At 39.4% G+C, this 288,358-nt stretch overlaps 1 protein-coding gene across 1 annotated transcript; it reads right to left on the minus strand.

Moving 5' to 3' along the window:
• Nucleotides 1-7,978: 7,978 nt before the first annotated feature.
• Nucleotides 7,979-144,811, minus strand: LOC121520611 (netrin-G1-like). The gene is made up of 7 exons (XM_041804153.1): nucleotides 144,688-144,811; nucleotides 136,804-137,440; nucleotides 92,579-93,222; nucleotides 43,513-43,685; nucleotides 28,830-28,856; nucleotides 25,971-26,015; nucleotides 7,979-9,039 (listed from the first exon to the last, which is right to left on the minus strand). Exons 2-7 carry the CDS (start codon nucleotides 137,047-137,049, stop codon nucleotides 8,819-8,821), a joined length of 1,356 nt encoding a protein of 451 aa, XP_041660087.1. The 5' UTR covers nucleotides 137,050-137,440; nucleotides 144,688-144,811; the 3' UTR covers nucleotides 7,979-8,818.
• Nucleotides 144,812-288,358: the final 143,547 nt, after the last annotated feature.

Raw genomic sequence — 288,358 nt, forward strand, 5'->3', positions numbered from 1 at the left:
AAGGCCATGAAGAGGAATTATGGCGCTCATTCTCCCTCTTTGGCGAAGAATGTCAACGGTGTGCCAGAGCTCTTGAGGCAGAACAATAGTCTCCTTCCAGCTGTTCATCAGCCTCTTGTGTCATAATCTGCATTTAGTGCAAGAGACTTGGATTTAACCTTAAAACTTTTTGGTGCTAATAGCCAAATGCAGCCCAGAGCCAGGAGCCGGTGTCATAAAACAGCGATTTTATTGCACTAACATGTCATAAAGGTAATTGTCTTTCACATACACACACACTCCTAGGCCTTAAACACTGCTCGGAAGCTTTTTTTCTCCGTACTGTCACCACAAACGGTCTCAGGTGAGCCATTTCACATTCAGCCGAGCCAGTTCAGAGAGAGGAACCTTGAACAAAAGTGTTAAATCACAGACAGCCGTACAGTTGTAATTTTGGGATGATGTGATAGTGCTGCAGTAGTTTTAGTATGAGCTTATTTAATTTTCTGGCTTCGTCATGTTCTCAATATTAAAAAAGCGAATGAGCTTTTACTTCAAACTTCAGGTAGCAAGCTTTCAAAACTTTTGTTCAGGCATGGCACATGCACTGTATGGACAAAAGTATTTGGCCTGTTTATTATTGAATTTAAGTGTTTCAATCAGACCTGTCACCACAGGTGTATAAAATCAAGCACCTATCCATGCAGAATCCATTTGCAAACATTTGTGATACATAGTGGGCTGTTCATAAAAGCTTAGTGAGTCCAAGCGTGGTACTGTGATGGATGCAATAAGACAGTTTGTGAAATTTCATCACCAATGAATATTCCACAGCCAACTGAAGGTGACATTATTATAAAGTGGAAGCGTTTAGGAACAACAGCAACTCAGTCATGAAGCGGAAGACCACTTAAAATCATAGAGCAGGGTCAACGACTGCAAAGGCGCATGGTGTGTTAAAGTTCACCAATGCTTTGCTGATTCCATAGCTGAAGAGTTCAAGCAATAAAACTGTTCGGCGGGAGCTTTATCGAAGAGGTTGGCAATGGCTGAGCAGCTGCATGCAAGCCTCACATTACCAAATCCGATGCCAAGCATCAGATGAAGCACGCTTCTCTGATTGGCAGTCAGATTGACAAGTCTGGGTTCAGCGGGGGCTGGGAGAGCTTTACCTGCAGAAGGAATAACGGTATGGGGCAATCTTCATGCTTAAGCACACCAAGACATTTTGGTACTGTACTTCCAACTGTGTGGCAACAGTTTAGAGAAGCCCCTTTTCTATTCCAACATGACTGTGCCCCGCTACACAAAGAAAGGACTGTAAATATATGGTTTGATGAGCGTGACTTGACTGACCCACACAGAACCCTGACCACAACCCCGTTGAGCACGGATCAGTGCCTGATCTCATAAATGCTACAGAATGAATGGGCAAAGATTCCCCAAATTCTTGTGGAAAGCCTTCCAAGAATAGTGGAGGCTGTTACAGCTTCAAAAGAGAGGGCAAATCCATATTAAAGTACATGTATTTCAATGCAATGTCATTACAGTCCCTGTTGGTGAAATGTTCAGGTGGCCGCACACTTTTGTTCCTTAAGTGTGAATTAAACAAGTTTAAGCTTTGGTAAGTTTCAGAGAATTTAATCAAACATCCTTGATTTCAGACATTGAGTCATAGTTTGCTACAGTAGCTTTTGGATAGTGTAACCACACCTGTTGTGAGTGATATTACCTCTTGTGGCTGGCTAGCTAGTCAAGCTAGGGTTGACACCTGTTCCTTAAAATGTGGAATATGATGCAGCCTGTTTGAACCAATATAGGAGAGATTTTGTTACATATTTTCATCCTACATGGCTGAATTGCTCTACACAGTCTGGCTACAGACTGAGACTAGGATAAGGGTAACAATACCAGGAGTTAAGTTTGAACCTGACCTCCAAATCTTATAACAAAATAAAGTCTGTAGTCTGTTTACAGGAAAAAAGCTTCTCCTCCATGTAAACACTCCAACGTAGCTAACATAGCTGAGGCTAGAGCTAACAATCTTATGTGAGCTACCTGGCTTATAAAAACCTAGCAAAATCCAAAGCTTACAAAGCAATGTAAGCTGGGTAGATAACTTAGCTAACAACTTAGTAGCTGTGGTCAAAGTTGCTACAAAGCTACAAAGCTACCTAAGCTGTGTTAGTTTATGCAGTGTTTGCTTTAGCTTTAGCTATGTAGCTCTGTTACCTACTTTGCTACACTGGCTTTGGCTACATTTGCTTAAGCTAATGTTGCTCAAGCTAACGCTAAGGTAGCTACATTGGCTTACGTAGTTATGTAACTACTTAGCTAGCATAGCTACCTTAGCTTAAGCCAAATCTAATGAAGCGCATGTGTAGCTACTTCTAAAATGGGGCTAAGCATAATTTAATGTTGGATTAGACCTCTGCCTTTTTTCTGTTTCCTTCATGAAATGTTGCTTAGTCTGTAATGTTTACAATGTCAGTTTTTTATAAATGTAACTTCCAGACTTTGTTTATGAATAAAGTTTAATTAAAACTTAAACTGTAAATATATATCTTCTGGTTTGACAGAGGCAGCATCTCACATGGGGGGCGCCTGAGAGATGCAGTCTGCAGTGAGCCTCTTCTTAAATTGGTTAGGTCAAGATAAATAGCCAAGCAGAGTCAGAGTAGAGCAAGTCCTCTATTTGTAAAATGCAGGGGAGAAAATATTGGCTCCAAACACTCCTCCTTTGGCAATAAGAAAGTGTTTACAGAGACTCAGACACAAGCGGTAATAATTAATCACTTGGCTTGACAGCATCTGCAAAAATGAGTACAAAATCAACTGCTAGGTGTGACGTAGAGTGTTTTCTGAGGCACATGGTGGCCTGGCAGACGTTAAACAACATGTCTCCAGAGAACAACACCCACGGAACTGCAGGACCCAGAAGAGCCAAACCATTGCATCTCCGGGGACTGCTATGGTAATAACAGCTTTTTAAGCCATTTTTGATTAGAGTCCCACTCATAGGACATCATAAATCCTCACAATCTTCATGAGTCATGAGTCTGTTTTGGTCTTTCCGCCTGCAAGCTCTTCTCAGCTTGAGAGCTTGTTACAATATGACATATGCCCAACCAATGAGGAAAAAGCTATTTTTCATTATTTATGGATTAACAAGAATTTTAGTGTTCAGAAATAACACTTTTTAAAAAAATGTTTTTTACAATATTTCTCTCAAATTAAAAATATCAGGGATTTCGATGTCTTTTCACTTTTTTGCAGTGTCTGTCCATCTGTCTGTCTGTCTAAATATAACCCTGAATCCAAAAAAGTTAGGTTGCTGTGCAAAATGTAAATAAAAGCAGAATGCAATCATTTGTAAATCTTGTAAACCCATATTTTATTCACAATAAAACAATAAAAAATCATATCAGATATTGAAACTGAGACCTTGCGATGGTAAATTGATGGTAAATTGATGGTTGCAACACGCATCAAAAAAAGTGGGACAGGGCAGCAAAAGTAAGTTGCACTAATAAAAACAAACAGCTGGAGGAGCATTTTGAATCTTATTAGGTTAACTGGTCAGGTCAGTAACACTCAGAATAAAAGGAGCATTTCTGCAGAGGCAGAGTCTCTCAGAAGAAATGGGAAGAAGTTTATCAGTCTGAAAGTTGTGGAACTATTTTAGAAAAATGTTCCTCACCGTAAAATTTTGACAACTTCTCTGTGGCTAAGGGACAAGACTGAAGGTCAGTATTGGATGTTTGTTATATTTGGACCCTCAGGGGGCACTGTATTAAAAACAGGCATGATTATATACTGGAAAACACTGGATGGGCTCAGCAACACTTCCTGAAATCACTGTCCGTCAACACAATAGACTGTGCCACCCACAAATACAAAAGCTGTATCATGCAAAGAAGAAGCCATATTTGAACACAATCCAGAAACGTCACTATCTTCTCTGGGCTGAAACTCATTTAAAATGGGTTGAGACAAATTGGAAAACTGTTCTGTGGTCATATAAATCAAAATTTGAAAATCTTTTTTATAAACCACAGACACTGGACCCTGCAGAGCAAAGAGGAGAGGGACCATTCAGTCTGCATCTCTGATGGTAGGGGGTTGCATTAGTGTTTTATGCCCAGGGCAGCTTACCCATCTGGAAAGACACCATCAATGCTGAACAGTATATAGAGGTGTTAGAGAAACATATGCTTCCATCCAGGCAACGTCTCTTATAGGGAAGGCCTTACATTTTTTTAGCAAGACAATGCTAAACCACATTCTGCATCCATCACAACATCATGGCTTCACAGTAGAAGAGCCGGGTGCTGAATTAGACTACGTGCAGTCCAGACTTTTCACCTAAAGAAAATATTTGATGGATCATAAAATGAGAAAATCTCACTGAGAAGACTCAGTTGAGCAGCTAGAATCCTACATCAGACAAGAATGGGGCAGCATTCTTCTCCCAAAACTCCAACAAGTGGTCTCCTCACTTCCCAGACCTTTACATACTGTTGTTGAAAGAAGAGAGGATGCTACACAATGTTAAATATGACCCTGTACTAACTTTTTTGAGATATGTTTTTAAAGTCTAAATTTGTCAAATGTCAGAATTTGTAATGAAATGGTAAAACATCTCAGATCTGGTATGCTGTTTATGTTCTATTGTGAATAACTATGGGTTTGTGAGTAATGAAAATCGTTGCAATGTTCTCAGATCAGAAATTCAATGAAATGGCATATTGGAGCTAGAATCATTATTTAACTGTGCATTTAAACATACTGACTGTAAGACTGTAAGACTCTCCGAAATCACTGCTTTTACTCCAAATTTAAATTAATGGGTGATTACAGGAATGTTTCTTGTACCTGTAAAGCAAATATTGACCATGTTGATAAGTTTTCTCATCCAAAAATAATGTGCTTTGCTAAACCCAATCATCATTCCCTTTCCAGTAACAACATACAGCACAGTGTAATGAGCCATTTTAGATAGCTCATTTTAGTTTTCAAAAGTTGGTTTTCCAGGTGCGAGTCTGTCAAAGAAGCATTCGCTACTCTTTTCATCAACAGTGTCATTTAATGAGAGGCACTTACAGTAGACTCTAACACAATTAGGTGTTTCATGACAACCTTGGGAGGAAAATTAATCTCTCAAATGAAATTGGTCTCAGTGCTCAATATGTCACCCAGTGGGATGCGACTTCATTTCTATTCATTGACCCTCCATGAATTAAAGCTCATTTCCAGAACGTGTCGCTTCTCGGAGGCTCCCGCAGCAGGATGCAGGCTTTCAGCCGTACCAGCTCAGAAAACCTTCCCCTCTTCCCATTTGATTCGAGGATTAGATCTGATTAAAGATTTGAGCTGGACAACCTCTGCAACAGCCATGCAATCTCCTTTTTTTAACCGAGTCTCCTTGTTAAATTTACATAAAGCTGATGGGTTTTTAGCTTGAGATTTTTCTGATTCTCCCATATTTCACAAGCACAGGGATGAGTTACTGCACAGTAGAAAACACACCCTCTGTAGTCATAGAACCGAGTAAATGGGTCATCGATTGGAAATGATTGCTTGGAAAAAAATGAGGGCTGTCAAGATTAATTGCTGTTAAGTGGGGTCCACAATTAGTGCACTTTTCTTTTAAAATCACAATTAACCGCACAATTTGTTTGTCCCTTTCAAAACACTTAGGTTAAACCACAGGAACGCCTTCAAGCAGCAAGTGTCAATTTCAGCACCAATATGAATTTAACAAAAATCAATTTTTAGCTTGTCTGTCTCATACATTTAGGCATAGTTTTAGTCCACAGTGATGTAAAAGAAATTCCCCACTGCTCCCTAATGTCTGATTTTAGTTTAAAAACCCAGAAGACAGCTCGGTGGACAAGTCAAGTCTTCTTTATCAAACATTTACCTTTCTACTGTTCACATATTTCCCTTTCAGTCCATAACAAGCTCCTTTTCGATGGTTAACTTCATATTAAGGCCCAAAAATTCAAAATTTAAAAATAAAAGAAGTTTTAAATGCAAAATTGTGGATCCATCGACCCATCTGTTTAACTGGCCTGATAACAATACATTGCCGATAATAAGTATTCACCCCTTTGGATGTTTTACCCCTTTATTGATTTTATAAATCAATCAGGGTTGATATAATTAGCCTTTTTGACACACACACACACACGCACACACCCACACACAAAAACCAAAAACAAAATGTCAAATGTCATTGTCAATGTAAAATTGAAAACATCTCTACAAAAAACTGACTGCATAAATATTCACCTCCTTCATGTCAGTATTTAGTAGATGCACCTTTGACTTCAATCACAGCACTAAGTCTGTGTGGATAGGTCTCAATCACGCTTGCACATTTGGACACCACAGTTTTACTCCAGTCTTCTGTGTAAAACTGCTCAAGCTCTGTTAGGTTGCACAGGGATTGGGCATGAATGGCCTTTTGCCAGTCCAGCCACAAATTCTCTATCGGATCAAGGTCTGGGCTCTACTCCAGAACATTCACCATGTTATCTTTAAACCATTTCTGTATAGTTTTCTCTGCATGCTCTGGTCATTGTCTTACTGGAAAATAAATCTTCTCACAAGCTGCAGGACTCTTGCAGACTGAATGAGATTGTCCTCCAGGATTTTCAGATTTTCTGCAACATTCATTTTACCCTTTACCTTTAAGAGCCTTTCAGAGCTGCCTGCTGAAAAGCACTCCCACAGCATGATGCTGCCACCACTGTTCTTCACGGTAGGGATGGTGTGTCTGTGGTGATGTGGAGTGGTTGGTATACACCAGACATAGCGTGTTATCTGATGACCAAAAAGCCCCATGTTGGTCTCATCAGACCAAAGAACTTTCTTCCACTTGATCAGGGAGTCTCCCACAGGCCTTTATGTGAGCTCTCGTCAAAATTCAATGAGTTTCTTTCAACAGTGGCTTTCTCTTTGCCACTCTCTCATAAAGCTTTGACTGGTGAAGAACTCTGGCAACAGTTGTTGTCTGCAGAGTACCTCCCATCTCATCTGCTGAAGCTTATAACTCCTTCAGAGTAGTAGTAGTAGGTGTCTCTTCTTGCACAGTCAGTTTGTGAGGACGGCCTGATCTAGGCAGATTTACACATGTGCCATATTCCTTCCATTTCTTGATGCTGGATCTGACTGAACTCCGGGGATGTTCAGTGCCTAGAAATTTTTTCATATTTATCCACTGACATACTTTTCAATAACCTTTTCTCTGAGTTGCTTGAAGTGTTCTTTTGTCTTCATGGTGTAATGGTAGCCAGGAATACTGATTAACCAGTGACTGGACCTTCCAGACACAGGTGTCTTTATACTACAATCACCTGACCCAATGATTCCCATTTCACTTGCTGTGAGACTACAAGCACCGATTGGTTGAACCTTGTAAGAATTAGTCACTTTAAAGGGGAGAATATTAATGCAATCATATATTTTATATCACATATTTTTTTACTTAGTTGTCATTACTTTGTAGAAATCTGTTCTTTTGCTTTGATATCAAATAGGGTTTTTTTGGGGGTGAAAATAGCCAAATTATATTGACCATGATTGATCTATAAAATCAATAAAAGAGTAAAACATCCAAGAAAGTGAATACTTCTTATAGGCACTGCATAAGGTTAACCATGGAAAAAAGAGTTTGCAACAGATGAACATTTAAAAGTGAAAGGTATGATATCATAAGGTTCAGAGTACTTCTGACTTTTCCAGTAAGAATGTAATTAATTGTGATTTACATCAGAAATTCTGAGAGTAACTGCGTTTTAATTTGTAAATCTTTTGACAGCCCTAAAAACCCCCAACATTCAGCCACTGTCTTCAGTTGTACCTAGCTTAACAACATCTCTACACATCTGGTCTGGTATTTCTTGTTAATAATATTTCTACTGGTCAACAATAAGACAAAGACATGTTTCTTTTTCCCTTTGGTGAAAGTGTATTGTGTACGTGTGTATGTAAACATAGTTTCGACAGCAGCTCTCCAATGAAGAGAACCATGTGCGACACAAGCAAAGGAAATAATACAACCAACTCCTTACGCACTCATATAGTCCACATCTAGGACAGATCTGCAGCAATAGAAAACAAGTAATACATCCTTTTGTTTTGCGTAGTCATGAAAATATCTGTTTTATACAAAAATTAAATACAGTTACAGTATGTTACAACTTTTTTTTATCCCATACAGGTGAGCTCAAGCATGACTACAAAGCCTCTGGAGAAGGAGAACAAAAAAAGGGACTCATCAAGGGGGCTCGATAATATTACATGTGCAGCATTTGGCGGAAAACAACAGACACCCTTCAGCAAAGGAAAATCACCAGAGTCACCAAAGCACAGGGAGGAGCAGTGAAGACAGTGAGGGAGAGGAGAGAGGAAGAAGAAGAGGGAGGAGGGAGGAGGCAGTGAGGCGAGATGTTCTAAGATGTCCCCGTCCACATTATTATTTTTTAATTACTTCAGATGATACTTAGAAATCATGTGTCTAGTTTTGTACAGTTTGCTCTCAGAAGGAGGGTAGCTCTACCCGAGTTTCCAGTATGTCTTTTTAACGAATGACATAACCACAAAGCCCCAACCGTGTCCTCTGTGACATTATAAGACTGCAGCGACTTCATAAATCCATCTAACAGATCCTGTCGCACTAGTAACACTTCCACCCATGCTTGTAGCCTTGGATATACAAAAGAGTTGCTTATATTGTATGCCAAGCACATTGTCCACTTTGTCCCTCAGGTTGAGAGTCCAGTCCCAACGTATGTGGTCTCAGGGTTTGGTTGAAGATGAGGAGGCTGGTCTTTCAGCAAAGGGGTACAATCAATAGTAGGAGCAAGGTAAAAGCGATGGAGGGGTTATGGAAGGCGGCCCGTCCAGACAATTGGTCATCGCACTCCCCTGGGCCCTGGCAGCGAGCTCTCTCACACAGGACGCCCGTGAAGCCGGGGGGACAGTGGCAGCGCTGATGGTGGTGGCACGTGCCGCCGTTCTGACAGCGCAGCATGGCGTTGTCACACACGCGAGCTGAGGAGACAAAAGCACAAAAAAAAAGGGCAGGGTGGGGGGGGGGGAAGACAGGAAGGGGTGATTAATAGATCACTCAGCGATAGAGCATCAACAGGCAGGTTCACAGGGCACAAGCTGCCTCTTCGTGTCCTGTCTGCTACACTCTGTGTCCTTAGAGCACAGCTGACACATTAGGAAGGGTGAAACCAAGGACTTTTTGAGTAAAGTGGCCGGACAAAGAAAACCAGGACAGTGTTATGAAAGCTTTTACATGTACACACAGACATTTGATGGGTATTTTGAGGGGCACAAATGGGAATTTAGGGGGAATAATCCTGGCAAAAGAAAAGAGCAAACAAACCATGGCAATGATGAGGTGAAATCAATGATTAGTGAATCAAAGGATGCCAGAGTATTGTGAAACAGCCCCTCTGTGCAGGACAGGAGAATTAAATTTGGCTTCCCTCTGGTATGGTGACACTCAAAGAACAGAAAGAGGAGAAGACACAGGATGGATGTCTGGCTGTAGCTACTCCCTCTACCTTTGATATGCAAATCCAGATTGCAGGTAAATCATCAATTGCTGCTGTTTTCTACTGCAGTTAACCTGACAACAAACCTTACAGGAAAAGGACATAATATCCAGGAGAGGATTGCTGTCGTGGCCTCCAAACATGCTTGATATAGATTGATAAATACGACATAAGCCGATATCCACATTTCCAGACAAAAACTCACGACTCAATTATCCCAGCAAGCCATGCTGCTGGCAGAGGTGAAATCCTGGAAGAGGTAATATTTGCCAAGAGATTTCAGTGTAATTGGATATCTCTCCCTGCATAAATAGTAATCACATTTTTTGGTGTTCTGTAATATGGCTTATGCATGAGAATAAACTTGACAAACAATCATTTTTTCCCTAGCAAAACTAATTAAAAAGGCACTGGGATTGCATTTTACTCTAAAACACTCCCATCTACTTCTCCCGCAATTCATGTGACGTGCTTAAATGGAGAATCTTTACTTTTGAGAAGAAGTGCTGTTAAGACTCTTCAAATAAACCCACTTTCCTTGCCTCTACTTGGGAAATTTTGAAAAGCTCTGGCATAGCTTCCTTGCTATATTTCTTATGTATTTATAGAAAGATTAATAATAATTGTAGCACAAGAGCAAATATAGCATTTCTCCCAATCACTCAGCCTCCTCACTTTAAATGCAGCAGGTCTTGGGGCGTCTGAGTGATAGATTTCAGCGTCTATGATTGTTGAACACTAGATGCAAAATAATGAGTCTGGCAACGAGCTGCTACTCCTTGATTCAGGGTCTGATATCAGAATCTGACATTTGCATGGATTGTTTGAGATAGATTTAGAATAAAACAGGTTACACAGCACATTAGAATCAATACAGGAAATATGACTTGACAATTCTTATATTTAGTAGGGAAGAAAACCACACAAGAGAGCCTGATATGAGAATCATATCATGAATAAGCTGTTTGTTTACATTCATTTTGTTCTAAAGGGCAAATCAGTGCTGAGCAAGGAAAAGAATTATGCTGCAGATGCATTTGAGCATGCTGAACACATTTTTGATAATATTTGTAATTAGAGGCAGCGAGCAGTGCAGCTGTTAAAGGGAGGCTGGCATAGACGATTGCTGATGTTATCCCTTTGCAAACTCTATTTTCCCTCCCTACCCCTTTCTGTACAGCAGGTATGGCAAAAGTATATTTTAAGATCACATATTAAAATACACTTTTTCAGGCTTTTTTAACAAAAATATGTGCCCATGTAATATGTGTCCACAATCCCCCCCAAGAATGAGACAACCCCCCCCCCCCACACACACATGCACACTTTCTCCACCTTTCAGAACATGTTTGCTGAAACAAGCTATTCTCAGATTTTTCCCCTCAAGATGTCATGTGGGGAGTTAGCCCCACCCCCAGGTTCAGTTAGCACTCTTCGCTTGGAAGAAAGTTCCGCCCTCCTGTCCTCATTCTCTTCTCAGCTGCCAACTGAGAGGAGGATCAGGAGAGCCTCATCCATTAAGCCACATCCGTTCCCTAAGAGGGGCGGAGTCAGGGGTGGAGTCAGACAGCTCATTAACATTTAAAGCCACGAAAACAGAAGCAGCTCATTCTGAGCCGGGCTGAAACAGAGGGGGTTTTTAGACATGCAAAAATCCAATACTGGAGTGTTCTTTCAGCAACAAACTCAAAGGCATGCTTTGGTGACCTCTGAGACCAATACAAACTTGTCTTAAAGGGGTAAAATATGTGACCTTTAATGTACAATATCTCATATACTGCATTTTCAAAGAAATGGGGAGCAAGAAATGATGTCAGTGTTTTTAAGCGTAGGCAAAGGTAATCGAAAACTTCAGTAGACATTGATCTATTGACAAAAACATTAACTTCAACAGCCTATTTGTTCCCTTAGTGACTAACCAAATTTACCATTTACTAGTATTGCAAAAACACAAAAATCTCAGCTATTTCACAAGTTGACTGCATTTCTCTACAGGCTATGATGACTTCAGTCAAAACAACACACTCTTCTGTACTGTGAATCTAAAAATACTAGAACATGTTTGATATATCATCACTGCAGCAGTGCTCCAGTAGTATGTAACTTGAAAAACATTGCAGAAAAAGGTCTTTGTTCTGATTCTCAGGCAGAAAAAATTAACTTTATAAGAGTTTGAAGTAGGAAGTTGACACAAAAAACTGTGAATGTAATCAGGACTGGAATGATAAATATGTGTTTGTCATGCATTTACTAATGATTCCCGAGAGGCTGATTTCTGCAAAAACAGATCCAATATCAAGTTGTTCTTGATAAAACTATTCGAATATTCAGCATTTTTGGGGTTGATTTAATAACTGCAGAGATTTAAAACAAAGAACCGCAACATAATTTTTCCTCTGGGGGGCCAGATGGAAAGCTTTGGGGGGCCTGTTCACTGCCCCTGTTACCCGCCCCATTATCCAGTCCATAAAGGAACTGAAGAGTTAGTCGCACCCCTGCCTCACCCAGAATCAACTGGGAAGAAGTCATAGGTGGAGGTGGATCTTCACATGTATAATGTATATCTTGTATATGTACATATTGTGTTTGTATATATTTTTTTGGGAAATGTGCGCTGGCAGTGATTTGAATAATTTAGATAGATGTAACTTCTTTGTCTGACTTGTATATTTTGTCTAGCTGTATTGACTACAGTTTTTGGGTCCGCCATACTCCTTGTAGGATCCTTTGTTTCATATCTTTTTACATTGCTTAGGTATTTCAGATTTGAAATTATGATGTCAAGATACCTGATTAGATACTGATGGACTTCAGCTGTGTTAGGTCACATGTTTATGTTCATGAATTCAAGATGGTGACTCAAAGATGCATGTGCAATTCTGTAAATGAGCATGCCAGCTCGAAGCCTATCTTTATTGCATGTAACTGCTCAGAATGGGGGCCCCTTGGTGTGCTGACCTGTTTTCCTTCTCCCACTGTGTAAATGTGGCAGCGGCTGCTTTTGCAGAAATCTGTTTAACCGTGTGACACCTATCTCCCTGCAGCAGAAGTTTTAAACATCCAGAATGACTACATATGAAGGATCAATTACAGCAGCTTTAGTTTTGTTTGTTTTTAAATATTATATAAAGCCCTCAGTTTAATTTTCAGGCTGTTTCAGGACCAGCCAAAAATTCACCATAGGAGCTTTAAGACTCTTTAAGCTCATTGTGTGGTTTTCTAGCCTTCGCTTTTGCTGTATTGGTTTTATTTTGAGCCCTAATTTTTTAGTTTTTGGCAGGTTCATGCTGCTGTTTAGCTGAAAAGCTTTACAAACATCACATACCACTATTGCTAATCATATGGATAGATAAGTAGCTACTAGCTAAAGAACAATAGTTGAGAATTTATCAGCTTAAGAGCCAGATATATCCCCCAGGAATCACTTTAGAGCAATCAGAGGAGTAAATATTGGACTTAGATTTCTCAAACTCAAAATGAGTGATACTGTTAACATTTGGCTGCTGGATCTTTGTCATGATAAACAGCTATTTCTGGTGTCATTATTTTAAGTCATAAACAAATGAAACCCTTCCTCAAACCTATCCAACAACAATACATGCTCTACAGGCTAAACAAACCCAAATCCATCCTGACAGTCCAGGCTGAGCTCTGACAAGAAAAAGACCTCAAGTCACTCCCCACATGCCAAACAATATGAACTTCTCTTCCTTTTCAGAAATGTCTGTACTTGATCTTTGCGTGCATGAAAATGGACTCCTGATTCACCGACTGTTTCTGATGTGTCCTTGGTGGATTCAGACATTAATGGCCTTCTGGCTACACCCCAAACAGTTATGTCAAAGCAGCTTTCTCATTTTACTGCTAATGGAAAACACCTGCTATGTGTGTGTTGCTAAAAATTTCCATGGGATCAGCTGGGTCTCCATTGTATAGTCTAGACATTAACTTTGTTGCCGGTGGTCGAAGGATAATCTGCGTGTCCTCCAGGAGACCCTGAGGACCGCTGTCTTTCTAAAAGCATCTGTAGCCCAATTAGTTTGCTTATCCAGAGGCTTAAGCCTGCGGTGTCTTTGTGAAGCCACAGGGCACGGCTGTCTGACAAAATACAGTGTAAAATAAGTCAATTATCCCGTGTCACTCAGAGAAATCTCACATCGTCACTGGGTATGTGTAAAATAATACGTTTCTAAGTTGGCTTCAGTTCCTATCAATTATAGATGATAGGAAAGTGTCTGTGTCAAGTAAGATGTGCAAAAAGATGTATGTTCGTATCCGCTGAAATAATCCATAGTCTCATTTAAAGGTGGTTTTAGGATACAATGACACATAAATGATCCATTTAAATTGTTTAAAGTACTTTAAATATAAGAACTGCTGGGTGCAATGACCCATCTAGATAGCCATGATTTCTGTAGAATACATGACAGGCCAGTAATTGGCAGTGGGACTTTGTTACATGCCATATGCACATACACTCACTGGCCACTTTATTAGGTACACCTTGCTAGTTCCACGTTGGACCCCCTTTTGCCTTCAGAACTGCCTCAGCTCTTCGTAGCATAGTTTGAACAAGGTGTTGGAAACATTCCTCAGAGATTTTGGTCCATTTGTCGGCTCGGAATCTACGGTTCCACTACATCCCAAAGATGCTCTACAGGATTGGGATCTGGGGACTGTGGAGGCTATTTGAGTACACTAGGGAACTCATTGTCATGTTCAAGAAACCAATTTGACATGATTTGAGTTTTGTGACATGATGTATTATCCTGCTTGAAATAGCCATCGGAAAATGGGTACACTGTGGTCATACAGGGATGGACATGGTCAGCACCGATACCCAGGTAGGCTAAACGATTCTCAATTGATACTAACGGGCCAAAATTGTGCAAAGAAAGTATCCCCCGCACAATTCATTAGACCACCACAACTAGCCCAAACTTCTATTGCCCCATTATAGTGAGCTCATGTGATTGAAGCCTCAGTTTCCTGTTCTTAGCTGACAGGCGTGGCACCAGGTATGGTCTTCTGCTGCTGTAGCCCTGTAGCATTCAGAGATGATATTCTAGATACCTTGGTTGTAGTGGTTATTTGACTTACTGCCTTTCTATCATCTTGAACCAGTCCGCCCATTCTCCTTGGACATCAACAAGGCATTTTGGTCCACACAACTGCTGCTCACTGGATATTTTCCCTTTTTCTGACCGTTCTCTGGAAACCCTAGAGATGGTTGAGCATGAAACTCCCAGTAGCTCAGCAGTTACTGAAATACTCAGACCAGCCCGCCTGGCATCAGTGACCATGCCACATTAAAAATAAGGTAAATCCTTTTTCTTCCCCATTCTGATGCTTAGTTTAACTTCAGAAAGGCGTCTTGACCATGTCTACATGCCTAAATGCACTGAGTTGCTGCCATGTGATTGACTGATTATTGTTAACCAGCACTTGAACAGGTGTACCTAATCAAGTGGCCAGTGAGTGTAATTATACCTAAATTGGCAACACATAAACATTTGTATAGCTGTATGATGAGGTGGGGTTGCTGAGGTAAGTGACCCAAAACTGCAAAAGTGAGTATTTTCCAAGAAAAAGCTGACTGGGAGTGAGAAGCACAAACAGAACTTGTGAGTTTGCTGTTGCTGTTCTACTCTGTAAAATGCAATTCAGGAGCCACTATATAGCTTCCTTTCATGTGTCTCTTGACTCCAGCACAGCCTGCATCAGGGTTTTTTTGGCTTTACTTTTGTTCAACAGAAAGATACAGAGATGCATTGTCCATACAAATATAGAGTCAATGCACCCCATTCTCCATAACTCAGTAATGCAGATTTCCAACAGACTAAATACTCTTAAAGTCCACATTTACCAAGCTCACATGTTAATAACCCTGCTGACATCAACACAGTTTGCATACTTTAGGTTTTATTTCATAAATATTACTCAGCTGTCTCCCAGGTTGTTGCAATCTCTGTGATGACTACCTTATCTTTTTTAAAAATCTTTTGATAATAAGTACTAGAATACAATATAATGGTTTCTGAGTGAACTCCTTACGTCTTGTTTATATTATATATGTAAGTCATCATCTTTGCCTGGCATGACATCACTCTCTGTCAGACTTGTGCCAGCAGCTGGTGAGGAGACAACAATTTGAACCCTGGCTGTTGAGCTCCAGCGTACTCTCTCTGGGACATATGTGCACCTCACACCTCCGTCAGAAATGTGGCATTTTAGCAGTATAACTGTTATGACACATCTATCACTCCGGCTTGGTGTTGCACGAAGCTCTACGGAAAAATCCAGCGCAGGAAACTACACAACAGAGACAGAGAGGGAAGAAAAGCAGATGAATTTAATTTCCTACTAGTGCCTGAGTGTGACTGCAGGTATGATGCTCTGACAGGGGATTACTTCCTATTTGAATTTTTCTCTTGTTGAGCTACGATGTTTAACCACATTTCACACTGTTTTAGTGGTTTACGAGGATAAATGGTCAGAGCTGGGATAAGGGCCGTTAATATAACATTGTCATTTCTTGGGTAGATGTTACACAAAGTTATCCCTCTTCTGTCATCTTTGGAGGAAGTAACAGGTTATATACCACCTTTCATAAATGTACACTGATAGGAAAAAGTATTTGCCTCCCCACATGACGACTCAGGTATTTACAAAATGCAGTTTTTAAATGATGACTTCATTTATCCAGGGTTAAAGCCACCCAGACCTACCTGGCCCTGTGTGGAAAAGTAATCCCCGCCCCTTATTGAATCATAAATTACCTGTAAGTAACCGCATTTACTGAAAAGTTGAGTTCAATTTCAGCCATGCCTGATTACTGTCACCCCTGTTGAATCAAGAAATTCATTAAATAGAATCTGTCTGACAAAGTGAAGCAGGTGAAAAGATCTAAAAAAAAAAAAAGCAACACATCATACTGCCATCTAAATAATTCAAGAACAGTTGAAAAACAAAGTCATTGACATCTATCTGTCTGGAAAAGGTAACAATGTCATTTTAAAGGCTTTGGGACTCCAGCAAACCATAGTAAGAGCCATTATCCACAAATGGAGAGCACTTGGGACAGGAGTGAACCTTCCTGGGAGTGGCTGGCCTACCAGAAATTACTCCAAGAGTGCACTGATGACTCATCCGGGAGGTCACAAAAGAACCCAGAATAACATCCAAAGAACTGGAGGCCTCACTTGACTCAGTTAAGGTCAGTGTTCAAGATTCAATAATAAGAAAGAGACTGGGCAAAATTGGCATCCATGGGAGAGTTCCAATGCCAAAACCACTGCTGACCAAAAGGCCTGACTCACATAAAAATCATCTTGATGATCTTGTGGGGGAAAATTCTCTGTGGACTGAAGAGACAAAAGTTTAACTTTTTGGAAGGTGTGCATCGTGTTACATCTGACATGAAGCTAACAAAGCATTTCATAAACCCTGCTCTCTACCGGAAAATCACGAAGGAGAACGTCCGGCAATCAGTTTGTGACTTCAAGCTCAAGCACACTTGGGTTATGCAGTAAAACAATGATCTGAAACCCACCAGCAAGACCACCTCTGAATGAAAGCAATATAAAGAAAGTGGAGTCTCGACTTAAATCTGACTGAGATGCTGTGGCATGACCTCCCAGGCTGTTCATGCTTGAAAACCCTCCTCTGTGACTACATTCTGCAATGAAGAGTGGGCCAAAATTCCTCTACAGTGATATGAAAGACTCACTGCCAGTCACTGCAAACCCTTGATTGCAGTTGCTGCCACCAAGGGTGGAACAACCACTTATTAAGTTAGGGGGGAAATATACTTTTTCACATAGGGACAAAGAGGTTCGGATGGCTTTTTCCCTAATAAATGAAATAATCTCCTAAAATCTGCATTTTGTATTTACTCGGGCTAGCTTTGTATAATATCAAAATTTGTTTGGTGATCTGAAACATTTAAGTGTGACAAATATGCACAAAAAGAAGAGGGCAAATACCTTTTCACAGAACTGTAGAGTTTAAGAGAATTGTAATATTACAGTTATAGAGAATAATTTAGTCAAAGATAACTGCCTTGCCAGAATTTTAAGTTTAGCAATGTTTAGAAATGATTTGATTCAACAGACTGAAGGTTGCCATTATTTAGCTCTGTTTTCAAAGTGTGACATGCTTTTTCTCAAGAATACAGAAGTGTTGACTCTCTAGTCCCAGTATGGATTTTTTTAAAGATTTGTCTGTACATTTAGGTCCCGAGTACACTCAGGCAGTTCCTTCATCTCAGTGAATACTTCTCGTCTTCAGATACTCTGAGAAAGAAGTCTGAGAGATAAAAACACTGGCATGATTTCAGTTAAACCTTCACAAATGGATGGAAATCCTGTCACTACTTTTTGATGTGAATCTAATGTGGCAGAAAATATGTTCACTCATATTTACAGTTCAATGAATCCCATAATGTAACGGTCTTAAAGGCATTTTTATATTAAGGATTGCCTTTTTAACAAGACCGACCCAAGAGAGAAAGAGGCATCTTGGTTTAATTCCATACAGAGTAGAAAATCATATTTAAAAATCATATTTCTAGTCCTTCATTGAATAGTTTTTAAAGAGGCTTTACAGCCATAGATCCTTCAGTGCAATTAAGTATAACTGGAGACAGTTTCCAGATACAGGATCTGCTAATTATAAGCTCTGAGACAGAATAGTGTTTCTTCAATTACACTGGATCAATATCTTTTCCATGATGTCAGGGTAAACTGAAACCTGTTATCATATTAACACGAAGGCTTCATCATTAGTCATGACTCCAGGCTCAAGAGTTCAATAGAAACTGTCATCTGAATACTAAGCACTTGACAGTGGCAGAGATACACTTCTGCACGTCAACAGAGAAGGTCTGATTTTACTGTTAGTTCAAATTCAGAAATGAAAAGTTTCAATAAATGGTTTGCCAAATAATAAGTGAAACACTGAGGAGGTATACTTATAGTTTTGGTCAGCTTAATTGAAAAATAGCCTAAGAGGAGACAGATGCTGCATGTATGTAGGCCAAATTTTACACTATAGCCAAGCAGAAGGTGAGTTTAGCATAGCACAGAGAGTGAAATCACAAAGACACCATTTGAATTAATCAAAAGTTCCTGCCTGTACTAACATCAATAAAGCAGACCGACCAACATATTAAACCCTGATTTTATACTCTGCAAACAAACATTTATTTACAGTACAGTGCAGAACTTTAAGGAATGTTTGGGCCGTAAATGAGGCTGAGGTAAGGTGCAGATGTGGCAAGTACGCCGCTTGAGGGAACCAGGAGGATTGACACAACCCCAGTTGTGCTCTGGATGTCCTTGCATCTTACCAGGGACATGGGAAATTAATCTGGTGAAAAAATAATAAAGACTATACCTTTCAGGCACAGTAAGGGGGTATGTTAAGTAAGCACAGCTGAGGGTGGGCAGGTACAGTAGTAAGGTTATCACAAGCCCCTGGATTTCCTAAGGGCCATGAAAACTGTCAGCAGTCTCCAGGCGCATTACCAGGCTTGAAAAGTCGCTTACAAAAGAAATGTCATCGAGCTTGACTTTGACTGGCTAGTGACATACCTGTGTGTCTACATATGTCAAGTTTGACTCTGACCACTCTCTCCCTCGCTAAACTCAGGATGTGCCAAATAGGGCCCAGTGATGAATCCTTGGATCCTACATGCCTAAAACTTACAACACAGTCTGGCTGTAGACCATTCATCTCTGACAGCTACTCTCACAGACTGTTCAACTGAGATCAGATAGATGCTAAAATGTTACTAACCTGATAACAAATGTTTAAAAAGGCCCAGTAAACAGTCTGCAGCAAGCTTAGCTAATATAGCTAAAGCTAAGCTCACAAAACAGCTACATAAGCTTTGTATCTATGTTATCTATGTAGTTAAGTAAGCTATAGCTACGTCTGCTTGAGCTTACGTTGGTAAAGCTAACTCAGCTATAGCTAACGGAGCTACACAGCTATGTAGCTAGCATAGCAAAAGCTAAACTCCCAACACAGCTATGTATGCTACGTAGAAAAGTTATCTAAGTAGCTATGTTGCCTTTTGCTATGTATGCTAAATGTCACACTGATAAAGCTAACTTAGTTACATTGGCATATGTAGTATTGTAATTATGCAGCTAAATTAGGTATTTTAGCTATAGCTAAAGCTCAGTAAGCTAAAGCAAAACACTGTTCGTTTAACTACTGCTAAAACAGGTCTATACATAATTTAATCCAGGATTAGATCCCTGGCTTTTTCCTCTATGTAGCTTATGAAATGTTGCTTGGTCTGTAATGTTTGAATGGGACTTTTTCATAAATGTAACTGCCATACTTTCTTCATGGATAGAGTTGAATAAAAAAAATCTAAACATGGAAATATGTTGTTTGAGAAAATTTTGGAACTTCCTCTCTGAGATATACGATATCTCAGACATTGGTCTGGGAGGGTGGCCGCCAGAGTTGAACAGTCTGCAGCCAGACCCCTCCAAAATGTACTCTATGCACATGACTGCATAAAAAAAGATGTAGTCTGATGGTATGTTAGGGTGCATACTATGCCCGAGCATGTTTGAGCCCAATAGTCCAGTCTGTTTGACTCATGCAGGTGCTTAGTACCCTCCTGAAAGTGTTCCTTGGGCCTGGCATGGATGGAAGCACAAACATGACATGCAACACTGACGTGATGTATAGTCTCAAGAACTGGTGCACTGCCCTGCACTTCCGTGAGATCCAGCTGTGTTAGAGGGCCATAACTGAGCAAAATAGCTACAAATAAGCCACTAAGTGGTTAAACTGCAGTCACTTTCTATGTGTTGTTCTACATTCTGCTGAGACCATGTTCCTTGTAAACGAAGCTGTTTTGTATGACTTGATGATATACAGCATAAGAAGCAATCATGCTCAGGTGGGATTGGACCTGCAGTAATGATTGCATACAAGCACAGACCAAGGAAGGGGGGACAAAGATGCTTTGTAAATGGTAAGATACAAGGCAACCATTCCAAGTGTGACTGCACCAGCAGGCTATTTAATATGTTACTAGTTTTGGTGGTGACGCAGTGACCTTATAAAGTCTGTTCAACAGTCCTTAAAATTACTTAGTTTTTTAGTTTATAGTCTGTGTGACAGTTAGTTTTTGCCTCAAAGGTGTCAGAGGGTGCCCTAATGTTAAAGCTGCCACCACATAAAAAAATACAAATGCAATAAAATCAATTTTGTTGCTAATCTTTGACCCATCCAAGATTCTTGTCAGCACCAAAGCCCCTTCTTTCCACTATTAATTTTATGGAAAATAATAAACTTTTGTTTTTTTGTAGTAAAAAAATATATGTATTTCAAATAATCAAACTGGCATTTAGAGGGTTAAAATCTTGAAAATGATTGAATGTTTGGTAGTTTTGAGCAGGTCTAAAGTTGTTAAAGACATTTATGAAAAAAGAGGTAGAAACAAATATTGATGTATGGTGATTTAATGGCAGTGTTTTGTACATGTACATTTTTGCCTCAAAGGTGTCCAGAGGGTACAAAATGCATCACTAGAGTATAAATGACATGTAAGGGTAAAACATGTTGGATTTCAAAAATTTAACTAGAAAGAAAATTTCCTGCAAAAATTCATCCCACAAGCTGTAAAACTGCCAAACTGATCACAAATTAAAAAAAAAAAACTTCAGAAAAATGGCCAAAAATGCCCAAGGGGGGCGTAAGAGTTAAACCACCACAGAAATTAAGCTGAAGCAAATTGCTGATTATTTTCTGTTAAAGTCAGAAGTAAAATTGGAAGATTTTTTATTCATCAACTTATTTCATTCAAGCTTCTAGAAAGAAAGAAATAAGCTTTTTTTTTTTGCCTGACTATTTACTGCGGTCACTGACTATTGATGAGAAAAACTAACACAGCTAGGAACAAATATGACAAAAAACCCTTTTTGTGTGTTTTGTCTTGAAGTATAAATGAGAGCATTCACTTAGACCTGAGTATCAGTTATGAGCCTTATCTAATCTAGATTTTGATCATAAATGAGATATGGTGTTTACATGCACACAGAGAAAACTGGTTATTTATATCCCTGTACAGATGATCTATACCAGTATCCTGGTTTTTCATTACTGATTCTTAATTGTGTAGGCTAGTTTTTCTCAATGCCCTGCAGTGCCTTCTGGCATTATCAGGGTGACTTTAAAATGCTTTACATTTAACCAATAATTACCATGAATATGCAGCTCATTAGCCGTCCTGACTAACCAGAATTGTCTGATTGGCCCTTTTCCTGAGGGTCTGGGTCAGCAAATGAAAAGGCATATGTCATTTAGCACTGCACAAGCATTAGGTTTTTCTTTAATTTTCTTTTCTTCAGCTTAGCAAAACATGCCAGAGAGTGTTTTTAAGGTCTATGCGCCCATTCCATAAAAATATAGGCATTTTAATTTTTGCATGAAGGTGATTTAGAGCAGTGGTTCCAAACTGATCTAGCCATAGTCTTTTAAATGCCAAATCAAATTAGAAAAAAGCACATTTATTTATTGAAAAATGTTGTAGTTCTGATCTTGGACGGCTCAAATGAATGACTTTAAAAGAGATGGGAAACAAACAAATACATTTTACACCCATTTCCCCCCTGACAGTGTGTAAATTTCTGCCAATTTCCAAAAGGTATTGTGGAATTACATCATTACAATGGGGTAATTCCACAATTTTATAGAGGAAATGTTTATATTTGCCAATTATATCTGTAAAACAGAGTTAAAATCAATGTATGAATGTATGTCCACTAATGGACTCAGTACTTCAGCAAATTTTGCCACCATTTTTGTAAAGGCACAAGGTTGCATCTCCCTGAAAACAGCTCCACGACCTACTTTTGGGTTCCAACCCACCAGCTGAGAAGCACTGCTTCAGAGGTTTATCTTGTTAATTCTATCACTAAATGATTCCCCCCTGCAGCCATAGGGATTTATGACTATGATGTGACAAACCACAATGATTTTGAAATGAAAGAAAAATGAAACCATTGTGGCTTATAGCTCAGTACTATTAAAAACCAACACTGCAATGCAGGTATGGTGTATCCTCCTCTCCAGCAATGTGAGAAGAGCGCAGCAGCAAATATCCAACATGTCCTCACCTCTGACTAGTGTCAGCCTGTCAGCTGACCTACTTGACCTGACTTGCTCCATTGTACATGTTAAGAAACTGCTGTCCTGTAGCCTCTCGATCACAGACTTGTATAGGGCAGCATTTTGATGCTTTCTCATATCTAAACTACTGACTACATATAGTTCTTTCTTTACCAAAAAGACATAACTCAGTGTTGCTGCAGGAGTAAGACTCTCTTGTCACTGCTGCCAAGTTTGTTTTGCTGATACTTGGCTGAAGCTTGTGGATGCATTCGCCAGCTGTCAGAAAATGAGTTAAGGGGCATACATGCCATGGTATCCTTTTCTTTTGGATATCTCCACATAGCAAAATCGGGAAAAGACATTATTCAGTTTTTTTAGATCAGATATGATGTTTACCTATCAAAACACAAACTGGGATAGTAAAAAATCAGATCATAACCGTGATAGTCAAGTCTAAGTAAGAATACTTAATGTTAAATGTTTAATCTGATCCTGATAGCTGATAAATCCTGAAAACTAAATTATATGTTCTTATATGATCTTGTAGAATATTGGATATAAGACATTGTTAGATATTACCTTGTGGTGGACAACATGACAATTAATAAGGTAATTTTAAACAAACAAACAAAATAGCAAATGCTGAATCATTTAGTTGAATTGATTCTTGCAGTTTATATTTTTCCTTTGCGCTTTTATATGAAAACATCTTGTGACACTATTTACCAAACTCATATCAAAGTTGCAGTGTGTCCTACCACCAGGGGGCTCTCAGTGAAAACAATAACCGAAAATGACCAACAGAGATGCACTATAGAAATAGAATTCCTGATTTGCACTGCAATTTCCTTGCAAAACATTCTACAATTGCTCTCAGCTCCAACCAGGAACACCACTTTGTAGAGTGCAATTTTTGTTGTAAAGACATTAAACAAAAAAAAAAAGAAAGATGCAGAGAGCTGAACAGTGGTAAAGCAGCTGCGACTGTTGCCTCACACAAAGAAGGTTCCCTGGTTCCAATCCCACACTGTAAGACTGAAAAGTACAAGGTTGTTAAAGAATGAGTTTTGTTTGTTATTTAAGCTCTATTTTCTTATTGAACACAATTTTACTTTTAAGTAAATTTAGTATTTCTTGTCATTGTATTCAACTTAGTGACAATTATCTCTTAATCTGCATAATTTTGGCCATTAGACACTTTTGCACCATGAGTGGAGTTGCCCACTTAGTTACAAAAGTCCCACCTGTGGAGACCAACTTCAACACAGAAGGATGTACTGAACTGTGGAAGAGCACTTCAGGGTCAAAGTGCGCCTTTCAGTCTTTTTTCTTGTAAATTAAGACAGATTATTTTGGGTGGCATGGTTGCTTAAAATTAAAATATTTGAAAGACATAGGGGGAAATTGCAGTGGATGAGAAACATGGAAATATATTCTAATGTGAGCTGTATTTAAAAAAAAAAAAAAAAAATAAAATAAAAAAAAAAAATATATATATATATATATATATATTCACTACTCAAAAGCTTTCATTTATCAGTTACGATATGTATTTTGAGTATTTTTTAACCATTCAACTTTACAGTGCATGCATGGGTTCTCTCAGATTAGGAGGTTTAGGAACAGTGACAGATTAGGATGAGGACTACCAATAGGTAAAAGCCAAAATCCTGAACTCCATAACCTCATTACAAAACACTTAATAAAGTTAAGTTAACGGTCTGTTTGAAGGAACAAAGCCCATCCTCCATGAAAACACTGTAACGAAGCAAATGTAGCTTAAGTGGCTCCTTCAGCTGTATAAGCTTATGGGTAACAACCAACAAAGCTATGTATTTAATGTAGCTAAGGCTACATAAGCAACGTAGCTACGTTTGATAAAGCTCACGTTGCTTAAGGTAACTCAGCTACAATGTCTTATGTAGTAACATTATAACTTAGATAACATAGCTATGTTCGCTTTAGCCAAAGCTAATGAAGCTAAAGAGAGCCACCATTTGTGTGAATACTTCTTAAAAGGATCTATACTTAATTTAATCCGGTTTAGACCCCTTGGCAAAAAAGGAGGTACCACTAAACTGCTGTTTATGAATGAAGTCTCACATGAACGGTCTGCAGGAGGGGCCGTCAGAGATGTACGGTCTGCAGCCAGACTGTTTTGGAAATTTGAAGGACAGACTGAACAGTCGATGGCAGAGATTAATTGTGGTCTATGACAAGTAAGCAGCAGAAAACATGCATGAGAAAGAACTGAACTGCACCTTCCAGTAACAGTTCATGCTTCTTTCTATAGCAGTCTTTGATGTAACATCTAGCATTTCCATCTCCACAGCGGCAGCCATGACAAGACAAGACAAAGACCATTCCAACTATTAAAATCATGAATTTCTCTGGCTTTGAAAATGGTTTGAAATATTTGAGGTGATTTAAAATACTCAACTTTAAATATACATAAAGAGAAGCCATGCATTAATTAGGCAAATATTTCAGTGTAAAAATTCTACATATTGACCTTTAATATAGTACATTTTTCAAAGGTTATAGTAATACTAGATGTAGCCATTTTTATGGATGCGATAGATACAGTTTCAAAACAGGCAGCATTGTTGTAATCTACTAACTGGTAGCCTTTCACCTCTGAAAGAAGCAAACCGGATTATTTCCATAGGTGCACTTGTTTCTCATCTTTGCAAGTCAAGAAAATGGAAGCCAAACAATCCCCTCCCTTAATCGTAGAAAACCCTAAAGTCCTTTTTAATTTTTTTTCCTCTCCTGGCTGTGAGAGCAGTGGTGCAGATGCAACTTAACACTCACTACACAGGATATCTGGGCCTGAGGATTAGCTGGAGATAGCTGGAGATCAATCTACATAAACCCCCCTGGAGCCTCTTCTCTCCTTCCTTCTCCTTCTCCTCTTTCCTTTTTTTCCCTTTCTGATCTCGAAAGAAAGGGTGCCCCCCCAGAGAGCATTCTGGGTATTTAGAAAGCGGACTATGATCAAAGGGGTTATGAGGCTGCGGACTCTGTGATCCTAAGGCATGTGGTCCGTTCCCTACAGTTTTCCCACAACAAAAGGTCCTGCTTGTAAGGACGGGGGTTTGTTTGTGTGCATGCAGGATGAAAGCATGTGGGCTTTGGGAAAACAACCTTTTGCAAACTTCTATTAGCATATTCTCAATTACACCTGTTTCTCTTTTAAATGTCCAATCAATAAGCCATCAATTCTTTCTATGTGTTGTTAATGTCATGCTGAAGTTACAAAGCCTATAAGCCTACCTTGGTTACGGTTTGCAACACCGAGAGATGAAGCATTTGCTCGATCTGTGTGGAAATGGGAAAGGTTATAAATTACATCCAGTTGTCATATAAACTCATGCTGTTATGTTGTTAAAGAAGAGGGACAGCATGCACAAATCCTTATTGTGTATGAATATCTAAATGTTAACTGGGCTGATTTGCCTCCTAGTTATTGAAACATCTGCTGCAGGAGAAGATGGGCTAATGTAGAATAGTGTGCATGCAACTGAAATGAGTGATACTTCCACAAGATGAAGGGAGAGACGTACACATGGTAGCTGCTTTTGTGATCCAGCATGAGGAGTCACATGGTAGCTGCTTTTGTGATCCAGCATGTGGAGTCACCTTCAGGCATCAACATGCGTGGGGATACATGGTGGGAAGCAGGTATTCATAAGAAATGGCTTTCTTTTCTTTGGCTCTGGGCAAATATCTGTCTGTGAGCTTATGGCAAATATTCAAGTGTGGAAAGAAGGGTGTGAAATCTCAGTATTACCTACTGTTTCACTGATTCAAATATCTCACGATATTTCATCAACTATACTCCATCTTAAACTTTTAAATGCTGCATGTTAGCTGAGCATTATATACTTCATTTTCTGTGCAGTCTTTTGCAAACCATTATGCAGAATTTCAAGGTGATTTATATCTTAAATAGATTATCACTGAGTTCAGACACCTTTGAAACAGCCATTGCTTTCAGTTCATTTCCAATTATCCATGTGCAAAATTATCATCTAAAAGCTGGCTCACACTAGGGCTGAGTGATACATTGTATTTCATCTGTGATTGCAATGTGTGCATGTGAGCGGTCACATTGCAGGATGAGCCATAGCTGTCATGGGACTTAAAGCACATCATGCTAACACTTCTGTGTTGTGAGATGTTATCTAAAGGTGTGTACCGAACACATGTATGTGCATGCAGACTGTGTGTGTTTCCTGCATGTAAAAATGTTCAGGCTAAAGGCGACACTGCTGCTGTTACATATACAACAGCATGAGTGTGAGTGTATTCAAACTATCAGCAACACCTTGTTTTCCTGCTCATTAATGTTGTGGCCAAATAATTGACTTGTGTACAGCACAATGGTGGGGGCTGCAGACGTCTACTATGGGGTGACCTCGACCGTGGGGCATGAAGTGATCTACATTACCCAAGCCAAAATCAGAATGATGTACTTAATGATGCATATTTTGTTCCAGGGGCTACAGTTAGGGGATATTTTTCACAAAAACAGAATTTTATTAAGAAAAAAAATATGCAAATGAAGGAAACTCAAAGAGGGTTAGGTTTAGGCACCCAAACCCTAAAGGTTAGGGCAGGGGTGTCCAAACTTTTTCCACTGAGGGCCACATACAGAAATATTAAAGGATGTTGCGGCCACTTTAATATCCACAAGGCAGGGTATATGATATTAATTAAGTCAGAAGCAGAATAAAGGGGGAGCTGGGGTGGAGGAAGGTTGCAAGAGCAGCTTGCAGAAAGAGCTGCAAAGTCTGGCCAAGCAAGAGCAGTTTGAATAAAGCAGCATGAAAGCAACTGGCCACAGCTGATAAGGGTTTCTGTGAGATCAGCTGATTGGGGCAGAGCTTGACTCCGTAGCCTTCTAACCTTAAAAGTCTGGTTTAATGGCTAACAAGGCAAATAGGCAATGATTCCCAGGTTTTTGGGGATGTAAATCAGCTTTCAGGGGGCCCCTGTCTGATCCTAGCTGCCACTGACTCAACCTCTGGAAATGGTACTGCTATTTGCTGCCAAAACTCATCAGGGAGTTAGTGGGGCGAATCAAAACTAGACTTCGGGCATTTGGCCCCTTGGCCATAGTTTGGACACCCCTGGGTTAGAGTAAGGGGGAGGGGGATATAATCAAAAATAACACACCACAAACTAAGGAAAAACCCAACAAGGGTTACATCACTTCTAGCTGCACGGTCCACTGTAGAGGTCTGCAGCCAGATGCCTCGCCTCTTTTTTTCACTGTTTCCAACTCTTTCCACTGTCTTACCCCCCCACACACACACACACTCCCCACCCCCCCCTTCCCTCGATATGAAAACTGTTTTCCATGCCAATACATTTTGTTGAAATCAATTTAACTAAATACTTGCACACATGTGCATTATGGTTCCAGTGCACAGGGGCTTTTCACACATGCCCAGTGTGGTTTCATTCAATAGCCATGCACACGCAGGTGGACTAAAATAAAAACAACACTTTTTGTGCATAAATCATGGACTTACAGCTTCTCTCACCTAACCTGTTTCGTTTTTTTTTTTTTTTGCTGAATGTTTTATTTGTAGTGTATTTCTGTTGTTGCATTTGTTTTAGACTTAGCTTTGTTTCTATTGCATCATATCTGAATTTGCTGCACGAATATACATTGTTTTGGCATCTGCTTATCATATGACCTCAGTGGCCACCATAGGCAAGATTGATTTCAAAAAGCAAGCATGGTTTGCACAGCAGCTAGCAGAAATATGGAGTGTAAAAGCTTTAAATTGGCATAAGAGTAAACAAAAATGTACTTATTGTGTCAATAGGATGATGAAATTCTACTTATTTCAAAAGCAGTTTTTTGATTTCAAAGATCTTTCTGGAACTATTGCCACTGTAAAAGCTGCACTGGTTTACTACCAGTTATAAACATCGAGTACTGAGATGTTATTGGTGAATGAATGCTTTGTTGATTTTTTTTTCAGAACAAAAATTCTGCTGAATTGAAATGGTAATGCACGGCACAATGTGTGACACCAACATCAGGGAGACAAGAGTTAGTCATCACCGAGGGAGGAAACCGTTAGTCAGCATGCTAATTTATAAAGGTTGATCACTTACGCACTGGTCCATGATTACTGGGGATACCTGCAAAAGAGCAGAGGAAAAACATTTTATGATGCATTAGTCATGTCTGAAATGTAATTGTTTTATTTGTGCTGTTTCCCCAAGACATTTAAAATGACCGGCGCTTGGTCTCTACTCGTTCTCCTCTGTGTCCGCTGATTAACAGCAGCCGTGGCTCTGCAGTGAACCTGACTGCGGCATGGACCAACACCCGCCCTCCTCTGATGATAATCACAGGTCTGCTAGTGATTAAATGTCAACAGTACACAAAGTTCTCATTCATAAAAACTCTTTTCATCCACACACAATAAGTCCAGTTTGAAACAAAATGTTTGGAGTAAACTTCCGTCAACAATTCACAGACTTGTTTCATGGGACTGGTTAGAGCTGTCACCCTACGGCAAAAAGTTTCTGGTTTGAATCCTTGTTAACCATTGACTTTCTGTGTGGAGTCATTTCACTTTATGAAGTCATCTGCACCTTATTTTATCAACCCTTTAGCCTTTTCACTGTTTATTTTTCAATCTGTAACAAATTCCTTTTTCTGGTTAAGTTTATGTCACAATCTTCAATCTAAGGTGCTTATTTTCTTTCAAAATAAAAGCAGGTCAATTTTCAAACAAAAAATCAGTTACCATTAGACAGTACAAAAACTGAAGATGAAGCAGAAGCAATGCTAAATGCCAAATAGTGGACCTTCAAAATAGGAAGAGTAAACATGATTAGCGACATAAATTCTGTGATTTATTGCAAATAGAAAAAATAATAATTGAAAGCTTTAATATTTACTCATAAATTGACTTAAAAATCCTAAAAGTTGTGATCAATCTTATATGAACTCATTCTGTGCTACATGTTGTATCATTAAGGCTCATTTATGCTCTATTTTGTAATTAACTATTGATAAACAGAGCCGTCCGTTTGTACCCTGCCTTCAATTAATCTGTTTTTCTACACTCTACATTTCTACAAGTCATATTTTCCATTGGTACGTCTCTAGAAGTTCACAAATACAAACCAGATGTTGTAATAATACCGGTAATCTTGGAGCAGTGTTGACTAATGTAGGCAAAAGTTTAATCCCAAGCAGCAAAGCACAATAAAGAAGAATTTCACTTGTACTTGGAGAGGAAATGCTCAAGACAGTCTGGCAACCAGTGCATCTCTGAAGGCCACTCTCACAGACCGTTCTGAGATGCCACCTCTGTCAGAATGATAGTGCCATAATATGCCAGTCATCATTTCTCCAGTTTTAGATTTTTACCTCCGCCAAGGAGGTTCTTAGATCGGGTGGGTTTGTTCGTTTGTTTATTTGTTTGATTGTTAGCAACATGACTCAAAAAGTTCTGGATGAATTTTGATGAATTTTTTCAGGAAATGTCAGAAATGGCATAAGGAAGAACTGATTAGATTTTGGAAGTGATCCGGATCACCGTCTGGATCCAGGAATTTTTAAAAGGATTCTGTACTATTGGGAGACAGGGCTAATGGTGGAGGTCTGTGCTCTCGGAGTGCTTTCTAGTTTTATTTATTTACTTTCTTATTCTGCTTAATTCGTAAACAAAGTCTGGCAGTTACATTCATGGAATTACACCATTACACACAGACTAAGCAACATTTCATAAATAAAAAAGAGAAAAAGGTCAGAGGTCTAATCCAATGTAGTGACCGGATGTGTCTGGGCTGACAGATCTGTCAGCAGATCGGGATCCTTCACCTTCTGAGGACGTCAAAAACAGTTGAGTACAGCAACTCACGTGGCCAAGTAGATAGATATTTTAATCATTCAGTCTTAGATCTAATGTGTTGTATTGAACTGGGCCACTTCATTACTGCTAACTATAGAGGAAAATCCAAAGCAGACTGGCAGCATACTGTTCAGAATTAACAACCATCCTCACAACCGTTCATCAGAGACGCTGTACATCTCAGAACTGAAATGCACGCTAAAATTTTAAGGGAATGAAATCTGATTAAATTTACCTTTAGGATTAGAGTAAGGGGTAAAGTAAGGGTTAGGATGGCAAAAGTTAAAAACCTGACCTGCAAAACCTGATTACAAAATGTTGAATAAAGCAGAGTCAACAGTCTGCTACCAGGAAAAAGCTTGTCCTCCATGAAAACATGATAATGTGCTACGTCATCACAGCCAATGATAATGTGCTATGTATTCACAGCCAATGACAATGTGCTACGTCATCACAGCCAATGATAATGTGCTATGTATTCACAGCCAATGATAATGTGCTACGTCATCACAGCAAATGATAATGTGCTATGTATTCACAGCCAATGACAATGTGCTACGCCATCGGACGACGCAGGTCCCAGACAGATCAGCCTGTACATCTCTGGTACCCACACTGGGATTAAACCATGTATGGACCCATTTTATAAGTAGTGACATAAATGTCTACATGATTAATGTAACTACATAAGGTGATGTAGCTTAGTTAGCTTTACCAACATGAGCTTTAGCAAACATGGCCAAAGCTAATGGGGTTACTGTAGCTACAGAGCTTACTTTGCTGCTTTTAAGCTTAGCTTGAGCTATGTAAACCAAGTAGCTATGATGTCTGTGTAGCTAACAGAACTACGTAAACTACGCATGCTGTGTTAGAACGTTTATATGGAGGACAAGAAATGCCTGTTAGCAGACTGTTTACTAGGCTTCTACAAATGTTCTGTAATTAGTATCACAGGTCAGGTTTTAAACTCAGGTTTTTGCCTTTCTAGCTGCGACCTTAACTCTTACCTCGACCCTAAATGGAAGTTTAATTCAATTTTATTTTGAAAGTTTTAGCATGTATTTCTGTTCTGAGATACGTATACGATGTCTCAGATGTACGATCTGCAGCTAGATGATGTTAGCCTACCTACTGTAGGTACAGAGACTGAACACTGCAGCAGTAAAGGTCGGCCTAAGACCAATGGAGCTGCAAAGGAGTTGTGGAGGCCTGTCTGAGACAGCGACCCATAATGGATTGATTTTTTTAACATCCAATCCAAGATAACAGACTGTCGTGACCATATAGATAGTCATATGTTTTAAAACACACAGATCTATTTTTATTAATGGGAGTATAAATGAGCCTGATCAGTGTATGGCTAAATCCTTCATAAAATACTTTAAATATTTTACTTAAATAGATAAAAAAGAACTTTTTACCCCTGTTTGTGAGTTACACATAGGCAGCAGCTGAAAGACTGATAAAAAAAAAAGTCCCTCGAGCGCTGACAGAGAAGCTCTGTTTGCAATTTGGAGCTGACTCTGACAACCCCTGATGGCGCCTTTGTCTTCCCCAAACGTGTTATCAGTGTCTGTCTGTGTATTCACCATCTTTGTGTTTATTAGTTTAATCAGCAGGCATATTCCAGCCTATAATTAGTGCAATTTCTGATACGTTCTCCAAGCTTTGCTGCTTTGTCCTTCTCTAATTATGTTTCAGCTGGGCCTCATATTGTTTGCAACCCATTCATCACTTCATTAGCAGTTTGGGTCCGTCACAGCAACTGCTGGCATTCGCAGCAACACTGCAGCAGCCAGAAAAAGCATGGATTTTAAGCTCCAATTTGCAAGAAAGCAAGCAAGCTGCAATCCCGAACCAATAGTTGTTCTGTGCGAGAAATGGAGGGCAAACAATGTTGGCCTTTGAAGTCCAAACACTTTCTACAGTCTGATCAAAGTCTGAGCTGCAGCCCTTCTTAACCTGTGAACCTGCTCTGGAACGCGAGATGAGTTGACGCTCCCTGCAAAGTGGACTGTCAACATAATTCTCCAAGTGATTCCTCTTCTGCACTGTGAGCAACTCGCAGCTTCTTTTAGGGAAACCTCGGATTTGAATCACTATCAGTCACTCTGTGCTGCTGACAGCTATGGCCCATAGCAACAGAGGGCTCCATTTTTGGCTCTAATTTATTAGATGAAGGGTCACATATGTCCATATATCTGAATGTGCCGGGATTTAAATTTGTAATAGACCTCGCCCTGTTCCTACCTATGAGATAAATGACTTCTATGATTAAAGAGGAAGACATGATGACAGATGAAAGCTATTAAACCATAATTACATCTTGCACGTTCAGCATATTTGTCTTCATATGAGGCCTGTATGTTTAATATCTCTACAAAATATGAGCTCCACATAATGAACAAAGGCAGAGGCTTTACTTATAAGAGAAATAAGAATAATTTAAGCCAAAACCGTGTTCACTGAACACCTGAGGGACCAATATTGTTACGTCACGTCCATGTGCAACATTATTGCATTTTATGCTGCTGCCAAACAAGTGTGCTAATATTGCTTTTGATATGGCTAGACCCCTGGTTTCATCAGTTCGGTGCAGATGCGGCCAAGTGTTGGATTTTTTAATAACGGCCTGTCAATCTGACAGTGAGCAGCACATTGCAGGGAGGCTCATAACACAGAAGAGGTGCAGAGGTAAATCCAGCAATATCTCCTTAGAGTTCACAAACTCCTCGCAAAAACAAACTCCCACATGCAATCAAATGTGCAGCATGTGAGCATAGGCTGTTAGGAGCGCACACCACACCGCCTCACAAGACACGTGTTAATACAAATGTGTGTAATCCTTTAATTCATCATGAAAAAACAGCCCAAAAAAGAGCAAAAGAAAGTGTAGCGAATGTTGATATGTGCTTCCTGGATCAATAGCAATATCATATCTGTGTACAAATCTAATCCCAGCATCCATGTCTGAGAATCTGAGGCACACAATCAAAACTGAGCATCTGAAAAACCTGCTGTCAATCCCCGCAGACTGCTGCCACGTTGAGTCTCTGACTGTAAGGCTGAATCAGTGTGAGCGCAAGACCAGAGGGCTAGATCTTCCACCATCTGGCCCTCGCCTGGCCGTCCACCACCCCATCCCTGAGTGGCTGTATTAGATTTATTGAGGCAATGAGCCCCCCGCCTCAGGCACGGGATTTGATAAATGTGACTCAACTCCCGTCCAAGATTATAATGGGGATAATTCAAAAGAGCACCTTCTGCCTCAGAGATACCATGTGAACAGGCAGGAAAATATCCAGCGTTAGTTCAGCCTTAATGGAAGAGTACTAAATTCAATGTTAGAGTACGAGAAGGACGGATCTTCATGTTAGGCTGATACTAAATGAATTAAACATATCTGACTAATCAGTTCCCAGCAGAACTGAAACAACTGCTCATAACTATACACAAAATTTGACAGGACTCCTTTGAGAAGGGCTCATATTATTGATAAAAATGGATGTTTTAAATGTTTAAGATACAGTTACAAGGAATATCAAGCTTTAGCAGCTGAGATGGGAGAGACTCTGCATACAACAGCTGTTACTTGGGTTCTTCACCAGTCAAAGCTTTATGGGAGAGCAGAAAAGAGAAAGCCACTGTTGAAGAAAACTGATTAAATCTAGACTAGAGTTCACCAGAAGTCATGTGGGAGACTCCACAGCCAGGTGGGAGAAAGTACTTTGGTCTGATGAGACCAAAATGGTGCTTTTTGACCATCAGACAACACATCAAACACTGCACATCAGTAAAATTGGTAAAATGAATGTGGCTAAATATAGGAAAATCCTGGATAAAAATCTTATTCAGAGTAGGTGGACTCAGGGTGGACCCCTGTGCAATCTGACGGAGCTTGAGCAGTTTTGCAAAGAAGAATAGAGTAAAATGTGCAAGCCTGATTGACACCTATCCATGCAGACTCAGTAATGTGATTGCAGCCAAAGATGCATCTACTTAACTCTGACTTGAAGGGGAGAATATTTAGGGAGTCACTTATTTTATGTTACATAATTCTATTTACACAGGAAAATATGGGGAGTAATTTTTCCAGAGTTATAAATATTTTACTCAAATACAGTCAAATGTATCTTTTTAGTGTATTTATTACCATCCTCTTCCAGGGTTCAAGTATTTCCTATTTTATTTGCTGATGACACTACACTTGTTCTGTAAATGTAAATGTACTTTATTTATATAGCCCTTTACAACACCCTACCTTGTTAACATTATACTACAGTTTAGTTTATCCTTACCTCACCTATTGCCATATAGTATGGGCTAGTACCTCTCCTTTCAATCTCAACAAACTACATCTAATATAAAAAACATTGTGTAAGACTAGCAACAAATTCCCCACCCAAACAGCCAAAAGCACCTCTTTTTTCTTGATTCAGGATCCTAACGATTTATGACATAACTATTTTACAAATCTGTACATTCATTTACAAATCAAAATATATGACTCATAAACTCCCCACTCATTTCCAACTATATATTTCTGATAATTCCAACTACCACACATACCCATAAAATATTTTAAACTGTTGGAAGTTTAAAATATTCACATCAAATATCATTACAGAGAATAACGCCTTGAAAATAACACTACTTCGCTTCCTACACTATCTTACTTGCCTTTTTTTCCCTCTTTTTTTCCATGTTTGTTTTGATATCTACTCTTATCACTACTGGCTCGTGAAGATAACCACTTAACATGGTGAGGTTTAGCTTAATTAAAAGCCCTCTCGGGTTTCCTTACCTCACCTGCACAAATCCTCATATGTACTTCCCTTGTGAAAGCTGTACACTCAAATGTAATTCTTTTTTTATTATTGTGCAAACATAAAATAATGATAATAAAAATAAATAAATAAGTAAAACCACAGAAGCAATTCTGCTGGAGTAAAACTTTAACCACTTACGTTTTAATTTAGTTATCATTGCTCATGGACAGTCACCGCTGCAGCTCGTTAGGTGTCCCAGGTGTCCCAGCTAATCCTTGGCAATCAAGACCTCCTCACCTCGTTATGAACTTTCAAACACCTGTGTACTTCAGCTTCTAATCAGGTAAGGTCAGCCACACTACAGGATTTTAAGCCCGATTTTAAGCAATATTTGACTCCCCCGACAATTGTGGGGGCGTATCCCGACTGAAGCTTCGTTGCAAATGATTATTTGTCAGAATAATCTGCATGTGTGTCGTGCCAACACCATTAATTCACTGCTCCAAATTGCCGTGTAGCCTCCCAGACCCTGAATCATGTGATATTTACGATTCAGGGTCTAGGTCGTAGTGCGGCTGATGGAGTAGCCACAACAACCAATAAAAGCAAGCAGACCAGGTAGCGTAATCAGACAGATAATACGTACTTTCACTGCTCTCAAGCATAAACACAACTGTACCTTAATTCCAGCCAGGATCTAATCCTGAGTCTTTCCCTTGTTTTATGGTCGGCAGGTATGTGGTCTCCAGTGATCTGACAGTCTGGCTGAGTCGTCTACTGTGTGTTCAGAGGATTAAAGATAAAAAAATTGTTTGAAACTCATACTATACTCATGTATGTGGTCTCCCATGGTTTTAGATCATCTAGTGTGTGGCTGGCTTAACCTGGCTCTTCTATAACCTTTGAATCCAGTGATCCATCTTCTGCCAACCACCAGCCTGTACACTTACGTCATTTGCACAATTGCTGTTGTCAAATAAACTCATTTAACTTTACTACCTCATAATGTGCTGAGCTGTTGGGTCCTTGTCATATGTTCATTTATTTAGTATTAGAGCATTAAGTCTAATACATATATATATATATGCAAAAAACGTTTTCTATTGTCCCTCTATTTATATGTAGCAAGACAGAAAAATTCTCTATCATAATAAGATGAAGATCCTTAACTAATTAGAGTAAGATATGGCTCTACATAAAGTGTTTCTTGTTTCTACATGGAGAAGAAATAGTTCTGTAATAAGTAGGATAAATTTCTATAAGGACTAAAATAACATCTCTATACAGTATGGTAAACAGCTCTAAAAGAACTAAGTGCAACACTTAGTCAAAAAACTGCCCTGTAATGAGTAAACTTTGTTCTGCATTACTGTTATTTAGAGTTAAATGAAACACTTTTGGAGTAAAAACAACTATGAAAACATTATTCTGTAAGCAGAGTGAATTTTACTCCAAAGAGATGGAAACAAAGGTTAGATTTATACGACTAAAATTGTGTTTAATTTGGGGAAAAAAAATGTGCTCAGGTAAATTTACTTTGTAATTGACATCATTTGTACAGATCTGTTTTCACTTGACATTTAAAAGGATTTGCTGTAATTTTTGTCAAAAAAGTCAAATTATATAACCTTTTAAACAGATGGATTCGCCCGTTGTCGTGTTTCTTACAGGCAAATCCATCTTGTAAAGCTCCTGTCTGAATCGTTTGGGCCCGGTGAGAAAGTGACCGGACCAATCTGGTGGGGGGAAGTACTTTCATGTGCAGCAGAGTCCACGTTAAGAGGCCAGTGCAAATATGGAGGAATGCTGCTAAAGTGCCAGTTTTATCAGAACTTAATGGCATTTCTTCATTACAAGAAGAACGAAGAACAGCAGTGAGTTGTTTTCTTTTCAAAAACGACAAAAGTCGTGTACTGACATGTCTACAGTCGCCATGGTTTGCATGAACTCTCTATGGAGTTTACTTCTTGGTTGTGGCAATTCCGATAACGGCTACGCCACATGTTTTGTTGCTCTGATTGGCCTGTGAAGATGTGACAGAACATTCATCAGATCAGTTTTTTTTCAAAGGCTCTGCCCTCTCCCAAACGCTGTCTATGGAAGGTTTACAAGATGGATGTGTAAAACACATCCATCTGATGTGCCAGGTTACAAACTATATTGATAATGATTAATTTACAAAATCAATAACAGGGTGAAACATCCAAGGGGTTATACACTTTTTATAGGCACTGTATGTAAATCACTGAAATTAAGTACTGGCTCAACTTTTCTAATTTTAGTGATTTAAATAGTGTCCCTCTACTGTATAGGGGTCCAATGTGACAAAGACCTAAAATTTGAAGTAATTTTTCAGGTTTTCTGTGGTTGTAATGTGATACAAATATTCATTTGTTTAAAAGAGAGGGAGAATGAAATGACAAGTCATTCCCGTGGTCAGCAAACCAGTTTCTGGTACTTTTGACTTCACTGTGGGAACAAAAGGAAATCAGCATCTTCACAAAGCTTCTCAGTAGATAGAAGCATGAAGTGCTCTAAAATCTCCTGGTAGACGGCTGACAGCACTGACTCTGGACTTGATAAAGCACATTAAACCAACAGATTGGACTTTACCCAAAGTAATGTAATATTTTGAAATTTTGGGTTTTGAATTTTTATGAGCTGTAAGCTATTTATCAAGATTAAAACAAAAAACAAGGCTTAAAATGTTTCACTTTGTTTGAGCTTAATCTAGAATATATGGAAATTTAACTCTATGAAATAAACCAGATTAATAAAATGAGCTTTTGCATGATATTCAATTTTTTAAAATGCACCTGTATATTCAGAGCCTGAAATGTTCAACTGCTTGCATAGTGTTTATCTACAATGTTCCAAAACCTTCCTTGGTGGGTGCATCTATTTGACCAAGGAAGGGGTACAAATAGGTGCTGGGTAATGAGGCAGACTAAAGCATGCCTTTTCTAGATTCACACAACCTCAGACATCCTTTCAGGGGAGTGACTGTGGTAATTTCCTCTTAAGAATCCAGCCACCCATAAACGTAAAGACAGTGTTTAAATCTTGAGTCGGCTGCTTTTTCCTCTTAGCTTATTTGATGGCTGCTGCTTTCTATTTGCTGGACCAGCCAGGAAAAGAGACTTACTTTAGATGGTATTTATTAGCCTGGAACTAAACTCCATAATATTTAACTTTGACTCAAACAGGAATTGCTCCTCAAACAAATTAAAACAATTGTTCTCTCATCCCAATATGAATTATGCCATCCACCAACTGACAATTTGTATGTAATTTGACCTGCTACTGTATGTGCTTCAAGCAGATTAGTAAAGAATCAGGTAATGTTGTAAAAAAGCCAAGGGCAGCGTCATAAAGGCACCCCAGGGCTGTGCAATTAGCAGGCAAGTTGAGCTGGAAATAAAACCTTTCCCTGAGAGAGAAATCAGTTTGACTGGCCTTGAATGTTTGCTCTGAAGTGTCCTTTACTGTCTCGTGAACAGATGGAGTTTGCTCAGTTGTCATGGAGATGGTTCCGTGGTCACTGCATTAACCTACATGTGGACCTTGGGTCAAGTTGTAACAGGTGTTCCTGTATATAAGCGTGAAGCTGTTGACCCTGTGTCTGTTCAAGAAAAGGCTCGGCCCTGGATGTGAAGAGATCAAACTGATTGGTGAGGAGTCAGTGGACGCGGAGACAAACATCAAGGAGGCCTCTCACAACCAACATCAAAGACAGGTGTTACAAAATGTTTCATCCTCCTTGCTCGCTGTGTGTTCAGACAGAATGTGGAGAGAATTTCAGACGGAGAGTGATTGCATAAAAAGACGATGGAAAAACACATTCAGCCTGGATGGTGCAAATAAGTGCAAAGGCACATCGCTGAGAGAAATAAACAAACTTAACCACGGGACGTATGGATCCATAGCCCCTTTCACACATGCACTGCACTCTAGGAAATTTACTGATACTTTTGGGGATGAACTGCATGTGTGAACACAAAGAGGTCAGTCTTTATCCTGACTTTATCTGCATTCACTTTTTCCTGGATAAAATTTCTAAAAAATTAGTTGACCTGATGTTAAATTGCTGCAGGAAATGAGCAAATTCACTGTATTGTACATGTATTGTGCATCATTTCTGATCAAGCTGGCACAATGGCTGCATCCACACAGATCTATTCTTTGGTTGCCATGTTTACAGACTTGCAACCACTTCACTAAACCAACCTGTAGCAACTGCCTCTTTCTCCTCAGATGACTCTGGAACAAGCTTTCTGATGACAGACATGGAGTCTGGCCAATCCATCTGCTTTGCAGGGTTAAACCTGCAGTAGAGCTGCCAGGATGCCTGCAATAACTGCCCTTCACCGTCAGGATCGTTTCGTGTAGGCAACACGTACACTGGAACCTGAACATGTGGAGTAATGTTACATTGAGCAACAAGTCCAGATTCTGCCCACGGCAGTTGGATCATAGGCTCAAAGCGTGGAGAAGATGCGGATAACACAGTGCTGATTGCTGCACCGATAGAGTAACATGTTTTGGTGGAGGCAGTGTGATGGTGTGGGGCAACATCTCCCTCACTGGAAAAACGAGGCTTGTCATCACGGGAGGCATCATCTCAATGCAGAGAGATATCGAGATGAGATTCTGCAACCAGTGACAATCCCAGATCTCCACTTTCTGGGGCTGAACTCTATCCTCTAAGATGACAACACTGACCCCCACAGAGCGGGGTTTATCAGAGACTACCTCCAGAATTTGGGAGAGGAGAGGATGGGATGACTTGCCAGCAGTCCTGACCTTAACCCCACTGAACACTTGTGGGATCAGCATGCTGTTTGTGCCAGAATGGCCAACACATCTACACTGGCTGACTTGTGACAAATGCCGATTGAAGAATAGGATGCCATCCCACAGCAGTGTGTGACCAGGCTGGTGACCATCATGAGGAGGAGATGCCAGGTTGTTGTGGCTCTGTATGGTTCTTCCACATGCTACTGAGGCTCCTGCTTGTTCGATGGTTAAATTGTTAAACTGCCAGTGTGTCTGGTTTCTTCAGACTTCAATCATCCAATCCAATCAACAACATCAAACAAGAGTCAATGGATATAAGCTGTTTGCAAATACATGTTCCTTACAAATGTGGCACCATCCATAAGGAAAAGAAACAGGCTTTCCAATTGTATAAGATATAACCTACCAAACACAAATTTCCTTACTTTTTGCGCTAGATTTAGATATATTTAAGTGAAACAAGCACTGACAGTCTTATGTTTTTATCAGGTTTGCAGAATTGTTTGTATTTTTCAGTATCATTCTCACTAAATATTAATATCTACTGTGGAAACTGAGAATGGGCCCATAATTGAAAGATACTCATACTACTGACTTGCAGTGATAAATGAGGAGAAAGGCTGAAAATAACAAAAGGGTTCAGATACTCAAAGACACTCTGACAGACATAATTAATGCAACAGCTATGCATGGCTTAAAGGCAAGGCAGGACACAAACCTTTTGTAAAAATAGAATTAAGAACAGGCCAAGATATTTAGAGAAAGACTATGTGAGTTTAACTGTTAAAAAGATGAAAAAATAAGTTTGCATAACACTCTAAGACCGAAAGGTTGAAGGCTGTTGAAAAAAAAAAAAGAGTTGTGCTAACTTAAAAATCCAAAACAGCTATTAAAGCCAAGTTAACTGAACACATTTTTGGTTATAAATTACAAGTATTTAATTACTGCAAAGTTTAAAGTTAATCTGCAAAGTTTTCCCAGAATGCCCTTGGGGATAGGACAGTTTTGCACCATGAGTGAAGTTGCTGACTGAGTTAGACAAGTCAGAAGTTGTGTGGAGCAACCACAGTACACAAAGAATGGCACACTGAACATGGTGGAAAACAGATTTATGGGTCAGTGTGCACCTTTCAGTTATACCCTCAGAAATGGGTGATATGATTTTTTAAAAAGTCGAAACAATACCAATACTCTTTGATTTGATATTATCGATACTGATATAGATGAAAATACTTTTGAAGAAAGAATAAAATTTTGGACTTTCAAACATTCTAAATGTACACATTTCAGGCAAATAAAAAGACGTATGCAGGTCATTCAGAAATTAACTTAGGGAGAAACTTCAATCCAATTAAAATGTTTGTGCAATCAGGTGAAAAATAAAATGAATGAAATATCCTTATCATAGCACAAACTTTTATCTAAAATAAAAATATCTACAAAACAAAATTTCTTTTCTTTCAAAAAATTCAGATAGAAGGGCTACATGCTGCATGACAGCACAGGGGTTAGCGCTGTTGCTTCACAGCAAGAAGGTCCCTGGGTCAGGGTCTTGCTGTGCGGAGTTTGCATGTCCTCCCTGTGCATGTGTGGGATCAGAAATCTGGTTGTAAAGGGGGGAACACTGAGGACAGCCAAACACTCGCTCTGTGGACTTTCATGTGACATGGAGCAAAAGCCACCCAGCAAGCAAGCTGACCGAAGGGGGAGCTCAACAAACACATCCATGGCAACGATAAACAGAAAGCAGTCAGTTAGATGAACCAAAGAAATGGAGGACCAACTTGTTGGCAACAGCACAAGTTTTTACAAGACTGAAAAAACTAATCAAGTTAATCACATCACTATGCTGTGATTAAACATGTTAAATCACAGATTTTTTTATAGTTAAGAATATTTTGATGATGTCTCTAATAGGTATAGGTATGGGGATGGATTTTTATTAATACTGATACACTTAACGATACTCCTTATTGATACGAATCCTTATCGATACCACTATCAATACTTTCTATAGTTTGGTGGAAAGACAAAATAAGGGCATATATTTAAACTACAAGTGGTCTTAGCTGAGTAGTGCTTGAATTAAAAAGCTATGATTCAGTCTGTCACATCTATTGTATATCCCTCAAATATAAACACATATTCACACTGTATTTACTGAAGTGTCTCGTCAAAAACTAAATTTTCCCATTTTTATGTGACATTAGAACACATAACATGTAGAATACAGGTGTCTGATTTACTGAGGTTACCTGAATGCATCATATTTTCCATCTTTCAGCCTGTCAAGTTCGCTATTAAGCTTTGATTTGCCGATTCCTCTTAAGTTGTCTGCACTGGATTAATATTGTTAACAAACAGGACTTGCTCAAAGTTTTTGATCACTTTTCAGCATTTATCTGAGCAGCTGAAGAAGAAAACTTTCCTGAAGCAGCTGAAGAGAGTGGTATGACCATGGCTTGATCCCGTGTTGTTGTTAGCATCCTTGCTAACATTAGCAAAGATGTGCTTTGCCCAAGGATACTTAAGACTCGTTGTGCTTTGGTGTAAAGACAGTTCATCACTGCAGCATGTACCTACAATTTTGGTTTTATCTTAACTAACAATCTCCAGCTTTTTAAAAAGAAAATTGCCATTAAGCAGACCTGGGTCTGTCTCCTCACTCATCACTGCCGGCTGTGTCTGACCTGCCTGTACCCCCAGGCACGTAAACATCTGCGCTGGAGGACTACGGGAGGAAGTTGTGGTCAAACTTAGTCACGTGATTAAATTGTGTTTTTTTTTTTAACGCATTAAGGTTTCAATAATACAATGACTGTGGCAGCTAACAGCTAGCAGATTTAGATTTTTACTTTAAATTTGTATTTGACTGAATGAGAGTCGCAGTTTTGAGAGTTGGCTGTTGGTGAATGAATCTGTTAGCGTGGTGTGCTGTGTTTGTCATCTCTTTCCTCTCCATACACTGTAAGAATGAAGCACTTCAAACTGTCATTATTTGTTGTCCTGCATGGTAACTATCACATTTTTAGAATCTGTGGAGATTTTAAAAATCCTCTAGTGTGTGCCAGGCCTTAGGTCTCTCTTTGGAAGTCTTAGCAAATCAAAAATACTTGCTGAAGACATTTTGGAGAGCTGCAGCCCAGAGGCCAGGAGCTAATGTGATAAAGAGATATGACAAATCTCTCTCTCTCCAGGGCAAAGATTTGAAGTAAAAAAGGTATAATATTTATATTTTCAACCATGCAGATACGAGCCAGAGAAAAAGTGTTGTTGCTCTGACTAGGGCCAGCAGTATCTCTTTAGAATTAGCTGCCAGGCCTGTCTCTATCATGCTAATGTTAGAAGTAGTGCTATACTCACATATATTTGCTGTTCCTTTGGGTATTGGGAGGTAGGAGCCCACACTCCAGGCTCTTCCGTGGTAGTGCCTCTTGCAGCGGCTGCAGTCTGGCCCTGTGGTGTTGTGTTCACACTCACAGCCCAGCTTCCCCTTGTCAAACACACAGCTGTTGGCATGCAGGTTGCACTTGCACCTGAGACAGAAAGATAGCAAAAAAAAAGACAGACACATGAATAGGAATCATCCTGCACCCATGGAATCGATGCCCTCTGGAGGAGGGAACACAAAGTCTGCCCTTGCTGTGTTTATTTGTGCTTTTTCATGTTTTTTGACAGGGGGAAATTGAAATCCTGGTGGGTTATTTGACTTGGATCGTGCTTCCACAAAGCTTCATTATGCTCTCCTTTTAAAAAACAAGGCCTCATTTGTTGCTACCCCTGCGGAGAGAACAGCGATGCAAATAAGGCCACTTTTGCCTCTCTGAGAGCTAAATGAAAGGCACTCTGTGAGATTAACTAATTGAGCACAAAACAGGGATCTGATAGGAAGATGATAGCATGAAAAGAAGCAGCATAGCTGGAGAATTTCCTTTTTTCTCTTGCTTCAAAGTTACCGTGCTATTTGGCAAGGGAGCCTTCAGGCAGGAAAGGCTGCCGGTCTGCAGAGCTGGTTTATTAGACAGAAGTGTGGCAGAGCTGACAGATGCTTCTGACAGGAGAGGAGAGGAGGCCCAACGGCTTTCAACACTCAACCAAATCCACCCCCCGATCTGACCACACGGAGCAGGCGAGTGTGTATTCCCAAGTGTTTGTGGGAAAAACGACAAGCTGGGTGCAGTTGGAGCTGTACTTGTGTTTTTTACAGGCTAAATGAGAAAAGTTAAATTGTACCTAAACCCTTCTCACAAATGCAGTGCACTCCTGGAAATGTCTAAAATATCCTGGTTAGGATGCATACTTAAACACAGACTGTCTGATGTTTTTTTTATAATTCCACCAGCCCTCTGGTTATGTTTCTGCACAAAGTTGGGGTGGACCAATGTATGAAATGAGCCGGTAATGCTCAGTAAAATTCAACCAGATGAGGTTGGATGTCATGGCATTTATATCATGCAACTGTAGCACTGAAGCTGCTTTGTCCCCTTATTTGAATTATTTCTGTCTTTTTCTACCAATGTTAAATTTAGCAGCTATTTTAGGTTATGTTTATGTCTTAGGCTGTGCTTGAAACAGCATTTTTACATTCTGTTGAAGGGATGGGGTATATTCTGATTTCATAGTGTGAAGTTTTGTGTATGCAAGCCAAATGGAGCCAAGATTGGCCACAATTTTCAAGTATGATATGGCAGCTGACTTGCCATAATCAGCTGCCCAACAATGCATTGCAGCTCTTCACTCTATACCAGTAGATCTCAGTGTAGGGGTCAGGACCCCCCTTGGGGGTCGCAGGAAACTTAGAGGTGTAAGATTGCCACAAATTTATTAGACTACCACCCAAAGTAAGGTTTATGCCACAGCTGCCCTAAATTAACAGCACTGGTAAAAACTGGTAAAATGAAAATCATTTTTTATGTTTCTGCAGTGGTTAATACACCAATATGTAGAAGCTCTTTAACCAAAATGATATTTTTTGCTAAAATATCATTATTATTGTTATCCATGAATTTTCAAATTTACTGATTTACAAAAAACTGAAAAAATAGTAAAGCACATTAATATTTCTTGATTAATATGTCAAGTTATAGTTATTTACTTGCATTCCTGAACAGAAAAATTAGTTTTAGTGGTTGAATGTTATGCTTGATTAATTTCTGACTTCTCAGAAAAGCACAGTGAGCTGGCTCAAATTTGGGTAAAAAAAGGTAAATTCAGTTTGAAATTCCTCATTCCTGTTCAAAATGGTAAAACGTGGAGAGCTCACTGAAAATAAAGAGTCCGCATTAAAGCACTTCATGATGCTGGATGGTCTCTGAGACAGGTGGTCTAATAAATTTGTTAAGCACTGTATATATATATATATATATATATATAGTTACTCACATTTTCCGTCAGTTTCTGCACAATTTGGACTTATTTTTGCCTCTTTTTACACCCATTCTTTCCAATTTTGCCACACTTACATCCATTTTCATTACTTTTCCCCTCCATTTTTTTTGCAAATTTTAACAATTTTTTGCCACGCTAAACACATTTTTGTTAGTTTTGAACCCTTTTCACAACTGTTTTTTCTCCTGTTTTTGTTACTTCTGTTGTTGTCTCTGTTGGTCAATTCTTTCCACCATTAGCCCTTTTTTTTTTTACCACTTTTTAGGCTCATTTTTGCCAGTTCAACCAATTTCTGCCTATTTTTCTGTCTTTGTTAGCTATTTTTTTCCAGTTTAAACCACTTTTTCTGGCTTTTAAATCCCATTTCACCAAATTTCCACCCATTTCTGCCACTTTTTATCCTCTTTTACTACTTTATATGCCAGGTTTGCCACTTTAACCAATTTTTTTTTTGCATTTATTTTGCCACTTTTATCTAATTCTTTCCATGTCTAACCCATTTCTGCTACTTTTAAAATCACATTTCACCACCTTTTCCACCACCCTTTTGCCACGTTTAAGCCATTACTATTGCACAAGTAAATAATATGGGTGGCCTTGTCTGCACATGGCAATTCTTGAATGTGCATGGCTGTTCGACCACCTTAAAGTACATCGGGGAATTTCAGACTAAAAAAAAGAAAAAAAAAAGAACATCTCAAAGAAAAGGAAATACCTGCACACTTGCTCCAGTCTTTAGGCAGACTTGAAGAAGATCAAATTTTGATCAAAACTTTGGCTATCAGAACATTTGTGGTTTGGTATAAGTGTGCAGGTATCATCTTTTCTTGATTTACCACCTAATGGTAGCATTCCCCGATTCCAAAAAAAAGGGTACAATAAATCAAAAAGCAATGATTTGCAAATCTCATAAACCCATATTTTATTCACAGTAGAACATATCAGATGTTAAAAATTAGACATTTTAACATTTCATGGAAAATATCAGCTAGTTTTGAATCTGATGGCAGCAACACTACAAAAGTAGGGACAGCTCCATGCTTACCATTGTGCTGCATCCCCTCTACTTTAGTCTGTAAATCCTGGAAAGTGCAGTTGTTGGAGTTTTAGGAAAGGAACAATTGTCCTATTCTTGTCTGATGTATGATTATAGCTGCTTTAAAGTCCTGGGTTTTCTTTGCCAGAGTTTTCATTTTATGGTGTGCCAAATGTTTCCTGTTGATGAAAGGTCTGGCAATGGCCTACAGTGAAGCCATGATGCTGTGATAGATGCATTATGCAGGGGTGGAAAGTAACTAATTACTGTATTTGAGTAGTTTTTTTGATACTCTTACTTTTTTGAGCACATTTTGGAATCAGTGCTTTAACTTCTACTTAAACAAGTTTTGGCATTGTCTTGCTGCAATATGCAAGGCCCTAACTGAAAGAGACATTGTCTAGATGGGTGCATATGTTCCTCTAAAACCTCTATATACTCTACAGCATTGATAGTGCCTTTCCAGATGTGTAGGCGGCCCATGCCATAGGCACTAATGCAAACCCATACTATCAGAGATGCAGGCTTTTGAGCTGTGCGCTGATTACAGCTGGATAGACTCTCTCCTTTTAGTCTGGAGTTTCCAAAAAAGAATTTCAAGTCGTGCTTCATCTGACCACAGAACAGTTTTCCATTTTGCCTCAGCCCATTTTTAAATGAGCTTTGGCCAAAACAGAGAACAGCGTTTCTGGATTGTGTTCACTTATGGCTTCTTCTTTGCACGATACAGCTTTAACAGGCACAGTGAACTGTGTTGATGGAGAAAGATTTTAGTTGTTCCTGAGCCCATGCAGGAATTTAAAATACAGAATCATGTCTGTTTGTGATGCAGTGCCACCTGAGTGCCAAAGATCACAAGCATCCGGTATTCATCTTCAGCCTTATCCTTTAGCCAAAGAGATCTCCAGATTCTCTGAATCTTTTGATGATGTTATGTACTGTAGATGGTGGGTGCGTCAAAGTCAAACCATTTTCTGCTTTTAAACTTACCATTTGACCAAACTTTAACATGAGGGTTATTGGTAAATACTTCATTTTAAAGTCTTTCCAAAATAAGTTGGATTCAAGACAAGAGGTCACCTGTGAGGGTGGGTGGCTTGAAAACCCTTGTGACTGGAGAAAAAGAACATTTCAGTGACAGACTATCTCTACATTTTCTTGAATTCTTTAGAAGTTCATGTAGAAAGGGTGTTGCTTTAGATAGAAATAATACACAAACTCCAACTGTCAATCTCTATCAGAGACACCCCTGCAAAAGAGATTCTTGTAATAGCAGAGTTACCCCTTTAGGGTCAGACATGACTCCTTTGCTTTGTGCCAGTGGTCCCTCTCAGTCTGTCAGGATCTCATTCCCTTATAGCAACTCCCTCACTGTGTATTAGCCTTACATAACTCCTGCATATTCCAAATATATTTCTCCATATTTGATTTTATTCCACAGGGGGTAAAAGGTTACCACTGGTGACCTTAGCTTCTTGGGGGTTGATATAGAAACAGACGTTTGGGGGAGATGAGGGGCCTGACGTAGATCTGACATCCGACCCGCCCGCTGGGGTTCTGGCAGCTCATGGTTTCATATCACGGCTATGTTTGTTTTTACCGGGTCCTTCCGATGGAGATTTCTCTCATTCGAGACGGAGTGGTGGGTATCTGTTGCCCACGCTCAGCAGTGAACATGAGAAAGAGAAATGACAGCAGCAGTCAGGAATACATCCATTCTAATTGACTTCCTGGCCTTTCTGTGACATCCCACATTAATGATAGATAACTGCGGGAAGCAAGGGAAACTAAAGCTGCTCTGTGTCGTTGTTAAGCGGCAGGATAAAGCCAGATATGGTCTAAAGAAATGGAGACTTCTGGTAACATGCACCCATGGGTAATACACAGATATTTATGTGTGAGCACATTTGTTTTTACATGCTACAAATGCTACTCTTACTATAAATACTACCATTACACTAACATAAAACATTTACATAAATCCCATCTCATATCACTACAGAATTAAATACATGTATCATCATCCTCTAAAGTAGCCAACAGGACAGTTTCCTTAAATAACATACTGGTTTGCATCGAACATTTGCATATGGAACATATGGCTAATGCTGTGAAATGGTTCCTGGGTGTCAAACATAATGGTCATGTTAAGAAACTGGTTTAAAACCTCAATCAATAGAGGCAGTTCCTTGTTTCCATTGGAGATAAAGTGGGTGTTAAGTGTGGGGTACCTCAAGGCTCCATTCTTGGACCACTGTTATCTAATCCTTACATGGTCCCACTTTCAAATGCCATATAAATTACCATAATCATACCAATGATTCACAACTTTTCGTTTGAATGTGATTAATTTGTGTCAAATGTTTGGACAGCTTATTTTCGTGTAATTAATTTAACAAAATGAAGGTGTTATTTTGACTGACCCAATACAGTAACCCAATCCTGGGTAAGGAAAACAACAACAACAACAACAACAACAACAACAACAACAACAACAACAACAAAACTAATTCTACTGCACTGAAGGTTCCCAAGAGCACAGTGGCCTCCATAATTCTCAAATGGGACAAATTAAGCACAACCAGGGCTCTTCCAAGACCTGGCCTTCCAACCAAACTATGGTGTACAGTTTAGGACATCCTCAGGTCTCGGATTGAGGTGTCAGGTGTCATATGAAAAGGCATCAGGTCTCAGGAAAAAGGCATTAGGGAAAAAGGCATCAGGTTTCAGGAAAAAAGGCTTTGGGAAAAAGGCACCGATCTCAGGAAAGAGGAGTCATTAAAATGGTCTCAGGAATATAAGGTGTTTTTTTCCTGGCGCCTTTTTACTGAGACCTGACATGTTTTTCTGACAGCTTTTTTCCTGATATCCTCAATGAAAACCTGTTCCATTGTGCTCATGACCTCAAACTGGGCTGAAGGTTCGACTTCTAACACAGCAATGACTCTAAGCACACAGCCAAGTCCAAGTCCACAGGAGTGGATTAAAGATGGCTCTGTGAATGTGTTTGAGAGGCGTTCAATGTTCCCTGAACATTTTCAGGGTTTGCATTTGCAGCTCTTGTGCACAACATCGAGAAATGTTAAAGAAACTTCCCAAAACAGCAAAATTAAAAAACAAAACAAAAAAAAAAAAAAAACTTGAAATATAAGAATACAGTTATTTTAGAAATGGTGTAGTGAGTAATATTTATAAAATATCTGTAACACACTATTTACAAAAAAAGTGAAAAAAATTTAGTTTGTATGAGGAACTCCAGAACTTAACATTTTTTGACATTTTGAATTTTCTTGTGATTTTAATACTAGAAATGCTGGAGTATTTAAAACGTAGCACGTAAATAAACTTCACATAATCATGCAGACCTTATAAATAAAACCAGAAACATTTATCTCCAAAGGTAGCAGCATCAACTTGAAACACAATTATTAAACCTATCTAAAAGGGAAATTGTCATATCTTCTCAGCTTAAGTGCCATCTCATATTGTAAGTAGCAATAATAGATGTAACTGAATAACAGCCCACATATATAGCATCAGATCTTACTGCCTTGTTCCATGCATTCCCCACAGTCCTTAACTTTTTAATCAATTATAGTCCCTGCTCTATAAAATTAATGACTGGGTGTAGCTCTTCTGCCATGCAGACAGCAGCAGCTCCCTGAAGAAAAAAGCGATGAGATTTGACCTTCCACTTAATTAAAAACCAGCAAAATTTGGATCATCGGGCCCAGCTGGTGCAGGAAGCACGCTGATAGAGTACAGGATGTGGACTCGTGGGAGCCCAGGGATGTGATGCTTTTGCCACTGGCATTGTCATATTAAAATCAGAGAGTTTTAAATCCCCAGCTTTGGTCACAAGAGGGAATAGATCCCCTGTATGTAGAGCCCTCTGAACCAGCATCATTACAGAGACTCGTTTCATAAAGTTGTGATGACCTTTTCTCCAGTCCAATAGCATTCAGTGTTTATCCACTGGACAAAGCAGTGACCCCCCTCTGGAGAGTGGACATCATCAAATCTCTTTGTCCAGCCAGTTAACTGGGGGTAAAGCCAAGGTATACCTGTGTGTTTACTCACATGAAGTGGGGCCAGAGTCATTATTAAGGGGCCAGTTTACTAAAATCTAAAATATGTCTATAGCCTTGTTTTTGATTTCTTCCATTGGCTCCAATCACCTAATGCCTAAAGTCTGGGTCAGGACCCATGGGTGGGTTGTGGTAGCCAAACACATTTTTAGAGTTTCTTTGCTACAGTATTTAATAGGAGATTTATGCAGAACAAAGTAGAGCCACATGGAGGAGCTCCATCCTATAACACTCACCAACTCCACCACAATAAAACACACAAAAAGCTCTACCAGTCACTGGATGCCAATGGAGCCAAAGTCCCAGTCATGGACGCTTGGCTAATCAAAAGACACTCATTGGTCCAGACCAGACAGCCACTGAAGGCCCAAGCATTCAAAGAAAGCCTATGTGGTGGAGGTGAAGCAGCCCTTTCCAGGCCCTTAAAACAGAGAGTGCCAGTTCAGGACCAGAATGAATCCAGAATTGATGTCACAACATGGATGTAATCTCATTGATGTTAACCGCTGGTTTCTGAATTGGCATTATGAAGCCAAACAAAGGTGGTCACTATGTCAAAACGTTGACTAACTGTAATCAATCCGACAACAGGCAGAACGATGGAGCTGAGGTGGGCCTTGAGCATCTAAGATTAGAGTTACTGATGCAAAAGGTGTTCTTCAACCAGACTGTAAACATGTTTATTTTTGCTGTTAAGATCAACAACATCATCAACTAGCAGATACAGCACATAAGGCCCCTACTGTGTCCAACCCAGTCCCCAGGAAATAGTTTAGCTCAGAAAATGTGCGGAGGACGAGATGTTTTGGTATTTTGGAAAACTCTTTTAAGGACTACTTAAAACGGCTATTGCAACTGTGATGGAAATGATGTTACCAGGAATGACTTAAAGTTTGATCCATTTGAAAGAAATCCAGCTGTAAGCCATTATTAGTGAATATGATGCATAATAAACACATGGTCATCAGTCCATTCTTGATTAAAGCTGAAGTTTTCTGCATCAACTTTCCACTTCAGGCTCTTTGAGTGTGTAATTTCCCCTGCCTGAGATTTAAGAGAGAAGACTGTCTCTTGCATGCGTTTTCCACCAATCACGACACAGCATATTAGTATCAAACCCAGTGATGGGCAACACCACAGCCCCAGAAATATTCAGCTAAAATGTCTCTTATTCTTCCCTTGTGACTGGTGGTCAAAACACAGAAATATAAAGGAGGTGCTGCCGTGTTCTTTAGGTATCCTGGAGTTAGTTTCACAGCAAAATCTGTGTAGTCAAATTAACACTGTCAGAGTTAGTACAGACATTTTTACAATGTCTATATGGATCCAGACCACTAAGTGTTGATTTGACTCTTTTTGAAGAGTTTGTAACTTAACACAAAGTGTCAGAAATTTTGAAATTTACTCTCTTAGTGGATCATTTAAACTATCAAAATGTCATCCTTAGCTTAACTCCATAAGGTGTACATATTTTTGTAATTAATTACTAAAAATATTGCTAAAAATAAAGATTTTAACACAACAGTGTATTATTTCCAGACACTTTTTAGTGTAAATTTGGTGTTTTTACAATTTTGATTATTGACACATTGCAATACATTTTAGAATAATTAATAAAGATTGACATTTTATATTGGACACCTATAGCAAAGCCAGGTGTTTTCTGGTAGGGATGGAGCAAAGAGACAAATGCAGAGTTGGTAAAGGCTCTTTGAGGAGAATCAGCTTACCAACCTTTTTTTTTTAAACCAAACCTTTCAACAGGCAGTAAAGTTGGACAGCTTCAGTCATAGTGCAGAAGCATCTAACCTCAAAAAACAACAATAATCCACAACAAACATGAATACAGGATTCCCAGCAGTGATAGAAAATGCAACATCTAAATAGAGCTGTTCAGACTCCAATATTGGACATATGCTGATTCTGCTTAAAATACAAGTATTGGTATCAGTGAGCATGGGCGTAGCACAGGGGGGTGGGGAAGGGTACTGATTGTCCGGGCCCACATTAGGGACGAGCCATGGAGAGGCCTGCAATGAAAATGTTTTTTTTTTTTTGGTTTCATTATTGAATCGAAAGTGAGTAAATCAATCGGTCAACACATTGCAATCGGACAGAGTAAAATACAACAGTTGTTGCTCCTCCTTTCAAAATGTCCAAATGATGTTGTCCACTTCTGCAAAATAATGCAGGTCAATTTCATTTAATCATAGTAAAAATATTGCTCATAAGTGTTGGAATTATGGTGCAAAAGAACATTAAAATGCATGGATATTTGTTAAAGTGGTGCAAAATTGCTTGGCTAGCCGGTTAGGGAGGGTTCTGTGTAATATTATGGGGGCCCAGAATTCCTAGCTACACCCCTGTTGGTGAGTACATGTGCTTATGCTGATACCGTTTAGATTTAGATTTGTTTGGCCATAATTAATGTTAGCATGGCTAGACAAAATGTTAGTGTTTTCAGAGCAGCAAAGAAGAACCAAACAAAGGACCGCTTGCGGCAAAGTTTAGAGGCAACATGACATTCATTCTCTGTATATATTTGTTGAAAACCTTTCTAGATTGGCGTTGTTGTATATGATGATAAATAACACAGGTTTTTAAAAGTTAAATAACTTTTGAACCATAAATCAGAGCAATCGATCATTTATTGCCAAAAGCTTGAATGCTAACCATCATATTGTTTTCCCTTTGTGAGCGGTTGTCAACCAATGGAAGGCTGTTCTATAATGTCATGCTGCCTGAATACAGCACAATGGAGAGAAACAGAAAAGGTGTGATGTGGCCCCCTGTATCATTGTTATATCAATAATTAGCAGTAAAACTCACAGTAATTAGCAGGAAAAAACCTCACAGAGAGGCTGTACATTACAATTCTATTTGATGAGCCATGTTCTGAGTTCGCGATGGGTCGAAAACAATTTAATTTGCTAGTCTTGCATAGTACAAAAAGTTTATTGGATCATTACTTTGTATCAGCCAATATCCAACACTTTGATAAGATAATTCAATATGGGATGCAATGGAGAGTCAGCCTCAAGTGGACATCCAAGGAACTGCATATTTTTATATTTAGGCATTGGTTTCATTTTCTTGCCACCACAGGTTTGGTTGAACCCACAGAAAAGTAATCATCAACTAGCGGGCCAAGGGAAACATCAGGCCCCTACTATGTCCCATCCAGTCCCCAGAAAATAAATTGGTATCTGAATCGGTATTGGGAAGGAAAAAAATGGTATCTGAACATCTCTACATCTAAACACTTTGCCCAAGAGTGTGAGGTGGGAGCTTAGATCAATAGACTCTCCACAGACTTGGACTAAGACTGTCAAGTAACTCCAACACTGAAGACGATTTCACTCAGAATGTAGTTAGAATTGCACTCTGGGAGTACAAATCTACTCTTAAATGTTCAACACAGAATTCAACTCTCTGGTTTTTGCTGTGCAGGTACCCTAAACTCCTCTTTGGTGCTGCCTATGCTGAAGCTGTCCTTTTCAGCCAATTTGGAGGGGTTGCCACATTAAAGCATCATCTGAAACAAACTTTTAGTTATCAGAAATGAACAAGAAGGTGCAACTATGGCAGGTCTTAAGCCTCCTGACAAACCGCTATCATGTGCTGGTTTGCAGTCATATCAGACCTAATTATACATTAAGGATAAGTGATAAGAATATTTCCCCCCATAAATTGTGGTCCCAGAAATAAATGAACTACTCTGACCAATACTTTTTCTGAATCAGGCTGTAAACATGTTAATTCTACTACAAAAATGGGAATTTAATATTAGGTTTATTGGTGCTTCAAAAGTCTGCCTCAAGTGGACACCTGAGAGACTACAGGTTTTTTTTGCACTCTGCTCCCTTCTCCCTTTCCAGCTCCAGAGGTTGCAGCTTGGTTGGACTGCAAACTTTGCAATTTACAGCTAGAGGTATACAGCATGACACAAGGTTTTTGTTTCCAACAAAGCTATTTGCACCTAGGCTGTGATAGCAGTGTAATCAAAAACTACTCACGACTCAAAAAACAGACCTCCAGCCAGCCTCAGAAATGCTTGTGGTGGAAGATCTTACACACAGATTGCTGCTTTCCTCCAGTATTCAACCAAAAGTCAACCTCTCCTGATTCTTGATCTCCCTTTAACCTAACTGTGCAGGTTTTTTGCTGAAGCCTATCCACAATGTTCGACTCGGGCCAACAATGAAGCATTTTTACACAAGAACTAGACACCCTTCTGCCAAAACTTAACACCTCAGGCTCTAAATTACAATCCAGGGCTGGTGCTTAACTCCTGCTGCCAAAAATAAATCTCCATCGGCTTGAGCTCAAATACAGAGCTGTGGACGGTGCCGAACACTAGCCACTGTCAATAACCACCCCCTGTCCACAATCAACACCTGTAGCCAAAACTAAACGCCCACGGCGGTCAATAATCACCTGCCGATGATTCTAACAGCAGGTGTAAATAGCATGCTGTCTGCAGAGGTGCTATTCTCACCTTGATGCAAAGAAACACAGTGTAAAAACAAATAAAGCAATATGTAAGTGTACAAAATTGCAATATTAATGTTTTTTTTTTGAATGCCACAAAAGTCAACAGGAATTTTCCTTACTTTCTTCAACTTGTAGAGATCTAAGTGTAATAAAGCAATAGCTCCAAACCCTAGCAAATAAAATAAAAAAATCATCAGTGTAAAATAAAATGTGACATAAGAAAGAAAAATTGTAAGTGCTTTCATAGCCTTCTTGTTTTTAAATTATCTCTATAATTCTCATATTGAAAATAAGAGACATTATCCCAGAATTTAATCTGATTTATGCAGCACCGGCTGAATAATGAGACACAGATCCAGGTCTTTATTTGGAGGGCCTGTGAGCGTGCGTGTTAAATGTAACAAGTAAGCGATCTGTGCAGTGGAGTAAGGTGAGTCTGGGTCTAGGTTGTGTTGACAGGCCGGAGCAGACAGCAGCATTGCCCTGTGTCTTCTCCTCTGGCTGCTGCCTCACCTTGGCTTCTCCTGGCTGCTTGGCACTGTTGACAGGCTCACGATGTCTAACACAGCTTTTCTTCCCTGTGACAGCTTCTAGCATCTCTGATTCAAGACAAGAGAGGAGCACAGAACTCGTTAAAAAAGAACCTCAAAGTGGAGGAGCCTGCGCTGACAGGTTTGGGAAAGTTTCATTTTTGCTCATTTTCAAAAACTGAACGTTGCTGAGGTTTCACAGAAAATCCCATACAAGAAACATATGTCATGGAATATAATATAATATAATAATAAGTTTTTCTTGAAATAAATCACTTTAAAACTCATGCTTTCCTGGTTTTGGGTGCATTTACTATCATCACACCTTAAACTGTTATTGATCAAACTAGATCCTAACCAGTATAACAGTTAATGCCACATTAAGATTATTTTCTGAGTTTATTTCCACAGAGACTGATCCATGTCCTAAGGACCAGTCTCTTCCTCTGAGGGTCAGAACACCGAGGTCCCTACTCCCTGACACTTGAATGAGATCCCTAAGGAGGGTGGCTGGGCTCAGCCTTAGAGATAGGGTGAAAACTTTGAGCTCCTTTGTCTCAAAAGAAGCCAGTTGAGGTGGTTCAAACATCTGATTAGAATGCCTCCAGGTCACCTCCCTGTGGAAGTCTTCTGACTTCCACTGGAAGGCCCATCTGGCCTGGGACCACCTCAGAATCCCCCAGGAAGAGCTGGGAAATTTTCTTGAGGAAAGGAGTCTGGGCTAACTAGCTTAGCCTGCTGCCAGTGCAACCCAGCCTCAAATAAGCAGAAGAAAATGGATGGATGGCTGTGCAAGCCAGAAGGATCTAGAAAGTCTTAAAAGCAAGCAATGATTAAAAAAATAAAAGTACTTCTGACTTCCCTGAGAACATCCAGCACAACCAGACAAACATGGAGAAGAAAACTTTATCAACAGAGGAGGTCGACCACATTAAAATGGTGCTGATTTCTGCTATGAGGCTGTAGCAGACAGGTATGTATCCTGGAGCTGGTTGAGGAGCTCAAAGCTGGAGAGCAAGGTTGCAGACATGGAAAAGTACCCTAAACTGAATGATGTCATTAGTTCTGGGCTACATATCAAATCCTGGTCGTACAAGTGGATGGTGGCTGCTGGAAATAGCCACCGTAAACACGCACCTGACAAACACAGACGTCACCACAAAACTACTTCAACAGAAGAAATTTGCACAAAAAATAAAAATGAAAAACCACTAAGAACCTAAGTGAGAGAAGACACACTTTGGTTTACTCCCAATACATCATATATCCCTTCCACTTAGTCCTAAATCTACATTCTGCAAGTCCACATCTGGGGTTAGGGTGTTCTGATTCTGGGATCTCAGTTTAAAGGCCTATGTGGCTCTTTAAATTTTTTCATTTCACCACTACCTCTAGAAGTCTGTTTCAAGGGGAAAGAGTGGTTGAGTGTTGTTTGATGTCTTCTTTAGGGGTAAAAGTTATGAAGGGGGCTGAGCCTTTTAGTCTTCCAGGCATTTGTTAACATCCAAAATAAACTTGAAAATTTGTAAAACAAACAAACAAAAAAAAAACCTCATAATAAAATAAAATAAAATAAATAACAGCAATGATAAGGATCAAATAAAAATAACTATTATTATGAAAAGAGGGCGGTAAAAAAAGGTTGCAACCTGTCAATTAACCACAAAATATTTTAATGGGGGTACGGGTGGGGTTAAGGGTTAAGGATGCTTTACTAACGCATTGCTAAAGCTTTCATAGCTGTGTTTCTAAATAACAATATGATCACAATGCCTTGGAGTCTGTGATGTCTTCATTCAAAAATACTTCTCCATTGATGCTTAAAGATTGTATATTTTATAAGGCTTCTGAAGGCCCTTTTCCTCTGAATCTTTGTGAATGAAAATTGAATAAAGTTTGGCTTGAGGCTAGCTTACAAGTGTTCTTATTATCAGACGTCGTGCACATAACTCAAAGGTATCTGGATAAATATTCATTGTTTGACTGCTCACACAGTCACACCACCTTGTTTTGGGAAACCCAGTCCTGAATAGGTATTTTCTTTTACAGATTGCAGATTTACTCACAATTTGTTCTACAAACTCACGGCCATAGAAAGTAGTGACAGTTGTTTTGCTTCTAGCAACACTTTGATTACAAGTCAACATGGCTGCTATGAAAAGACGACTAGCAAATGAGTAAAATGACCGACTCATTCCTCCAACCTTAACTGAGGCCTGATCAGTGAGAATATCTGAGAACACCTTTGAGGGGGTCCAGGGTGTTTTAAACACGTGCAAAGATTACAAGCTTTAAAGAACAAAACACATAAAAGTTTCTTTAGGCTCAGACTGGGTTAACTTAAATGAAAAGCTGTATACACAACCTCCCAACAACATCTAACTTTTGTTTTTGAGATATGACATGATGTGGTTGCCCTAATTTACTGTTTTCACTGTTAGTGTAAAACCCTGAGGCTCTGAAGATAAAGAAAATAACATTGTCCACTTTTGAAAAAAGGAGCAGCAACTTCTACAGAATGCTTTCTTTTCCTTCCAAGGCCAATGCTTTAAAGATGAAACCTTTAAAATGGCTCTGCAGTATCCTGTCTCTTTCCATTGGAGATTTAACCCATGACTGGCACTCTGACTGATAGCACTCAGCGAACACGCTGACATCCCTCGGCTCTATATCTCACCTGTTTCCTCACACTAGTAGCTCATGGTCAGAGCCTGTAATGTGGATCCTTCCTGTATAAATACATATCAGGTCTCCTAAAACTTTCCTTGACAAGACATTTAGAGAGCTGCACACATCCTGACCGGTGATCGCTCTGACAGCTATGCAGAGATCAAGGCTGAGGAGGGAAACTTTGGCCTTGCTGGAAGTTTTAAATGAATGCCAATGTGTTACCTGGAGCAGCCAGAATTACCCATCCAACACTTCACAGGGAAGGAGAGGTGTTTGAATGTATCAAACATGAGAGGAAGGAACATCAACACCAAAATGCATGTGGGGTACAGGAGACTAAAATGACAAGTTCATTTGAAAATACAAAAAAACAACCACATTTGCTTTAAAATTAACTTACATCTTACTGTCTAGTCATTGGAACAGAATATCACATAATCTGATGGATGGATGTAGTCTCAGTGATGTCAGCCATTGGTTTCTGAAGAGGTTAACGATGGTGTCATACTGGAAATGTCAGCTCTAATTTACTTCGAGCTAATTCACAACAGTCTGGCTAAGGAATGCCTCTCTCAGAAGCCTGTTCTGCAGACCACGGTTGTCAGATACCAGCATTGTCAAGACAAAAACACATGCTAAAACTTTCAAAATAAAATTGGATTAAACTTCAGATCAGAGTCATGGTAAGGGTTAACTCAAAAATTAAACCTAAACTGCAAATCTAATATCAAAACGTTATAGCTGACTAACTTTGCTTACACTACTGCAGCTCTGTTATCTATGTAACTTGTGTAGCAACTTCAGCTTTAGCTACACATGCATAAAAGTTGCTAAAGATGAAGCTTACATTGCCACGTTGGCTTAAATAGTAAGGTTACCTATGTAGCTAGTGTACCTATGTTAGCATTGCTACATAACTGAAGCCAAAAGAGCTACCATTTGCAGAACTACTTCTATAATAGGAAACATGCTGCACCAGAAAATAATGTCACTTCCATTATGCTGGTGGTGGTGCGTCTCACACTAGTGGTCTGCAGGAGGGGCGTCAGCAAGCTGCTGTCTGCAGTCATCCACCTTTCAGCTCAATCAGAAGCAGAAAAGACGTAAAGCTTAGCAGACAGAATGAAAATCTTAATTGTTGCTGATTTGCTCCTTCTGACCAAGCTAGTAAAGACCTGATCATTGGATGGTTCAAAAGATTATCTTGCCAGATTTTCCTTTGATGTGAGGTGTGTTATCAGTGATTTTACCATTCCAATTATGTGGAAGATGATAAGAGCTCCAACAATATTTACTACCAGAAATCCTGTGGTGTCAGGGCAACACCAAGTAAAGCCAAGCAGGCAAAAGTAGGAATTATAGGTGAACGGAATGACAGCCAATCAGAAGCCAAACTGACTAAAGGACGAAGCACAACAAACACAGCCATTGCATCCTGTCAAAATCTTTAATCTAAATGAAGATCCTTATTTTGTTGCAGAATAAAAGCAGTTCTATATGCAAACAGGAAGTCAGTTTCTCTTAGTTTAAGAAAGTACAAAAATCCAAAAGGAATAAAAGGAGTTTTGAATGCAAAAGAGTGCAATTTCAAAATGTGAAAAAAGGGCGAGATTGATTGTGATTAACAACAGAGATTCTGAGATTATCAGGATTTTAATTTTGGTTGTTTGACCTCCACAAAGGGGGGTATTAATGCCTTGACTGTGTTTAAATTATCCTTTTCAAACTTTGCCATTTTTCATTGGTTTGGTTATTTTAAGACTTAGCTCAATGTCTTTGTCACAGTAGATTCCAACATGACTGTTTAGAACCACATGTTATGTTTTCAGTGATTTCCTACTGGATTTTTTTAGGCCCTACAGCAGAAATTAGATCTTTACCTTGTAATATAAAGTTAACAGATTTAAAAATTCCAAGTTTCATGTAAACTAAATGAATGAGTTATGAATGACTGGGGAGCTTGGACTCTTGATTCCAGCTTTTCTGTTTGGTTGGATGAAATCTATCTTTCTTTCAGAATAACAATCTTTTTTGAACATTCAAAGAGTTGATATAGATTTCAAAGTAAAATGGATACACAATAAAAACAGCTATGGTGCAAGCAAGGTTGAAAGTTGCTTGTCTTCTTTAGGATACATAGGGATGATTGCCAAATCCAATTGGTCTTGAAGAATCATTACAACGGTAGTAAAAACAGTCTGTGCTCACACTTAAAAAAGAGATTCTGCAAAGTTTCCTCCATCAGTGTAAGTATTTTGAAGAAATATGAGCAGAAACATGGTAAACAAGGTTAACACAGTGAGCTTCCTGTGCTGCTTTAAGATTTCCTCTTTTACATTTGTTACAGCATTGAAGTTTTTCTGGAGGAGAGGAGAGAGAGTCACAGAGTCACCTCATTACACCGGGCTGTGTCACCGTGAAATTGAAGAGTCCGATTAGGCTTGTTTTCGTCGCTCTGTGCTGTGGCCAATTTTGTCATTCTTTGGGGTGGTAATGTAATACATCTCAAGCAAATTGTTTGTGTCCCCCCGTTGAAATATAAAGCAGCCCCGCCAGGGCTCCCCAAATTGTTGGAGAAATATTAGGAACGGATCACAAGTTAATTCCCCCTGCTTCAATTTTCTGCCGAGGCGAAATGAAATTTGAATTTGCGAGGCTTGAGCCACTGCCACTGAAAGCCTGTGATTTGTTTCAATGACAGGGCCTATTATTGAAGTTGTGCATTGATGTAGGCATACAGTATGGTAATGTCCCCCCCTTCCCGTCCCACCTCGGCCCTCATGGTGGAGGGCCGTCTCATTCATGTGATGTAAGCTACCGAGACAAGGAGGAAGCCATGAAGAAATCGGCAATGGAGAGACTTATTAATATGGAAATCAGAGTCTGGCTGCATGCTCTGTGTACAATTTGTGAGTGTGCTTGTGTATACGTGAGCACAGAGGCATGCAAGTGCTGCTTACTGCATGCACTCACCTACTACAATGTGAAGGGTGAAAGTATTAAAAATATCTTTTCTCAGAATAGCAGTAATGCAATAAGAATAGGAAAACAAGCTCCCACAAGGACATGCACTTCAACACATACTCACATATTCTGAGGCCTACAGCATGGCACATTATTTTGGTATCTTACTTCAATGGAACTTATAAAGGAGGCTGCTTTAGGTGGTCAAACAATTGAATTTCTGACCTAGGTAGGACAAGTTGACCGTTAGTTGTCGTCAATGCTTTCCATAGTTTACACAATATTGCCAATCCCTTATAAGTGCCGCTAATTGGCTTGCATAGGAACATCCAATTAGCAATAAGAGTGGAGGAGGGGTACTGACCAAAGCAATCTATCTGGGTAGTTTACCCAGTGATGCCATCCCTGTCACTTTCTGGGTGAAAACAGTCTATAAAACTGAACTCTAGTAAATGGGAAAGATAGTATCATTGAGGATTTAAAATCTTAAAATCCAAAAACCATACTGTTTAACAATTATTAGGGGCCTAAATCAAATGGTGAATGAGCTAACCATAAAAATGATGAAACTTCTGAGCAGGTATTTTCACTGTAACATTACAAAATAAACAAAAATATAGATGAATTTATGTATCTTTCCAGACAAACGACTTCATTTTATGACTGGAGATATGTGTGTATTTAAGTGGGGGTATTATGCCTTTTTTTTTCAAGGCTTAACACATCTCTCTGATACCCATGTAGTAGCTTCACATGGTTTACAGCTCAAAAAACTCCTCATGTTTCTCACACTGGCATCCTGAAAAACCTTTATTTTAACCTCCATCTAAAACGCTTTGTTTTTGCTGCTGTCTCTTTAATGACCCCCCCCCCCCCCCCCAAACCGGACCTGCTTTCCTCCAGTTGGCTGATTTTCTGGAGGCTGGCCAGCGTCACGACTCCATGTTTTGTGGCTGCCCCCTCCAATGTGGCTAATTTGCTATGCTAGTATTTGTAAACTTTGAATGAACCGGTCCAACTGAGTAAAATATGGTGAATTTTGCTAAAGGTCTGCACGTGTTAGACCGGGAGTCTGACCCTGACAGTTGGGAGAGAGAGAGGGGGAAGAAAACCAGCAGCAGCAGCGAAGGATAGAACGGGACGTATCTGTTTGTTAAGTGTTACTGTGTTACTAAATGGCTAAAAGGCCTTGTGGGGGGCGGTCTGTTCCGCTTTGCCGGCAGCATGGACGAACCAGTCAGGAGATCTTATTGCCATGACCTCATCAGTTCGCTCCATCGAAATCTTGTCTCAGGAAGATCTTGGAGAGATTCCCAACGAACTGTTTTCATCAGTTTACACTCTAATTCCATGATTTCTGCCACATACGTTTATCTTGTTTAGTTGTGTTTTGTTGTAAAGTCATTGTGACTTTATATTTATGTTTTAAAAATCGGAAAAGTATAATACCCCCTCTTGAAACCATGTTGCATGAGTAGGATGAGTAGTAACATATACATACACTACTATGCAAAACTTAAAGGCATGTTTGGGCCAAAAAATTTAGGCTGGGGTGAGGTATTTAGGTCGATTCCACCACGCGGTCAGTTCGGTCAAACACAGAAGTCTGTGCTGTGAGAAGTGGGCGAAAAAAGGAGAAAAATGGACCAATATCTGCCTAAATGGAAAATATTTGGACTCAAAGGAGATCCAAACTGTTTCCTAGTCTATGGATATTGGTATCTGGCCACAAATCAAGTCTCCTGACGTTTATCTGGATGATTTTAAGTACACAAAGCAGAGCCTGAAGGCTCACATCAGCCTGATCCATCCGCGATGGATGAGAAACTAAATTAATGCAGAAGCTTTGTGAATACGAAGCCTTTGAACAGTTCTTTCTCATATGTTACTAGTTATTAATCTACGTCTTACGTTAGGTAACCTGTGAAAACCTCACTTTGTGGTTGTTGAACCGGCTCGTAAAACTTCAGGCTGCAGACTATTTTAAAACAAGATCAGCGCATCCCGGATTTCTGATTTCTGACTTAATCTAGCTTGATTTTAACACCAGCTGAACTTTTACTTTATTTTTAATGCGGCGAATTCTCACAGTACAGCTCTAAACTTTAATATTTTGTCGTATAAATTGTTCTAGACTAGATATATTCGCATATTAATGTAGCGTTACGACTCAAACCATCTCTGTACATGTATTACATCAGCTGAGGATCTTTAATGACAGCGGTTAACATCATTTCGATGTAGTTATTTTTTTAAAAGCACTTTCAGCTGAAATAAAGCTGTTTACTGCTCATTCCCGACTGGTTTCTGTCACTCATCCTTTCTATAAATCTGCAGCTGAAATAGCTGACTTGTGCTGTCTGTGACTTCACATGCATGCTTTTACAGCCCTGCCCACCCAAGTGAGAGCACAGGTGTCTGTGGAAATGCAAACTATTTTGGGGTTTAGCGTACCACACCATACCAAACTGAACTGAATCAAACCGGACCCCCTGATGGAAACACGGCTATTGATGTGGGGAGTAAGCCGCTTGAGGGCACCATAAGGTGGGAAGGAGGATTGACACAACACTGGTCATTAACTGGATGTCCTTGCATATTACCAGGGGCATGGAAAAGTAATCTGTTAAAAAATGAACAAAGTCCACACCTTTAGGGTGGAGTATGGGGGAGGATGTGGCAAGTATGCACAGCCTAGGGTACTGTCCAGGTAGGGAGTACGGCTGCCACAAACCCCTGGTCATGCTGTGGATGTTCAAAGAGCCCATAAACCACATACTGGGCATAAAGGCCCAGAAAATAAACAATGCTGTCAACCTTGACCTAGAAACCGAGTGATACACATGTGCATTGACATGTGTCGAGCTTGACTCTGGCCCCATCGAGCCCCGGGTCGTGACACATCGAGCCCCATGGTGAATGCTTAGAACTAGGACGGGGCGGTTCTGTCATACCCTCTCCAAATTTTACTAGGTGTTTAAAAAACATCTTCACTCAGTGGTGATGCTGGTGGAAAAAGATACATATTGTTGAGGAATTTATTATAAATATATCACAGTCTTAATGACAGTAATTGAAGCAATAATGTGGATGGTTTGTAATACTCTGGTATACGGTATTACTGAATTACCGTGCATTCCTAATTAGAATACTACTTGCCTAAAAGTCATGTACATGACTATATGTAGATATAAAGCCAGCGTTGGGGATATGTGTTAACAGGCTGGCAGATTACAGATCCAAGTGTAAACAACTGCTGGCTTAAACCAGCCACTTTTGACCACTTTACTCCTTTAAGATTCAGCAAAAAGCGATGGAGCTCTTCTTCTACACTCCTTTATCCGTTGAAGATAAAAAAACAACAACAACATAAATTCTGTTTTTTAATTGTTAGAAAAACAAAATGAAACCCAGTAGTATTAATGTAGAAATAGAAGAGAGAGGGAATTCATGATGTCGAGAGTGGGGATATGTTTTAGCCCTGGTAATCATGATTTAGACAAAGAGGTCATAGCATGTTTGGGGGCTCGTCCGGGATTTCTATTACCTACATTATACAAGATTAGTACAAAAACAGACAAAAAGCAACACAGGTGTAAAAGCAGAAGGGATACTGTTAGTGATAATACACTTACACAAAACTCTAGCTGCATCTGTGAATGTAACTGCATGAAATATTCACCCTAGCCATCAGCACCCCTAGTAAAGTTTCTGCATGAATTCAGGTTGACCTAACTTTTAAATCCAGTAGGACATATTCAAGCAATTTAAAAAATGCTATAAGAAGGGTATTGACATGTTTACCAAAAGATTGTACACACAATGGGGTGTTTTAATGATAGTCCTTATGTTTAATGATGGCCAGTAGGTTCTTTTCCCCAAAATATTGATTTGTACAACATATCCAACAGAACCTTTGCGATGACATGAAGACAGAAGATCATATCAAAAGTCAACAGATACTGTTACTTTCCTACTATGTCTATGCTTTTTTATTTCATGTCCCATCTCAGAAGACCCTCACTCCTGTCTAACAGGAAACCTTCCTGTATCCTGTTCTGAATTTACAACTAGGTCTGTTAGTATTTGGATGGTGACACATTATTCATTGTTAAGCTTATCATCAAGATAGAGCTGAAATAAAACAATTGATATGCAACTGAAGTGTAGACTTTAAGAATTGATTTAAGAGATTTCACAAAAATTTAGTATTTACTGTTTTAGGAATTATTTTCATTTTATTCAGCTTGTTAACACAGGCTCAAAAGTAGTAGTTGCTGTTTTTCCCTAACCTTGCAAAGCAGATGGATACGCCTGTTTCCGTGTTTCTCACTGGCGAATCCATCTTGCAAAGCTCCTGTCTGAGAAATTGGGTCTGGTTAGAAAGTGACAGGACCAATCAGCGACGAGGGGCAGTACTTTTGGGCGTGGCGGAGTAGTGACGTAAGCAAGCAGCAACAAGAGGCTGGTGCAGTTATGGCGGAAGACATTAGCGTGGATGCTGCTAAAGCGCCAGTTTCATCAGGACTTGATGACATTTCTTTGTTAAAAGAAGAAATAAGAACAGCAGTGAGTTGTTTTCTTTTCAGAAACAACTAAAGTCCTGTACTGACATGTCTGCAGTTGCCATGGTTTGTGTTATGCAGTTCTCTATGGATGTACTTCTTGGTAGCAGCTACGTCACGTGTTTTGTTGCTCTGATTGGCTTGTAAAGATATGACAGACAGAACGTTCATCCAATCCCCCTCCAAGGATTTTTTTCAAAGCCTCTGCCCTTTCCCAAACACTGTGGATGAGAGGTTTCCCAGATGGATGCGTGATACAAATCCATCTGGCGTGTCAGATTATGCCATTTTTACTGCTGTTTTTCCAATGTTATACCTCTGTTAACCTTTTTAGCTGTTTTCATTCTTTTTTGCCGCTTTCAACCCATTTTTGCTGCTTTTCCCCCTATTATGCCAATTTATACTAAATTTTGCCACTTTTAACCCATTTTTGCAACTTTGTGGCCAATTTATAAACTTATTTGCCAGTTTTACCCAGTTTTTAAAGAGAGAATAGACACCTTTATTGTCATTGCATAAATACAACGAAATTGCACATGCCCCAGCAAAAAAACTTCAAGAACATTCAAAGTACACCCTCAGAAATATGTTCGATAATCTACACTCAATCATCATAAAAAGTTGAGGTACGGTAAAGAGCAAGAGTGTAAAAGTGCATGAGTATAAAGTGCATGAGTGTAGAATATAAAAATTAAAAAAAAAATTTAGAAACAGTATTGCATTGCACAGATCTTGAATGGTAATGGGGGTGTCTATGGTATGTGTTGATGGTTTAGAGAGTGGATGGCTTTTGGAAAGAAACTGTTTATGAGTCTGGTGGTACGAGATTTGATTGACCTGTATCACCTCCCTGAGGGCAGAAGGGCAAATAGGTGATGACCGGGGTGAGAGGTGTCTGTGATAATGTTTTTTGCTCTTGAATAGTAACGGATGTTTGCAATGTCCTGAAGTGGAGGAAGAGGACAGCCAGTGATTTTTTCGGCAGTTTTGACAATCCTTTGTAGTGCTGTTTTTGTCTGCTGCTGGACAGCCTGCATACCACGCTGTAACACAGTATGTTAAAATGCTCTCAATAGCAGAGTGGTAAAAGGCCACCAGCTGCCTCTCACAGAGGTTGTTTCTCTTCAGGATTTGGAGGAAGTGGAGCTGTTGCTGGGCCTTTTTGACTGCTGTTGTGTTTGTGGACCAGGAGAAGGTGCTCATGATGTGTGTGCCTAGAAATTTGAAGCTCTTACCATTTCCAAAATTATGTAAGTATTCTGAAAGTTGTCTTAGTTTTCACTGCTTTATTTTCTGACATCCTGACATTTCTACAAATCAAGGCTCAGCTTTGAAGTCTGACATTGCTTTCCTAATAGTTTAGATCAATATGCCCAACCATATTGTTAACATCACTAATAAAAATGTAATTCTGGGATTACATTTTGAAAAGAAGCTATATTTGTACTACAACATAAATAAATACAATTTATTTTTTGTTTCTTTGAAAAGAGTGGTTATTATTCAGATTAAAAATAATATATAATTACAACAGAAAGAAAGCTCTCCCCTTTAACCTCCCTTATGGGCGGCCTTGCAAGGCTGCAGACACCACAAGAGAGATCTGCTGATCTTCTAATGAAATTTGTTGCCAATGATTATTGGCTGATCAATCAATGAATCTATAAAAAAGATGGATGCTGATGGTGTGACATAGTTTAAGACTTATTCTCAAATATGCTGCACCTGGAAGCAAGCAAAAACATCCCCCAAATCTAATTATTCAAATCTTATTGTTACAGTACAACAAACAAAAGACTGAGCCTCCATTAGTCACGGTCTTTGTTTGAACTATCGTGTCCTGAGATTCCCTCCCTAACCACAAATCCTGCCTCTGAACTCATAAAGCCTTACCAGCCTTGTCTGTTTTACTACCACTAAAGCTTGATCATACAATAAGTGCAGCTAAAGGACATGTTGACGATTTTACTATTCATGGCTGTCGGCCCACCAGAGGCGGCTTGTGTTGATGTACTTTCCCTCCATATATTATTTACAAAGAAAGAGCGGGCCTTAATGAGCTCTAATTAAACGCCTGAGACCGGGAGATGACTGGCAGGAAACATCGCAACATGTGACAGGCATCTGGTGGAAGATAAGTGAGCAGGCGTTTGGCAGTGTGGTGAGAAGCCTGGTGGTAGCCAAGTAACGCTGAGGGTCGTGTGAACCTGCTGCTGAACCTGACTTTCAAACTCTGTCAATCAAGCCGACTACAGCTGTCACGGTTCACAGGGCACGGGCACACAGGATCCAAAGCATGTGGGTGTCAGGGTATGTGAGAGACTGGATTTGAGCTAGAGTGGATGTGTGTATCATTATGTGTTCTATGTGTTATGGTTATGTGAATGGCACCATTGAAATACTGTTGTTTAAATACGCAACATGGAATATTCTCGTGCAGTGCTATGAAGGTTAATGTGTCGACTGTTTGATAAGATTGCCTTTTTTTTCAGCTGTCTAATTAGTCACATTTTACCTGATAAATAATATACGGTTCAAGACTCAGTCTTTGGTAAATAATTCTATCTGATCTGAACTCTGATCTGAATTTGAAGATGTTTAATGAACAGTTTCTCCAATTCAACCACAACTGATTAAAAAAATGCTCAACCACCAAAACACTGATAACACTCAAAGCGCTGTCAAAAAACATGTTAACTGAATCGACAGGAAAAAAATATATTAGTTTCCTCTAAATTCAAGAACCACTACGTGGGGGGTTTTAGGCCTCCATGAGGATATGATGGTGGAAGAGGATGGGTTGGGATGTTTTTTAAGCAAGAACATAAGTTCTGATGACCTGGTTTGCGGACCACTAAAACTGGAACAGTTCATCATTGAGTCAGAGTAGACATTTGTGGAAAGTTTGGAGAAAATCCTTCAAAGTGTTTCTAGGTAATGTGTTCCCAAGCAAGGCCCAAAACACTGACATTTGACCTTTGTTAAGATCTAACTGGCAAAACCTTGAGTCAGATGACATAAACACAAAATCCTCCTAGCTGCCACCTGGTTGCTCCTGGTGTCTAGTCCAGCCCAAGGGGTCCTGGACATCCAGTATGCAGTGAGCTGGAATAGGTCTGGGAAGGTACGTCAGGTGCTGTTCCGGTATCTAGTAGCTGATCCTCCTCATCCCTGCTGTCATGAGCACATCAGTATTAGACACTGTGTCTTGCCAACAATACTCAAAAATTCACCAAAGAAAAGCTGTCGCAAAGGAGTCCTATCAGTGCCTCTGGCCATTAGTCAACACCCAGGCCTAACAAGAGTACAGTAAAACTGGGTGGACCAAGGACCAGAAGACTCTGACTTTGACTTCCTCTTTGACGTCTTGACCTTTGACCCACAGAAACTCATCAGTACATTACTGAGTCAGAGTGGACATTTGTTCCAAGTTTGAAGAAACTTTTCAAAGCATTCTTAAGATACTGCATTCATTGGTAATGGATGAACATGAGGCCCAAAGACTTTGATCCTCTACCTTCAAAATCTAATCAGCTAATCCGTGAGCAAGAGTGGATATTTGTGCAAAGTTTGAAGAAACTTTTCAAAGCATTCTTGAGATACTGCATTCACTGGAGGGGATGAACATGAGGCCCAATGACTTTGAGCTTTGACATTTGATCTACAGAGTACTTGCTGAGTCTTACTGACTAAGCCTGGAGTCAGAGTGGACATCTGTGCAGGTTTAAATAAAATCTCTCAAAGTTTTCTTAAGATAACTGATTGTTCTCACAAGCAAGGAATGATGAGGCCCAATACTGCAAACACTTGAATATACTGGTCTGTCGGGTGCAGATAGCCTGGCAGTTGCCCATACAAGAGGTTTTCTCCCCATGTGTGGGCGGCCTGTTTTAAAGAAAGAAATTCTGACACCAGACCAGAGAGATGGACAGAAATATGCTCTTAAAGTAGCATCCTATGTGATTAAACCCAAACACTTATTTTGGACCTGTTGCTAGTGACAGCTTTTGCATGATTTAAAGTGGAGGGGCAAACAAATGAACTCTGGCAATAAACAGCCGGCTTTGACTCCGTCTTCATCAGACATGAAGAAAAAAATCCCATCCATACGACGCAACAGATGTCCAAAAAGTAGAGAAACTGAACATTACTCATGAGAGTGAATCAGGGTTCAAAAACCTTTTGCATGAGACAAACTGAAGTGAACTTCAAACCCTGATCTGAATTACAAACTGAGCTAGAAAGCTGTTTATGCTCTGAGCTACTTGGTTGCTCTGCTGACTTTGTAGTGGTTTTAAGAAATATCAGCAGATTAGGTGTCAGCCTTTTAAAAGTGTAACAGCTAACAGATTTTCTATAGTATTTACACAAAACACTCAAGGGGTTACGCATTAACATCACACGAGTGAGCTGACAGGTCTTACAAAGGAGTCCTGTGAAGAGTAACAGAATATTAAAGGTGTAGGAGCACGGTAGCAGAGTACATAAAACACTGTAGTGGCATACTGTTAGAATAGATAATGTATTCACCGAGATAAGAGACAACCTTGATTATAGTGAAACCCCTCAGTTTCAAGAACAATTTTGTTGAATAAAGGATAAGCATATTTTCTTATTATAAAGACAACTCATTTTTTGTCTTTTTAATAATAATAATACAAACACATCAAATAAAAGAGAATGTAAGTCCTACTGCTCTCTTTCCTCTCTGTACCAACGCTGATTTAAAATGTTTTATTCATGATTCTATTGTGCTGTCCTTCTCTGTCTACCAACACTTGCAGAGCATTAATCCACACGGTAGAGAGTACGTTCAGATCATGTGCTGTGGACCTCAGATGGTGAACTTATAAATGAAACTGGATTCTCACAGTCCTCGACTACAGCACTTTAAAATTTGCACAGTTGAATGAAAGCAGACTAAGGAAGTGAACATATTCATCTTTTTTTAGAGTACTTTCTGTGTAACTTTATTTTCAACAGTGATGCTACGAACATCAGGAAGGACCTATAGAGCTTTTGGCTGCTCTTACAGTCTAAGCTCACAAAGCAGCTACATAAGCTACATAGCCCATGAACAGTGCATAGAGGACTACAGCTTCTGGGCATGGGTGCCCACTCCACCCACCAAGCCAAACCGGCGCCCAACATGCTATACCTTTAATGAACATTCATGAAAATTATCCATCAGTGCAACCTCTTTGTGATTATTAAATACAAATATTTAACTGACTATTAAGTGTTTTTTACTCTATTTCTCCAAATTAGGTTGTTAGTGTGAGCAATGTCTTTACTTTTTCGAATCAGTACTAGTTTCTTGTGAACTTGACCTTTATCCGGACAACTTTGTCCTGGACCAATATCGTGTCTCTCCCATTGTCCCTCACCTGGCATTGCAGCCATGAGAGACGGCTGGCCTCAGACATGAACTTCTTGTTATACAGATAAACTGCTCTGTCACTTCTTGTGATTGTGTACTGGCATTCAGAGGCTGATGTCTCAAAAATGAGATGATTGCACCAGAAAAAGAGCACTCATCTTATTTTTGAGGCAAAGATTTTCAAATGAGGTTAACTGATGTTTAATAAAGAAGCAAACAAACAAAAACCGACTCTGTCTTATTAGAAAGCCCTTCTTCCTTACATTCAGACCAATCGCATTTCTCATTTTTTCCAGTTCGTGAGTAGTTGCAGTGTACCATTTGAAGTTAACTTACTAACAGTCAAAAATTATTAAGTTTCCTTTAACCATTGAAGCAAACATCACCACTCATCATCACTCATCACCACTCAATATTCTCTAACAAACTGGCCTTGAATATTGTCCTGATTTTAATGCACTGGATCTAACTCTTGAATTTAGTAAGGGAAAAGAAAAAGTTGGTGCTATTTGCTCAAGATCGGATCATATTCAAAAACCTTGGAGTATAAATAAGGGCGAGAAACTTCTTGGCACATTATGCAGGGTTATATTGTGAAATATCCTTCTTCTGCTTCTGCCTGGCTCTATATATGCAACCATTGGAAAGCACATACTGTAGATATCCTCAGGGTTTAGATCTTCTCTGTGTGGTTCAGCAGGGTGTGATGTCTGTCATGTGAATGCACTGTGGAGGAGTTACAAATTTAGACTCTTTTTAAGTGCAAGATACAGTTGAAGAGCGTGATACGCTACTTTTATGAGCTCCGGAGTCCCATAGGGAGAGGGAGATACAGAGTTTGTCTATAGCTGGAGGGGAACATTGGGGAGCATATAATAACACTATAATGTTTCATCTCTTATCTCAAATTATTATTCCCTTGAACCCAAATTGTCTTTGAATAACTCTCATGTATACCTCAGAGGGAGGTTCAGGATAAAATATGCTCTTTTCTGTCTTGAAATTTTCTTTTGTGCAACATCTGTCAGCAGAGATAGTCAGCAGGGAATAAAAAAATCTCTGTCTTTTTAATTTCTACAAGCCTGCAGTCATGTTAACATTAGATTTTCTAACATTTTAATGTTACAAAGCAGACTTTTCACGGGGAATTAATTTTCACAAGACTTGTGAGAGTAAAAAAGGGCATGCTGTGTTGAATGAAAACTGTTTCAATGTTTTCTTTTTGCAATCAACAAATTCCAGTGAAAAGTAAAAATGTGTCATTGCAAGTGGTAATTCTTGCAAGCCAGTTGCATCAACTGTGAATTCAAACTGAGATGTGTGCAGCGTTAAGCTGAGGCAGCTAACTCCACACAAAGTAGCTCTTAAAAACAGACTAGTTGTTTATTAATATTAAGTGGAAATACTGCCAGGTCCTTGAGTAAAGATAATGCCAGACTTGTGTGATTATGGTAAAGTAGTTGCTGTTTTGATCAGTGATTTTTATGGTTTAACAATGGGGAAGTCAAGCAATACCCTTTTTCATTGCAACTAATCTCTAATTGGTCACTCACACTTATTCACAATATCAATCATGTTTAAAACGTATGTATAAACTGAAGAGCACTCAGAGAGAGCAGACCTCCGCCATTAGCCCTATCTCCCAATAGTGAAGAATCCTTGAAAAAATTCCTGGATCCATCCCCATGTGCCCCCCACCACGGCATTTGCCGCTAGCTAATGCATCCCCAAGTGGACTAGGCCTTGTAGGGGCAGGGCAAATGGTTGAAGATGTTGAGGTGCCCATTAAATAAAAAAAGATGTATGACGTGTGTTTGAGCCTTTAAGTGAAACTTGAAAAAGCTGTAGAAAGCCTGAGGAAGTTTGATTCAAATCTTTTTTTAAGTCATTACTCAACATTTCTTATTTTGTTACTATGTTCAGTAAGTTTTTGTTTAAAATGTTAAAATGTTTGCCTTTAATTCCAGTTTTCACGTTGCAAATACACTCACAGACCACTTCATTAGGCACACCTGTTCAGCTGCCTATTATATAAATACAGTAAATATCTGCAAAAAAAAAAAAAAAAAAAAAGCATTTGGACACTTAGGCATGATCAAAATGATCTACTGATGTTCAAACCAAGCACCACAATGGGGGAGAAAGGTGTATCAAGAGACTCTGAACTAACATGGTTGTTGGTGCCAGATAGGCTGGTCTGGGTATTTCAGAAACTGCTGATCGACTGGGATTTACCCATCTCTATAGTTCACAGAGAATGGTCTGAAAAAGAGAAAACATCCAGTGAGCGGGAGTTCTCATGTGCAGAAATGCCTTGTTGATGGCAGAGGTCAGAGAAGAATAGCCAGACTGGTTCAAACGGATAAAACATGAAAGCCTGCCAGACCACCAGCAACCACGGCAGAGCCACTTTCCTGAAACAAGCACAGATTTTTTGTGCTTTAACCTTGGATCACTTTCTTTATAAATTGCAATGCTGTAAAATAGCCTTTCTGTTTTAAGGTATGAAATCTAGATTACGGTATATCTGAAGTCTAGTGGAGTACAATTACTGAAGAGGATCTTGATGCTTGAGAAAGGAGGAAAAAGGAAAACGAGAAAAGGTGAGAGAAAAATAGAGAATGACATGGGGGGATGAGAGAAATAGCACATTAGCACTTATGGATTAGCTGCCTGTGATTCCCAGGCCCCGCTGCAGCCCTGTAGATGTGCAGCTCTGACCGCGCAGACGGCCGGCAGCGGTCATGTCTTAATTAACGAGCAGACATCTGATCAATAAGTGAGGAACGATGGAGAGCGAGACGTGAAAGGTGGGACAGCCTGCACGGTTCAAGGTTTTTGTTTTCCGTTGATGTGGAATAACATTAGAAATCAATAGCATGGAGAGGCCCGGCCACACACTCTGACGCTCCTCTGAGGAGGGATGAAAACAGAACACCCTACTACCCTTCCCTTATAGCCTCAACATCCCCAATCTATCAGTCAAGATCAATGTACAGGGTGGTTTGTACTTTCTGTACTTTATGTGCAATAGGATCCTGAACCTTGAAGAACCAGTTTGAAACTAATGCTCTGTATGAACTTCTACATTTGACTGAAAATCTGATCTGGTTCTCTTACAGTTATATCATTGAAAAAGTCATGAACCTTTAGTGGTGGGCTGGATTTTTAACCTGCACTTGGCAATTACATTTTGCCTTCCTTTTATTTCTAACTGAGACTTTAAATAAGCTCAGATGATGAGTCTCATCTATGAAAGATTGTATAGACAACTTGAGCAAACTCCATATTCAAACAATTAAAGATGTTTGTTTACTTTCCCTTGTTTCAGTCTTGTTTAATCAAATTACCTGAAGTGGTTATGACATCAAGTGAGCTTGAAACTCATTTTTGCAAGCCTAATTTTCCTCACAATATATAAACTGCTACACTCCCTGACCACTTTATTAGGTATACTTGTTCAACTGCTGTTCCACCAATGCATTAAGGCAGTGGTTCTCAATTGGTGTGGCAAGGCACACCTGTGTGTCTTGGGGCAAGTCTAGGTGTGCCTTGGGAATTTGTACAATATGTTATTACTACAACTTTATGACAAGAACTGCAACCAAGCCAGTCCAAAGAACGCAGACACAGTGGCTTTCATGCTGTGCAACAGTGACACACAAACGCACCCACAGATTTGGCTGGGCCCCTGACAAAACCCACTGAATGGATCCTCCCCAGCTGTGATTTGTTGATGATATCATTGCATGTATGTTGGATAAGTAGCATTGATGCTAGCATCCTGGCTAACAGTTAACTCATTTTGGAGCAAGATGTGTCAAGCTATTATTGGGTTTGGATGTTGGTATTACTTATTTGTGTGACTTTTAACCGATTAAACTATTGTTTTTCACCCATTCTTGCCTCTTCTTTTGACCAGTCTTTTGCTGCTTTTGTCCCCTTTTACCACTTCTTTTGATACCTTTTACCCATTTTTGCTGCTTTTTGCCCATTTTTGCCACTATTTTGGGATATGTTGCCACAATTAACCCATTTGTGTCCCTTTTTGACACTTTTTTGGGCAATTGTAGACAGTTTTGCTTCTTCTCTTTGTCACTTTTAACCCAATTATTTCCATGTTAAATCTTTTTTGCCATTATTCACCACTTTTTGCCCACATTTTCCGCTAGTTTTTTACAAAATACTTTCAACCCCTTTTCTGACGCTTTTCTTTATTTTGTCATTTTTACAACATTTGTAAATCATGTTTTTCTTTTTTTTTTTTTTTTTTTTTTTTTTTTTTTACACTTTTTAGCCCCTTTAACCCAATTGTTGCTTTTTGCCCAGTTCTCAACTTTTTAAGTTCACATTTAACCCAATTTTGCCACTTTTTGCCCATATTTACCATTATTTGGCTAGTTTTTACCCAATTTTACCACGTCAACCCATTTTTGCCAATGTTCACCTATTTGTTGTCTCTTTTCACAATAATTCAATTCTTTCAGTTAAACTTGTCTCTATTTTTCCTTATTTCCTGACACCCTGAGGTTTCTGCACATTATGACATATCTATAAAGTTGACATTACTTACCTAACCATTTAGTTCAGCTTATCCATCCACATTTTTAACATTAACATCAAAAGGTAATTCTGTTTTAAGGCTTTATCATACCAAAGCATAAATAAATAATACCATTGTCTCTGTTGCTTTGATAAAAGTGTTATTATATAGGCATGTAGAAATGGTTAAGATGATCAACTGAAGTCCAAACCAAGCATGAGAATGGGAGAGAAAAATGATCTAAATGCCTTTGAATGTGCAGCATTGTTGGTTGTCTGGCAGTCTCTCATGGTGCCTTCACCAAACTCTGACCCCACTGTTCAAATGTCTCAGCAGAAACTAAGACAACATACCAGATGTCTTTTTCCAGTCCTCTATTGCCCAATTTTCCTACGTCTGTGTGAACCCTTGTCTCATTCCCCTGTTCTTAGCTGAAATGAGTGGAATGTGGTGATGTCTGGTGGAGATACTCCTCTGCACACTTTGGTTGTAACAAGTGCTTATCTGAGTTAATGTTGCAGTTCTATGAGCTCAAACCAGTCGGGTCATTCTCCTGTGACCTCTTCCATCAACAAGGCATTTAGGCCCAGATAACTGCTGCACGCCGGATATTTTTTCATATTCTTCCAAATCTCTGTGAACAACTCTCTCAGTAGATCAGCAGTCTGTGAAATACTCAGACCAGCCTGTTTGACACCAACAACCATGGCACATTCAGGAGCCACCTCATGTCATCATGTCTAATACTTTAATTGGCTTATTAGATATTGCCAATGATCAAATTGAACAGGTATACCTAATAAAGTGGTCTGTATATGACTTTCATTTTACTTTACAAGGCAAGACTACCACTTATTATTACTACTACTTAGGATAAAAAGTACAGATAAAACAGCAATGCCTCATTAGGGATTCATTTGATCATGAAAAATTTTGAAGTATAGAGCCCTGTTTACACTAGGGATGTAAAATATTATGAATGTTACGATGGTACTGGCAGATATTAGCTTCAGAAGTATTAGCGGGTATGAAAAGTTCTGTCAGTGTTTAAAGCTGATAAAATATGGGCCACATGTATGAATGAGTTTGAGAGGGTTTAAACCAACAGACCTATGTCAGCTGAGGGCTTTTGTTTTGTTGATCCCCATTCCTTAAATCTTAAAGTGCATTTTAAGGAATGAAATTTAAGGTCCATTTGTACTTCTGAAACAATATTCATATTGACCAAAATTAGTTAATAAAATATTATCATATCAGATAGCAGCAAAAATCCAGTATCATAAATCCCTTTTTGCAACTTGAAAAAAACTGAACATTTCCTGAATTTACTTTGGTGAGCTGCATGTGTGAATGCAGACAGAAAAGTTTTTCACCTTGACTTCACCCTGAAATTTCCCTGCCAGCATTCCCACACACCTCCACTGAGCAACATGGAGATGAGACAAGCATGAACATGCAAGTCAAGATATTTTCTCTGTATGTTGCGCTTAAGATTTCCTGAATTAATCAGGGTTGCATGTGTGAAAATTGCTTAAGAGTGTTACTAACAAAAATCTACTTTACATTATTTACCAAGAATGAGCCTGTTTTAAAATGCATTGAGTTTCCATCATATCTTAATAAGCCTGACAAGTATGTTAATATGGGATTATTTTTGTAAAACTACTTCAAGGCATCACAGTGTGATTAAAGCCTGCATTTTGTTTTATCACATTAATTGCATGCTTTATTGTCCCTTTAACATACTTTGGTTCGGCCACCACAGTGTCTCTCTGCAGTCACAGTCAATGTCTCATTTCACCTCACAGACAGCTCAGTGGACAAGTGAAAGGACATCTGTACCTTGTGTTCTATCAAAAGTCGACATATTTTCATGTTCCTCTACTTTAATTTTCAATCCAAAGAAATTTAATCTTTCTGCAGTTAAGTTTAGTTTCACATGCATGTAGTGGATTTACCAAATGCAACAAAAAAGGAGTTCAATTGAGATAAATAGTGAAATTCTGTGATTTATCATATGAAAATTTTGTCAACATTTGATTGCCCAAGTTAAAATGCCTTCTTATATATTTGTGCATATAATGGCAAAGGCAGTGAGAGATTAGGATTTTAAAAATAATATTCTTAAATCTAATTCTGGTGCAGGGACTGTGATGTTTATTGGAGTGCTACTGTAAAAGCCTAAAGCATATGGGTAGGTTATAAATAGTTCTGTAAAATCATTTGCATTTTTACTATTATCAGAAATATAAATAAATTCTTTATTTGTGGAAATTTTAGTATCTTAAAGCACTTCTGAAGCTTCCGTGGCATGTTCATATTAGTAACATCAGAGTCATATTGGAGACACACCGTTCAAGTTCACTGGTGAAGTGTAATTTTCTGTTTCTAAAGCTCGCCAGTCTCCATTCATTCAGAGCTCTGACATTCATGACCACATCCGCAGGTTACCATTGCAGATATTTGGCTGTGTACGAGTGAAAGTTTATCAGCGTTTGTGAAGCATTCTGGGAATTCTCAGACAGGATGGCCATTCTGTGATAAGGCTTTCACATTTGGTTGTGGCCAGGAGGCTGCCGAGGCTGCTGGGAACTCTAATCAGTCTCTCCCCACCTGTCTCCATCACCCTCTTTCAAGTGAGTTACTGATCCACCTCTGGACAGAAATCGTATGTTTATTTCCTTTTCTTTCTCACTGCAAACTTTTGGTGGAAAATTGAATTTGATGCCCAGGGGCAGGATGGAAAATTGGGCAAAATAGCTTATTTCCCCCCATCCAACCTTTTGCTTCTCTTTCTAATGAATGGCAAAATAAGATATCGGTGGGAGATGTTATTCTGTGCTGGGTACCCGGCCATGCAATTTGGAGCTCATCAATTCATGTTTACAGTAGGAGCATGAATACTGGAGGAGTGTGTCTGACTGCAGAACATGCATACGTCTCTGAAAAGGCTGTGTTGGGAATTTCATGGCACCATTATGAAATTTGTTGTGGCATGTGATCAAAGCCATCAAACATAATGAAGTGCTGTCAGACTTTTTTTGCTGGTTGTGACAGCTCATGCTGTTTGACTGAGTTGTTCATATTTCACCAACGGCAGTATGCAATGATTAAAGATTACTAAAGATATCATGAAACGTGTTATTTAAAGGAACATTTGTGTAATTCTCCAAAAGGATACCTCCCAGATTAGATTATAAACCCACTCATCATTAAACAGGGCAAGGCTAAATTTGGAAGCACAGCCCGGCAATGCTACATGTATCCATGTTTCACTGATGTGTCCCTGATGATTACCATTTAATCAGCTGCAAATGCTCTTAATTACCAGATTAGTCTCCTACCAATTAGCTAACGTGCTAATGGTTCTAATCTGCTATTGAAGAAGACTGAATCCTAATTAGGGACTAACTGTTTCAAATCTCACAGGGCCCATCTGATGGGTCATTACCAACCTAGTTATCCTCATATAAACCAACTGCAGCAAGCAACACAGGTCCCATTTGGAGAGCAGCTGTAGAGGCTTTACGACCATCATGTGGGCCGTTTCCATGCGTCATGAAACCACAGTGTTTCCATTCCCTGAAAATCGCAGAGGCATTGTGATGACTCACTGATGGAAATATTATACCGTGCAGCATTGCAAGCTGTGTTGAAAGCATATGCACAGAGTCTTCCTCATTTTACTGGAAATCTGGGTTTTAATATTGGAAAATTGGAACTTTAACCTCCTGGATAAGAAGCTGTATCCATATTTAAGCATCTTAAATTAAAAAAAGCTGTCATCTTTGAAGCTGCACCAATAAGTGACTGTTATGATCACAGTGGATCAAATAAATGGATGTAATGTGAAGAGGGTTTCTTGTAATGATGAAACCACAGAGAGCAATCATCCAACTCTGATGTCCTATTTAAGTTGATGACTTTTTTCAATATGCTCTTGGAATTTTAATTTGATTTTCAGGCCTCCAAACAAGTTTCCATTATCAGTGTCTCCTGGAGAGTAATCTGAAAGTCTGTATACACTGTTTTTAAGGACCAAAGGCTAGATGTACAGTTAAGTGCATACGTTTTAGGCATGAAGGGTGCTGAGGAGTCAGTGCGGGACCTGATGTGCCACAACTTGAGACTGGAGAGGTAGGACAAAGTCAAGCTGGACACATGTCGATCCAGAGCTTGACTTTTACATCTGCCAACTAGCCAAATGTGGATGGATTTCAGCCGTGGTGGATAAAAGCATGGCTCCATCTTGGTGGGTGGAACCTACCAGTGTTATAACCAATGTTTCTGACTGTGTTTGTCTATTAGTGCCAGTATTTATGAATGACATGCTTGTTGCAATAAGAGAGATCTGCATATACAAGGGTCAAATTTCCCCCAAAATATCTGCAAGGCAACAAAGTCTCTTTGTGTGTGTTTATGCAGGAGCAATGGCTGTCATGCTGTGTAACAGTGACACACAAACATGTTTATCACCTGCCTGCAGGCCTGCCCACAGGTTTGGCTTGGCCCCTGAAAAACTCAGAGCATGATTTATTGATGATGTCAAGGTATGCATATTGGGTCAGTAGTATTGGTGCTAATGCCCGAGCTGACAGTAAACTCATTTTGTATGTGAAAGTGTGTAAAGCTATGTTTGGGTTCTGATGTTGGACTTATTTGTTCATGCCATTTCTTAAACCCATTTCAACAGTTTTTCCATCAATCATAGCCACTTCTTTTTGCCACTTTTAACCCATTGTTACTGCTTTTTGCCCATTTTAACACCTCCTTTTTCCCACTTCTCAGACATTTTTAAGGAACTTTTGTGCCACTTTTGTCCTGTTTTTGCTCTTTTTTTTGTTTTATCAATGTTCCCACTTTTTGCACCATTTCTGCTGTTGTTTTTAGCAACTTTTTTGCCTATTATAACTGTCTTTTGCCATTTTTGCTGATTTTTACCACCTTTACCAATTTCTTGCCACTTTATGTCTATTTTTTGCCAGATTCTGCCACTTTAAACCCATCTTTGCAACTTTTTTTGTCTATTTTTGCTTCATTTTTCCCCCCTCTTTTTTGTTGCTTTTGACTCTTCTTGTTGGCCCTTTAACCATTTTTTTGCCACTCATTTTGCCACATTTCACTCTCTTTTTGTTGCGCTTTTTGCACCATTCTGTAACATTTTAGCTCCCTTTTGCCCTTTTTGCTGCTTTTTACCACTTTTGCCCATTTCTTGCCACTTTATACCCATTTTTTTGCCACTTGAAAACCAATTTTTGCAACTTTTTGCCTATTTTTACGTAGGTTTCGGGTCATTTTTTCGTCACTTTTTGCACCATTTCTGCAACATCTTTTTGAAACCTTTTGCCTTTTTTTGCTGCTTTTTACCACTTTTCCCAATTTCTTGCCACTGTATGTCCATTTTTGCCAGTTTTTGCCACTTTAAACAAGTTTTTGCCCATTTCTAAAAGGTTTTTGCCTCTTTTTGCAATACTCTTTTTTGCCACCCTATCACATTTTTGCATGTTATTTTGCAACATTTCACCATTTCCACTTTTCACCCATTTTTGCACGTTATGACTTGTTGCCCATTTTTGCTACCTTTTGTCCTTTTTGCCACTTGTAATGTATATATTAAATTTATTTATGACACTTTTTGCCAATTTAATCCAATTTTGTCCCCTTTTGTCCACGTTTAACCCATTTATATCATTTTTTTAAAACTATTTTAACACATTTTTGCCACTTTTTTGTCTTGTCACAATAATTCCATTCTTTTCTGAAAGTCTCTGTCTCCTCTACCTTACACATCCTGGCATTTGTGCACATTATGGCCTAGCTATTAAGTCTGACATTAGTTCCCTATTTATTTAGTTTTATATGGCCATCAACATTGTTAACTTTGAAATCACAAAGGTAACTCAGTTTTAAGAAAAGGAATTTACATTTGGAAAAGGGCTATATTGTATTAAAACATAAATGAATGAAAATGTTTTTTATTTGATAAGAGTGGTTATCATTCAGGTTAGAAAAATGAATGTTTACACAGCTTAACTTTACAGTGGACCATGATTTTACATTTGTGGCTGGGACCCAAAAAGCTTCATCCATTACACCCCTTATAGGGGGCCTTACATGCCTATATCTGACAAATACCAAGACCATATTATCCCCAATGTCTCAGTGATTGTCTCTAACAGTAAAGTATGACACATGCCTCGGTAATGTAGTTTGACATGAACAAGGAGAAGTGCTTTATTAAAGATGCAGAGTCTAATATTAAGCCTAGTAGCATTTAGTAGAACAAGCTTGGCTAAAATTAAACATAATATTTATAAGTACAATTGTCTAAATTGGTGTTTACTCACCCCAGTATATATATATATATATATATATATATATATATATATATATATACATATATATATATATATATATATATACATATATATATATTTCTATAAACACACAATTAGCCTTTTATTCAGCATAAGGAGGATCTCCTCCCATACTCTGCCATCTTAGATTTTTACATCTTGCATGTTTCCACAATAGCACAAAAGGGACAAAATAACAAATGTATTTTTCTAATTCCACTGGTTGCCGCTGTTACTACCAGAAGAGAGCATCACAATCTAGAATCTGATTGTTAGATATCACTTATATTACCCAGTGTCACACACTTTACCTTTAATGTGAGAGCTTGTATTGATCATGCTGATGAGGGAAAACAGAACATGTGTGTAATCTCATACCAGACATACCCAATTTGGCATGTAACACAAAATAGTTTCCCAGCAACAAAAATGAGGCTAGTGGAAGAGCTGATTGGCTAGTGAAATTGCAAAAACACTAGCCACAGTGGCTGGTGGTCAAGAAAGTTCATGTCAAGCCCTGATGTTGACATGTGTGCCGCTTGGCAGCCAAAGTAAAGCATGACAGTAACTATTTTTTCCTGGCCCATTACCCTTGGTAAAATGCCAGGAGACGGCTGGTGGTTTTTAGGCTGTTGGGACATCCACAGCACAACCAGGGGGTTGTGGTTGTGCCACTGCTACCACCTGCTCAGAAGGTAACCCTAGGTTGTGCTTACTCACCACATCAACCGCTTACTCAGCCCTAAAGGTGTGGACTTTATCTTGTCAACAGATATTGCCCCAAGGACATCGAGACAAAAGCTGGGATTGTGTCAATCCTCCTTCCTGCCTGATAGTGCCATCAGGCAGCTACCTTACCACCACACACAGAAATTGGTTTAGACCAAATCAGAGCACAAACACTACTGAAAGTGGCACCATTTATCACATGGGCACACACTTAAAGTCCTTGAAGTCCATGTGAAGCAATGAAGCATTATTAATGTTTATTATATAACAGACAGTAGCATTATAAACATCCGTAAGTATATAAAGTTATGTTTCAAAATAATGAAAATCAGCAATATTAACTCTGGATCCTGTTTGCTGTTGAATGTGTTAAATATCCAACCCACTCATAGGAAAGACTACAACTTTACAAAAGTGCTAAAACCTGCTAATGGGGGGATCACCTGTCTGCTCTACTGGACCAGCATTTCTAAATGTTGAAACCACCAGAGCTACAATCAGATTTGTGTGGTTTGTGGCAGATGGTTTATTTTGAACAATGTAGGTTTGATTTTAAAGGGAACACATCATAAAATCCCAACTACTTGGTATTTTAGTACATAAATTAAGGCATTTGGAGTATCTACCAAACCTAAAAAGGCAAAATACATCAACAGAGTCCTTTATAGTGGCCCTTCTATGGATGACAACATGAAATCTTACAGCCAGTTCAGAATCTGATTCCACTGCGACATCACCTTAAGTTATCGTAATCATGCCTGCTCCTGCACTCCAACTATAGATTTCCACCCAGAGCTACAAAAGCACACAGCTGGTCTTGTGTTGGCACACCCTAAAGTAAGAGCATAGAACATATTATGTTTAGAGTATAACATGGCACAGATGTTTTCTTTAGACCTGAAGGGACTGTATAATATGTGAGAAAAGGGTAGGATATGTTTCTCTTAACACTGCACATGTAAACACATGTTCAGGACCCCTAATGTTGTAGAGTAACTGCGCTATTTTCACTTGTAGTTCAGATGCCTGAGTCAAGAGTCTGCTGAAAACATTTTCCTGATTGTACTCCTTCATAATAAATGTCCATTAAAATAAAAAGTGGGGACATTAAGTGTGAGGAGTTTAATGAAAATAGAACATGTGAACAAACAAACAATCAACAGCACACCATTGCAAAGTATAGCAAGTCTCACTGTCTACAGTTCCTGCTTTGAGAGAAAAACACAGCTTTCACTTTTCATCTTCCATTCTCTCAAGAATCTCAGACTTGGATCAAGCATCAACCATCATTTCAACCATGCTTTTGGCAGGTAGAGTTATTGCTGCTGCCCGGTCTCACTGACACTGACCCATGAGATTTCAGCAAATAGCCTGTACCCTGACATCAGAAAGGGACAATGCATCGTGGCCACGGTAAGTGTAACCAACCAGCCTCCGCACAATAGCAGGAGAGGGAGAATATTGTGATTTAAATTACGTTGTTTTCTCTGCTTTGTGTGTTTTTTATACACCTGTCTGACACTGGTTTGCAGGATAAGCAAAATCAGACAATACTGCACAAAACAGTGGCAATGAATGGCTAATTCCCTGCCTTGAAATGAAAGCATTGTTAGCAAGAAAAACAGCAAATTCTGAACTTAGGAGTTTAGAGCTTTGTAGAGGTGGGGTATCGTCACTGAGACCTCCCCTTTAGTCCTGGCCAAAAGATACCGAGACTCATCAGTGATGAAAACTTTCTACCAGTCTGAATCATATTTTTCAGTAAAACATAGTTGCCAGTGTTTTCACATATTTACAGTGACTTTACTCCCGGATAGCACTATTAGAGACAGAAATTGATTTTGCTTCACAGTGACTCTGAACACTTCGTCTCTTATAGCTGTGTCCGATTGTCACCCATTCATTACCAACTCTCCAGGGAATTCTTTGTATTGAACTATATAGGGAACTCATCTGGAAAAATATATATAAAAAAGGAGAAAAATGCAACATTTCTAACTACCTTACCTTTTTCCATCAATGACATCTTTCATTGCGGATAGTTCATGTATGGTTTTGTGTGTTGCAAATAGAACAACATAACAAAAATGACAAACAGCTGTAAATATCAGGCTCATACATATAGATGATTGAAAAATATACTCAGTGTATGATGGTATTTGGAGCTTGGCTAATGAGCATCCTTTATACACAACTTTTCACAATACTTTGTGGGATACAACCAGTATAAATAGTGTGCCCTAAATCAGCTGATCCATGGGTCGTTCGGTACCTGGCTGCACAGAAGGAATAAATAACTTCTTCTATTTCCATTTTATTAAAGACCCTGTAAAGTGAACATTAATCTGTATAAAGGTCTGTGTTATGAACCACCAGGTGAAATTTTAGTCAAATAAAACATCTCTATGTTTATAAAAATAAGCTTCAAAATCATGAAAATAAGGCAGTAAAATCTGCTCCAGGATGGTGTGGGTGTGTCTGTTGACTGAGCTGAAGCCACGCCCACTCAGGAGAAATATGATCCTCTCAAATTAAAAAAATGCTACAACCTGAATGGAGGGCAGCACTCAGACTATTATCCTGCCTCTTGGCCTTTTGTTGACCTCAGAAGAAGAGACAAAGTCTGGCTCATACCTCTGTTTTGATGCTTTAAATGATCCATAGACCACTGTGGCTGATAGACTGGGAAATTTACCCAACAGTGAACAAGAAAACAGCATTTAACTGACTGTTAACTTTCAGTAAAGGTAGTGACATCAGCTTACAACAGACTGTACTGAGATGAACTGCTCTGTGAATTTTTATTGTACTGTTAGAGGGGCGGGGTCATTCCCCACTGTGGGCATGTGACATCATGAGCCCAAATATTGGCCCCGCCCATGTTAAACTAAGCCAGGAAAGAGGTGAAAAACTTTCTAACAGTCTCAATCCAGAATTCAGTCACATGTAGATCTCAGTGTTTTCACATGTTTACAGCAACCATATTCCAACATATCTAGAGTGTTAAGATAAAAACTTTTCCTTTACAGGGTTTTTTCTCTCAGAGTCTGAAAGATATTTTATTTTGAAAAATAACTGGATTCACTGCCATTAAGTCACCCATCTGTGCCTTCTGACCTCTTGGCACATGTCAAGGTGCTTGTCTCCCACACATGATACCCAGAAATAAACCATAAGCCAGCTTGAATGAGTAAAAAAACAGACATCATTGGAAAGCTTTTTTGCAAAGGAGAAAAGGCTCCACTTTGACTGAAGTAAAGCCTACGACTGCAAGCTGAATTGAAAAGACACCAGGAGTCCTATTTATAATACGGGTTTACTGTAGAAGGCTATTGTCATGCACTCACTGATTCAGCATTATGGTGAGCTGTATTTTTCTCTGCCATGCATTTGCTTTTATGCAGTTTGTATTAGTTTATTTCTGCATATTTACCCCCCACACACAGCATGCGTGCATTTAAATGAGACGTTCATGATACCCTCAGAGGGCAGGGACTCTCAGCTTTAGCATTTTAAAAATACAAACCGTTCAAAAGTTATCAAACATTTTCGCACAGTAACCATCGTTAGACGCCCCTCACTACATCGGTCTCTGAGAGTTGAAAAACTGGTCTGTGTGCAAAAAGGTTGAGGATGGCTGCCCTAAATAATACTGTGCAGAACTTTTTGGCATGTTTGAGCCAAAAGTTAAGGCTGAAGTAAGGGGAAGCTGTGGGCGAGTACGCTGCCTAAGGGCCAAATCGGGTGTGAAGGAGAACTGACACAACTCCAGTTTGGTCTGGTTGTCCTTGCATAGTTAACAGGGCATGGAAAATAATCTGTTGAAAAAATAACAAACTCCTACACCTCTGGGGTGCTGTATGGGTAGATGTGGTGAGTAAGGATGGATAGCCTAGGATACCGTCTGAGTGGGAGTAGGCTTGCCACGAGCCCCTGGTGGTGCTACAGATGTTATAGGCACCCCCAAAAAAAAGCTGGTGGTCTCCCAGGCATATCATGTGTCTAGCTTGACTCTAGCCACCCTCCTCTTCATTCCAGCCTTGGGTTGTGAAACATTAGGCCCTGTGATGAACCCTTAGTACCCTACATGCCTAGTGCCTATGCACATGACTACATATGGTGAATAATGTGTGCCTCTGGAGGCTGCCTTCCATAAAGTCTGTATTATAAGATGCAGTCTGTTCTTTGGAATCTGCCAAAAGGAAGCAAAGTCCACAATGTGCAGCTTCTGTGCAGCTGTGTTGTTCTTTTAGTACCATCTGTCTTTGTTGTGTGGAGTTTGTGCATCTAATGGAGCTCAACAAAAGTTCAAGAAAGGAGGACTGTTTCTACTCATTCATTAGTCAACACTCATTCATATCTCTTCCTTTTCCATTCATTCCCTTCCCACTCTGGTGATCATCTGATTATGGGCGTTCACTCTCTTCAGTACTCAACGAATCAGATTATGCCACAACCTCATTTGACAAATCATCATGCACCTATCAGATTTTAAACCTGTCATTCTCTCTTTCTCATTCAGCCTTTCACTCGCTGCAACCCTCCTCCACCCTAGCCACCTCCATTGAATTCAACAACATCTAGTCCAGATCCTCTCAGGTCTCCTGCTCATCTCATCCTGCAAACCTCAGTCTCCTCCTCCAATCCACCTCATTTGTTTCTGGGCCAGCTTCTCATAAGTCTAGTCCTCATCTGATCCTGCATCTCTCATCAACAACACCAGTGTCTAGACTCCATAGGGGGTTATCCTATTCCTGCTGTTTACCTCACTATCCCTTCAAGTACATGATGTCATCACAATGGAGTCTAATTGCCAACGACTCTGCACATTTCTCTTTCATTTAATTTGTAAAACTCGTATTAAGTCTCTCCTGATAGAAATAGCTATAGCACAGTTGAGCTCTCATACTGAGGTGATTGTTGTGAGACAGACTCACAACCTGCAAATAGCTCTTCCTTCTTTTACCTGTCACCCGTTGACTTACTTAGGGATGTTTTTGGCCATATCAGCACTCCATGGAAGTTTATTTACTCAACTCTATATGCCCTGTTTTCTTTTAATGCAGGATTATGACCTAACAGGGGAGAAAAGCGGTTAAAAAGTGGCTCCAAACTCTTGTCTGGTCTGTGTTGTTATGTATTCCAGCACATCCTGAAGAACATAGCAGCCACTTGTAATAAACACTAAATCGGGTGAATTTTCAGTCTCGCTAGGGCGGGTGCAGCTGTGATTGGAAGTGCAGTTCGCACACCAGATTTTACAACATGTCTCTAAATAATTGTGTTGCTTCTGTATCCATGTCTTTAACTGGAGTACCCAAGAGGAAAAACAACTTTTAAATTCAGCTTTAATGAAACTAAAATAATGTGCTTTCTGCTTTCTGCTCATTCAATAGTGTTTAATTAATTTAATGACTATCACTTATTACAACAACACAAAAAAACTTTATCCTTTGCCTCAAGCCAGACAAAAGATTGCTCCCAAATGTCCTCTTTTTAAAATACAAGTCTCTATAATAATAACACAGAAGAACCCATCAGAAATGAAGGACATTTTGCTAAAAAGATACCACTTGACCATAAATCACACTATTAAGAGCCATAAAACATAAGATTAACTTTGACTTTATCCTCATCTATCTCGCCTCCTTCTCTAAATGGTAGAAGAACGAACCAGCCTGAACCTGAGCCGATAATAAAGTAACTGAATGTAACTCTGCAAACAGAGATGTTTGACTCGGGGCAAACTTCTGCTTTACACTGAGTTGTATATTTCATCATACTGTTGAAACTTTCCTCTGCTGTCTATCCAGACTAGGAGCTGACTTTTCCTCTTGCACCACCATGAGGTTAAAACTTAAAGATGACAGTATCTGGGTTTGGAATGATGGACAGAGTAAGAAATAAAGACAAACCATTAAGCAGTGGCTTTACCGACATACCTAAAACTACTGCAATACAAAATCTGCTTTTAAAAACAAAATATCAATGGTTGTGTTTGTAGATCTGCACAGTAAGAAAGCTAATAATGTATGTCAAAGAGAAGCACGCTCTCACTACCACTCTCACAGTCATCAACCAATGATGTTACGTAGTTTTACTTACAAACTTCTCTAAATCCAAACATTTATCTAAATGATCTACTACCTGACCCATTAATGGGGATCTTATGGGATAACGAGATGTCTGTGGAATCTTGATCTGTGTCGGCCATAAAATATGCAAAGAGACATGCATTAAAACTCTTCTCCTCGTCACGGCTCACAGGAGGCGAGCTCAGCCCTCTGTCCTTGTCAAGTTAGGGTTATAATAAGTAATTTAGGAGAGGAGAGTTCAGTATCTGCGCCGGCTTTTATTTCCTGATTCAGACTTTTTTTTTAGAAAGAGAATTTTGGGCTGGGTTGAACTCATTTCAGACCACGAAACACTTTGCCCTTGTAAACCCTCAGACGTGGATTTATGAAGGACTTAGGCTAACGAAGGAACAGCTTTGAAGCTTCTCTCTTTGCAGTTTATAAAATTCTGCCAGTTGTTATCATAGATGTAATGTCCTTATCCAAATGCATTCATAGACTTTTGTTCATGTTTGGACTGTGGCTTTTCAAGTGAGTTGAAAGTGATTCTGAAATCATAAACGGCAAAATTTGGATCCAGTTTCTATGAAAACTTTAATTAACAGATCATCAGGATGTTTCTACAAAGAGGAAAATTTAACTCAAAGACAAGGAAAGGAAAAGATGATAAGTCAGAGTGTTGTTTAAAAGTAGGTAGCATATACCACAATGTTTCACAAAACCACTGTTTGTAGGATTTAATGATCACCTTCAAATGGTCACCTCAGCAGGCAAATTTATTAACAAGTCCTTATCATCTACTTAACATTGAACTAATTAGGACAAACATCTGAAAGCTGCAGGATCAAAAATGACTGGCAAAACAAAGTAAGCAGTACTGAAGGTCTTTGAGAATTATAATGCCAAAATTCTATCAAATTGTGCAAAATAACAGGAATGAGTAGTCAGAAGTTATCAAATCCTGCATCTACAAGAACTGAAAGATCACTGATGCAGTGCAGCATCACACAAATTTGGCTGTAAAGCTCTCAACTTTTGGAGGATGATTGTGGAGGACAAGAAAGAAGGGACAGAGGGCAAGATGAAGATGATGGAGGAGAAGAAAGCAGGGACAGAGACCAAGATAAGGATGATGGAGGAGAAGAAAGCAGGGACAGAGACCAAGATAAGGATGATGGAGGAGAAGAAAGCAGGGACAGAGACCATGATAAGGATGATGGAGGAGAAGAAAGCAGGGACAGAGACCATGATAAGGATGATGGAGGAGAAGAAAGCAGAGACAGAGACCAAGATAAGGATGATGGAGGAGAAGAAAGCAGGGACAGAGACCAAGATAAGGATGATGGAGGAGAAGAAAGCAGGGACAGAGACCAAGATAAGGATGATGGAGGAGAAGAAAGCAGGGACAGAGACCGAGATAAGGATGATGGAGGAGAAGAAAGCAGGGACAGAGACCATGATAAGGATGATGGAGGAGAAGAAAGCAGGGACAGAGACCAAGATAAGGAGGATGGCGGCGGAAAAAGCAGGGTTAGAGAGCAAGATGATTATGATGACGAGAAACACAAGGATTAGGAGCAAGAGGAGGATGGTGAAGGAGAAGAAAACAGGGACAGAGAGCAAGATGAAGATGATAGAATAGAAGAAAGAAGAGGTAGAGAGCAGGATGAGGATGATGGAGATAAAGAAAGCGACAAGAAGCAGGAGGAGGATGATGGAGAAGAAAGCAGGGGCAGAGAGCAGGAAGAGGTAACTGGAGGAGAAGAAAGCAGGAACAGAGCGCAAGATGACGGAATAGAAGGAGAAAAAAGCAGGGACTGATAGCAAAGTAACAATAGTGGAAGAGAGGAATGCAGGGAAAATAGAAGTTTCTCTTGGGGTTGTGAAGAGGAGGAGAAGACAGAAGACAAAGCGGAAAAAATGAGGACAGTGTAGATGATGCAATTAAATGTTCTTTAATAAAAACAGGTATTTCATATATATAGGGAAATATATAGGGAAATAGGGAAATTATGGTTTAAATGTACATTAGAGTGCATAAATATCAATGCAATATTTGTGCTTGGCTTGCTGGTTAAGAGGGGCCCTGCATTATTTTCTGTTTGGGGGCCAAAAATCCTTAGCTACACCCCTGGGAAGTAGGGCTTGATAGTGACACTTGCCATACAGTAAATACAGGTGGTTATCGGCCATGGTAGGAAATGCAGCCACTTTGGCATGTTGAATTTATCGGTGACAATTCCCAGGCTCTGTTCAACCTGAAGTTGGCTGTTAGAGCCAGTTTGTGGAAATTGTTACAGTGGTAGATTCTTATGGTAACGAGGCTTTATTTTTGCACATAAAATGGTCCATTTTCCTCCTAAACAAGTAGAAAGTGTTCCCACTTTGTACAAGACCACAAATAGGTTAAAGTTGGAGGTGCAGTGTTCATTTAAATTTCAAAGGATTGCACATCTGTTTCAAGTAAATTTTAGCTTGCCACAGTCAACCTTATATATATCCAGCATGACAATTGTGTGTAGTGAAATTCAGATTGGCCAGTAAGTTTGGAAAACTACTAGCCACAGCAGATGATGCGCAAAAAGGTTAAATTAAGCGCTGGGTAGTAGAATAAAAAAAGGTGGTACTTTTGGCAAGACCAGGACTTCTGTCTGGTTTGGGGTTATAACAATTAGAAATCACATCATACCCAAACTGCACAACTGTGCGTCTGCATGTGCACAAGCAGTAATACTATATTGAAGCCCACCTATGCTTAAGTATATCCACATTTTTTTTGGTTGTTCACTGTGTTCGACTATGCGATGAGACTCTTGTTCCCCCTTCCCTAGGTTTGCATTCTTGAGCAAAATGCAGATTCTCTTGAACCTGAATTCTTTTTTTTTTTCAAGGCCAGTTTAATTCAGAGTGAAATCTCAACTTTGGATTTACAATTTCCATGTGTGATTGGTGAGTGACAGCACAAACAGGCAAAATCAGTAGCTAGGATCACCAACAAGAAAACCGATGTAAATCATTCACATTTTAAAGATCACCAGTTTTGGTTTTGGCTTAGGAGAAGGAATTTCACGAAATAATAAAGGAAAAAGGGGATGTTTTTTGAGAGTAGCACTGAGAGAAAACATAGCTTTTGTTTGTAAGAAGTTGTTATAACCAAAGTTTAAGAGAAGGACGATGTCTCTCTTACCAATTCAATCACCTGTCCTTTACTTTATTTTCTTTTTCCTGTGCCATGACCTTTGTGTACATGTAAGCCTGTCTAACCCTTTCTCAAATTTTCACTTTCCAAGACCCTATCCCCCAAACCCCATTTTTTCCTCCTTTCCTTCCATAAAGATAACACGAGAGATGCCAAACCAGGTAACTCCAGCAACCTCGACCCCACTCATCTCATCCTACCTTGACCCCAGTCAACCTCACTCATTCAACTCTCCAGCATTTTTCAAATTGATTTTTTAGTACCGGACAATGGTGCAAAAAAATGTTTCGGAAAAACTCCACCGGTCATGCCAAATAAGGTTGAGTGGAAAAGGTTTTAAGAATTCACTTGTAGGTTCTTTTGAAGATGGCAAACATTCCCACAGCATTCAAACTAATCTAAACGTGTCTTACCTGCCCTGCACCTTGATGTCAGAGATGGCGTAAAAGTATCTGGACAGGTTATTCTCATCCACCATGGTGGCTCCAGTGGCTGGCTTCAGCAGCCTAATCCTCAGATCGGTGATGGTGAAGAAGTCCCTCAGGTTCTTGGTGGTATCCAGCTGGCCGTACAGCGAGGCCATGTTGTGTAGCCGGGGCCCGGCAAACAGGGCAAAGCGGTCCTTGATCTCAAAACGAACCGTCTTGTCGTTTTTCCACACATAGCCACGAGAGTAGTCCTCAGTGCAGATGATATCCAGCAGGGTGCGCTGGGTGAGGTCATTCACCGTTTTGGGTTCCATGGTGAATGCATCCAGGCAGTCGGTGGCATAGAACTGGTACGGGGTCCAGGTCCGTCCGTAGTCGAGTGACTTTTCCAGGACCATCTGCTCGGGACGGCCAGACTCAAACGTCAGTACGATGTCATCTGTCAGCTCGATGGTTTTGTTCCACGACAGAGTGATGTTGACCTGGAGGGGTTTGGGGTATTTCCTCCAGGACGTCGACTGCCAGAAAGTCGTAGGGTTTCGACCCTCGAAGTCAAACATCAACTCTGGAGGATGAGCCAGCTCCTCAGTGCTGGCGTCACATTCATTGTTGCACATGTACGGATTCTCCTGTAACAAGACACAGATTAACCCCGGTTAGTTCACACTGCAGCTAGTCTTTAAATATGATAATGGTGCAACACTGAGATGTTTTATGGTCGCAGTTTGAAAGATTTTGCAAAATCAGAGTGTAATGGCCTTGATGAAAAATGAAGCTGATCATTTTTGGGTCATGATGTGGGAAAACAAGCCCTTATATTTAGAGCAGGAATGTAAACCTTTTCAGGTTTGGGACACAGATCTCCTCTTCTTGCTAGCTGGGGAGAAGGAAACTCTACAGCAGGACTCGTGAAAGTTTGATCTGAATCGATCAGCATGGTGGTGAAATGAATTAAAAATCAAGGCTCAGGCTGAAAATATCTGAAAATTTTCAGCTTAACTTTTTGCAAGAAGACTTTTTACAAAACTGACGAATGCTTTAAAAAAGCAGTGAAGAAATATGAATTTTAAGGATAGAACTCTTACTACTTTGTGCCCTTAAAAAAGGGCATACATGGCATTTGGAAATCAAATGTTAACAGTGAAAATGCAATCGCTTTTTCTGCATTTTAAACCACTTTTTTAAAGATTGTCCATCCACAAATGGTTGAAAGTGGTTGCAATGAGGCTTTGATATTGCTGCTGTTGTGTTGAGCCTCTGAGTAAACATTAGCATGTTAAAATGAGTGAAATTCAGTCAGTGTGAACAGAGAGCTGAAAACAACAAACCCCAAAGAGTTTACCTACACTATTTTCTAACTCACCACTTAGCAATACATCAGATACCTTTAACAGTTATCAAGAAAAGCAGATTCATAGTTTTCCATTGGACATGAATGTATTTTAAAGAAAAAAAAGAGCTGAATCATCATTTATTGGTTGGATGTCCTATACTATTAAGAGTTTTAAAAGTTGTGTAAAATTTCACCACCAGGGGCTCTCAACCAAAACAAAATCACAGGATGACAATTTAGACTGGCTCTGCCCAGTGTTGCCCATCCCCACCCATCTCCACTGTTTGCTTTCTGTTTTGAATTGAGGAATCTGTTCTACAAAAAAATTGTCATTATAAGACATATTTACTATAGGACATATAACATTTTTGTCATTTATTAATTTCTCATAATGAGGGAGAAATGCACTTGAATAGGCACTTCCTCCTCTTTTTTAGCTTAATGTAGTTTGTGTACACAGTCCCTGATACAACTTAACTAAACTAAACTAAACTAAACTAAGCTAAGCTAAACTAAACTAAACTAAACTAAACTAAACTAAACTAAACTAAACTAAACTAAATTAAGGCTTTGGGACTCCAGTAGACCATAGGGAGAGACATTACCCACAAATGGAGAAAACTTGGAACATTGGTGAACCTTCCTAGGAGTGGCTGGCCTACCAAAATAACTCCAAGAGTGCATCAACACACATCCAAGAGTTCATAAAATAACCCAGAACAACACCTAAAGACCTGCGGGCTTCACTTGACTCATTTAAGGTTAGTGTTCATAATTCAACAATGAGACAGACGCTGAGCAACAGTGTCATCCCTGGGAAAGTTCCAAGGCCAAAACCACTGCTGATCAAAACAAACAGAAAGGTTCTCACATTTGCCAAGAGCATCTTGATGATCTTCAAGACATTTGGGAAAATATTCTGTTGACTGCCGAGGCAAAATTTTAACCATTAGGAAGGTGTGTGTCCCATTATTTCTGGTGTAAAACACAGCATTCTTAAAGAGACCATCACTCCAACAGTCAAACGTGGTGGTAAAGTGATGGTCCGGGGCTGCTTGGATACTTCAGGATTTGAAGTTAATTGTCTATGCCCTCATACTGACATGCATCTCTTATGTTGGGGTGGGCAGTGAAAGACTTAACCACTAGAGGTCATGGTCTGTCACTGAGCCTCACAACTACTTCGATGCTGCTCCGCCTGTCCCATAGTCTGAAGAAAGAACAGTCCCTTCTCTGCTTAACTGTGCCCTTGTAGTTGTCTGTCTTCATGCCCAGGTGAGCTAACACCATGTTTGTATTATCTAACAGCTGACTCATTATTCTAGCTATATTTCCTCAAGTAATTCCTCTTTGTTTTATGTTGCTATTCTGGGTTAAACAGTTGCCTCAACTCTGCCCCCACAACTGGCGGTGATATCGCAATGTTTGGTTGGTATCAGTGAACTTAGGGAGAACAGACAAAAATACAGATGAAATCAACAGAGTATGGACAGAATAATCTGTCCGTATCCGTATGCGTTTCAAACGTAGCGTATAAATGGGCCATACGACAACTTGCCGTAATTGAAACAATCATGAATTCTGCTCTCTACCAAAAAATCTTGAAGGAAAATGTCCATCCATTGCTTCATGATCTCAAGCCCAAGCATACTTGGGTTATGCAACAGGACTATGATCTGAAACATACCAGTAAGGCCACCTCTGAATGACTTAGAAAAATAAAATGAAAGTTTTGGAGTGGCCTAGCCAAAGCCTGGACTTAAATCAGATTGAGACCTCATTCAGGCCCTTCATGCTTGAAAACCCTCCTGTGTGGATGAATGGAAACAATTATGCAAAGAGGAGTGGGACAAAATTCTTCCACAGTGATGTGAAAGACTCATTGCAAGTTATCACAAATGCTTGCTTGCAGATGTTGCTGTCAAGGGTGGCGCAACCAGTTTTTAGGTTTAGGGGGCAATTGCTTTTTCATATTGGGCCGGGTGGGTTTGAATGGCTTTTTTCCTGTAATGAATGAAATCATCTTTTAAAATGTGTATTTTGTATTTACTCAGGTTATCTTTGTCTGATATTAACATTTTTTCATTGAGCTGAAACATTCAAAAAGACATCAGGAAGAGGGCAAATTCTTCTTCCCAGCACTGTGCATCCTGGTCCATCTGTGAAAAATTGTGCTGCCCCTGGAGAATTGCACACTATCCACCACTGCTTGTTGGTTTTAAAGCACATGGCTGTTACAGTTCCACCCTCACTATAACAAAACCCAGAAGCATCTCCCGGGTCAGCTGTTGGTCCGGGTTATTTATTTTCCAGTGCCTCGTTACCTCGCCATCCCATCATGATTCCAGCTCCGTTCTCCTTTCTATCACACTCAGGCCAGCGTGTATTTTATAATCTGCACTAGGAATGCTGCCCCCAGAGCTCCTGGCGACTCTGACCCTCTCATTAAGATGACACTGTGGATCCTAGATTCCCGTTCAGCAACCATTCCTGCCTACACTGACACCCAAATTACCAGTGTAATTGATATTCCTGTGTGGTATCTCTGCTGGGATGGGAATAGAATCCCGATGAGTGTTTCTTATGAAACACGCAAAGGGACATGCATTTTTCATGGGCCCGCGTCTGCTCTGTACCACAGACATCCAACTGGAGGAGTCTGGCTGTTTGTGCGAGCGTGTTTGCAGGGAGAAAGAGGAGCTCTTGATGCGTTTGTGTTTGTTTGTGAGAGGGGGGATAGAGAGCTCTGAATGTGTTTGTGTGCAGTGTGGAAGTGTGAAGGAACGGGGAGAGAGATAGAGAGAGAGCTGAAACAGAGCCAGAGAGCACAAGACTTGCTCCAATTGACATTCCTCTCACCTCTGCTCCAGGAACAATGAGGTTAAGTGCAGATGAGATTCAGATCAACTGTAAAGCGGTTCGATAATCAGCAATCATCCGACACTCTACACGCAAAATTATCTAAAGGTGAGAACAGTGCTATCTGCAACATTACTCGCTTATCTTTCCGTGCATTCAGCTCAGTCTGCCACTTTGTCGGGCGCAGATCGCTGGCAGGAATACTGATAAGCAGACGCCATTATATTTCATTTGAAAAGACCAATGGCTGCTATTCTGTCTTTGAGTAAAAACCCTAAATTCCTCTTGCTCCAAGAAAAAAAGCTCCTTGATGTTTATCATCTCCTTAGAAAGATGAATCCATGAGTTCCTTGTTTTTAGATCCAGAACTTCTTATTCATTTTATTCACTCTGGGACTCTGATGTGCTATCAGTAACACGCTACAAGCGATAACTTTGTGCCGAGGTAGAGGCAGACTAAGGGATTGTGGGTCACTAGGCTTGCTCTGCTGACTCAAAGGAGCATTGCGTGATCCAATTAGGAGGGTAATAAGGGTTATACTGCCATAAGACAGAGAGAGAAAGAGAATAGCAGAGAGTGGGAGTATAATCGTAGAGGCCTTTTAGCAATGTGTTTCTTTAAAAGAGAGATCTCGGTTGCTAAAAGTGTTCTCTAACACCCACACAGATCCAGCAAGAAGCTTGAAAGGCCAGAGTGTAGCCTGAAAACAGAAAGAGAAACAGAGAGAAATCTTAAAGGGAGAGGGTAATCGAGAGGATGTTTGGCCACAGGGACGATAAACCGCACTTGTGTCAACTGTTTGCTGATGATGTGGCTTGTTATATTTTCCCCAAACTGCCTCTGAGGTCCGCTTAGACCTTGACCGTGCAGAGAGGGAGGGAAAAAGACACAGAGTAAGAGAGACAGATTCTCCCTGTTGTCATTCAAGAGCATGCATTTTCACTTAAAATGTCTTTCATTTGTTGTCACAGCAATGTTCAGGGCAAGCAGCAGGGTGGCTGCCTTTCCATCTACCAGAATGGAAGCCTCATTCGCTGATGATATAAAGAAGTCAGACCGCAGCGTCCGTGGCTAATGAGAAAAACAATTTCCCGGCTGAACAGTGAGAAGCAGGGTAAATAGAAGCTTTAAAAGGAGAGAAATTTGCTTCATCACGCCGGCAGAAGATGTGTTCAGAGACCAGTGCAAAGCGGTCATAAATTCAATCTATAATCATTTTCTCTCGCCGTCTGACTCGACTTCAGGCCTTCAGGGAAGTGATCGCTCTAACCAAGCAGCCGGGTCACATACAGGGGCTGGCTGTGGACAAACTTTTTTAAAAAGCCCTTTTACATTAACATTAAGTGACACCTGCAGGATTTGTTTTTCCAAATCTACTGCATGTTGGAATGCTTTCATAAAGTCCAGTGGAGGCGGAGTGATAGTGACACAGAAAGGTCAGGACCTTTCATCGGATTTCCTGTGGTGGTTATTTAACAACAAAAACAATGCATTATGAGGATCAATAGCCTCTGTGGTCATTTAAGACTCGGGGCTGCAGTACAATGCCGGGGGCAGCTATTGGAAAACAATAAGCCCTCTCAGCTTGATCCTTCTCCTGTGATCACAGCTGAGGGAGAGAGGAATAGTCAGCAGAGAGTTGGAGAGAAACAAGAGTTTTGTGCAAAAATGAGTTATCGACCAATGGAAAAATACCCTTAGAAAAGAACTGCTGCCATGAAAGCATGATGCTGAGTGGGTTATAATTGAAGTTGAAGGTTACCATTGAATCATTTTCAACCAAAATATGACATGGTGATGACAGAATGTAGAGAGCTGCATAGATTTTTATACTTGAAATGTTGCTAATTATTGTATTTTCTGATGAATGCTGATAATCCTGCACTTACATCTAATTAATATTCTTCCTATAATAGTAATAGTAACAGTAACAGTTTTTAACACAGGTACAGCAGGTTAAGCAGTCAAAGAAGCTACATTTGTCAGTAAGACATAGTTATAGTTTGTAACATGGCAACATGGTGATAGTATGCAATTCTGTAATCAAGTAACATTTGTAAGTATGTTACACAGTTTTGGTTTATAACATGGCTACATAAATTTAGTTCAGTAATGAAGTGGGTTACTTTTGTCAGTATGCTAGACAGAGTTTGTAACACTGGGACAGTATGTAATTCAGTAACATAGTGGGTTACTTTTGTCAGTATGTTACACAGTAACATGTGTAACATGCTAACGTAAACATAGTTCACTAATGCAGTGGGTTACTTTTGTCAGTCTGTTATGCAGTAACAGAATGTAACATGATTATGTAAACATAGTTCAGTAATGTAGTGGGTTACTTTTGTTAGTATGTTACACAGTAACAGTATGTAACCTGGTAATGTGAACATAGTTCAGTAATGAACTATGTTCACATTACAGCATGTATTTCAGCAACATAGTAAGGTACTTTTGTCAATATGTAATACAGTGACAGTACGTTGCATGGTAACATAGACGTATATAAAGTATATAACATAATAACACTATGTAAAGTGGCAGGATGTATTTCAGAAATGTTGTGTGTTACTTTTGTCGATATGTCTAACACGAAAACAGTGTAACTCAATAACAAAATGTGCTTCAGTGACAAAGCGAGTCACTCTCGTTGGTATGTAACATAGTTATAGTTTGCAACATGGTGACATATTCAAGGCAGCCCTAGATAATTTGTTACATTGCAACTTACTTATAGTTTGTTACATGATAAAAGTATGTTATATTGTAATGTAGTGAGTTACTTTTGTCATTATTTAACCCAGTTATAGTTTATAACTTGATAACATGGTAACTGTATATATCTCAGTAATGCTGAGTTACTTTTGTCACTATGTGATATTGTTACAGTAGGTGACATTATAACAGCATGTATTTCACAAATGTAGTGAATTACTTTTGCCACTGTAACACAGTAACAGTATTGTATTGGTATATTGTATTGTTACACTGTACCAATATGTAATTCAGTAGAGAGTAACTTTTGTAACGTCACAGTAAATAATTTGGTTATGTCGCGATGTACTTTTGTCAAATTTTCATAGTTACTTTATGCAGCATTGCAAGAGCTTGTATTTCAGTTATTTAGAGAGAGACTTTTGTCACATTGTAACAGTAAATAATTTGTTTATGTAGAGAGTTTCTTTTGTCGATAAAAAAAACAAACAGTAAAACCAGTAGCAGCCATATTGTAACAGTATGTAATTCAGTAATGTTTAGAGTTAAGTTTGTCAGTATGTAACACAGTAACAGTATGTTATGTAACACAGTAACAATATGTTATTCAGTAATGTAGAGAGTTACTTTTGTTAGTATGTAACACGGTAACATGGCAGGTTACTTTTTCAGTATGAAATGTAGCTATGTTGAGACAATGTAGAGACAATTTAATGGTAAGCCATAGCAACCCTGGCTTTTGGTACATGTGTATCAGTCTTTCTCTTCTTTGTTTCCCTTGCAAAGAATCTGTTTGTTGACTGTTGAAGGAACCCTTGAAATGGGGCAGCCTTTAACTGCTGTTGTGAATTAGTCCTGTCATGTAACCTATCAAGGATGCAGCTCCTGAATTGGGACAGAGGTGTAAAAACTACACGTATCTAGAAGTTTGTAAATTCATAACCATCTTATGTTGAGAACAGTGTCAGATTTCTTCTAGACCACACTGAAGGATGTTTAAAATGCAATAATCCTTTAAAGACAATAAATTTACCCTGTTATTTAAAGGACTCCTATCAGCCCATGTCACAGCTGTGTGACAGCCCTCCAAACTCCACACCTATTGACATTGCAAACAGCCCTGCCAGGGCTTCTAATGACCTGTCTCTTGTTGGTATTGCTGACATCTCTACTGCCACCACTGCTGCTGTGTAACTGAGCCCAGCTGCTTTCTATCAATGCTATATGATCCGACCGGGGGCCGCGGCTTAATGCAGGAGGCCCAGCCGAAGCAGCGAGTCTGCGGATGGTCGCAGCTAATGACGTCCTGATCTCTGCAGCCTATAAGGTCAATCCAATATCAGGGTGTCACAGAGTAAGAGAGCAGGAGAACAAGGGAAGACGAGGAGACTTGAGCTGGGCATGTACATCCAAATGTCATTCACTGCCATACCAAACAATCAGGACATCTTTGCTGACTGTCAGGACGGCTCTGCAGATATTTAGATGTAATTTCATGGTTTTGTTCAGTGGTTTATTGAAGTTTCTATTACAGGAATCCACAAACCGTGACAGAGCAAAGAGCACAGGCAGAATAAATTTGTGGCACATCTATAAAATCTTTGAGATACCGACACAAACATGAACTTTAAGAGCTGCTTTCTTTCATATTGGATATACTGACAGTGCTAACATACAAAAGAGGGGAAATACAAATACAAACATGCATATGAGTGGTTAGTCGATGTTGTGATGTGAGGCCGATGCTTAAATGACTGACATACAGCCTGTGTGACTGATAAAGCGTAACCTGTTGATGTGGCTTTTGACACGAGATGTGGCTCTGCAGATAAATCCTGTGGCCCGTGACAGCTGCTGGTGAAGGATGTGTGCAGGCAATCCAACCAATCAGTTTAGTTGATGGATTCCTGGACTTGAAGCTCAGATTACAGATTGAACTCACCACAGCTTGCTACTCAAGTCATCTCCCTTAAGGCGAGCTTGTTCCTTCACTGATGTGACATTTTAGCTGGAAGTTTGAGACATTCTTGTTGCTTTATTTGTCTGTAATTCTCTCCAGGACGAGAAGCTACGCTTGGTAAATGCTTACTAAATTAATTTGGCTTGACTTCGTTTGACTCCGGCAATTTTTCCAGGGAAAAAAAAGAAGAAAATTTGTGCTATCAGTTACCAAACTGTCCTAGGGGAAATTTATTTTGGGTTTGAACAGAGACTCAGAGCGTATAAAGAGATCATTCAGCACATAAATTACACAGCAGTTCAGCCACAACAATACTGGAAGGGAATAATAATGGTGCTCATGTTAGGCGGAGAAATTACAGCTAATCAAATTATGTGTCAATCAAATAATGATTCATAAATTTTGATTGGTTCTTAATGACAGAGCTTCTGCAACCCCTACGACCTGCAGACAAAGCCATATACTATACATACAGAGCATCTGTATAGGTACTTTATACATGCACAAACAATAACTACTGTACAGACGGATGGCACACAAATGTCAGATAGGGGACGAACCCTGATAATAATGGAGGAAATTGAGTAGGTTAAAGCTCTAAATGGTCCTGCACACTACAGTAATCATCAGAAAATGCCTATATGCATAAAGCATATAACAATAACATTAGCAGATTTTCTCCCTTGTTTTGTTTTTAGTTGAAATACTGACACACTATTAACCTAGTCAGATAAACAACCAAGTAATAAAAGATGTGTCTTTCACAAATGAGCCTGATTTCGACTATCTGACAGTTAAACAGAAAAGCATGATTTGTCACTCCACAGAACACAAATCCACTGCTCCACAGTCCAGATTTGGTGTGCTTTACTTCAATCCATCTGACACCTGGCTTTGGACTTGGTGATGTGAGGATTGCAGAGTGCAGCTGCCTGGCTCTGTGCCAGAAAAGAGAAAGAAGTTGGAGATTAAATTTACTGTTTTCTGGCACAAATTTCTCCATTATGATACTCTTAATGATGTTAGTCCACTGTGGCTGATTGATTTGGGAAATTCATCTCACAATAAACAAGAACACAGCATGTAACTGGCTGTATCATTGTAGCGTTAGGCCTATTCCCTATCAATACTGTTGTGATGTCACAGGCTTATTTGCACTTCTCAAACAAAACCAAGCCAGGAAAGAGGTAAACAACTTTCTCACTGTCTGAAACAAAAATTCAGTCACATGTAGACCTCAGTGTTTGACATGTTTTACAGCAGGGCTATTCCAACATATGTAGTGTGTTAAGACACAAAGTTTAGATTTCACTTTACAGGGACTTTAATGTGTGTTGGTGACATTAGCGGTCATTGCCACTGCTCTGTGATTTTACATGGTCTTTTTCTTCATGGCTGAGTTGCTGTCATTCCTAACCTAAACACTTCCACTTTCTAATAAACCTAGTGTCACTTACAGCAGTGGGTCCCAACCATTTTTCTTTGGAGACCCCCCTACTCGTTTCTAAGATAGGCCGAGCTCCCCCAATACCAGAACAAAAAGTTATATTGTCATGTTGCTGTCAAAATTCAACATCCATTTTTTAACTGTTTCAAGGAAGCGGCTCTTCGCAGGTTTTTCTTTCCAAAAGAAAAAGAAAGTATCACCATTTTTAAGTGCTTTATCATGATCTTACTTAATATTTGTAAATCTAATTTTGACAACCTCTGCCCTGACAAAGCCTTGCAACCCCTCAAGGGGTCTTGGACCCCAGGTTGGGAACCACTGACTTACAGCTGACTGTAGATTATCTGGTAGAGATGAAATTTCATGACCCTTCTTATTGCAAAGGTGGCATCTGTCACAGTACCACGCTTGAAGTCACTGAGCTCTCAAGAACGACCCATCACTAATGTTTGCAAATGGAGACTGCATTGCTGGGTGCTTGATTTTATACACCTCTGGCAACTGGTCTGTTTGAAACACCTGAGTTCAGTAATCAACAGGTGTGGCCGATGCTTTTGTCCATATAGTGCACCGTCTTTTAGATGTGAACTCTTTGTCCAACAGTGAAACCTGCCACCAGGTGGGGATGACAGGTCTCAACTCAGAGATGCTTTCAGTAGATGCACAATGGCAAAGTGACAGTTCAACTAGAACCAACAGACTGAACATTTGAAAAGGTATCAGTCCTACAAACACCTGAACTCAGTTTGAACTCTGAAAGAGATGGGAGTAGTGGAAATTATGTGCTTCAGCAAAAGAAAATCTTTGATTGAGTCAAAGAGACTGCTGCTAAAGTGGAACTTCTACAAGACATCTACTCTGAAAGTTGTGTACTATACCTTTAACTTAAGTTATTTCACCAGGAACTTTCATTCATCTGCAAACTTGGCCTATGGTAAATGTAATCGTTTTTTACAACAGAATGATGGGTTTAACATTGTCCACTCATGTTTGCTGTTATTGAAAACAGATATTACAGTATTTAACATTGGCTGCTTTGTGTGGTTGTATCCTTAGAAATGCAGTTCCCAGTTATAGCAATTTAGGCAAGTGGGAAATTATTACTGCAACCACTATAATGCAATGTTAAGCCAAAAATAATAAAGGAAATTAGAAGAAAATTGTAATAAACCAGAATTTCCTTTAAACTTGATGCTCTCTGTGACATTTAAAACACCTATAAGCCTGAAACGTGTAGTTATATTAAATAAAAGTGTCAGTGACCTGTGTGTACTTTAGACTTTGAGCTGTACTCAGGCTCTCTGCTGCTGTAAGAGGACTCTCTCTCCCTCTGGAGCGGAGGTGTTGCTGGATTAATCATCCCATCATCCTGCTTGGCCTTACACCTCCTAACCTGCCGCATGACACCTGCAGACCTATCGCTGGCCCAAACCCCCTCTATCACACCTCTGAGTGCCCATCCTCATTCACGGGGTGCACCAGAGGAGGAGGCTTTGACAAATGACAGCTTGCTGATATCGCTCGCCTGTGATTCAGTGCTCAGGGAGTTGATCCAGGTTACAAAAAGGGATGATGACTAGAGCTGAAGCACCACTTGACAAAAGCAAAAGATACCCATCAGAGACCACAATAAATTCTCAACTTTCAGTCAAAGAAGAAAAGGCGAGCTCTCTTTCCCCTGCACTCACACTGTACCTCAGTATGACTGAGGATGATACGTTTGTTGTGATACACAGAGGACGGGCCGGAAAAAGGATGATATCAAGGTAGATCTAGGTCGGCTTTTTAGGAGTGGGAACGCTGGAGTGTATAGTGAACACAGAGGCTGGGTGTTGATCCTTTCAGGGCTCCGTATAAACTCTGACGGAAGAGACAGCTGAGATGAGCCATGGTGAGATATTGGGAGAGTCAGAGCTTTGGCAGAAACTCAATAGAGCTTTAATGACCTGCAGTCAGGGCCAGCAGTGGCTCACAACAGAGCCAGGCTTTTCATTCTTCTGACCTTCAGAGGAATGAAGGACGGGAGGATTGCTCATCTGACCTGTGAGTGCTCCATCATATCACATCTAAGGTTGGAGGGTTACGGACTGCGGAGACTTGACAGGGGATAATGAAAATGGAGCATCATGCATGTTTGAGAGAGACGATCTAACATGATGGTTTAATAACTGAAGTGATAAGGACATGTGATGGATTACTGAATGTAGGAACCCTGACACTCAAGCATGTTACTGGTATTCTGTATTTTGTAATCATTTTACTTCATTTCATGCCATCTAATGCTCATTTAATGTTCTACAGAGCTGATGCCATTTTCAACACAGGTTAAAGTACCTTTACTACCAGTACAGCTAACCACTGACTTACATTCTTTAAGTGGTATGAAAATCAGTGCACCAAAACTCAGGTCTGGTTGCAGGCTAATATTCAAGGATCATGATGGCGATATCCTCTGCAAAATCATCATCACTGTCATCTTCATCAACAACAACATCTTTTTAAGGCTTTCGTACAAAAGACATAAAGTGCATTCAGATTTAGTATTCAGACCCCCTTCACTTTTTTCATTTCTCTTAGATGTATTTTAATTAATCTACACTCAGTTCCCCATCATGAAAAAGTGCCTGAAAAAACTGCAGCTAAAGTGCCCTCTTAAGGACACCTATGGAGGATAAATATGGTTATATGTCCTCTTAGAACCCCTCCAAAGAGGGCCCAATTTGACTAAGTGTCTACAGCGCTGAAACCTGATTGGAAAGTATTTCATAAAATGCCTACTTTGGTGCCTTCTAAGTTGGCCAAATTTGACCAAGTGACTAGTTTGGTCCCTTCCAATTGGGGAAAATGTAACTGTCTTCTGTAGTGCCTTCCAAGTGTGCCAAATTGGACTACATGTCTACTTTGTGGATTTCTAGTGGCATAAATTTGACCAAGTGCCTACTTTGGTGACCTCCAAGTGAGCAAAATTTGACAAGGACCCTCTTTTGTGGCCTCTAAATGGGAAAAATTTAACTGTCTACTTTAGTGGCTTCTAAGAGGGCCAGACTTGTCTATGTGCCAACTTTGGCACCTTCTAAGTAGGCCAGATTTGACCAAGTGTCTACATGGGTGCACTCCAAGAAGGCAAAATTTGACAAGGACTCTCTTTGGTGCCTTCAAATTTGACCAAGTGACTAGTTTGGTCCCTTCCAATTGGGGAAAATTTGACTGTCTACTTTAGTGCCTTCCAGGTTGGCCAAATGTGCCTACTACGTGTCTACTTTGGTGATTTCTAGTGGCATAAATTTGACCAAGTGCATACTTTGGTGACCTCCAAGTGGGCCAATTTGGCAAGGACCCTCTTTGGTTTCTTTTAAGAGGACCAAATTTGGCAGTGTCTTCTTTAGTGCCTTCCAAGTGGGCCAAATTGGCCTATCTGCCTCCTTGGGTGATTTCTATTGGCATAACAAAGAGCCTACTTTATGCCCTCCAAGTAGGCAAAATTTGACTAAGTATCTACTTAATGCCCTCTAGGCAGGCCAAATTGGACTGAGTTCCTACTTTGGTGCTGTTTAAGTGGGCCAAATTGGATTATGTGCCGACTTTGATCCCCTTCAGGTGGGCAAAATATAAGAGTTCCCCACAGAATATTGTCAAGATGACAAAATCTGACAAAAATCACTCTTTGATTCCCCTTAAGTGGAAAAATTGGACAAACTTTCCTCTTTGGTACCCTGTAAGTGGAGATATTTGACAAAGGACCCTCTTTGCTTCCCAACTGGGAAAATTTTGAATTTGGGTTCCCTTTAGGATTCCCTTTAAATTGACAAAATTCGACAAGTGCCATCTCTGGATGCCAATAAGTTGGCAGAATTTAATAGCTGCCTCCTTGGTGGGCTGTAAGTGGGCAGAATTTGAAAAAATGCACTATAAGATTCCCTCTAAGGGGAAAAATTCCAGATCTGCCCTTTTTGATACCCTTTAAGTAGCCAAAACGTGATAAAGTACCCTCTCAATGGGCAAAACCTGATAAAGTGAACTCTAGAAGGCACATGTCCAATAGTGGAGCAAATGCAAAACAGTGCTATGAAGTTCATTCTCACTCACATCCTCACTTGTGTATCTTTGTGAAATAAATAGTGAAATAGTTACTAATTACTCTATTACAGAGGTGCAGTCGATACAAATATCTGAGCTTGTTCCTCACAGCAGACAGCAGGTGCCCTTTTTTATTATTTTTGCCGTGGTCCCTTAAACATCCAGAGTCTGAGTTTAATGAGAAAATAGCTGCTTGGGTTACTGGAAATAAAAAACCCCGGAAATTCTACAGATGTAGTCTGATGGGTAAAATATAGGATGGAAATGATTTGAAGTTTCAAAGGTAAAGCTTGCGAAGACACATCAGTGTGCTCCTTTAAGTGTCACGTTCAAGGCTGCACACTGTAAACAAAATGAAAACACATTCATCAGGTGGTCGGATAAACAGCACATCAGAGGGTGCAGAGGCGACGGCTGTAACTTGCTATCCTTACAGACGTCTGATCAAAAAAAAAACACAAACTTTTCCCACCGCTCGTGTTTGTGTTTTGCCGCATGCCAAGCCCTCCGCCCTTTGGAACACAGCCCTCGCCAGAGCAGTCCCTTTGAGGCCCTGCGGCTCAGCCAGTCTGGCTTTTTGAAGTGCGCTGCTTGGCAAATCAGCCGCGCCTCGATCCAGGGCCGTGGCATTGATTGGGATTCACGGGGCGTAGGCAGACGAGGGGAAACGCACTCCACATTAATTAACACCTGGTCTCATTATCTGTCCCATGTGGCCGAGTCCCACTGGGGTAAATTTAACACCGCCTTATTATTGGAAGATGATAGTGGTGGGCTTTCATGTGGGTATGAAAACCTTTGTGTTTACACATGCAGCACTGAATCCAAGCCTTCTGTGCATGTGCATTTGCTGTGTTTGTGTGTAAATGTGTCTGTCAATAAGCATACCTGTATATTCCCCGTGCATTAGTATGTTTGTGTGAGCGTGGCTGCACATATCAGCATGTGTGAGCCTGCTTGTGTGTGGGATTAGACTCTCTCTGATGTCAGGATTCAATAAAAAGCTTTAACATTGCTATAATGAGAGGATGTTTAATTCTCCCCCTCGCTTTGCGGCGCTCTGTATTCCAAAGCAGAGCTGGATAAAACCTCGCCTGCCTGTGTGGTAAAAATGGAAATCTCTCTTGTCAAGAGAACTTTAGACAGAATACTTAAAAGCGGGCAGAAATTTTAGTGCAAAATAAACACATCAGATGAATTTACAGGCACCTCTTTTGATCTGGCAGGGCTGCAGGGAAACGCCAACAATGTAAGGGTTGGAGGTTTGTTTCTCCTCAGCTTAAACTGAGCTAAATCCTTTAAAACACACTTAAGATAAGGGAGGATTCACCAACACGACAAGACTGCTCAACTGTTAAACACAGAGACTGTCAAAGCTTTTGATTTTCATGTTCAGTTCTGCACACATGCTGCACTACTGAAGTAAAACGACTCTTACGTTTCTATAGCACCCTCAGCATGAAAGTTTAACACTTGTAGTGATGCACTAATATGCTTTGGTTCTCAGTGTCAGATGGAAAGATCAATCTTAATCTCATGTCTGCTTTGTTTTGAGCCAGAGTCAGGAGGTAATTAGCTTAGCTTGGTTTAAAGACTAGAAGCAGAGGTCTGCCCTTGACAAAGTTACCATAAAGCTCACTAACAGTCCACAGTCTGGTAAACAAAGAACAGTTTTAAAAGGTGTCTGGAGCATAAGAGGCAGTTAGAAGCTGTGATGGTGCCTTGGCCAGAAATAACCATGAGTAGTGACTTCCTAGGGTAGTGATCATCAATTACATCAGACTCCTCCACAGCTTCCCATCCAGCCCCAAGAAGATGATCAAATCCAGAAAATGTGACTTTGATAGGATGTTAAACACATTCTGTCCATTCTTGATAAAAGCTGAGGTTTTCCATGCCTATGTTCTGCTTCAGGCTCTTTGCAGTTTTCCCTGGCTTACATCAATAACATGGCGAAATATCTCATTCATCCCCTTCTCGCTGGATTTCACATAGGTGACAGGGATGGCTCTCTTTGTTGAAGTCTAAAAATATGCATTTTGGATAGGGCTGGGCAATTAATTCAAAATTAGATTAAATCTCAATATGGCCTGCTGCAATTTTCAAAATGCAAAAGGTGCAATATTTCTTTGACATGAAATTTGTGTCAAAATAGCAGTTTTAAACATGTTTTTTGCAGCAGGGATATTATGCATGGCCTATCATGCAATCATTCAGGTGCCATTTATTTAAGAACACTCTACAAACAAAATCCTACCTTCTTCATTTTTGTATTTTTTTCTTATTAAATATAAGAATGACAAAAACCCTTCAATGCAATAATTCATAGTGAATCTGCAATATGAGTCCAAATCGTCAGACTGAGGCACTTTTAAAGAATTGTTCAGCCCTTGTTTAGGAATAAAAGAAAGTAAAGGAATAATTGCATGTCAAAACACAATTGTGATATTGGGGAAAATAATCATAATTAGATTATTTTCCAAAATCGTTCAATCCCAATTTTAGAGGAAAATAAAATTATTTAAACAATTATTTTTTGTTAGACCAAAATAGTTATTTCTTTTAGGTTAAAATGACAGTCCAGCCTCAGAGTGCTGGTCAAGAAAAACCCTGGATGGGACAGGATGTGATGTGATGCAATATGATAATGGTAATATCATGATAACAGTTATTCTCTCATACTAAACATGCTGAAAGGTAATTATATGATGATACATAACAGTGTCTGATTAAAAGTAACCCTGGTTGATCAGACTAGTTCATCTTGTTAGATAGATATTTGTATCTCTCATATGTATATTGAACTAAAGAACTCATTAGATATCTGCATTTTGAGTAAATTTGAGTTTACAAACCCACCAGGGGGCTGCCATGTTTTGGTCCATGCTGGTACTGTGACGTCACTAGTGCTCCTCGCTGTTCCTATACAGTAACCATTTTTTCAGTATGACCAGTATGTTTAGCTGCTTGCAGCTGTTGCTGCCATAACAGCTTTCATACCAGGCATGAGTTTGCTGCGTGTTGCCTTTGTCTCCCTGCTGTCAAAGCTCTGTCTTTCCTCTTAAGGCCCTGTCCAAATGGAGACGAAAACGATATATTGCCGTTTCATTTTGAAAAAGTTTTCCGTAAAGAGGGGATCATTTAAGGAAATATCCGCGTAAGCATGAAACCACTGGAAACCACTGGTAACGCTGCATATGCCAAGCCTGTACATGGCGCTGTGTTTCTGCCACGGGAATGCACCAAAAGAGAAGAAGAACATCACAGAAAACTGACACAAACTCTCTTCCATTGTACTCTTATTTCTTAGTTGGGACTCAGTGAGTCAAACTGGCATTGAAACCTGTTCAGACTCTTGTCTTTATTGTAATTAAAATAAGGATATTTGGAACAACTGGACTGATTATTGCAACACAGGACTCAAGAAAATGGTGTATTACTATGTTGACATGTAGCCCCTCCTCTTGTAGCAGGGCCTAAAACCAGTGCAATGACACTTGGTAAGCTTCAGTGCTGCAGGCTGCAGTATGTGAAGGCAGAAAGTTGAAAGAATCATTCTAGTTGTGCTCATTTTAGGCTAGCTGTTTCCTTTCAGTCCTTGTGCTAAGCTACAATGATCCCCTTAAGCCTTAGCATAATGCTTAAACACAGAATCGATAACTACATCACTCTTATTATCTTTTTGTATAGAAAGACATAATAAATGAATAATAATCATAAATTGTTAAACTCCTTTATACATTCATGGTACTTGACTGCTTGATATTAGCTTATTCTATATATTAGCCTGTGCATTGTCACCTTTTTGGTCAAAACAACATAAAAACATAAGTTTACTTCCATTAATGATGCTCACAGATGCAATTCCATTGAACTAAGTGTTGAGTATGAACAGCCCTAACTTTCTACCCTCTTGTGAGACCATATAGTTCAAACTAATTTAAAGCAAAACACCGAAATCAAATCCATTTGTTACCCTTGAATGCCTCCAGCCTAACAGCCGCAGATGAATTATTCCAAAATCATTACATTATTGATTTAGATTCACGGTGCTTTCATATAAGAAGCTCTAAAACACATGAAAATCTGCCACTAAAGAATCCTAAGTATTCTCTCATTGAGGAGAAAATCAGAGGACGCAGACTCAGCTCTCAGCCCTTTACAATGAGATACAGGGGTCATCACAGAGAAATTGCTAGAAACTGGGATGAAATTGAGTGAGCGAATGAAAGAAGGAGAGACAGCGAGGGGGAAATTGCTGCATTGTTCACTGTGTTAGCTCATTGTGTGTCAACTCATCCTCCATCTTTTCAATCTGCATAGTTATTAGAGGCTTTTATTAATTTGAAATGCCAAAGTGAGGAATAAAGCATTACTGAAATGTCACCCCTTTCACTGGGCATGATAAAAATCGCACAGGCCACTTTTAGAAATGAACATTCCTCCCTTCTTTACTTTCATCCCTACACGTCTCAGCCTCTCCATCTTTCTTTCGCCCTCTCTCTCCTCAGCACAGTCTCTTTCACTCTTTCTCCTGGATCGATACGGCCTGACAACATGATGGCTGTGTTTCCTAAGGGGAGGAGGGTCGCAACAGTTGCCCGTCATCCAGCCATTATTTCTCTCTTTCAACTCGTTCCCCTCTGACACAGTTCATGATTTCTCAAAATAAAAAAAAGTAGAAAGTATACAGAAATAAAATTCTGCCCTGTAACGTTTAACCTTTTCAAAAATCAAACTCAGAGTTTTGAATTCTGGAGGACGTTAGAGGTAACATGATACAAAGTTCAAGTGTTTTATTACAACCTTAGAGTCAGCATTTCAGTTTTAGAACAAACTATTTTCTTGTTTAGTGTCTTTTAAATACTGAGAGAAGAAAAAATATCAATCTTCTGTTGAGATTAGATGTGCAGCTGGAATGTCTTTTGCCTTGCTAAGCACTAAACTGACAAAAGAGGCTAACAAATAGCATTGGTCTATCCAAATGTTAGAGAAAAAGCTCTTTAACATCTTTGTCCATAAAAAGTTTAAGTTAAATGGATTGTTTTTTAATTAAAAAAAATTCCATGTTAGTTTCATTGTATCTCTGAAGTCTGGAAAGTCACAGCTGTGCCATTGTACAATCCTTGCTTTCAGACATGCTACAGCTGCTGTCTGGCAGAAGTACCACATTTTATCCTGGCAACCAGGTAAAAGTTATGTTTTAGAATAGGTGTTTGACCAGGTAAAATATGCACATGAAATCTTTGATTTGTTACTAAATTAATGATTGATGACAATGATCATCAGCATTATCATTTTGATCATCATCACTGTCATCATTATAAGGTATCATCATCATCATGCTTGTCTTCCTCCTTCTCTTTGTCATCATCATCATCATCTTAGTTGCAGTTGTCATCATCATCATTATCATCCTTTGTTGTAGTCTAGTCTCCAAACCTCTATTCTGAGTCAAGTACCAATTATCAGAGTCAAGTCCGAGTCAAGTCCCCTTTACCTGAGTCTGAGTCCAAGTCGACCCAAACAATGGTTCACAATTTCCACACCTACACCACCAGGTAACTCTGGATCTCTCCTGCTCAAAAGATTCAAATGACGTTTCTCTGCTCTTTCTCTCAGCCCGCTGACTCTCCATCTGTATAAGTTCTTCTTCGGTGTTCTCCATCATCGTCATCAGTATCATCATCATCGTCATCAGTATCATCATCTTCATCAATATCCTCATTATCCTCATTATCGTTTTCAGTATCCTCATTATCATCATCAGTCCCATCATCATCGTTATGAGTATCATTATTATCGTCATCAGTATCATCATTATCGTCATGAGTGTCATCATCGTCATCAGTATCCTCATCATCGTCATCAGCATCATCATTTTCATCAATATCCTCATTATCCTCATTATCGTTTTCAGTATCCTCATTATCCTCATCAGTCCCATCATCATCATTATGAGTATCATCATTATCGTCATCAGTATCCTCATCGTCGTCATCAGTAACCTGCTCATCATTGTCATCAGTAACCTCACCATCATCATCATCAGTATCCTCATTATCATCATCAGTCTCCTCATCATCATCAGTATCATAATCATCGTCATCAGTATCATCATTATCGTCATGAGTGTCATCATCATCATCATCAGTATCATCATTGTCATCAGTATCATCATCATCAGTATCCTCATCATCATTGTCATTAGTAGTATATCATCATCAGGTTCCTCATCATCACTGCCATCAGTATCATTATCATCAGGTTCCTCATCATCATTGCCATCACAATGCACTTGAGCATAGATGTTATCAAGCCTGTGATCCAGAACAACCAATATGGTTAGAAAAATGATGAGTGTTGTTCAGATCTCCACTTACGAATGTAAGAGTAGGGTGATGAATGAGTGTAGGCATTTGGGATTGAAATCAGAAGCACGGCAGTATATTACATGATGATATTCTTTAACTGGAAGGAAAGTTTAAATTTAGAAGAATACAATGAATTGTGCGCCAAAGTTTGTTGTGCCGCTGTGACAGCTGAACTTCCATAAATAAAGATGCTTGGGGTTAAAGCCTCCTCTCCCATGAGACCTCTCCCTGATTGGTTGACACCTCCCAGCCCGGACAGAATTACAGACTGCGTCCTCGGGGAGGGGAAGTCCTTCACAAATACATGTACTGCTCTGCTAAGACAAAAAGAAAAAAAAAAAAAGAAACCTTTGGCAGAAGGGTCAGCCAAGTTGAGTTTTCTCAGGCGGCAACAGACCGCTAGCCTGCCAAATAGCTTTTGACTAATTCAATTACTGTATCTTTTACAAGAACCCCATTCAGCTTTGCAGGAATAAAGGCGGCTGAATGGGTACACGAGCAGTGAAGGCTGGGAGAGCACAAAGACTGCAGTAGTGGAAAATTCCCTTCATTACTAACATGACAGTGTAGGCTCTCAGGTTTTTATCAAATAGATGAGCAGAGACAGACATGGCAGAGCAGGAGGGACAAAAACTCTCTAGAGAGAAAGAGGTGATCTCAGAGTAGCCAAAGGGCCATGAAAACAGCGTCATCACCCAAATAGCACTCAGCGAAAGCTGCTTTCTAAGAACTACCATCTCCCTGGGATTGACAGACAGCCTGCATGCTGAAATAATTAATTGTTTCCAGTAAACAGAGGTTTAAGACAAATGCTGTGATTCACAGATGAAACATTCATCCTCGTTATGCTGGGTGCCTTTGCCAGGCCAGCAGGAGAGATTGCGTTGGCATGCAAGCTGCAGCAAATGAGGCCGGACTATACGGGAAGAAAGGGAGCTGAGTCATATTGTGAGGTAAGAGGATTTACTTTAAATCGTTCCAAAATACCATCTTATCTCCTGCAATTTCAGGCCCTCCAGCACTAAATGCTAATGAGATTCGTCTTTGTCCCCCTGTTTTTAAAATCCAAACCTAAAGGGAGCAAACAGATTTAATATCTTATATGGATCGTCTGTTGAAGTACAGTTTGAGGAGAAGATGAGACAGAGGGATTCAGATCAACTTAGGGTTGCTCCATTTTTAAATGTTAACTTAAACATAACTTTGATTGAGAGGAAAATCTTTTTCATGATGTTTGTCTAGTACAGAAACATTTCTGCTCTGTAGGAAGAAACAAACCCATTAAAATGAGCCGAATGTTCCCTTTTTATCCATAATTTCATATAAAAGCTGAATCAGTTGGCGCGCAGATGGTTGAGTGGTTTAAGGCGCTACCCACATACACAGGCGGCCCAGGTTAGAATCTGGCCTGTAGACCTTTACTGCATGTCTCTCCCCACTCTCTTCTCTGTTTCAGAGTCTATCCACTGTCCTTCCTCTTTCCAATAAAGGCATGTGAGGGCCCAAAAATAAATCTTCAAAAAAAAAGAAAAAAGTTGAATCAGTTGAAAGTCACTACCAAAAACTGCACAATTTTTATGTCCTTGTACTTAAATAGTACTTTCATTTCCCATTTTGGTTCCTTATTTTTCTCATCTCTTAACATAGCATTTACAGTTCCAATAAAAAGTACCTGCCCCCTTGGATGTTTTACTCTTTTATAGATTTTATAAATCAATTTTAGATGATATAGTTTGGCTATTATGACCAAAAAATCACTTTGATATCAAAGTGATTCATGACAAAGTGACAAAGTAAAGTAGATTAAACAAAAATGTGCCACGTAAAACAAGAAATTGCATAAATATTCACCCCTTTCAATTGACTGACCTCAGTCAACAGAGGTACAGCCTGTTGGTGCTAGTAGTCTCACAGTTAGTGAATTGAGGATTACCTGAGTGCAGTGAATGTGTCTCAACTGATTGCAGTATAACGACACGGTCCAGTCACTGGTTAATCAGTGTTCATGGCTACCATTACACCATGAAGACAAAAGAACACTCCAATCAACTCAAAGAAGAGGTTTTTGAAAAATATAAGTCAGGGGATGTATAAAAAAAGAAATCCATCTGCCGGGGTTTGGCAAAATCTGTCATCAAAGTTTAATGATTTACCCTTGTTAATACCCAAATGCTGTTTCATCTCATTTCTTAAGCCTTTTCATGCTTATAAGAACCTGTGTTTCTGACATAAAGCACACAATTAACAGTATGGACTTTTAAATGAAAATCTTTGAAGTGTTTTTATCAAAAACCACAAAATATCTGAGGGTCCTTATTCTTAAATATTTGATTTCAGATTTTAAGAATGAAAGGTTTATGAGTAATGTTATTTCTTTATTTGAAAAAAATCATACAACTTTCACACAGGGGACTACTTTTATGTTTATCTTCCACATACAGTATTTACGTCTTTAAGTATTTCCTTAGCATCATGAAAACTGTTATCATATATACTGACATATCTACTTCTGGGGATTTTCCTCACCTTTTCCTTAGTCATCCTCAAAACTGATTGGTTAGTTCAGTCACGTGTGCTAAGTAAGCAGGAAGTGGTGTTTGTTTTTATAGCAACACAAGACGTTTGATTACATTAATTTATTTAAAGGCTCTTGCAACATCATCAGCTTCATTTATTTGTCAAAAATAATTTGAAAAAGTCAACATTTTATTTCATTCCCAGCCTTCGCATACGTATCATTACCCACGGCGATGAAATCGGCAGGGGGTTATGTAAAGGGTTCCGTATTTTTGTTCGTTTGTTTGTTTGTCCGTTTGTATGTGTACAAGATAACTCCAGAATGGAAAGACGGATCTTCACCAAACTTTCAGGGAATATTGGGATAGTGACAGGGAAGTATCGATTAGACTTTGATGATGATACGCGCACCCGTTCGGTTTTTCGCGGACTTTGAAATTTTGAACACCATAGTAATTAATGGGAGCGTAAGTTCCTCGGTGGCGCTGCTTAGGCCATTCTAGTTTTCAAAATAAAATCTAAAGAAGAACAGCATTATTTTTCTGCTGTGATTTTAAGTTTGTCAACTCTTGGTGGCTCCTTACTGGGCTGGCCCCCAGAGCAGCTACTTTTCCCATAGACAAGCAGCACCTCTGGCTTATATAGCGTAGTATAATAGTTTTTCTACTTCGAACTTGCACCTAAACGTACATATGTTTGACAGTGGATAGGAAAACTGAATTCATCCCAGCAGTACAGCTTTGAATGTTTCTCTCATTTTACCACTTAAGCAGGCAGTTTTTCCTCTACTTTTCCAGGTTGTTTAAACGTTTTTGAACTCCAATCCAGTAAAAAAATGCTGATCTATTTTACTATAGTAGGTGTGCTGTGTCAGACAGCTCCTGATATATGATTTTTTTAAAATCATTGTAGTATCCAGATTTCTCCAAAATAACCTTAATCACGTTAATACAAAATTACTTCCCATCTTTCCTCAGTACTTGGTGTGCTAAAGGATTCTGGTGCTTTTTGGTGTTTTGTGAATAATCTCCAGAAGCCAGTCGATCTGAGATACTAGAGCTCAGATTTTCTAGAGAATTAGATAAAATTAAATGATCACTTTAACATAGGCTTTGACAAACAGGCTAGTATCACAGCAGTGAATAAGCTTATTGCCTTATGCTGGAAGCTTCCAGACTCACTTTCTTTTCCTGGATTGGTTTTTAATGATATTGATATTGTGTTAAGGGTAAGGGTTAGGGTTACCTAACCAAAAGGATAACTATCCTTCTTCTGTATGAGGAAGTGCTACTGCTCATTTTCCTTGAAGCTAATTTCATATTTTATTACCAAAGTAGGTTTCTTAAATTAAGGGAAAATGCTTTACATTTCAGTTGAAGTTTAATGCTACTGTTTTGAGGCACTGAGGGTAATCTTTATATAGATTAGCAATGTTTATCAAGTCATTTTTTAAAACATGTTTTGATATTTCTATTTCCTCAATGTTTAATGAAAATAAATTTGCTTTAACCACAGCCATGTGAATTGGAAATATTGGTGTCATATTCTGTTAAACACAGTGGGCAATCAGATATCATAGTGCAAAAGACGGGCTGCCTGATTCTATCATAAATTAGTGAAAGCAGCATATCTCTAAGTTAATGTATGTTAAAGCTGAAACTGTCTTTTTGCAGTAGAATCACATCCTGCCTTTCTTTGGGTCCAAAGACTGACTGGTGGCTGCAACTTTTAACTCAGTCCCAGACTATGCTGATATTTGAAACATGCACGCCTCTTCCCAAAGCGCCCACTCTGAAGTCTGTATCATGGAGTCTTGAGGGTCTACACCAGTTTTAAGGCCCTCTGTAACCACTGTTTGCAGTATGCATGTGTTAAATAGTCTTCCTTGTCCATGCAGACTTAAACACTGGCATATCCTTATTTTTAAGTCTGTTTAGGTCTACTTTTTTGTGCCTTCTGACGGACATCAGAGAGAAGAGTATAGGAATTTCTAGTAGCTGGTCCCTGGGAGTTTTCTTACTGTTTGTTTCAAAGGTAAAAACTAAACTGGGGGAAAGAAGTTAAAGTTTGCAGCTCCCTTCAAATGGAATAAATTCCAAAAAGAATGGAAGCCTAATCAGTCCATCTCATTGGATGCTTTTAAGGTGGTTTTGAAAAAACTGAATGCAGGCACATCTGGCTGTAGATATTTTGACTGATATATTCATGATTGTGGGCATCTCGACAATGTTTGCAGTTTCAATCCATTCAACGTTTCAAAGTCATGTGACTTTTATTTGTATTGAGAATTTACAGATTATTGGACTGGGCTAATATTTAGCATGTAGCCATTTTTTTTACACTATGGTATTGCCACATTAATTCAAGTAAATCTGAGCATTAGTATTACAAACAGTACATGAACTACAAAAAGGTGCAGAATTTGTAAATATAACAGTAAACTGACTGAGACTTACCAACAGCTCATTTTTACTGTAAATACATGTTAGTCCCAGGAATTGGATACTGGTTATGAAATATAACTGGTCATTTTCCATGTCTGTCATCAGGCAGATCCATCTTGCAAAGCTTCAATCTGAAACAATTAAAAGAACTGGACAAATCAAAGTTATTAAGGAAAACAAGGTGTTCGCTGTGGGCGGGGTTTAGTTGTACTTCAAGTCAGTAAGCAATGGTGAACAGTATTATGGCACAATATATCAAAACTGTAGGTAATTTTAATACTTTTAATTTTAAAAGGTGCGGTACCAGAATTTCCTGGTGTTCAGTAACACTCTTCATACAGCTCTAATTTAAGTGACCGGTAGATATTAAACAGTCTTGGAGTTTTATATAGATCTTCCAACAGATGGCCGTGTGAGCAAGACAGGCAGACAATGTCAACAGCGAAGTAGACGGCTATCAGCTGGCGCCATTTATCCATTCAGTTTTACATGGTGCAAGTCTCAGCTACCAGAGGTAGCCCTTTGCTACTAATACCTCGGGGTGAACAGGTGAACAGAACGGGCTTATTTATCCATAGAGCTGACACTGAACAACAGACTTTTTTAACCTGCAGGCTAAAAGTGCTACCAAGGAGTCATAACGGCTAACACAAGATCAGCCAGCACCTCAGTCACAAACACACAGAGCTGCCGAAGAAACACAACAGGGTAGCATAAAAGCTAGCTGGCTAGCCCACTAGTAGGAAGATGATGAGTGTAGCGTTAGCAAATCTGTAGCACGCCGCTATCACCACCACCCTGCAGCAGACCTGACGGGAAACATGAGTTTTAAAATGACAAATTTATGAAGCTTAAGTTATGAGGTGTCCCTTTAGATACTTTTAAAATAAGTGAATACTTAAGTAGCTTACAGTAGAGCTACTAACAATTGTTACATGTAACTACAGTGGCCTTATAGTGTGAGATTAAACAAATAGTTAAAGAGATAAAAAGTCACATTCCTTCTATGAACCTGTCAGTGCCCAGAGTTAACATAAAGCCCTGAATAAATACAAAAATGATCTGATTAGGTCACTGGAGTAATGTTTTAGTGTGAAAGGCTTGCTTGTAGATTTACAGAAGCTAAACAAGCTTGCCAAGCAACAAATGTTGCACCATTTTTACAAATATCAATGCATTTTAATGTATTTTGGAACCATAATTTCCTCATTTATGAGCAATATTTTTACTCTGGTTTATTAAATTTACTTGCATTATTTCGCATGACTGTACTACACCATTTGGACATTTGTAAAGGGAGGAACACTCCCCCCCAGTATTGTATTTTATTATATTTGATTCAAATTTTAGTCTGTTGACCAATTCATTTAGTTTCTTATAATTCAATGATGACACAGATTTGTAAGAAAAAAAAACAAAAAAACACACTTTTCATTGCAGGCTTCTCAAGGGCCCCTCACTACTGTGGTTCCAGGTAATCAGTACCCCCTAAAATACATCAAACTTTACGTATTAAATATTATCAAATAAACCGTTTATAAAGAATCACATTTCATTCTCTTTAAACCTGTCAGCAGATTAGCTGCTACCCCTGGTGTACATGAAATCAGGTATTAAAGATATCTTTAAAAATTAACTTTTTTTTTTTTTAACTCAGTGACTCTTCTACTTTTGAAACTTGTTTTGTTGCGCTGATTGGTCCGTAATTATTAGGACAACAGGTTAGCATAGAAGCTAGCTGGCTAGCTAGCCACAACTTTTGTCCAATCACCTTCAGAGATGTTTTTCAAGGTTTAGTGGAAATGTTAAACAATCTATCTTGCATGCCAGGTTAAATGAACAGGTAATCATCTGTGTATTGACCTCTAATCCAGTGGTTCTCATCTGGTGGGTCGGGACCCAAAAAGTGGGTTGTGAAGCGGTTTCCAGTGGGTCGCAAGTAGGTGTCTGAAAAACAAATGGTGGCAAGAGTCTTGAAATCCTTTTTGGACATGCATCAATACCTATTATTTTACCCTGTTTTACTGCCAAATTGGGTAAATTTAAATGTTTTAGCAATATTTCAACTAATTTATCTCCTCTTTTGGCAATAAATGGCTAAATTTCCCATTATAATGAAGTAATCTCACAAGTTCTCTGGAAAATGGGCAAAAATTGACACATGATGGGATATAGGGCGTAAAATTTGCAATTTTTGTTCATTTTCTTTTTTCATATCAGGTGTTTTGGTCCCATCATGCTCCAAACTGCAACATATTCAATTAACTAAACATGCGTTGATGAAATATTTTGGAAACTTGAGTCGCGATCTCTCGTAAGACGGACTAATGGGTCCTGAGGCTGGACCAGTTGAGAACCACTGCTCTAATCTGTATTCTGTCTGCTCAGTATTTGCCAAAACTTTGGTAACTGCTGCTTCCTGTCTTTGCCAGGACGCTTTTAAAAAGTACCTTAAATCTATGTTTGAAATTATTCCTTGAACTGTAAGGCAGTCTAGTTATTTCAAGGTTAAGATACTGTTTTAAAGGGAAACTGGATTTGGATCATTTGAGGTTGTAAAAATAATTCCCAAAGGCCTCTTGATTAATCTGCTCTGAAAGTTTCACTAAATAATAATGAAGCATTTGAATGCTGTTTTGGTTGCTCCATTTCAGACAGCAAACACGCATTCAAACGTTTAGCTGTCCAGAAAGACTCTGTCTCGCTGAACCGCAAAGCCCATCACTTTCTTTTATATCTCCATGCATAATTCATCTGTCTTTGTATTTACAACCCTCCAAGAATTAACCTGTCACAGATCCTGGGGAATAATGCCGACATATCTCTATCTGTCAAGAGCTCACCTCATACACAGCAACCAACCTGCGCACGTTCAAACAAGGCACGGATATTATGCATCATCAGCTGACAGAAAACAAGGGATGGGGAAATTAAAAAGCCAGGAGACAAAAGAGGTGGCAGGCGAGTGAAAGAATAAATGATGACTACCCCCCCTCTGCTGGAGTCAGGGGACATGTTGCATGTCATCTCGGTGTCTTGGTACGCAGCGGTGCGGTGATGATGTGCTGGGCAGGGCCAGTTCAGAACAGAGTCAAGGGCACAGGGTTGACAGGAAGCTAAACGCTCCAACTGTTCCCTGTCCCCAAACAAATATATGGATGAGTGAATCCCCACCACCCCCCGCACATCAAGAAGGAAGGTTACAGAGATCAAAGAGGGGCAGTGGCATTTGCTAGCATGGCCTCTGAACTCCTGTTACTTTACTAACTGAGGACTATTTTAATGAAAAAATGCTCAAATTAGACGTAAGCAGACACAGGCTGCACACAAATATTTCTATAACTATATTTTGTAAACCACTTTATATAATAAAACATAAAATAGTTAAAGTAGCATGGTCCATAGCATGTACAGCATAAAAAATGTCATCTTTGAAATTCTTAATTCATGAACTTCCGTAGAGGCTGCACAATGGGGCAGAGCAGAGCCGTCCTGTATGGAGTTTGCGTGTTCTACCTTTGCATGCGAGTTCCCTCCTGGTACTCTGGCTTCCTCTCACAGTCCTAAGACATGCCTGTTAACTAGCAGTGCTTAATTGCCTGTAGGTGTGAAACTGAGCGTTATGTCGGTCTGTATTTGTCAGACTGGGATTGGCTCCAGCCACCCAAGACTCTGCACAGAAAAAGTAGTATAAACGATAAGAAAGCAGTCAGTGACACCAAGCAGACACACAGCAGTTCTTAATAAAAGTGTGAATCACATGTTATCATTTTTATATTAGTACTAGTCTTTGTTTTTAATTTACAATAAAAAGCAACATACAAGACTCAAACCTTGTAATCGAATTACACTTTATGGGCAAAAGTATTTAGCCACACCTGTTAGTAATTGAATTTAGGTGTTTTAACCAGACTTGGTTAAAACAGCTGAAAAGCTCAGTGACTTCAAACGTAGTACTGTGATGGATGCCACCTTGCAATAAGACTGGTTGTGAAATTACATCCCTGCTGGATATTTCGGTCAACTGTGAGTGAAACGATTACAAAGTGGAAGCGTTTAGGAAAAGCAGCAACTCAGCCATGAAGCAGAAGACCACCTAAAATCACAGTAAAAGTTACAACTTCTCTGCTGGCTCTATAGCTGAAGAGTTCTGAACTTCCTCAGGCATTAATGTAAACACAACGATTGTGTGGTTGGAGCTTCAAGCAGCTACATGCAAGCCTCACATCACCAAGTCCAAAGCCAAGCATGATGTAAAGCAGACCAACACTTGACTGTGGAGCAGTGGAAACATCTTCTGTGGAGTGACCAATCATGCTTTTCTGTTTGGTAGTCAGATTGGTGAGTCTGGGTTTGGCAGATGCTGAGAGAATTTTACCTATGTGACTGCATTGTGCTAACTGTGAAGTTTGGTGGAGGAGGGATAATAGTAATGGGCTGTTTTTCAGGGTTTGGGCTAGGCTGCTTATCTCCAGTGAAGTCCAATCTTAATGCTTCAGCATACCAAGACATTTTGGACAATGCTATGCTTCCAACTCGATGGCAACAGTTTGGTGAAGGCCCTTTTCTATTCCAACATGACTGTGCCCCAGTGCAAGGCCGCCCATAAGGGGGGAAAAAGGGGAGAGCATTCTGGGGCCCAGTCAAACTGTGGGACCCTTGGAGATGGGGAAAATCATGTTCCTTTATAAGGTCAATCTGTGAACATCATAGTTTATTTTTTACCTGATTATTAACCACTCTTATCAAAGAAACAAATAATATATATTTATTTATGCAGTAGTAAAATGTAGCCTTTTATAAATTGAAACAGATTTACCCTTTTGGTTATGTTTGTATTGTGAATGGGCACATTGACTACAACGTTTGGAAAGTTATGTTGTACTTTGTTAGGATGCCAGAGAATAAGTAGAACGAACTTGAAACTGTGGTTAAAAGTAGATACAGAGTGGTAAAATAGGATAAAAGTGAGAACAACTGGTTCAAAAAAGGCAAAAATGGGATAAAGCGGCAAAATCGATTGAGAAAGGCTAAAAGGGTCCAAAATAGGTGAAAAGTATAGCAATACTTTAAAAAAAGGGCAAGAACTGGCAAAATTGGGGAAAAAGGGAAACAATCTGAGACAAAAGTAATGAAAAGAGGTTAAAAAGTAGCGAAAATGGGGAAAAAATGGCAAAATAAATGCTGAAATGTCAGACTAAGGTTGTGAAAAGCAGTTGAAAGGTAGTGAAAATACGTAAAGAAGCAAAAATTGGCAGAAAAATGTGGTTAAAAGTGGTTACAGAGTGGTAAAATGGGATGAAAGTAGCAAAAATTGGTTCAAAGAAAAAATGGGATTAAAGTGGCAGAATGGATTAAGAAAGGCAAAAAGTGTCAAGAATAGATGAAAAGCAGTTAAAAAGTGGCAAAAAGGGGCAAGAAGTGGCAAAATTGGGCTATAGATGCAAAATGGGGAAAAAGGGGAAAAAATGTGAGACAAAAGTTGTGAAAAGGGGTTAAAAATGGATGAAATTAGGTTCAAAATGGCAAAAACTGGCTACAAATCAAAAATTAAAAAAAATGTGGCAAAAAGGGTGGTGACAGTGGTCAAAAGGGCTCAAAATAGTACAACTAAGAACTGGGTTCCAAATACTTTTGTCCATAATGTGTATATTTAGACTTCAATGACTGCGTTTTTCTTCTAAAACTGGACTATCAAAGGAAAGTCACAGGATACAAACATATCTTGAAGGAGAACTAAAGCTCATGCCATTCTGCAGACTCACTATTTCTGTCTCTGACCTCACAGCCTTAACGGTTCCTTCCTTTTGTCTCATCTATAATCTATTTCTCCTCCTAAAGTCTATTACATCAGTTCTTGTGGGCATATAAGACACAGATTGAAAGTTCACAATGACTCCAGTCATTGCCAGCAAAGATAAGTCTGCTGCATTGACTGTCAATAACGTGGCAGTCTCTCCGAGCAGCTTAGTGGGAGCTCTCGTCTCGTCTCTCCTTCCTAAGCTTCCGAGGGGGCCGAGCGGTGAACTGGCAGCCACGACTCCTTTCATCCATTCTGAGAGAGCTGAATAAAGTTCAGAGGAATTACAAGAATCTCCCCAGTTAGACCCAGAGTAGCTGGAATAAGCAACACCACTGCATGGGCTTCACAAATGTTTGTGCTTTGCTAACGCGACGTGGACAAATCAGCGCTGCAGCAACTGCTGCAGAGCGGGAGGGCTCTTGATGCTGAATCAAAATTAACATTCCTTCATTTAGATGAGGTGACAAATTCTGTGGAAGAACGGAGCATATCTCAAATTCTTCAAGATTTTCTCTGCCACTTTTCAAACCACTGCAGCAGGGTGCTAATCCAAACACTGCTGCACCACGGCAGTCTCACGGTGGTCCGATCAACAAAGCAGAATTTATTTACCCAGCAGAGCCAGATCATGACGCGGTGGCAGCCATCTGCCACTCTTTTCATGTTTGGTGGAATAAACATGGCCATGCCTATTACTTTTTAACCATGAAATATTTAATTCAACTCCAAATTGCAATGAATTTAACCTCCTCTCTAAATAAATCAAATTAATTGGCTCTTATTCCCTAAAAGCCGACCTGATTTGGAGTTCTACAGAGAGGAAAGTGCTGTAATTAAAAACGGTCTGGTGTCTGTTAACCATATCTAAAGTGATTATGGGAGGTTTAAGATGCAGATGTCTTTCAGCAGGCGTTCTTTTGCATTAACAGCTTGGGCCCTTGTGGTGTAATAGTCTAATAAATGTCTCGCCTACAAGCATTCAAATGAGGCTAATTGTATAATTTGTACTAATCTATGAAAATGCATTTGATTACAAGTGTCTCTCTCATCCATTAGTCACAACAGAATGCATGACTAAGAAATTACAGTATTTTTTTCAAACTACGCTAAAATAAATCAATTCCCTTTTTAAACAGCAATATTTCCATCTCTTTCTGCTATCTTTTACTCTGTGATTGTGTGAATAGTTAAAGAATGCGCTGAAGCCTTTGCTGACTGATAGTGAGTGACAGTGCCACAGTGCACCACAGGAGAACAGCCTTAATACCAACACATTTGAAGAACCCCTGAAGGTGTGCAGCTAAAAATAAAAACAGGGCTAACTCCCCAGTGTAGCACACCTGTCCTCCACTCTTTTTATCCTCTATACTTACTTTATCACATGTCCTAAACATTCAAGAGAAAGCACAACCAAAAAAACAAAAGGATGTCATATAAAAAATCAGGCTTCAGACGTTAGCTGTAACAGATCAACTCCTGAATGATGAATGCCCTTTTCACGCACACAGGCTCTGTCACTGCTCGGAAAAGCTACGCTTAAACGTGAAAAAACAATCCTTGAGTGACAGAGGGAAGGAAGTAGGGAGGAAAGGAAGGGAGAAAGAGGGGGAGGAACATCCGATCTTTGACCATCCACCGCCGGGCAAAGCAACTCCTGGGGAAAGTGATTATACCGGGCTTCACAACTGCAGGCAACTTAGTGATTGGCTAAAAGAGCTCATTTGCATGCTTCTCTCATCTCTCCCACAAACTCTGAGGAAGCACCGGTGGATAAGGTCACCGGTGTCAGTCTGCCTGTGTGCCAGACGAGAGTGTAAACAGATCAAACACACAACAGATGTTTAGGCGAGTGCAGGGGGAGGCCGTGTTCCTGATAATCTGGACGATGATGACCTCAGATTCATGTCAGAGGTGACGGACGTTTTGGCAGTGAGATGTGGAGAAATCTGACAAGTTACATAACACAAGCTTCTAGGTGAGGGAAGATATGTGTGGGCTTTAATGTGCATACAGGAGTAAGGGAGTATCAAGATTTCAAATATATTCTGTACATGAGTGGAATAGGATGTATCACACCTGTTTTGGCAATTTTATATTTTTGCCTTTCAAGGTTTCAAGATAACAGGATTTAAACTTTAGTATGATACTAATAAATATCAAACAATATTACTGCCTGTTTTAATGCACCTGCAACAACAAAAAGAAGTCATGCAAAATTGGTACACGTAATGTTTTTAGTCATCAAAAATTGCAAGCAAAATCCTCCATACCAGCTAAATCTAACAAAAAAATAGTATTTTTTTTGAGATGTTACAATTACCCTTCCTGATACCGATACCAAGTATTAAAATAACAATAATACAGAGGGCTGCATCACAGGCTCTCTCTATCTGTCTCTCCTTTATGCTCTATTTTGGCAGCATCACATGATTACGGAACAGTCTGCCATTGGCTGACAGATCCCCACAAAGGGTAACCAATATGACGGTTAGCATTCAAGCTAGCAGTAATAAATGATCATAATTGGATTAAAATGGATAAAAAGGTGTTAAATATCGGGTTTACTGGTGTGGATTTAATCATTAAAGTCTGCAAGAGTCACACGAGTTCCAGGCTCGCTGAAAATGCTGCCGCAAGGGATTAAAAGGCATCAATAGTGTCAATGGGAAAGCACAACGGCTAGCTTCAAGAGGAAAAACAAGTAAAAGGCAACAATTTATGGTTCGTATGTTATTTAACTTCTGATAAACTGTGTCACATCTTGTCAAGTACGACAGCGCAGGTCTGGAAGGCATTTTAGCGGTCACATTCACAGAAAAATGGTCACGCAGCTATCATTCTTTGCAGCTGCAGTTGGTCTTTTGGTTCTTCTTCCCGGCTCTAGCTCATGCATGCAGTGTTTTCCAAGCAAAGAAGAATCGATTTCCGGTTTAGAGTGCTAACATTTAGCATGGCTAAACAAAGCAAAATATAAAGTTAAACCAAATTATATCTGATCAGTGCATAAACTTGTGTACTCTTCAATACCAAAACCTGCTTTTTCAGCAGTAATTGACGTAATTCAGGTTCTGGTATCAGAATCAGAACAACTCTTGTGATTTTTGGTACTTTTTGAAAGCGACGTCTTGCAAGCCAGATTTTGCGGTCCGTGGATGGGGTTAAATTCAGGTCAAAGGGGATCCTTCTGTGTAAGAATTATAAGAATGATGTCATTTTCTGCATTTGAAACATAAATATAAAGGTAATATTGAGGCAAATGGTGATACTTCTCTATCATACCAAATAGAGACACAGTATCAATACAGCTGTGTAAAAAATCAATTTTACCTATAGCTGATATCAATACTGATGTTATTTTTATGTTTTTGGTATGGCACTTTTTTTCCCCTCTTTTGGACCATGCAAACAGATCGGAGTCTGTCTAACGGTGGACTTAGTGCTTGCACTCAGTGCCCTAATGTTTGAAAAAGTGTCCTCTTGTATGCCACTACAGTAAACACACAAAGTGCCATCTTTGGAGCATTCTGAGAGAAACAAAAGCCAAAGTATCCAATTTGGAGCCATAAATGTGGATAAAATTGGACAAATTTGGTGCTCTCAAAGTGGACAAATGTAAGTGGAGAGATTAAATGATGACAAACTTTTGCAAGAGAAGTACAGAAGAACTTCATTTCCCTTGTTTTTTTTTTTTTTTTTTTTTTTTTTTTTTTTACATGCTGTATGATAGTCATCTACTTTACTCAGGTTGTCCGAACGTGTCATATATAACCATCTTTTGACTCGTTAAGTCTGCTAATTAGCTTCCTTTCTACCGATTTCACCAGGATTTCTGGACTGGATTTATATTTTTGACTTCCAGGTCTTGCTACAAAGTTCCAGAGCACTTTAAGCATTTATGTGAGTAGATGAAGAAGGAATCGTCCTGTAGCAGCTGAAACTAGTGTTATGAGCGCATGTTTCTTTCAGCGCAGACAGATTTCATTGCATGCTACTGACAGCCTTTCTTCAAGCTGATTGTTAAAGGTACTATTAATTTAATGCACAATGGTGATGTGCTTTTAGCTCATGTTACCCCTGCAAAGAACTGATGTTTTACTCCATTGATATCATATCATCATATAATGATGTTATAGCCTGTGAGACTTGATAGTAATACCAATAAGCCAAAAAAGTATTGATATTCATGTATCTGAAAAATACAGTACCAGTCCATAAGTGTTAAATAAATGATTAAATGTTTTTTAATTCCTTGTATGTTTCTTACAGTTGTAGTAGGTATAATCTTAATTATACCTACTACAAATACAACTAACCTGAACCCGAACCGTTCAATCTTGATCAACATTTCTAACCATAAATGCTTGATGACTTTTTTAAATGACAGTGCTCCACTGAAACATCCTGAGTGTCAGGGATGCACCAGTGGATGTCTTTCAAATGCATGTAGATGGTACTTATATAAAAGTAATAATTAAAAAAAAAAAAAAAAAAAAAGAAAAAGAAAAGGTCAGACAATATACCTTCCTGCCAAAGTATTGTCTGCATGTCGGGAAACCTTTACCTGTTTTAGGGCTGATAAAGTCTGATTTGAAGTCAAAAACTGCCTCAGTGCATCCTTGATTCAGAAGAACTTTACTGAGGAAAACCTTAACCAAACCATGCAAACTTCTCTTTACCTCATTGCTAAAAATCTTAATGTAACTGATCATTTTAAAATGCCAAATTCAAAAGCAACCCACTAGATCTAACACAATAGTCTGACAAATGATATAATCATCACTGCTGCCGTGTTGTAACACTGTGTAACTTCACTTTGTAGTCTTTAGTGAATTATCTGAGTCCTTTTCCCACCACTTAGATCACAGTTTTGTAAAGCAAGAGAGTCTGTCATATTTAATTACCTCACCAAAAATAACCTCCCTCCTGCACTATCACCCTCTACAGCTGGAGCGCTTTGGTGACGGAAAAATTTCCCTCTGCATCCTGAACTCAAACTATCACCTAGGATTTAGCATTGTGCAGCCTTTTCCTCTGATGTGATGCTGATAAATAACCAGCTTTGATGAGTGATATGTCTGGCGTTAGCAGAATAAAACATCTGGCATGAAATGTTATTTACCATTTCTACATGTTACATAAACTGTAGTTTTTAAATATTATCATCTTAGAACCTGGATCAGTTTAAATAAGCATGACTCGTCTACTGAATAATACTTCTGATCAGTAAAATAACAATAAAATTGTGTTGTTTTAAAATATAGTGCCTTGAAAATATTGCAGACTTACTGTGCTGATGTAGATTTTATTTTCCCCACTGTCTTTACCTTTTTATGTATTCCACCTAATAAGTAATTACTCGTAAGCCATGTAGTGCCTATGGAGACAGCTGTTTTCATTTGATTGCGTATGTGTTTATCCAAAACAGCCTGTATGTCCATGTGCAGCACAAATATGCATGTCTGTTTATCACTGTTCATAAATGAGTTGTTAGATGCTAGCCACTGTCTCTGTGTAAGCTCATCAAGCTCTGCTGCATGCTTATAGCCTATACAGTGAACTCCATCTCTGACCTGGTATTATAGTTATACCTTATATTAACTTAATGTCTTCTTTTCCAGTCTGCCAATACTAATAATTAATTAAGTCCAAAGCCACAGAGCTGTACTATATTTCATAGCAATCCATCCAACAGTTATAGCGATGTTTCAGTGCAGACCAAAGAGGTTGAGTGATCAAGTGATAACTGACTGACAGTCATCTTAAGAGCCACATTACTAACAAATATATTCCATACAATTCCCCTTGTTTAGAGAGAAACATTTATGAACGCTGATGCTGAATTTTTCAACTGCATGTAACTAGATGTGTGGCATCAGGTTTGAATGCAATGGGCCTTGTCATGCACTAATCAGGATTACCACCTTATCCACCGAGTGTATGTGAAGAATGAATGCATTATTCCAATAGGTAAGCTTGGAGCGTCCTTAAAGAGACACAGCTCTCATTTATCATTCGGTAACTGTTTAGGATTCAACACAAGCATTTTAAAGTAAGTGGCAAAGCAACAACAACATAGTTATGGAATCAGTGTAGGAATGCATTATTCAAACCCTGTTGGTTTTATCTTAACTAACATTCTCCAGCTTTTAAAATAAGAAAATAGTCATCAATCAGACCTGGGTCTGTCTCCTCACTCATCACTGCTGGCTGTGTCTGATCCACCTCTCATTTCTTCACCCCCAGGCACGTAAACATCCGCACTGGAGGACTACGGGAGCAAGTTGTGGTCAAACTTAGTCATATGATTAAATTGCGTTTTTTTTTTTAATTTTTTAACATGTTAAGGTTTCAAGATTAATCACAAGTGTTAACAGTGTTAGATAGATTAGTAGATATGTTAATATTCTGGACCTGCATTTAATAAACATTTAATAAAGCTGAGTCTGCTCACAGGACAAAAACAGCTTGTTCTCATGAAAACACACCAATGCAGCTAAGGGTAAAGCTAACAATTCTACAACAGCCAGGTAGATAATGTGGCTACGTGGGTAACCTAGCTAAATCTAAAGCTAATGAAGCTACATTAGCTACGTAAACTTCATAGGTAGCGTAGCTATGTAGCTAAATCTAAAGCTAAAGAGTTGTGCTAGCTATGTCACCTATGTAGGTAATGCAGCTACATATGTATGTAGCTAAAGCTACTGAAAATGAAGCTACGTTAGCTACATGAAGCTTAGCGTTAGTCCATGCGGGACACAGTAGTCGTACACCAAGCTGTGTCAACTGACAGTCAGCTGATCCCAGTTAGCTGCCACAGCCAATCACAGCTCTTTCTTTCATCACAGTGGTCCATTTAGATATAACACTTAATGCTGATGCACTATGCTGCAGCTGCTGGCAAAGCTTCACCTCCTCCAACCCAGCCTCCTCCTTTATAGCATAAAGCATGTTGCATCCTCATTTTTAAATTCATGCTACTATGAACTAGTTGCTTTTGAACTAACTTTATTGCATTCAATACATGTCATAAATGTATCTATCAAGATGGGGGTTTCTTGCTATGCACCCCCTGGTATGTTGAAGAATGCTGCTTGACTAGCCCAGGGAGCATCTTTTGAGCTGAGCCTTCTCCGCCAAATATAACTGTATATCCATTTTGCAATAAAATGGTAAAATGTATGACCAGAGTGTTCCTGGATTAGACATCAGGTCTTTTTTTTAATGTATGAAATGTTGATTAGTCTGTAGTGTTTGCAATGGTTATTTATTGAATTGTTTCACAAATTCAACTGGTAGGCTTTGATCATGAATAAAGTTTGGGTTAAAGAAAATAAAAAGTATCTACAAATTCTCTTTTGACAGGTGCAGTGTCTCACAGTAGTGGTCTACAAGAGGGGGTGTCTGAGATCTGTGGTCTGCAGCCAGACCCCCTCTCCCAATATCTGAAAATAATGTCTGTCAGAGTGTACATTTATGCAAAGTTTGGCCTACACAAAGGTCCACATGTATAGAGGCATTGTGTCTCTGGCCTTAGCTGTCCTGAATGTGGAGGTATTTAAACATTTTGGGATTACTAAAAAAAAATAATTAAGCACTGTGTATAATTTAGGGACAAGGATTTAATCACATAAATAAAATGAAAACACAGGGATGTTGTAAAGGCATCCTTAACTACCCAGACTTGCTGTAGTGAAATGATTCATCAGTCCAACCCCTGCCTCCTCTTTGTCTGCATCTCTTTTGTTTTGTTGATGTTGTGTGTTCAAGGTGATGAAGCAGGCCGATAAAGGTTCCACAGTTCATTTTGATAGAAAGCTTTACAGAACATCACACGCGACAGGAGACCATCTCCTTTTTCATCCTACAGCGGCATTAAATGTCTCTGTGCCATCTGGAGCTGTGAGAATAAAAAAAACCCCTCTCCTTTAAAAGATGCCCGTTTTAATTGGTAAATATTTACTCGCAGGAGCTCTCTGCGGGCACACACATGACTTCTAATGAAGCACTTTAAAGCCTCTGAGCTCTCGCTGCTTACTTTGAGTGTGATTCTTAACAAATTCAACCTGAGCTTGAACTGTTGATAATGGTTGATAAGGCCTGCTGAAACACAGCGCTAAACACTGTGAAGAGACTGCAGAGCGTAATAACTGTACCAGCACAATTACCCTGTCACTGTTAACACTGATCCTTCCCCTGCCTCTTTGTCTGTGTGCAGTGTATGTGTGTGTTTCTGAGTGCAGTTTGGTGTGTAGGAGCACAAGTGCAATTATGTATGTTTATAAGAGGTGCTAGAAAAACTGGTTCGCCTCAGAATCACACTATAAATTTCTAAGGTTCTGAATTGATTCCCAAAATTGATATTTTGGTCATACTTTATTTTATCTGAAATGTATTTTTAACAGCTGAAATTCAAAATCCCAGCAACAAACCCTGCTGCTGTGATTTTCTCCATGCACCATCTCCATCTTTACTGGTGCAGCAGGATAACCTCACATGTCAGATACACTTTCATATATTTACATGTGGTTCTTTGCTTCTCTTTCAATTTAGAAATGTCGTCCAGATCTGATTAAAACTCCCTCAAAAGCTACAATCAAGCTAATAGCTTCCTCTGCTCCAGCAATACCAGCTTCCATTACAACTAAACCATGCCAGTAAGTATTGTAAACTCATGTTGAAGCATGCCGGGAGAGGAGCACCTACAGCTTTTCCACCATGTAAAGCTTTCAAAGCAGTTCTGTACTCTTCTTTTTAAAGAAGAGTGGTTCAGTTTTGATCAAACTGCCGCTACACTATAGCTATATCCAAGCTAAATGCTACATCGGTGGCAGCCATTGTGACCAGCTTCCAGTACAACTCAATACCTCTTTTAGATACCGTCTTGTTCTCCTCAACTGATGCTGATTGGTCTGGTCTGTTTTCAGACCTGTCACAATCATTTTGGGTTGGATCGTTGTAGGATGGATCTGCCTGCCTACTGAATAACTGCCTGGGGGGGGGGGGGGGGGGATGGGAACCACTGGTCTATGCCAAAGACCAGTGTTATGGTTTAATGAGTGATCATGTGAACTGGTGACTATGCATTAAATGCATCTGTAAAGTAAAGTCATAAGTATCAAAAACTTAGAGAACCTGTTTGTAACGAAGCCTCCGTGGTGACTTTCGTAGGAACAAAATATTAGGTTGGGCCTTGAGATAAGACAGCCAACAAGATAGTAAGTTGTAGGAAATAGTTATCCTGTGGCCATGATAAACTTAAAGGTACAGTGTGAAATGTTTAGCCTAAAGCGGAACAACTTGGTGAAGGTCAAAAATCATACAATGAACAGGCCTATGTTTAAATAAGTGTAATATCCCTTTTAATTAAACAGGCCCATGTTGTTTAGAATTTCCATGAAATTATCTATGCTCCACCATTAACAGAAGTTATCACTGTTCATTGCATATATGGATCATTTCATTTCATTTTATTTTAGCACAGATCTTTACTTGTATTTATTACTCTCCCCTTTCTACACTAATACAGTTCCTCCTCTGAGTGCTCAGTTCTTCCTCATCTGAGACAGGGTGCTTAACCTTTTCTCTCTGGACTGTGATCATTACACCCTCCTCAGCTTTGTTGAAATTATGATGTGACTTTATATCTCGTAATTTCAACTTTTCATATCATAATTTGGGCTTTTTATCTCATAATTATGACTTTATTGTCTCATAATTCCAACTTTAGCTCATGATTTCGGCTTTTAATTTCATTATTTTGACTGTTTATCTCAAAAGTATGATTTTTTACTTAGGATTCCAGTTTTGTTTATTTTTTTAGAATTGCCTAACTTTCACATTTTTATTTTTTTAAGTGGTGGAAATGGGCTTGCGTACCAAAATACTCCACCAACAGACAAAAAAACATTAACTGACTCCATAGCGTTCAATATTAAGGTAAAACAATGGCTCAAAGAAAGACAAATCTAAGTTATGTACAAACTTATCAGTCTTTAACTTCTGTTTTATTCTGTTGTATTAGGTGTGATATATATTAAAAGTATAACCAGGTACAAGGACTACAAATAAAGCATGGTTTAAAGTCTTTTATACATGGCATCTGTTGCACTCCAATTGGATGTAAAAATGCCTATGTACTTTCCCTGACAAATAAACTGATAGATAAAATAGATTTAAAAAATGACGATTTTATGCAATAAAATGAAGCGAACTGATAATCCATTAAGTGATGGAGCATTGGTAAATGCATGGAAACTACTCACAACAGGGGATAACTATCTTGTTCTCATGTCTTATGTTTTGGCCATGCCATATTCGTTTTTCTTCCAGATGTCACCAGGGGAACGCCGTACTTTTTATAACTAGTTTTCATTACATTCATATCTGACAAGTATATTTTAGATTTCATGGAACATGTTCTCTTTTTGAACCTTTGCTGTAACCATAGAAACCACTGACACTTTCAGGAGAAAGTCAGCAATTAACACGGTCACTTGTTAAACCTTAACATTGGCTCTCCTACAGCATCAACAGTGAAAGCTTTACATTTATGCTATATTTATTTTACTCTGACAAGTTTCTGGTCAGTATTTTTCTTTCTTAGGCTCACACATTTATTTACACCATATAAGAGTGTTGTGCAGTTTAAGCACTTATAAATGTTCGCATTCTGGTTTTCCTCTATTTACAGGGCTTTCAGACCCATGCACGTTAGACCCTTTTTTTCCAATTTTATATGTTTCATGCAGCCTGATGCTACAGTCAAAAATAAATGTATCCTCATTAATCTACACTCGGTGCCCAATCATGAAAAAGTAAAAACAGAATTTTAGAAGTTTTTGCATATTTGTTAAAACTAAAAATTGAAATGTCACTTTGCAAAAACACTAGAAATTTAGTTCAGGTGACTCCCATTTCTCTTGATCTTTGCTGAGATGTTTCTCCACCTTGACTGGAGTCTATCTGTGACAAATAAACAAGATTGAACATGATTCTAAAATGCACACACCTCTCCATAGAACACCACACGGCTGACGATGCATATCAGAAAAAAACCAAGCCATGAGGTCAAAGGAACTGCCTGCAGAGCTCAGAGACAGGATTGGTGTGAGGCACAGATCTGGGAAAGGCTACAAATCAAATCTGCTGCACTAAAGGTTTCCAAAAGCACAGTGGCCTCTGTAATTCTCAAATGGAAGAAGTTTGGCACAACCAGGACTCTTCCAAGAGCTGGCCTACCAGCCAAACTGAGTGATCGGGGAAAAAAAGGCCTAAGAAAGGTGACCAAGAACCCTAATGATCAATCTGAGTAATCTCCAGAGCTCCTGTGTGGAGATGGGGCAAAATTCCAGAAGGACAACCATCACTGCAGCCGACCACCAGTCTGGGCTTTATGGCAGGGTGGATAGATAGAAAAAACATGAAAGCCCACTTGGAGTTTCAAAAAATGTCTCATGAAAGCTAAAAGGGTTATTTTAGTTTTTTATTTTAAATAATAATTCTAAAATTCTGTTTTCATTTTGTCATGACAGGGTACTGAGTGGATATTAGTGAGGATAAAAACAGATTTTTGGACTGTAGCATCAGGTTGCAGTGTAACAAAATTGAAATGAGTACTTTCTGCGTATAAAAGTATTCAGCTGATAAAAAAAAACAAATAGAGGCTAAAATGCATTACCTCAAACATGTATTATTATGCTTTTAAATGTGAAAAATAATCCAGCTCTTTGTTGCACAGCAGTTTAAAGTACATGCTAAAACAAGCACTTCTTTATAGAAAATAAAGACTGTGTTGGGAATCGGTTTGACTCAAATATGGATTCTGATTTCAGCTGTTCCCCCTAGAAATTGGAATCAAGTCACAAGGTATTGAAAGATAAACATCTTTCATTCTTATCATTGTGTGCTTGTTGATGTAGAGCTGGTTTAAAAGGCTTTGGCTACATTTTTTAAACCTGACTGACACTGAAATGTTCTGAAAATTTACAAATTGCAGCTTTCAATGGCCTAAGAGGAGATAAGTTTGACAACATTTAAGGTTAAAGATAGAATAGAGTTGTTCAGTCGTTTTAAAACGAGTCACAAAAATTCTCATTGGAATGTGAGATATTTCCGCAAGAAAATGCATGAATGTATCCAGAAGAACATGATATTTTACTTAATTATTTAGAGTACTGTCCTGTCTTTGGCCCCTTTAGAATTCACAGGCTTTAAATGCAAGAAATTTGTGAATAAGCTAACGTGTTGGAAAAAATATCCACTGCAGACAGAAAAGCAAAGAAATGTGTTTTATCTAAGTGTGCTTTCACCCTCCATAACCTGATGTATGTATGCAGTAAATCTATGTGCTTTATGCCTTTCCATGTCTGTGTGAAGAAGTGTGCATGTGAGTGAACATTTGATTAGGTTTGTGTATGCTGCAAACAGCCTGCATGTCCTTGTGGGTGCAAATGTGCATGCCTGTATATATCTGCATTTATTGATGCGTGTTTGTGTCTTGCCCCTAAGTGTGCTGCTTGATCTTAGCACTTGTATCCTAATGCATGCCGCTCCGTGTGCATCAATCTCTGCTGCACATTGCCTTGTATGCACCACTCTCTATCCCTGACCCAGTATGCTGTGTGATCCCGCCTCGCAGCCTCATTTGTCTCCATCAGGGAACGGCCGAGGTTACAACTCACCAAAGCGCAGTACGTTTCTGGTGGATCTCCACACGTGATATTTGGGGGGTCCAGGGCCACTCTCAGGTACTTTGTCATGTCAGTGGCTTCCGGCTGACAGGCCATGTAGTCCCATGCCAGGCCCTCCTCCGTGTAGATCTGGGACTTGCACACGTCATAGTGTCCCCAAGCCGCCGGGTAATGCTGCATGGCATGCGCCACGCTGGTGCACGCTGCTTGCAGAGTGAAGAATACGAGCCAAAACATCGCTGCTTCTCTGTGGAATTTCTTTCTTTATATTTACAGCCGCTTTTGGGTCACAGATATGACAATATTGCAAGGGATTTTCTAAACTAATTGCAGCTTTGCGCGGTGCAATGGATCATTTGGGAACTGTGGCAGCATGTTGCTACTTTTGAGCAAGCAGCCTCAGGCAGCCATTAGCCCCCATTCACTTCTTTATTCTCCGATTTTTGCCACTTCTGCCTGGCTGATGAGCTGTGTCAACAAGTGAGCTTCCTCACAAGCGTTGAGCGTCGATGAAAGGGTCAACTAGCGGTCAGATGTGATGTGCAGAGCGGGGGTGACACTCCTCATAAGTCAGTGGCTGTCAGACGCCTGAGCTCGGTCTCCTGTGGTTCTTGCCACAGGCAGCATCCTAAAGGACAGAGAAGGAAAAAAGGACCTTAAATAGACTTCAAAAACACATAAAACAGCTGAAACACAGTATTAAAATTTTAACAATGCTTCAACATGGTTTAAGGGCACTGGGATAAGTAGTGCCTCTCACATACATAATGCACACACAAGCCTCCATTGTTTATATGAAACCCTCAATAATAACCTTGCCAAAATCACTGTATACCATTCAGATGGGGGGCTTGTTCTGCAAAGTCTAATCTCCATTTGATTTTCATACAAAAAGCCTTATTTCCATGTGTCAAGTCACGACATTTAAGTTATTGCTTTTTACCCGACTCTTGCTCCCTGCTAGCCGGATCCGGAGCTGCCTTTGTCCCAAAGCCTTTAGAGGCATTTGGGAAATATTAAAGTAAAATTGGGAGACAGAAATGGTCTATTTGAGGGATTGTACGTTTTTCAGACCTATCACAAGCCATCAGTCAGATGGCCTAACTCGTCAGGTAATGGTGCCTGGCAGCAGTCAGCGGAGACCGGCACCGTCTCAATGTCCCGGGTAAAAAAAGAAAGAGTGGGGAATAACATGGAGCAGCTATATCCAGCTCTAATAGAGTAATGACACTGTAAATAGGAGTTAAGTTCCTGTTGAATAACAATGGGCCAAGAAATTTAAATAAAATCTAAGAACACTCCAGAGTACTCTTCTGAACATTTGAGTGCTGACATGACAGGATGAAATGTTTAATGATGCTCTCATCAGCACTCAAAGGTGCTAGAATAAGAATGACACAATAAAATATCAATTTTAATTCTATTTTTCATCCTTTTTAGAAATCTAACACTTTCATATTAACAAATGACATGCAAAAATTCTTGACTTAAACGTGGTCGAGTTTTAATTTATGCATGCAGTGTTTGATCTTAGTTGCAAAATGATAAACTCTATTATGAGCATATCAGTTCAGTTATGAACACTCAGTCAAAAAACACATGATTTGCTGTAATTAATATTTTTCCTTATAAGGAGTAATTCATTTTCTCTTGTTTCCATTATTTATATTTGGCTGTTCTGAGCCCCCTGTCCCTCCATGAGCCTAGGTGGGAAGCATCAAGCAGGAACAGCACACGTTTCTGCATCTCCTGTGCTGATAAGGAAAGCCTGAGGTAGGGAGAGAAGCAAGCAAATCTCCCCAGAGCAGAGCGGGCATCGGTGACAAAAGAATAACACTGATTAAGTCAGAAGCAGGATAAAAGAAGAGTTGGGGTGGAGGAGTGTAGCCAAACAGCAGTTAGAATATGGTGTGATTAGCCAATAGCATGCTTAGAGCAAATCAGCTGGCTGTCAGCTGATGAGGGCTTGTAGGAGATCAACTCATGTCAATTATATGGCAGCGCTTTACTCCATGGCCTGCCTGAGCATTCATCAGCAGATATGAATATTTAATACAGATACATTGACTGCACATATTGACACATATTGACTCTAAACTTAGGACGTATTTATGGACACGTGTGTGGAGTTTGAGGCTTGTCCAAGAGAGCTACGTGAGCTTAAGTGTCTTTTTTTTCATCCCTATTCCTAAAACTTAAAGGTTACATATGATGCAAAATACACTTTTTCAGGCTTTTCTAACAAAAATACATGCCCCTAGCCTGTCCACAACCCCCCCAAGAATTGGAGAAATCCATTCCCTTACCCCCCTTCTTTCTCCACCTTTCAGAAAATATGTGCTGAAACAAGCCGTTCTCAGATTTTGCCTTGATGATGTCATGTAAGTTCAGCTGGCCCTCCCTGCATGGAAGAAAGTTCCCCCCGATCCTCCTCTCGGCTGAGAGGAGGATCGGGAGAGCTACATTCATTAAGCCACAACCATTTCCTGAGAGGGGTGGAGTCAGGGGAGGAGTCAGACATTTAAAGCCACGGACACAGAAACAGCTCATTCTGAGCAGGGCTGAAACAGAGGGGTTTTTAGACATGCAAAAATCCAATACTGGAGTGTTTTTTCAGCAACAAACTTCACAGGCATGTTTTGGGGACCTCTGAGACCAATATAAACTTGTCTTAAAAGGGTAAAATATGTGACCTTTAAAATTGTGTTCTAAGCGCTGATGTTTGTTTCTCAGTTTTTCTTTAAAATTTAAAGTATGTTCTACTCCTATAAATATTGGTGATAGCTTTGCTGTTGACTAAAATGAATTTATAACTATAAGCATATCAGATATGTGTATGAACATTGGTGTTCCATCATTTAAAAGCATCAGGTTTTGGATAAATGTGTGTTTAAATCAAGATTTGATTGGATTAGAAGTCTTTATTGTCCCCGAGAGGCAATTCTGTTTGCAGCAGAAGTCCACACAGCCATTCACATCATAAAAAAAAGAAATATGTAGACACATACATCCATGTTAGAAATAACTCCCATGGATTTTATCAACAGATGATGGAACAAAATTAAAATTCATGTAAAAGATTTTAAAAGACCTGAAACATACACTAAGTTCTCACAACTACTGCTGCTTGTCGCCACAACATGTTAGCGCCATTGTGCCAAACCCCACATTGCCCACACCCCCATGTCCTCTGTTTGAAGAAACAAGCCCTTCAAAGGGCTGGCTCTTTTATGTAAATGATAAGATCTTAATCCCATTTGAAAGTTGTTTTATATCATTGTAATTATTCCAACTATTGTTTATTTTTTTGTTTGTTTTATATGTGATTGATTAGCAGGGATGATCTTTCCTCCACCACTCTACCAAAGGCAAGTTACGCATTAAGGACTCAAGCTTGATGGTGTTGTGTTATGGTTAGTATCAGGTGTATCATAGAGTCCAGCAAGCAGATTTCATCTGACTTGCAAGATGTTTCTGGGAGATGGTTTATTTCCAAAAACACATGAAATTTCTATTATAAAATATTTATTAGAATTGAAGTTAAATACCCCTGGAAACCCAACAGGATAAGCAGTGTAGAAAATGGATGGATGGACGGATGGACGGATGGATGGAGTAAAATACCAGCACAGATATCAATCATTTCTTATGACAAATGATGTTAAATTTGGCAGGTCAAATTACGCCAAAGTGGTACAGAATAAAGCTGTTTGGGAGACGAGAGAGCCGACTCTTCCTGTTGAGCTGAACCAAGTGACCCGGATCACCAAACTGCTGTAGTTCTCATCACTAGTGCCTTCTGTGTTTGCACACTGCCCTGCACTTTCATGCCTTTATATTGGCATAAAAGGGGCATTTTTATATGCTTACTAGGACAAATGTGCTTGTGTTTTCAGTTTCCAAGCACCTTGCATTCATCACCTTAAGAACAGAGGTGAAATGATGCAAGATTTGGTAATAATGTGCAACTGTGATTATCCTGGACAATACTGTGATTTATGATAGCACTTACAACATGATACATAAATGGTATCATGAGTCTATTTGCTTGGTTATCAAGGAAAATGCAGAGAACTATGTTAGTTTGCAGTGTGTATTTCTTGACTCAAAATATTCAAACATTTAGGTGCATAAAAAAAACAAAAACCTGTTGTTTCCACAGTACTGCCCCCAAAATACATCCACATTCTCCAAAAATTAAGGTTCGTCCTTTCTGATATGAAGGCACATCTAATAATGGCACTATTGTAGACTTAAAGGACATTTTGCCGGCCTTTTTGTTAACCTTTCAAGAACTACTTAATACAAAAATAACTGCATCCTCTCATGCAATTATGTTGCACAGCCTGACATCACGATGGCAACTGTGGCAACCGATGGCAACATCACAGGTGCAAACAGCTCCGCAGTTTAAGAGCATATCATAATTCCAACATGGATTTCTCTCAGAAACTTTCTTCTGAACAAATTTATGAAAAATCCTGTTGAATATATCAGTGAATGAGGCCCGGTGTGCTCTAATGAGTGGAGCTTTTGACTTTGTAAAGTAAGTGTGGATACACCCAGGTATGGGTGTATCCTTTGCTCTCTACGAGTACGTAGAACTATTCTACCATTATTCCACTTAACTTTTCTATATTTAATGCAGCACAGACTTAAATAATGCCTCATACAAACAGTTGAACCTTTAACTTTCCGGTCAGCAGCTTCCCTCTCTTCCCTCCAGGCTACATCCGACCCTCTGTGACCAACAGTCACTGCTGAAATACAAATTTCTCCCAGGTAAGCAGGGGGGTTTGAAGCTTTAGTGCTCGGAGGAAGAGCTACTCTTTCAATCTGTGCCTAAAGATTGGAGTTTTTATCACGAGATAATCGAGTCAAATCAAATTAATTAAGAGGAATAGATTTTAATTATAAAAGGACAAAGATTCAGATGAGATTGGGGAAACAGAATCTGATCTTAATGAGTCGCTGTGGCTCTCACACACACAGAAGCGAGTCTCTGTGCTCCCTGCCGACATATGGAGGCATTAGGATTCAGTATTTTAACTTGGCCGTCTTGTCTCGGGACTGAAAATCGCACCAATTTTAACTGGTTTTCCCCACATTCAAACCAATTACTGCTTTCCCTCCCAACATAATGTTCTTCTTTTCCACAAAATGACTACAGGCTTGAATACATTCCAGCTAGAATGAGAGATCCGAGCCTGAGAAATGATCAGCTCTGCTTTTCAGCCTGGGCAGAGCCTTCAAAGTGAGCCCTGTCAGGAGGTACGGATGGCGGGCTTCGTTTGACAGACCTCTGCTGGGAAAAGGGAAGAAACTGATGGAAGAAATTTAACTCTTTAAATGTGCTTGTGTCAATCATTATGACCCCTAAGAAGAGGCCAATTACAAATATGATAACATGGCTGGAGCTCATAAGAGATGACTATCTTTCATTGGGGATGTGTGCATCACATTTCATCAATATAAATGTCAGTCCTAGATCATAGATGCATCATGGGATGGACCACTCTCATCTCGAGCACACATGCTCTATAGATACGGCTCCGTTCCATAACACGGGGGTTGACTTTCATTATAAAGGCAGGCAAATTAGGTACCAGCGGCAGGGTGGCGAAGGTCGCTTATCTTATTTTTATTTAATAGGGAACATTCAAAGCTAATAAGCGACGGCAAATGGAGCTAACCAGGGGAATATTGGATTTAATCCATAGACACCTGGAGTAATGAAATCTATACAGATGAAAGGAAGGTGTCAGGATGCTTTGTGGACCTCTGTGGACATGAACCATTTAACATCAGAGCTCTGCTAAGGTGCAAGTGAAGGGAAAAAAAAACGCAATATGATTTCTTTAATGCTCAATGGATTATTTCAGCATAAAATAAGTGTTCTGACACCATTAAGGAAGCTTATTAATCTCTTACAAAGGTCTCTGCAGAAGATTAATTAATAACTCTGATTCATACGGTTTCTTTGTGCAATCCTGGCTCACTTACAGGCCTTAGTGTTAAAAAATTTCACACAATTACATGCCACGAAAGCGTATGAGAAAATCACTCCTATGTCTGCATTCTCACCTCCATCTTCATCTCAAAAATTCAAGCAGAAGCTCGAGAAATGTCATAATTTCTCCGGGAAAAATATGAGGTCAGATTCTATATTAAAAGTCATCAATATTTGAGCAGCCCCCCGTATGCAGGGATGGAGAGAGAGAGGGAGAGAGAGCGGAGGGTGACCACCTCTCTCTTCCTCTCTCCCCTTTTTTTCCTTCACTTGTTTTTGAAGCCTCTGAAACACCCCCTTGTGTCCGCTTGCATTCCATCCCCTGGGCAGCTCAAGCATGGCAGAGTGTTTTAAAAGTCAGCATGCAGCCATTCCCCGTGGCTTATATTGGTTACAAACTCTCAGCTAGACTCTTAAAAACCCATGGCGGATGTGTTTTTTTTTTTTCACCCCATTCATTTTATACTAATCCTGCTAAAGTGTGGCTTTGCTCTCAGTCTCTGAGTGTGGCTTTTTTCTGATCCTAACACAGGGTGAGTGAAGGGGAGCTGTCCGTGGTGCTGAAACATGTGCATCCTCACTCTGAGGGCTACAATCTCAATTACTGACATCAGAAATTACAAGATGAAGCTGTTATAAGATCTGCTTTTTACCTTCCCTTTTCTTTCTGCACCTTCTCAGGATTTCTGGAAGCAAAACAGCCTTGTTGTTTTTATTGATTTTGCACATTTCCAACCAATAACTCCTGATTCACAGCCAGTTCAAACAGACTGATGCTTTGTAGCTGGCTGATGACTGCAACAATAAACGGGTTAATGCTTCCAACGCTCTCCGCGCCAAGAACCAACCCTTCCATATGAGTCACAGTGGAATCGACTGGCAAGCACAAGCATGTCTGTTCTGGCACACGTCTGTGTTCTTATTGTCTATCTTGTCCTTCCTTCCCACTCTGTTTTCCCTCTTAATGGCTGCAATGGATCCATAAGCACATAAAACACACAATCAGAGTCCAGAGGGGCTAAACTTTTGACCTCTTCAATTGGAAACACTTTATTTACAACAAGGACTGGCTGTGCTCTCCTGCATGGAGGTCTTTTCCCCCTCCTCTGTGGTCGATGTGGTGACGGTGTGAGGGTCTCAGTGTGGAGATTGAAGGCGTCTGCACATGCAACCTGCAGCCATGCATTATTCAAAGTTACCCTCCTGAAGCACTGGCATGCAAAAATGCAGAGCATGTTGCAAACATTTTAAAAATTCCAGGACATGTAACATTCATGCAATCAGAAACACGGGAGTGACAGCAAGCAGGAAAGTCCAGGGATTTTTTTTTTAATCCTGCATGGTCGAATGGATAATGTTGATGAAGAACTTTTAGTTGCCTGGATATTTAATCACAGTGTCACTGCTCATTATCTGCAACGTCTGATTTTTTTGCGCAGAAGCGAGACACACCTAATTCTGACTTTACTGACCTGCTGCGCAACAGGTTAAGCTCTCATTATTCCTTTATTAGACGACAGTGGACAACAGGAAAACTTACAAATTAGTAACAGCTTTTAAATGTGCAATCTGCGTAAATTAAATTCTGATTTTCTTCCACAAAATACAAAAACCTCCTCAGCTTGGTTAAACTTTAAAAAGGAAACCATAAAACGCCTTAGATTGAAACTAAAGCGCCTTAATTCAGTCTCTTCGAGCTACTCATCCCTTATTCATTTAACCCACTTCAGCCCTGATTACAGTTAAGCAAGAAACAGCCCACTATAATTACCCCATTATTGCTCATTTAGTCACGATTGTCATCATCACTCAAGTGGCTGTTATAAAAAATGATAATGCACAATCAAAAACACAACAATACTCACATTTAAATGCACTCCTCCTCATTCAACAAGTTACGTTCTGCTGAGAGTAGTTGCAGAAAGCTTTTCCCTCCTTCCTTCTTTCTCGGTTTATTCTAATTTCGCACCAGTTGGAGCAATAAAAGCGATTCGTGCGCAGAAAGCGCGCATTCACACGATGACAGCTGCGTTTTTCTTTCTTTAAACTTTCCCCTAAACTTTTCCTTCTCGCTAAAGCAGCCTTATTTCCTTTCAGGGGGGGCTTTTTTCACGTTTCACGTTTTCGCTCACAATCGCCGCCGAGTACCGACTCCTGTCCACACGAGCTGTTTGGCTTTTACGCAGCGCTGCTCCTGGCGCAGCGATCGCTGGAATGGCGCGCGACAAACACTTCAAGAAAGCCGTTCAGGGGGTTTCACGCGAATTCGTTAGCGTCCATCAAGGCTTATTTAAACACATCCCCGGAGGAGAGCAACTCATTGGAGAGGCTGATTTCTCAGCCAGGACGAGTTGAGGACGCGGGAGAGGTGGGAGCGATAAGCAATCTTTGCTCAAATGGAGCCACTATGTCCAGTTTGAAACGAGCGCTCCGCCGGGTCCTAAAGATAAAGCTGACGATTGTGGCTGCAACTCCAGCTGTTGATTTTACGCGCCTGTGAGACTCGAACAACCTCAAATGAGAGATTTATTTTTTAATCTTTGCTTCATGAGTTGAGATTTTTTTTTAAACGCAGCAAAGCAAAGACGCGTTCGGCGCTCCTTTTTATTATAAAAGAGCCAATACTTAACTCTTGCATGCAGTGGATTGTTTGCAATAGTGGACTTGTCTGGAGTGGCACTAAATTGCTTTCCTCTGTGTAAAGTTGCACGCCAATTGCTCAACAATGAGCTGCATCGCTTTCAGCAGCGTCCAACAGCTGCAAGCCGAAATACACTGATGTCATTTTAGAAATACAGAGCAATGTCCACCTTTAAATTTCATTATTACTACCTCCCTGAAAAATCTAGCCTATGACCAAACTCGTTAAGGTTTTTATGACTGCATTTAAAGACGCACTAAAATGACAAAGGATGCATGTGGAGAGCATAGCCAGAGAAACTTAACACAACGGGCAGAAAATCGCAGTTCCGATCAGTTAAAATGCAGGTGAAGTTGCAGGAAAGGAATTGAACATGAGGCGGAAAATCTGATGAGAAAATCTCGGTTTGTTTTCTTAGAATCGCCCCCAGGTTACAAACCGGTAATTATCACTCTGACCGCTGCAGGACTTGGAAGAAACAAACGAAAAGCAGCTCTTACCTTCCATATAAGAATGTAGAGGGCTGATAATGCGCTCGCAGAAAAAAAAAAACAGGAGAAAAGGAAAAGTCCCCTGGCCGGAGTTGTTGCTGTAATTATTCGGAGGATTTTTGCAGGCAGAGGAGGAAGAATAACTGTGGTGAGGTGCGTCTCCCGGGCTCCCTTGGCGAGGAGTCATAGATGTCACCCTCTCCACTACAGGGTGCCAAGCTGCACGGCAAACAACCGCGGTGACAGGTCGCTTTGAACACGCATTTTAATTGTGCTGTAATGCCAACTGGTGGAGATTGCACGATAGGAACAACCGCGCCCACGTGAAGGTCACAGCAGTAATTGAGTGGAGCGTTTTCCATGTCAGTGCAGAACAGGTTCAAACTCAGAGACTCTTACTCTCCAGCCATTATTTCCTCCATTCATATTTGTTTTAAAGGGATGTAACAGGATTGTGTTCACTCAGAGAGACAGGAAAAAGGGTGTTTTAATCATCTTTAATCTTAGTTTCTTGCTCTGTTTTCTTGTTGTTGTTTTTTTCTCCACTGTCTGGTATAATGTGCTCTAATGCATTTTCAGCACCAGGGACAGCTCCTGCGCCCTGGAGAGGCTTTCCAACAGGAAAAGTTCAACTTTACACGTTAGAACGAGACTTTCCAGTAAGGCTGGGCAGTCTATCAAGCTTGTATGACATATTAATATATTTAAGTAACATATAGCAAGGGTTTTCAAAGTGTGGAAGAGTGAGCCTCCCCTAAGAAGAACTGATTCATTCAGTGGGCCCCCGACCACCAAAAGGATTCAAATTTTAAAAAAAAATTAAACAACAACATTTCAAACATTTCTGTCTAATCTTTAAACATTTTTAACATCGATATATTTTGGATATTTTGGTTTGCAAATGTCCTTAAACATCTGCCTTTCCCTCTTATTCAGTTATAATGCCATTAAATACCCATTTTTCATATTTTTTGGGCCATTTTACAACTTCTTTTTGCCTCTTTTCCCCCCCTTTTTTTTGCTTTTATCCCATTTTGCCCTTTTTCACCTTTTTGCCCATTTAAGCTACCTTTCATCATTAAATACCCCTTCTTTTTCCAATTTTTTGTTAATCTTTGAAATGTCTTTTTGACGCTTTTTCCCAATTTTTGCCACTTTATCCCATTTTTTGCCCTTTTTTTAACCATTTATTGCCACTTTTTATCCATTTAAGCTACCTATTGCCATTAAATACCGCTTGTTTCCTTTTTTCCCAATTTTTGCCTCTTCTTTTTGCAATTTTTATCCCGTTTTTGCACTTTTTCACATTTTTTTCCCTCTTTTTGCCCATTTAAACTACCCTTTGTCATTACATACCACTTGTTTTCTCTTTCTTGCCCATTTTTGCCAGTCTTTACTGCTTTTTGCCCATTTTGGTCACTTTCCACTCATTTTTTTGTCACTTCTCACCCATTTCTGCTACTTTCTGACCATGTTTCCACTTTCCCTCCCCATTTTTGCCCCTTTTCACCTATTTTTTGCTGCTTTTTGACCATTTTGCCACTTTTAACCTATTTTTATTGCTACTTCAAGCTGTTTTTGCCTCTTTTCACCTCTTAGATTGTGGCTCTTGCAAAGGTATTTTCAAAAATTTGGCTCTTTGGTTGAGTAACACTGCTCTATAGTCCCTATAGTAGCTATAAGTCTATCCATTTTGCTCAATGCACGGCAGAGGTTAGCAAAGCAAATCAACTTTTTTCTGGTTTATGGTTCCACACCTCCCCTGAAGCTCTGTGGCGCCCCCCAGGGGAGGCCCGCCTCACACTTTAAAAACCACTGACATACTAGTATAGGATAAGATGATATCAGTATATTAGTATAGTTTATGCTGGTTTAGAAAGAAATCTGATGTCAGGTCTGATGCTCAGAAAAATTCTCTGGTAAGAAGCACTACCTGTAATATACTTATTGACCACAAGCTAATCTTTATGACTAAAAAGAGAATTATTTTTGTATTTATGTAATTTAGGTACATTCTTGTGATTAATATAAATGCATTTATTGTAATACCATTAAGGTCCAAAATTAGTGCACTAATGTTTATTAATCACATACTTGATTTTTCCTTTACCACACTTTGGTTAAGCCACTTGGAAGTCTCCCTGCAGCCACAGTGACTTAGAAGAAGTCCACCGCTGCTCCTTAAAGTCTCATTTCACTTTAAATGACAGCTCAGACAGCTCAGTGGGACAAGTCAAGGCATCTGCACTGGTGATATCAAACATTCAGATTTTTACTCTTCACTTAAAGTTCCTTTATTTCTTTCAAAATAAAAGCTGGTCTATAATTCTAAGTCTAAAACAGTAAAACAACCAGGTGGCCTAGTGGTTAAAGGCACTCCCTATCCGAATCTGGCCTGAGTCCCGTTACCGCATGTCTCTCCCCCACTCTTGACCCTGTTTCTGACTCTATCCACTGTCCTCCTCTATCTAATAAAGGCACAAAAATGCCCAAAAATAAATCTTAAAAAAAAAAAAAATGCTACAGGGGAGATTTATTGTGATTACCTACAGCAATTCTGAAATTAACCATGATTAAAATTTGTATTGTTTAATATCCCTTATTAGTAATAAAACCCCCTCAAACAGTCATATAAGGCAATGTATCAAGTCCCTGAAAGTGTCTCATCCAGACCCCAAAAGATGATTAAAGTCAAAAACTGTCAAGAGGAAAATATATGTGGTTTTCAGGGTCTCTTTTGTCTTTAAATCCCTACAGTTATTAAAACACCCCCCCCCCCCCCAAAAAAAAAAAAAAAAAATTAGTATTTGAGTCACGAAAGACTTGATATTTGTTGTGCTTAAATAAATCCACCAGTCAGTTAACCTTGCAGATGGATTTGCCCGGTTCTGTGTTTCTCACTGGCAAACCCATGCTGCAAAACTCCCATCTGAACCGTTTGGGCCTGGTTAGAAAGTGGCAGGACCAATCAGCGTCAAGGGGCAGTACTTTCAGACACGGTGGAGTCGTGACGTAAGCAAGCAGCAACAGGAGGCCAGTGTAATTATGGTGGAAGATATAAGAGAAGATGCTGCAAAAAGAGCCAGTTTTATCAGAACTTGATGACTTTTTTTAGTTAAAAGAAGAACAAAATGATTGGACCATAAAGATTTGACAGACAGAGCATTCATCCAATCACCCTCCCTTTTCACCCACTCTTTTATTTTCAGAGGCTCCGCCCTTTCCCAAACGCCATCTATGGAAGGTTTACCAGATGGATGTGTGAAAAGAATCCATATCCTATTACTAGTAATAGCACAGCTAAAGTTAATTGAACTCACAGAAGTCAAGTTTATTTTATTTTTTATTTCTGAGGCAACAAGTTTCCATATTTTTCTTAAAGAAGCTCAACTCATTTCATTCTAAAGTCTATCAAGACAAAAATCTGTCCCTTGTACAGATGCCGTTGATGACCCTGGTCTAGTAAATAGACCTGGCAATCAGCTGCTAGTTCTGACCACTTTTCCTGAACTTGTTGCTAATGTTTTAGTGCACCTCTCTCTGTTTTGGTTAATATTTGACAGAAGATCATAGTTTTGATACCACCCATCACTAAATTATGTAAATTTTATTGTTTCAAAACCAAATTTTAAAGTGCAAAAATTTTTGCTAACATAATTTCTGAAGAGTTGGTGTTAAAATCATGCCATAATCTTAGATCTACTGAAAATTCCTCACTTCTTTCAAAACTAGAAAAGCACTCGGAGAGTGCAGACCTCCGCCATTAGCCCTATCTCCCAATAGTGAAGCATCCTTTAAAAAATTCCTGGATCCATCCCCATGTGCCCCCCTCCACAGCATTCGCCGATTACGCACTCCCCGGTGGGGTGCAAACATTGTGTGGCAAAGCATTGGCTTCACTACGTGTGGACTGTCATGGTGGAAGCGTTGCCTGCTGATGCCAACAGATGCACTGACAGTCTCACCCATGGTCTCACCAGACGACTGGAACTCATGGCAGAGGGTGAATATTCCTCTATTCCTCCCAGAATTGTGAGTATTCTCACTACCATTTGCTGTCTTTCTCTCTGTTACGCTCCGACTCATCTCCTCTACCGAGCGTGCGTCTTTCAAACTCTATAAACCCCACAACTTTTAATAGAAACGCACAAAAAAAATCTGCTGGGATTGAAGTTACTCATGTCCACCATCCCCTGGTATAAAATGGTGACAGCACAGACCTCCGCCATTAGCCCTATCTCCCAATAGTAAAGAATCCTTTAAAAAAATTCCTGGATCCAGATAGTTATCTGGATCTCAAAATCTAAACAGTTCTTCTTTATGCCATTTCTGACATTTACTAATAATTTCATCAAAATCCGTCCACAACTTTTTGAGTTATGTTGCTAACAAACAAACAAATGAACAAACCAACCCAATCACATAACCTCCTTGGCGGAGGTAATAAAAGCAGGTCTCTGTCTAAACAGGAAGTCAGTTATCCCGAGTCCAACATAGTAGAAAATCCAAAGTGAAAATAAAGGGTTGTATATGCAAAACTATGAGATTTTAAAATGTGTCAGAGGGAGATTAATTGTAATTAACTGTAGAAGAATGGGGATTAATTGCAATTAAACATTTCAATTATTTGACCACCCATATTTAAACTAATTTGTGAGTCCAAAGTAAGTCTGTCCATCCCTCTGACACCCCTCTTTTCCTTTACATTTAGTTATTCAGTCATCCTTGTTTTCTTTTCTCATGCCAGTCATCAGTTTACACAGCTATAATATTTTTGGGGGGGATGAATGAAAAACATAAATGAATGAAATCAACCTTCTGGTCTCTAAGGAGCCCCTTTGACTGTCCTTTTTTCTTCAACTAAACCTGCTTGTCTCATTTCCCAACCACGTTTCTTTGCTCTCCATCACTCCGTTTTAAACAGAATGTACCCCACACAGCCAAATGTTTGAAATGCGGCCAAGTAGAACCACAGCCGGTATCGATTGCTTTCAGATTAATATGCAACGAAACCCCTGTAATCCCATTTAAAAAGTGGCAATGCCATTTCTGTTCTGATAAAGGTAGATTTTGGTGGGGACTAGGAGCTGAATGACAACAAGTCTGCCGTCCCTGCTGAGGTAAAGTGGCTCACGTCGTATCAGAGGGTTCAGCCTTTGCTGGGAGCGTCTGCTGCTCTTGACATTTCCATTAAATCATTCCTCCTGGAAACACCACCATCGCCCTGATACTCACATACATGACTGTGCTGCCATTGATTTTAGATAGATAGATAGATAGATAGATAGATAGATAGATAGATAGATAGGCTAAAGTTCTTTCAACATACTTAGTTTATATTGTGTTTGCTGGCTGTGGATTTGAGCTGCAAAAAAGAAAGCTGGTATGGAAATGCTTCAAAGCCACTTTCTTTCAACTGACCAGCAGAGACAGTGTTTCTTGTTGCAGAGTTGAAAAGAACAGATATTGGGCAATTTGTAGAAAAGAAAATAATAATTATGGTCACTTTTGGTTCCAAAAACAGATGGTGACAGCCCAAATCCAGAAGCCGAGGAACCAAACAAACAAAAGCGTTATAGCTAGGTAGAACGGTTAAGTATTAATGGAGTTGGTAGTGTTGATCAGTTAGAGTCTAAATGTCAACACTGACAACAGAGTACTCAAATTCTACTTTGTGTATTTTAAATATGCATAATGGCTACCATCTGCAAATCCTAGGACATGTGGCACATGTGGCTCCAGCTTTCGTAACCCTGGATTTCAACAGCCACCACCTACTTTTTCAACAACTGTTCACTTCAGTAGTAGAAGCAAACAGCTGAAATTTACAGCTGATGACAACTCCACCAGTCAGAGTTGTGCATCTCTGACACTCCACACACTGTGGATAGTGCAGTTCTGAATCCTGACGTCACATATTTTCAAACTTGTATCTCCTATTGGAGCAAATACCATTGTTCCCGCTCAGGTTGCTCATGGTGAAAACCTTTAATATTTATGACTAAAACTCAAATCCTCAAAAGCAGCAAAAAGTGTGTGATGCTGTTGCTGAGGAGGACAATGCAAAAGAGAGAAAGGGGTAGAAGTACCTCAGCCAAAACTCTGGTAGTTAGTTAACCTAACACCTAGACCACATTTCCACTGCATGGCTATATTTCAGTTTCATCTGGGAAACCTAGGGAAGGTCAGGCCTTTTCAAAAAAAATTCTCAGAAAGTGATTTGATGAACGTTCCACCTGTCACATTCATTATGGGGCAATCAGAGCGTTAAGATAAATAAGGTAGCTCGGCAGTAAAGTGATCTCATAGTTTAACAGTCATGTTGGTGGATAAAACTCATGCCAGTTAGAGCTTTTAGAGTGGTTCTTTGCTCCTCTTTCAGCAAAGATAAAAACTGTCAATAAAGCCACCCAAACAAATGGCTTCATCGGCCACAATCAGTACAACTTAATCCTGCTTGTAACTATTGCAAACTCATGCTGAGGCAGGTCAAGAAACACCTTTCCACCATGAAAAGCTCTCTGTGCAATTCTTTTGATCATCTTGCTTTTCTTCTAATAAAGAAATGAGGTCAAGTTCTGATAAAACTGCCACCACGGCTACAGCTGAGCTCCACCAGCAGCCGTTGTGTGTGCAAAATCAAAGCTCAACCAAAGCCCGACCACAGTGATCCACAACTTACACCAAAGCAGGGTAGGAAAGCAAAAACATCCAATCTGACATGAAAAGCTTTTAGTTTGGTTCTTTTCTTTTTTTAAATCAACAAATGTGTCCCAATTGTGATACAACTGTTGCTATACTACAGCTACATCCCAGCTAATTGCTACAGTGGTGGCAGCCATAGCTACCAGCTTTCAGTACTACTAAAGCCTGCCTGTAGCTACTACGTCGTTCTCTTAAACTGATTCCAGTTGGTCCAGTTTGTTCTTAGACCTGGCACAATTACGTCAGACTGGTGAGGCTTACACTGCTGTGTTAATTTTGTTTACTAAAAGTAAGACTAAAAGTGTTTGTCGACTAGCTTTTTTGAATGAGAAATACTAGACATAAGACTTGCTAAAAATAATCGAGTTTTTTTCACTGAGACTAAAATGTTGGTGCTGAACTTTTGGACTTTCAAAATTAATTTTATTCTTCCACCGTGCTTAAGGTGTGTCTGTATTTTCATCATATTTGTAATCTTGACTCATATTTTGAGTTTTGGTTGACTTAATCTAGACTAAAACTGTATAGGGCAGAAATGATTGAACTGTGACTTAAACTAAAATGCTAGAATAAACACTGGTACACTGTGAGTTTTTCTCAATTCAGCCACAAATTTTCCGTTGCATGACTCACTTGGAAGTTGCGCCAACTTTCCGTTGGATCATGCATCCTCTGTCATGCAGTTACAGACAGATACAACTGGCTAGCCACAACCGATTTTTGTCATTTTTGTCCTGATTTCACTCGTACAGTGTGAACACCAGGTCATGCATGACCAGTGGGTGATAAAGTGTGAGCACATTAATTGTGCATGATGGTCGTGGGTCGTAAGCCATTGAGTCGTGCCGTATAAGCTGATATTTATGACAAGGACTGTCATACAGTCAGCTTGAAAATTGAGGGGCCCTGTGCCGGTTCTGGAACAAAGTTTTGAACTGCGAGTTCAAACCCAAACCCCCCCCCAAAAAAACTATTGGTTCTTCCAGACAGTGGCATCATCAGTGGGCGTGTCATATTCTAGATTGTTAAGACTAGCTGAAAATGGAGAAAAGGTTGTCTACTGATAAGACTAAATGTTTGATTGCGATCTGGGCATCAACAAGAGAGTAATAGGAAGTTACATGCCAAAGTTGTGCGACGACTTCGCTTATTTACGTGTAGCATTGGTGTAAAGTCTCATTACAGAACCGTACAGTGGAGCCTGTTGCTTTGCCCGTAACTTCTGCATTGTCCTTTACACCATGTCCCACCTCAACTCAGGAAGGTATCGGGGTGGTCCTCCTGATTTTCTATCCATTTTCAGGATTTCATTTAAAAACAACATATAAAGGCTTTTTTCCTCACATCCTATGAGGACGTTACACAAACTCTAGGATTATGCATGATGGAGAAACACCCACAATGTTTGCTCCTCCACAACTTCAGGTATGTGTGGATAAAAGATCAACTGACAATATAGAATGTTGAGTTCATTTATTTCCATTTGCATTACATTGTACAATTTCCTGATATTTGGCATTTCTGTCTGTCTCGCTTTCTCTTTGGCACATTTTATTAGCAGGCACTGAGATAAACCCTGTGAGTTTGTTTCTCCTTCACTACAGCAGCTGTTTCTGATGCTCTGATAGTAAATGGCTCAGAGACAATCTGAAGAAGTGTGTTGGTAGTTTGTTCACAACACATCATACAGTCGGTTCTACCACACAACTAGGCTAAAAATAAAAACACAAAGCCACAAAAAATTAAAACAACTCACACAAGACATTCACTCAACCACAAACCTAATTTGTTTGTGAGAATTGACCTTGTTATCGTCCTTCCTTGCTTTCTCTATTCAGATTCCATAAACAGAGGTAGGCTGCAGCAGCTGGTACTCTCTACTTCATTGAATTTCAATGTCTACAAACTACAGTAGAGCACGATGGTGGGTATAAAAATTCTGCAGGGGCCGGTGCTCCCTTTCCCCCTCTGGTCAAGGGCTGCAGGGTCAGCTGAATGAATCCACAAAGCCCGCTTCAAATCACATCAGAGAGGAAGAATTCCTCCATAGACACTGCTCGCTTTTTTTTTTTTTTTCCGTAGGTGTACGATGAAGATCCAGAGGTGGAGTCTGCCCTCTCACCCTCTGCCTGTTCTCTCCCTCGGTGCCACCGAGCGCCCGGGCTGACAGAGATGGAGGGTTTGCTGTTTGATTCAGCTCCCGGGGGTCTATTGATAGTTTCAAAGTGGAGTCCACCTGCCACTGCTTTAATCATCCGTGACCCTGGCTGCATGTTGGAAGACCGCAGAGGGGGGTGGCAGGATCAGGAGCTTTTTTTTTCGTAGGAGCGTTTGTGTGCAAGCAGGCAAGAGAGGAGAAGAGGACCTGAACAGATGAGATCGGGAGGAAGAATGAGCATACTGAGCCACTTTGAGACTTTATAGTCGTCACTTTTTATGTGGGTATCCAAATTTAGGATAAAAGGTTTGTACTCCATGCAGCTTTAGGCTCCCTTTCTTCGTCTTTTTGAAGCATTCCACTCTTCTTTAAAGGTATTATTGGTGTATTTAATCAGATTTTCCTCCAGAGGTGAAGCAGACTAAATCAGCATGCAGGCACAACTTATGGCTGCCAAATTAATTCAATTTATTCCAAAGCCTTTCTTAAGGCCAAGGTTGTAATTATGGCATGCAATTAGAGGGGATATAAATATTAGATCACTCCCAATTCCCTGTGAAAGTTAACCCAAAGTTGTGTTTTTTTTTTTCAGGTATTAGTAATTTACATAAAGATCTCCAAGTGCTGCTGGCTATAATTAAAGGAGCATTCACACAGCGGTGACAAACATCCGTCATTTATGACACGGTTAGAGTGAGAGTAACTGTTTACCTTGGCTGATTGTGTCGTGAGATGCCTTCTGATAATTAGACAGTAGTTTCACCTTTCAAGTGACAAGTTGAGCAGTTGTGTTGTGGCATATGCCAGTGTGTGAGACGTAGTTGTGAACTTGAGTTGAGAGGGTTGTTTCCACACATAAAAGTCCTGTGCGTACGCGGAATAAGTGACACTTTTCTGGAGAGTGTGCCAAAGCCACCGCTGTGAAGCTTAGAACAGGAAGTGATCAGGGTAAGGAAGGAGGCAGGAGAGACAGGAAACACTCTTTGGAAGTAGTTCAAGCACGGCGGTGTGTCCGTGTAGGGTGTTTGTGTGTCTGCGTCACGGAAGTGATGCTCACTTGAGACATCAGGATCAAATCTGCTCATTCAGCTAGTATACATTCTCCCTTTCTTCTGTGGTGCAGTAAAAATATATGCATATTTGACACACCCATATGTTTTAAACTTCAGGAAAGTTTCAATATCAGACAAAGATAATCTGAGTAATGCAGTTTTTAAATGGTAATTTCATTTATTAAGGGGCAAGAGCCATCCAAACCTATCTGGCCAAATGTGAAAAAGTAATTGTGTCCCTTGTAAAATCATGACTTAACTGTGATCAACAACATTTTTTGGAAAGCTTAATTTAATTTCAGTAGCCACAACCATACCTAAGTACTGCCGGACCTGTTGGTTAAGAACTCACTTTAATAGAACCTGTCTGTCAATGTGAAGTTCGCTACAAGATCTAGAAAAGAAACACATAATGCCACCACCTACAGAAATTCAAGAACAGATGAGAAACAAAGTCATTGACATTTATCAGTCTGGAAAGGGTTAAAAAGCCATTTCTAAGGCACTGGGCCTCAAGCTAAAGTGCACTTGGGTTTTACAGCAAGACAACGATCTGAAACACACTAGCAAGTCCAACTTATAATGACCTAAAAAACAAACGTTTTTTTGAGTGGCCTAGTCAAAGTCTGGACTTTAATCTGATTGAGATGCTGTGGCTTGAGCATTAACTAGATTAAATAGACTGTTTAAAAATCCTCCAGTGTGGCTGAATTAAAACAATCCTGCAAAAGAGTGGGCCAAAATTCCTCCACAGCAATGTGAAAGACTCATTAGCAGCTATTGCAAATGCTTGCTTTGGGTTCAGCTGGGACCACTTTGTCAGGAAACACATGATGCCTCTCTTTATTTGCATTTATTACTTTGCTTTTTTATTGCTGTTTTTTCTTTTTATTTGGGGGTGTTCCTGTTCTGAGATCTCCTGCACTTCCCCAAGCTTACGCGGAAAGCATCAAGTAGGAAGAGCACACATTCCTGCTCTTCCTGTGCCTACAAGGAGAGCCAGAGCATGGCAGGCATCAGTGACAACAAAATGACATTGATAAGGTCAGAAGTGGGATAAAGGAGGAGCTAGGGTGGAGGAGGGTTGCAAAAAGCAGCTTGCAGAGGGAGCAGCAAAGTGTAGTCGGGTTAGAGCAGTTTAGATATGGCAGCATGAGTGCAACTAGCCAATAGCATGCTTATAGCAAATCAGCTGGCCATCAGCAGTCAAGGACTTGCGTAAAATTAGCTGGCTTGATTATATTGCAGCACTTGGAGGCGATTACTTTTTCACATGTTAATTCGATTTTTTTTTTTTTTTTTTTTTTTTGGTGAACTGGAAAATTTACACGTGAGTAATAAGCAAAAAAAAAAAAAAAGAAAAAAGAAAAAAAGAAAATAGAAACAGGATGGGAGCCAATACTTCTTCCCAGCATTGTATATTGATTGTAAATTAAGACCTTATTTGCAAAACTCCCAATACCATGTCTCAGTGTTAATATACAGTGTCTCAATATACAAATAAGATATTCTGAATTGATAAAACCATGGCGATGTTTATCAATGATTTTTTCTGACATCAGAAATGTCATTGAAAACATTGACTATCTTAGCAATTCAAATAGGTTAACATTTGCACATATTGATGCTGTTTTTCAGGTTAGAGACTTGATCAGCAATCAAAGCTTTGCACTGAGCATTAAAAATGTGTTGTCATCTTCCATTTGCAGGAATAGGCATTAAAATTAAGTCACAACAGATGCTTGCATCTTATGGTTGCAGAAAAAACAGCAGAAGTAAGAGGATAGAAATGTAAAGAAGCAGTACGTACAATAATGAATGTTTTTACCTTGTATGCTACCCGAATGTTACATACAACAAACAATTAATTAAACAATTAACTAAGAGCAAGTACTAAACCAGCCATATAAGCACAGCTCACCATCAGCATGTAATGCATTTAAGAACATTCCTCTCCTCAAAGATTTAAACATTTATTTCTAAATGTACATACAGTTGGGATGAAGGCTCTGCTTTAAAGATACTCCCTGGGTTAGCCAAGCAGCATGCTTTAACTCTCCAGGGAGCCCAGTTTTTGCGCCCCCCATGTGTGAACCCAAACCTTTAGGCTAGATAGGATGAGGCTGAGGTGGTGGAGGCAAAGCTTGCTAGAGGCAGTGGAGTGTCAGTATCAATGGTGCTGCAGACATCGATGAGAAGGAAGTTTAAATGGACTGACTTGTTGTAGGAATGTGCTGTGATTTGGCTGAGAGTGGTAGTAGATATTCACTCAGCTGATCACCACTGAGGTGAGGTGATGATTCTCATGTCCTGCATAAGGTAACTCTAACCCTCATTTACAGTATTTGACTCTTTTATATTTCATGTCTTGTATTACTCCAAATTGCCCCTGCTTCTACATCAGTGATGTATGAACGTATGTGAATGGGATCAGTTAATATTGATGGAAACTTTGCATAGCAACCTCTGACATCATCATGTGAATGGGTGTGAATGGGTAAGTGTGAGCAGAGGTGTAAAAAGCCCTTTGAGTCATCAGACAACAAGAAGAGCGCTGGTCACATGATCCAGAAGGCCAAGAAGGTCAGATGGGGGGCAGGAAGTGAAGAACACTGCTAAGGAATCAGTGGGAATGGGAGAGAGTTACTCCTAATTTTTTTGTTGTGGAGTGCACTGCAGAACAAATTTCAGTTACACTGCACGTGCTCAGGTCTGTCTCTGGCGCATGCCAGAAGCACCACTCTGTTGGAGATATGCACCAGCTCGATTTTCAGCACTGGCAGCTGCCAAAATGCATCAATCGACATAGAGAAGATTTGGTGAACTTCAAAATATAACATAACAAACAGACTCCTGTTAGTTAATCCATATCAATGATTTTTCCCACCCTGTGGGAAAAGCTACAGGTCCAGCCAGTCAGTGGGTCACACAGGTAATACAGAATCACTGATGAGGAAAAGTTAACAGGTGGAAAACCCCAGAATTCATATGAAAATGGATGTACTCACCTGCAGCAGAAGTAAAAAGTCACAGAATAATATCAAAGTGTATAGTTATCCCAGAAAGGCAAAATAATCTGATGTTTACATGCAATTCTCATAACTGTACCTTATAATCTCTAGTCTACAGCAGCTCTCAGCAGCTTCACCATGTTGCTCTCCTGGAATGAATCCAGTGGGTGAGGGCACACATCTTCGGTTGGAACAAACCACTCTGTGCAGTATCATGGTGCAGGTGGAGGAGATAGAAACTAAGGATTAGATCACTAGAGCCCTTGGCCATTGTTTCCCCTTGGAAACGCCAAAGATGTCAGAGGGGCAACAAGAAGCATTATCTGCTCTAAGGTTGTCAGAATTAAATTTGCACATATGAACTAAAATCATGATAAAAATAACTATTAAGTAAGGTTTTATGGTAAGAAAAAAGTGTGTGGACCTTTGGATTTTATAAAAAGGAATCATTCAAATCAGTGCTGATTCTTGTTAGCAATGGATCACTTTTTCTATTTGTGTGGGTCTTGGGTTAAGCTCAGATTTTCTTACATTCAAGGAAGGTGGCTCCAAGGGAAAAAGGTATGCAAGGTATGCATTTAACCATCTTATTGCAAAATGGATTTTTTTCCTGGCAGAGAAGGCTCTGCTCAAAAGATGCTCCCTGGGTTAGTCAAGCTGCAAGTCAAGCTTTGACTTCTCAGGGAGTGCTAGAAATCTCATGTGGATAGATACATAAACTAAAAAATGCATATTGATTACAATAAAATGAGTTCAAAAGTAATTAATCCATAGAAATATGAATCTGAATATGAGTGTGCAACAAACTTAATACTAGAAATGATGAGGCTGGGGTGGAGGAGGTGAGCTTTGTCAGCAGCAGTAGTGTGATGCATCAGCATTAATGCAGGCAGGCAGTGAGAAGTACGTCATATTTAAATACACTGCTGTGTTGAGAGAAAGAGCTGTGATTGACTGTGCGAGCTGGGAGGTGATAATTGGGATGAACTGGCTGTCAGCTGATCACAGCTGGGTGTATGACTGCCGTGTCCTACATAAACCAGCACTATACTTCATTTCTCACTGGAAAATTTCTACATACATTGAGCACGATCTCTACACTACACTGTAATATTTATTTTAAAAATGTGCATAGCAAGTCGCACTGTTAAACAAGTAGTTTGTGCCAAATTCAGCTCACCGTTCACCTCATATGCTTATTCTCGAGAGATGATAAACTGAACTCAAGCGAATCCCTTGCACCATAATGGCCAATCATGGAGATCCTTGTCTCCAGAGGACAAGACAAACATTTGCCTGTCACCTGATTTCAACCATGTACTATGTCCCTGACAGTTTTGTTCTTTCCACAGCAAATGCAAAGCAGAAATCCTCTCAGTGTAGTCAAGCTCAGACATGTTTGTTGACATCGACTGAAATGCCGGATGTGGGAGAAGGAAGCCCCTCCCTTCTTGAGTCTTTTGGGTTATTGCATATAAATACACATAAATAGGAAATTGTTTGTGTCTGGTTTGAAAACAAGTCTCAGAGACCTACTGCAGTTCGGAGGAGTCTAAGCTAAGAGGCTGGCTGTAACTATTTAACAGTTTTTCCCCTTCATTTTGTCATAAACATGCTTCCAGGTGAAATGTTGATATACTAAATAAACCTTGTGGGGTTAATCATTTTTGGCCATTTTTGTCCTTATTTAATACAAACTCAGAAATCCAAACTGGCACCAAATGAAAGGCTACTTGGGAGCCAAAAGACCAGCTACTATAAACATTTGGTCTACAGCAAGGTAACGTATTGCTGTCAAAGTTTGCTGCAGAAGGAACAGTATATATGACCTCATTCATTATGTCGGTAGTTTCATTTTTTACATTACCTTGCAGCAAGCTTTGCTACGCAGTATCACCATAAGTTAGCTAACATTTAAAACAACTCATCACACCATCTTTTCAACGTTGTAGTTTTGTTCTTTGACAGAAGGTTGCAGTTTAAGTCCACCCAACTGAAAACCATTAGCTGAACTCTGCCAGCATGTTGATCGTTGTATGACTGAGCTAAGGGGGCGAGGCTTTGGTCAATTTGAAGGCTGGCAGGTTTGTTCCTAGCTCTTGCAGTCACAACCCCCCAATAGGTCAGCATCCGTTTGTCTGTGTGTATTAAATAAGGTAATTCTGAAGGGCCCTTGACCCTCTGCATCACTGCATAAATGTTTGAATGTGACCTGCAGAGTGGAAGTACTTTAAGACATCAGATGACTATGAAAGCACTACAAAAATACAGTCCGTTCGTCATTAGGGCTACTGCACATACAGTGCTTAACAAATTTATTAGACCACCCTAACCCTAACCAAAGTAAGGTTTATGCCACAGCTGCACTAAATTAACAGCACTGGTAATTACAAAAATCATTTTTTATGTTTCTGCAATGGTTAATACACCAATATGTAGAAGCTCTTTAACCCAAATGATATTTTTAATGCTAAAATATAATTATCATTGTTATCCATGAATTTTCAAATTTACTGATTACAAAAAAATTGAAAAAAAATAGTAAAGCACATTAATATTTAATGATTAATATGCCAAATTATAGTTATTTACTTACATTCCTGAAGAGAAAAATGATTTTTAGTGGTTGAATGTGATGCTTGATTAATTTCTGAATTCTCAGAGAAGCCCAGTGAGCCGGCTCAAATTTGGGTGAATTCAGTTTGAAATTCCTCATTCCTGTTCAAAATGGTGAAACGTGGAGAGCTCACTGAAAATGAAGGAGTCCGCATTAAAGCACTTCATGATACTGGATGGTCTTTGAGATTTGACAGGTTAACAAAAATAAATTTGTTAAGCACTGTATCTGTGTTCCCTTCCTGTATAGTGACTAAGAACATAGTGAGACAGGATTTCCAGCAGTGAGCTATTCCTCATTTAGTCTGACATCAGCAGCAGAATGTCATTAGAAAAAGTATTAATAAATAGTCATTCTTATGGCTGATGTGCTTCTGTGCTCATATAAAAGCATCAGTGTGTTTCATAACTAAAAACCTCCACATCACAGCTTTGTCTGCTCCTTTCAACCACTAATGCAATCTCCTAAATGTGACATTTAAGTGGAAGCATTTTTTTAAGACAATCTATGAAACAAAATTGCTGTTATCATGACTAATGTTGCCGAGGATGACTTGATGAAATTTGGCTGGGAAGCACAGTGGGAAATTCAGGTTTATATATACCATTATGAGTCATGAAGCTGGAGTGCATTCACACTCCATTGATAAAAATGGCACTACTCTGTAGAGAGCCACATTTCCACTGTAGGTGTGAAAGCTTGCAAACAAAAACAAGAAAAAGACATGAGTCTGGACAAATGAAGTAAAAGGAAATCCCAGATTAGTTTTACTGTGGCAATAAAGTAGCTTTGGTGAGCTTTTTGTTTACCAGTGAGCCCTGTTTTTTCTGCTGTACTGAACATGTTTGTGCTTGTTATCACTGTTATTTTTGTGGATCTGCTCATAAGTGCAGTGTTGCAGTAGGGGCGGGGTTTGTGTCTTTAATGGAAACAGCAGTGACCTTCCCGATTCAGTTGTTTCTTTTCATCAGCATAGTGAGAGAGCAACTGTGTAAGCATGTCAAAAGTCCAGTTATAAGCATTATAGGGATATTCCTGTCTTTTTGTAGTTGGGTTGTATAAGGTACCGAGCATTAGTAGTGGCATTAGTATCTTTCAGTGTGCATGCCCCTTTAAGCAGATCATGCTTGGGGCATTGGCGAGGAAGCTAGGCTATACAGCGCAATCAGATGGGTACAGTTTATGCAATTTATTGAGTTTAAGGTAAAAACGGGCAAACAAAAAACAATGTTGGCTCAATTGAATGCTATGTTTGAAGCATTTACATTTTCACCCAGAAAGCCTCTGTTTTTGCGAAAGGAGTCTGTTTATGGACCTTTTTCAACTTTGCAAGGGTAAACTGGGAAAACTGACCCAGACAACAGAGCAGAATGGAAAGTTGTCATCCAGGTAAGTTTATGTCTGTCACTTTATTTTTCTAATGGCTGATAATTAGACAAGCTACAGTTGGTATGATATGTTTACTTCATGAAAACATTTTGTTAGCTGTACAATGGGAAACAGCTGAAATAACTAATTTAGTTCAGTTTGTTGTTGTCTCTGTTGAAGCCACTGACCCAAACAGCTGATCAGGAGATGACAATACACATTGTTACGACCCTGGGTCATAGTTATGACCCTAAAGTGCTTTTTTTTTTCAGGCGTATGCAAAGTGAAACAATGAAAGAAAAACCTTTGTTTTAAGAAATACCAGCCTATGTTTGGACAAGCTGAATTTCTTAAAGTTGGACTGGCATACTGATTCAGAAAGTATTCAGACCCCCTTCACTTTATTTTTCAATTTTGTTATGTTGCTTTCTGATGCTACAGAAAAAAATCTGCGTTTATTATCATTAATCTACGCCCAGTACTCCATTAGACTTACAGAAAATTTTGCAAATCAATTAGAAATAAAAAACGAAACTATTACATCATAACTATTCAGACACTTTGCAAAAAAATTGGAAATTTAGCTCAGGCTCCTCACCATTTCTATTGATCTTTGCTGAGATGTTTCACCTCCTCCACCCCAGCCTCCTCCATTATAGCAAAAAGCTTGTTGCATCCTCATTTTCAGATTCATGCAACCATAGATTCATTGCTTTTGAACTAGTTTTATTGTATTCAATACGCATTGTCATAAATGTATCCATCAATCAGGGGGTTTCTGAAGTACAACAATGCAAAGATGATTGTCTTATAACCTAACCCTAACCCGGCTGAAATCTAAAGGGCCTGAGGAAATCAGATTGGCTGAGCCAGTGGCTTCTTTAAAATCTCTTCTTAAGACATACTTTTATCGAAAAGCCTTTCCTGATTTCTCTTGAATTGTAACTGCTCTTATTTACCTGATTATATATGAGTTTGACATGACTTGTTCTTTTTACCTGTGTCCACTTTTCTGCCTGATCACTGATATTTCATTTGCATTGTAATTTATTTTTTCTTGTGAAACACTTTGTAACTCGGTTTTGAAAAGTGCTCTATAAATAAAGACTATTAATATTATTATAACCCTAACCCTTATAATGTACTTAGTGGCGTATGAAAGCCTCAGGGGATCTCTTCATTTTCAGCACTTTATGCTGAAGTCAAATAACCCATTATTTAAACACTGCTTGTGTTTCCATTCTATTTAAACCAGTCTAAATGCACTAATAGGACCTATACACCAAAGAAACATTGGCAAAGGAATCCAGTGACTGAGCCAAATTCAATCAGAAAACAAAAGTCTGATTTTAAAGCAGGGTAATCACCACTAAAGCATTACATATCAGACACAGAGTTGCACCAAAATTTCTTCAACTCACTAGAAAGGGAGACAGATTTAGGACTGCACTCTGCATGCTGCACACTGGAATCTGGACTCAGAAGTCTTGTTGAGTGGGCGGCACACTTCCTTTCTTTGCCAGGTATTCAAGGCAGGAGGGCGGCACCTCAGCTGCACCAGAACCAGGGCATATAAGCAGCTGGAGCCCAGCTTCTCCTGCCTGGAGAGACACGGGCAACACGCCAACCTCTCTGGGAGCTGTGCTACATTTCACAACATGATGGATGGCACGAGTCATTTTTAACCGTAACAACAAGTGAAACCATCAACAGCCCATCCTTAATATTTGAGAAGAGTCCCTGCAGGATCGAGGCTAAAATTTAAGAGTCTAACGAGGTGATAAGAGGAGACAATTCCCATTTGAGAGATAAGCCAATTGACACATTCGGATCATTTCCTGCCCTCTTGCTGGAATAAGATGCTATTGAGTGTTTAATTGAGGCTGTATTTACTGGCAATGGCTCATACTCAGTCCAATCTTCAAGACAAAGCGACCTTGAATAAAATTTGCTTATTAATGATGGAATCAAAGTGTTTCAGAAGACACAAAACAAGCTGGAAAAAGAGAAAACCATGATTTTTGGAGGTGAAACAGAACATCCTTCCAGGTAATAAACCAGCCTGTTTTTTTTTCTTCCTCTTTCATGGCACAGGGTTGTTTCTGATAGCTCCAAGTTCTGATTCATGTCTACAAAAACCCATGTGAGCCTTTTGACATTTATTAGCTACGGCGTGCCAAAAAAGTCCAAATATTCCCTGAGGTTCTTTCTCTGTGTCTTGACAAGGTTTTGACTTTTTCAGTGCTGCAGAGGAGTTCTGAAATTTCCTCCCATAATTCCTGGTGGATTGACATTCCAACAGTTTTTACAGATTACACATGTTTAATAGCCGATCATAACGTGTTAATTAGCTTGATCTTTGCCAGGCTGACATTTGGTAGGGTTTAGAGCCTGATCCCTGTGCCATCAGATGCTTGGGCAGAGCATAAAGTTGATCAAATCACATCTTTTTCTCAGGGAAATGGTCCAAGGCAGACTTTCTTGGCTTGTCAGTCACTTCTTGAAGCTTTTCAGCAGTTGTGTGACCGCTAGTTTGCTTCCCAGAAGGCAGACTTGGATGGAAAAGATCCCAGAATCAATTATCTATAAATTGGATTGTATTATAGAGAACAGTAGCGCTGAATGTGTCTAGTTATGGCACCTGGGAGACGGTCAACAGAGTGAAACCAACCAACGCTAGGAGCATGTTAACATGCTTTAGCACAGACAAACGTCGCTGCTGTCATTAATTAATATTCCAAGCAGACGTTCATTATTCCTCCCTCGCTCCTACATGCATCTCTTTATCTTGCAGGCCATGCTAGTCCTGAAACTATGAAATGATTGGATTTTATTGTGTCGTGCCTTATTAATCACCTGCCTAACAATTAGGTCTGCACAGTCTGTGCAGAGCAGGTTATTCTCATATATCATGGTATTTGTTTCTGTCATGTTTGGAGCGGTTCATTATTCCTAACATGGACCATTGGCAGCCGACAAGGTAGTCATTGACCTCTACCTAATCGTCTTTTGATTGAGGGTAACTCATTTTGATGGGGAGACTTATTGCTAATGCTAAGGCGCATTTAGAATATTGATCTAGTCGGTTAGCACACACTGTAAAGTCTTGATTTGTGTGTCTAAATGCTTGACTAAGCATTCACTCACCCGAGTCTAATCTACTTTTCATTGAGGTTAACACATTGGGATGCTATAAGCCACAGGGGCTCGTGCTGCTCATAAACTGAACTCTATTTCCAAAGGCTGCTGTAGTATCAGGAGGGAAGAGATCACGTCTTCCAAACAGCAGTCAGCTCAATGAATAACAAACCCTCTCACTCCCACCAGCTCCCTCCAACATTTTATTTTAGAATTACAGCAGGAGAGAAATACATTTATTACTCTCTCTGAAATAGTTCTCCTGTGTAGAAACATAAAAGAAAGATCCCATTTCTAAATATACGAGAAGAAAGAAAGATACCTACAGCATGTTATGTAATAGTAAAGAATAACCCAGTAATGCTGCTGTTGCCTCAGGGAGAGATTTGGACAACCTTAGTTGTCAAGTTAAATCCAGCTGAGTTTGAGGCGAGTACAGGTCTAAAGGTCGCTGCGGTTCACATGTATCCAAGACATGAGATATATACTGAGCACATAAGACACTCAAGCCTTTTATAATAGAGAGACCACTTTTAAGTGAAACAAGGCCAGCTTACAGAGATGTGCAGTGATTGATCATTGTTCTGGTAGCTGTAACTGCTCTTCTTGTCTGGTTAGTAAATGATGTTAAATGTGTTGATGACTTTAGATTAGTAGATAGGAGGGAAGGCAGACAGATGGATAGATAGATGAATGGAGGCATGGGTAGATGGATAGATGACATGGTAGGTAGGTATGCATTGTTTCCAACGTATCAAAAACACTTTGGTGGGCCACCCAGTTTTATCAGTCACCCAAGTATATTTGTTGACCGTTTTTTTTTTTTTTTTTCTAAATTTGAATATTATCAGCACATGTGTTTGCAAGAGAACCACCCTCCCTTGCAGTGTTAATTTTAACAGCTGTTTTTAATTGTAGTCTCAGTCATAGTCTTTAGATTAAGGACCCTGTAAAGTGAAAATAGATCCGTATTTAGGTTTGTTTTATAATAGGTCACTGTGTTATGAACCCCCAGGTCAAATAAAACATCTCTAAGTTTATAAAATTAAACTTCAAAATCATGAAAAATTAGGCACTAAAGTCTGCTCCAGGAGTGGTGTGGGTGCGTCTGTTGAATGAGGAGAAGCCACGCCCATTCAGGAGAAATACGATCCTCTAAAATAAAAAAAAATGCCACAATCTGAATTGAGGAAAGCACTCACAACATTAGCCTGTCTTTTCACCTTTTGTTGGCCTTAGAAGAAGAGACAAAGTCTGTTTTCTGGCTCAAATCTCAGTTATGATACTTTAAATGATCCATAGTCCACTGTGGCTGATAGATTTGGCAAACTTACCTCACAGTGAACCAAAAACAGCATTTAACTGACTGTTAACTTTCAGTAAAGGCAGTGACATCAGCTAACAACAGACTGTGCTGAGATAAACTGCTCTGTGATTTTATATTGTAGTGTTAGAGGGGCGGGGTTATTCCCCACTGTGGGTTTGTGACATCTTGAGCCCACATATTGGCCCCGCCCACATTAAACCAAGCCAGGAAAGAGGTGAAAAACTTTCTAATGGTCTAAACCCAGAATTCAGTCACATGTAGATCTCAGTGTTGTCACATATTTACAGCAACCATATTTCAACGTACCTGGTGTGTTAAGACAAAAACTTTGGATTTCACTTTACAGGGTCTTTAAATGCTTTTAGTTTTAGTCACATTTAGTTATTTCTACCGTTTACAGTTTTAATCTAGTTGTAGTCGACAAAGACTAGAAAACCCTTAGTCTAGTTTTAGTCCATAAGTCCTCACATTCAGGTCTTTACTTTTGGTCCAAACATTTATTCTCTTGCCTAAAGCTAGTATAGAGTCATGGTTGTGTGCTCTTTGCAGAATAGCTGCAGATGCATTGACGAGAACTAACTTACACTTTTAGTCTCATTTTAGTCATCTAAAACTAAACAAACGGAAACTAAGCAAATGTGGCCGTGCTCCAGGTTAGGCAAAATTACTTTCATTAGGTTGAGGAAATTAACACATTTAACCCCAAAAGCACAATTTTACCATGGACACCTGAGAGGAAGTAAAATGGCACTAAGGAAATCAGAGACAGGGACAAGATTGGCACTCAAATAGTGTAATTTATTTTGATGAATTCTAAAATGAGCAACAAGTCAATATTACGTGTTAAAAAATATGATTTATTTTAACTTAACTTTAAAATATAGTCACTTGTTCAAATAAAGTTAAAAGAACACCACAAAATTGTTATGACTAAATAATTATCAAACAAAACAAAGAAGGTGAATATTGCAGACTAAGGATTCGGAATGCTCACTAGTGACTGGGATAGGGGTGAAGACTACTTACCATACACACTGGTGCCCAAACCCTGCACTCTCTCACACACACTGCAACCAAAAAAAAGAAGAAAAAAAGAAAACAATTTTCTACACCACTTATCCTGTTTCGGGGTCGCAGGGGGGGTTCACCCTGGACTGGTCGCCAGTCAATCACAGGGCTTCAACCAAACCTATAAGAACAAAATACTACTCTAAAGAATCAAAGCAAACAATTCAGCAAACTGGATTATACAGTAAAGTACAATTAAACATACTAAATAAAGAAAATAAATGCTAAAGGCAAAACAAACCAGAAGTGGTAGTTGATCTTAGAAGAGCGGCATTAAATGTTCATTCATCAGCTTGAACACGTCTCAGTCCTGCTACAATGAAAACGGCACCACCATCCAGGAAAAGGAGTCAAAACGCAGAGGATAAAGCAAAAGCAGCAGCCTTCTGGTGCCAAAATGGAGCTCCTTATAAAGGAAAATACCTGCATGTAAACTGAGGAAGCAGGAGGTGCTGTCACAGACTGAACTGTGTAACTCAGACTACGGAAGCTGAGGAGGGACAAAAAGGCTGCCGTCTCTATTCCCTTTTAGTCACTTTTAGTCATCAAAGATCTTTGACTTGTCTTAGTCTAGTCTTTCTCGTGGAAAAAGGGTGTTGACAAAGATTTTTAGTCCCAGTTTTAGTCGACAAAATTAACACTGCTCCCTTGAATGCACAACTGAGTCTGTGGTGAGAGTGTTACAGGACAGTGGACCGAGGGAAATCTGGTTGATGTAAGGATTTAAGTAGTTGAATATGATTACTTCAGATTTTGAGGGGTTTAACTGTTGGAAACTTTGGCCCATCCAACATTTAATATCTTTCAGACAATTAAAAACATTTCAATAAAACAACTTCAACCCATAAGACAGGAGTTTTTTCTTCTCCACTATGTCATCTCATTGGAGGATTACTGAACAAGATGTTGTACCATACAAAGGAGATGACAAACATTTGGCCCAAAATAATGAATATATTTATAAATGTATGTTCACACTCAGCTGAGTATTGTAAGAGAATTAAAAGGAGATTTATCTCGTCGAACAGACAGCTGGCTGCCAAACATGGCTCAACTTAAAGCTCCCGTGTGGAGTTTTTAGCAGGTTATAAAACACACTGAGATGAAAAGTGATGTCTCTTCATGACCTACAGAAATAACTGAGATCATCAGCATAAAGGTCAACTTATTTCTATATGGTTATTTTTAAAGCCTGCCACAACCTGGCATTTTTTACAGTGTAAATCTCAAAGGGTGGCACTACATCAGGTAGTGAAATAAAGCAGGTTATAAAACACGGCTTACGTACACAGGACAAAAACTGATAAAGCATGGGAGGTACTTTTTGTCTATGGGGGTGCCAGCATTGACATAATCAGAATTTCTCACTGGAGATGCGAGTAAGATGTACGTAACAGCAAGTTATGACTCTACTAATATTCTGGCAACGTGATGGGTTGATTATTTGATGGTCATGACCATTACATGGTGGCTCACTCAGTAGATTACATGTTACACATCTGAAAAAATGAGAATAATCATAAGAGTGATTTGGTGATGTTTCATGATCAAGCCTTTAGTGGAATCATTTAACACATACAGGAGGTATGGCCATTAAATAATGAGACTGCACATATTAGAAAATTTTACATGAACATTTGAATGTGACAAAAGTGTGTGCCAAAGTCCCAAAATTTCAATCTCCTGATCAAAAGGAAAAAAGCACAAGCACATTTGTGGAGATATTTTGGAACAAAATGAAGGCAACCCCACATTTTTAGAAGCAGTGTCACATTAGATGAAATTTGGATCACCCAAGCCAGAATCAGAATGACACAGTGAATGTTTTTTTTTCTGCTCACTGTCAGAGGTTAGAGTAAGTGGTTATTTTTCACAACAGTAGGATTTTATGAATTAAAAAATAAATCTAAATTGAACACACTACAAACTAAGAAAAAAGCCTAAGGGGGGTTAGGGTCAGGCACTCAAGTAAGGGGGATAAAATTAAAAATAACACAACAGTGCAAACAGTTTTTTCATAAAGCAATACTCACCTGGTCAGACTTTGAAAAAGTCATCCATGCCCTCTTATTCTCACGACCCAACTACTTTAACCCCCTCCTGTCTGGTATCAATCAAAAATTCCTCTCTTGCTACACAGCTGGTCCAGAATCCAGCACCTCGACTTCTTACGTCTTTTAACAGACGACATCACATCAACCCCATTCTAGCTTCTTTACTCTGGCTCCGTGTTTGTTTTAGAATTTATTTTAAGATTTTACTCATTACTTATAAAGCACTTAAGGGCCTAGCCCCAAGCTACTTAACAGAACTTTTAACCCTCTATGAGCCAGGCCCAAGCCTTAGCTCCTCGGCCGGGGGCCTCCTGGTTGTTCCAAAGTTGAGACTTAAAAGTAAAGATGACTGGGCCTTCTCAATCAGAGCCCCTCGACTTTGGAAAGACCTGCCAGAGGAAATAAGGTGTGCAGATTCAATCTTCTCTTTTAAATCACATCTCAAAACTAATTTTTATAAACTTGCTTTTATGTGATGTTGTCGTCTGTCTTTTACCGTCTCTTCCATCTTTTGGTAAATTTTTTCCTCTTTCAATTTTTCTGCCTCTATTTTTTTGTAGTCTTCTAATTTGATCTTGAAGCTTTGTCTACTTCCTACTGTGCTTTTAGTCCTTAATTGACTTTAAGCTTTTAAGCCCTCCCTTCACTTTTATTGGTTTTTACCTCTATGCCCTTATAAATATTTAAATAGATTATTATTATTTTTATTACTTTTATTATTTCCTCACCGTTTCTAGCTTTTTATTGTTGTAGTCTGATGTTATAATAATCTAAATTTGTTTTTATTTGCTCTTACAGTTTTAACTTTTACTCCGTTCCATCCGTTCTAAATATCTTTTATGTTTTATATTTCTTGTCCTCAGGTTTCTTATGTAAGTGGGTTCCTGTGTTGCCTGGATTCATCGGCTATTCTGGGTTTTTGTATTCTGTGTATTTGTTTTCATTCTGGGTTTTTATCATTTTTTTCTGTTTTTTTTTTTTTTTTCTGGGATATTGTGATGTTGTGGTAAAAATTCTGGCTGAATTTTTCATGTGTCCCTCTTTTGTTGGCGTTTGTCTCTGTTGTTGTGTTCTTATACTTGTGTTATGATGCTTAGTCTTGTTTGAAATTCTGCTTATTGTCAAAGCACTTTTTAAACCTCTGTTATTATTATTATTATTATTATTATTATTATTATTGTCATTATTTAGAAAACCCCCAAAGGGGTTAAGGTTAAGCACCCAAACCCTACAGGTTAGGGTAAGGGGAATAAAATTAAAAATATCACACTAAAAACTAAGAAAAAACCCAAAGAGGTTTAGGTCCCTACCCCTAAAGGTTAAGGGTTAGGGTAAGGGGGATAAATTGAAACCAACACAAAATAAACTAAGAAATAACCCAAAAAAGTTTCGGGCTAAGCACCCAACCCTACAGGTTAGGGTTAGCGTAAGGGGTACAAAATTTAGAATAAAAAAACTACAAACTAAGGAAGAACAAAACAAGGGCTAGTACCTCACTTTCTAGCACCATGGTCGAGGTTGCTTCACCATAAAAGTTTGCAACAGATGAGCCCAAAACGCCCCAACATAGAGGTCTGCAGCCAGATGGCTTTCATGAAATATGACCTTTCCTGAATGTGCAATAACATCAAGAGAATATGAATCCCAAAACAGCTTGTTAAGGTAAAGGCACACCTTTTTATTAAAGTGAAATGCCACCATTGTTTTTGGATGAAGAGTGGAATCCTTCTCTGTCCTACTGATTGTTGTGTATTTGAAGCTAAACTACAATCGTAGCCAGTGTCATGTCGTTGACTGAAAGCTTTGACCTCGTCCTTTTGACTTTGTATTTTCATTCCTTTACGCTGTAATAGATAAATGTAGTGAAGTACAATACTTCTCTACAATATACTAAAGGAAAATTAAAATCACAGCTCTAAAGAAATACTCAATAAGTATAAATACACAAAAAAAGCTTTTTGAAAAAAGCTATATTTGCTTTGTTCACAAAGAATTTGATTGGTTTTACTGTCAGCATTATCAGGCCTCCATTTGAGGTACTTTATCAGACTCTAAGATGATTATAGTTTGAGGAGAATCAGATTTTGATTGTAGGAATGATTCAGCCTCAAGTTTTCTGGAGCATTGCCTGTGCAGACTTTTATGTGGAAGATAACTGTCATCTCTTATATTTTCTGCCAATCTTTTCCCCCCAAAAACACGATATTTTTAGAAATGGAGCTACTGTATTTTACAAGCTTGCGGATTCAGCCATAGAGCTCTCTGTTCTTCTTCTATACTCCTACCAATATGTACGCTACCTTTTATTTTTTTCCACCCACACGAGCAAACACATGCACACACCAACGCCAACATACAATCCCAACGAAAATACACACTCTTGTAAACATCGCCTTCAAACCGCAGCGTCTTTGCCAAACGCTTCCTGTTGTTTTCTCATTCGCCGTGCTCCTTGAAGTCACCTTACTCATTGTGAGAATCTGCAATGCAGGCTCTGCTTCATTTAGGTGTTTGTTGGGTGGGCAGGATGCAGGCTGCATTATTTATGATGAGGCAAACCGACAGCAAGTGATAGGCACCAAACAGACACGAGAACAGCCCAGCGAAGCAATCAAACACAGTCCCCGTGCATTTAGCGACGCCTCATGACACCTCTCTTCATTTTGAACATAAAACATTGCTTCTACTCCTGCTGGGAGCCTCGGAGGGGACAAGGAGCGAGAAGCAGCAGAATTGGGAGTCCTGAGGGAGCATGTCGCCGTTTTCCCCCCTAAAATGTTGGTGTAAAAGCGCTGCAGCTGATTTGTCAGAAATGAAAACGAGTGCATGGGAATCATGATGAACAATTCTGCAGATGAACGAGGACAGATCTATCTCCACTCCTCGTTTGGAGGAAATGTTTCTTCTGAAACAAAAACGTCACATCAGCTCTGAAACAGGCAGCCATCTCCTGGAAATAGACACTTCTAATGTATTCATATTACAATGCAAATAGCAGCTATCCATTATCATCCACCTCTGAATCTGCTTTGTTTGTTGGGATTTACATTAATCCCAGAATACGACGAGTGGCCAACAGACGGAGACTTACTTGTGATGTTCATGTTATGGAAAATGAATAAAGCATGAAGGCGAAGTGTTTGGGTGCATACTGGGCTTTAAGGAGGAGACGAGGTTGGGTTGAGAGATGTGGGAAGAGGTGTTGGTGGGGGGGGTTGTGGAGGCCACAGGGTCTGTAGGCCAGGTCTGCTGAGAGATCCTCAGCTTTCCTTCAGTATGCGAAGCAGGTACTGGAATCCAGCGAAAGCTCTTAAATATTAAACGCCAACCACCTGCAGTTTTTCTCTGTCTCTCTTTTCAGTAATAAAGGACGACTGCTGAAGCTGTGATATTTCTGTGTGTGAGAATGGCGGTTGGGTAAGAGAGGGTAGTTTAAAATCATGTTTGCTAGAAAACCTAAACGTAATAAGCAAGTTAAGTCCAGAAAGAGGATTATCTTGTGAACTGAATCAGCTGAAGAATAGCTCATCTTTGCCCTATTTCTCAATCCCCTCTAACTTATTGCTAGTAAACTGCCAGTAGCCATAATCTACATTAAAGCTATTGCCATCAGTAGTCAGAGAACTGATCACTGTGCTGTGCCCCCTGCGTGCAAAAATGTAAAAGCTGCAGGTGAAGCTGCTGCTGTCACAGACACCGCGGCGTGAGAAAGATTTTTAATCACAGATTTAAAATGAGGGTCAGTGTATGTGTGCTGGATCAGTAGCATTGGTGGTTACAAACCCTGGCTAACACTTCATCTTGGAGCTAAAAAGTGTGTCAGTGTAGGTGTATTTTGCTACATTTCATACCCTTTCACCACTATTCCCACCCATTTTTGCCACTTCTTTTTGCTACTTTAGACTATTTTTTTAACTGCTTTTTGCCAAGCTTTCTAACTTTTTGACACTTTTAACCAATATTTGCTGCTTTTTGCCCCTATTTTCCAATCTTAACACTTTTAAACAATCTTTTTCCATTTTAGCCTCTTTTTACTGCTTCTTTTTGCCACTTTTAACCCATGTTTGTGGCTTTACACCAACTGTGCCAGGTTATTGTCTGCTTTTTGGTGCTTTTCACCCATTTCTGCCCCCTTTTTCCAATTTGAACCAAATTTTGCCACTTTTTGCCCTCTTTTGCCATATTAACCCACTTTTTTTGCTTCTTTTTGGGTACTTTCAGCTCTTTGTTTTGCCACTTTACCATTTTTTTTGCTGCTTTTACCCATTTTGCAATTTTAGCACCTTTTTTTCCCCAATTTTAGTCACTTTTCTGCCACTCTTTACCAATTTTTTTTTTACTTATATTTTTTGTCTCTTTTCACAGTTGATCAGTGAGAAGTGCTCTCAGTTAAGTTATTTCCCAGTAATGTTGACTCGGTGCCTTCTTCACCATTTTCTAACATTTCGCCACTTTTGCCAGCCATTTTCCACTACTTTTTTTCCACTTTTAATTAATATTTGCTACTTTTTGACCCTATTTTCCACCTTTTTGCCACTTTTAACACATTGTTGCTGCTTTACATCAATTTGGTCTCTTCTTCTGATTTTTTTGCCCTTTGCACTCCCCCCTTTAATTTAAATTTTAACTGATTTTTAACCACCTTTCCCACATATTTTTGGTTTCTTTTCACAATTTTTTTCCAGTAAAGTTTACTTGGCTTTTTGCAGTTTATTTTTTGTCATCCTTACATGTGTACACATTGTGGCTTATCTTTGAAGTCAGACATTTCTTTTCTATTGGTTTAGTCCCATGTGATCATCCACATGAAAACATTAACAGTAAAATGGTTTTAAGAAAAGAGGGATACATTTTGAATTAGGTTATACTGTACCACATCATGAATAAAAATCATCTTTAATTGCTTTGGTAAGAGTGGTTATTATTCAGGTTGAATGTAAAGTAATGTTACCACAGATTCACTTTACGATGGACCTTGATTTTGCTGTCCTCCATGGGCACCAAATTTAGCCTGGCCCCAGAAAGCTCTCCCCTTTATAGACCCCTATGGGTTGCCCTGTACACCACTGGAAAACAGAACCTCTGTCAGAGGCATTTATGAGAGCACTGCTCACTGATCTCAAAAACAGAAGTTTCATTAAAACCCATACATTTAGTAGAAAAAGCCTTTGGGTAGCACTGTAGGTGAACAGGTTATCTCAGGGTTACAGCTGGTATCTCTTTGGTATGTTTATTCTTAGAAAGGAAGCTGATGTTTGTTACTTATTCATTAATTGACTGATTTAGATTTCATGCCATGATGTGGATGGGCAGCCAGCTTGTAGAAACTTTCTATTTAAGATATCCCATCCATTCAAACAAACCACCGGCTTGATGAAGGCTAGTATGAAAGCATTGTCATTTTGACAAGTTTGACACAGTGTGGGAGTCAGTTTGAAATTTTGGATGGACATACATCTCTCCTGTCTTATAAATCATTTAATTTGCTGTCTTGAAGTCCTAAATATCCTGGAACTGTCCAGAAAGCGTCTAATTCCTCACCAAAATCCTTACTAAAATTTCTAGCAGATGTTTCTTTTAATCCTTTGATTGCTAAAATGTATAAAATAAAATTTGCATTTCCAAAACCTCCTTCTTACATGCGTGGATTTCAGTGCAGCAGTAGCCTCATTTATGTGTATTTAACTTAATTAGATAACCACAGGCTCTGCAGTTTGACAAACAGATAGTTTGTTGATCTTTTCATTCCCAGAATTGACTTCAATCCCCAAAATGGATTTGGGTTTTTCTCTGGAGGCCCAGCGCTGGCCTCATTTCCTGATCAAAAGAGTTCTCTCTTCCTGTCTGGGACAAATCAGGGATTAAATGGCTATCTTTGATGACTCACTTAGCAAAATTACAACCCTGTCTCCAAAGATTACCCTCCCCGCTGCTTTCTTTCCCCTCTTTTTTCTGAGGTCAGCCAGTTAAAGGACTTAATTTCTACACGTCAACCTAAAATCAGAGTGTTTAGGTCTACTTAGGAGAAAATCTGTCATTTTACAGCTCGATCATTTCAATTAAATAGTTCTATGAAGGGAATGAAAAAGGAAAGTACAAACCCTCATTCCATAAAAGTTGGGACACTTTAAATGGGAATTAAAATAGAATACAGTGATTTTCAAATCCTTTCATTCCTGTATTCAGCTGAATATCGTATAGAGACAGTATATTTCATGTTCATACAAAAATATATTTTTTAATGATAACACATGCGGAATGGGGCAGGATAAAGCTGTGGAACATTACACAGGGAAGTAAGCTAACAAGTAAAAGGTGAAGGCAGCTTGATTGGGTATAGAGGAGCACTCCTGAAAGTCTGGGTCATTTAAAATCAAAAAGCAAAATATATGACAACACAAACCCTGCACTACTGAGCAACTGAAGATGTAGATTAAGCAGAAATGGTTAAACATTTTTACACTGAGTACTTCAACAGTCAGTGTCTTTAGTCCTCAGTTGCTTACACAGTGATGTTAGAAGGGAAGGTGGTGGAAAACAGCGGTGTTATACTCCTGAATATAGGCTGGATGGTTGATCTATTCTGTGACATCCTCACTTTGTGGAGTGGGGTTTGTATTTTATTCTCTGTATCAGTTAAATGAGAGATACCTTTCATAAATGATTATCTATGTGCTTTCAGACCACCATCCATCTATTCATTACCTACACCCAGGCCTGCCCACAGAATTAGCCAGGCCCCTGAATGGGCCAATCAGTAGCACTGGGGCTAGCATCTTTGCTTTATAAACAATTTTTGAGCCTTTTTTTACCACTATTTCTGCACATTTTTAACTCTATTAGCCATTTTCTACTCAATCTGTCATTTTTAACCCCTTCTTACTCCTTTAATTGGCCATTTTGGTGATTTTTCTCTACTACTTTTAACCCATTTTGCCACTTTTTAGCTGCTTTTCACTATTTCCACCCATTTTTGCGTTTTTTTTTAGTCACCTACTTTTGCCACTTTAATCCCATTTTTGCTTATTTCAACCCATTGTCATCATTGTTTCCACTCATTTTTCCACTTTTATTTACCTATAGGCTATTTTTCTCCACTTTAAACTCATTTTTGCTGCATTTTAACATCTTTTCATACTTTATCTGGGCATTTTTGCTACTTTTGGCTTTGAATTGATTTTCACCATTTTCTACCCATTTTGCCCCTTTTTTTAATTAAAGAAACCCTTTTTTTTGCCACTTTTATCCAATTTCCACCACTGCATCCACTCATAATTAACTTTTTTTTCTACTTTTAACTCTTTAACCACTGTTTAACTCCTTTTTCTTACTTCTTTATCTGGCCATTTTGCCATTTTAACCCATTTATGCCCCACATTTTTGGCCATATTTAACCACTTTTTTTTTCCATTTTTGCTTCTTTAACCAATTATTTTCTAATTTTCACCAATTTTTGGTGACTTTTTAATAACCGTTCACAGTTTCACACCAATTTTGCCACCTTTAGAATTTTTGTGATGCAATTTGTTTTTTTTTTTTTGTTTGTTTGTCTTTTTTATTGATCTTGCTTCTTTTAACCTATTTTCAATGCTTTTTGCCAATTTTATCCATTTATGCTATTTTACCTAGAGGTGGGAGAAATAACTGATTCTTAGATGCATCATGATGTGGAGGTGGAGGATTCTGAATCCATTTATAAATGTCTAAAAATTGATCATCGTTAGTATTTTAAATATTGATACTGTGGAATAGCAGGAACAAAAAGGTGGGACATGCAGCGTGCAACAGCAATATTTAGATTACCAGTTGTTCATCTGTGAAAAAGAACATTTTTATGTCTGTTATTTCAGAAATGTTACAAGGAAAGGATGCTGCTGCCTGTGGTTCAATGCAACTGTAAATTTTCAGTTTGCACACATCTTCCATTAGAGGATGGTGGACATTTAATTTATCTCTATTTTTCTAAATACAAATGTACTTTTTTTATTATGTTTGACACAGTGAGAACATCAGAAATGTAAAAAAAAAAAAAAAAAAAAAAAAACAAGTGCAGGGAAATGCATCAATAACAAGTTCCTTCTACTTTATTTTCTGGCATCCTTACATTTGTGCACATCACAGCTCTGAAGTCTGGCATTACTTCCCAGGTGTTTTAGTCAATGTGTCCATCTACGTTGTAATCAGTATCAAAATAGGTACAGTTGAAACCAGAAGTTTACATACACCATATAAAAAGGCACATAAACTTTTTTTTCTCACCGTCTAACATTAAATCAGATTAAACTTTTCCTGTTTTTGGTCAGTTAGGATTACCAAAATTATTTCTATTTGCTAAATGCCAGAATAATGAGAAAAGGATTTTTTTTTTTAGACAATTTTTATTACTTTCTTCAAAGTCAGAAGTTTACATACACTAAGGTTACTATGCCTTTAAACAATTTGGGAAAGCCCAGATGATGATGTCAAGTCTTTTGAAGCCTCTGATAGGTTTATTGACAACATTTGAGTTAATTAGAGGCACATCTGTGGATGTATTTTAAGCTACACCTGAAACACACTGCTTCTTTGTGTAACATCATGGGAAAATCAAAAGAAATCAGCCAAGACATCAGGAAGAAAATTGTGGACTTGCACAAGTCTGGTTCATCCTTGGGTGCAATTTCCAGATGCCTGAAGGTGCCACATTCATCTGTTCAAACAATTATATGCAAGTATAAACACCATGGGAATGTCCAGCCATCATACCGCTCAGGAAGGAGACGGGTTCTGTGTCCCAGAGATAAACGTGCTTTGGTCCAAAAAGTGCATCTCAACCCAAGAACAAAAGCAAAAGAGCTTGTGAAGATGCTGGCAGAAGCTGGTAAGAGTGTGTCATTATCAACAGTCAAACGAGTCCTGTACCGACATGGGCTGAAAGGCCACTCTACTGGGAAGAAGCCATTACTCCAAAAGAAATATAAAAAAGCCAGATTACAGTTTGCAAATGCACACAGGGACAAAGGCCTTAATTTTTGGAGACATGTTCTGTGGTCTGACGAAACTAAAATTGAACTTTTTGGCCATAATGACCATTGTTACATTTGGAGAAAAAAGGGGGAAGCTTGCAAGCCTGAGAACACCATCCCAACTGTGAAACATGGGGGTGGCAGCATCATGTTGTGGGGTTGTTTTGCTGCAGGAGGGACTGGTGCACTTCACAAAATAGATGGCATCATAAGGAAAGAACATTATGTAGAAATACTGAAGCAACATCTCAAGACATCAACCAGGAAGTTAAAGCTTGGGCGCAAATGGGTTTTCCAAATGGACAATGACCCTAAGCATACTGCCAAACTGGTTACAAAGTGGCTTAAGGATAACAATGTCAGTGTTTTGGAGTGGCCATCACAAAGCCCTGATCTCAATCCCATTGAAAATTTATGGGCAGAGCTGAAAAGGCATGTGTGAGCAAGGCGGCCTACAAACTTGGCTCAGTTACACCAGTTCTGCCAGGAGGAATGGGCAAAAATTCCTGCAAACTATTGTGAGAAGCTTGTGGAAGCATATCCAAAACGTTTGACCCAAGTCATACAGTTTAAAGGCAATGCTACCAAATACTAATCAAATGTATTTAAACTTCTGACTGTCAAGAAAATGATAAAAAAAGTCTAAAAAATGATATCTCTCATTATTCTGGCATTTAGCAAATAGAAATAATTTTGGTAATCCTAATTGACCAAAAACAGGAAAAGTTTAATCTGATTTAATGTTAGACGGTGAGAAAAAAAAAAGTTTATGTGCCTTTTTATATAGTGTATGTAAACTTCTGGTTTCAACTGTACATCTGTTTCAAGAAACGGGGTTTATATTTTGAAAAAAATCTATAACAGATAAAAAAAAAATCATTTATTGTGGCTTTGACTGGAGGGGTTATTATTCGGGCTAAATATAAAATACATTTTTCCCAGCTTAAGTTGACAATGTACCATGACTTTGCTGACCTCCTTGGGCCCCACCTTTGGCTGGGCCCCAGAAAGCTCCCCCCTTTATGCCCCACTGTGGGTGGCCCTATCAACCACTTGTTCTGTTCAAGGTCGTTGGGGGCTGAAGCCAATCCCAGCTGCCTACTTACAGACCTATGACTCTAATATCTGACTATAAATAGTTATAAAAACAAATCAAATATGCACCCAAAACGTCCCCATGATAGCAGTTTTAAATGAAAGCAAGATTTATCAGTTTAAATATTAAAGATTCAGGCAGAGGTCCAAAGGGAGAATAAGTTAGCATGTTCTTGATTTAAGCGCTCTTTGATGAGAGGAAACTCAGATTCTGCTGCAGTTTGGGATTTATTCCTTTAAGTTTGGATTCATTCCTTCCTTTAGAAAGTGTTTACCAAACATTAAACCCAGAATTAAAGACATAGCTTGACAGTTTTGCAAAATGCACTTACTCACTTCCTTCTAATAGTAAGAGGAGAAAATCAAACCAACTTTCATATTTGTGTTTAGTGTTTTACTCTAGCCTCTGAGCAGGCTGATATTAATCTGATTTTATCTTAGAGCCAGAGAAGTAGCCTTAAATTATAATTCTATTTTGCTCTTTTACTTACAAATTGAACAAACTTGATATTAGGAGAGATTCAGAGGGCTTTAATAGGAGCTGGGGAAACTGTTTAGAGGCCTATATGTACAGACTAAAACCATTATCTCCTGGCTCCATCCCCATGCTCGATGGGTAAACACAATCTCCAAGCCTTGTTATCCAGCAAATAAGCATAATTCCCAAAAGGTTCCTAGAAAGGATATTTGTTTTTCTCATGTTTTATTTGGGTGTTGGATCAGAATTAATGATAAATGTAATCTGTGAAAGAAATAAATTCCTCAGTGTGTACTATCTCGACTGAGACGGCTGAGTTCTCGTTCTTACGGAGGCTAGCCAGAGGGCCTACATGTACCAGGATGCATTGTGCATAAACAACCCAAACTTCAGCTTCTAGCGCTGGATTGCTGTACCGCATACACTCTAGTTTGAATAAATTTAGCTTCTGAAATGATTCCAACCATAATTTGGGACATCTTTTTACAGTTTGTTTTGTACTTTCATCACCGGGTTACTAATCAGGTGAGGACTGAGGGTAATGTCACATTAGAGACCTGGGTCTGGATCTAAGTGTGCTTGATCCCAATCTTATCACATGAATCTGCTTAAAGAGATGGTCTCTGGCATGTTTTACTGCATACTCAGTGTTGCCAGATTAGAGGGATGATGTAATTTGGGCTGCTTTTCCATTGACTGGGGTTTTAATTAGATAGTAGCAGATTGGATTACATGTTTCATTGTTCTGTCTAGTTAAGAAAATGACTGCTATGGCAGTAACTGCAGCTACCTTTACAGTGTTCTGTGTAAGATGTCATGCCTGTGGTTGGGTGACAGCTGGAGAGAAGTGGATGTATGCTTTGGGATGTGAGAGAGCATTTACATACTATGTGAGTGCGAGTCCACATTAGGAGTCTAAGGAAAGGTAAAGTGTCGATGGGGAAGGAGCTTGCAGATTTTGTTGTTTTTGCCATCGGCTATGCCCTACAATAGCCTGTGTAAAATAAGGGACATGAAGCCCATACACAGCTGGAAAGCGCATCATTTTTTTAAAAACTGCAATAGTATTATAAGGGGCTGTGTCCATGTTTTTAAACTGGCAGTGCCGACAACCTCCACACAAGAGTTCTTCTTTCCAGTGTTTATTGTTGCCAGGTTAGGAGAGTTGACTTTTGCCTCCTTCTGTTGCATCTGTGAAGCTGTTAAAAATCTTTGTATGCTTAGTATTTCCCTTTAATGAAGGAAAAATAATTAGGGAACATGAAAATGTACAGGTATTCCCTCCACCATTGCTGTTCACTAGGACTGAATCATAAGTCCTAGCCCCCCTTTCATGTTGGCTGGGTAGCAAGGGAGATGTGACATTGGTAAGTGTGCTCCCAAAACTGAATGGTTTTTCAGTTGCAATCACTGCTGTAAGCATGGCAACAGAAACTGCTGAAGCAAGGGGCGTTTTAAGTGCTGAAATACTGGATTACATTCGTTTTGTATTGAAAATGATTGTTGTCAGTACAAAGCTGTGGGCTTTTGACTAACTTTTGCCACTTTTCAAATCCCTTTTCCCACTTGATCTGGGACTTTTTAAAACTTTTAAATCACTTGTCACCATTTCCACCCATTTTTGCCCCTTTTTGCACTTTAGTAATCCATTTTGAAACTTTTTATCCCATTTCTGGCCATTTTAACCGCCTTCTCCCGTTGTTTCCACTCATGTTTGCAACTTTTTTTCAACTTTTTGCCCATTTTCAACTTTTGCCACTTTTGAACCCATTTTCATTCCCTTACCTGGCCATTTTGCCATTTCAATCAAAGCTGGGACCCCCCAGTGTGGATGCCAAAGTTCTTAGGGGGGTAGTAAGGCTTTGTCTGCTCTGAAGCTGCCAAAATTAGATTTGCAAATATTGGCCATGATTAAGCAGTTATTAAGTAGTTCATACAAAGGTCTTTTGATAAGAAAAGCATGCATAGGCCTTTTTTAGGGTTTTATCAGTGAAACATTTAAATTCTGTATTGATTTTTGATGGCAGTATGTCACTTTTTCTTCTCTCTTGGGTCCTAGGGGGACTCTGCTTTTCTTAGATACATGTAGAGGGAGCTCAAAGGAAAAAAAAATGTTTGGAAACACTGTCCTAAATCATCTAACATCCTGGCTAAAGGAAATATGAGTTATTACTATAAAGCAGAACCGACTGTGACATACACCACATAGGCAGTATTTGGCCACGCCTGTTGATTGTTAAGTTCAGGTTTTTCTGTCAGACCTGTTACCACAGTTGCATAAAATCAAGCACCAAGCCATGCAGTCTCCTTTTGTGGGTACTTTTGGGGAACAGAATGGGTTGTTCTGAAGAGCTCAGTGATTTCAAGCTGGTACTGTAATGAATGCCACCTTTGCAAGAAGACTGTTCAAATATTTTTAACCCTGCTAGATATTCCACAGTCAACTATCAGTGATATTATTAGAAAATGGAAGCATTTAGGAGCAACAGCAACTCATCCACCAAGCAGAAGACCATGTGGAATCCCAGAGCGGGGTCAGTGACTCTTAAGGTGCATAAATGTCGTCACAGTCTCCTGATCCCATAGCTGAAAAGAGTTCCAAACTTCCACTGGCATTAATGAAAGCACAAAAACTGTGTGGCAGGAGCTTTATTGATTGGGTTTCCATGACAGAGCAGCTGCATGCAAGCCTCACATCATCAAGTTCAGTGCCAAGAGTTGGATTGAGTACTGTAAGCTGACCAACACTACACGTCAAGTTTCTCTGTTTAACAGTCGGGTGAGTCTGGGTTTGGCAGATGCTGGGAGAATGTTACTTACCAGACTGCAATGTGCCAACTGTGAAGTTTGGTGGAGGAGGGATAATGGTATGGGGCTGTTTCTCAGGGTCAGGCCCCTTAACTAGGTAATCTGAAAGCTTCAGCATACCAACACAATTAGGACAATGCTATGCTTCCTACTTCGTGGCAACAGTTTGTGGAAAGCCCATTTCTATTCCGACATGATTGTGCCCTTGTGCACAAAGCAAGTACTATAAATTCATGGTTTGATGAGTTCGCTGTGGAAGAACTTGATAGGACCACACAGAGCCCTGACCTTAACCCCATAAAGCACCTTAAGGATGAACTGGAATGGAGATTATAAGCCCGGCCTTCTCATCCAACATCAGTGTCTGACCTCATAAATACTCTACAGAATGAATGGGTGCAAACTCCAACAAATGCTGCAAAATCTTGTAGAAAGCCTTCCAAAAAAATAGGAGGTTGTTTTGCAGTAAAAGGGGACCAACCTCCATATTTGAATGCAGTGTCATTACACTCCCTGCTGGTGTGATTATCTGATATCCGCATACTTTTGTGTGCATGCACTGATACATTTTTGCTTGGTCAAGGCACTAAAAAATTGTGCTGGATCTTAGAAATGCAACAAGAACAGTAATCCAAGCTGAAGCATCATTAGGTTTTTAGAAGTCCCATCTATATGTCCATGTACATGTAAGATGATGGTGCTGCTGCCACAAGTATAATAGAGTTTGTAGCTTTGCAGAGCTGCACCCCATCACATACCAAACATCAGCAACATCTGCAGGCAGTTTTTACGCTATATTTACCCATCATGGACACAAAAAAAGGTTGGAAATTGGCGGATAATCCTTTTAAATCTTACCCTGTGGCACGTAATGCTGTGCCAGAAAAGGCTCCCAATCTTTTCATGCTCTTTCATATTAAAGACAATAAGTGTTTATTGTAATTGAATGAAGGATTGAAGTGAAATGTGACATATAACACTATCATAAACAGGTACATGCCATGAAAAAGCCCAGCCTTTTAACACTAGAGGTTAGAAAGCACCTACGTATAGTATCTAAATAACTGTGACATTGCTCCTCTAATTCTGACAGTTTTAAGTCCTGTTTTCTTCTCAGAAGTAAAGAAATGTGGTTTAATTTCACCTTTGCTTTTTTGTCTAACATAGCTGACTTGCAAATTAAGTTCAGTGCATTGAGCATTAATTCTTTTTTTCCCTCATAGATGCCCCTCTTTGTCCTACTTTGGAGCTAATGGGGATTAAATAATAGACCTGGGAGGTTTGATGCCGCAGAAACTAAGAATGTCATCTATCTGAATGTCAAAGATGCAAGGAAGTGTATCTATACCCCTGGTGAGGCTGCAGAGGATGAATATACAGAGTCTATGCACTCAGTCAGTACAGGGACAGGGGGGCCACATATGGAAATGAGCTTCCTTTTGGCTTTTTTCCATTTTCTTATATGGCACTTGGTGGAGAATTAGCATCTAGCAACCAGTGGGAATATCATGTTGGACAAAAAGCATGTGCCTATAAGAGCATCAGATGCTGGCTTCCATTAAAGATTTTTTTTTAAATCAGGCATTGCATTGTGTCTCATAAGCCCCTGAGTCAAGAATAGGTGCTTATGTCATTAAGTGTTTCCTCTTTTGATTCCTGCTCATGTGTCAAAGCAAGCTCCATCGAGGATTCCTGTACTCATACTGTAGATTGAAATACTCACATACTTTGTGTCAGGAATTTAAAGAGCATTTTTCTAATGAAACACGGAATAGCAACATTCTACTTTATTAAATTGATCACAAAGTTACTACTGTGATTTTTTCCAACAGGTGTTTTTCCATCTCAGTATTTTAGCTGTTTTCTTACATCAAGAGAATGTTTAGTTCAAAAACCCCAATAGAGTATTTGATTCTGTGAAGATGACATGATCTGCCCATGCAGGCTCTGGTTTCTTCTGGGATGTTCAACCTCCTCCCACTGATAAACGTACCATACATCTTTATAGCCTTTAGGTGTGAGCGTTGGTTTTTATGTATTATGGTTGGATGGATGGATGGATGGATATATAGATGGATGGATGGATGGATGTACAGATGGATGGATGATGGATGAATGGTGGATGAAATGGTTGATGGACAGTTGGGTTGATGGTCAATAGATAGACGGATGGATGGATTGATGGATGGATGGATGGATGGATGGATGGATGGATGGATGGATTGATGGATGGATGGATGGATGGATGGATGGGTGGGTTGGTGAACTGACGGTGTTATGGTCGATGGATGGGTACGTCAGTGGAAGAATGTACTGATGGCTTTCTTTTATTCCTAGTATGGGCAGATTCATGTTCTGGAAACAGCTTTTTACATTCCTGTGAAATAACTTGTATTTATACATTTTCTCAATGCTAGAATGAACTGCAGAGTACAGATAATGTGAACAATGGTGTTTAAGCTTTCACTTTCTCTGTGTAAAAATCTTCTTTACTACTGAGTAAAAATACAGGTAAACAATGGATAGATGAATGGGTAGAAAATGAATAACGTGATTCAACATGAATAGGATTTTTGTTATCAGGATGTCTTGCAGTTATATGGAAAAAAAAACATGAATTTGACCTTAAGACTTCGTATTGTAGCCTTTACAGTCAGCTGGCAAAGTTTAAAGACTTAAGAGTGATGGAGAGTTCTGCCAAAACCTGAAGGCAGTTAGATTTGGCATAGAGTGATTGTGAAATAAGGTCAAATCTGATCTCCTCAACACAAAATGTGTAATGTTATCTGTTAATATGATCCATAAGACCAGGTTTTTGAGACTAATGACAAAAATAAAACACATCTATATAATGTTTTTATAATTAATCTCAAACAGTGGGTATAATATACCTGAAAAACTAGTGATCTGGGTGAAAAATCCCTAAATTTATTACATGCATTAGCATGTTTTCTTATCTGAAATTTTGCATTTCTAAGCACATGGAGATGAACAGTATTTCCTTTACTCTCACTGCTGCATACATCCTCCTTAAACAGATATTCTGAAGGAAAGTAGCCCTGCAGTCCTGGGGATTTTAAATGCACTGATGTATACACAACAATCACCACCTTGTGTAGATCTTCAGCTCTTTTCTCAGCATATAAGAATGAAACCACTTAATATCATGAGGCGTCACCTAAGAACTAGAAACAATAAGTCAAGTATTTGAAGTTAAATAAAATGCTGGTATTTGTTACAGCCATTCACAATGCCCTGGTGATTAACCCTGAAGAATATGGTGTTCTCTTGACTGTGAGCTCTAGAAACATTTTGTTACAATATGATAAAACTCAAAAGGAGGGAGAAATAGTCATGAAGTGGAACAAAATATTCTGATTAGAAAAGACATTTGTACACCTTGTGTTAATAGTCAACAGCCGCTCTAAATTGAAATCCAGAAAGCAAATAATGATTCAGCTTCCTCCAAGAAATTAATAAATTATGAAAACCTATCTTTGATAACTTACCAAATTCTGTGTTTTTGTTTGCTTTTACTGTTCTAAAACCATCTTCTTATTTAATTTCCAAAATGTGTTTCTTTTGGCCCTGTCAGCATGTATTGTAAGTAATGGCATCAGAAAAAATAGCCTTAAGCACCCATGAGCTATACAACTGCCACACAGTGAAACCCATTGGTGAGTCAGGACAAGGGCTGGGGTTGTATCTATGAAATGCTGTCTATGTATCTCAGAACAGAAATGCATGCTAAAACTTTCAGACTGAAATCAGAATTGACTTCAGTTAAGGGTGAGGATACAAAAAGTTAAAAGTCAAAAATCTGATCACAAAATATCTGCTTACAGGAATAAAGCTCATTCTTCGTGAAAACATTTTAATGCGGCAAGCGTAGCTTATGTAGTTCCCTTAGCTGTGTAAGCTAAGTAGCTACATAGCTATTGTAGCTAAAGCTAATCTCAGAAAGCAGCTATGTAAGCTACAAATCTAAATTATCTACTACTCTTGTTAAGTCAGCTTTAGCTATGCTTGCTAAAGCTCTTGTTGGTATAGCTAACTTTGCTATAGATAGCGTCACTTTGTAGCTAAAGCAGCTACAAATCTAATGTAGCCAAAGTTAAAGTCACAAAGCAGATATGTACATAAGCTATGTAGGTACATTATCTACATAGCTATGTTTGCTGTAGCTACATTTGCTAAAGCTCACATTGCTAAAGCTAAAGCAGCTACATTGGCTATGTGGTTATGTTAATTGTGTACCTAGCAAAGCTATGTTAGCTTTAATGAAGCTAATGCAAAGCTAACAAAGCAGCTACTTATGTATCCATGTCAACATAGCTAAGACAGCTGTAGCAATGTTTGCATAAGCATACGTTACTATAGTTACCTTAGCTTAAGCTACATAGCTATGTAGCTAAAATTCTGCAGCTAAAATAGCTACATAGCTAAAGCTAAGCACACAAAACAGCTACGTAAGCTACACAGATATTTTATCCACCCTGCTAGGTTTGCTAAAGCTCACATCGTTAAAGCTAACACAACTACATTGGTTTATGATGTAATGTTAAATAGTAGCTGACATAAATATGTGAGCTTTGAAGTAGCTAAAGCTGAGCTCACAAAGCTGCTGCATAGTTATTTATCTGTGTTACCCACATAGCTAAGTTAGTTTTAGCTACGTTTGCTAAAGCTTAGCTTGCTTAAGCTAACTTGGATACACTGGCTTTTGTAATATCAATAACTAACTAGCAAGTACAGTTGTGTTAGCTTTAGCTAAAGCAAGCCACTGCCATGTAACCAGTCCTAGAACAGGTCTATACTATAATCTAATCCCAGATTAGACCTCTGACCTTTCTCTCAATCTTACTCATAAAATATTTCTTAGTCCATAATCTTTGCCAGATGATGTTGTTTACGAATAAAGTCGAATTTTGACGTTTTACTTCCAAATTATTATCAGGTCTCACTGGGTCAAAATGGACATTTGATTAATGATTGAAAAGATTGCTCAAGGTGTTTTCAAGAATGGCCCAGAGGTGCACGGATGTACTGATGGAAAGGAAAACATAATACCTCCAGTCTATGCTACTGCTAGTGCAGAAGCATAATGATAGGAAAAATCACAGGAAGAACAAACTCACTGATCAAATTGCAACATCAAAGTTTCCTGCAGACCTGTTAGACACAGGACGATAACGATGACCTCTGACGGGGTGACGACAGCATGGCTTCACACCTGTTCATGCTTCAATCACTCTTTTCTCCAGGTTCATTATACCTCACAAAGAAAAAGGAAAGAATTCCCCCTTTAATAGAGCAGTCTGCTGGTTTCCCCTCTTCACTGTCATCCTACATGTGTATTTTAAAGTTAATCCCATTTTGAGAAGTAACAGTGAACCTTGGTACTGTAGTATGATGGACTATAAAGCCCTTTCATGTGAGAGGTGTGATGGTGGTAACAAGGCCCAACAGGCCACTATTAGGGTGCATTTCAAATGTCACCATCATGTCATTGTGTTGCCTGACAGCTGTGAACAGCAGAGACAAAGAGGTCAGAGCGGGGAATTTCATCCGCTCTCCGGCGACTGAGACGCGTACACCTCTGTCGAGACGATCCAGAGCTCGGCTGACAGATAACTGATACCTGGGCTTTAAAAGAAATGAGAACGAGAGCAAGTCTAGGGCATCATAATCCCTTTGGAAAGGTTTTCCATCTGTCACAAACGGTGGTGACCGGGCTCGGGTAATTTCCCCACAGGATTTACAGAGAACATTAAAAAAAGAGCCGTGTAATATTCGCCTGCACCTCAGAGAGGCTGCCAGGTAGAGAGAAGCAGCAGAGTCGGGTACAGGGGGATATGAGGAGCCACCCTTTTCATTTCACGTTGTAAGCCAGGATAGATGCTGGAGTGACTCAGTAGGCCTGCTTGTGTGAACAGAAATGCATGTGAAGATCAGAAATTGCATATTTCACATCCTGGCATCTACTGTACCTTATGTCATGGTGGAGTTGTGACTAAGCATTTGAACATTTATCTTAATCAGCTATCAGCACAAATATGAGTCACTCACTTGTTACTTTGCAAGGATGGATGATCACGGCATTTTTAGAGGAGCAACTGTAGGGATGTGGTTTGTTTTCTTGTTTTCTTTGGTAGTTTTTTTGGCCATAAGAAAATATGGCAAAATCGTCACAGTACACACATCACTTTTTCATTTTCAAACAAGCATCTTAAGTTGAAGAAAATGTGGAGAGCAAAAACAAACAAAAATAAGCAAAATCGCACTGTTTTTAAACACTTCAACTCGGCCAAATTGTACACATTTTCTGAAAGGTGGAGAAAGAAAAGGAAGGAAATGGATTTTTCTGGTATTCTATGTACAGCATTATGAAAACACTTTAAAAAAAACTTTATTATTATTATTATTATTATTATTATTATTATTATTATTATTTATAAATCATACCTATTGAATACTGCCATTTACTTGCATTTTTGTTTCAGATAAAAGAAGTACAAGTATGGTGTTTAGATGAAGAAATAATCAACACATAGTTTATAAACTTTAACATCTCAGCTTTGTTGTAATGGTTTGTAAATCAGAATGTCTTAATTCTCTGAGCAATCATATTTATAAACTGCAAACGAGCCCAGCAGACAAACACATCAGGTACAAAATAACTTCTATAAAGTGAATAATCAGGTGTGCTGTTAGCCTGAGGTAGCTACGGTTGCTGACTGATGTCCAGTTGTCTTCTGTCAGTATAATAAATGTAGCTCAGGCCAGCTGCTCCACTTTCATTGCCTTTTTGCTGCCATACAGTTCATGGATTCTTGTGACAATAGTTCTCCTCGCAGGTGTTCTGTAGGATGGGTCACCTGAGGCGATCTGGATGATGTCAACGATGTTGATGGTCTGCAGTCTCTGGTGAACCATTACCATTTGCATTAGTTAGCTTGGATGTTGATGTTTTGTGGACAAATCCAGGTCTGCTGGACTCTGCCAGTGTAGCTTGACGACCATGGCTCGCTCCTGTGTTGTTGTTAGTGTCTTTGCTGACTTTAGCAAAGATGTGCCTTGCCCGAAGGTGGTACTTCAGGTGCTTTGGTGGAAAGACAGTTCATCACTGCAGTATGTACACACAGCTTTGGTTTTATCTTAACTTTTATCCGCTGGCGTTTTATAAAAACAAAGTTGCTGTTAAGCAGACTTGGATCAGGCTCCTCACTCATCACTGGTAGCGGTGTCTGACCCGCCTCTCACCCTCTTCACCCCCAGGCACGGAAATATCTGCACTGGAAGACTATGGGAGCAAGTTGTGGTCAAACTTAGTCATATGATTAAAATGCGTTATTATTTTTTTAATGTATTAAGGTTTCAAGATTGATCACAAGCATTGACACTTTAACATTAACAGCCCTAATTAAAATATAGCTATTTATGAGAAAAACTATCAGAATATAAGGACAGGAATGAAAATCTGACTCTAGCAAAAAAGGAGTAATTATATTATTGCTGTTTTGCATCAACATGAGTGAGCTCACTGTCTTTAGTAGCTATGAAGCTCCACCAGGAAACAGAGTCAGATGTTGAGTGAAAATCCAAAAAAATTTGTTTTTAGCTTTTTGGTAAAACTATGATCCCACTGTGAGCAACATTATTTTGCAATTGCATTGCAATAATAGTCACACACAGGTGTCTGGATGCAAACCCTGCTCTCGAGTCACGGTTAACATCTACTTACCACCGACGCAGTCTACTTCTGCATCAGTCTTCTGCTAAGAGCATCACCGCAGGCATGGAGGAGATACCAGTGTAATGATGTTTTGGCTTCAGTCTGAGCTTTTGGCTGCTGTGTCCTCAGTGAGCTGCATAAAGATGACAGCAAGAGACCAGAACAGGAGTAAAACTGACAAACTGACCACTTATTCTGCTCTTCCAGGGATGAAGGAGATGTGGAGGTGGCTATCTCTGGTACTATCATGAATTTCTGCTATTAGGTCCATGGGCATGAAGGCTGCAGAGCTCCTGGAAGGATGAGATACTTTTTTTCTTTTTTACAATGAATAGTCCAGATATGAAGTAAGACTTAAGCAAAGTTTAGTAAGAAAGCACAGAAAAGAAGATCAGCATAACAAAACTGACTAATGAGAATTTCTAGTAATAGGACAGTAGAATAAAGGCCTGTATGCAGCCAGTGCTCTTAGAACCGGCAACCTTTGTTTTTAATGCAAAGCCAATGTAGTAGCATTCTCAGTTGAAAACAGTCCTGCCTTCGTCAGCATCTCTTCTCCCTCACTGACCAATCAAAATCAAGAAGCAGTGGGACTTCTGATACTGCAGAAGGGGAACTGATCCAACTTGTCTTTTCAAGGGTATAGTTTTCAGGGCTCCAGCTGCCACCTGTAAGGCAGGGAGCCCTTTCATTGTTTTCATGAGTGATATCTCCTGGAGAAAAAGGAAATATGAGGCAATTAAAAATGATATGACAGGTTAGCAAAAGTCAACTTTTGTTGCCTAGCAATAATAAGGAGGAATCACACAAGATCTCTCCTTTCTGGTTTTTAATTTTAAAAAAAAAGGTGACAATAAAGTTGTGACATTCAGACCAAAACAGCACCTCACGGAAAAATCTGTCAAGACCAACGCTACAGAAGGTCATGTTTCCTCCACCATATATGCTGCCACAGGCTTGTTTATCTCAGCTCTTTTGGTTACCTGTTGCCATTGTTGAAAATCAAGTTTTGGCTGCCTAATAGGTGATAGGAGCCTCATTCAAGCTTTGGGGGTCTTTAGCTTCTAGCTTTGTGTGAGTATGCCGCCTTTGCATAACCTGACATGCCAGCTGGATTTGTTTCATACATCCATCTGGTACACCTCCATAGACAGCATTTGGGGAAGGGCAGAGCCTTTGAAAAAAAAAGAAAAACTCGGAGGGTGATTGGATGAACATTCTGCTTGTCACATCTTTACGGGCCAGTCAGAGCAACAAAACACGTGACGTAGCCGCTACCGAGGTGCAACCCAACTAGGGGGTAAACTCCACAGAGAACTGCATAATGTGAACCATGGAGACTGTAGACATGCCAGTACATGACTTTTGTCATTTTTGAAAAGAAAACAAATCACTGCTGTTCTTTTTCCTTCTTTTAACGAAGAAATGTCGTCAAGTTCTTCCACCATAATTGCACCCGCCTCTTGCTGCTGCTTATGAAACAAAAATGTGATGAGTAAATGACAAAAGTATTTAAGTCTCATATTTCAATCAGGAGAGACAATAGAAGCGTGATCATTCTTTTATTTAAAAAGAAAATGTTATTATAATATTTTATGATGAATCGAGTGCCTTTGGCGTAAGACTCCATTGTGAAACCCGTCAGTCATAAAGGGGTATAGGCCGTCAGATCAGGATAGTATACCCCCGGAGTCTTGACACTGGTGGTGGCGAGTGGTTAGGAGAGGGATCGGAATCTTCTGAGGAGCTGAACTGACTTAAAGTCGAAGAGGACTCCAAAGCCGTTGGAGAGTGAGGTGGCGACAGGGGTGGCGGAGGAATGCAGCGTTCAGCTGAGACGAGTGACCGCAGAGGGAGGAGAACAACTTTTAAAAAGGGACAGCAACATGATGATTGGACACACAGGAATTTTTTGCTGAGTTGGGTTGGACAATTGATATCGTGAGTAGATGCCCATTAACAGCTGATCACCAGGTGAGAGTGAAAATGGCATAATGAATGAAAGGGAAAGATAGTCTTCCTGCTTGAACTTTCGCTGAGCTTCATTATGGTTGTGCAAGGGATTTGGTGGGCCCCAGAGGATCTCCTGCTCTCCAACCAGGCTGCAGAATGCTGAAATTTGGGAAAGGCGTGATGACAGTAACACTGCACCCAGCGCTGAGATAAGATGAGCGATGAGATGACCAACACAGCTGACCACACACTAACATTCATTCACCAACAACCAGTCTCCAGTTTAAAAACTCAAAATCTCACATAGTCAACCAAGACTTGAGAGTTAACAAGCTAAAAATGGCTAACTGTTAGCTACATGCAACATCCATTGTAGCTCCAACTCTTTAACAAGTTAGTCTCCAATTTCTGACATCTATCTTGCTTCATACTTTGTTTACTACCATCGTTATGGCTGTGTTTGTTGTACTTCCTTTTATCAGTAAGCTCTCCTCCTAAGTGGCTATTACTTAATATCATATGTCTTAAAAATGTAAGCATTTGTGATTTAATAATTGTATTATGTGACTGACCACACATCCAACAATCGCCTACACTTCTTGTCTCACCTGGCACTGGGCAAAAGTTAGGGAACAACGTGGAGTGGTCAGCAGCCAATCACAAAACTGACAAATAGGAGGAGGCACGCATGGGGGTGAAAATGCATTATTCTGCACGGAAAGGTCCCGTCTGTCAAACATTTGAAGCAATTCAGAGTGGGAATAATTTACAAAATACAATTTTTGTCCAACCCCTGCTTTTGATTTAACAGTTTTGTTATCACGCCCTGTGTCCACAGCTGGCACTTTTTCACCTGGCAGTGGTAAAAACTACATTTTCCCAGAGCTTCTCACTGGTGCCTATCAGAATAAGGACTTGTGCTAATTGTAGTGTTATGTAGAAATATCAGAAGGCAGCAACTCTCTTTTGTTGGCTTTATTAACACAACTTGACTTAGTACTACATGTGACAGATGTACTTGTCTGCAGACTAGCCTTTCCTGGAGCATACATACACCAAGTCTCATCTTGTCACATCACTCCCTGTATTGGCATCACTCATGTATCCTTACACTTTCGCTGCATGAAATAGTGCTATTACTTTATATTTCCCAAATGTGTAAGGAAATGTAACGTTTAGCTTTGTATTTTTATTGGCAGGTAAATTACAGATCTCAGGAGTGATGCAAAAGTTATGTAACTTTTAGCTGTGATTAACTAAGTAATGTAATTGCTTTTTCAGGAAGTAGCTAGTAATGCTTGACGGATTACATTTTTGGGGTAACTGCTCAAACACACTTTTTCATCATATTTAAAGTCATGTTCAAAATTGTTTAACATTTTAAAGTCTCTTAGTGCTTTGCTTGTTCATGGTCCTTATTTTGCTTTGACTTGACTCATGCTTACAAATGACTTTCAAGGTCTCTGCTTGCATCCTCAGCACCAGGAGGGACCCTCTGCATCTCTAGGATGGTGCTTTGTGTCCGTAGGTGTTGTTGTACCTCATACACCTGTCTATTTTGCTTCCCGCCGCCCACTGTTTGGCAGCTGGGATAGCTGGTGGGTGGCAGAGATGTGGGAGAGACCTGCCGTCCAAGAAGAGACCTGTGGGTGTTGGAGACAGATGCCTTGGCAAACTTTGCTGTGCAGTGATTTAAACCTCATGTGATATTCTGTACATTTCCTCCATCTTTGGAGAGGTAAAGCTACGTGGGAAGTGACATATTTCCCTGATGGTCGGAGGGTGTCAGGTACAGTGTGCTCTGCTCCAGGGAGAGACCTGTGAGTATGAAAGTCTGCAGCTCTGCTCTTTGAAGATGAGTCTCTGACACCAGGCCTGTGTCTGCTTCCCTTCATGCATGGTGCTGCTGGTCCACTTCCTGTAAAGTGACAGTTATTGAGCTATAAGCTTGAAGCAAAACATTTCTTCCCTCTTGCCCTCTGCCAAGAGGCTCTTTGGCTGTGCAGCAAGGCTGTATTTACAGTTGTGTAATCTTGTTTTGGCCAAAGAAGCTCTGTACTTATACTCTGGAGTTTCCCTAGTGCAGGAGCAGGAAAATCTGTTGACAGGACACACACGTATGAACTGCAGAGTCAACAGTTATGAAACTTTAACAGGAGAAAATGTACAAAGCCAAAAAGGCAAGGCCAGGGAAAAACAATGACGTGCAAATGTTGCTAAAGGAAGTGATTTCAGTGAATGCTTGGTGGTCGTCCACTATCCAAACATAATAAGTCTTCAGCCCACAGTCATTGGCAGATTTGCTGAACACATGCATCAAGCCCTTTGTATCTTTTGTTCCTCATATTTAACAATTGCATTCACTGTTGCATATTCTAATAAACAATATGATCTGTCAATGGTTAACAACAATGGGCTTGGTTTTCCCACAGAAACTCTGACAGAAGTTGACGATGAGCCTCTGTTCTGCTTTGTTTTACTGAAGCAAGGTGATAAGACACAACAATAGGAGGTCGGTTATGCAGTTACACATATAATGACTATTTTTCTTTGTCCCTGTCTTTCTTTTCTGCTCCTTCTTTGTTCATTTTACTTTTCTTGAGTAGATACACTGTTTAGAAACATATATAGTCAAGTCACACAGCAAGACCATCTTTGTTAAAAGTTTAATTTAACAATGGGCTCCACTGATAGGTGAAAAATTCTGTATATTGGCATGGCAACTGTTGCCTGTCCAGTTCACATTATGTAGTTCATACCTCTGCTGCAGCACACGACAACTAAGTGATATGTTAGTCATTCTGATTGGTCAATATTGAATTGTATGAGACATAACTTTTCTTTAAAAAAAAAAAAAAGAAACATACAGTCGCTAGAAAAAGTATGTGAACCCTTTGAGATTTCTTGGATTTCTGCATAAATTGGTCATCAAATGTGTTCCGATCTTTATCTAATTCACAACAATAGACAAACACAGTCTGCTTAAACTAATACTGCACAAAAAATGATATGTTTTCATGTTTTTATTGAACAAAACATGTAAACATTCACAGTGCAGGGTCGAAAAAGTATGTGAACCCCTAGGCTAATGACTGGTTGACCCTCCGTTGGCAGCAATAACGTCAACCAAACATTTCCTGTAGTTGCAGATCAGACCTGCACAACAGTCAGGAGGAATTTTGGACCATTCCTCTTTACAAAACTGTTTCAGTTCAGCAATATTATTCAGATGTCTGGTGTGCCTCGCTCTCTTGAGGTCATGCCACAGCATCTCAATTGAGTAGAGGTCAGGACTCTGACTGGGCCACTCCAGAAGGTGTGTTTTCTTTTGTTGAAGCCATTCTGTTGTTGATTTACTTCTGTGCTTTGGGTCGTGTCCTGTTGCATCACCCATCCTCTGTTGAGCTTCAGTTGGCGGACAGATGGTCTTAAGTTTTCCTGTAAAATGTTTTGATAAAATTGGGAATTCATTTTTCTGTCAATGACAGCAATCTGTCCAGGCCCTGAGGCAGCAAAGCAGCCCCAAACCATGACGGCCCCTCCACCATATTTCACAGTTGGGATGAGGTTTTGATGTTGGTGTGCTGTGCTTTTTTTTCTCCACACATAGCGTTGTGTGTTCCTTCCAAACAACTCAATTTTGGTTTCAGCTATGGACAGAATATTTTGCCAGTAGTGCTGTGGAACATCCAGGTGCTCTTTTGTAAACTTCAAATGTGCAGCAATGTTTTTTTGGACAGCAGTGGCTTCCTCCGTGGTGTCCTCCCATGAACGTTTTACTTATTGTAGATTTGTCAACACAAATGTTGGCATGTGCCAGAGATTTCTGTAAGTCTTCAGCTGACACTCTAGGAGTCTTCTTCACCTCATTGAGCATTCTGCGCTGTGCTCTTGCAGTCATCTTTACAGGAGGACCACGCCCAGGGAAAGTAGCAACAGTGCTGAACCTTCTCCATTTGTAGACAGTCTGTCTTACCGTGGACACATGAACATCAAGACTTTTAGAGATACTTTTGTAACCCTTTCAAGCTTCATGCAAGTCAACAATTCTTGATCATAGGTCTTCTGAGAGCTCTTTTGTGCCAGGCATGGTTCACATCAGGCAATGCTTCTTGAGAACAGCAAATTCAAAACTGGTGTGTGTTTTTTATAGGGCAGGACAGCTTTAACCAACACATCCAATCTCATCACATTGATTGGACTCCAGGTTGGCTGACTCCTGGCCCCAATTAGCTCTTGGAGAAGTCATTAGCCTAGGGGTTCACATACTTTTTCCACCCTGCATTGTGAATGTTTACACGTTTTGTTAAAAAAAAACATGAAAACATATTTTTTGTGCAGTATTAGTTTAAGCAGACTGTGTTTGTCTATTGTTGTGAATTAGATGAAGATCAGAACACATTTGATGACCAATTTATGCAGAAATCCAAGAAATCTCAAAGGGTTCACATACTTTTTCTAGCGACTGTATATGGGGTGTTGCCCAGATTGATACCATGCTATGGAAATGTAAAACAGACTTTCAGGCAACTTTTAAACATAAATTGTGATCACTTTCTTATTTCTCCAAGCCTTTCTATCAAACCTGGAGCTTGAGTGATTAAAGGTTAAATCCACACCAGTAACCCTGACAATATGTCTCTATCCAATTTTAATCAATTTATTGATAATTTCCACTGCTAGTGGTTGATGCTATCTGCCATACTGTGTTGTTACCTGGGCTGTGACATGGCAGGCTGCAGGCCTGCACATAGGAGTTGCCCGGGCCCATGACAAACCCAGTGAATGGGCCCTCCCCTGTTTTGATTTATTGATAATGTCCATGCATGTGTGTTGGATCAGTATCACTGGAGCAGGCATCCTGGCCAACAGTTCCCTCAGACTGTAGGTAAAAAGTGTGTCAAGATATGATTGGTCTAATTTTGAAATTGTTTTATTGTGCAACTTTTTAACCACTTTTCATCACTTTTTCCACAAATCTGCGGCATTTTTGACAATTTTGATACGTTTGTGTCACTTCCAATCAATTTTCACCACATTTTTTTCTACTTTGAACACCTCTTTGTCAGTTTTAAGTCATTTTCTGCCACATCTTAAAGTCTTTTTCCACTTTAATCCATGTTAGTAATTTTTTTTGCCTTTTCGAGCCCATTTACTCTTTTTTTGTTGCCATTTTTAACCAATTTTTACACTTATTACAACTTTTTAATCCTCTTTGCCACTTTCAACCCATTTTTGCTTTTTTTTCTACTTTAATCCATTTTTACCATTTCCCTTCACTGTTAAACTCATTTTTGTCATTTTGTGCCACTTTTAAAGCCTTTTTGCCACATTAAATCAATTCTTGCTGATTTTTTGCCATTTTTAACCAATGTTCACCACATCCTCTTGCCACTTTTAACCTATTTTTCCACTTATTGACACTTTTTATACCTTTTTGCCACTTTCAGCCAATTTTTGCCATTTTTTTTTTACCACTTTTAATACTGTTTTGCCACTTTTATATTTTTTCACTTTTCTTTGTCACTTTAAACCAATTTTCACAGCTTTTTGCTTCATATATGCACCACTTTTTGCCACTGTAAAAGCTTTTGTGCCATTTAAATCCCCCCCCCAATTTTAGGCCACTTTTAACCCATTTTCTGCCACTTTTAATAGTCTTTTGACACTTTCATCCATTTTGGACATTTTTTTTTTTTGCCACTTTTGATACATTTGCCACATTTTTATAGCAGACAAATCTATGAGTAGCAAGAAGAAGCTCATTGCATAAGTAAGTTCTGCATGATTGAAAAAAGCCGGGGTAAACTTATTCTGAACTTCTGACTGCGTGCATCATCCTGACCTAATGAGAGAAACTGAGGTTGCCAGGAAAATCCCCTGTGAATCTGGGTGAAAATTTGCCCTTCTGTATTTGCTCATACAGCACACCCCAAACATTTTGAGAAATGTAAGTTTGTGGGAGTTTTTTTGTTGTTGAACTGTCCAGAGTTTTTGTTAATGTTCAGTATGTTCAGGCCTCTGTGCTCCTAACACTGTAGGTCAAAGTTATTCTTGAAAAGATCTTCTCCATAAATGATTTATTTTGCAGTTAAATATTACCAATCATGATTTCAAGGCTGTGATATAAAATACATAAAACAACTCCCCACTGTTCAAATCGATCCCTGGCTTATTGCAGCCTCACTGGTTCACTCTCTTCCCTCAGCTAAACAGGTAAATATGGCTCTGAATAATAATGAAGGCATCGGTGCATGGCCTTGAAATTATGCCTGTCTGATGCTCACCCTTGAGACACAGTTGAACAGTTCAGTGCTGTACCAGAGCGGAGCAGCGTGAATGAATATGCACTTTGACTGGGTGAGTGGAAACCATAACCTCCTCAGCCGGTCCGGCTGACAGCCTCCTGCTGTTCGCCATTTGACTGGTGGCAGCTTACAAAACTTTTTGTTTTTATTATGTATGGTGGCTTATGTTTTGGTGAATCATGAGCTCAGGCACTCCAAAATGAGACCAGACAAACTTTTATTAGTTATTTTACTGGCTGATTTTATTATTCTATAAAACAGACAAGTAGAGCATTCATAAAATTTGCTCATCAAGTGACATTCAAACAGTATCTTATTTGAAGCACAGACAGCAGTCTATGGTAGCCAGTGGCTCCATTTTAATCCAGCTGAATGGATGCTGAGATTTACACCTGAGGTGACAGCTGAATGGATTTATTCAACCAACCAACAGTACTGACCTCCCTGTGGACAAACAACCAATATATCCTCCTGAGACCTAAGCTTTTCTTTAGAATGCATTTTTAGTTTGTCACACTTGTTTGAGATCAGTAGAACCTGATGAGTTTAAAACCAAAGCTTTCCCTTTGAACAGGAAGTAGTTTTCTCCCAAAAAATCATGTCTGCATATGAGGATAACAGGCATTGAAACACACACACACAAATAACAGTTTTATCTTTAAATTTTTATACATTTTGAGTGTTTCTGCCAGTTGATGGGGGCCGTTCAGCCAGTAAAAAATGGTGTCAGTCATTCAAAGACATACAGTGTTGTCCTTATTCTGATAATGGACCACAAGAACTTAATAAGACAAGGTATGGACTAAGTTTCTACTAAAAGTTCTTTAAAGTAAAAATCCCTTTTGAATAATAAGGGATTACTAAAACATAACAAATCCACCTAAGATATTACCACAAACTTCTATAAAAAAAAATTTAAAAGTCCCTTAAAAAATACCCCAAAATGTCCTCAGTAAGCTTTCCTGAAAAAGTCTAAAGATTCACATAAAATTTACACAAAAAAAAATGTATGAAAATCCCTGAAAATTTTCAAGCAAATTCCCCCAATATTCTGTCTGATATAATTCACAAAATTCTCTTAAAAATCATTGTAAAATTATGAAAAAATTCCCGTATATTACCCCCAATTCCAAACAAATTCCCCACCCAAAATTCCAGTCAAAATCTACTAAAGCCTCTAAATAAAATGCTAAATTCTAATGAAAATACAGTAAAACCTAAAAGCCCCCCCCATAACCTTTGAATCAAACTCTCCAAAATATTTAAACAACAAACACATTTCTAAAAATTTTCAAAGTAATTCCTGAAAATTTCAAAGCAAATTCTCCAGACAGTCCCAGAAAATTACTTAAACTTTTATGGGAATTCTGGAGAATTGTATGGAAACTTCTAGTGGCCAATTTACTACTATGTTGCAGGGAAAGTCCTCAAATGTGCATGCGGGGTCTCAGGAGGATATCAGCAACTACCATATACAATATTTTGGTATGATGGCATATTAAGACTATAAAATTGAAAATAACATAAAAAGTTAGAAGTTCATACCAGATGAATCTGTCTGCCTTCCACAACTTCTGCAGCTGAGAATCTATTCATCCAATTTTTTTACATAAAATTCTAAATGTAAATTTATGACTTTATGTCTTAAATTTATGACTTCAGAAACTTGAAATTTTAGAAATAATAAAGTCAAAATCCATAATTTTTGTACCTTTTAGAACAAAATAATTCAAGTCTTTTCCTCATAAATTTATACCTATTGACCTAACCAGCATTTCTTACGATTTCACTATGAATGTATTTTTGCTCTCATACAGCTTGTGCACTTTTATCATTTCTACCCCTGCCCCTCAACATCCTAAATCCACCACTGCATGAACCTTTTAAAGCATGTTCAGGCACCATTTTTTTTTTCTTTTTTTTTTTTTTTGTTTATCCTTTATTTTAACAGGGAGGACCCTCTGAGACTGAGGTCTCTTTTCCAAAGATGTCCTGCAGCAGTACAGCTAAGCTCACAACAAATACAAACCTATAAACACAGCTCAAATAGTTGCATCTACAAACACATTCAAACTGCATCTCTTTCATTGTTTGTGCATTTTAAAGCTGCTACAATGGAAGTAGTCCTTGTGTAGTTCAGGAGCTGGCTCTTTAGAAAGAATACCAAAGAGGGCAGCTTAGTCAACATTTGAAAGTTAATCCATATGAGAGCAGCAGCGCTAAAAGGTCCATTTATCTGTGTATTGTGTTTAAAAATATCACTTTCTTGAAATCATGCTAGCACATGTTCACATTCCACAACACAAACACAAATTGTGAAGTGGTGCTTCAGCCCAAGAGCGTCATTTTTATCACTCTTTTATAAATAAGAGCCTTACAGTAAAGGGGGACTGGACTCACCATAATGCACTGCTCTGTGTGGCCTGTCACACTAAAGAGCAGCTCATTGGAGCGAGAGGAGAGAGGACCAGAGGGGACGAAGAGGGGACAGGGAGGGGAGGGACCGATGCTAAGTGTTATGTGGAGAAAGGCTCGTGGGAATGTACACACCAGCTCAGTTCATGAATTGGTTCCAGATGGGAACTGGCAAGCGGCGAAAACCAAGGAGAATTGTATCGACAAGCCATACCTGCACAGGCCCCGAGCGAGGCCATTAGCAGTGTTGCAGAGTCACCAGGGAGCGCTCCGTCAGGGCTGAGATTTCACTTCACCTGAGTGTTGATGTGAGCTCTCTGTGAACGCCCTGACCAGCAGCACGACACCGAGGCAGAATCCCAATCAAGGCGCTGATGAGAAAAGCACAACAAAAGCTGAGTAATAAATACCTCTAATAAAGGCATCGGATTGGGATAATGGTCCGGCCCGGTGCTCATCAGCCTCCTTTTAATGAGATTATTGCAAGGCCCTATTATCCAAACGACTTGTTCTGTCCTTCCTTAACTTTTTACTAATTTCCACTCATTGAGAGGCCATTATCGCCAGAGGGCTCAGCAGGAATGCAGCGTGTTTTCAGTGAGTTACCTTCAAGCTGCTTGGAGAAAGACCACACTTTAACTAAGGTTGTCATGACAAACATAACTTTTATAAAAATTAACATTAACCCTTTGATGCACAACATATGCACACCCCTTCTAATGCACAACATGGGTCAAAAATGACCTGCATGCATTCCCAGTGTTATTTCTTGCCAGCTGAGTTTTTCTTTGCTCTATCTTTTAAAATCAATTTGTTTTAGGATTGAAAATTCCATGTATTATTTGAACATCTTGTTTGACACAGTTGTCAAACTGTGCTGTATCTTTAGTGTAACTAGTGTCAAATTGCTGTTTACTTCTATGCCATTTTGAATCATTTTATACTTAGTGCAACTTTTACTAATTTTTTACCAATTTGAACCTTTTTTGTCAATTTTTTTTGCCACTTTTCACAGCCGGGGTGGGTGGGGGGGGGGGGGCTCCTTGTTTTCTAGGATAATAAAATTGAAAAGCTTACCAACAATAAAAATCCGTTTATGAACTTAGACTTACTTCTGTTTTTTTATGTTATTTGTTTCACATTGATCTGTGATTCATTTTAAATAGTCAGAGTGAAACTTTCTCAAAAAGATGCACTGCCCTGACCCTATCTGTAAAATTTTCCTGCTTGGGGGTTGGAGCTTCAAAGGTGCCACAACAAAATCCTAATATCCACTCTGAGTCAAACTGATGTAGAAATGCTACAAGCTGAGAAACTGCATCTTATTGCACAGTTTCTCAGCATCTGTGATAATCAGGTTAATGAATTTTGGCTATGGTCTTAACACTCTTAACTTTTTCAGAACTTTTTCAGCCTTTCAGTCTTTTACAGAAATACCGTAGCCTAAAGCAAAGCTGGGAAGGAACTGAAAATCTGATTTAGATCATAACCAGTGGGTTGAATTCTCACCTGGGACAACAGAAATGCTGTGTGTGCTCGGTACAATATATGATTGCTGCAATCTGATGAACCCACTGTCATATTTTAGTCCATCTCTTTCCCAGTATATGTTAAACTTTCCGCACCAGTCAGAAACCAAACCACCCCTTGAAAACAAAAAGACAAATATGACATTCTTGAGAGTTTAACAAGATGTTACAGGCCATCGCAGTGTTGTAAAGTGAGCATCCAACTGCAGTGCCCACTTTGTGACAGTGGTGACAGACTGTGATGTGGTGCTCAGCCTAGCAGTGCTGAGAGAGGCATCTATTCTGATGGGCTCCGCTCAGAGCAGGATATTTGGAGTGAACAGTGTCAGAACTCTCTGCAGCCCTCGCGTCAGCCCGAGACGACTCGTGCCAAAGCACATCTGTGAAAGCCTCAGTACCTCTGTCGCCATGAAAGAAAATTCGGTGTGAGTGTGTGAATATGTTAAAAAAAAAAAAAGTTTGCAGACGACAGTCTTCCGTACTGCAGAGCAAAGGCATCAGGATAGACAAGCCCCAATCCATTTTTAATGAACCCAGCCATGCTAGAAGTCAACTAAAGAAGAGCAGGTCGCTTATGAGTAACTTTCTAAACACAACACTGAAACTATTTGTTTCATTTTAGAGGTGACATTTTAAACATTAACATAGTAATCAAATTTATACTGACTGCTTATCATGTGTATGTAATTATCCTCTTAAAAAGACTGAATTTAAACTTTCTGGGTTTGTTGTTCTCAGCTCTTTGTTCACACTGACAGGTTGGCACTTCCTTCAGCTTGTTAATGTTTCAGGCAAAGGCTCTGACATGTTTCCAATGTGTGTATTTCACATGAACCCCTCTATCTCCAGCTTTAACAGTGACAGGGAGAGGGACAGCCCTGCATACACTTTGGATGTTGAGTGTAGTGGTACAATGGCAGAGTTTTGTCAAAGGAGTATGATTAGTGGAGAACCAGTAGGTACCCCAAACTAACTTTGTTTGGTCTAAATAATAGAAACGACTATGAACTGAGTTAATCTTGTGCTGCCAATCTAACAGAGATCGGTCGTACAAATGGCTTACTCAATAGGAACACTGAGGTTATGATTCCCTGTGAATGAACAGTTGTCTATCATTCACTCTCCCAACTGCTGCATCTGAAGGTCTAATTCAAAGAGCATAGAACTATCGCATTATGAGCAGCAGAACTCTAAGACGTACCGCACATCTGACCCAAAAGCACAAAAAAGGTTGGCTCCAATGTGCCCAAAATAAATAAGCCACAGAGGTTCTGAGATTCTGTTCTGTGGAGCGATGAAACAAAACAGGGACTTTTTAGCACGATGGATCAGCAGTGTGTCTGGAGGAAGGAGAATGAAGCGTACACTGAAAGGACCACTGTGCCCACAGTTAAGCATGGTTATGGCTCGGTGATGTTCTGGGGCTGCTTTGCACCCTCTGGCACTGAGGATGCAATGATCCCAAGCATACCCCAAATTCCACCAAGGCTTGGTTGCAGAAGAAGTCCTGCAAGTCACCTGACTTGAACTTCGTAGACAATCTCTAGTGGGATTTGAAGAAGGCGGTTGCAGCATGCAGACCAGTATTCAATATTACTGAAGTGGAGGCCATAGCACATGAGGACTGGGCTGATGGGGCTTTTCCATTACATGGCTCTACTTGGTTTGACTCAGCACAGCAGCCCAGCGCAGCAGGGGATTTGCTTTTCCACCACAACTGATCTACCTGTTTGAGGGCACGTCTAGGGCTGATGACGCAGTTTTGAGCCCTCCTTGATCTCTACACTGTTTGTTTTAACTTGTTTTAAAGCAAAAATAAAAGTGTAAACTGACAGCACTACACATGGCTATTTTCACATTCTCCCTCTCTCTTTTTCAGTGATCAATAAACAAACAACAATTCACTCTTGGCATCAAAAGGAGATCATTTTCCTGCATGTAAGTTGAAAAATGATGATTAATTTGTAGGTCTTTAGAGAGCAGAATCATTTTTTTTTTTGGATTGGGCAGAGAGAACGGCATGATTTACTAGTGCCAGTTAACAAATTAAAGACTCTGTCATGGGCTAAAGGAACATCTCCAGCATTTAATTTTTTAAAAAGTCTAGAATGTATTTGTTTTTAAGAAAGGGAAAAGGGTCAAACTTTTGTTTTTAGCAGGTGCAGAAAAGTTTCAATCCTGGATCTGCGCCTGGTCCTTCCCGATTTCACTTGTCAGTGTGAGGAGCCGTGCGCAACTATAGGACCATAGTATGAGCACAAAAATCTCGAGTTTTGGATTTGTGTCATAAATATTTTAGTCGTACAGTGAATGCTGACATTAGACCATCACTGTAACAGTAATACAGCTGAAGCAGAGGCAGGGATAAAACGTCTCACTCCCCGTCTCCCAGTGGAGTGGAAAATTCTCATGGAGGCGGGGTATAAGTCGTAGAAGGGGTAAAACCCCCCAGCAAATCGGACCCTGTGAACCTCTTCGACCCCAGAGCAGCACGCTTGGAGGTGGGGCTAGCTCGTTTTGACCCTGCTCATGAGCAGGGCTGTTTGAGTGCCGCTCAGCACTGCTTGGCTCGTCTCGACCAAACTGGTGAAGGAAAAGCAAATCAGCATGGCTTGGTTTGGTTGGCGTGGCCAAAAGCCGTGGTGGAAAAGCCCAATGAGATCCCTCAGGAACACTGCCAGAAGCTGATGTCTGGCTATGCATCTCGCTTACAGCAGGTCATGGAAGCAGTGATTCAGAAGCCTTTGCAATCAGGCATGTTTGCATAAAAAAGGCTAATTTTCCCCCTAAATGACTAATGCAAATAGCACCTGAGCACAGAGACAGTCTGCTCTGCAGCACAGTTAAGGGTACATTAAACTATTTGCCATTTTTTCTTTGTGAATTAGTTGTTGCAATCCATAAATCATGTTCACAGGTGCAGAAGTGAAGCAATCCTTTTGTGAATCAGGTCCTTAGGGAGGGGTTGTGGAGAGAAAGGTAAGGCTGTCCTGGTTTGAGAGACTGATGCTAAAGTATTACATCTACCAGTTACCTATTTGCTGAGTTCTTTTAATGTTAAAAATGTTTAAAGATGTTTGTCGCAGACAGAGAGGCATTCTTTGCAGGTAATAGAAGTGTGTCTTTGATAGTAGAAGGTAAAGTATGAGTTGCAGTATCAGTACATTTGTCTGCATCTTTCTACCTCCTTATCCATCAGTCCTGTCTCTCACCTTGTACAGTATGTATAAGTGTGTTCTTTCCCTTAGTTGTCTATCACCACAAACAGTGTGTGCTTGTGTGTATGCATGTGCTTGCTGTCTGCCTCTCTAAGCCGGGGGAGTCGAGGGAGTTGTCAGGAGGTGGTTGCCCTGGTTTTCTTCGCAAGAAAGATGAACACCTCTTGCACAGCCCTCAAGATGCAACCTGCTTGAGTGTTGTAGAAAAAAAATTACCATAAAAAAGCTTCCAATGGAGTGAAATTCATCACCAAAGCCAAGCAAAAATAAGATTGGATTTGGTAGTATAGAGACTAATCAACACCTCTGCCTTTCTTCTCTTGTTATGCGTCTTCTCGATAAATCAGACTGTGTGACTCTTCAGTCCTCATCTGATGGAAAGCAGCCATTGTGACAGAGGATTATAACTCTTCCACATACACATCTCTGCTTCTCTGAGGCAGTTTTGTTTGCCTCGCTCCCACCTGATTTCTTACCGCCAGCTGATGGATTTTGCATATCCCTTGCAGAGCTTCCTTGGGCTTTGCTAAATGAATTAGGGAGTCCTGAGTAGTTACATTTTTAGCTTCATGCACTAGATGCACATTATCCTGAGCCGTTGAAAGCTTAAATACCTGCCGGGACCTCGCTACGACCGTCCGGCTGCCATCAAGAGCCCGCAGAGAGGTCGAAGAAGGAAGGCAGAAGGAGAGCGAGCCGGAGAGAGTGGCTGATGACAGCCAAATCGATTAATTGAATGAGTGGACAACTCTTGCTCGGATTGAGTTGCACAGCTATGATAAAACAAAGTGCACATTATGTTTTTAAAATGAGTAAAAAACAAGTTAAGCCCTGCATTGATAGCAACTGCATTCACTGCTCCTCATCTTTTATTGCTGCAGAAGCTCATCGAAGCCTTGCTGCAGCTCAGACAGACACAGAGGCACCAGAAGACGCCTTAGTTTATCCCTCCCTGGAGATCCACTTCCTGCATCAATATTTAAGTTTGTTTATGTTTAGCTGCTTTGCTCTATTGACCAAGCTCAGGGTCCTTTTATATTTCCTTTACTAATCTTTGTTTTCATAATGCAGCAGCTCTCATAATTCACATTTATGTGCTGTTTTGGTGCATTATAAACGCACAGGTCATTATTCCATGTGCTTTCATTCCCACGTTTGCATTCAAATGGATTGCACAGGCTAAAAATTACATATTGATACATACAGCATTGCTAAAAGCCTGTATAGAGTCAAGGTCTTCTTTTCATCCGCAGCTACAGTGGTATGTAAATACAAACAGCACTCTTTTACCTTGAAATCATGTTGTTGCCCTGAAAGTATAACGTACCCTGCATGCTTAGTGATGCTGCAGCATCATTAAGCTCTGCCGGGCTAAGTTATCCCTTTAACATCCAGTTTAATGCTCATGTAGCTGAACTGTAGTCAATGATCTATGACAGCACCATAACTCTTACAAGAAGCTGGCTGGTCGGCTGCCAGCTCTATCTGTGATTGAGATGGGGCGAGATAACCAGATCACAGGTGCACTACATCCGTCTCTGCTAGTGTCAATGGGATTACCTGTCCTCTGCAGACCGAGCCGTACGCAGAGAGGGATGGAGAGCAGAAGCTGGGGAAATAGGTCAAGCACACTGATAAGGGCAGGTGTTCTATTGAAGTTGTCTCTGGAGTCTCCAGGGGGGACTGAGAAGAGCCAAACAGTACTTCTGCAATAAAAAAGGAGAGAGCTTGAGTAAAAATCAGTTCAAGTGCAGCAGTTTGAGTGTGTTTAAAGTTGTGTCTCCATATTTACACCTATTGATAAGCAATATTGTGGAGAGCCATATACTTTATATACTGTAGATTGGGGGGCACAGTTTTTCACTGAACGATGACTGGGCCACGTTAATATGGCTCACATTTAGTGTCTTAAAGTTAGTAAAACTGATCAGATGTACAACCTCAATTTCAAAAAAGTTGGGGCGCTGTGTAAAATGTTGATAAAAACAACATTCAATGATTTGCAAAACTCAAAAACTAATCTTATTCACAAATAAACAACAAATAGTGCTGTGAAAAAGTATTCACCCCCTTGGATGTTTTACCCTTTTATTGATTTTATAACTCAATCATGGTCAATATAATCTGGCTTTTTTGGCAAAAATATGTATGGTAAAGTAAGTGATTGCATAAATATTTGACCCTTTAAAGTGACTGACCTAATTCAACAGAAGTCCAGCCTGTTGGTGCTAGTAGTCTCACAGTTAATGAAATGCGGATCACCTGACTGCAGTGAATGTGTCTCAAGTGATTGCAGTATAAGGACACCTGTGTGTTCCAGCTCTCATCACTAGTTTATCAGTATTCATGGCTACTATTACACCAAGATCACTCCAAGCATCTCAGATAGAAGGTTATTGATAAGTATCAGTCAGGGATGGATTGGAAAATTTCCAAGGCACTGAACATCCCCAAGAGTTCATTTCTATCCATCATCAAGAAATAGAAGGAATATGGCATATGTGAGAATCTGTCTAGATCAGGCTGTCCTCACAAAGTGAGTGACTGTGCAAGAAGGAGACTAGTAAGAGAGGCCACCAGTATACCTATGACTGCTCTGAAGGAGTTACAAGCTTCAGCAGCTGAGATGGGAGAGACTCTGCAAACAACAACTGTTGCCCAGGTTTGTCACCATTCAGTGCTTTAAGGCATGTGGCAAAGAGAAAGCCACTGTTGAAGAAAACTCATTAAATCAGGACTAGAGTTTACCACAAAATGGTGCTTTTTGGCCATTAGACAAGATGCTATGTTTCCCACATCACCACAAACACACCATCTCCACTGTGAAGCGCGACAGTGGCAGCATCATACTGTGGGGATGCTTCTTGGCAGCTGCCCCCTGTGCAAGACAAATTGAGACCTTTCCACACAGACTCAGTGCTGTGATTGGTGTCCAAGGTGCATCTACTAAATACTGACTTGAAGGGGTGAATATTTATGCAATCACTTATTTTACATTACATATTTTTATCAAATCAACACTAATGTTAAGAAATCTATTTTCAGTTTGACATTAAAGAGGTACTTTTGTAAATAAAAAAAAAGAAGTCATAAAAGCCAAATTACATTGACCCTAATTGATTTATAAAATCAATTAAAGGGTAAAACATACAAGGTGGTGAATACTTTTGATAGGCACTGTATCAGATGTTAAAACTAATACATTTTGGCAGTTTATGACAAAAAATAGCTCATTTAAAACTTGTTGGCAGCAACACATCTCAAAAAAGTAAGTTGTAATATTGAAAAACAGCTGAAAGAGCATTTTGTAACTAAAGATGTCAATCGGCAACAGGTCAGTTACATGATTGGGTGTTAAAGGAGCATTTCAGAGTGGCATTGTCCCTCAGGAGTAAAGATAGACGTTAGTTGCCCAATCTGCAAACTACTGAACAATTTCAGAAAATATTCCTCAACATAAAACTGCAAAGATGTTGCATATCTCACCATCTACAGTACATAATATCATCAAAATATTCAGAGAATCTGAATCTTAAATCTCTGTTCAAAGGACAACACTGAAGGTCAGTACTGGGTGCTCATGATCGTCAGGCCCTCGGGTGGTGCTGCATCAAAAAACAGGCATGATTCTGTACTTGTAATCACTGCGTGGGCTCAGGAAAACTTCCAGAAATCATTGTCTGCTAATACAGTTCAAAGTGCCATCCACAGATACAAGTTAAAGCTGTGCCATGCAAAGAAGAAGCCATATGTGAACACAATCCAGAAATGCTGCCATTTCTGGGCCAAAGCTCTTTAAAATGGACGCAGGCAAATGGAAAACTGTTTTGTGGTCAGAGTGGAGTCCCATGGACTCCATGGTTGCATTGTGTCTATGGTGAGAGCAGCGTACACATCTGGAAATGCACTATCAATGCTGTAAAGCAGGGCTGTCAAATCTTTTTCCACTGCATGCGGAGAAATTGAAGGCCACACTGAGAAAGTTCACTTACGATGTGTTAAAGACAGTGAATCCAATGTTAAAATGTTTTAAATATTTATAGAAAAATATCCTACATCACAGCTTTCCATTAATGGCTTTTTAAAATAAAAAGCTCAGAACTGTTAAAGATTTTGGGATTGCCAATCAGAATTCAGGGGATCTTCCCCTCTAGATCCGCCTCTGCTTAGATGAAAAGACGCACCTCTCACGGTGACAGCTCATCTCCTCATTCAGACTCAAAACAAGAGCAAACTGCAGGAAGCTGTGTAACTATATAGTAGTGATGGTACTCAAAGAAGATTAGAGTGGTCTGCTTTCTAAACCAGACCAAAAGACGGAGCAGGAAAGGAAACAAATGAACGTGATTAGCACTATTTTCTGCCGTAATCCATTGTCTTTATTCACCAGGGCGCTATGAATTGAGTTTGTATTTTGATTGTTAATTTTTCACTATTCATGTTTCTGAATATAGTGATGTAAAAAATGAACATGTCAACGATTTTTTCAGATGTTATATTATGTGAACTTTGAGCCTATAGAAATAACGTAGTTAGGAAGGATTAACAACAACAAGGATAATACAATTAAAATATGCTTCCTTCTTTCTTTTAGCTGATTGTCAAGTTTGTTTTATTAAGATTTGTGGCTTTTTACACATAAATACTGGGTGTCATATATTTTAATTCACCCATGAGAAGTGCTACTGTGCTTTTGACTGGAGGATGGCTGGCACGTCCAGAGCAAGTTTGGATGTTGAGATGCAAAGGACATCGCAGAGATGGCTGTCTGTTATCTTGGTTCTCAGTCTGCTTTTGTTTAAAGTCATCAAGGAAAATGTTTGCTCACATATGTATGTTGAGCCAAACAGACACATTATTCTTTTTGCGTGGCGTGTCATCAGAGGAAACTTTTCCTTTTCCAAGCTTCGATAGAAGTCGGGTAGGGAGAGAAGCTGTGTTTGTTCTTTAGTGAAGCCACTGACATGGTTTCAAAAATGTCCCTTCCTGTTGTTGTGCCTTTTAAACTTATCAGATCAAGCAGCTCCTCCGTAATGCAAAAGTTGTTGTCAACTCCTCGTAAAAAGATTAAGAGCTGTGCGGTGTCAGTGGCGTCGGTGCTCTCGTCACATGCGATGGAGTAAAAACCAAACGCACAGGCTTTGTCTGAAAATTTTTGTTTTAAGTTAGCTGGCAAGTCTTTGATTCGCTGGGCAACTGTGTTCCTGGGCGTACTAACATTGTTGAAGTTCTACATTTTCTCTGGACGTGTTATTTCTGCAACTTTAGTGAGGCACTGTTTTATGAAGTCTCCCTCGGAGAAAGGCTTTCCAGGACGGGCAATAAGATGAGCTATCTCGTAGCTGGCAGTTGTGGCATTTTCTTGAGTTGCGTTGGCACGAAAGAAAAATGCTTTTGCTGAGCTAGCAAGCTGTCTTAACTTTCTGCTCTCGCTCGGCACGGTATATGAGGTGTAAGACTGATGCTTGGTTTCATGGTGTCGTCGAACGTTATAATCTTTCATCACTGCAACGGTTTCACTACAGATTAAGCAGACACACTTCCTCTTGACTTCAGTGAGGAAATATTTGTTTTCCCACTGCGCTCCTGAAACTTTCTGCACTCACTTTCTATCTTGCGTTTCTTTGCTTTTGCCATGTTTCAGCACCTGTCTTTTGACATAGATAAACTGCCACTTCAACAAAACTGCCCCACCTAGTGTCGAAACTAAGAAGTGCGATACAGTCAAGCACAAGCTTCATGTTCTTATGTGGGCCATATTTTGTTTAATTTTTAGAATGTGCCGCAGTTGGCCCGCGGGCCGTAGTTTGGACACCTCTACTGTAAAGTGTAAAGAGGTTTAGGAGCAACATATGCTCCCATCCAGACAATGCTAAACCAAATACCACATCCATCACAACAGCATGGTCTTGCTTCAGAAGAGTCCATGTGCTACACTGGCCTGCCTTTAGTCCAGACCTTTCACCAATAAGAAACATTTGAGTATCATAAAATCAAAGATCCAGCAAAAAAAGACCCAGGATTGTTGACCAGCTAGATCCAACATCAGACAAGAATGGGAAAACATCCCTCTCCAAAACTCCAGAAACTGATCTCCTCACTCCCCAGACATTTACTGACTGTTGTTAAAACATGTTCCTGTCCCTACTTTTTTGAGATGTGTTGTCACCATCAATTTCAAATGACTTAATGTTTCTCATGAAAAGGTAAAATGTCTCACCTCCAGCGTCTGATGTTTTGTTTATGTTTGATTGTGAATTAGATATGGGTTTTTGAGATGTGCAAATCGTTGCACTCTGTTTTGATTTACATTTTCCACCATGCCCAAGCGTGTTTAGAATTGGGTTTGTAGTTAAAATATGCCTCTTGAATAAACTGAGATTTGAGAGTGCTTCAGGGTTATGCATCAGGACAATTTAAGTAGTTTGAGTTTTTGTACATTTGTCATGTCCAAAGAGTTTTAGTTTTTTTTTTTTTTCTGCTCTTTTGTAGTTAAAGTAAAATGCTACAATTTCCTCCAAAGATGACACTCTAGGCTACTTGAAACTAGTTAAAATGATTGGGTTGAGAAGAGATCTTGGTGATTCAGCAGTTGTACCCTTTAGAAGTACCTGAACTTTTTCACTCTCTACTTGTTGGGTTTTAGCAACTAAAAAGGAGAAGTAAGTAATATTAAAGAGGTAGTGACCACTTTAATATTTTTTTTTCAGCTGTACACTGAAATATCTGATTGAACTATGATAAAACACATCAGTGCTGGTGTTATTTCTGACATTTGCACCAAACTGATAGAAATCAGCATTTATGGCTTTAATTAGCTTAAACAGACATCTGCTTTAAAAAAAACCTTTTCTGAAAAGTTGGGGCTTATGTGACATAGCGTCCTACCATCGGTAGGTTTCTACATCACAAATCTGTGTAAACAGAAGCATTCATGCTGGGTAATCCATACCAAGCATGTTTTACCCTCAAAGTCTAGTTTATTGATTAGTGTGAGCTTTATACTGTGCTCAATCTTGGCACACTTCCCTGGTCTTGGCACAGGTGGAAAAGCTGGTTCTTGTGCACATGCACAGGTGAGCAATGTGGGTGTGACATATAAGTGACACAACATTCTTGCTAACCATTTTGAAACAATGATGAATGTTAAAGGGTGCCGATACCTATAGTCAATACTGAAAGATACTCTGTATCATTTTAAAGCATGGTGTACTCCAATTTCAAGTCCGGACTGGGAACAGGCTTGCCCCAGTATCCCTTTGCACAATGGGCCGAATCTGTTGAGGCGTCATATGATGGCTCCAGAACAGTTTTGGATCAGAACAGGTTCGGATAAACAGAAACCAAGTTTTTTTAATTCCCAAAATCTGGTAAAAATTTTACAGCTTGTGCCAGCTTTGAGCCGGCTCTGGACTAGGGCCAGACAATTAATTGCAAACTAGATCACATTGGAACATGGCCTGCTGCAATTTTCAATTTGCAGAAGGTGTGATATTTCCGTAACCTGAAATATTAAGTTTGATACATCCTTTAGCAGCAGCTGCTCTACACATTATGCATACATTCAAGTGTCTTTTTTAAGAATAGTTTACTTTCCTCTTCATGAATATGTTTTTCTTAACAAAAAAAAAAAAAAAAAAAACAGCATGATAAATTATCATCCCCTTCAGTAGCAGTTGATATCAAAATTTGCTACAAGTGCCAAAATCGCATTAAGATATATATTTTCAATCTTTCATCCTTAGTTTATTTTATCTAATACTGTGCTGTTTTCACACAGAATGATTTATTGCTTGTGTTTGCTGAGCACTACATCAGATGAGGAACCTAAAAATAATCAAATATTAAACACAAATCATTCAGCCCCAATCTGAGCCTATTTATGCCTGCTTTGAGTCAGATCTCAGCCAAATGTGTTTGCTATATCTCTGATAGCCAAGACACTAGCATTTTACCAGAGCTGTTTTCAAATACAGTGCTTTTTAAATGCAATTTGATTTTTGTCCTATTAAGAGCAAAGACAACAATACTCAATTTTAAGCACCATTTATTTATTGTAAGACTGTGCACCACAAAATTGCACAAACCTCAGTACTTTTGTAGCATGATATCGCACTGAGCATTTGTTAAACAAAAAATATTATTACCCAAGTGTAACCTTTAAACGTTCAAATTTAAATGACTGTATGTTAGTTTTTAAATTTGCATTTTTGGCCATGTCCCCCCCCTGACTGAGGCATGGCTATGGGGGGAAATGTGCCGCCCCATCCCACTTCACTCACTCTGCAGAAATTCTGTTTGTCAGCACTACTGCTGTGGTGGGAGAGACAGATTTCAGACTAAATATCTGGCACTGAATCCCAAAAGTGACACTGTTCTTGATGTAAAGAATATGAAGCACATTATCGGTCAGTACCATCTCTGATTGAGACAAAATGTGTTTAAAAAACTTGATTTGTTGAAATTCCTGTTGTTTTAAAGGTTTAATGATGTCTTAAGGTCATTTAGAATGATGTTGCATTAAAACACGCAGTGTGCTCATGTGATGCTCATGAGAAAAGGATGTGAAGAAAAATGGAAAAACGACAAATGTGGCTTTTGTAAAGGCCAGTAGTTCTCAGCTGGTCCACCCACAGGACTCATCAGCACTTTGTAAAGTGAACTGCGACCCAAATCTGGGTGTGTTTTTAAAATTGATAGAATGAAAAATGCCATCTGGACCTTAGAAGACCAAAATACAAAAAAAATAACAAACATATGACTGAACAAAGAGACAGGTCCAAACTTTAGGTTGTCATGCACTCAGACATTTCATTTCCGTCTGTTTTGCTTTTGTAATGTAAATGTTGTTACATTTTAAAATCCTTTAAAAAATTAATACATTGTCATAGGAAAAACAACTTTCTTGAAGATATCTCCAACCAAAATGAAAGGATACTTAAGTCAAGATCTCAAGAAATCAGCCAAAATTAACTCCACACAGCAAAACAGTGTAAAGACCTAGAAAAGCACTCGGAGAATGCAGACCTCCGCCAAGGCAGCTCAGTCCCCCCATGCTGTGATTTTCTCCCAAAAAGAAATTCCTGGATCCAGACGGTGATCCAAATCACTCCCAAAATCTAATCAGTTCTTCCTTATGCCGTTTCTGACATTTCCTGACTGTCTATACGGCCAACACTTACCCCAACACTGTTATTAATTAGCTTACATGCATGATAAAATAAGTCCTCTCGACAGCAATGTACAGCCTGTCTCCTGTTCCTGCACTCTGGACTGTTTCTCATTCAAGGAGCAGATTTGGCCATCATCTATTGACTTTAGTTTAGTCTTTCCAGTCATTTGGTAGCATTGTTAAAGAATAAAACATGCGTCATGCAGGTCAAAAAGTCAGTCATATCTATGTCTGACACCCAGATTTGAAGATCTGCATAGAGATATGGATACTTGATCAAAAATGCAACAATATGAAAGACAGAAACTAAATTCATTATTTGAGTGCAAGCTTCAGAGCCTCTGATGATCCGTGTCGCCTCAACAATAGGAACAATGCTACATGGATGTTTCTATATGCTGCGTGTTATTTTAATAAGACCAGCTCTCAGGTAGCCAGAGGGATGATGTCATTGTGATGAAAGGCAAAAAAGGGTCATGGCTTTCATGTTGGCAATCCCTCCATTAAATAACAGATGAAAGAGCATCTAAAGAGAAAAGAGAGCTGGTCACGCCGGATAGAAAAGACAAAGCTAATGCTAAGAACAGGATTTCAAGGACAGGTGGCCTTGTATCTGCACGCTGACAATGAGTCTGTCGACCCCTCTGTCATCTTTCGGATAAGCTTGACCTCAGTGACGGATTTTGCATTTGGCATCCTTTTGACTTTCTTCCAATGCCAACATGAAAAAGAATTCAGATACTTTGAAGTTAGGTGTCAAAACACAAGTCCTCACTTGCTTGTGAATAAGTGATGACAGTTCCTCTTGTGGTCAAAGTTTTTATTCTTCAAGGTTTGTTTGGAGGAACTTCAAAAACACATACAGTATACTGCGCAGTCGAGTTGACAGCAGAAATAATGTCAAGGCACACAATTGAAGGGTTGGAGTAATTTTATAAAAGCACTTTTTTAGCTGATTTAGTGAATAAAAACATAAAAAAGCTCATTGATATAAAGGGAAAAATTTTGTTAAAGCCAGAATGGGAGACTTCTGTAATTTTGTGGTATGCTTTAATTGCTTCTGCTCCACTAAATTTCAAAGGGAAGCTTATGAGTTTTACCGTGATATTATATTCACTGCCTACTTTGCAGAATTAATCACTTTTGACCAAAGTACAAGTTTCTTTTACTTGTTGCTGCTGAACAAGATCTTCAAATTTATGCTTGAAATACTTTAGACTTCTTTGTTCTTGGAGACATTTTGATAACTTGATATGTTTCCATGGTCACAAGATGATTCAAGATCGCAAGATCAGATCAGAACTACAAGTTAATATGGGAATAGTATGGAAACAATAGATTATTTTGCCTTCCTAGGGTTAATTTGCTGTTCATGTCAACATGATTCCATGACTTCATTGACTCCATAATGGGTGAGTACATAGTGATGCTAAAAGGTTTATGTTTGGCCCAAAGGATTTGTGGTTTTGTATAAAGTTCTGTAGATTTCCATCTTAAAATTGAACTTTTCGTCATCAGTGGTTCTATTGTGGATGTAAATGTGCTCCAGAATTAAAAGGCAAAATTCCCACAGAAGCACTCCGGCACAGAGCATTGATGTTAACCCTATCGAGCAACTTTGGGATGAACTGGTAAGGAGATTGCATGCCAGGACTTCTGATCCAGCATAAGTGCCTTACCTCATAAATGCTCTACAGAATGAATGGACAAAAATTCCTACAAAAAAAAAAAAAAAAGTGAAAATCCTTCAAAGAAGAGTGGAGGCTTTTATAGCTGCAGAAAGGGGGGAACTCCATATCATAGTATATGTATTTGGATATCATGTCATTACAGTCTGTGTTGGTGTTGAGTCTTTTGTCCATATAGTGGAGCTGCCTTAACTCCAATTTCCACATACAGCGACTGCGCCGCGATCCACCAGCGAATCGTACTGCGGAGCACATCGCTCCCTCTCTAGTCTATCAGAGCATTCCCACAGCTGGCGCTCCAGTCCGGCACATGCCTGGAGCACCACGCTGCTCCCTTTGTTCAAGATACACTGCAGGTCTATTTTTAGTGCTGGCTGCTGCTAAACCACGTCAATTCCCATCGATCAGAAAGCTCCAAAAAGGAAGTCACAAGGGTAGAATATCTAACCTGACACGCCAGATGGATGTGTTTCACACATCCATCTGGTAAACCTCCCATAGACGGTGTTTGGGAAAGGGCAGAGCCTTTGAAAAAAAAACTCAGAAGGTGATTGGATGAACGTTCTGTGTGTCAATCAGAGCAACAAAACACGTGACGTCATAGCTCCTACCAAGGTGTGCCGCTACCGATGAGTAAACTCCACAGAGAACTGCATAACGCCACAAACCATGGCGACTGTAAACATATCAGTACGACTTCCGTTGTTTTTGAAAAGAAAACAACTCACTGCTGTTCTTTGTTCTTCTTTTAACGAAGAAATGTCATCAAGTTCTGATAAAACTGGCACTTTAGTAGCATCCATGCTAATCTCTACACCATAACGGCATCGACCTCTTGTCGCTGATGGCTTACGTCAAGACTCCACAGCGCCCAAAAGTACTGCCTCTCGACGCTGATTGGTCCTGTCATGCTCTAATTGGGCCCAAACTCTACAGACGGGAGTTTTGCAAGATGATTTACCAGTGAGATACACAGAAACAGGCAAATCCATCTGCTTTGCAAGGTTAGAGAATATCTGGTTCTTTCAAGATTCAACACAAAGCACAAACTCCCGGTTGCAAATCATCACTATATCAACATTACGTCTCATCCTGCAGCAAGGGCAAAGGGTCACAGAGAGGTCAGTGGGTCACAGAGCTATAACAGCACCATTGACAAGGAAAAGTTAACTTTTGAGGACATTTAGCCAAAGAATTTTACATTAAAAACACAGATCCTTTAATCTAACATTAACCTTTTAACTTCCTTATGTACTCACCCAATGGAGGAAGCAATAATATTATGGAATAATACCTAAAAGGATGAGGAATTAAAACCAAAAGGTAAAATCGTCCACTGTGGACATCCTATTCCTGTGTGAACTCTCAGTTCTATCGTGATCTCTGCCTGCTGATCAGGGCGCTTCCAGTAGGCGAGGTCGCTCGCCTTTAGTCAGAGTGAACCCACAGTGCTCCACTGGATGTTATGTCCAGAATAAAATCTCAGAAAGCAGCACTGACCCTAAATGTAAAAGCAGAGTGTGTATTAGGATTGAGCATTATTACGGTTATGTAGACAGAAGCTACAAAGTTGAGGCTATTTTTGAGAACTCAATGTACAGGAGGGTAGTAGAAAGAGCAGTCTAAGAAGTATTGGTTCACTACTTTAACTTGTTATTGATTTTTCTCTTTATAATGTAAAGAACCTGAGTTGTCTGGCAGTACCAGAGGTGTGTTTTCAGTCAGAATATTCACTGCTGCAGATCTACAACTGCAGGCTTGTGACTGCTTAAATCAATCATCATAAATGAGGGACAGCTGCTGCACGGATTAATTATTCCGCTCACACAGCTACTCCAACAACACATCCACGTCAGGAAAGATGCCCACTTCATAACACCGGTGGGATACGGCTAGATCACCCTCTTTGTCTCCATCTCAGCTTTCTATAGCGGCGCCCATTCATACACAGCATGAGGGAGGGGTCTCTCCCATCTGTTTCTGCATTAAAAAAAATGTTACAAGCCTCCACATGTAGCTCATTATATTGATTTCAAACAAGCCATCATGATAGCGTATAGCAGCCTAGCTCGCCAACATCTAATTGTCTATTTCCCCAATGTCACCGTTTGCTGCAACAACCCCCCGTCTCCTCATTCAATCCCTCCCATCCCGCCCCCTCATTAAGTGAATCATTTCTCGAGATGCTCTAATGGCTCCCACAAAATTGTTTATGGGCAATTTAATTTGTGTGTAAGGAATCCTAATAAACACTCCTGGCACACAGACGAGTAATTATACGTTTGGCTAAATAGATAATTGGACGGGCTTGGTGATAGATTAGCACTTGTGTGGATATTGCTCTCCTTTGGAAATACAGTAAGTTTTGAAGAAATGCAAGCATTGAATTTACTGTAATTGCATTCCATATTCATGCTATGAGATTAATTAAAATGTTGCTTGATTTGCAAGCCAATGAAAGCAGAGAAAAATGATTTTTTTTCCAAACCAAACACTGCTTCTTTTCATGTATTGTCAAATATTGAGTACTTTTATCATGTTATCTGTGCAAAGAGCAAATATTGAGCAGCTTACAGTTGTTTTTTCACACTATCAAGTGTAACGTTTAATATATGTTCTTTCAATAAGGTCAACTCTCACTGGAAATCTTATATATTGCTTCCCTCTCACAGAGGAATACAAACCTCTGACACAGAGAGGAGGATTTTTACTGGAGAGGTCAAGCACAATAAAGCAGCAGTATAGAAACAATGACACGCTAATGTGCTGGAAATTGAATTACTCACCTCCTCTTTTAGCCGATTGATTCACAATATTTGTTTTTAATGATACCGACCAGTACAAATTGCTTCTAGTGGCATGCATGCATGGTTAAGTTTGTAGAAAGCACCTCGTTTTGGCACCCTACATCTCCATGGCTGTTCTGCTACTACAACACTAACGTGTTTTTGCACACCAGAGACAGTTTGAGCTTTCCGGTGGCTTCCGTGGAAGTTTTCATCAGTGGACGTGCCTAGCAGCCTCCGTCTGTGTCAGTCTGGAATCTCTACGCGGCAGAGCCTGAATGATTTATGCATTTGTCATTTCTCATTTGTTGAAACAAGGTGTCAACGTTTTTGTTCCATCGCACCAGTCAAGCCTGCAGAGACGCTGAGGTAAGGATGGAGCAGGTGCCCTTGAAGAGAAAAAGGCAATGTCAACCAGGCAATTTGTCCAGGCATGCCTCCTTTTCTCAAGTATTTTGTCTTGAATGTCCAACAGCTGTAGAAAATCACCTCGTGCCTCTTTTTGTAAATCGTCTCCGTTATCTGCAGTGTTCTTGCAGTGCGAGTTTGTAAAAAGAGGCAGCACTAGGAAATAATCTCTGTTGCTTTTCAAAATATTGATCACAGTGTTGTATATTGTTTTTAATTTCAGTAAAACTGCCAGATTAACACAGCTGATGCTCACATTTATGAGTCTCTTTTGATGGTGCAGTTCTGCTTACACTTGGACTAAATGCAGCTGTATGCATATTTGTTTAAATCCTACCTGACTGCTTGTTTACCTTCAATTCAAAGCCCATTATAATTAAAGAAGAAAACCAGAACAGTTAATACTTACACCTTTTTAACGATAAGGCTCAATATAAAAGCAATAAAAACGACCAAGAAGCTTCTTTAACTGTAAATAATGGACCAAAATGTCTTTTTTAATACTCACTATTGCTGTTTCTAACTCTGTTGGTATGGATTTGCATAATTTATATTAAAAAAAGAAAAAGAAAAGTCTTAAAATTACACATTAAAGCCCTGTTAGAAACTTTTTTCAGACTTTGGTGCACCCTGTGGACAAAGTGTTGCCTCCTCTCTTGTTGCTGTTATCTGGCACATGTGTCAGCGGTCCTTTCTGAGGAAAATCTCCTCATGCTGTGAATCCGTGCTGTAGAAAATTCAAACATATCTGCTCTGCTGTAACTCACATTGCCTTTCAGATTCTCTGCAGAAGCAGCTGAAATTTAAAAATCTGGGGTAGACAGGAATATTGTCACTCATGGTCTTGATTTCTTTGTGGGGGGAAAATAGAGGCAGTACAAATTTGAGTTTGTTTTTGGGTGCAGATGGTTGTTCTTAAGTTGCGTGGAGGCCACATTTCTCCAAACATTGCTCAGGGTTGTGACTAGCCTGCAGTTCCTTTCCTGCACTCTCTCTACCTGAATTCCTCCTCTATCCACTGTCCTGTACAAATAAAGGCAAAAAGCCCAAAAATGTTTTCTAAATAGTTACTTTCATACCTAGCTTAAAACTCTTCACAAGAGCTTTGAAGAAGGAAAAAAAATACGAATGGAGAATGAACAAATCAGTGACTGTCAGCAAGGTTGTTATAGTAAACTAAAACTAACTAAATAACTAAAACTGAAATTCAAAAATCAATTTAGTTAACTGAAACCAAATAAAAACTAAGCTTTACCAAATAAACGAAAACTAACTAAAATGTATAGTGTGCTTACAAAACTAACTAAAATAAAATAAAAATGGAGACAACATATCCTTAGTTTTAGTCTTTGACACAACCATACTGACTGGCACCAACACACAAGCCTGGGCAGTGCAAAATTACCTGATCTGATTGGTTAAGACTTCACAAAGTGGTAGTTTTATGTCTGGAGTTGTATTCAAACATCATCATGAAATGAATAAATTATTAGTGAAGAGAAGCCTGTTTAGATATGTTTTTAAAAATGTATGATGTTCACTCAGCTCTGACATCTATCCGGAAAAAACTAACACTAAAAGTAATAAAAACTAAACTAAAATGAAGCATTTTTGCTAAATAAAAACTAAACTAACAAACCAGCAGTAAAAAGTAATTAAAACTAAACTGAGATTAAACACAGAAAGTGAAAACGAAATAACAATAGAAACTAATGAAAAATCCAAAACTATTATAACCTTGACTCTCAGCTATTAATCAAAGTTATGAAGATGATTTGAATATATAAACTTTCCACAGTCCAGTTCCTTTTTCTAACAATACTAAACATGGCTTAAAAGGCTCCATTTTCAGTGATTTTCAACAAGAAATTAGTAAATTCCACCTTTATTTTCCAAAATATGTTACACCAAAATAAGGCACAAGCTGGAAAACAAATGTAAACTGCCTTCCTCTTTGATGGTTTCCATTATGTTCAGTGAAGTTGACAGTTTACAGTTTCTTTGCAGCTGTGTTGCTCTTCTTGGTGCCAACCGTGCTAGCTACTAGTTTGTAGTTTCGCTGTTAGCCAACAATACCACTCATGGTTGTGAAGTAGACATGCAGCCTTCAACCAGTTTACTTTGTAGTCTTACCTGACAAATCTTTTCAATCAATCCAGCACTCCCAACCAACAACAGAATCTCATTGAAAGTGGGATGTGGAGATAGGGTACGATGCTGGGGCTACATGTCCCTTCAACTGGGGATTTTTCTGAGGTATACTCCAAACAGTGTTATGAGAAATCTACCAGAATGACCAGAAGTCATTGGTATGATTTGAAAATAATGACAACAGGTTTATATTATAATTTGTTTTTTTTTGGTGCACTATGGTTCTTTTGATTGCCTAGTGTGAGTGCGCCCTAACTCTGTGCTGGTGTTTGTGATCCATAAATCATGACAGGAAGTGTGATTCTTGGGATGCTTTTCTGAGCACACCTCCACCAGGTTATGCAAATTATTACTGAAATCAAATCGACTGCTTATGGCTGGTTTTTTTTTATTATTTTACATTCTTTGATCCCAACATAAATAGCAAAAGTCAAAAAGATGAGTCATTTATTGTTTATTTGATTGTTATTCAATTATCAATCAATTAATAAATGAACAAATGTAACGCAGATTTGGCTCGCTTGTCTGTTGTTGTTTTTTTTTTTTTTTTAATTTTCTGTCAAAAACAGACAAACAGAATAAAGAGTTTCTCACAATTTCTGAGGCTAGTTTCAGCCAGGCAATAGAACTGCCAGAAAACACACTGACCAATTTCACTACTGCCCCTTGTGACTCTGTTTCCAGGGGCATGGGGGCACTTGAAATCAAGGGTTAGGGGTAGCAGCTTGAAATGGGACTGAGTCTTCATTCCCCATTTTGCACCGTGAAGCATTCATTTGCAATCAAAATGATATTGGTGAATTTTCAGTCATGTCAGGCCATGTGCATGGATGATGCTGGTGGCTGCACATGTGATTGTGATGGCAAGTATCCCAGCGTTTCATGCTGATATACTGGTTGCACCAGTTTATTGAAGACTGCCACCTCTTGGATGAAAAGAAGTATTAAAAATGCAGCTAATGTATCCGTAACACATCATAAGGTAACACCCAGTCACAGAAAATCTGAATAAAGTGAGATAGTAGAAAAAAAAAACAGTGATTAGGTTCATTATCCCAATCATCCAAACAGTCTGACTTGTCCATATTCATATAGAGTGACATCCATAAGATATATTTTGGACTAGTTCCATAAAACTTTTAAAAATTATTTGACAGTGAGTAGTGTAAGGCCACCTCTAACTTAAGTGACACCACTTGCATGCCAAAGCACGCAAGGAAGTACTGTATCACTCAGCTCAATCTTGCATATAGTCACGTACATCCACACAACTTTTTGGGGAAGCTTGGCCTCATCCTGTCAGCGGCGGAGCTGACAGACAGGCTTTTGCTGTGTGTGTGTCAAAGGAAGTGGTCCGGTATCGACTTGAGGGATTCACTAACTGAACACTGAACAGGGGAAGAAAGAAGGTGAGGGAGGGAAGGAGAGACAGACAAACAGAGAGAGTGACAGACACAGAAAAAGGGAGACAGAGAGGGAGAGGAGCAGGAGAGAGTGGGTGTATGTATGTGTGCTGTGGAGGGGGTTTAAGTGCCTCAGGCTAAACCACGTGTGAAGATGGCGAGGTCTGAGAACTCCCTGCTGCTGGGGAAACAAGACAAAACAACAAGCCCAAATGTATAAACTTTAACACCCTGTCCTTCCTTGTAAATGCATGAGCAATACCCAAAGCCCACTTTGACATTTCACTAACTCTGTTTGGGATGGAGCGCTTTGAAATTGTGCTTCCCATGCAGGTAGGCACTGCTGGGCTGAGTTTTACCGGGTTAAACTGAAATATCTTGCTGATTTTTTAGTCAGAGTTAAGCCCACAAGCACAAGGTCAGAGGACTCACAGAGGACCTGCAGAGTGTTTGTTATGATCATCCTGAAATAATGTGCTAGGGAGCCATTTTAAAGCCCATACACATACACAGACTTACCCCAAGGCTGAGGGTTATTTTAGGTTCTTTAGCCTAATAAATGAGGTGTGCACAAGCCGATGTGAGGACAATACTTTGGAGAGAGGTGTTTTAATTCAGAAACACTAGAGAAAAAGTGTAAGGAGTCAAATGTACTGCATATTCATCTACTCTAGCTGCATCGCCACATGCCACGCTAGTGACAGCATTGCATCTACAGTTTTAACTTACCATTAAGGTTAGTGAGGGGAGATGCTGTGGCATGACCTGAAACAGGCCGTAAAACGCCTTCAAAGTGACAGAATTAAAACAAATCTGCGAGAAGAGTGGGCCAAAAATTCCTGCCTGCCATCACAAACGCTTGCTTGGAGTTGTTGCCACCAAGGGTGGAACAACCTGTTATTAGGTATAGGGAGCAATTTAGAAATTGCATTTAGAAATTGCATTTTGCGTTCACTTAGGCAGGGCTGCCCAAAGATTAGGCTGGGCCCCTGAAAAACCCTGAGAAGGCCCGCCCCAGCTGTCATTTACTGATGTAACAATAGTACCATCCCATTCCTAACAGTTACCTCATTTTGGATCTGAAAAGTGCACCAAACTAAAACTGGGTCCCAATGTTGGAATTTTTAACTCCTTTCCAATTCATTTTCAGCTTATTTTTGCCACTACTTTGTGTTACTTTTAACCCACGTTTGTTGTTTTTCACCCTTTCTTGCTACTTTTAACCAATTTTTGACTTTTTTTTTCCAACCGTTTTAGCCCCTTTATTGACACTTTTAATCAACTTCTGCTGTTTTTCTCTCTTTCTAACAATGTTTGTGCCACTTGGCACCCATTAATGCCCCTGTTTTGCCACTTTAAACACATTTTTGTTTTTTTTTTGGCCACTTTTTTGCCATTATACACCCATTTTCCTCTTTTCCCTATTTTTGCCACTGTTTTGCCACTTGACTATATTTTTTCACTACTTTTTGCCACTTTAATAGCATGTTTGCCGTTTTCGCACAGGTTGCCGCTTCTTTTTTGTCCCTTTTCCCACATGATCACCACTGATTTGCCACTGTCAGCTAATTTTGCTGTATTTATACTGTTTATTACAAACATATTTTTGTCACTTCAAACAAATTTTTGCTGTTTTCACCCCTTTATGCCACTTCTTGTGCAAGTACATGCCCATTTTTTGTCACCTTGTGCTAAGATTTTTTGCTTAATGCCATTTTTGCCACTTCTTTTTGATGCTTTTATCCCATTTTTGAAATTTTACCCATTTCTGCCATCTCTTTCGGCAACATTTACCCATTTTTGCCACTTTCTTGCCAATTTTTTTGCCTCCTGTTTTAGCCAATTTTAATCCATTTGGCTCTTTTTCTTGGCAATTTTTGCACCTTTCTTGCCAGTTTTATCACATTTTTGCCACTTTTCACCTACAGTCACAGAAACATTTCAGTGTGACACATGAAATAAATATATAAATAGATAAATAAATAAATAAACAATCTAAGGAACCAGAATACTTTTTTACAGCACAATACGTGATAATGGCAAATTATACTAAGTAGATGCTACCAGCTAAGGCTAAGCTAATGCTAGCTGCTCTTACCTTGATATTTTGTGGGAATTTACTTTGAAGAAAGTCTAACAGTAATAGCAGTTACTGTACTCTTGTTGTATAAAACTTAAGTTTTCACATGCAGTGTTTGTTAGCTTAAGTGCCAAAATAGGCATTTATTAAAATAAAAAAATACATAATCCTACAAGAACTTTCTTTACTGCAAAAAATGAAGTGCCTTTTGTTTTGAATAAGATTTCTTTACATTTTGAGAAGTATATGTTTCCTCATTATTATTGTAAATTGGATATGTTGGATTGGCTGAACATGGCTCAGTGTCTGTTTTAGCATTTGAGGTGTAACCTACCTGACGGCAGTGCCTTAAAGCCTTTAAAATTACAAAGAAATAATGAGTCCTGCAGTAGTAGTGAAATCACTCACCATTCAGTATCAGAGCAGTGACAGAAGATTCTCTAAATCTCAGTCAGGACGGTGACACTTTGAAAGTCAAAAGGCTGAGGGCAGAGGAAATGACTCGAGCACAATAGTAGTCTGCTCAATGTTCAATTATTGCTGATGAAAGGGACATTTTGTGGGGCCGACATCAGAGAGCAGGATTAGTGAAAGTGATTTCCTTGTCCCGGGTTGTTTGACAAAGTCTGCCTGTAATCCTCTCGGAAACTTTACCGTCGTTGCTGCTTTTTCCTGGCTGTTGGTTTTCTTCTGAGCTGAAGACGGCACACATGGCAGGAAGGAACAAGATAATCTGAGATTTATACAGAGAAAGTGTAGGGGTCTTTTATTTTATGTCACCTTATTTTGATTTTTAGCTATAAAAGAAAATATGAGCTGAACTCTAAAGATCCAGTTTGATACACTGGCCCCTGTAGCTTTGACTTTATAATGGAGTAAATAAATACTGGTTAAATTGGTTTGCTAAGTGCTTGGGGTTTGTGAAAAAAATCAGTTCACATCAGAATCTAATTTATTAGTTTTAACAATTTCAAACTGCTTAACTTTCATCATAGTATGTTCACCAGCAGCCATTTGAGCATGGCAAAATGTTGCTGGCATTTTCTGCCATTCACCCTCTCCATCTTCATTGGTACATCGTTGCTGCACCTTCCATAAACTGTTTATAAACATGGACGTAGCTTCAGTGACATCATCCACTGGTTTCTGAAACAGCCTTTTGAAGCCCATCAGTGGTGGTCACCATGTTGTAAATGCTGACACTAACTTTTGGTCAGCCTAAAATTGGGGGAAAGAACTGGAGCTGAGGTGGACTTTTAGCCTCCTGGCAAAGAATCTGACCTACAAAATCCTCAAATGGAAGAAGTTTGGCACGACCAGGACTCTTCAAGGAGCTGGACACCCAGCTAAACTTAGCAATCAGGGGTGGCTTAGGAACAACTCTGTGAATACCCTGACTTGAATCCAATCGAACATCTTCAGGAAAGACCTCAAAATGGCTGTCCACTGGCAGTCCCATCCAACCTGGCTGGACTTTAGAGGATATTCAAATAATGGCAGGAAATCCCTCAATACAAGCTTGTTGTGTCATACTCAAAACATGACAACCCTGTATAGTGTGATTGTATGTCTTCTGAGTGTCTTTGTTTCTGAGGTTCCATGAAGCTTTCTGATGTTGAATGCCTGGGCCCAGTTGCTCCACCCAGTCTATAAAGCCATTTCATCTCTTTCACTCAGCCAGACCTGTGTCTGCCCCTTCTTTTTGATTCAGCTTGATCTAGTTTTAACCCCAGCAATGATCACCTAATCAAAAAAGGGAGAAGCCACCAGGGCAATCTTCAGGCCACTCGCTTGAGTCAAGGATTTAAGTAAAAAGCCTTTATTGTTTCAGGGCATATCTAATAAAAACTAAAAATCACATTTTTTTATTAGCTATGCCCTGAAACAATAAAGGCTTTTTACTTAAATCCTTGACTCGAGCGAGTGTGCCTGAAGATTGCCCTGGTGGCTTCTTCCTTTTTTCGACTATACGCGTCACTCTTCAAGAGCACCTGGCTTCAATCTGGAGTTTACTACACAACGAGAGCACACGGTATATCTCTCCCTTTTTTTGCAATGATAACCTAATGGCTAGCTGATCCCAACTAACGCCTCCCAGCTCCCACAGCCAATCACAGCTCTTTCTCTCAACACAGCGGTGTATCTAAATATGGTGTGCTTCTCACTAATCCCTGCTTGCACTGATACTGAGGCACCACTCTGCTGCTGCAGCAAGCAAAGCTTCACCTCCTCCACCCCAGCTGCCTCATTTATAGCATAAAGCCTTTTGACCCCTCATTCAGATTCATGTTAATATGGATTACGTGCTCTTGACTAAATTCATTGTATTCAACATGCATTGTCATTAATGTATCCATCTATATGGGGATTTCCATGCACTCCCTGTAAAGTCTAAGCATGCTGCGTTACTAACCCAGGGAGCATCTTTTGAGCCTTCTGCTCCAAGTTAAACTCAATTTGCAATAAAATAGATAAATGTGTGACATATGTGCTCCTGAATGAAACTCATTTCATTCTGTTGTACATTTATAATTTGCCTATTTTCATTCAACCAATTTCCTCTGCTTTTTGTCACTTCCCGTGAGCCAGGCTGAAGAAATGGGGGCTCATCACAGGGTTTTGTTCCTCTTGTGTAACATCGTTTATTTCTAAAAGTTTTGTACTTTGTTGAGTGTTCATAGTTTTGGGTTTTCTTAATTTGAGTTCAGATCCCGGACGAGCCCCCATTTGTCACAAGGGTAGCTTATGTCAAGTGACAAAAATGAGAGGAGTCGGGATGTGAATCTTGAACATATGTTACTGTGCTTTTTAATGTCATATTTTGCAGCTTCTTAGTGCACAGAAGAGTGGAGCAGAAGCATCCTTCTGTAACAAATATTAACTTTATTGTTTGCAAGGACACAGTATAAATCAGTTTAGAAGCCGAGTCATGACCTCATGAATTGAACCTTAATTGAACTGAAGTGTAAGACATTAAAGATTCATACCCCTATTAAATACTTAACTCAGAGAGAAAGTACTAATGCAGCTTAGATATGGTACGTTTTCATATATAGTCACTTCTAACAAGTTTTAAACTTTTCCACATAAGTCGGCTCATTTAATTCACAGCCAGTCGTCACTTTAAAAAGTTATAATGAGGGCAAAAATATATATTGTTTGCACAATATATGCACAACAGCACTTGGTTACCTTGCATAAGAAGGCCAGTGTTAATTATTCCAGTGTGCTCATAATGATTATCAAATGAATGTTTAATGAGCACAAGAATAGTTTGGATCCTGCTAAAAGCAGACTTTTCTTTCCAGAAACATCTATGCATGAATATTTTAACAAGGCCACTTTTAGTAATGCTTCCCCAACACTTTAACTCTTTGACTGTCACAGATATATATTCAGAGGAATTAAATCTTGAATTCTTAAAAAGTAAGAGATAAGATTAGCTGAAATTGGTTCTTGTCAAGTTCAAATCTAATTTCAGTACGTGTCTGAAAAAAATGTGATTGTTTTCTTCATGCCCGTGTCTCATTCAGCTCCTTGATCCAGCCAAGTGGATCCAAAGACATGAGGATTTAATGAAACAGTGCAACATTTGGCAAACAGTCACCATTTGAATAAGGCAGGATTATAAAGATGGAGCAGGCTGATAGCAGCGAGATCCTGACTGCCTCAGGCTATCAGCGAGAAAAGATTTACCCCATAGTGTCCCATCTGACAGAGAAGGAAGAAGATACCACCTTGTCTTCATGTCACATTAGCATAGATAGATGGATAAATGCAGCACTGAATGTTAGCGTTAGAGCTAAACTGCAGGCTTTAACACTGTGTGCTAGAGTCAGAGGGGCTATATTGCCACTGACTGAATGAATGTGGATTAGTTTGGACATGAAGCCATTAACAAGAAAGAATGGAGTGTTTTTTCTGTAAAGTTTCTCTCAGACCTTGACTTTTCAAACAACAAAAAGGGTTTTACAAAAAATCTTTAACACTGCCTTTCAGTGGTCTAAAGAGGGTTAGCCGTTACAATCCTTTAACAGTAAAAAAATTAAAAATGTATTTGCTGAAGATGGTACAAAAAAGACTAGAAGATTCTTTAACTTTCGCCAAATCAGTGCCATCATACAGCCTGCTCTTACAAAACATCCTTAAAGTAAGATCAACAAAAAGAACCGTATCTCTCTGAATTTCACACCAATACCTTCTTACGTATCATCCTTTTGTTTTAGCCTCCAGCTCTACAGTTTTCTTAAACCCCTTTCCATTGATTTTTCTTTGACCAAAGTTAACAAAGACCCGATTATTGGACGAGCTATTGGAGGCACTCTGGCTTGAGATCATAAATTTTAAACAAAAATCCCATTTTGTGTGCTGAGCATCAAGGACAGCTGAGAGCAATAGCCAATCAGGAAACAAGCTGGCTGAAGTGAAATGAAAGCACAGCCATAGCAATGATAGTAAATGGAAAGAATAAAGTTAGATGAGCGTCAAATGGAGGAGCAACGTGTTGATTTGTGGCAACAAAATGAGTGTTTAACAGCGTGTACTGTAAAAAAGACCACAGACAAACTGACAAGGGAGGCAGCTGGACTGAAGTGGCAACGGCGATGAACAGCTTTCTCACTCTAAAGTCACACTGGACAGCGCAAAATTTGGTGTTTGAGAGACACACTATACCAGAGGTGTCAAACTCAGTCACAGCAGGGGCCAGATTCAGAATTTGGGTTTTACCTGAGAGCCTAACAGGCTCAACATAAACCATTAACTGTTAAAGCCTTATTTTCACCAGTAATGGATTATGGGGGAAAAAAACAACGCAGATGATTTAAAGACTTAAAATCTGAGATAAAAAGTCCAAGTTATTAGTTCAAAAGGTCAAAAAATGAAATTATGAGTCAAAATAATGTTTTTGAAGGACAAATACATCAGATGAAAAGTTGAAATCCTGCGTTTTAAAGTTCAAAATATGGAATAATATAAGAAATTCTGAGTTAAAAGGTCAAAATATGAGTTTAGATTTTGAATTGTGAATCTAAAAGTTTGAAATACGGGATTGTCAGACCCTACCCTACCCTAACCCTAGGAGTTGACAAGATCAAAAGTGACTTAGAATTCAAATCTTACATCTCAAAGGTCAAAATATGACTTAAAATGTATAATATTGAGCTTAAAAGGTCAAAATATGAAATAAAGATACAAAATCCTAAGTTTAAGTTGTAATTGTGAGATGCAGAGTTATAAATATGAAATGAAAACACAAATTTCTTTCCAAACATTCCTGACTTGTTATGAAATTACTTAGATTGTTCACATTTTTATACTGGTGGAAATCTGCAGACCTCACATTGGTGGGCCAGGTGTAATAAAAATATGATGCGATCTTGTGGGCCAGAGTTGGCCCCCTGGCCTTGGGTTTGACACCCCTGCTTTATATGAATGGTACAGTCAGTTACTATTTGTTGCCATGTGTGAGGTTTCTCGCAATAAAAAAAATGGTTAAGATTTTAAAAGTCTGGAAAAAAAAATGCACATTTAAATTGCATGTTTTTATTGAGTTTTAGGTAAAACAAAGTGAACAATATCAAGACAGTAAAACAAAGGAAAAAAGAAATAAACAATAACAAAATTAAATTAAATTAAATTAGAAAAGGAAATGAAGTACAGAAAACAGAAAAAAAGAGAAGCTCTACTGTGTGCTGCACTTGAGTATAACATTTCTGTGAGAATATGCTGCATATTCTCACTTGAAATATTTGTATTTGCAGTTAGAACAATATGAATAAATATGACAAGATTAAGTCCTATTGAGCAACACCAAAGACAAACAGAAGAGCGAGAAAGAGGGGGTGGGGTAGGGATGTGAACGGTTACTGATTCAGGGTCTTGGCATCAAATTTATTTGAGTAGTATTCAAGAAAAGGAAGTCAAGTTTTCTTAAATTTCTGCGCTGAGCCCTGAACTGTGCAAAAAAATGCACATTTGTGCATGTTTTAACATCTACTGTTATGCCAGTATGAGGGGATTACAGATTGAACAGTAGGTGGCGCTGCTTACGAACAAAAGAGAACATATGATGATATATCGCATGATAGATCCAATAAATAAAAGTTGGTTCATTAAAACGCCTGTAATATCATCATGTCATGCATGATATCAGCATTGTATCCCCCTATGATATCGAGCTTTACCCTGCTGTTTCTATCCTATTACCTGCTTTAATATGAAGTGATAAAAATGCATAATGTGAATAAGACTGAATGAAAAAATGAACATTTTGGACTCCAAATATGAGTCTATTTTTCAAGTGAATAAGGTCTAATATGAAAGCTGATGCCTCCTTAATCGGGTGAAAGACACTCTGAGCTCAAAAAGCAAAAGCCAAAGAGAATCAAGCAGCAACACAAGCTCAGTTTCTCTCCATCTCAAGATTTCTAGCATTTGTACACTTTTGAAGCAACAGCTGAAAGACAGGTCTGTGTTTTGCCCTCAGGGACAGAAGATTGGAGCTCAAAGATCCAAAATGCTTCACTCTAAAACATTTGTTGTCAGTCTTTTTCTTTAAAGCAGGCGCTTCTGGTTTGATTTTGTGTGAACTTAGAAACAATGTGGCTGTTAAGTCTAACTTGTACAACTAAAATGCAGTGTTTTAAAGAAAATTCAACCTTTTTTTGTTAAGAATGTTGTGTTTAAAAGAGGAAGCACAGAAGTAATGTCTCATAAGATCATGCATGTAATCCGTGAACTCACTTTATTTTCCGTTTGATGGAAATACATACCACCTTTTTTATTGCATTTGTCATAAAACAACAGAAAAAGGAACAAATATTTGCAGTATTTATGAAACCTCTTCAATCTAGAATCTGTGCTGCACACTTAGCATACTGTATGTGCCAAATAATTTAAAATGAGGGTGGATTACAGCTCTAATCTCCAGACTGGATTAAAATGCCAGCGACACAGTCTTAGCAAATCCATAGCTCTCAATTCAGCGAGGAGCGCTGGCCTCTGTGCATATGTATAATCTGTTTAGTATTCCCAGGCAGGTCCAGTGCATTTCCTTCAGATGCTCGTCCCTTTTCTCTCCCTCCATTGAATCATAATAGGATATTTAAATTTAAAGACTGATGTTACACATTAGGGGGTGAAGACACAGATCCCTGCAGTGGCCATTATTTTACACGCTAATGGGGGAACACCCTGCAGCGGTTTACAGCGCGCTGTTATCCACTGACATATGCTTGTTTTATGTGGTTTGTGGTTTTTATGTGAGGCACCAATTGATATTTTCTTAAACAATCAGGATTACACGCTCACACACATCACTATGGATTCATTAACAAATCCACAGAGGCTTTTACTTCAGTATTCTTAATGAGGAGGGTCAAACCAGCCAAAAGATTGATAAAATTTGATTCAATAAAGCCAGAAGCCTTGCAGAATATGCTTTAATGCTACAGTAATTATTTCCATAAGCCAATTTTCCATCTGGCTTGCGTTAATTCCTGTAAAGAAAATAAGAAATTCATTCAAACCTGTCCAAATATCCCAAAATGCCTCTGGCTGTTATTCCAATTTCATGTTCAAGGCCATCTCTGTTCCAATTATCCTGCGTTAAAGGAATAAATCACTAATTATTCACTGTGTTTCTGCACCACAACCATTGTTTAAAAGGCAAACATAGAGTCAGAAAGCCTTCAGAGCATTAGCTGCATTACAGTCGTGCATGTAACTGCTGAACAATAGTGGTGATCCTTTAAAGTGTTACATTTTCCAGCTGACCACCGTCTTTCTTAAACATTCATTTGCGTCTAAGGATGATGAAATACAGACACTGTGAGTCGGATTCTTCGCCTCCTGTCAGCGGCTCAGGTGAGAGATGTCTTGTCGTCCTTTATCACAGGAGACACTTTGACATTTAACCTGAGAGGCAGAGCAGATGTAATTAAGAACATAATAACACGGCTGGTTTAGAGGTGTGGTTTTAGTCTTTTACAGCTGACAAAGAGCCTGCATCATAGCTGCTGTTTCATGCTGGCAGCACTGATTCTCAGTACAAAACCAGTGTAGTCCAGCATTTCCAGTGGAAAAAGCACCCTCAGCATCAGCTGTCAGGACCACTTTGTCAAGAAAGACACATGTTTTGCAAGTATAAATATTTCTACTTATAAACAGTTATTAATTTACTCTTATTGCTGTTATTTGTATTTGGCTGTTTCTGTTCTGCGACCCCCCTGCCTTTCACAAGCCTACATCGAAAGCATCAAGCAGGAATGGCACACATTCCAGTGCCTACAAGGGAAGCCTGAGGCAGAGAGAGAAGCAGCTAAAAATCCAGAACAGAGCAGGCATCAATGACAACAGAATTACATTGATTAAGTCATATGTAGCATAAAGGAGGAGCTGGGGTGGAGGAGCATTGCAAAAATGCAGCTTGCAGATGGAGCAGCAAAGTGTAGCCAGGCTAGTGCTGCTAAATATCGCAGCATAAGTGCAATTCACCAATAGCAGGCTTAGAGCTGGCTATCAGCTGGTGAGGGCAGCGCTTGACACCGTGGCCTTTCTGAACTACCGCTTAACGCTCTTTTTTCTAACAGAACCACACTCGTCAATGTCACCTCTCCCACATTGGTCATTTAAATCAGGGGTGTCAAACTTATGGCCCACAGGCCACTTATGGCCCACCAGCAGGTGCCATACAGCCCGCGAGACATTTAGGGAAAAAGATGGACATTTTCAATATTCAATATTTCCTAACTTAGGTGTTTGAAATACAAATACGGCCCCTGACCCAGCTTTTGTCAACATCTGTGATAAAAGAGAAACTAATCTGACTCGTCTTTTCAGGCGTAAAGTTTCAAGGTCTACAATGTTTTTAAAAGGACTCACTGAAGGAGTTATATATCCCATGCGGCTTGGATTGATGGATAAATGGATTCAACAGAATTTCACTTCTAAAATTCTATTTTGAACTCCATCATTTAGGGTTGCACAACACATGGTATACTTTTGTTAATTTTTTTGTACTTTTACTCTAAAACAGTACATTTTAAGAATCTCCTGATGTTTGGTACCATTCGTAGGTCAAAATGGCTCTATAAAGTTTTAAGCAGTCCCAGGTCTCAAATGGGAGCAAATGTTGGTTCCACACTTCACCATCTCACTTTGGTCCTGTACTACTCTGGCCTCCTGATGGCCATCCTCCAGGCCTGTGCCAGGCCCACGCCCCATCTATCCAGGTATCCTCCCAGCTGACCCCTTTATGATGAATGCAGCGGCCCCCAACATCTGGTGAAACCCACCGGTCCTTGGCACCCAGTATGCAATGAGCTAGATTAGGAACAGGAAAGCACCAGGTTCCTGTAAAAGTGCAGCCACCATTCCCTATCGCCCCATGCACAAGGCCAAGTCTTCTGTTAATCCCTTCTGTTAATCGATGGATTACACTGCAAAGGTAGGTGAACTGCTCTACAACTTTCACGCTCTCACTATTCACAGCACAGATTCAATGTTAGCACCCAAGGCGTCCCAAAATAGCTGGATCTTTGTTTTGGCCCAGGAGACGTGTATTCCCTACGTAATAGCCCTTGCAAGGACATCTACAGTCTCCGCAGGGATCACAGCATCAGCAAAGTCCAGATCAGTGATCAAATGACACTGCACAGTTTGATGCCCTTGTTACCACCCCATTAACCAGTCCATTCAGGTACTGAAGAGCCTAGGGGCTAAGACGCACCCCTGCTTCACCCCAGAATCAACTGGGAAAAGTCAGAGGTAGACTCACCAATTTTCACAGCACTTGACATCAGCTGGACAAATGTAGGATCCCACAGAGCTCCTTAACTAAGCAGTCTGAGAGAATTAAAAAGTTTTATGTGGAGCTCCACAAGATGGCAGTGTGAGAAAGGTAGGCAGACAGTGTCAGCAGTGAAGTAGACTGCTCCAGTTATCCATTCAAATACCTCTGTATCCTGTACAGGTGAACAGAACAGGCTACCAATGTCTACCATGGAGACATATACTTAATACTTGAATACAGCACAAAAAGGAATAAATTTTAGGTTGTTTATAAACTGTCTTATGTCTTATGGACTCCCTGTTCCCCTATCCATTAGGTATGAGTGTCAAACCGCAATTATTTCATTATCAAGTATCATGGTACTAAACTTGGTGTCGGTATAGAGTTAAAATTTTGACATCATGACACTACCATCATATCAATACTGCTGTTATTCTGGTTTCTGTCCTGCTGTTCTGTCTCGCCCTTTCTCACCTGAATCACCTGCCTAACCAGCCTGTCATGATCAGAAATTGCTTTTAGTGTACTTAAAGGACAGCTCAGATGCTCCCTCTTCTTTGCTATTGATCATCTTTATTTTCTGAACTTCTCAAGCTTAAATCTGCTTTGTCTCCAAACACCTGCTCTTCTCAACATCTGCTAGTATATCTAATATCTTTGGAGTTCAGTTTCTCTCTTTTTAAAATTCCAGCTGTGCTCCTTTCCAACATAAGTGAAGTCTTTGTTAACACAGCTGTTTGTGGCCAGTATGATGAAAAAAGAGCTGCCAGATGTTCTCGAGTTGAGCAGGCGGTGTTTATGCTCCAGCTGCTGAGGAGAGCTTGCTGAAATCGTGCCAGTGGACTCTATTTGCAGGAAATATTTCACAATGCCACAGTCAAGACACATGGATGAAAACAGATGAAAGTAAAAGCTGCGTTGCTTTATTTAAGCCAGATGCTGGGTGCTGGGACAGTAAAGCTGTCTGAAGTGTAATTCAAAGATAAGCTGAAACTTGCGACTGCTTACAACAGATGTCTCTGCAATGTTATGAAAGCCTGTCAGTTCACAGCGCTGCAACTGGAGGCGACAATGTATCATTTTAATTGTACTAAGTATCTGTGCTTCAGCTTTTAATTCTACTTTTAATGCCTGTCTTGAAGCTACAATTTGCTTGTAACATACAAAATAACCGGGGGCAGTAATAGTGAAGTACATGTTTGTTGCTGTGGAGGATACAGACTTTGGAGCATCCATAGGTGCTTTGATGAAATCAAGCTGACATGTAAAGCAAATACAGTGCATTCAGACAGTATTCAGACCCCCTTCACTTTTTTTAGTTGTCATATGCTGCAGTCTGATGCTACAGTTTAAGTCATATGTGGCATAAAGGAGGAGCTGGGGTGGAGGAGGATTGCATAAAGCAGCTTGCAGGAGGAGCATCAAGCTAAAGCTGTTTAAATATTGCACCACAAGTGTAATTAGCCAATAGCAGACTAATGAGGGTGTAGTGCTTGACCCTGTGTCCTGCCTGAACTATTGCTCTATTTTCTAACAGCACCAAACTCATCAATGTCCTTCTGGAACTTTGTCCCATCTCCACACAGGATCTCTGGAGCCAAGTTCAGCAGTGTACCCCCTGGTACACTGCTGAACTGCGCTCCATGAAGGCTTCTGGCCGACAGCTGGAGAGACTTTTTAAAAAATCTGGCCTCACCGTCCATCTGGAGGCCTATAAAGAGCATGTGCGCTCCTACAAAGAAGCTCTCTCCAGAGCAAAGTCCAGCTACTACTCATCCCTCATCAGTGACCAGCAAAACCATCCCCAGATGCTCTTCTCCACAATAAATCACCTACTCTGCCCCATTGACAACCTTCATCCCCCAGCCAACTTCGACCGCTGCACTAGGCACCTGCAGTTTTTCCAGGATAAAGTTGCCTCCACCCAGCAGCAACTTTCATCAGGATTTCACTTCACACCAGGACACCGCTCCTCCGCCTCACTGCCGTCTTTCCTGCTTCACACCCGTGGACACTCTCCAAGTGGCCGAATGGGTCAAGAAGGCCAAGGCATCCACCTGCTCTCTCGACCCCATGCCCACACCACTGATGAAAGCATCTCTGTCTGTTCTATGCTCCATCATGGTAGACATCATCAACACCTTATTATCTTCTGGAATTGTCCCCTCATCCTTCAAAACTGCCTCAGTAACCCCCATCATCAAGAAGCCCGGGTCAGACCCGGAGGACCTCTCCAACTATCGACCGATCTCCAACTTTCATTTCATCAGCAAAGTTCTCGAAAAAGCAGTTGCTGCCCAACTCCAGCAACACATGTCCAACCATGAGCTCCATGAACCTCTTCAATCAGGATTTCGCACTCACCACAGCACTGAGACCGCCCTTATCAAAATAACCAACGACCTCCTCACAGCTGCAGATTCTGGACACATCAGCCTCCTCATTCTCCTTGACCTAACCGCTGCCTTTCGACACAATATCCCACACCATCCTCCTTGACCGCCTGTCTCACCATCTTGGCATCACTGGTACAGCTCTCTCCTGGTTTTACTTATATCTCTCACAAAGAAAACAGTTTGTTACCATCAGCACCTCTCACTCATCCCCCGCCCCAGTTAACCAGGGCGTGCCTCAAGGCTCTGTTCTTGGACCTCTCCTTTTCACCATCTACATGCTTCCCCTTGGACAGATTATTCACAAACACGGTCTCAGCTTCCACTCTTATGCAGATGACACCCAACTCTATCTCAGCACCAAACCATCCACTCAGCTCCCTCCCCACTCCCTGGTAAACTGCCTCCACGAGATCGAAGCCTGGATGACCTCTAACCAACTCAAACTCAACAGCAATAAAACAGAGCTCATGGTTGAGGCCCCTAAAGCTCTGCTGCAGAAGGTTGGAGATCTCATGCTCGATGTGGACGGGACCTCCATCTGTCCGTCCTCCGAGGTCCGAAACCTGGGCGTCATCCTGGACTCCACCCTCTCCTTCCAGTCCCACATAAAGTCTGTCACCAAATCTGCCTTCTATCATCTCAGGAACATCTCCAGACTCCGACCATCACTCCCTGATTCTGTGGCTGAAACACTCATTCATGCTTTCATAACCTCCCGCCTGGACTACTGTAATGGAGTTCTGTCTGGAGTTCCCAGCAAAACCCTGGACAGGCTTCAGTATGTCCAAAACTCTGCAGCCAGAGTTCTCACCCGCACTAGACCCTGGCAATACATCACTCCGACCCTCATCAACCTCCACTGGCTCCCTATCAAGTCCCGTATCAACTACAAAGTCCTCCTCCTCACATACAAGTCTCTCCATGCTCTGGCTCCCCAGTACCTTTCTGATCTCCTCCATCCATACACACCATCCCGCAACCTTCGATCTTCAGACACCGGCCTACTTTCCATGCCCAAAACCAAACTCCGAATCTATGGAGACAGAGCCTTCAGTGCTGCAGCTCCCACCCTCTGGAACACTCTTCCTGCAGACATCCGTAGCGCTCCATCTCTGGACATTTTCAAAAACATCTCAAGCACCACCTGTTCACCACAGCCTACAGTCTTCACTAGACCATCCCTTACACTCATCCTACCCCTCACATAGTTTGTCCATGTCTATGTGTTCCTGTAAAGCGTCCTTGGGTTTCTTGAAAGGCGCTATATAAATTCAAGATATTATTATTATTATTATTATTAAGTCAGAGTGGCCACTGGGCTCTTGGTCACCACTGATCTCCTGATCCCTCAGTTTGGCTGGCCAGACCTTGGAAGAGTCCTGGTTGTGCCAGATTTCTTCTATTTGAGTCCTATGGAGGGCACTGTGCTCTTGGGTACCTTGCATGCAGCGGCAATTTATGGTGGCCTTCTATAGATCTGTGCATTGTAACAAGCTCTGCAGGCAGTTCCCTTGACCTCATGGCTTGGCTTTTGGTCTGATATGCATTGTCAGCTATAAGGCTTTCTATATAGAGGTGTGTGCCTTTCCAAACCATGTCCAAGAGTTGTTACAAAGGGTCTGAATACTTATGTCAATGTAATATTTTAGTTTTTATTTTTCATAAAGGTGCACAAATATCTAAAATTCAGTTTTCACTTTGCCATGATGGGGTACTGAGTGTAGATTAATAAGAATAAAAATGATCTTTTAAGACTGTAGCATTGCAGTAAAAAAAGTGAAGGGGATCTGAATATGCACTGTATATTGAACTAACAAGAGTTAATGTGTACATTGGTTGGTACAGGAACACATTGTTGAGTTGTACTGACAGGTACAGGGCAGTGGATAGTCCGCAGTAGATTACATGAAGACCACAAGACTCAAAGTTGCATTAACAACCTCCAACTTAGCTTCTATTTGCTTTTTAATCCACACCAGTTGGGAGAGCTCGATGTTTGTTAGCAGATTTACTTACTACTGAAAGCTGTCAGCTTGAACCCCCATCTGCTAACCATTTCCAGTAGGTGTGGGTCTTTGTCTTCAGAATCATAAAATACTAAATAGGACTTCTTATTTCTATGAAATTGAAAAAGGAAAAAGTTGTCAAGCAATCAGCAAAACCCCAGATTTTCTGTTCAGTGAAGCTTATGAAAAAAGGCCGCTTAATTCTTTCTAAAAACTCAAATCCTTCTGTCTAGTTTCCTCCCCAAATGGTGAAACTCCATTACCGTAGACAAACATACTTTCAAACCTATGATGTTGTGAAGAAATTTACTTTCTGATTTGACTAGACCTCTTGGATAATTACCTGAGGGCCTGAGTGTGAACAGAGAGACTCCAAGTTAATCCAGCTTCATAAACTCTGATCCAGCTCACAGTTCAAGAAAGCACAGCTCCGGCTCAGGGAGGGTGTTTGAAGACATGTAAACAGCACAAAGAGGTCATTCAGTTAAAATGTTTCTATGCATTGGAAATATGATGTAAGCAGCAGGGCAAACAATACAAGGAAAATTGAAGTTTAACTGTGCTTAGCTTTTGCAGTGAGCTCCAGTATTCACTATCTGAAAACACAGCAGGACTATTTCTGATATACACCAACCAAAAAAGTTCCAATTTTAACAACTCAAAGGAGGGAGTGTATAAATTTAGCTTGACTTGACTCATAGGCTGCTATTCTTCAACACTTGGAGGTTGTTAGTAAAGGTGTAATAGTAGTTTAGAGAAGTAGTAGAGAAGTTTTTATTTTTTCTGACACATAATTAATGGTGTAGAGATCTTAGCAGTGAAGACGGTTATGTTGGCTTTTAGGTTTGCATGCAGTGTTTGATATAATGCTGACACTGCAATCTTCGCCATACTTAAAATTGACTTAATATGTCTATCCTTGTAACAACTATACTCCAACTTAACACATTATCATTGCTTTCTTTAAATGTATGGGATTTTTTTTTTGGGGGGGGGGTAATGAGGGAGAAAAGCTGTTAAAAAGTGGTGCTGCCGGCCTACTTTACTCCACAAGCCCAGGTGTCCCAGTGTTTGTAAAAATACAGCAAAAATGCCCTTTTGCATGGCCCTATGGTGCAGAAAACCATGACAAAGTGCTCTCCAAGTGCCCTGCCAGTGGACTGAACATGAGGAAGGTTCCACCAGTCTATAAAATGTGTTAAAGTGCCCTCATTAGTGCTCTCTTATTGAACCAAACATGATGTCCTAGCTCTTTATATGCCACATAGCCAGTGACAACTGTTCCAGCAGTGCAGAATAAATAAATAAATAAATAAATCTCTGACATCTTCATTTTTGTATTTTTGTGAAATAAATGGCCCAACTGTTTCTAATTCCTTGTCCATTTCATAACAGAGGTGTAGTAGGTTTAATCCTAATAAAGCCAGGGTTAATTATGCTTTGCATTTATTATGCAAATACTTGCCCACTTGCACTTCAAGCATTGGTTGCATCCTACTCAAAGGTCAGGGACTATTTCGTGTCAGCAGGTAACTTTAAATCTGAACAGATAACAATTGCAAGCAGAGTACCCCAAGGCTCCACCCTGGGGCCTCTTCTGTTTAACATCTACATGCTTCCACGTGCTCAGTTCATGGAAAACAACAAAATAAATGACCATAACTATGCCGATGACACACAGCTCTACATTTCAATGACCCCTGATGAATTTGAATGTGAAATTTGAAATGAAAGTGAAATTTATTCATTGGAAAGCCCCTTGAGATGCAGCATCTCATTTTCAAGGGGGACCAAGAACATGTAACGTTTCACAAAACATACAACAGAGTACAAACACAAAACAGCCAATACTGACAAACACAACAAGACAATTTTGCTCACAACCCCCTACCCCCCCTACATCTCGGAGTCAAAATACACATATATACATTTACATACAGTCATCTATATAGTTATATATGCATATACATTAATGTATACATAATACATATATACATACACAATCATACACACATATATAACCATACATATAAAAGCACATATACATATATAACATATATATACATCCATGTATTTGTAGTTATATATATAAAGTTATATAAGATACATCTATAGTTGTTTCACTGAGTTGAGAAAACATTGCCATTAAAAACACTGACAGTCAGTTTTCAAGTATGTGAATAAAATCAATTTAAAGGAGCCTAAGGTGGTAAGTGACCTCAGTGTTGGAAGCAGATGGTTCCAGTCTGAGGGAGCTTTAAAGCAGAAGGACCTCCGACCAACCTCTTTACAGATGGGAGGAACAGTAAAAGTTAAATACTGAGAGTGTCGCAATGGATATGTTGAATTAAACTGAACAAAACAACATTTCAGATATGGGGGTAAATAAATACATTTAAAAATAAATTGAAACCAGTGATACTGTCATCTTTTATCAGGCTGCAACCAGTTAAGTTGATCATATAGTTCACAATGATGAGTTCTATATGGACATTTTAATATGAATCTACACAAAGTATTAAACAAAACATTCAGTGATTTAAGATGTGTATTATATGTGTTTTGATAAACTACATCTGCGTAGTCAATTATAGGTAGAATAAGCTGAGAAATGATCTTCTTTCTTACTTGTTGTGTAAAACAATTTGAAAATCTATAAAAAGGCATTAAGCAAGAATATGTATGTTTTATTATGTAATCAATATGTCATTTGAAATTTAATTCAGGGTCCAGCCACATTCCCAGATATAGTCATTGGGGAACCATTGTCAAAGTGTATATTTAAGTCTGCAGTTTGCAGAGAATAACGAGTGCCAAAAAGCATACAAAAAGTTTTCTTGATATTAAGTTTTAGGAAGTTATTTCTAAGCCAGTTTTGAACTGAGTTGAAATCTACCTGTAATTTGTTCTGAAGCTGAGATGAGTTGGAGCCTGAAAAATAGAGAACAGTATCATCTGCATACAGCTGAACTTGACAATTAGTACACACATGAGGGAGGTCATTAATAAAAATAGAAAACAAAAGAGGCCCAAGAGTAGAGCCCTGTGGCACACCTTTTTCAATAATACATTGACCAGATTGTGCATCTTTGAAAACCACAAATTGACGTCTGTTATGGAGATAAGCATTGAACCACAGAAGAGCATTTCTACTGAGCCCTATTGCTTTGAGTTTGTCCAATAATAAATGGTGGTCTACCAAATCAAAGGCCTTTGAAAGGTCAAGAAATATGGCACCTGTACATTGATTTTGGTCAGAGGAGGAGAACACATCATTGGTAAATTTAACCAAGGCTGTTGTAGTAGAGTATCCAGAACGAAACCCTGATTGATAAGGTGATAAGATGTTAAAATAATTGAGATATTTATATAATTGTTGAAAAATTATTTTTTCAAATATTTTATTAACTGTACAGATTATAGAAATCGGGCGGTAATTGCTTAAATCAGTATTATCTCCACCCTTGAATATCGGAGTTACTCTTGCTGTTTTCCAAATTATCAGAATGGAACTGGTATCTAAGGACATATTGTACAAGTTAGATAATGGGTATATTAAAATGCTGGATCCAAGCTTGAGAAATTTGGCTTCCAAGCCATCTGGGCCAGCACTACTATTTTTAAGTTCAGAGATAGCTTGAAGTACATCAGATGGCTGAATTCTAGTAAAGGAGAATGATGCTTCAATTTGATTTAAAGAGCTTGAAGAAGTTGAATAATCAGAGTGCATGGCACTGCTAATAAGAGAAAAATGTGTGTTAAAGGCCTCAGCAATCATAAGAGGATCTGAAATAGGATTGTCATTGAGAAGCACACGATCAGTAGAATCATTATTTGATTTGTTGAGAAGCTGATCTAGATGTTTCCAAAACTGTTTGGGGTTATTCCAATTCTGAGCAAAGGCTTCATTGTAGTAGTTAGATCTTGCATTCCGTGTTTGTGTTTTGCAGTGGTTCCTCAGGCACCTGTATTCTTCCCAATCAGAGGGATCATTTGATTCATTATGTTTTTGTCATGTTTTCTTTTTTCTATTTTTTTCTTTTTTGTCTTTCTTGCTGTCTGATTATTTGCTTGTCTTCTTTTTTTGATTAATTTGCTATTTTTGATTGTTGTTCTTGCTTGTTTGCCTTGTGCAAGAATGTAAACATTGTTATGGATTTGTTTACCCATTGCATCAATGTTAGAAAGTTATAATGCTGAATATGGGGCATATCGTACACACTGTAAAAAACAAAACAAAACAACAAAATAAATGACCATAACTATGCAGATGACACGCAGTTCTACATTTCAATGACCCCAGATGACAATGGCCCCAAACAAGCATTGGGTAAATGTATTGAATAAATAGACGACTGGATGCACCATCATTTTCCTTGGTTTAACAGAAAAAAACTGAAGTAGTTGTTGCTAACGTTTTTATTTTGCCTTTTGGGTCACATGTCTCTTGAGCGTTAACTGAAGCACCCGTGTCACACTATATCACAATAGTGTGTGACTTGAGTAATGAACGCTACAGCAAGTACTGAGTACTCGTACCCATCCCAAATTCATAGGCGTGGATGTTTTGTAAGTGCAGCAGTGATAAACACCTCCTGATGACTGACATATTAATAAATTAAACTCATTGCACTCCTGGAAACGTTTCAATCCACAGGGTCATCTTAGGACATTCAATTTGAGGATTTAAATGTCAGTTCATGATCTCTTTTTAATGCATTATTTTTGAGCACCATTACTATCACAACACTGGGTGTACTTTCATAACAGACCCATTATTGCAAATCCACAACAACCTCAAAACCCCAAATTAGGAGTAAGTATACCATCATGAACACAGTCACAAATCATGCCTGAAGTTAAAAAACAGTTAACACCATTCTTGCTATTAAATGGTAGGACCTTAAGAGTTGAGTCACTCTGAATTTATACATTTTTAGCAGTCTGAGTTCACAAATCTCCACATCTCTTGCGCTCCAAATATGTCACGACCAAAACATCAGGGAGCCTCCGTCGCATCTATCTCCCACTCAGGAGTCAAGCCAACTACGGGGAGGCTTTGTAAATTTGTCAGTATGTGAGCGACAGACACACAATTCCTCACAGGAAGAATACATGATGATAAATGATTGTGTGAAAGATAAACCATCTTTTGTGATGTGATCTCAAAGGTCTGTGTGGAAAAAGAAGATGGCCTTGAATTCTGCCGATCTGTGCTTTTGCAGACGACACATGGGCCCACGTGTTTACTCTGAAACCCATGAGCTTCTCAGACAAAAGAGCCATTACAGACTAGACGGGGATGATGCAAAATATTCATGCATCAAAGAATGGGAGAAGCAAGAAGAAGAGGGAAGCATGAATCCCTCTTTTGTAGCAGTTTAACGAGACACGCCCTGACTGATCTGAAACTCATTAGCTGATATATGATGAGATGGACTTCCTCCTTAGTCACCAGAACAGATCACCTGTGCTTCATATCCTGGTGTCTGCAGCTAAGAGCACTGATTGATTGTGATCCACTGTCTCAATATGCAGCAAAGCAAAGGATGCAAAAATATCCATAGAATAACAAAACAAAGGACAAATTATAGAGTTATAGGAAAAAATTCCAAACAACCAAAGCATGCCCCTTCAAAGTAAATCACATGAATTATATTTTTCATTGACTTTTTAGTGCAGAAGCTTCTCCTTTATGTCCTTTAATTTTAGCCTTGGATTGCTGACAAAGATCACTTGAACACATCATCTAAGTTAAGTATCAGACTCTCTGTGAGAGCAGTGATTATATGTAAAAGATGGAGGGGAAATGGCAAATTCTTTCCATTTACTTGAACTTTCCACAACAGGAAAAAAAAAAAAAACAAAGAAGAAAAAAAACATAAGAATGGCCACTGTGGCTGAAGATTTCTATCTGTTAAATATCTGTGATACAGCCCCCCAAAACTTGTTTGGATTATTAAGATTGCTCCTTTTAAAGATAAACAACTTGCCTATTTTCTTTGGGGGGGAAAATAGTTGCTAAAATTACCAACCTGAGCTGAGTGTGAAAATGAAAATGGCTGCCCTTCTTTTTTTCTTCCAACTTGTAGCCAGTGAGCAAGTGAAAGTCTTTCAAGTCAGTCTTTTGTGCAGGTGAGGTAAGGAAACCCGAGAAGGGCTTACAATTAAACCTCACCATGTTAAGTGATCATCATTACTAACCAATAGTGATAAGGGTCAATATAAAAACACACAATGGGAAACAAAAGTAAGAGGGTAGAAGGCAAAGTAGTGCAATGTCCAAGCCATTATTTTCTATAATGATAATTTGATGTGAATATATCATACTTCAAACAAACACACATCCATGTATCCTTAGACGAACATGTCCTTATTGCTACTGTAATCTGTTTAACTCAGTTTTAAGCATCTTGTAATGCAGATGTTATCTGTATACATTAACAAAATCATACATACATATAGAGATACACAGATATTTAGATACCAGAGATGGAAGAAGAGGTGCCAGACTATTGCACTCAGATAACAGCCACCTTGGTCAAGGACAATCTGAGCAGAAGCAAAGGTATTGGTACATAAATCCACTTTAGCAAAGCAAATCAGCTAAAAATTCACTCAAAATGCTGAACCATAAGTTAAACCAAGAGCAGTGCTTTCAGACCTCTCCAAACATAAATGTATTCATATATCTGTGTATGTGCACCTACACAGACATACAAATACACACACACATATATGTATGCATATGCATAAACAAAAAAAAAAATACCTATCTGATCATACAATCAATAACTACTACATATAAAGCAATTTATCTATTAAGCATTTTTTGAATATCTTTGGGGAGGATATTTTTTTAAGGAGGTGTGAGTAGGTATACATATATATATATATATATATATATATATATATATATATATATATATATATATATATATATATATAATAAAGTCCTGGGCTCTAGAGGTGTGACACTGTGGGGCACGCAATTGGTTGGCTCTTCTGGTTGGGTATTTGTGATGGTTGGAATTATCAGAAAAATATTGTAGGAAATGAGATGGGAGGTTATGGGGCATGTATTTTGTTTTGTAAATGAATGTACAGATTTGTAACATATTTATGTTATAAATTGTTAGGATCCTGAGTCGAGAAAAAAGAGGTGCTGTTGGCTGTCTGGGTGGGGAATTTGTTGTTAGTCTTACTAAATGTTTTTGTATTAGCTGTAGTTTGGTGAGATTGGAAGGAGGGGTACTAGCCCATACAATACTGCAATAGGTGAGGTAAGGATAAACTAAACTGTAGTATAATGTTAACATAGTAGATCTCTTAAGAAGTGGGGTAATTTTTCTGATCATTCCAACTGAAATTTTGCCAGACTTTGGCAGTTACAAAAGCTGAATGCCTAAAACCCGTATAACTGACACCACATCTGTAAACAAGACAGCCAGTAAAATGAAATTTGAGGATTCATTTTGTATGGAGAGTATCAAAGCTGTTAAAAATACTTTTTTATACTTTCAGAAATATCAAAAGAGGTATTGCATGCCACTGATGGTAAAAAAATTGTTTTTACATTTGTACCCAAGTACATTTCAGAGTCTGTACTTTTTACCTTTACTTAAGAAAAGGAGTTGAATCAGTACTTTTACCACCATATTTTCTCACACATGCACTTGTACTTAAATACAGAATGTGAGGACTTTTGCCATCTCTGCCCAGTTTACCTTTCTCCTCCCATGGCACTGTATCACCTCTGTGACCCACAAACTCACTGATGATCTATGGCTTGAGCCTGGGGTGAGCCGTATTGTTGCTATATTGATGAGATTCACAGTCAGATCTCTCTGATCCCTGAAGATCTCGAGGTAGAGCCGCTGCTCTCTCACCTCAAAAGGAGCCAGTTGAGGTGGTCAGGATGCCTCCTGTTCGCCTCTCTGTGGAGGTCTTTCAGGCATGTCCAACTGCAAGGAGACCCAGGACTCACTGAAAGGATTTTACCTCTCATCTGGCCTGGGAACCCTTCAGAGTCCCCCAGGAAGAGCTGGAAAATGTTGCTGTGGAGAGGAATGTCTGGGTTGACTTGATCAGCCTGATGCCAACGTGACCCGCCACCGGAAGAAAGCAGAAGAAAATGGACGGGTGGAAGAATTACAGTCAGGAGTCAGTTTATTCTGTTGTATTTTAAAGTGATCTTTTTGACGTTGTTGTTCCTGTTTGGGACAGTCAGCTCTTTGTGGATTGATGTGTTTTGACACATGTAAATAAATTTTGCGTTTACCTCGAGGAGAGAGGAGTGGAGCAGCTCTACTGGCATGTACTAAAGACAAACCAGAATGTGTACTGTAGAATTGCAAAGACTAAATAAGGAGGGAAGGATTTGCATAATCACTGAGCAGACAGAGTATGTGTAATCTGAGGATAAGTCAAAGCTTCATTTTTAAAGACTGCCAAAAATATTAGATCTCACAATTTCAAGGACTATAAAAACCAAACGTGCCATGAAAAAGCTACAAGCATCCTGCAACAAAACCTTAACAACTGATGAATGTATAAGTATGTCCTCTGACATAGCCAGTCATAATTCAGGATTTTGGGGTCGCCACCAGGGTGGGCAGTCTGATTCCAAAGGTAGCTAAGGCCCCCCTGACCACCCCTTGGAAACGCCCTCACATGTGGCACTAAAATAAAGGCCAAACTGTCATCATGGTGTCAGACACCCATCATCCACACTGAAAATGTTACCATTCCACTGAGACTCATATCTTACCCTTTTTGAGACATCCAGGGAAACTCACCCACTGTGAGAGACGTGTAAAAGAGCATCTCTGGAAGATTCCTTGGGCAGCATGTTGTGAAACTTTCTCTAAATTTTTAGGAGTGCAAAGTGCAAAGTGCCGTCGAGTCTTTTTGTCTTTTCATGTCATTGCACATCAAACTGATAGTTACACCTTCTTATGCTCTTTTTATTATTCCTTATCCTGCGTGTCTTGGTGAAATCTTCTCTTTTGAAGATGCAATCTGAGATAAACCTGTTGCTACATACCAAACATTTTCTCTCAGAGTCAGAAAAGAAAGAAGAGCACAGCACCAAGAGATACTCAGGAAAGCTTTTATACTCTTCTGACGATATCTTTCATTTCTCGTCAAATATTAAGAAATAAAAAAGCAACTATGCTCTAATCTTTCATTTGCACTGCTCTTGCAGAGCAACAGCCTCAATAAAAGCACACTTAGTGATATTATGTACTTTATATCACAGTTTAACTTGACAGCTTGTGTTTGTGTTTTTTAACCTTGAGAGTCCAAAGATTTGCTTTTAAGCTGAAATATACGTCACAGAATCACTTTCCAGCACCCTCATTAGTATAGAAATCACATCATAGGCAGGATCGTGGTTCAACATTTGGAATCATATGCACGATTCTTCTTATCCCAATATTTATCCAGCTTTATAGAAAATATGGCAAACTCTTACTACAGCATTGCAGCATCCGCACAACAGAAGGTGACTAGAAATGAGAATGGGTGCGCTATTTGCTAGACTCTCAAAATCTTAATGGTGATTGACAGCCATAAACACCTACATACATAAAGCAGAGTTCAAAGGGGTTCATTTGCATCCACAACAAGATGCTTTTTGACAATTTCCCAGCTGCTCACGGTGGGAAACTTTCGAGAGATAATGATCCTCCCTGACAGATTTGGTGCAATCAAACTTGTTTCTGCAGGTTCTTTGGATTGCACATATACTCCACCCTAACAAGGACGTTTTTCAAAAGCTGGGAAATATGAAGGAGAAAACTTGTGTGTCCATGGAAAGTTGAAAAAGATGATAATGCAGGAAACTCTAAAATCTTTAGCTAGACACGAGCTATATGTACATTTCAGAGAAAGTAACAGTGTCAAAGATTAAATCGTGAGTTTTTCCAGGTTGAGAACACATTTAACGTTCTGATTTTGCAAAGAAAGCATTCAAAAGTTACACAACGCTGTCGAAACAAACCTGCATGTTTGAAGCTGTCCAAGGCAGAGGAGAAAACCCAGCCATGAGAGGGACTGAAACAGAGACGGATTGACAGATGGAATGAGAGACATCGGTGATTCACAGCCTGTCAAAGAGCCGTGTGATGGTAAAAAGGGAGGAAAAAAGAGAAAACCTCCACCTCACCCCAAGAACAGTGGCATTGTTGTTCCCTTGATCATTATTCCAACCGCATGAGGTCTGCATGTTGATGCTAGGTGGTGTTAATGTTTGAACTAGTGCACCTCACATCTCAATTTGTGTCAGAAAAAGGCTAGTAGCAGCAAATTGCACTGGATAGGTTTGATTGTCAATAAAATCACAGTGGGGAAATGGGAGCTGTGTTCGCAGGGTGCATGCGGAGGTTACTGTGGTATCATATTGCACGAACAACAATATAAAAATACACTGGGGCTGCTTATATTTTATTTAATGCTCGGTACAAGTAAAAATACAGGAAAGAAAGAATATTGAATGAATGTTTCAGTGCTGGTTGTCAGCTATCCAATGACAAAAAAAGTAGAAACTGAAATCAATGTACTCAGGCTGCTATTGTCAACAAATCCCACATAGAGAAAAGTTGCATATTTGACTCGATACCGAAACAGCCTGCCAGATAATGTTCAGATGGACTCCAGAAAGTAAAGTAAGGTGTATTTGTTAGCTGGATGACCCTGTGGTTCTGCAATTTTAGCTGTTTATCTCATTGAGTACTCAATAACATAGCATGATTACTCAGTACTGACAAACCAATATCTTTCATTACAACTTTGTGGTCATTACAGGAAGTTAAGTACAGATAATGCAAAAAAACTAAAGATTAATCATAATTTCATCATTACCAAATGACCAAATGATTGCTTTTAATGCTGATATGGAAACAAAAGCCTTTATATAAAGCCATGTATAAGGTCAAAGGAAGACATTTAAAGCCCCTTAAGTAACACCAGTTTAAGGAAACCTTGCATTTCAAGCACATTGTCCTTATTAAGTTAACTTTTTTGGTCTTTACAGTACAGTACAGAACTTTCAGGCATATTCGGGCCAAACTTTGAGGCTGAAGTAAGGCACAGATGTTGCAAGAAAGCCTGCCTAAGGGCACCATAGGACAGGAAGGCGGACTGACACAACCCTGGTCGTGCTCTGGATGTCCTTGCATATTACCAGGCATGAGAAAACAATCTGTTAAAAAAAAAAAAAAAGTTCACACTTTTAGGATAGCTGGGGCACCACTGGGGTAGGTAGTGGGGTCACAATGGGCTGTGGATGTCCCAAGGGCCCGGACACAGACAGCATCTGCGGGCGTATTTGTCCCAGACAAAAGATATGCCGTCAAGCTTGACCTTGGCTGCCGAGCGCCAAGTCATGTGTCAAGCTTGACTGGTTGGCCCCTCTTTCTCCAGCCCTGTGTTGTGGCGCATCAGGCCCTGTCATGAATCCTTACATGTTCAAAATGTATGCACACAGGGATTGACATTAACCCTTAGAGCTTACAGCTATTTTTTTCACCACCTTGTCTGTCTTGTCTGGACTTTTTCTTAAAAAGCTTGTAAAACATCAACCCTGTGGTGCACAGTCAAGCTCTATACATTTTTTTTTTCAGGACAACCTGGGCTTTAAGAATATATCTACAACAGTAATGTCACTTGAATTATGAAAAAGTTATATGATTCTAAGGACAAAATAAAAAAACTAATCAGAATTTGAAACTCAAAGATTTTCATCGATAACACACAGTAAACAATAGTGACAAAGCGTTTTCTTTGCGTAGACTTGTTCTCCCATCTCTTGGGGACAAAATAGTGAAAAACTAAACATTCTGTGACTAACAGTTTTCAAAATATCTAAATGAATACAAGAGAAAGTCCATGTGCTTTTTGCAGCTGGATTCATTTGTGCCATTCTTTTAAGCAGTAGAGAGCAACTGGTCGACTACAACTCCCACAATGCTTTACATCTAAATGTTGCCGTCAACAAATATGGTGCTGCCCACCGAAGAAAGTAAAAGTACATGATCAACTGGAATGGCCGTCTGAGGCGGCAGACCCACGCCTAAGCAGTGCCACCAAGGAACTTACGCTCCCATTGATTACTATGGTGTTCAAAATTCCAAAGTGCGAGAAAATCAAATGGGTGCGTGGATCATCACCAAAATCTAATCGATTCTTCCCTGTCACTATCCCAATATTCCCTGAAAGTTTGGTGAAGATCCGACTTTCCGTTATCGACTTATCTTGTACACATACAAACAAAGAAACAAAGGAAAAAAAAAAAAGATACGGAACCCTTTACATAACCCTGCCGATTTCATCGGCGTGGGTAAAAACAGATTAAAAATGGATAAAAAGACGCTTATTATCGGATCTAACGCCGTGGATTTAACATTTAAAGACCCCGAAAAGTCACCGAAGTTCCAGGTTCACTAGAACAGCTTCCTTAAAGGCTATGGAGACATCGAGGGTAGCAAACAAATGGCAAAATGGTCAGCTTCCAGAGGAAAAAAGAGTGTCTATGACGTATGGTTCAAATTTTATTAACATTTTTCTAAACTGTGTTGCTTCCTGTTGTATACAATGACCCTGTCTTCAGAGACCCCAGGAAGTCAGCCAAGTTCTAGGCTCACTAGAAAATGTTCTGTAAGAGCTATGAATGCATGAAGAACATATATAGAAATGCACAACACGCAGCTTTCACAGGAAAAAAAAGTAAGTGCCTATGACTTGTGGTTCAAAAGTTACCAAGCAATTTATTAAAGGGTGTGACTCCTGCACGGATCCGTGCCACTGGAGCTCTAAGGGTTAACACCAGCCAACCAGCCAAATGCAGTGCCATGGCCGGCAGTGCAGTGACTCTGTGGCCCTAACTTTGTTTTCCTTAACCATATTTGGCTGTTAACACTCGTGTTTGAGAACACTGTCACAATGGTAGATGTTTATTGAATGAGACAGTTAATATCTTTCACTGTATGGAATTTTAATTTTTGTATGCCGACTTATTAATCGCTACACATTTTAATTGTTTTTATTCTCCTCCTAACCATCATGATTTATATTCCTTTCTGTCTCTTCTTGATATTTTAAATGCGTTAACATTTCTGGTCCTTAGGTCTCTTTTATGTAGTTTGGTTCCTGTGTTGCCTGGATTGGTCTAGGTTATTCTGGGTTTTTATTCTGGGTTTTTATTGTTGCTCTCTTACATATCTGGATTTTTATGATATCTTTCTAGATTGACACCATTTTCATGTTTAGAATGTTCTGCTAGTTTTTATGATGTTGGAGTTACATTGCTAGCTGAGATTTTCATGGGTTCTTCTGTTGTTGGGGTTTTGTCTTTCTTGTGATGTTTTGCTGTTTGTGTTTGACGCTTTGTAACTGTGATTCTGCTTATTGTCAAAGCACTTTGTAAACCTCAGTTTTTAAAGGTGCTATACAAATAAGATTATTATAAAGTTATTAGCTTTGACCATAAAGGGGGCACTTTTCTAACCTTGAAGGATACTCCTGTTTCTGTGTTTCTCACAAAGCTCATACTGAACATTTTTCCAACAAGAAAATCGTGGCTAGGAAAAATTCAACATTTCCATTAATTTTGGAAAACTACTGGCCACAGTGACTGGTGAGCAAAAAAGTTAATGTCAAGTCCTACAAATGACTGTATGTTCAAGGGAAGATATATAAGTCACCAAGAAGTGACAACAAACAGGACTTCTGTGGGACCACTTAGTCCCACATTACTCAAGCTCTCTCTCAACAATCCACTCGCGAAGCAGTCTGTGGTGCAAATTGCTCCCTTTCAAGCCAGTCTTTGCAGTTCTACCAGCCTGTCTCTGGCACACCCCAGACGCACCACTCTGCTCCCCTTGAGGTCTATTTGTGGTGCTGGCCGAGGCATATGTCTGTCAGCTTAGAACAAATCGATGCCAACAGCAGGGAAAACATGCAAAGCATTCGGTCAACTTCGAAATACAACACAATGCACGGCATGCCCGAAGTAAATCCTCCCTGTATCAACATTATATCTCCTCCTGTAGCACTAACTAAAGTTCACCAATTAGCCAGTGGGAGCTGCCACTATGGTGCAGTTGATGAAGAAAAGTTAACTGTTGCGGTGGAAAAGCACAGACAACTTTGGCCATAGGCGGGACTCAAAGGTGGGCCACAGGGACTTTTTCACTGGATTGAGGATGTGAGCTAGGTGGAAGGGTAACTTATACTGGTTGCAAAATGCCACTGAGGACAAAAGAAGTAGATGAGAAAAGTTTAATTTGATGCTGGCACTTCACCATATGGCTGGAGAGGCTAAGATCAACCACTTGGCCTTGCACATGGAGTTTGCTGTGCAAGGTGGTGTGGTGCTCACAGAATCTGAGCAAAAATCTTTCTGTCCTTGGTCCTCCTCCTGGTCTTACTCTATTCTTGTAAGGCCTGGATGTTGACTGATGACCAGAGTCTGTGCTCAGAAGAGAGGGGATGTGAAGGGTAGGCTGCTGGATATGGGAACAGCAGCTGCACTCCTACTGGCACCTGGCACACTACTTGCCCCAATCTAGCTCACCGCATACTCAGTGCCAAGTACCTGGGTGGTTGGACCAGAACTCAGGAGTGTGTGTCCTGGTGGGGTCAACTGGGATTATTCCTGGAGAGATGGTGCATGGACCTGTCACAGGTATGGAGGATGGCCATCAGGAGGCTGGAGCGGTACAGGACCAAGGTTGATGTGGTAAAGTGCCAAACCTGCATAATATGTGCCCACACCTGACCTGACCAAAGGTTGTACAAATTCTGGATAGCAATTTATCATTATTAAGGTGGTAGTGGGTCCTGGAGCTACACCTGTTTAGAACCACTGAAGTTTCAAATTGAAGTTTTACACCATACAAATAGAGAGCAAAAAAAAAAAAAAAGTTTAATTTACATTAAACCCTAATCTCACAACAAGCAACACCTTTTTAACAAAGTTAAATATTAGATAAAGGCAGATAATGATCGATCTCATTGATTTACATGTATTTAGCACAGTGTGTGATTTACCACCAGCAGGGTTGTTCAAAAGGACTGACTCAAACTACACCGTGTTGATTGTAAGCATAAAACAATATTTGGTTTGTCATTGTGCCTCAGCTATGTATGTTTTTGGTGGTTTTTTTTTTTTTGTTTTTTTTTACATTAAGGCTCTATGGTAAAGAAAAATATGCTGTTTTAAAGAAAAAATGTTAATATCACTATATCAAAGTGATTTGTCAGCGCTTATAAATAAATAAATAAATAAATAAATAAATGAGTCTGCCATGCTCTTTAAAATCTCCAGTCCATTGGTGTGATAAAAGCAGAAAATATGACCAAGCACATCACTGTATCACTATAACTGCTAGCAGCTCAGACAAAATTGCAATATTGCTTTGTAATTGCAGAATAAGTAGCCTCTCAATCCAATCCAACGGAGTCCTCAGATTGCAGTCCCTCTCCAAACACAGCCACGCCAATCGACAGCACAATTGATTTCCTGATTAATGTCCTGGCCCTCCCACTAACACTGAAGCCTAGAGACATAATTTCCTTTTGAGCATGATCAATAGCTGCATCAACATAAATAAATGCTGGAAGAAAGGAAAATGTATTTTAGTGGGGACACAGAGGCCAAAAACTTGACTAATAGCTTGTTTGCAGACATCAGGAGAGAAATTTAGGATCAGAAAATGGCTTCTGTTAATATTTTCCTACAATTGAATTACACGATGCATGCTGAGAAAAACAGAGAAATAAAGCAGGCTTCCTTCCGTCAGTACTTCAGGATATCCCAACTTTAAACAAATATCATCTCATTCATTTTAATATTTGACACAAACAACAATTAAAGAAGCTTAAAAAACTGCATCAAGTTCTAAAGAAAGGTGCATAAGAGAAAATTAAGTCCATCAAAAATCACAGACACACACTAATTTATCACTGGCAGTGTTTTGGTACTGAAACATTACCAACACATCCCTGGAAAGAAAAATGTTCTTTAAGCTTTGCCTTCATAGAAAAAACACCTTTTGCAGCAAGTACAGCCTGGCAGACCTTAGCATTCTAGCTGTCACATTTTTAAGGTAATCTGATGAGATTTCACCTCATGCTTCCTGGAGCATCTCCCACAAGATGGGTTGGCTTTACAGAGTCTTCCTTCGTATCATATGGTAAAGCTGCTCACACAACAGATCAATAGGGTTCAGATCCAATGACTGTGCTGGCCACTCCATTACAGTCAGAATTCTGGCTGACTGCTTATTCTTTAAATATTTCATAGACATTTTGGAGGTGTGTGGTTTGGGTCATTGTCCTGTTGAAGGATGAAATTTGCTCCAAGAAAGTGCTGTCCACAGGGTATGGCATGGCATTGCAAAATACTACGATAGCTTTCCTTCTTCAATGTCCCTTCCACGCTTTACAAATCTCCTATTCTACCACCTCCAAAGGACCCCAGACCATCACGCTGCCTCCACCTCACTTAACTGATGGTTTTAAGCACTGTTCTTGCATCTTTTCATTTGTTCTGCATCTTACAAATGTTTTTCTGTTTGATCCAAAGACTTCAAACTTGGACTCATCTGTGCACAACACCTTCTTCAAGTCTTCCAGTGTCCAGTCTTTTTGCTCCCTCTTAGTAAAATGGTTTTAAGCTGTGCAACATGATTAACTTGGGTAATCAGCCATACTAGGAGACTGATGCAGAGGACTGACAGCATGATTACTGTTGGTGAACTACATGAAAAAGTTTTTCTTTGTGACACAAAGATATTTGCCAATGATCCCAAACTGTTGAGCAGTAGTGTATGTCTTGACATCACCTCTGTCAGCTTTTTTTCCAAAATGAAGCCTGCAAAGTAAAAGTAGCGAGAGTTTAGTGCAGAGTATTTAGGTAGGATCTCTAAAATGTGCCAAATTGTCACCATTTGGCATCATCTTTGTCATTACTTAGATACCAAACAATAAATCTTTGTATGTGAACAAATGTCCACTACATATAAATGTAATATTTTCTAGCCTTTTTAAAGCACCTTGTTTGTCTGTGAAGCATGAAGAAGGATGCATAGGAAAAATGTTCATCTTGAGCTTGTTGTCCATTTTTCTATTTAATTTGATGTTCAGCATGCATATATTTTTATATTATTAAGGTACTCTTTGATTTTTTTTGTGATGGAGCTTGCAGGAAGAACAAAAATGGGCATCAGTAGAATCTGTTAGCGATCCTTTTCTTCATGACCCTGATGAAGACCACAAGCTGAAATGCATTTGTTTAGTTAAAGACTGTGTAATGTGAAAATGAATCTGTATTTAGGTTTGTTGTATTACAGGCCACTGTGTTATGAACCCCCAGGTCAAATTTCAGTCAAATAACACATCTCTAAGTTTATAAAATTAAGCTTCAAAATCATGAAAAGTGAGGCAGTAAAAACTGCTCCAGCATGGTGTGGGCGTGTCTGTTGACTGAGCTGAAGCCACGCTCACTCAGGAGAAATACGATCCTCTCAGGTTAAAAAAACAGCTACAATCTAAATTCAGGAAAGCACTTACGCCATTAGCCTTTTTTCTTCACCTTTTGTTGATCTTAGAAGAAGAGACAAAGTCTGTTTTCTGGCTCAAATCTCTGTTATGATGTTTTAAATGATCCATAGACCACTGTGGCTGATAGATTTGGCAAATGTACCTCACAATGAACCAAAAAACAACAGACTGTACTGAGATGAACTGCCTTGTGATTTTATATTGTAATGTTAGAGGGGTGGGGTCATTCCCCACTGTGGGCTTGTGACATCATGAGCCCACATATTGGCCCCGCCCAAATTAAACCCAGCCAGGAAAGAGGTGAAAACTTTCTATAGGTATCAATCCAGAATTCAGTAGATCTCACTGTTTTCACATGTTTATAGCAACTATATTCCAACATATCTAGGGTGTTAAGATAAAAACTTTTGATTTCCCTTTACAGGGTCTTTAAGTTGTTCACAGGCATATTGTGTTGCACAGCTAGGTGTAGCCACAGATAGACACCAAAAGGTTCTCCTCCATTCTCCGGTTGAATAAAGCCCCCCCCCCGGCTGGTCCTTCAGAGATCCTCTATGCTGATTGGCCATGGCTGTGTGAGTGACTCGCTTGATTTTTCATGAATAAGCGAATGAAGCAAACAGTGCGATAAAGATGGCGTGAAGTCACCTCATTCGGACAAGTGACTCATTCTTGTTGTTTGATTCGTGCTGCACATTCGTGGCGTTCACACTGCCCGAGGCTAATTTTCCTCCATTTGTCTCTTTATGTTGACTTTCATGTAGTTACCTCGTGCAAATGATTTAAGTTACACCTGGTGTGAACACAACATAAAACTTCTATTTTTGTTGCTGTAGTATCAAAACAAATGTTGATATTGTTGGTTTTTACAAGAATCAGTGATTTCATTAAACTTCAGATCAGTGGTTCTCAACTAGTGTAATGTCAGGACTCACCAATATCTCCTTACCAACAATCACAACCCAAAGTTCTTACATTTTGAAATCATAAACAAATGTTTTTAATTATAATGTGGCGGTTTGACTTGAAATGGACTAAAAGAAATGGAAAAAGGGAATGGAGACGTATCCTTCAAAATGAGAGCCCATCTTAGATGCAGCATCCACGCTAATGTCTTCTGCCATAATTGCACCGGCCTCTTGTTGCTGCTTGTTTACGTCACGACTCTGCTGCGCCTGAGAGCACTGCCCCTCGTCGCTGATTGGTCCTGTCACTTTCTTACCAGGCCCAAACGGTTCAGACGGGAGCTTTGCAAGATGGATTCGCCAGTGAGAAACACGGAAATGGGCGTATCCATCTGCTATGCAAGGTTAACTGGCTACAGCAAGCAAATAGAACTTAAGTGCAGTACATTTTTTTACACCACTAGGTGTCTCTAAATGACACACTCAGAATGCGGGGCAGAACAGGAAGTATTGATCAGTAGGTGTCCAAAACTTGACATTTAAGCACAACGTATCTAAATTATAATTTTGTACTAAAATTAATCTTAAAATGAAGCGAATAAGTGGGTATGATATGGCAAATAAAATATAAAAAGCTTCACTGTCTGATTAATGTTGTGGCTAACTGAGAAAGAAGTGGGGAGAGGGTGTGTCTTTTTCCCCCACCCTTCAAAACAACAAGAGTGAATTAAACCATGTCATACATGCAATTTCAGCATTTTAATCGTTAAAAGACTGTAAAGAATATATTTTTGTGAAGACGGTCAAAAAGAGTAAAGAGTATGGTCATTTATTCAGTGAGTGTCATCTTCACTATGACAGCAATGACAGAGAGAAACAAATCTAGACCAAAAAAAATAAATATTTACTACAGGACGACTAAGGGCCCCTTCCACCTCTGGGGTCGTGACTCGACAGTCCCCACCTTTTTAAACACCCATTTAAACACACCCTACTTGTGTTTCCAATATAGGCAGTAATATAACGGTTAGACAGAATCAAAGGTAACAACATAAAAGAGCATCTTAATAAAGGCATCAAGGTGCAAATTGAAGAGGAAAGGTACAAGTTGAAGCAGAGTGTAACATATTTGCAGGAGGAAGTGAAGTTGCCTCTGTACGTGCTGGACTGCTGACCTCTCTCCAGCTTGCCTTTACATGATGAGCACACATAAAATATGTAGCAGGCTGTCGTCTAATTTTAGCTCTCATCTCCTCCATCATCACTTTCTAAGTTTTGTGCTTAAAAAAGGTCTCCCAGCCTCATCATCATCACTGTTTCCTCACTGTGTTCCAGGGTAATGTCTGCAGCGTACGACAGCTCTGTGGTTATAGGCTTTGGTTTGAAAAGGTTACACTGAAGCTAATAAAACAGGGACAAGGACAGTTAGAAAAGTGATGAGAACAGGTTCAAACTTAATGTCTTTAAGGAGCAACTAAAATACAAAAAATCCCTGCCTTTTTTACAGTCTAAAATAATTTTCTAAATCTCGTTTTGATGTTTTTATTGCCACTTTGGTGTTTTAATTGGCAGCCATTTCTTTATATCCTTGCATGAGAGCATAAAGATAGCCAATGCTTACCCCCCCCACATACACACACACACGTACCTAATCAAAGCTGAGCCCCCCCAGGACCCAAGAGAGAAGAAAAAGTGACACACTGTCACCAAAGATCAATATAGATTTAAATTGTTTCACTGAAACAAAAATAAAAAGGTCTGCATACTTTTCTTATCAAAGACATTTGTATAAACTACTTAATAACGGCTTTATTATAGTTGTAGTCAATGTTCGAAATCTGATTTTCGCAGCCTCAAAGCAGACAAAGCCTCGCGCCCCCCTAAGATCTTTGATGCCCCCTCTGGGGGGGTCCCTGACCCCAGGTTGGAAACCAATGCTTCAAGCAGACTGTTAACTGTTTACATTTTATAATCAGGTTTTTTACTTTCAACTTTTGGTATCCTAAACTTAACCCTAGTAACCTGAGACGCCAGATAGATTTGTTTCACACATGCATCTGGAAAACCTCCCATAGATGGTGTTTGGGGAAGGGAAGAGCATTTGAAAAAAAAAAACCTCGGAGGGTGATTGGATGAACATTCTGTCTGTCACAGCTTTATGTATTTCCATTTCTGACGGAGGTGGAGCCTGAGATCTGCCGTCTGCAGCCAGACTGTCTTGCAGAGTTCAGTGCATAGACACATGAGGACAAGTAGGCCTAAGGAGCACTTTGGGCATAGGCCAAACAATTCATAAGCTCAAAACACATCACCATTATGAATTAAAAGAAAACTTCCTGTTGACCTGTTGTCCAATTACAATGCTCCAGTTTCTTCTTCTGTTGTTATCTTGGTGGTAGTGATGAATCAGTGCCAGCCAAGAACAGAGTTGAGATTTTACAGGCTGACCAAAAGCATTCCCAAACTTTGGAGCAGCTCCTGTTCATCAAGAATATTATTTTAATGTTGAAATCCATGTTGAAATTGGCAGAATGTACGTTAATTAGCCTATGTAACAGCAGAAATTAAAAGGCTATTGCATCTTCATGCATAAAACCAAAACAGTATAAAATATGCATGATTTAAAGAGCTTTAAAGAGCCTTTATCTGTGCTCTGGCAGAAAAGACATACGCTCCCTTTATTTAATTTGTTCTATTAGTTTATCATCATTGAAACATCTTTAAAGGTTGTTTTCCTTCTAATGCACAATGATTTTCTCATTTTCATTAAATGCTTCCAACATAAGAACTTCCTCAGTGGCTATCATTTATCCTGGCAGTCCCTGGCGTGGTAAAGCGAGCCTAAACAAAAACTGTGATTCATTTGTAGTGTGCTCAAGCCCAGTATTGGTTCCAGCCACTGATGACTTTGAGAGAATAATTAAAGTGTGGCCTAAGTGTTGCTGGGGGATATTTTACATGCAGTAGCAGGGATGGGACGGTGGAAGCGGCCAGAGATATTGATTACTGCTGGGATTACAGCACCATGAGCATCGCTCTCAGTCCAACAATGTAATCATCAGCCTTCTACTTGTAATGCGCAGGTCGCCTCGGCTTCACCAGGGGAGGGGAGGAGAGACACAAGTGGACGCAGAACAGATGGATAATGTTTCATCTGCCATTGTCCTTCAGCTCGTGATGAATTTAAGGTTGAAATTTACAGACTGGGGATTTGCTTTCATAGAGGGTTCAAAGGAGCTGTGTCACACCATTATTACTCACATATTAGTGTCTAGAGCATCTTTATTATCAAGAAGCTATTGTTTTGTCCCTGTTAAATGAATTACATATTTGCTGGTGGAATAAGGGTGCATGCTTTGCAGAGTTAAAGCCGATTGTTTCTCCTTTGCTCACTGACTGTCACCACTGCTGCTCCAGCTCTGGATTGGATTCAGGGAATGCATTGATGTCAGTTTGGCAGAGACTTAGAAAAAGGCTCCTCTTTGAGAGTTTAATCTTCAGTATGCATGACAGTGCTGATCCAGCACTTTCTCCATCCTTAAAGACAAATATTTTCACTGTCTATCTCTCAAAAAGATCAACTCTGTAAATGAGAGCCGCATCGCAATTATCTTATACATATTTATACTCTTTCTTTATAAATTCAAAACCTTTATAACCATTTAGAGTGACCTCCTACCCCTACTGCTGCACACTCAGCAATGCATGTGTGGAGGTATTGTTCATTATTGAAACATGAAGGGAAGCAGCCTGATCAGATCAGGTTTATTTGTGAATTAAGACTTAAAAAACTGAAGAATAAAGCACAGTTAAAATGTAGAAAATGGAAATAACTAACTCCAAATGGTGATATGTGAGGCAATGCTTCTTAAATTATTGCAGTGCTCCAACACCTCAGTCCCTAATAATATCACCCGATAGGCCATTTACACATGTCTTTAACATGAATTCTGTGTGGATATCTAACCTGTGAAAACCTCATCTTCTCAGGTGTAAATGTGTCTGGCAGCAGGCTCACATTGTTTCTGGATTTCAGCCAGGTTAAGAACCAATGAGGGGGAAAAAAAAATCACCTTTCAGGTCAAAGAGCTTCTAAAACGTACATCTGAATATAAAGAGAGCACCATTGTGGAGCTCTGTACTATGATCAGGATGGTTCAGATTTCATCTAGCCATTACCTCAAGGGTACAAAAGCAAAGCAGGTTTGTTTTCACCCTTCAAAAGGAGTGAGCTAGCTGGTCTGGAAAACCTAGTGGGGCTGTGGTGGCAGGGGATGGAGTTAAAAGCAGCACAAGACATGAATAAGGTACAGCAACAGAACGGCAGCAGTCTTCAAAATCATCTGGCATTTCCATGCAGTGAAAAACAAGTCTGGTCATTCATGGTAGCTCCATCATTACCGTGAAATACACGTCACGTTATAATTATACAAATAAAGAAATTCTCTGTGGATGTTTCAGTACAAAAATTCTACATATTGTACCTTTAAGAGGCTTTTGGTGATAACAAGTCATCTGAATCAATGATTTAATAAAACATCTGGTTGTTTATTCTATGAAAATATAGAAAGAAATCTTAATCTCATATACAAATATTCACATAGTGTTGTCATTCTTATACAAATGTCTGTCAGTCTTTGTTTTCCCACAAAAACCCACTAAAGTTTACTTATTTTTCAAACTTTCCTACTGTATCCGTAATCGATTTTCCCATCTTCATCTCTTGGGAGTTAAAGTCACATTTGTCACTGCCCTGTCATAAAATTATATCAATATTTGACAGTATGCTGCACAGTCAGCGAGGTAATTGTTCTTTGTTTGAATGCACTTGCACTTTGAAGAGGAAGTGCTCCTGAGACGGTCAAGGGTATTTCTTGGAGTTCTTTGAGGCGCCGTAGCCCTGGGGCGTCCCTTGAAACAACTCCCCATCTGAGGCAGAGACGCTGGGACATCTGAAGTAAAGCAGGCCAGGTGACATCATGGTGTTCCTGTCTTCTCCTTGCAAAGTGTCACACTTGCCAACTGTCTGGCAAAACTTTCCTGCAACTTCTTGACATGGATTCTCGCATAAAATATTACTGCTGGGCTGGATGGGGTGAAAGGCTTAGTTAGTTTTAATATATCTGCCCATCCCCCCACCCGTCTTTTTTAATTTACTCTGTATGACCCACACAGCGGTTAAATTCTCTCCGTACGCCCACCACTATTAGAAATGACAACAGTCCGTATTCTCACAGGGTAAATGGGTGAGAAAAGAGAGAATATCTCCCATTAAGCTTTGGATGTGTTGCATGCTGGGACACATTTAGTTACTGAATGGATCTATCACCAGGTGGCACCTATCAGTCGGTTTATAATCAGCAGGGAGAGACAGCAGTCCGTGCTGCCAATACTCTACGTGTCATGCCTGGTAGTGATGGTGGCAGGGTCGGACTTATCATGGATAATGACACCACCGAGCCTCATATGGAGAAAAGTGGAGCTACTTTCCCTCAGGGGCAGAGAGAAGGGTAAGGTGGATAAATATCCTCTGTGTGGTTTCAGTCTAACTGAACAAGATGACCAAGAAAATTGTAGGTTGTTTTACAACAACAAATAGAAACATTAAGTTCCCTCTAAATCCTATTCCTAAAGGTAAAATAAGGGGCATTTTCAACATTAATATTAGCAGAAGAAGAAAGAAGAAGAAAAATATATCATTGACTGATGAACATGTAAAAACGAGAAGCAAAGCTTCCTCTGGGTTTATTGTTTTCAGCTCTGTGCTCACACTGATGGGATGATACTTCCTAGAGTTTTTAATGCTTTGCTTAAAGGCACAAAGTTACCTTTAACATGTTATGCACAAACCCCTCCCTCTTTAACTGTTGGTCCTACCACCACTGGCACCATGTGGGAGAAGCGGGACAGCCCAGCCCAACCGGGGACGCTGATTATCATTGAAAATACATGACTGAGGGGAGTTCTAGAGAGACAGAGTCTCTTAGAAGTAAAGATGGGCAGACATTTACCAATCTGCAAAAAAACTGCAATGAAAATTGTTTCTCAATGTAAAACTGTGAAGACTTTGAATATCCCACCATCTACAGTGCATAATATCATCAAAGAATTCAGAGAATCTGGAGAGATCCCTGTGCTCAAGGGACAAGGTTGAAAGTTGCTGTATTGGTTATTCATGATCTCAAGGAAATCACTGCATGGACTCAGGTACACTTCCAGAAATCATTGTCTGTCAACACAGTTCACCAAGCTGACCTCAAATGTTAAAGCTGTATCATGCAAAGAAGAAGTCATATGTGACAAGGATCCAGAAATGCTGCCATCTCCCCTGGACCAAAGCTCATTAAAATTGGCTGAGGCAAAATGGAAAACTGTTCTGTGGTCATTAATCAAAATTTGAAATTCATTTAGGAAACCACGAATGTTGTGTCCTGCACACCGAAGAGGAGAGGAACCATTCAGCTTGTCATCAGGGCACTGATCAAAAACCTGCATCTGTGATGGTATGGGGTTGCATTAGTACCTATATGGCACAGGCAGCTTACACATCTGGAAAGGCACTATAGAGGCTTTAGAACAACGTACTGCAAACTCCCATCCAGACAGCAACCTAGCATATTTCAGCAACACAATGCTAAACCACACACCACATCCGTCACAACAGCATGGCTTCACAGCAGAGGAGTCTGGGTGCTGAACTGGCCTGCCTGTAATCCAGACCTTTCACCAACAGAGAACATTTGGCAAATCATGTAAGGAGAAATCTGGGAAAGAAGACCCAGGACTGTTGAGAAGCTAAAATCCAACATCAGACAAGAATGAGACCTCACCTAAAACTCCAGCAGCTGGTGTCCTCACTTCCCAGACATTTACAGACTGTTTGAAGACAGGACTGTCCAAACTATGGCCTGGGGGCCAAAAGTGGCCTGGGGTCTGTTTTCTTTTGGAAATTCTAGAAATAAAATTAAATATGTCACACATTTGACCATGAATCTTGTGCTTGGCTGTGTTGTACATTGAAGTTAGCCACCACACTAATTCTTTAAACAAACATTTTGACAAGAGTTTTTCATTGATGTGTTTTTAGGGACTAAACTGGATAACACTGTTAATGGTAAGAACTGATAATCAAAATAATAACTAGATTAATAATGATGGATTACGTCAGCAAATGGGAGTACCAATAATGTTCCATGGGTTGGACAAGTGGTTGCCAGAGCCCAACAGGGCCCCTTGAAATCTGATTGGCCTCCCCAAAATCCTTAAAATGATTGTCTGTTTGCTTTATCAGCCATTAACTGTGGAATAGCTTAGCCTTTCATGTAAGATGTGCTCAAACTCTTGAACATTTTGAATCATTGTTGAAAACTCATCTGTTCTCGTTGGCTTTCAGTTCAGGATGAGGTTATTTTATCTCCACAGATTTTAGATTTTAGATGTTACTGTTATCTTTACTAATACTGTATAATCTATTTTCATTATTTTTACTATTTAATAGTGATGTATTCTTGTTTTATGTTTTGCTTTTATACTGTGAAGTACTTTGGTCAACCGTGGTTGTTTTAAATGTACTATATAAATAAAGTTGAATTGAATTGAATTGAGTTGAATTAACTAGCCATGTAAGCAAACTCAGTTACCAACCATATCTTGACGTAGAAAGAATGTGCGTCTATGCCAGCCTAACAATGGACTGCTCACTGACTGGCTGGGGGAATGGGTTTTTGACACCCATAAAAGGTCAGAGGTCAAGGTTACTGGGCCTTGTGTGTGTCCCTTGCATATGAACATGATAATGTTATCTCGATGATATCCCATCAATGTTAGTGTGATTTGTCTGTTTCTCAAACAATGGAAAACATTTGTGGAAAATTTGACAACTCAAACACAACATAAAATCAGGACAGTGAAAGGCTCCTTGAAACATTGCAGGGACTCTATCTGAAGTACAGCAGCATTGTTAGCACCAGTAATAACGGGGGGGTCACCCCTTACAGATGCCAGTGGCTGGGATTACACCGTTTGTTTAAATACAGCCTGGTCAAAAGGATAAACTCAAATTAAACGGATCTGAATTGCCACCTCGGTTTCCACTCTTTGTGTGTTTGCGCTGGCAACAAGAAACAAGGACAACTGGCACAATATTGACAGTCATCAAACACAGATGTTCAAACTGCATGCAAAGGTATTGCTGCTTATTTGGTTGCGCTCCAGTGTGCAGGATTAGATAAGACAGCTAAAAATGAAAACCACTGTGAGTCATATGGTCAGAGCAGAAGAGTGGAATTTTTAGCAGGCTCTTACAAAACAAAGTGAGTTTTCTTCATGCAAAAACAAAGGTGTAATCAACTCTGTTTACAACCGGGGCATACTGCAATCTGGGATCAATTATTGCTTCCCTGTATATAACACAGTGCACGTGTTGTTTGTGAAACCGATGCTCAATCTGCATCCGAGAAAACAGAGCAGGGGTGTGAATTCCTTTGTTTAGGTAAAGGAGCGTCTGCAGGGCGTCTGTGAGGTGGTGCTTGTCATTGAAGGAGTAGAGGGAGATAACCTGGGGGCTTGCAGATAAGTGAATCTAAAGACCTCAATAAAGCTTGAGCCAGGAGAGCAGGAAGACGCAGGCAGGTATTAGTCCATCCATCATTTCCTTCACCCGATCAGAGAGTACAAAAATATACCGCTCCCATCTAATCTGCCTACTTCTCTCTATCTTTGTCATCGGTGGCTGCAGATAACCTGCAGAGGCTAATCCCTCGATCATTGATGACCAGAGGTGGTGAGTGATGTGGGTTATTTACTGCAGGGTCCTCTGCAGTGTTACTCATGAAAATAAAGCCTAACATTGTGACCGTATTATACCACAATTCCCATCTTTATATCATTTAACCGTTTGAATTGCAATTTCATAAAAAAAAAAAGGGATAGCAAAGGCAAAATTTTGCAGGTATACAATTTAAAAAATTGGTTAATTACATAGTTTAAGACTTTTTAAGAACCCTCCGACTACTTTTTTCATATGAAAACCCATGTGTAAGGAATTTTTAACTATAGCGCCTATCAAGAATATTATATGGAGGTTTTACCCTTTTTTTTAAATCAATCATGGTCAATAAAATTTGGCTTTTTTATTTAAAAAAAACTCTTTAATATCAAAGTGAAAACTGATTTCTAAAAAGTAATGTCAATTAAATAAAAACATGTAATTTAAAATATATAACCACATAAATATTTACCCACTTCAAGTCATTATTTAGTAGATGTTCCTTTGGCTGCAATAACAGCACTGAGTCTATGTAGAAAGGTCTCAATCAGGCTTACATATCTGACACTGCATTTTTACTTCATTCTTCTTTGCAAAACTGCTCAGGCTCTGTCAGGTTGCACAGGGATCCAGCATTAACACTTCTTTTCACAAATTCTCTATTGGACTGAGGTCTGGGCTTTGATTCGGCCACTCCAGAACATTCACCTTGTTGTCTGCGTAACTTTCTCTGCATGCTTCATTATGCAAGCCGTAGTTCTCTTGCAGACTTGATAGGATTGTCCTCCAAGATTTTCCTATGTTTTGTAGCATTCATTTTACCCTCTACATTTACAAGCCTTCCAATTCCAGCTGCTGAGAAGCATTCCCACAGCGTGATGCTGCCACCACTGTGCCTCAAAGTGGGGATGGTGTGTTTCTGGTGATGTGCTGAGTCTGGTGTCCTCCTAACGTAGCGTGTTGTCTGATGGCCAAAAAGCTCCATTTTGGTCTCATCAGACCAAAGAACTTTCTTCCGCTTGACCGTGGAGTCTCCCACTCTCCTTTTAGTTAACTCTAGATTTAATGAGTTTTCTTAAACAGTTGCTTTCTCTTTGCCACTCTCCTGTAACTCCTTCAGAGTAGTCATAGGTGTCTTGGCGGCCTCTCTCACTAGTCTCCTTCCTGCATGGTCACTCAGTTTGTGAGGATGGCCTAATCTAGGCAGATTTACACATGCATGAACTCTGAACTTTGGGGGATGTTCAGTGCCTTGGAGTTTTTTATTTGGAATGTTCCTTTGTCTTTGTGGTGTAATGGCAGCCAGGAATACTGATTAACCAATGACTGGAACTTCCGGACGCAGGTGTCTTTGTATCGATCAATTGAGGCACATTTACTACACTCCGGCGATCCCCATTTCACTTATTGTGAGATTCCTAGCACCAATTGGCTGGACTTCTGCTGAATTAAGGCAGTCAGGGGTTGAACATTTATGCAATCACTTTTTTTAATTTACATGTTTTTATTTAATTGGCATTACTTTGTAGAAATCCATTTTCACTTACACAACAAAGGGGTGTTTTTTTGTTTTGTTTTGTTTTGTTTTTTGTAAAAAAAAAAAAAAAAAAAAAAGCCAAATTATATTGACCACTGAATATTACAGTTCAAAGTGGCCCTGTCATCTTTTCTTCACCTCAGTTTGAAAAGTTCAGACACCCATCTTATAGCCTTGTTTTTGGGCTTAAGATTGCAAACATGCAGACATGCTTATAATATTGTGATGAGCAGACATATGGGAAGATGTGCTCTAAGATGGTCCATTCTTTTCCCTTTGTTCTGACGTATTATGTCATAGAAATGAACCCATGAAAAGAGGAGCCAAACTAAAAGGTGGGGCTAAAACATTATGAAGTGACAAACACCCGCTCTAGATGCAGAAGTGACAAAATGCCACTGTATGAATCACTCCTTTGATAACGTTATAGAGCAAGAAAATAATCACACAAAGTCTGACTTATGCTTCCATCAGCATGCTGAAGTATATTGTCACTTCTTAATGTTCAGCTGCAGAGCATAGAGGTGGGGATGGAAATACTGTGGGCATAAATGGAGCACAAACAAATGAGCAAACATGTCTGGTAAATATTATAAAGGTGTTTTTATTGGCTGCAGTGTCTGACTTTTCTTTGGCTTTTAAGAATTAGTATCAGGCTGAACTTTATCTCCAGCATAGAGAGGATCATTGAAAATCCCTGTGGTATCTCTCCTGCTTATTAAAGATACACTGAGTAAACAATTTGGTCAAAAAAAACAAGCTTTAAAATCTTTCACAGTCACATTAAAGTCTGTTTAAATCCATAAAATATGTGTTTCAGGTTTACTTGGTTTGTTTATTTGCCAGTATACCACCACTTTCTTTAAATGCAGGATAATGGCCACATGAGGAAGAAAAGATGGTAAAAAGTGGTGCCAACAGCACCAGCCTGGTCTGCATCACTATGTATCACAGCAAACTATGAGCCATGAAGCTGTTGTTTGTGAGACACAGTGAATAGGAATGAACTTATAGTCACATAAGATGAAGTGCATGTGTAATGGCTACACACACATCTCAGCCCTTTATACCGCTATATTGGCCACAGCACTAAATGTCAGACAAATTTTTATATGAAAAAAGGTATTAAAATTGCATCTCAAAAAAATGCATAGTATTGTATGTTATGCTACTGTGCTGTTCTGTTGCCCTTTTAATTGTTAGACTAATCTGCGTAGGCCCCTTTTAACCTATTTTTGCCACTTTTAACCAATTTTTGCCACTTGTTAACCACTTTGCACCATTTTGCAGCAATTTCTGCCACTTCGAATACAATTGTTGACACTTTCAACTTTCCACTTTTCACTTTTCACCATGTTTCCCATCAATTTTTGACACTTTAAACCCATTTTTACCAGTTTTCCCCATATTTCTGCCCATTTTTGCCACTTCAATAAAATTTTTCCACTGTTTACCTTTTTGACAGATTAAATTTTTTTAACCACTTTAAATATTTGACACTTTCAAACCATATTTGACCCCCTTTTCACCATATTTGCTGTAAATTTTTGACTCTTAAATCCATTTATGCCCATTCAATCCTTTTTCGCCACTTTTCACCATGTTTTCCATCAATTATTGACACTTTTAGCAAATTTCTGCCATTTTCAATACATTTTTGACACTTTCAACACATATTAGCCACTTTGTGACTACTTCTCACCATATTAACTGGCATTTTTTTAAACTTTTAAACCATTTTCACCACTTATAATTTTTTGATACTTTCAACCCATATTTGCTACTTTTTACCCCCTTTTCACCATATTTATTGCCAATTTTTTGACCCTTTCCATCAATTTCAAATTTCTAACCCCTTCTCCCAATATTTCCACTCAATTTTTGCCACTCTTAGCAAATTTTTACCATTCTTAATACATATTTGCCACTTTAACCACTTTTCTTCATTTTTCAACCCATCATTGCCACTTGTTTCCTTTCTAAACCCATATCTGCTGCCTTATCCCATTTTGGCCCCTTTTCACCTATTTACCTTTTTACCTAATTGACCTATAGTAAATCTATGTATTCTATCATATTCTTTAACTCTGTTAAGCACCTTAATTCTCCTCTTCGTATAAACTTTGCTTACAAGAGAGTCAAAAATGTTCATTTGTTGTTCAAGTGGCAAAAAAGTCCTTGCAGAAGCTTTAACTGTAACCAGAGGAAAATAAAACTACTTTAGAAGATATTCTTATTTTGCTACTAAAAAACATATTGAATTTAGAAATATTGTGCTCTTTAATGGGCAGTTCTGGCTCTGAATAATGATATCTCTACCTGCAGCCCGCTCTTCATTAACTTCACAGTTATACCACTTTAATGTTTTATTTTGATAGTTTGAATTCCCCTCCGAATGTCCACATTGTCAGCCACAGGAAATGCTGCTGAGAATTCCTCCTCAAAGATCAATAACCAGCTGACCTTTGTCACAACCTGCACGGCGTTTAGCTTCTCACTTTAAGGTCATTGCAAAGATCCCGCTCGTTCCTGCCCACTTTGATCTTTTATTGTGCGCTTTGATGAGGAGCATTAAAACAGGTCATTTGCTTTATGTCCCCTCTCTGTCCCATCAGCAGGCCGATGATGTTAGCTCCACTAAAACTCAAGCCAGAGGTCGACATCAGTGAATTAATTGCGCAGCGAGAAAGACGCTATTCCCCGACAACATATTGATCCAGGGATGTTGAATATGCTAAACATTAGTCTGACAGCGAGGCCTTGAAGTTCAGCGATACCACCGCCTCTGAATACCAGGGGATTGCTTTAAATTATAGCGCTAATAAAGGATGCAAAACTGTCGTCATCAAGTATTAAATCATTTGCCTTTGTCCCCGGCAATTACCATGTTAAATAAGACCATGATTAAAATTCTTAATACCTCTATTATTGATGTTTGCTTTTGCTCTGAGCAGGTTTCAAAATGGCTTTTCCAGCTAAGACATGTAATCTCCTCATAGTGAAGACATGTGCACACATCCTTCACTTCTCAAAAGTGGGGAAAACTCCACCAGGAGTGCAAAATTTCTGACATTTCCTGCACTAAAATGCATGGAAAATGTCATTATGTGGCTTTGCAATCTTATTTGGTGCATTTTTTTAATCAAAGCACCTTTTAAAACACAGTCGCCATCATTGTGAAAACTTTTTTTTTTTTTGTCGAGACTTGCTGGTGTTGAAAACTTCCCAAAGTGAAGCAGGAACCGGGTGATTTCAGGTAAAGGTTGCCACATTTTGCAAAATCTTGGAGCCAACTGTCCATCCTGTGACTCAAACTACGTCCAAATACCTTGAGCAAAACATATCCAAAACAAGAAAAACTCTTTCTGACAGGAAATGTTCAAGCTCCTTTTGTTTTTTTGACAACCAGTCTTGTATTTCAACAATCCAGTCCCAAACCCTGCAGGGAACCGTGTCCGTATTTGATGTTGAACTTTATCCCGTTGACCTGTGAGTCTGCAGTCTGTCACCACTCTGAAGTCTGGGAGGGGAAAAGAAAAAAGTTCTCGAGGTTCCAGCAGTGTGAAATGAGACAACTGTAAAAACCTGTTTAATTGCCTCCAGTTCCATCCGATGCTCGTCTCAAGACTTTTGTTCCAGCATGGAGTGAGACGCCTCCACACTGAGACGCCGTCTGTGATGGAAGAGACGCCTGTTTGATAGCCAATCGTTGCAGGGCTTTGGGAAATTCAGAGAGGGAAAATGTGGATGTTTCCTTTTGATTCATGGAGACAGAGTATCATGAAGTGTTTCAGATCTTTGAGAATTTTAATTAATGACTCCCCGCTGTTTGCTTCAATGTCAAGCATTTACTTATCAGTAGAGGACTTGACTTCAGACATGCATCTACTGACAAATTACATCACTTATCACCAGCACACTTTTCACTGTGGTAATGAATTTAGATTAATATAATGACGTTATTTTGTATCTGTGAGGACGGGTGATGTGACACTAGTAAACATGCATTTAAGAGAGGTTTCATGGTAACATCCTTTGGTCTTTGCATTGTAGCATTGCTGTAAAGCAGCCCCAAAGTCTACGACATATTAAGATTTTCAACATGGTTTAGTTTGGAGGAAGTACACGCTCATTTATTCCCAACCTTTCTCCATAAATCACTGATTGCCCATTTTCCAGCATCTGTACAGATGTAAACCTTAATTATTATTTCTTTATTAAGATTACATTAACAAATTAACTGTAGTATCTGGTCCATTTTCTTTATTGGGGGAGTGCTGGAGCTCAGCGAAAGTTCAAGCAGGAAGACTGTTTCTGCTCATTCTTCAGTCCCCACTCATTCACATCTCTCCCTTTTTCATTCTTTCTCTCTCCCCGCTCTGATGATCAGCTGATTATGGGCATTCACTCTCTTAAGTATTCAGCTAATCAGATTCTGCCACAACACTGTTTGACCAATCATCATGCATCTGTCAGATTTTAAATCTGTCATTCTTTCTTTCACAGCCTGTCTTTCTGTGCAGACGCTGCAACCCTCCTCCACCCCAGCCACCTCCATTTAGTTATTCAGTGTCTAGTCCAGATGCTCACAGGTCTCCTGCTCATCTTATCCTGCATTCCTGGGTTCCTGGGCAGCTTCACAGAAGTCTCTCCTCATCTGATCTTGCATCTCTCAACACCACCACCAGTGGAGACCAGCACCTTGAAGATCAGCACCTTGAAAACCAGTACTTTGGAGACCAGCACCTTGAAGATCAGCACTTTGAAAACCAGCACCTTGAACCACCAGCACCTTGAAAACCAGCTCATTGAAAAAGGAGTGAGAATCATGTCTATACCATGTGGCAGGTCTGCCATTTAGTCTTGATGTTGTTGATGCTGATGTTAATCAAGTTTGCTAATTACTTACATATTTATGAAAGAAAAAAATATATATACACACATATATAGTATATAAACTGTTTATTATAGTATGGCTATTAATTGCTTAAAAAGTACCATTTACTTGCATTTTGGTATGAGTTAAAAGTATGGGTGTTTATCAAAAGAAATGTCTAACAAACAGGAGCTTTTAAACTTATTTAACATCTCAGCTTAGCTGTAATGATTTGTAAATAGCAATACTATAATTTGCCAATTTGCAATTTATCTATAACTTACAAACTTATTCAGCAGACTTACACATCAAGAACAAAATAATTCCTGCTGTAAAGTGAATTCAAACTGCTAGCCTTGAAGTCTGTCTTCTTCAACAATGTTGATGTTCTGCAGTCTTTGACGGCCCATTTAGTGATTGCATTAGTTAGCTTAGATGTTGATGTCTTAGGTCTGCTGCACTCTTTCAGTTTACCTTGACGGCCATGCCTTGATTCCCTGTTGGTGTTAGCGTCAGCTTTGTTTTTATCTCGACTTCCATTTGGCAGCTTTTTAAAAAGAAATTTGCCGTTAAGCAGACCTGGATCTGGATGACAACTTCAACATTCATTGTGGGGTGCCACAAGGCTCGGTTCTTGGACCATTGCTGTTTAGTCTCTACATGATACTCCTGAGTTCTATCATACAAAAACACAACATTTCTTACTATATCTATGCCAATGATACTCAGCTGTATGTTTTACTTTCTCCTGATGATCATAGTCCTGTACATGACAGATGCATTGATGAAATAAACAAATGGATGTCCCATAATTTCTTACAACTAAACAAAAACAAAACTGAAATACCAATACAAAAACAGAGGCAAGAGTTCATCTCCATGTCATCATTCCTTCTACAGCACAGTGAGCATGTCAGAAACCTAGGTGTCATGACTTATTCAAATCTAAACTTCGAAAATCACATAACAGCTATTACAAAAACAGCATTCTACCACCTGAAAAACATTTCTAAATTCAGGTACTTCATGTCACAATCAAACTCCAAAAAGCTGGTTCATGCATTTATATCCAGCAGGTTAGATTACTGCAACGCCCTTTTTGCTGGACTTCCTAAAAAGTCAGTTGAAAGACTCCAGCTCATCTAAAATATTGCTGCCAGAGTGCTTACTAGGACAAGAAAAACAGAACATATTACACCTGTACTAAAAAAAATCTTCACTGGCTTTGTGTTAAGTACAGAATTGATTTCAAATATTACTTCTAGTCTACAAATCTCTGAATGCTATGGCACCCCAATATCTTTCTGACCTTCTCACTGACTACCATCCCATCAGACCTCTCCGATCATCAGGCATGTGTTTCCCCAATGTACCTAAAAATGAAATGAAATCTGGCAAAGGTGCATTTAGTCACTATGGTGCCGTCCTCTGGAACAAACTGCCTGCTGATCTGAGATCTGCTGAAACACTTAGTTCCTTCAAAAGTGGCCATAAAATGCTGCTTTTCTTGCTGTTAGGTTATCTTTGTGTCCAAACTTGTTCATGGATTTGAATATGCTCCTCCTAGGAGATCCCAACATTAGTATATGCAAAATGTTGTACAGGTTGTTTCAAGGTGTGTCCAAGATCATTAATTATTTTGCCTAAGATTTCTGTTTTCCTTGGCTCAGTAGTGTATCTTTGTTGCTGTCTTGGGGGTGGGTGCTTACTCCCCAGTCTAAAAAAGTGATTTTTGCATATGTCCTCTTTCATTTTGGCAGCTATTTTCAATTTTAGTCTTGGTTTTAGTCTTTAGACAAAATGTCATTTAGTTTTAGTCCCATTTTAGTCATTTCTACCCTTTTCAGTTTTAGTCTAGTTTTAGTAGACCAAATTAAAAAACATTTTGGTCTAGTTTGAGTCCGTAAAAAGTCCTCACATTTTAGTCTTTACTTTTAGTCCAGGCTTTTATTTTCTTGACTAAATCTGGTACCAAATCATGGTAGTGTGTTCTATGCACTCTTCCAAACCTGGGGTCCCTGCTTTCCACAGCTGAGAGGCAGAATAGCTACAGTATAGATGCATTGTTTTTTGAAAGATTTACCTACAGTGGATAACTATTACAGATTTTGAATGTCTAAATTATAAAACTAAATTACATTTTAGTGTAGTTTTAGTCATCTTGACCAAAACTAAACTCACTTTTTGTCAGTTTTAGTCATCACAGATCTATTTTTGTTAGTTTTAGTCTAGTTTTTGTCATGGAAGAAAAGGCTGTTGATGAGCATTTTTAGTCATAGTTTTAGTCGACGAAATTAACACTGCTCCTATAGCAACTGTTACCTTCCTAGCTGCTAGTTCAGCTGTCTTTGTGTGTATATAAAACTGAATCATCGGCATACATGAGCATATCATTGATGTAGAGACTAAATAATGTGGGCCTAATATAGAACCTTGAGGTACACCCACCATACACACAAAAAACATTGCCAGACAATACATCATTAATTTTATCACACTGCGTCCCATCAGATAAGTAAGAAGACAAATCTCTAGCTGAGACTTTATCTGCTGGATCAGATGTAAAGCTGTAGGGTGGAGTGGTTGGGCCTGTAACATACTTTTACCCACCTGAAAGTTTCTGGGCCTTTGAGAAAACTTTTGAGGCTTTAGCCCCATCAGCTGGCCGCTGGCTCTATACCACTATGTGAGTGTTCCCCCCGAAGTCTCCTGTGTGCTCTGTCCAGCTGCAGACTGGTCCTCTACCCACTTAGAAAGGATATTAATGTCAGTCCTCTATTAAACTTCTAGTAAAACAGCAAACATGTATGAATGAACTTCCTTATCACATACAGTGGGTTGAAAGAGTCATATAAAAAGATGCATTACCTCAAAAGGCATTCATCAAACTCTACAGAGGGCACTAGTTTAGTAAAAGTTTCTGATAAATGACATTTAACCTCTGTCACCTGTGCTGTTACGCAGTAACATACAGCAGCTTTACCTGTCGTAAAATAACAGCTGACAAATAGAGACAACTTAGATTCTATTACAGAGGAAGGCAGGCTCCTGTACTGAGCACAGGTCAGATCTAATGAGAGAAGAAACCTGGTCGAATTCAGCTCATTATGCTTCTCCTACAAACTGGGTCAGAATCAAAGGTCCGGTGGGAGACGAAAGCTAACCAGCCAGATCAGAGCGGCCAGAGCACATTTTCTAACAGGCCTTTGAGAGGCCTCATTAGGCACAGAGATTTGAACGCAGATCTGCAACACGTAGTAAAAGTTCAGATTTAAAGCCCCAAATGCACATAAACAAGAAATGTGCAAAGAATTCTAATGATTCACATGCACTCAGAGAAAATGTTATGAAGAAAGATACTTAAACCCCTTACCCTCCTGCTGCTAGAAATATGCAGAGGAAAACCTAGGTATTCAGGTGTTTGGAAAAGGTACAACACATGAATTTATACCTTAAAAAGTGCAAAAATGTTGTATTTGGAATGAGAGAAAGCCTCTTTGAATCATGATGATTTGTAAATCTCTATTTCCTTCTCTCATTATGCGTCACACGTTCCAGCTACTACACAATACAAACCAACCGTTCTTCCAACTAACATCATTGTCATGCAGCAGCTCTCAGTTCAGTCATATTCTTCCCTCACATCTCCGAACTAAAGCCCCCTCACAAAGCCTTATAAAAATCTGTGCCCCGGGAGGGAGCCAACTGCAGAATACCAAAGCGTGCCAGGTGCTGCGTTTAAAAAAGCAGGACTCTGCTTAAACAGAGCTGCATTATTTAAAAGACAACTGAGAGGCATAAATAGAGTGAATGCATGACAAGGCCCAACAATCTGTAGCCCCTAATAGGCCCCCGGTGGTTTCAGTGTGGTCTTCTTGCGCGAGATCAGTCGCCTCAGTCCCCCTCTGGCTCAGGATAACATGCTGTTTGTCTTCGTTTGACCTTGAGCTGCTATTTCCAAGTCAAACCACGATAATTTAGCCCAGTTGGGCTGCTATGTGAAATCACAGAGCTGTGTTGAATGGCAATAAACGCTGCTACAGTCACTGTTTTTGTATTGTTGGCCACGCCACAGAGAAACTTTGATCCTTTCCCTACAAGACGTCAAGGTCAGAACAATTATAGATTTACCGCTGTGCTATGTGAGCTTGTCTCCTCTGATTGGATGAATTATTCCCTTTGATCGACAAAGATGACTTCATTAACATTTACAGAACAGATTAAACTTTGTGCAGCATCCCCCCGGTAGGTCCCAGCAGAACATGAGATCTTCACAACTGGCCCACCATCACACACACACCAGCGTCATGTGACACAGATGCTACAAAGGCAGCCATGCCAAGCCGCCAGCACATGGCAGAAATGAATCGCTCAGAGTCAGCCATGTGGCGGGCAATTGCCCAACTAGCTGTGACACAGAGAGAAAACATGGGCTGAGTCACTGATGCAGGGTGTCTCAACCCACTCAGGGACATGATCAATCTGTAGAGCAACCCACAGAGTAACAGATAACCATCAAACACATGCTCAATGCATTTGAAATAATAACAAATTTAAGCTCACAGAGAGATTTGATTGGACATGAGGCATCTCATAGAAACTGTAACCCCCTTGTGGTTAAAACTATGTTACAGATGAAATTAGAAATACTGGATTACAGATGTATTCATGATTGGTTCCCACTGGCTGGTTTTAATGGACAACAGTCTTTCCATGAGTGCTGATATCAAGAATAACATCCCTGGTAGTTTTAACTTTGTCACAACTATAATAATAATAACTGTATTTATATAGACTAGAAAAACTCAAAATAGCTGATTCTTCAACAGTTAGTTAACACAAAGTGAGCTGATTGGACAAGAGGCATCCAATGAGTGCTAATATAGGGTACAACTGCGCTGGTCCCCAGTAGCAATTCTACATCAGAAATACATGTCATACCTGATCATTGAAGATTTGTTATCACTGAGGGGTTCATGTAAGTGCTAATATGACAGCACATTTACTTCTCCCCTGCTGATTTGATTGGACAAGAAGTTTCCATGAGTTGACATGGACTAAAACAGCTCTGATACTTGAGCCTCGTCCACACGGAGACGAATTCAGGAGTATACGCAAAAGTGTGGACAGCCATCTTTCTTGAAACAATTACATCACACATAGCATAGCCCACTTAAGCCGCATGCATGTGTCAAACCAAAAAAACGATGGTGGATTACAGGACTGTGTTTGCGCTGCAGAAGCTATTGAGCTTGTTATGCTCCTTTACCACCACTGAGAACAGCATACACCAGATGCTCTTAAATCCAACGCGGAGAACAACCAGAGGGGCAACCAGGAGAAAGTTTGTGGCAGTTTTCGGTGATTCTTCTTCTTCTTCTCCTTTGGTGAATTTCCATGGCAGCTTTACAGCACTACTTACAGGCTTGCCATATATACTACAGCGTTTTCAGTCGTTTTTAGTGCTTACACGGACATTTCCTGAAACAATCCTGTGCTTACGGAAAACTTTTTCAAAAATAACCAGAAATATATAGTTTTTATCTACTGTGGGGACAAGGCCTTTAAACTAAACAACAATAAGTTAGAAATACTGGTAATACCTCTTGTTAACAATTGGTTCATAATGTTGGATTTAAAATGACTACAGTCATTCCATGAGTGCTGATCTAAATTATTATTATAATTTGATTTGAAAATTTACTTAAAGCTGACTATTTAACTGTTAGTTCTCAGCAAGTGAAAACATTAGACAAGAATCATTTTGTGAATGCTGGTTTGTTACCACCGATACTTACTGTATATCTTTGCTACTCTAAATTAGAAATACTGTAAAAAACATTTCTAGAGCAGTTTCTTCTCACTGAGTCATTTGATTAAACAAGAGGTGTGACAGGAATGCTGATATCAAGTATAACAGCACTGGTACTTGTAACTTTGCAACACAAAATTAGAAGTACAGTAAATATCTATTTCTTTAACAGTTACTTCTCACTGAGTAATTTGATTGGACAAGAGGTATTACATGAATGCTGATACCAAGAACAAAAACTCTGGTGCTTATACAATGCTACATGAGAATACTCATTCTTTCAGCAGTGACTTCTTGAAGAATGATTTTATTGGATAAAAGGTGTTCAGTGAGTGCTGATATTGAGGACAATGGCACCAGTGATTACACGATTACAGCAATTCATGATGAATTAAGATTATCCAAGTTTGTTGATTCCAAATTCAAAAATAGACTGGACAGGGGACGTTAAGTGAGTGCTTATATGCTGAATAACAGCACTGCTACTTATAACTGCTATAATTAATTCAAAGCATAGGCATTATCTAATTATTCATATATATATATATATATATATATTAGCCTTTATTTAACCACTAAAACCTCACTGAGATTAAAAACCTATTTTTCAAGCATGTCCTGGCAAAGATAGGCAGCCCACTGGATGATTATATTGGACTAGAGCCATTCTGTGGTTGCTTTTGGATAATATAATGGCACTGGTGCTGAACAATTCAGTTGGACAAGAGGTGTCACATGAGTGCTGTTATCAAGTATAACAGCACTGGTACTAAGAACTACCCTACAGTGATCTAGAAATACTGGAAATACACATTTCAATGCGTTCATAGTGCTGATTCAGTACAATGGCACTGGTGATTACACAATTACTGGAATTTATGGTGAATTTAGATTTTTTAACAGTAAGTTGTTTCCAAATGATTTGACTGGACAGGGGACATTCTGTGAGTGCTTTTATACTGAATAACAGCACTGATACTTACTACGCCACAGCAAACTAGAAATACTGGAAATGGCCATAGTCCTGATATTCAGTACAATGACACCAGTGCTTATACAATCACTGCAATTTAGATTTAGATTTTTCAACAGTTTGACTGGTAAACTTGCAAAGCAGATGGATTCGCCCGTTTCCATGTTTCTCACAGGCGTATCCATCTTGTAGAGCTCCCTTCTGAACAGTTTGGGCCCAGTGGGGAAGTGACAGGACCAATCAGTGACCAGGGGCAGTGCCTTAGGGAGCAGCGGAGTCGTTATGTAAGCAAGCAGCAACAAGAGGCCAGTGCGGATATGGCGGAAGACATAAGCGTGGATGCTGATAAAGCTGAGTTGTTTTCCTTTAAAAAAACTACAAAAGTCGTGTACTGACATGTCTATAGTTGCCATGGTGTGCGTTATGCAGTTCTCTATGGATTTATTCCTTGGTAGTGGCTACGTCACATGTTTCGTTGCTCTGATTGAAAGATGTGACAGGCAGAACGTTCATCCAATCACACTCTGAGTATTTTTTCAAAGTCTCTGCTCTTGTCCAAATGCTGTCTATGAGAGGTTTTCCAGATGGATGTGTGAAACAAATCCATCTGGCCTGTCAGGTTATTTGACTGGTGCTTTTATTCTGAATAAAAGCACTACTTCTTACAGGTATTATCTGTTTATTCATGATGAGTTCCCACTGGATGATTTTATTTGACAAGTCATTCTTTGATTGCTTTTGGATAATATAACAGTACTGGTATCAAGTATTGCTGATATCAAGTATGATAACATTGTTACTTATGCTACAGTGAAGTGAAACACTAGAAATACCTATTTCCATGCATCCAGTAAGTGCTTATATCAAGTATAAAGGCACCAATGCTAATAATGCTACTACAGTAGAAAGACTGGTGAATTTAGAATTGTCCAGAGTTAGTTCAAACCAAGTGTTTTGACTGGGCAGAGGCATTCTATGAATGCTAATATACTGAATAAGTGAACTGCTACACATAACTATGCTTCAATGAGTTATAAAATAGTTATCAATAAATATTATTAATGATAAATTCCCACTGAGTGATTTTATTGGACAAGAGTCATTTTATTAATCCTGATATACAGTATAACAGCACTTCTACTTATAATTATGCTACAGTAAACAACTTCTGGTTCCACAGATTTTCAACAATCACTTCCACTGAGCAATTTAATTGGATAGGAGGCATTCAATGAGAACTGAAAAAAGAATTACAGCTCAATTTTAATTGAAAATGATCACTCAACTTCAATTATTCATCAGCCGAGACCGAGTCAAGACCATAAAAATCAATTTCAAAAAAACATGAAAAGGTTCTGCAACTCTTTTAAAGCACAACATGCAAAAATCTCGAATCCAAACAAATTTGTTCAACTATCTTGTAAAAAAATAAATCTTTGTATGTATTTAAAAGCCACTGACAAGTCTGGAATTATTATAATTATCTGAAAATGAGATGTTTATCTAGATTTCTCAGGTGAATGAGGTCTAAAGTAAGTGTTCAGAGGTATTTCTGACTAGAAATAAGATGGACTGATGTCTGAGTTTTTGCAGGTGTAGCTATTTGTTGTTTTAGCAAGTGCTTCTCCTTATTATCACATTGATGAAGTCAAAGAATAGCAGATCAGTGCTGGTCTCCACTTTTCTTGATTGTAAATACCCAGTCGGGCCAGTCCGAGACTGAGAAAAGATCAAGGCATTCAAAATGTTGTCTTGAGACCAGTCTGAAGACCAAGACTGTTCTCAAATACTACAACACTAGTAAGTACCATATGCCTTGCTCAAAATAATACTACTACTCATTTTGGGTGTAGCACTAGCAAAGATAGTTTCAATTTGGCAGAAATCATCATAAATCCTTCACAGTCATCTGTTAAATTTTGGTCATCATTTTTTAAAGGTGGGGTAACTTGAAGTATGAGCAGTGAGTTCATCCTCAATAAAACTGTCTGTTTGAAATTGACATAGTGTTTATTATTATAAATGATATCCCTCAGAAATATGTGATGACTGTTTTGCACTCCCGCTTCTGTTTCCAATGAGCAGAGATAATTTAATTGCCCAAAAAGGAGTGCTGTTAAATCACCTAATGTTTGAGTTGAAGATTTCACCACTCAATGTCACGGTCATTTTACTCCCTCAGTAGACAATGAGTGCAGGCTTTCATTGTCACCGAATCCTAATTGTCATAATTTATCTATATTTCCTCACTGTTTGTGAATTAACACTTGTATATGGAAGCTGCTTTCTGCTGTTAGTTTTTCCAGAGACTAGACGAAAGAGGCAGCATCACATAGACTGCATGAAGTAAATGCTTATCACTGATTGGTCACAGTTGAATCTGCTATAACATTTTGGTTAGTCTTGATGCTACCTTAATGTAGTTAAGATACAACCAAACATTGACGCAAATAAAATCACAAACTACCAAGTTTTAACAGGGAATTTTGTAACATAACTTAGTAACATAGCTGACTCAACAGGTGAGCACCACATTTGGACACATTTGTTTAAAAGATGACTCGTGTTGTTCTACAGAATATGTGCAGAACTTCAATCATTTTCAGCTCTCAGTCTCTGACCTTGTGCTTATGACCAGCTGTGCAGATATCTAGCACAACAGCACTCCCTAGAGCACAATATTGCTTAAGTAGCTGTTTATTCCTCATTGTGAAGAGAGAGAACAACAGTGCTACATATCAGGAGTCTTGTCCAAAAGCAGCCAGCCTACTTCATTTAATATAGTTGTTGATGAAGTCAGGGACTCATCTTAGGCTCCCTCTCAGGCTCTTATATTGCTCTTTACTCAGGACTTATTCTTCTCCAGGCTCCAGTGAGCAATCCTCACAGATCGCTGAAGTGCAGGTGTGCCACAGAGACTCACATCTCATTAAAACGTGCATTACCCCCTTCCTGTCTCCCAATCTCTGCTGCTACCCAACCCTGCTGTAACCATATGGACCCCATACTGACTCTCATTATACAGCATGAAGTGAATATATTTCCAGGAAGACAAGGAAGACCCAGAAGTGTGTTTTGTTGTGTTCAGAGGGCCATGTTAATAATCAGATCTGGGGGTTGAAATGGCTGTAATGCTGACTCACTAAATCATCTCTGATAAGGGTAAAATATGGCCTATTATAGACATAAGATCAGATCCATTGTGCCACATAAAGTAGCAGTTAAAATGTTACTCCTGGGGCTCAAGTGTTTCCTGAATCTGTTAAATCTTTTTCAGTAATGTTTTAAAAGATCTAGCTATCTGGTTTTCATTTGGACAAAAGAAATCTGAAGAGACAAATAGCACAATCCACTCATTTACAAGCACAGCCAAGGGCATGTTTACACATAGACATGTCATAAATAATTTGGGCATTGCATCATGGTTGGTCTTAACTCAACATTGTGTTGCTAGTAGCAACCACAACTGGCACCGTTCAGTAGCAGTTTAACTGACATGCGGCATCATTGTTTCATTTGTCAGATCTATGATCAAGCAAATATGCTGCTCAGCAAATGCCCGAGTTGAATCATTGCCTGTGGGTGCTCTTTATCACAGCAGTTTTGTAACTCTTTATTGTTCATTCAGTATTTATTTTCTTTTAGGGTGTGCTGATTCAACATCTTAACCAACAGTTCATTTACTGTAAGACTCACAGTTGGTGCTTTTTTATTGCTATGTTTCATTTCATAGAAATGTTTTCCTACTCTACTTGAATCTGGTTTATCATGGCCTGAAATTCAATATATTATCTACATTATATGGACAAAAGTATCTGGTCACACCTGTTAATTATTAGGGTGTTTCAGTCAGACCTGTTTCCCCAGGTGTATTAAATCAAACACATAGCCATGGAGTCTGCATTTGCAAACATTTTACAAAATGGGACATTCTGAAGAGCTCAGGGACTTCAAGCGTGTCACTTTGATGATGCCTCCTTTGCAATAAGACAGTTCATGAATTTCATCCCTGCTGGATATTCCACAGTCAACTGTAAGTGATATTAGAAAGTGGGAGTGTTTAGGAACAACAGCAAGTCTGCCATTTAGCTTCAGGGTGGGATCAATGACAGCTAAGGCGCAACAAGTCCAATGTCTAGCGTTGGATGGAGTGCTGGAACACACACACAGGACTGTGGCAAGACAGTCTCGCTGCAGACTCATCACTGATACCACTCTCATAGACCATTCTTGTGAGTGAAACATGCTAAAACATTCTAAATAAAATTGGGTTAAACTTCTGTCCAGGGTTAAGGTAAGGGTAAATAAAGAAAGCAGCTCTGCCCTTTCCCAAATGCAGTCTTTGAAGGGTTTACCAGATGCATGTGTAAAAAAATCCATCTGGCGTGCTAGGTTAACAAAGTACTAAATATGACTTAACAGAGAGTTTATGATGCATAAAGAATTAATACAATGCAAAAAAAATGCCTAGTAAATACTAGATTGAATAAAAAAGATATATGAGCCCTCTGGTTATTCTCAATGACTTGCGGCGTTTCAGGCAATGTTTAATAAAACTCACCAGCCAGTGATGAGAAATTAGATTTAACTGTACTGTAATATTGTTTATTTCCATTGGAAACGCCTGGCTTTTTTCAACATGGCACCGACTGGAAACACATCATTATTTAAGCCACCTGCCACAGAGAGTATATGCATTACTATGATGCTAAAAGCAAGAGCAACAGGTAAGTGGGCAGTATATATAAGAAATGTTTGAGCATGTATTGGCTGTATGTTAGCATGTGGTTTTTGACCTCTACAGATGTAAAATTTCATGCAGTGGATTCTTGATCCCCTTACTTGCAACCACAGCAGGGGTCAGAGGGCTGCCTATAGCTAAAATTCATTTAAGTCTTTAAGATTGACCAAAACAAAGAAAAAAAAGCAGTAACCAACATGTAGGTTGTAGAATATCTACATGACATTGTACGCACATTTTATTAGAATGTATAAACCCACATCTTTCACATCAGTTCATGTACAAAAACGTGTCAGTAGGCCATGTGTTCATGTGGTTGAGGATTTCTTTTTTGTGACACATAAAAACCCTTAACAAGTATCCTAAAGGAGGCTGGATATGGAAAGCTTGCACGTAGACTATATGTTGCCTTTTAAAGCCACGCATGCACATACATGTCCCGCTCACTCTCTCCCTCCTCTTTAATCCATCCCACACACTAAAGTTACATGTCCTACGAGGCGGGGGTGTACTGAAGCACTCTCAGCCCCCAGTCATTAACCCCCTCTCCATCTGCTGACACAACAAAGTCAACGAGCGCATAATCAGATGACAAGTGATGGAAGGAAATTAAGCAGGAGGAACGGGAAGGCTGGCAGTGAAGATGTCTTAAGCTTTTCCTTAAAAGACGGTGCACAGCAGGCGGCTCATCAGGAAATTGGGGTGTCAGCTAGCTGTCAGGGTGCATTGACCTAACAGGGCTAGTTTGCTGGGCAGCTGTCGTTGACGTGTCAATCTCGCTCTCGGCCAATCAATGCGCGGCAAAGGGGGGCAGGGGGGTAGATCTAAATGGAGGAAAGGAGAAGGCTTTCTGCATATCCCATCATAGACATACTGAATTATTTCATTTTAAAATGACACACTCAATTTATCATTACTGTAACACACAAAACAAGTAAGCAAATGACAAAAAACACAGAATGCTGAAGAGGAAGCAAGCATGTTGTAAAAACAAAATAAATACTGGGCTGAAAACATAAAAAACAGTCATAACATAAACAGACAAATAATTCAGTAATAAAAGATGAAGCTCAAGTCTGCACAATGAAAGTACATCAAGCCTGTAGAGGAGGATGTGTGTATTTTAGGAAGAAAATCGTGTCTTTCAGGCAATCTGGGCCACAGAGTGAAACCATACACTGTATATTAAGATGGACTGAGAAACAGGTGCCTGGAAGTGAAGCCAGAATACTTAAAACTCCCCCTGCTAAGCCCCTCTCACAGCAGTATAGAACAATACCAAACAGATGGATAGGGCAAAACAAGCATGATTTAAACAATTTCATTTTTCCTAAGCACACTTTTACGATCCACTTAAAATGGCTTTGTGATGCACTTTTGGGCCCTGACCCACCAGTTGAGAACCACTGATCTAGAGGTTAGGTTTACATTTTTTGCACAAGCCATGAATATCACTTGACAAAAATAGACTGGAAACTATGACTAGAGAGGCATATTTACCTTGTTTTATCAGATATCGGCAGGATATGTCACAGACAAGATAAACACTGAACAATTACGCTTCCGGTTTGTTTGTCTCAAAGTAAAAGCTGGCATTACTGTGGAGAAACTCACCAGTTTTATACAGCTTTTATACCACATTTTTCCTGACTCAGCTATACAATGAATCAAGTCACTTAAAGGAAGATTTAATATGGATAAAAATTATGAAGAAAGACAGGACTGTGACTGCAGGAATACATCACAGGGGGATTCCCAGGCTGTTCCAGGCCAGATGAGATATATATGTCCTCCAGCAAGTTCTGGGTCTACCCCGGGGTCTCCTCCCAGTTGGACGCACCCAGAAGACCTCCACAGGGGAGCAACCGGGAATAGTCCTTGTCATATGCGACCCTAACTAGATCCTTTTGATAGTCCGAGCTACTCGCCCTGTCTCTAAGGCTGAGCCCAGTCACCCTCCTGAGGAATGTCATTCCGCCCACTTGAACCCAAAATCTCATTCTTTCAGTTATTACTCAAAGCTTATGACTATGAGGGTTGGAACGAAAACTGACCAGTAAATCGAGAGCTTTGCCTTCTGGCTCAGCTCCCTCTTCATAACGGTATGGTACAACGTCTGCAGTACTACTGATGTTGCACCAATCTGCCCATCAATCACATGGTCTACTCTACTCTCACTCATGAGATTCTTGAATTCCTTCACCTGTGGTTAAGAACTCACCCCCCACCAGGAGGGAGGGAGCAATCCACAGTTTCCTGGCTGAGAACCATGGCTCTATACTTGGAGGCAGATATTCTGA

Source organism: Cheilinus undulatus, linkage group 13, assembly GCF_018320785.1.
Source record: "Cheilinus undulatus linkage group 13, ASM1832078v1, whole genome shotgun sequence".
Taxonomy (NCBI): Eukaryota; Metazoa; Chordata; class Actinopteri; order Labriformes; family Labridae; genus Cheilinus; species Cheilinus undulatus.

What these genes read in the sequence shown, in the direction of transcription:
- LOC121520611 (XM_041804153.1), bottom strand. Translation starts at nt 137,049, where the DNA reads ATGTTTTGGCTCGTATTCTTCACTCTGCAAGCAGCGTGCACCAGCGTG. An exon ending in CAGAAACGTACTGCGCTTTG is followed by an intron (nt 93,223 to 136,803) that starts GTGAGTTGTAAC and finishes GTCTTGTTACAG; the next exon opens with GAGAATCCGTACATGTGCAA. An exon ending in CAAAGGAACAGCAAATATAT is followed by an intron (nt 28,857 to 43,512) that starts GTGAGTATAGCA and finishes GCTCTTTTGCAG; the next exon opens with GTATCCCCAGTAATCATGGA.